The 210536-nt window shown below is 36.3% G+C and overlaps 1 protein-coding gene and 2 non-coding genes across 6 annotated transcripts; 1 reads left to right on the top strand and 2 right to left on the bottom strand.

The window, feature by feature from the left end:
• The first annotated feature begins 284 nt into the window (after window positions 1-284).
• Window positions 285-202700, top strand: ZnT77C (Zinc transporter 77C). Of its 4 annotated transcripts, none has more exons than XM_069824329.1 (10): window positions 285-419; window positions 168662-168851; window positions 175965-176102; window positions 179238-179505; window positions 182681-182866; window positions 185132-185257; window positions 188635-188813; window positions 193581-193667; window positions 196592-196780; window positions 201203-202700. In XM_069824329.1, exons 2-10 carry the CDS (start codon window positions 168663-168665, stop codon window positions 201908-201910), a joined length of 2070 nt encoding a protein of 689 aa, XP_069680430.1. In that variant the 5' UTR covers window positions 285-419; window position 168662; the 3' UTR covers window positions 201911-202700. The 4 variants fall into 4 exon arrangements, with proteins under 4 accessions (XP_069680430.1, XP_069680428.1, XP_069680429.1 ...); XM_069824327.1 differs by lacking the exon at window positions 285-419 and adding an exon at window positions 128278-128570; XM_069824330.1 differs by lacking the exon at window positions 285-419 and adding an exon at window positions 129560-129583.
• On the bottom strand, window positions 184764-184835 carry TRNAS-GGA (transfer RNA serine (anticodon GGA)). The gene has a single exon. It is a non-coding gene; the product is annotated as a tRNA-Ser (tRNA).
• Window positions 202073-202145, bottom strand: TRNAI-GAU (transfer RNA isoleucine (anticodon GAU)). The gene has a single exon. It is a non-coding gene; the product is annotated as a tRNA-Ile (tRNA).
• Window positions 202701-210536: the final 7836 nt, after the last annotated feature.

The following is a 210536-nucleotide window of genomic DNA, read 5'->3' as shown; positions in this document are numbered from 1 at the left end:
GTGAAGAAGATGACAGCAGATTCTTACATTGTTTATTCCGAGTAATATTTTAATCTTCTAGGTAGGAGTTGTAATTCATTCATAGCTTTGTGGAGATTTCAGAGCACTTCTCTGGTGTGCTCTCCCCACCCCTGTCGATCACCGCTGCTCGGCTGGCTTTTCAATTTCGTTCAGTCGCTTACGGCAGAGCGAACGGGTCGGGTGCGAAGAGGCAATGTTTGTGAAGTTCCACTCCAAGCCGCTTCGTGACTGTGTTGTGCGTGTCCCAGCCATCCATGTGCGTGCAGGTCACTGAAACACAAGCCAGACAACTATTACATCGGAAGACGTTCACTTGTTCCTAACTGCACGGATGAAGAAAAAAAATTAACCTGACACTTCGAGAGAAGAGAATTTACAAGTTCGCAGCGACAATCAAGGTAGGTGTAAACGAGCGTTTGACTTCTTGGGCATGCGATTGTGTAAATTGAGGGGTTAGTAAGAAGATTTGTTATATTCTTCAGCCATTGGTTTGTCAACATTTGGAAGGAAATTCGATCCATGTCAAACTTGTATTAGTACTTCACCACAGTGGTTTTTTCAATTGCAAAATTTTCCCAAAAAATATTCCCCTCTATTTTTCCGAAAAATGTTCCGCCTGACCAAGTAGTCACTTTCTTCTCTCCCTTGCTTATGGCTTCAATAGCTGCACATGTATTGCTCATCCATGGGAACCATAATGAATGGTTTGTTTTTGAAACCTTGTTATTTCACTCTCAGTTACTTTTTACAGGAAGGAACTTTAAAATATACGAGCCAATTTTGAAAAGTACGTGTTTATTCTCACCGTATACCATTCTATGTACTTAATGTACTAGAATAATTCATAGTTTGCCAACAATTTCTACATTAAAATATAAAATAGTTAGTTTTGGCCTAAAAAAATTGGAAAAAAAATAATCATAGGTACCGTACTTTTACATATTTTCAGTTGCAAATAATAATAATAATAATAATAATAATAATAATAATAATAATAATAATAATAATTTATTTAACCTGGCAGAATTAAGCAGGAGTAAACTGTGATACAAAAAACAAAATAGCAGGAATTGACAAAAAAAATAATAATAACTTCACTATTGGATTCAGAGTGTAAGAAATATGTTTATTATGTTATTCGGTAAAAATCGCCTTTTCAGCAAAATAGCATGTTTTGGAATCAAACCATTAATATTTTTTGGTATTAATAGCGATACGTGCGAAATGTGGACAGTGAGAAGAGCTTTTCTGCGTACACGAAAGTATTCACTGACTGTCGCAAAATCTTCGTGCGAACAATGTAGAAACAATGTTTAGTTTATATTTTGGTGATACTGGTATGTGATATGTGGAAGAGAAAAAAAGTAACAAGAAGTTTTGTATTAAACATAACATAACACATTTAATTGACGAGTTATTTCACGAAATATCCATTTTATTTCACGGTCCCTATTCGTTAGTCATTAGCTTATCAAAATTAAGTCTTAAGTCGTCTATTCTTTAACATCTTTGTCAATACTGACTCCAAAACAGCGTCACTGTCACGTTTGCCTTACCATTTCGTTCACACTAAGGAACAAGCGCTGACGAAAGCATATTCTCAGAACTTTATTTGCTCCACATGGGGATAATGCACGTATGTCTATTATTTAAAAATAATTATTGTTGATTGAGAGAAACAGTTGGTGTGAAGTTCGTGATTACCCGACTTTGGTATGTCTGTGGACTCCCCACTACATTTTATACAACGCATTCACAGCTCAGTCACAGATATCCATAGCAGCTGTGCAAAGTTCTACGTTGTATTGAAATGTGGTTATGTTTGTTTTATGTAGTAAACGTTCAGATAAAATTTATTTTTAAACCCTGATTCGTTTGGATTTGCGCGTGTAGTTTTTGTGTGAGTGTTAATACAAAAAGTTGTTAAGTAAATGGTGGCGATTTGTAGTTTTTGTGTGAATGTGTAATACAACAAAATTAAGTAAATGGTTGCCATTTGAGCAGCAATTATAAAACTTAGCAAAATTAATAAAGCATTGAAAAAATTGTGCCCTTCTTAAGCAATTTTTATAAGTAAAATTATAAAATTTACTAAAATCACTAAGTTAAAAAAAGGGCGGAACATTTTTTTTTTTTTTTTTTTTTTTTTAGAAAATCGTGTAATTATTCACTTATACATAGTTTTCTGCCCCAGGGGTGGTCTTTCACTGCAAACCTAGCATTCTCCAATATTTTCTATTTTCTGCCTTCCTCTTTTCTCCGCATACGATCCATATAACTTAATGTCGTCTATCATCTGGTATCTTCTGATATGAACGAAAGCGGTTACAATGGGAAATAGCAGGTTGTTTCATAAATATTTTATTTCATGTCTGGTGATAGAGAAGGAAAAAAAACTACACTATTACAATTTCAGTCGGAGCAGTTGTTTGAAATCTGCAATCTTCCTAATATTTCTAATATCCTACTACAGCTATCCTACATATATTTGTTTTGGTTTACGGGAAAAAAGTACTTGATGTTTTGGAACTATGCGGGAAAAAGTACTTGGTATTTTGGAACAATACGGGAAAAAGTACTTGATGTTTTGGAACTAACGAGTTAACAAATTTTCCGACTGCGTTGTGCAAAACGGCTAAGACGTGAAAGGTCGTGAGTTCAGATCGTACTTAGTTGTTGGGAGGGCTCTAAATGAACGTTTTCAAGAGTCGGAACGCTCTGTTGCAATACCAACAGTGTCGTTGTCAGTACAGAATTTTTAAATAATTCACAATTAATTTAAAAATGTGTTGAAATATCATAATATGTAATTAAGGAACAGGTGCATTATAGGACCCACTCCGAGTAATCCATAGAATCGATTATATATTGTATAATTCAAATTGTTTATTTTTCACTCTAACAACAATTTATCACTAAGCCTTAAGGCTTTTACTCTATTGTATCATGGTACTCTTTGTCGATGGCAACCTGTAGTGGTTACAGGAAGAAATTAAATTAAATTAATTAATTCGATTATTATATCAAGTATGCCATCTTAAAAAAACTAAAAACATACTACAAACATGTATCATTTAATAAAACCAACAACAATGAAATTAAGCTCATATTAGTCACCTTTGTTATACAATATAATATTTTATTCAAAATAAAGTTAAACAAACAAACCAAAACTAAACTTAAAACACAGTAACATTAAACTTTCAAACAAAACAACGTTGGTATTAATAGGACAATGAAATTAAGTTCATATTTCTAAGATACTAATTTAACTTAATTTATATTGCAGTTTTAGTCCTGGGAAAATACTAGTCTTTCACAAAAATACTTTTTACTATTATTTTCCCTGGACCAAAAATTTTAATAAAAGAATTGCTGTAAAAATTAGCACTTTACCATGGGTCTCACTGGAGATGTTCCATTCCATTTTCTCTGTTATCCGAGTGATTTCATAGAATGTTACGATACGGCGTTCCTATGTTTATCATGTAATATCTTCCGATGACATCTCCACATGAATCCATCTCGTTTACTTTTACATTTCTTCAAATTCATCCCAGAATTACATGTTTCGCAGAACATTTCATTCTTAAGTAAACCACAGACACAAAAAATACCATAGAACATATCTGTATTCATGTATAAAGTAAGTAAAAAGGTTCTATTTATAATTCCATAACTTCAATTTCTAGCCTTACATTTTAAGCCAACAGAAAGAATCTGATGCATTTCTTTTTGATATTTAACTATAGCATTCGAAATTGCCTCTATGATTATGATCAAACTAGTTTTCAACACTATTGGTTGGTTGGCAACATAATAAAAACCGTTCACCTTTTTTTTGCGGTTTTGCATATTTTTATACAGTGCCTTTCGCTATCGAGTCGCACGGCGGCCGGCGATAGCAACCGATGATAGCCCAGTTGCTATCGCCGGTCGCCGTGCCACGGGTACCAAATTAAAACGATCTAGATCGCACAATAGCCATTTCTTACGAGACGGAACTGAAAGGTTCCTGAAATTCACAAACGGGAAGGTCATTGCGGTCCGCTCCGGTGCATTTTGATCCCAGCATGTTGGTTGGACAGAGATTGGAGCAAATCTATGCGCATTCTCCGAAATACTCTAATAAAACCTTTCCCAAAGCCGCTTTTTTAACCACAAATGTTTCAGAACCTTCCTGAAAAGTACCTTTGGTTTACTTCAGCGAGTAACTGTCTTCCAAGTGACTGGGTTATGGCTGTATCAGTGTCTATTACGGCTTTTTGTTTTACTGAGATATAGAGAGTGCGACATACAAAGATACATGCACACAACGGAGCGTCACCGGTAGGCCCATCTCCATTGACAACTAATGACTACTACAATTTCGTATTCTGCTGGCGTGAGGTTGGTTAATCATCCTATCAACGAGCCAACACTGAATAGTCCTCGCAGTTTAAGTATCATTAAATATCCCAGTAATGAACAGTGCGGGGTCGAGCCTCTCTCCTTGTTTGGATCCGTTTAGATCCAATTGTGTTATGATGGACGACACGGTCGTATCGTCTAACACTGCGCTAGAATACTGGCCTTGTGTTCATAACAGTGGCGCAGCCATGGTTTTAATCTGGGAAAGGATTGTGCTAAAATAAAATATCGTGCTTGCTAAAAATTAAAGAAAAATTTAATACTAGGGCTGGATAAAAAGTAATGGCAACAGTTCGATATTTCTGACATGGCTTTATTCACAGGGGTACAACATTCACGTACCTTCCCCCTTATTTATTACCTTTTGCCAAATGTTTGGAAGGCGTCGCACACCATCAGCGCGTCCATCTCTGGTATTGTACCGGATACCTCGCGGTGGTTCTTTCACTTTGGCGAATCGCATGGACTCATATCGGGTGAGTATGGTGGATGTTCCAGAATCTCCCATTGCCAGTGACGCAAGAGGTCCTTAACAGCAGCAGCGGCGTGACTCCTTGCATTGTCATGAAGAATGGTGGGATTCTGTACCACCAAGTGTCGTCGTTTTCTCCTGAGGGCTGGACGAAGGTGATGGTGCTTCACGCAGTCCCTGATAACATTCTTGTGCACTACGACCTCGTGCCACATCAATTTTGATGCAGGAACGTTGCTCTAGTTTTGTAAACGTGGTCTTAGGGCGCTCGCATTATCCCCATGATAGTCAACGTCCTACACACTGCAGATTGACAGAGTACTGTCGCCGCTGGCTGCACTAACTCATCTAATAGTCCTTGTTCATGTCCACACAGCTGGCAGCTCTCGAACGCACCATCGTCACGTGACAGCAGTGTTGCCATAACTTTTTATCCAACCTATGTAAATTTCTATCAGCTAGGATGACATTAAACCATGGTATGTATGTTTGATTATATTTGCAGGTTTTCTTAAAAGTTCATTCATATTTAATAGTCCCCTGCAGTGGCTGAGTGGTTAGATCTTCAAGCTGTCACACAGGCGGCCCGGGTTCGAGTCCCGGTCATGCCTGAAGTTAAAAAATCAATACTGACACTTGTGGCTGACAAGGTCGCAGTTAGGGTTTTTCTCGGGGTTCTCCAGTATCCCCATATTAGGCATCTACATCCGTCAACATCTCTTCATTCCGCTATCGTTCTATACAGTAGCATTCCCCGATAGCTGGCTGGCGACGCACGGAGGGGGTTGGCCTAGGAACGAATGGGACTGCCTGCTTGAAACCTGGGTACGCAGCGAACCTTAGTGTAGTCAACCGCTGTGGGTTTGGGAATGCGCCTAGCTTGAGGGTTAGCGCAATAGATCTTGAAAGGTCGGACTGCCGAGTATTATTATTATTATTATTATTATTATTATTATTATTATTATTATTATTATGATATCGATGGTGTTTAGGTAAAAGAGCTTAACCCTCATTATTTAAATGTGACCCTTTTTATGCAATTAGGGTAATTAATTAAAATATAAGTACAAAAAATGAAGTTCTATTTTTTGACAATTATGCTTACATTCCGTCATACGAAGTAACTAATAATAATGTGTTAACATTTAATTGTAGCTGTTTCTCAACAATTTTTCTTTTGTGAGATAAGCCCTTTTTACCTGAACACCATATATATATTTTTATTTTAGTAGGTTATTTTAAGACGCTTTATCAACATCTTAGATTATTTAGCGTCTGAATGAGATGAAGGTGATAATGCCGGTGAAATGAGTCCGGGGTCCAGCACCGAAAGTTACTCAGCATTTGCTTGTATTGGGTTGAGGGAAAACCCCGGAAAACCTCAATCAGGTATAAAGTACGGAAGCAGTGATCGGACTGATATATTTGAAATCTTCACTGGATTTCCATTACGACTAGAAATTATTAATACATAATTTTAATTACAAACTGCCCCCCCATTGAGGGTAGCCCTTATGGACTCAGTATATCCTCAAAAAAATATATATACATAATAGATAATTAAATTAAAAAACAAAAGAAACAAAGGAAAAGGCATGACAAATTTCTTATTGCTATTAATGTGGCACCATGTGATTAATCAGGATTTGACAGGAACTATTGAATAATTATTTTCAAACATTTTATGTTAAATGCTTTAAATCAAATTGCTTTCGTTATCATTGGTTAGTGATTATATTATAGTGAATATTAGCCATTAAATAAATAAATTAATTGAATAGATAACTAAATTAATTAAATAGATAAATAAATACATTAAATAAATTAATTAAATACATAAATAAATACATTAAATAGATAGATAAATAAATACATAAATAAATAAAATAAATGAATAAATAAGTAAAAAAGATAAATAAAATAAATAAGTAAATTAAATAAGTAGATAAATGTAATACATAAATTAAATAAATAAAATAAATAAATGAAAATATTAAATAAATAAATAAATAAAATAAAGAAATAGAATAAATAAATAAATAAATAAAAATGTTAAATAAATAAAATACATAAAATAAATAAATTAATAAAATAAATAAATAAATAAATTAATAAAATAAATAAATTAATAAAATAAACAAATAAATAAATTAATAAAATAAATAAATTAATAAAATAAACAAATAAATAAATTAATAAAATAAATAAATATTAAATAAATAAAATAAATAAAATAAATTAATAAATTAATTAAATAAATAAAATAAATATATAAATTAAATAATTTATATAAATAAATAAAATGAAATGAATAAATAAATAAATAAAATAAATAAATAAATAGCATTTGTATCTGGAGGTGGACTTAGTAGCCCCCGGCTCTACAGGCGAAGCGTGTTGAATGCACGAGATTTTCTCGCATGTCTCCTCACCGAGTGGGCGTTCACGAGGATGACAACACGCCGTTGGTTCTTAATGCAACATTCCCGTATGCTTACGCTTAGTATGAGCAGCTAATTTTTATATCTATTTGTTATCTGCTGTGGAAATGTGTGGACAGTTTTAGGAAAGGGGATTTAGCTATGTAATAGGATCTGTGTTACTTTGGTATTGAATTCACCGACGTTCTAGTGACTACATTCCTTGCATTCTTCGAATCGTGGGTATTCCAAGGAGACAGAGCAACGTAATATATATTATAAAACAAGCAAATTACAGACATCATGTTCAACCATTTCCTGTTCTCATAGTGAAGTATCATTAAATTCTGATACATGTCCCTACCCAGATACCCAGTGCAATGAATTTAAGTTACATTTGAAGCAGACAGAATACAAGAGAAACAAGTCAAAAATTGAACATTTGCTAACTTAAGGTTTAATAGATACAACAGTGTAAGATCTTTATAAACGAATATTTAAATGGATTTATTATTTAATGGTATGGCAATAGATGGTAGCACTTTACCAGACCACTGAAACATATTGCCATTTTGTTAAAGGACAAGTGAAGCAAGTTCATCTCACTTATACTCCGTTTCTGGAACCTGTGGAGTATAGGGACCGAAATAAGTGCTTTGCGCAAGTGGTGAGTGGAGGGGGCCAGTCCAATGACCGCTCTGGGGGAAAGCATTGATTGAAGACGAGCGTCTAGAATACCACCCCTACCTATTACCTTCTGGTGAAGAATCGGTAGAACGGAGAAAAATTCTCTCCGGCACCGAGACTCGAACCCAGTTTTCCAGCTTTACGTGCTGGCGCTTTATCCACTAATTGATATTAGAGGAGAAAAAATCGCTCCGGCGTCGGGGATCGAACCCGGATCTTTGGTTCTACGTACCAAGTGCTCTAACCATTAAGCTACGCCGAAATTCAATCCACAGCACCTGATCGAATCCCTCCCCTTCAGTGTTTTTCCCCTTTGTGGCCTGACTCCAAGTTCGACATGTATGTTGACATTTTTATATTAAGTCAACTGTCAATATACAAGGAGCGCACTCAGCTGAGTAACTTGGTGGCCGGGATTCCACAGTAATATACACTGTTGCTCGAAGAATCTACGTGAAGATTAATTTTTTGGTCCTACAGAACACATCTGTTATGGTAACAATTGAAGGAGAGGGATTCGATCCGATGCTGTGGATTGAACTTTGGTGTAGCTCATTGGTTAGAGCGCTTGGTACGTAGAACCAAGGACTCGGGTTCGATCTCCGGCGCCGGAGCGAATTTTTCTCCTATAATATCAATTGTTACCATAACAGATGTATTCTGTAGGACCAAAAAATTAATCTTTACGTAGATTTATCCACCAAGTCTCATCGGGTTCGAGTTCCGATGCCGGATTGACTCCCTCTCATTTTAAGTTCCACCTACTGTGTTCCTCTTTGTTGGCCTACCCTCGTGTACCGTGTCACAGTATGTGTGACAGTAGACACAATTCTAACCACACGTACAGAGGTGCACTCATTACGAGTAACTAAGTGGCCGGGGTCCGACGGAACATGGCACCGTCTTGAATCACAAAGTGAAACTCCATATACTGCACTGAAATTCCATATGTACTTCGGTACATCATAATACTATCACAGTCTAGTATATACAGTCACGAAGCTCAATACGTAGTAAATATGAATCCATAGATAGTTACTATCCACTAGGATCGCTACTATCGCCTTATCACAGACAATGCAAAATAGTACCTGCACAGTCTATTATTCCTAGTATACTCACAATTCAAGCTTCGTGACTGTATATACTAGCCTAAATCATATATATAACAGATTGCCCATCCCTACGTTAAAATCGGTAGCACTTTGGAGAGAACAACTGCCAGGATCGCCACCCGTCCGCCGTAAACGAACACGAGATGGCAGTACAGTCGCTAATGCAATTCAAATGGGAATTATGACGTGACTACTTATGTAACAACTAGATGGCAGCATAGTAAACCTGACAAAAGTTATTACCGTCAAAGCCTACAAAGCCGAGCAATCTGGGTATATATGATCTAGGTTCCAGGATACTAGGCTGTGATACTATCACCTTCTGTCACGCGCATCTTACCCCTTAGCGTCCGTCAGCCGATGCATCCCGCAATACACTTCCGCACTGTTAGGCTCCACCCATTCGCTTGTCATAGGCTCCACCCAAATTCGTCGATTTACTCCACAGATTCCAGAAACAGAGTGTAGTAATCTGTGCTGTTTACTTTGCAGTTTGTTCTTTTCAGAGGCGTTATATAGTATGTTCTTTTTTTCAGTAATTAATGTTATTTTCATTTGTGCGATGAATTAAAAAAAATTATTCGATTGAAACTAAATGGATAGTGAAAAGTTGTCGGCACCTGGTGCAACTGGAAGCAAGTGAGATACTGAAAATCAAGGTAAATTGAAAAACAGTTCAAGTAACTTGTTATGTATTAATTACGTTGTGATTATGTTGTAACTGTGTTTCATTTTGTTTTAAGTAACTCCTCAAGTGATAAGCTGTTGTTCTTGTGTATGCAGATCATAATATGATTACTGTAAAAATTCCCTTAACGGACACTTCTGAATAGCGGACAGCTCTCAATTACGGACACTTTGAAATTTCCCTGCAGAATTACCTGCACTCTTATGTGAAAATACCTTCTGAGTATCAGACATTCTCTATAACGGACACCGACAGCTAGTACGAGTATATAAACATATTTTTTACTTTACAATTTCTCAATAGCGGACCAAGAAACGCACTTACAACATCGACAGTCATCTGGTAACCTTATTCGGACTTTCTTAAACCTTTGAATATGTCTCTCGTGCGATTAATAAAATCTTATGGCACAATTCTCCTACTTTGGTGACACAGAGTTCCCCCACCAATGCCCTTACCTTTCCTTGTTACGCCATGATAGGGGCCGACACATTTTGTGATCACTGTAATGTGTCGAAATAGTCGTGGTGGTAACCCATGTTGTCCTAAATGCTGAGTAGCAAGGTTATGCTCAAGGACTTAGAATTCGCTTCTATTCTAGAAATGTATATGGAAAATGAAATTCAGAAAGCGACAAGGTAACTGACAAAAATGTCTGATTTCTTTAACATTTAAAACGTAGGACTAATATTAAATATTTCAGTAAAATTATTTATTTAGATTTTTTTATATTTTCAAAATATAAATTACTGTAGGCCTACAGTATTAAGTACATTTTTAACATATTAGCTTACTGTATAAAAATTCTGTATTCAAAATTAACATGATTTCTATAACGTGCCAAAATATGGTAGTTTCATTTTATACTTTGCTCTAGAATATGCCATTAGGAAAGTTCAGGATAACAGACAGGGTTTGGAATTGAACGGGTTACATCAGCTTCTTGTCTATGCGGATGACGTGAATATGTTAGGAGAAAATCCAAAAACGATTAGGGAAAACACGGAAATTTTACTTGAAGCAAGTAAAGCGATAGGTTTAGAAGTAAATCTCGAAAAGGTAAAGTATATGACTATGTCTCGTGACCAGAATATTACACGCAATGGAAACATAAAAATTGGAGATACATCCTTCGAAGAGGTGGAAAAATTCAAATATCTTGGAGCAACAGTAACAAATATAAATGACACTCGGGAGGAAATTAAACGCAGAATAAATATGGGAAATGCCTGTTATTATTCGATTGAGAAGCTTTTGTCATCGAGTCTGGTAACAAAAAATCTTAAAGTTAGAATTTATAAAACAGTTATATTAGACTACCGGTTGGTCTGTATGGTTGTGAAACTTGGACTCTCACTTTGAGAGAGGAACAGAGATTAAAGGTGTTTGAGAACAAGATTCCTAGGAAAATATTTGGGACTAAGAGGGATGAAGTTACAGGAGAAGTTACACAACGCAGAACTGCACGCATTGTATTCTTCACCTGACATAATTAGGAACATTAAATCCAGAGTTTCAGATGGCAGGGCATGTAGCACGTATGGGCGAATCCAAAAATGCATATAGAGTGTTATTTGGGAGCCGGAGGGAAAAATACCTTTGGGGAGGCCGAGACGTAGATGGGAGGATAATATTAAAATGGATTTGAGGGAGGTGGAATATGATGATAGAGAGTGGATTAATCTTGCACAGGATAGGGACCGATGGCGGGCTTATGTGAGGGCGGCAGTGAACCTGCGGGTTCCTTAAAAGCCATTTGTAAGTAGGTACGTATTGTATTCCCAATAACGGACACTTCTGAATATCGGATTTTTTTAATTCCCGGGAGGTGTCCGCTATTGAGAAATTTCACTGTATTCATAAAACATCATATAATAGTAACATATGAAAACAGAATAGAATATGAACTTATTATGTCTTTTTTCATGGAATTATAATTAATTGTTTATATATCTGCCAGTTAATATCTTGTCTAGGGTTCGCTTATTCGCGGATGATTGTATGGTATACAGGGAAATAAAAAGTTATGAAGATACTACTCTTCTCCAGAATGACCTCAATAGAATAAACGATTGGGCAATAGCCAACAAAATGAAAATAAATTCTCTAAAGAGCAAAGCCATCAGCTTTACAAGGAAAAGAAATAAAATAGTCGCATCGTATACGCTAGGAGAAGTTAACAAATGTAAATACCTCGGAATAACATTTAGCAGCGATCTCGGCTGGGGGGAACACGTTACAAACACAGCGGGAAAAGCATGGAGAGCGTTACACTTTGTGATGAGGATACTAAGAAAAGGCTCTGATAAATCCAAAGAGATTGCATATAAATCACTAGTACGTCCAGTAATGGAATATGGTGCTGCATATTGGTGTCCTTACAGATTAGAACATATTAAGACACTGGAAAAGATTCAAAAACGGGCCCTCAAGTGTTGTTGGAAAAATTCACCATTAAAATGGGACACACTCACGGACAGGAGAACGAAAATTCGATTATGTGCACTGTTCAAAACATACAGAGGTGAGCCTGCCTGGAGAGAAATAAAAAATAGGTTGCAGCCGCCAAATTACTCAAGGAACGACCACTCATTTAAATTGAGGGAAAGAAGGCAGAGGACGGACACTGGAAAGTTTTCTTTTCTCAATCGTACTATCAGGGACTGGAATACTTTACCTGCAGACTTACTAAAGGTTTTACCAACAACCAAAAATGTATTTAAAAATAGGCTTAAGAACTTTACTAATAGACGGTAATTATACTGTACATAGTATTTAAAGGGTGTAAATGATATGTTTTTATTGAAGTGTTGTATCAGTGAAGAATTATGTTGTGTCAGTGAAGTGTGTTGTGTCAGTGAAGTGTGTTGTGTAAGTGAAACGTGTTCATGCCAGTGAAGCTTTATAGTTTATAGTGGCAGTGCAAAGTATTTGAACAGTGAAATGTTTTGAAGTGTTAGTGAAATCAGGATAGAATCAGTGAAATGTGTCGTAGTTCCAGTGCAGTGAGTGAGTTGACAGCGAAATGAGTGTAATGTTAAAGGTACTTGTGCAGATATGAACATATCATACTCGTGGGTTTTAGTTCGAACTTAGGTTTAAGATACAAATTAGATTTATTTCAAATGTTATTTTAAGTGATCGTTTCATTTAATTTAGGATATTCCCTGTTATTATTATTATTATTATTATTATTATTAATATTATAAATTATTGTTAGTATTAATTATTAGTATCATTAATTGTATTTTTAATTTTAAGTTTATTATTGTCATTATTGAGTGTAATTAGTTACCACTGCCACCGGGTATATACCCATTGCAGTGTGAATAAATACATACATACACATGCATAATGAATGCTGATAGAGAATTGTTAAAATTGTATAACAAGTGAAAGTCATAAGCAAGAGATTATTTTAATGTACAATCTTAGAAAAAAGTTTTGTCGCACAGATACTTTACAAGTCCCAGAAAGAAGGCAGTGCGCATGATCAGAGGACGTGCGACCTGGGTCACAAGAGAAGGACTAGTTGAGGTAATAAAATTAGTTTTGTTTCGTTGTATGTCTGGTCATGAGCACTGCCTCCTTTCTGGAACTTACAAAGTATCTGTGCGACAAAACGTTTTTTTAAGACTGTATACTGACACAACATGTGAAATATTTCAACAACATTTTCAGCGGACAGGTGAAGCAAGTCCATGCTTTATTTGTCATTACTTAATTTGAGCTATAAATTTTATTTCAGGTATTTATATTCCTATGGTATAGGTAGAAAGATTCTTCAGATATGGAGCGGTAATTAACTGTACAAGTCCAGCTTTAATTCGGCCACCTAACTTCTCTTTACCAGATGTATCGGTGTTCGATTCTCAACAGAGTTGTGGTGGACAAAGTAGCTGAGGAACAGGCTTTCTTAGAGTAATTTATTCGTCTTTCTCTATCACTTTCATTTGACAAATTGCTGAGAGTGGAGCACGAACTTCAACGAAATTATAATTGCTGGAGACTTAAATGCCTGCCACGCCCACATAGAACAGGAAGAGCCACGATGCACACCGTTATATATAATTCTTACCCGCTTTGCTCTTTTCTTAGAGCAGAACTCGCATCTATCGCGTAATTCAACCACCAGACTGAGACGACATTTTCACCGCTTCAAAGAAGCATTACTTGATGTGCATGAGGACCCAAACTGCTTAATAAAATTATTATTATGAACTCACAGTCCCGCGTATTGTGCTTCCATTTGTCCATTCAGCTTCCTTCCAATCATTCAAGCACAAAAATCTCCAATTCGCACGCACAACCAACGAAACATCCATACACTCAATAAGCGATTTGTTATTTTTATAGAGAGGGAGATAGCACACTCTCTCTCTCTATCTGTCTCTCCTTTGTATAATTCATCTCCTTTCTAACTCTCTCTGTCCAACATACAGAAATGACAGGTGCAGAGCATACCCTGCATATCGTTACACAGAACTACATGCTCTCGTTGTATCCATTTTGTTCTCTTTATATTCCTCTTCGTTTTTTGATTCCTTTTCGAGATGAAAATGGTTTTATATGAAACATTTCATTACGTGTTTTGAGAAAGCCATTGATTTAATTCCCAGATCTCTTTGTATTCCTCTTGTTGTATCTGCATTCCCTTTGCTCTCCTTGTTTTTAAATTGCTCTCTATCTATTTATCTGGTCTTCTAATATTTCTCGTTGGAGGACACTTTTCTCAAAATTTTTTCCCAATAAAAATTTCCCAAAAATTTTATTTCCTAACTACAATGAATTTCCAAATCAAATTATTCCAATTTCTATCTCCCAAATCATTTTCCTCAATTCTTTCTCCACATTAAAATTATTTCAATTTTTATCAGTTTTCTCAAAACAATTACTCGCTTTGTTCTTAATATCAAGAGGACAAGAGAAAATGTGAAAAGGCTTTTTAATAATGAAATGTGGTTCGTTGATGGAACCTTTTCGGTTGCAACCAATAATTTTTACTGTTATTTACCATACTTGCATCTGTTAAATAGAGGGACAGAACAAACGGTCGCTTTGCCATACGTGTATGCGCTCTTACAATCAGATACAGAGAGTACCTATGATTCGTCAGATCGAACTTGGACAGAGAATGAAAAAACTCCCCGATACCAGACGACAGAGAGTGTAGTATCTAGATATGCAGAATATGTGCAGAATGGCATCTTCACATTCCTCAGAAGTGTTGGATACAATTTACATTTTTGAATGACTGCTAAAATTATTAGTAACATTTTAGTAATGGTAAAAAATGCGAATATGTTCTTGTTGATGATAGATGTAAAAATTACATTATTGGGAAAATATATCATTTGGAAAAAATATTTCGGATATTGATATTGACTGGGAAAAAAGTCTTTGGAACTTTTATTACATATTGGTAAAATAATAAATTGAAAATAATTGCTTTTGGGGAAAAAAAATATTTTGGATATTGATATTGACTGGGAAAAATAACTGCTTTTGGGGAAAAAATATTTTGGATATTTATATTGACTGGGAAAAAAGTCTTTGGAACTTTTATTACATTGTTGGTGAAATAATAAATTGGAAATAATTATTTTTGGGAAAACATATTTTTGATATTGATATTGACCGGGAAAAAAGTCTTTGAAACTTTTATTACATTATTGGTAAAATCTGCAGTGCTCGGGAAAAGTGACACAAGTCAGTTTCCACAAACCTTTTTTGATAATTTATTGACAACTTACGGAACATCTGCTCGCTTGGAAAAAAAATACATAAGTATTTCTCTCATTACAATAATTCATACAGAAAAAAAATCAAATCGACATAAACCAGTGTAAGTTGTCAATAAATTATCAAAAAAGGTTTGTGAAAACTGACTTATGTCACTTTTCCCAGGTACTGTAGAAATAATAAATTGGAAATAATTACTTTTGGGAAAAAAATATTTTCGACATTGATACTGACTGAGAAATAGTCTTTGGAACATTTATTAGATTACTGGTAAAGTAACAAATTGGAAATAATTACTTTTGGGAAAAAATATTTTCGACATTGATACTGACTGAGAAATATATTTGGAACATTTATTAGATTACTGGTAAAGTAACAAATTGGAAATAATTACTTTTGGGAAAAAATATTTTCGACATTGATACTGACTGAGAAATATCTTTGGAACAATTATTAGATTACTGGTAAAGTAACAAATTGGAAATAATTACTTTTGGGAAAAAATATTTTGGATATTGATATTGATTGGGAAAAAAGTCTTTGGAACTTTTATTAGATTATTGGTAAAGTAACAAATTGGAAATAATTACTTTTGGGAAAAAATATTTTGAATATTTATACTGACGGGGAAAAAAGTCTTTGGAACTTTTATTACATTATTGATAAAATAATAAATCGGAAATAATTACTTTTGGGAAAAAAATATTTTGGATATTGATACTGACTGGGAAAAAAAGTCTTTGGAACTATTATTAGGCCTACATTATTGGTAAAATAATAAATTGAAAATAATTATTACTTTTGGGAAAAAAAATATTTTAGATATTTATATTGACTTGGGAAAAAAGTCTTTGGAACTTTTATTACATTATTGGTAAAATAATAAATTGGAAATAATTACTTTTGGGAAAAAATATTTTGGATATTGATATTGACTGGGAAAAAAGTCTTTGAAACTTTTATTACATTGTTGGTAAAATAGTAAATTGGAAATAATTACTTTTGGGAAAAAATATTTTGAATATTTATATTGACTGGGAAAAAAGTCTTTGGAACTTTTATTACATTATTGGTAAAATAATAAATTGGAAATAATTACTTTTGGGAAAAAATATTTTGGATATTGATACTGACTGGAAAAAAAGTCTTTGGAACTTTTATTAGGCCTACATTATTGGTAAGATAGTAAATTGGAAATAATTACGTTTGAAAAAAAAAATGGATACTGATATTGACTGGGAAAAAAGTCTTTGGAACTTTTATTACATTGTTGGTAAAATAATAAATTGGAAGTAATTACTTTTGGGAAAAATATTTTGGATATTGATACTGATTGGAATAAAAGTCTTTTGAACTGTTATTAGGCCTAAATTATTGGTAAAATAATAAATTGAAAATAATGACTTTTGGGGAAAAAATATTTTTGATATTTATATTGACTGGGAAAAAAGTCTTTGAGACTTTTATTACATTATTGGTAAAATAATAAATTGGAAATAATTACTTTTGGGAAAAATATTTTGGATATTGATACTGATTGGGAAAAAAGTCTTTTGAACTTTTTATTAGGCCTACATTATTGATAAAATAATAAATTGAAAATAATGACTTTTGGGAAAAAATATTTTAGATATTTATATTGACTGGGAAAAAAGTCTTTGGAATTTTTATTACATTCTTGGTAAAATAATAAATTGGAAATAATTATTTTTGGGAAAAAATATTTTTGATATTTATATTGACTAGGAAAGAAGTCTTTGGAACTTTTATTACATTATTGGCAAAATAATAAATTGGAAATAATTACTTTTGAGAATAAAATATTTTGGATATTTATATTGACTGGGAAAAACGTCCTTGGATTAATTTTTTGGGAATAATATTTTGGGAAAAGTATACCACAATCATATTTTCCATGTCCCCTTGTCGTTAAATAACCAACTTCTCCAGGTACAAGACAAGACGTTGCAGGTGTGGCTCAGTGTAATCTGTACTGAAGGCTTCACTTGCAACTCGAGCAAATACCCACGTTAGTCCATGCTGATTAGAAAGCACAGAGTCCGAAGTGCAGTTACTGGTACAATGTTGCACCGAGGAAATCAGGAGCAAGATCTTTGCAGCTGCTCGTTCTAATAGTTTAATATGCAGGACAAGAGTGGATCAAATGCGTAACATAAATCTTCTTCTGGTATGTAACATCACAAAGTAATAGTGACTCGACACAGTTCTGCATTTGTTTTAATACTGGGGCCTTTGGGGTAATTCATAGAATCAAACTTGCAATACAGAATAACAATATTGGTCAAAGTTATAATTAGGGGCGGATGCTGATGACGTCAAAGTAGCTAAAATGACCAACAAAATGTCCTTACATTTACATTAAAGTTAAAAGAGCCTTAAAAAGTAATAAATTAAAGACAGGGAAATGTATATAGACAGATAATAAACTCAAAAGAGCGAATAATTTTTAAAATAAATCAAAATTACTCTCTTGTTTCTGCTTAGTTGTATTAATAAATAATTCTCAATTAATACAAATTCACAACAAAATAAGAATGGATAGTTAAAAAAATGTCATTTTTTCTCATCAAATGGAAATGTAAGTAATATAAACATTAATGTATTGTCAGTCATTTCCAACTGGCCAACATGTGACGTCGGAGCGCGTGGTAACATTGTTTCAGAACTACAATTAGAGCTTATCCATCTACAATGTGATAGAAGATTAGAGAATGGATAATATACAAATAAAACCAGTTTGTGCGAGTTTCACAGAAAATGATTTACTCTCCTATATAGATTTGTAACGAAGATGCTGAATATATCTGGTTATACAGGGTCTGGCAGTTGGTTCTGATTAGTTTGGTTCAAACACAACGTCGATTTCGCCGTGAGTTCCATATTCAGAGACACGGTAGGATTCCTTCGAGGAACACAATAGTGTGTTGATTTAACATGTTTAATGCCAGAGGCAATTTACAACCTTCTTTTCATGGTAGTGGGCGTTATGTTCGTACTGCAGAAAATATCCAAAGAGTGAGATTTGGCTGTGCAACGAAGTCCGTCAAGATCTGCTGCGGCCTTGCGTATAACTGACAGGACAGTTTGTCCGATATTGCACAAGGATCTAAAATTTCATCCCTACAAGATTCAAGTTGCTCAGCAGTTGAAACCACAAGATCGGACCTCTCGACTTCATTTTGCAATGGAATTTGGTGCCATTCTTCAAGAAAATGATATGTGTTCAATAATCTATTTATGTCAGACGAGACACATTTTCACTTAAATAGCTTCTTTTTTTTCGTAGGTTATTTTACGACGTTTTATCAACAGCTCAGGTTATTTAGCGTCTGAATGAGATGAAGGTGATAATGCCGGTGAAATGAGTCCGAAGTCCAGCACCGAAAGTTACCCAGCATTTGCTCGTATTTGGTTGAGGGAAAACCCCGGAGAAACCTCGACCAGGTAACTTGCCCCGACCGGGAATCGAACCCGGGCCACCTGGTTTCGCGGCCAGACGCGTTAGCCGTTACTCCACAGGTGTGGCCAAATGGCTTTGTCAACAAGCAAAATTTCCGATATTCGAGTCACACAAATCCTATGGCACTGCATGAAAGGCCATTGCATTGTGAAAAGATGACCGTATGGTGTGCTGTTTCTGCTGCAGTCATAATTGGTCCCTATTTTTTCGAAGATGGAAATGAAAGAGCTGTTACGGTGAATGATGAACGGTATCGACAGATGTTACAGACATTTAGAGGCGCACTAAACAGGGAGGACATGTGGTTTCAACAAGCTGAGACTACGGCCCATACTGCCAGAGACACACTGCGATTGCTGAGAAATTTCTTCCCAGGACGCATAATTTCTCGGTTTGGAGATATCAATTGACCGGCTCGATCCCCAGATCTAACAGCTCCTGACTTATTTTTGTGGGAACATCTCAAAGCAAGTGTTTCATACCAGACCACACTCTATCCATGACCTGAAGAACAAGATACAGGCTGAAGTGCAAGAAATCAACTAAACCCCAGGTTTAATGCAAAGTGTCATGAACAATGTATGACTTGAGGCTTTCCCGGCGTTTGATATAGAATAACTCTTCTCGGGTTCTCAGCCTAGATCATATATTATGCAACAGATAGGTCGACCTTATAGGCTTTGAAGTTAACAACTTTTGTCAGGTTTACTACGCTACCATCTAGTTGTTACATAAGGAGTCACGTCATAATTCCCATTTGAATTGAATTAGCGACTGTACTGCCATCTCGTGTTCGTTTACGGCGGACGGGTGGCGATCCTGGTGGTTGTTCTCTTCAAAGTGCTGCCGATTTTAAAATAGCGATGAGTTATCTGTTACATATATGATCTAGGTTCTCAGCCAGGTGAGTTGGAGATTAGCTTCCAAGTTTTCGACGGCTAGCTCTGCCATCTTCTTCAGGGAAGATGGCAGAGATAGCCGTCGAAAGCTTGGAAGCTAATCTCCAACTTACCTGGCTGAGAACCCGAGAAGAGTTATTCTATGTCATGAACAATTTTTGTGTAAGATTACAACAGGTCATAAGATATCAAGGGGATCACTTGAAATGTGTAAGTTAAAAAAAATGAAGACATTCCAATAAATTGTATTATTCAAGCTAATTTTAATTTTTAAACCTTATAGTTCCTTTACAACAGCATGTTGAAACTCGTCAGAACCAAATGCCGGATCCTGTACATTAAGACAACATAGGGCAAATAATAGAAGCCAAGGAACACACGCTCGGTCTATGGAACGAAGATAAGGGCTCGTTCACAAGGTACGGGAATTTCTTGAAACGGGCATTTATTCGAATCGATTTCGTGCGAACAGCAGTTCGATTTTTTTCCATATATAATTTAAATTTCATTATGCACGGGAAGAAATCGGATCGTGTGTACAATGCTGTCTGGACGAAATCGACTCTAATAAATGCCTGTTTTGAGAAATTCCCGTACTATGCGAACGGGCCATAAATCTCTCTCTCTCTCTCTCTGAGATAGAATCGAACCGAGGCTAGGGAGGCTTTATCCGAAAACGCTATTTCTTATTTAATAATCGAGGAATAATAATGTTCACAACAATTAATCAAGTTATTAACTCATTGTTTTTGCACCCTGTCTTAAAGGAAGAATGTAAACTTTCACATCTACTAGCGAGAGGGGAAAAATGATCAAAAAGTCTGTAGTGACAAATGCACTGTTCCACCGCTCTGGATTTCTACGTCACATTCTCAACAATAAAACAAGCCAAAACTTCTCCGTTCCTTTTTAGTGTTGTTCATGAACTCCCTTCTTTCCATCCTCCTCCTAGTCTCGCATTCGCCACAAGGCAATATTTCGAACCAGATAAAACGACAGCCGTTGTCATGAAGTTTTGCATCGGGTTACAGTGTTTTGTTTCGGCGATATAACATATTTCACTTGTGACTAAGCACTATACATCGTAAACCCGAGCCCAAGAATTCTGCCAAGATATCTAGGGGTTACTAAAGTCATGCCAAAGAGCTGAAGCTTTGAAGTTCAGTAGTAAATGCAATGAGTTTATATTTCGTCTAAGACATAGACGTCTCTCAGTAAGTGTCCACCGTTTGGAATAACGGTTAGCATACCTGACTGTGAAACGGGCAGGGCCCGGGTTCAAATCCTGGTTGGAACAAGTTACCTGATTGAGTTTTTTGTGTGAAACTTGTATTAGTATTAGTATTTATTTATTTAACCTGGTAGAGATAAGGCCATCAGGCCTTCTCTGCCCCTCTACCAGGGGATTACAACTATAATATGAAGAATAAAATTGCAATTAATATTAAATTTACAATTATAATTACAATATAAATTAAAGTACGACAAGATTGCCTGATTAATGAAAGCTAGACAATTTATCATAGAGTTTAAGAACAAAGAATATTTTTGCATTTACTGAATTACAAATTAAATCTAGAATAACAAAATTCTATAGTGATGAAATTATCATATATTGAGATATTTTGTGATAGATTAAGATAACTATTTACAAGAAACCATGTCTGAACGAGTCTCAATTACTGACCAAGTGCCTAGTAAGTTTGCGTTTGAATTCAATTTTATTTCGACAGTCCCTGATGCTAGCAGGTAACGAATTCCAGAGTCTTGGCAGGGCTATTGTGAAAGAGGATGAGTTGTCTAATATGTGTACCACATAACTAGCTATTTTAATGTTGGTATGGTTTCAGCTATTTGAGAAAAAAAAATGCATGTGTAAATACTATATGTTTCAACGAACACTTGGCTTTTGGAAGAAAATAACTTACTTACTTACTTACAAATGGCTTTTAAGGAACCCGAAGGTTCATTGCCGCCCTCACATAAGCCCGCCATCGGTCCCTATCCTGTGCAAGATTAATCCAGTCTCTATCATCATACCCCACCTCCCTCAAATCCATTTTAATAATATCCTTCCATCTACGTCTCGGCCTCCCTAAAGGTCTTTTTCCCTCCGGTCTCCCAACTAACACTCTATATGCATTTCTGGATTCGCCCATACGTGCTACATGCCCTGCCCATCTCAAACGTCTGGATTTTAAGTTCCTAATTATGTCAGGTGAAGAATACAATGCGTGCAGTTCTGTGTTGTGTAACTTTCTCCATTCTCCTGTAACTTCATCCCGCTTAATCCCATATATTTTCCTAAGCACTTTATTCTCAAACACCCTTAACCTATGTTCCTCTCTCAGAGTGAGAGTCCAAGTTTCACAACCATACAGAAGAACCGGTAATATAACTGTTTTATAAATTCTAACTTTCAGATTTTTGGACAGCAGACTGGATGATAAGAGTTTCTCAACCGAATAATAACACGCATTTCCCATATTTATTCTGCGTTTAATTTCCTCCCGAGTGTCATTTATATTTGTTACTGTTGCTCCATTTGGAAGAAAATAATAATAAAAAAACAAACTATGAAAGATTCAGCCAAGAAAATAGCAAGATTGATACCAGACCGTATTCGGAGCCTGGTGTAAAGAATTCAACAAAAAAATGTAACCCTGTTTAATACATTTTGTACCCGAACCAAATATATTAGACAATTAGAGAAGCGTGTGGGTCTCTAGCTGTGCTGAAATGCAATCACGGTTGCTAGGAGGTGATCAGAACATTGTTTAGCACAGGGTGGCTGACATTTTGAACACTTACTATGAAGAGTGTACGTACATAAACAACACAGCATTTCTCAGAAGATACCATTTTTGTTGCTTTATGAGCAAACAATAAAAGTTAGAAAAAAAAGTTTCAGCAAAAGTTGTTTCTTTTTAAAAGTAGTTTCCAATGGTACCTTCAACGACCCATGTTCTCATTTGAAATTTCGAAGTTGACCACAGGTACCCCTATTTCCGGTTTGTTACGGGAACTGGTACTACCACCAATCGATTCCTTACATAGGGTTTGGTTGTCAAAATTTTTTTATGAACAACCAGTATCACATAGTTTTCGAGAAAAAAGGGTGATATGGGTGGTCTGAAACACCCGGTGTATATATTATTATTATTATTATTATTAATTATTATTATTATATTATTTATTTAACGACTCTCGCAACTGCAGAGGTTATATCAGCGTCGCCGGATGTGCCGGAATTTTGTCCCGCAAGAGTTCTTTTACATGCCAGTAAATCTACTGACATGAGCCTGTCGCATTTAAGCACGCTTAAATGCCATCGACCTGGCCCGGGATCGAACCCGCAACCTTGGGCATAGAAGGCCAATATATATATATATATATATATATATATATATATATATATATATATATATATATATATATATATATATATATAGACACACATATATAATGTTGTTTGGGGAAAACTGAAGAGAGATCAACTTGAAAGTAATATATGTAGCTTATCAGAACACATGTGAATAATAAGTGTACAAAAAACTAAGGCTTTAACATTACTAGTTTAGAATTTACATATTTCACTATATCCTCTCCTTAAAAATGATTTAGTAGCTGATGACACATCCATGCCGAGTTAGCCAGGGAACCGAGTCCTCCTCCGCAACTAATCCCGGAATTTGGGGATGTGTAAAAGATTAAAAAGCACGAATATAGATTTGGTGTGGCTTTTCGAGCACTTAGGCTCATTGTGCTCATTGTAGGCCTATATGCGATGTTTGTCCCAACCCGACAGCTGTCCTCGGTGACATTCGTGAATCTGATGCTGACAGATGTAGCATCCTGCCTAAGAGCAAGATCAATCCTCAGGCAAGTAGCCTGAAAAGCATAAGCTCCCGGAGCCCCAAGCCTCTCCTATATCAGCATCCGAAACCCGTACAGTACTACCCCAATGACTTCACTATAGTCCATTTTGGAGATGGTAGACGAAATGAGGGGGAGGTGCAGTGTATTGTGAGATAAAAGGGGGAAATGGAAGTAAGCCTACCCCGAGAAAATCCTCTGCAATGTCTGTTTTGTCCACCACAAATTTCACTACAACCTAGCCGGCAATCGAACTACAGCCATCTGGATGGAAGACCAGCGCACTAGCACTTGTGCCACATACGCGGCAATATACAGACTTAGAACAAACCCAAAAGGAGTATTAGCCTCTCTGACTTATGTGAATGTAATATAATGTAACATATGTGTATGACGTGTAGGCCTATGTATGTAGAGACTCCGTCAAACCTGGGTGCAGTAGCTGAATCGATAAAATCGCACCAAGCAGTCAATCACGTACTCACAACGATGCGGTCCTAAGGACTTCAATACACGGTAAGGAGGTCGGCTCAATAAGCCTCAGGCTGCGGTGCAGAGAGGAAAAGAGAAGAGATATTACCACAGTGTAGTATATACAGGCACGAAGCTTGAGTTGATGAAGGTACTACGAACAATAGACTGTGCCGGTACTGTTTCACATTGTATGCGATGAGACGATAGTAGCGATCCTAGTGGTTAGTAACTATCTTTGGATGCATATTCCCTATGTATTGAGCTTCGTGACTGTATATACTAGACTGTGGTATTACTAAAGATATACTTGTAGTATTATCTACGCTCTATATAAACGTTGCTTATTGCAAAACAAATTGGATGAAACGACACAAATGACCAAGAACGCTAATTCACCACGTAAACATAAAACTATCACTAAATGTCCATTTTATTTTCGACTTTTTTTTTCTGTTAACCAAAAATTAGGGTAAGACTTAAAAGTTTTTAACTCCACCAGAATAAATAGATAGATAGATAGATAGATAGATAGATAGATAGATAGATAGATAGATAGATAGATAGATAGATAGATAGATAGATAGATAGATAGATAGATAGGTAGATAGGTAGATAGGTAGATAGGTAGGTAGGTAGGTAGGTAGATAGATAGATAGATAGATAGATAGATAGACAGACAGGTAGATAGATAGATAGATAGATAGATAGATAGATAGATAGATAGATAGATAGATAGATAGATAGATAGATAGATAGGTAGGTAGGTAGGTAGGTAGGTAGGTAGGTAGGTAGGTAGGTAGATAGATAGATAGATAGATAGATAGATAGATAGATAGATAGATAGATAGATAGATAGATAGATAGATAGATAGATAGATAGATAGATAGATAGATAGATAGACAGACAGGTAGATAGATAGATAGATAGATAGATAGATAGATAGATAGATAGATAGATAGATAGATAGATAGATAGATAGATAGGTAGGTAGGTAGGTAGGTAGGTAGGTAGGTAGGTAGGTAGGTAGGTAGATAGATAGATAGATAGATAGATAGATAGATAGATAGATAGATAGATAGATAGATAGATAGATAGATAGATAGATAGATAGATAGATAGATAGATAGATAGATAGATAGATAATCATCATCTGGCTGTCAAGTACAAATAGGACTTGTGGCCTGTTACGGTCTCCCAACTTCTTCGGAATGATCGACCCACAGATCTTCTTCATCTGGGGATGTACCATAGCATCTTAGATCGTTGCATTCTATTGACGTGTTGTAACCAATTTTGTCTATAGTCACGGTAATATTTAGCTATAGGGATTATTTTGAATTCATTTCTTTTGTGATCCAAAAGGCTGTATCCAGCAGTTGTTCTCAAAAATCTAATTTCAGCAGATGTTACGCGTCTTTCATCTTGGATTCATATGGTTCATGCTTCATTACTATAACAGAGAGTGGGTCTTGCTAAAACTTTATAAGCCTTTAATTTTTTATTTGGACCTTCGTTGTTTTAAAATCTTGGTTAATAATTCTGAGGAATCTGTTATAATTTTGAATTTTTGGGTTTAAATCGCATTGTTCAAGATATGTTAAGGAAAAATAATAATAATAATAATAATAATAATAATAATAATAATAATAATAATAATAATGAACTTTGACCTTTGAATCATGAAAGTAGGCTATATTATGTTTATAAAGTCCGATTCACAATAGGTTGTAAGATAAACGAATACGTATTGACAAAACAATTCTAGCAAATAAACCGAATACGTCATACATCATCTATCAAGAACAACCACCTTTTTCAAAGACATTACTCATCATCGTCAACAAAGCCAAGTTAGAGTGAGTCACTGATCCTATGAATTTGGAGATATACAATATCGCTAAATAACAGAATTTTCCGTAAACAATGCACCAGGAAATCGTATACAAGTTGCAGGAGCTTCATGCATAACACAAATGACCTTTGTGTTTAGAGAGTGTAGCGTTATCACGCTAGTTCTTGCGCCAAAAACCTCGTGCTGAAATTCCGGAAACGACAGCCATTCATTGACTTCATTACTTCCTAACTTCCACTCATCATTCTGGAATGTAAATAAATTCTATTATTGAAACCTGTTGTGCGCAAGGAAACTGTAGTACAAGAACATTTTACAACCAGTGGAAGCTCTTACACATGTGCGATATAAAAGCAAACTGCTTGCTAGTAATACACAATTTATTTCAACGACATGAATTGAAACTCATTTTAAATCTTATTATTTTTTTTGGCGTAAGAATACCCAATTACATTTCCTATATCAGTACAGACAAAAGGAAACTTGAATTTGGAGACCACACTAGTTATTGAATTGAATTTAATTTCGGGAGAGCGGCACTAGGACCTAGCACTGCGACCTAGAAGATCTATTGCGCTAACTCTCGAGCTAGGAGCATTCCCAAACCCACATCGGTTGACTACACTAAGGTTCGTTGCGTATCCAGATTTCGAGCAGGCAACCTACTCGTCTCTAGACGCCTTCAGCAAGTGTTCGGGTGAATGCTTTGGAATGATAATGGTCATATTTTTTTTTTTTCATTTTTCCGCCGAAACCAATGAATGCCGCATCAAGTGGAACAAAGTGGACATAATACTGAATGGCGCAAACTAAGGTCAAAGTGCATAAAATGAGCTCAGAGGATAGATATTCAGTAAGTACCCTATAGGCTGTGATTAAACCTGCCCTAACTTGTGTATTATGATCATTGCACTCGTCACTCTGTTGACACATCAACGAGAATTAAATTTTTGCCTTGAACATTCGTACTAGAGTCATTTCTCTATTTCGTCACATATTAGAAGCATGCCTATATGATACTGTGATATCCAGACTAAATCCAACAATATTACAGGAACGAAAATCAGCTGTAAATGCCTAATATGACATGAAATCGAGACTTTTGATACGTGTGCAAATTATTTCGAGACGCTGGACGCAACTGTAGAAATCGGGACTGTCCCGGGAAATACGGAAATACGGCAAGCCTAATGCAAATCCATTTTCTTTACAGTGGAACATACGTACACTATACACTGGTATACGAAATCTGGTAACCTTCATTATTTGCACTTGCGGTTATCACAGAAGATATACAGTACCATACACGAGCTAAAAATATCTATGACTTTTTATTTGTGATAAGTATAAAAACTGCCAAATGTCACAGTGAAAATAAAATGCGCTATAAAATACAAAACGTATTTACACAAAGTGAATATTACGAGTATGTACCAATCGTTAAGTTTCGTGATTTAATATCTCACATGTGTACGAAGCTGCTCCGATCTCACTTTATGTCTTTTCAAATGTTCGCTTGACATTCAACGCGCAGAGAAAAAACAATGGCGTGCGAGTTTTGTGCAAGCGATAACACTTTGGTTACGTGCAACTTAGGAAGAATTCCCACTAAGTACCCAATGAATTACAAGCATAAACCACTGCATACAATCGTTCAAACTTTATGATCACGTAGAGACCCGTCATGGGCCTTCGTTATTTCTCTTTGTCCATGTGAACATCCGTATGGAGGCCTTGGACAATCAATATCTCTGCACGTAAGGCCAGAACTTGTTGATCACACTGCTCATAGAAACTGCACCTAATTAATTATGTTTACGGCTCTTTCAATTCGATTTATATGGATTTAGAAATAAGAGACAAAATCCATAATTTTCAAAATATAACCTATGCGGAAGTAAAATTATTGCCGCCAAGAATGTAACGCAGAATAGGACTTAGTTATAACGTCATCCAAGGAACCTGTTAGTTAGTGGGTTTAAAAAGGCGCGTCAGCTACTATGGCTATTTCCGCCCTTATCTAAAATTCTTCACAAAACAAAAACACAAACAATACAATAAACAGAATGCTAAAAAGAACTAAAAAACGTTTTCACGGTAAAAACGAGGTACACAAATGCAGTATCAACTAGGTGATTCATAAAATTCATAAGCGTGAGCAGTTCTCAGACCCTAGATAGTAGAGGAACAACGATCGAGAAAGCAAGACTAACAGCGCCCGCAAAGCCGAAAACCCGCACGACAATGTTCTATACGTCGCGTCGTTGAAGTAAAGACTGCTTGTGAGTGTTTCGAGACGTCTAAATAGATCACTCCCGAAGTCCCGAACGTCAATAGCCTTGAATCGCCATAATTGTTTATACCTGACTGAATTTTATCTACTTTGGCAACTGATACACATATATATATATGTATGTATGTATATATATGTATGTATGTATATATAATCAAGCAGCCTATTTGAAACATCATCTCTACCTTTCAGTGTATAATAATCCGTTCCCCAGTCTTTATTTAATTACTAGGCCCTTATTAAAACGCTAAGAATTTTATTTTCATATGATTGAGATAAAGTGTGCAATCTCAAGTAAAAAGATATTAACGTTATGTTTTATGTTTCTTAGAAATGCAAATTTATTTAATTATGCATCACAATGTACAGTCTTAAAGAATTTACAAGAGTGGCGTCATTTGGTAACAATTGGTGTGATAAATCGTAAGGATAATGCAATTTTGTAGTTAAAAATCGAAAAAAAAAAAAAAATCTGTACGAAGTAGTTATGGAATTCACAACACATTTTGTAGCTTCAAAATACTAGCTAATTAAATAAATTATACTCCTGAATAGTTAAATTTTTATCTGTAATATTCTTTTACCCTTAAAACTAAAGAATATTGATGTGTTACAAACAACTTCAAATTAGAGTAATTCTGAAAATATTGAGATTAGGACACATTTTAGCATGACTTTTTTTGCTCAGAATGTCTTCGGAAATAAGCTCCGTAGTTGACGGTAAATCCTCGTGAATCACCCTGTATAACGTATCGTAAACACGAAGAAATATGTGAAGACTGGTGTATATTTTATTATCTAAGCAAATTCTCATGAGTACTTAAAAACAGCAAATACAAGACCTGCTAATTCTTTTAGCCAAGGAATCCTCTGCAGCAACAACGTTTGTAAAAACACACATAATCACCATCTGTCCGAAAATGAACTCTGAGCATTTTTAGAAAAGATTTTGGCTAACAGTTCTGATCTGTTGAGAAAATGAAGCATAAGTGGAAAAAAATAACAGCAGATTCATTGGATTTCTGTAATTGCGTGAAATCTTTATGAATTCGGTTGGGGGTTACTGTGATGTTTAGATTCTTACGGAATTGGTTCTTATTTATAAGGATTCTGAATATGATTGAGAATGAACTAAATTTAATGTAATTTGTGTGTTGTATTATTAATTATTATTATCTCTTATTTCCTTACTGATGTGTACTATATATCTGTACAAGTATTTACAATGGAATCACTGTGTTTCACCTGAATTGGTTTGTTGGACAGCCGTCAATACGGGCCTATGATAAGAAATAAGACTAATGCAAGAAAATAAGTGTATCCTAGCAAACACCATGTCAATGCAAGAGTCTGATCCGTTGCTAAGCAAGTGACGACAATTTTATGATGTAACTCAGTGGTTCCCAACCTTTTTTGACTGACAACACACTTTACTGAACGCCCACGATATCGCGACACACTTATTTGATTTTTATTATTATTATTATTTTTTTTTTCTGGAGAAAAAGGTGGTGGAACTTTGTGTAGAATATTGTATAGCGGCCGGGAAGATGATTACTGTTCACTGCACGGGAATTTTGTCGTTTTTAACCTCCTTTTCGTCCAACTAAGACTTTCCCGATCAAAGCGGAATTCAAAGAAAAATTATATTAAAAACATAGTTATTCACACATATTTCGGTTCCATGAAGAAGTCCACACCTGTGGAGTAACGGTCAGCGCGTCTGGCCGCGAAACCAGGTGGCCCGGGTTCGAATCCTGGTCGGGGCAAGTTAGCTGGTTGAGGTTTTTTCCGGGGTTTTCCCTCAACCCAATATGAGCAAATGCTGGGCAACTTTCGGTGCTGGACCCCGGACTCATTTCACTGGCATTAACACCTTCATATAATTCAGACGCTAAATAACCAAGATGTTAATACAGCGTCGTAAAATAACCCAATAACCCATGATGAAAAATGCAACGAAAATGTGCAGAAACGCCGTTCCAACGCTTTCCGCCAGAAAATAGCATTGGTGCTAACACGAAATCGAAAATCTTAAAAGAATAAACAGCAAATTGAGTGGCGTGAGGAAAAAACAAAGGTATATGTCAAAAATCCCAACCTACTTATGTGGATGTTCGATAAAAAAAATATTATCGTTTTTGAAAACCTGCCTGTTTAAATTAATGTGAAGTCTGCGCTTGGTAAGTTGCACAGAGTTTCTCTATACGTGGCCTTATGGTTGAGAAACTGAACTGAGCATTGTTGCAGGTGTTCACGTTTCATTGGTAAAGTCTGTCTCAAAATAAAATGTACCCAATCAAATACTTCATTGCAAATAAAAATGCGTTGTAAAGGGACTTTCTGGATGGCATAAAATTTATTTTTGAATTCCAAAATTTCGCGACACATTCCATGAAGCTGCGCGACACACCGGTTGGGAACCCCTGATGTAACTCATTGGCGTTGCTAAGCAAATGACGTCAGAATTTGAAACTACCGTAACATGTTATCCACTTATCTTCGATAATAAACTTTTCACGTCCAAAGAAATTGTAATTTCATGAAGTGTAACGATGTAAATTTTCTGTCTCCTGTTACATACCAATAATAAGAGAACATCATGCGACACATGTGCAGTTAAGGTTCCAAAGACTGTTCATGAACAATCCCAGCTCGAGTAGACTGCCTATGATACACGCACGCTGTGGAGAGGATCAAGCGCTTCCTGCTACAATTTATTTTCGCTTCCTACAATTTGTTCGCTCCGCTGAGCACGCATTTGTAGCTGAACCCCTCTGACTGCATCACAACGCTCTGCAATAACGCCGTTCTCACTGCCCATGGAGAACACAGGAAAGAAAAATTATATATCTCCTGGAAAGTAATATTTCATTTTTGCGTCTGTCTACGAAGATTACATGTAGAAAATTTAAAGAAACACAAGCCACGGTTTGGGATTATGTAGGCTAAATATGGAGAAGGTGGTGATAATGATTATGGTGATGGTGATCGTGGTGGTGAGGAGAAGGAAATAAGGAACATAAAATATACTAAAAGCACAGTCACGAAGCTTGAGTTATGAGGGTGCTAGGAACAATAGACTGTGCCGGTACTATTTCGCATTGTCTGTAATGAGGCGATATTAGCGATCCTAGTGGTTAGCAACTATTTATGGATGCATATTTACTACGTATTGAGCTTCGTGACTGTATATAATATAAAATTATAGATAGCCCATTATGTCCATGCAGCAATGACGAACAAACGATAGATCATTTGTTATACAATTGTAAATTACTTGAGAGAGAAAGAGACATTCTGAAAGCGGCAGTTCTAAAGTCTGAAAACTGGCCAGTGAATAAAGACAAACTTGTGCACAAATACCAGAAGAACTTTATCATATTTACTAACAATATACAGTTTGACAAATTACAATGAAAGAAAAGTACAAAATTCATCCATCTATATTGCCTATAAAGTAACTCTTAGAACAATATAAAGTAATTATATAAACATAGTTTAAGGTAAACCAATGCATGTAGTATTACTCCACAGTAATGGAGCATGCAGACTGTAAAAAAAAAAATCATATCATACTAGACTGTATTAAAAGGTACTCGAGCGTGTTCTTGCAAGGACATTCAGAACTGCGGGGAACAAGCTATGTGAGCTTCATACCAGTAAGGCACTTGAATCGCCGTTCAAATAAAGTCTAAGAGAATTTAATTTACAAACCCACATATTGTTTATAGACTATGAAAAGACATCTGACTGTGTTATTCGAAGCAATATTTGGAATATTATGAGAAAAAAGGCTTTCCTGAACATTTAATTAAAACAGCGTTGGGGTTAAGCCACAGAAATGTTGCAACAGACTGGACGAACAGTTCCCTGGACATTAGATTGGTCGACATGGACCAGCAGAATGGCCGGCCAAGTCTCCAGATTTAACGCCCCTTGATTTTTTTCCTTTTGAGGTTATATAAAGAGCTTGGTATATGAAGAGAAAATTGAAAAAGTGGAACATTTAAAGAACCGTATTATTGAAATCTGTGCTAAAGTCACCCCGGAAATGCTACAAAATGTTCTCTACACATTCTCAAAATCGCATCTCATTAGCCGTTGTCCTGCTTTCTTCCCTTCTCCTTACTGTCCATGCTTCGCTACCATAGCTTAACAGTGGCCTTGCAAGGAATTTATAGAGATGTATTCTTGTGTTCTTTTGTACTAATGATGGTTTCATAATACTATTAATAATTATTCCCATGGTTTTTGTAAATTTTGCAATTTTGTTTGCTATATCTACTTCCTCCTCAAATGCATGATAATCCCACAAAATGTCGTTTCTCGTTACGTGAGGAAAGTAAAGGCTGGTTCACAACAAACCGGAAACGAGAATCGGAACGAAAACGAAAACGGTAAAATTGTTAAAATGTGTACATTTAAATGTGAGCATTCACAATTAACGAAAAGCTTGCCGGAGCCCGAGATCGGGAACGGAGAGTTGGCCAAGTTTCAACTTTGGCGTTTACGTTTCCGATCACAGCCCACTAGATTCATTCGATTGCCATCTAACAGCTATTTTGTCGTCGTATATTTTGTAGCAAGAAGATCGTGACATAACCTATGCATTATTTTGTTCTGTGCTGTGCATCATGGAGCAAGTTTTATTTGATGAGATTCTAATATTGAGTGTTGAGGAAAATCCTCACGTTTACGATAAGCGGCGCGCCTCGTATAAAGATCAGAAAAGAAGAAGAATACGTGGCTTTCTTTGAACACCGATCGTAAGTGAATCATATTTTATTACTGTATTGGTTGTATTACACACTACATATTCATACTTCAATTCAATAACTACTGTTGTGTTCATTTTTGTTCTATTACAAATGTTTCTTCTATAATTATTTTACGTTATGGTAGACTTAAAATAGGTTGTGATAATAAAGATGCATGGGCATATTTATAGTACCGTACCTAATGAAATGTTTCAGTTGAAATTTCGAAGTTGGTTACGTTGTGTTTATGTTGGCTGCCTTGTACTCATAAGAGAACACCATTGGTCAGTTATACACAAATAACATCAGAATGCGTAATATCGACTTTACATATCGTTATTGACATGTATATCGATATGCATAGTCGTCTACGTTCTCGGTTTATTGTGAATCAAACATTTTCATATTCACGTCCTCTGCTTCTCGTTTTCATTCTGGTTCTCGTTCCCGTTTATTGTGAACCAGCCTTAACCTAAAAATGGACTCTTTCCGGGGCGGCGTAAGGAGAAGTCCCACGGTTCACTTTTTGTCAGGATTCCCGGCATCGTTGCCGTCGCTCTCACCTAATGGATGGGTGATAAATTGTTGAGCTGGTCTCAACTGTTAGTCGACCTCGCACGCCCGCGTAGTGTAAGGTCATAGTGTGCTTACAGTGTCATCTTGCTCCTCAGACAGCCGGCCTAACGGTATCCGCACGGACAGCAGCTGCTTCCCCGCTCTTCGCTCTTACTTTGTTATTTTTATACAAGTTCGATTAGATTGGGCTGCAATGTGATTCGTCTCTTGCAGCGCAGGTAATTCAATTCCCTTATGCACATATTCTTATATGTATAAATGTGCTTCTTATTTATTGCCGACCTTGGTATTCCCAACGACTTTATCAGCGGGATTAGAGCTGCTTGGAGGTCTCCGTTGTGAATCCAATCCCGCTTATTCTCTACGGCAGCATTTTACAACCTTTTTCAACATGTGACGGTCCACACCTGTGGAGTAACGGTCAGCGCGTCTGGCTGCGAAACCAGGTGGCCCGGGTTCGAATCCCGGTCGGGGCAAGTTACCTGGTTGAGGTTTTTTCCGGGGTTTTCCCTCAACCCAATACGAGCAAATGCTGGGCAAATTTCGGTGCTGGACCCCGGAGTCATTTCACCGGCATTATCACCTTCATATCATTCAGACGCTAAATAACCTAGATGTTGATACAGCGTCGTAAAATAACCCAATAAAATAAAATAAAAAACATGTGACACACTAAAGTTGAAATTTAAAATTCCGCGGCACACTCATATGGGTCTAATCTAAACCAGTGTTTCTTAATTAGTTGGGATTTTTTTTTCATAAAAACAAGTAAAATACCAAAATAGTAATATACGTTACAAGAGCGGTATGTTGACGTTTTCATGGTCGAGGAAAAGACTGAAAAAGCGAAACGTAGTTGAGCTTTTTTAATTTCCGAGAACATGAAAACAAACATACCGCTCGTGTATCGTACATTATTTTGTGCGAAGATCGTTTATTACATACCTGAAAGGCGAATTTCTAATTAGTTGGAATGAAATCTCCATCTTGGTTTCTGTTTTATGACGCCAACTTCGGAACACCAAAATATCTTTCTTTAACATTGTTGCTGTAAAATGTTTTTTGTGTTTACTATACTCCAGCAGGCCGTGATATATGTCTGTCTTTTTTCCCCCAGTCTATAAATGCGAACTTAAAACAAACGGTAAGGTTATGTAATGATTTATTTTTCATTTTAATATTTTAACAATATTATTTATATAACATATTGCAGTAATAACATCGGCATCTGCAATCTCGTTGATTTTTTCACGGCTTCCTTAATGTTACTTGTATCAGGAATGCAATAAGTTTCGTGGAGTAGTAGATTTTACTTAATTTTTGCAAACATTTAAAAACAATAATTAACATTGCAATTTAGGTGAAATTGCAGTGGTAAGTTTCCAATTTATAATTATTACTATGTTAAACGTCTCTAAAAATAATATATTAAAACCCTAAAGCAGTAAAATGAATGTCGCGCTTAAGCGGTAAGAAGAGGGAAATTGTTATGTGTGTTACGTTGGGAATACTGAATGTGGTATTTCACACTTACCGAGTATTGGTTCTGTGCGGAAAACAAGCAAATACGCACGATCTCGCACAAAAGTGCTTTCAAATACTACATTCCTTAAACAGCATTCGAAAATTCCTTCCGCTATCACTCAAGAAAATACTAGTGGAAACACTAGTAATGCCCCACTTCGATTATTGTGATTTTCTACTGACTGACCTCAATGTCAACCAGTCGCAAAGATTACAACGTGTTCATAATTCTTGTGTTCGCTTCGTCTGCGATGTCCGTCGCGCTGAATACATTACCCCATCCTTCCAAACTCTAAACTGGCTACGGCTTAACGAACGTAGAAATTTTCATTCTCTTGTTCTCCTTTTCCAAGTCCTTCACACCTCTACACCTACCTACCTTGCCTCCCGTTTCAGTTACCTGTCATCATATCATAATCTCTTCACACGCACGCAAAATAGCCGCATACTAGCCATACCAACACATAAGACAGCATCGTATTCATCATCATACACAATCTCGCTCTCGCGCTTGTGGAATACCCTACCCAGTGACATCAGAGACTGTCGGAATTTAGTAGCGTTCAAAAGCAAACTTATTAAGCATTTTCTTACTGCATAGAGTAGGTTTAATTTTTACTTAATCAATAAAAGAAATGTTTCTCTCTTCTTAACTTTTACAATAAACTGTCTAGCTTTTATTAACCAGTTAATCTTTTAGTACTTTGATTTTTATTGTATTTGTAAATTTAATATTAATTGTAATAAATGATTGTAATTGTATTCTTAATATTGTAGTTGTAATCCCCTGGTAGAGGGGAAGAGAAGGCCTGATGGCCTTATCTCTACCAGGTTAAATAAATAAATAATAAATAAATAAAATACGACATATAAGGTTATTCAAAAGTAAGTTTACATTTTGAAATGGTAATACGTTTGTCAAATTTTTACATTCCACAAAAATAAAAACAACAATTTGTTCGTAAAGAAGTGGGATTTTGTTAAAACACGAAAAAATTAAATATGACCACCACCGTGTTGTTCAGAAAGAAATAGTCTTTCTTCTACGCAATCTACGCTATGAACGGCATTAGGAAGCACATTCCTAGGGATCTTTTCAATGACATTCGATATTGACTGTTTCAAGTGTAGTAGGTCTACTAAGAAATACTAAATTAGAATTTCAAAGAATTTTTCATTTTTTCCAGCTATATAGGAATAGGCCTACTACACGCGCGCACGCACGTACACAGACACAGAAGATGTTTGGGTGAGTGTGTCACAAACTTTGGGATGTGATAGATGGTGTCAAATGGAACAACTTTTGCTTATAAACACATATTCGGCGACGCTCCAGTACGAAGCTACATAACCTTGAAAGAAGCGAGTTTTCCCCATGACATTTTTTACTTATCCCTTTTCTGTATTACATGCCTGAAATTACAGCAACTTGTTGAGCGTATCTCCGTCTCTGGTTGCGTAATACTAAGGGGTTTCAGTACTTTGTGTAAACATTCATTTACTAGGTACTTAGTTCAGGGGTTCTCAACCTTTTGAAGATGAAATAGGATATATTTTGATTATGTCTGTATAAATACATAAACTAAATAAATAAACAATTACAATTTTAAAACATTCATACAGGATAATGACATCCTTGAACTTAAATGTTATTCAGAATTTTAGTGATATCCAAGGAAAAGTCACTTGTAGCTACACGTAAATAGTCCTGCAGATGTGAATTGGTTAATTGTGATCGTGATTGAGGCATTTCATACGCTAGAAAGTTTTTTTGCATAAGTAAGTTGTTCCAAACATAGCCAGACATCTGAGAGAAACATTCCGCAGTATTTGGAACGTGTTTGTATTTTCTGTTCTTCGAAGTCTATGCATTTTTCCTTTTAAAACAAGTATTTCAGCGCTAAGGAGGGTTGGGTAACTATCAATTGAAGTTCTGCATGAGCAGAATCTTGATTTTTGTGATCAAGTCCACAGTGAATTGAAAAGGGGTTATGCACCATATGAAATACGAAAAGATCTACTAGGTATCTAAGATATTATAATGGATGGATAGGAACGCTGTTTGTTCCGCCTCGTACGGCAAAGTTTGAATTGAAAAAAGGACCCCAGGAGCGTTTGTGCTCGCGAGCGCTTTTTTACTACATGACGAGAGCACCAAATGTCATTAAAAGAGCACCAGGATGAGCACAATCTGACTTAATTCTTACACGTACCATTACGTTACGCTAAGGGAATGCAATATGTATGTATCTTTGTGTAAACATTCATTCATTTGTCTACTGTACTACGTAGTTGTCAACTTGCTTTTAGTTTTAAATGTTCTCCTTTTTCTTTTTGTAAAGATGTACTGACATGTAATGATTTGTAATCTGTGTAGTACATTTGTTATGTGAAAACATGTATGCACTTGAGTTGTAAATAAAGGAGAGATGAAAAGAGTCACCTCAACAAAAAAGTAGTCATTTCCTCGTTCCACGCATCCCACCTTGCAAACGAGAAAAAAATAATTGAATAATAGTCATGAATGAAACTGTTTTCAAGGTTATGTGGCTTTGTACTGGAGCGTCGGAGGATATGGGTTTATAAGTAAACGTTGTTCCATTTGACACTACCTATCACACCTCAAAGTTTGTCACACACTCACCCGAACACTCTGTATACAGGGTAGCCTAAAATGGTAACCGAAACACTTTAGTAACATTTTGTACATAACGATAGGTCTATCGTACAGCTATGTGTTCTACATGTCTTTCACCATTGTGTAAGACATGTTCCATACGGTTTATCATCCTATATTAGGGACAGAAGAAATAGGCGAGTATGGCGAACCCCTCATTCACTACCCCGAACCCTACACCCCTCAGAACCTGCTTGGTGTATGGTCCTGTCCCAAATAATTTACTCCTCCATTCACATGTTTTGCACTCTAGGAAAACTTAAAAGAATAAATAAAATAATAACGTGATTTCTAGTAATTACAAATACCTTATTTACTGAATATTGTTGTTTTGTTTAGTCAACTGTCCGAACACAGGTCTGAAACTCTGACAACAATAAGACATCACTTATGAGGTAACTAAGCCGGAGATAATGGGTTATGGTGGCCAGTTCTCTTTCCCCATCCATTGCATTCATCGCTGAATAGTAACATATTACACTAATCACACTTTAGATGATGTTATCATTTATAATATTTCGCAAGTTAGCCATTTCACAAATATAATAATTATTATCATGCAATGTAAACTTAATACGAGAAATCAAATATTTAGCATTACACACAATTAGTATTTTGTTTTTATGTGTTTTCAGAATATTGTATTGAAATACTGGGTGTTCATTTCAAAGTGTGTCATGACGTCACTGTTGATGAGTCAGCGATTTGAAGCGAGTTTCAGCTTTTATGTCAGAGAAGTTGCCTATTAATCAAGGAGTTCAATCTGAACTTGAGAACGTGTACGGTATAACTTGAACGTCGTAGCAACAGAAGGCGGTCTGTACGGTCTGTGTGCTACCATAACCTCTTTCGAACTGTGTTTTGCGCGGGCAAGTCGTACGCAGGGTATTTGTTATCATCGGTTGCGTACCACAACATTTCACAACACAAATCAAATGTTCCGTGTCCATGTTGACCGTTGAAGTTAATGTCAACAAATACGTAAGTAATCGTCTTAACCCTCTCCCCATATCTCGAAACAGTTCACATTCCTGCCACTACAGGTGTTACCGTACGTATCGGTAAGTACTCTTCAGAATGAACGCCGTACTTGTTAGGCAACTTCTCTGGCACATAGATAATACACCTCTGCGGAAGTGTAGGAAGATTGAATTCTCTAGGCTCATCGACTAGCCACATGACGGCATACAGCGAGCCATGACACACTTTGAACTGAACACCCAGTAGTAACTACTAAATACTGTTTATACAGTTATCAACTTTATGAATCATGAGGAAATTAAAAATTAAAGAGCAAAAAATTAATATATTTCTACTGTATGTAGAAAATGTACACGTTATTGTAATATGAACAAGTTTCGTAATAAAAAATACTTAAGTATTAGAAGCACACTTAAGAATACTTAAGAATGGCTTAGTTTAACAAAACAAATGACACAATAAATATTACTAAAAATCGTTCTGCACAGCTTCTTTTAACCGATTGTAGAGAAACACCACATGCCTTGGCAGTGACTGTCTGCGTTAATGATAGGACACTTTTAATGTCGTCACAAATTTTAAGTTCTTTCAAGATACAACAAACTTGATAAATAACGTCCTGGGAATATCTGATACTTCCCGCCCGTATTTATGCATATTCCACGTAAAATAAGGCAATATAAATTGAAATGTAAACACTGAGTTGTAAACAACAAACTGATTGCTCCAATTCCACTTTGACGAGACGTCGTCGGCCGATTCGACTACAGCGGAGCGGGGTGACCTGTTTGCCGAGTAGCTATTCCTGAACGCGACACTCAGAGCTTGCCGGTGCGGCGGGTTGCATGGAAATCGGTCAGTCGTGCTGGAGGCAGACAGGCAAGCGCTGCGGTACGTTTCAGCGCTAACGGGGGCTGCCACGCGCGGCGGGCGACTTCTTCGAGATGCGCGACTAACGGGACGGCGCGTCCAGCTGATACGTATCGCGACTACTCGAGTTTTTTCTTCCTGGAACTCGAGAACCGTTCAGTGGCACATTATGATTTATTTTCACGCAACGACAGCTGCTGCATTAATGAATGGGTTTTAGAAACTTCGTCGTAGCTCACAAGGAAATATTACGCTAATTTCAATAATTCTATTTCCGACGGATAGCAATAGTGTAAAACGGAAGCAATGCAGATCGAAGTTCTACAGCGCTTCTTAAAGACTACGCTATCGAATGTTTGGCAGTAATATTTGTGGTGATCCTAGGGTTGCCAATTTTGGTAACTAAAATTACGGACTATTTTAGATTATTTTTATGCTACATATGCAAATTCAATTGACAAATATATATATATATATATATATATATATATCACACATCGGCCTACATACATACATACAGTGATCAAACAAAAAAGGCACAAAATTTAAATGCTTATATTCCAGTAGCTAATTATTTTACTTGAAAGTTTATTTCACAGGAAAATTTCACCGTCCTTGTAGACCGGGAAAATACTGTAATATTTAATTTTTTTAATCATTTATTAAACATTATTTTTTACTTTTTATAAGGCAGTGCAAAATCAGCGCGTCTGGCCGCGAAACCAGGTGGCCCGGGTTCGATTTCCGGTCGAGGCAAGTTACCTGGTTGAGGTTTTTTCCGGGATTTTCCCTCAACCCAATATGAGCAAATGCTGGATAACTTTCGGTGCTGGACCCCGGACTCATTTCACCGGCATTATCACCTTCATCTCATTCAGACGCTAAATAACTAGAGATGTTGATAAAGCGTCGTAAAATAACCTACTTAAATAAAAAAAAATACTTTATGCTGAACTAAGCATTATGGTCTTACGAGTTCAACATGTCAAGCCGTTTTGTGCTATCATCATTTGTTTTCTTCCGTTTTGAGTTCTCATTTTGTGAATAATGGGTCGCTTAACGAAAGAAGACAAGATTTTCATTAAACATTTGCACCAATAGGCCTATGATAATTTATCTGCCCATCGAATTGTATATATAAAATACAGAACCTGCTAAGGAAAAAATTCCTTTTTATTAAACTATACACATAGGCCTACTGGTGATATGTGATACAAGAAATACAAATTTTGAGAAAGAACAAGTTGCCTCAGTGTTTCAAATTCGCTTTTTAAATGTATTTGGAGCTTGATGTCACAACAATAAGAACTTATTTTTCTTTTTCTTTATATAAATTGAAACTTGGACTCTCATTTTGAGAGAGGAGCAGAGATTAAGGGTGTTCGAGAATAAGCTTCTTAGGAAAATATTTGGTGCTAAAAGGGATGAAGTTACAGGAGAATGGAGAAAGTTACACAATGCAGAACGGCATGCATTGTATTCTTCACCTGACATAATTAGAAACATAAAATCCAGACGTTTGAGATGGGCAGGGCATGTAGTACGTACGGGCGAATCCAGAAATGCCTATAGAGTGTTAGTTGGAAGGCCGGAGGGAAAAAGAACTTTGAGGAAGCCGATACGTAGATGGGAGGATAATAATAAAATGGATCTGAGGGAGGTGGAATATGATGGTAGAGACTGGATTAATCTTGGACAGGATAGGGACCAATGGCGGGCTTATGTGAGGGTGGCAATGAACTTGCGGGTTCCTTAAAAGCCATTTGTAACTAAGTAAGTTATATAAAGTGATATACTTCCGCACAACTAAATTTAAAGTTTTCTCTGATACAAAGTTCAGCTTTTACTATTTCCACACAAACAATCTCTCGCATTATTCCATAATTATGTTATTCATGATATTGAATACGCACTCCAAAAAAGCATTGCTTGCAGGAATAGCAAACACGTGTTGAAACTACCACTCTTATTTGTGGGGATTTCTCAGAGACACATTTATCCTGAAAATATCTAGCTCTACATCGTCTTTCAATAGGTATTTATCATATGTTCATCTTTCAGAAAGCAGAAGTCACTTCATTTAATAAGTACGGTTCTTCATAGAGAGTATCTTCATTTAGATGAAGTTCTAGTATTTGTCAAACACTTCAAATTTCTTCCACTTTTGGTGTAGAATCATCAAGTTTTAAGGCTAAAAAGTACTTTAAAATTCCCGAGTTAAAGGCTAAAATGTCCCATGAAATAGAGAAAAATTCCTTATACCATACTACTTGATAAAAACTCTTATCATAATTTCTCCAACTCATTTGATAAAATTACTGGCCACAAAAAGGGCCGGTAAGGGGTTGATACGGGCTACCAGTCTTATGTTGAGACCCGCCAAATTTTCCGACCGGCTAGTTGGCAAGCCTAGCGTGTGCCCCCTTATTACTGAATCTACAGTAAAATTCCGAATAACCGAATTTGGCTTAATGGAAAACTAATTTGACCGAAAAGGAGAAGTAAAAAATTCACACTGTACTTTTTGGGCCATAACACGTAGGCCTACTTTTTATTCACAAAACAGGTCGAAATATAGCTGCGTCTTAAATGTTCTGAAGGCCTGTCAATGCATGCCAATGAGATTAGGGCTGGGGACGGAGCGGTTCGGTTCGGAGCAGTTACTGTGACGTCATTACTCGGTTGAACAGAGTACAGTACCGAGTACAAATTTCTGGCGGCAGATTAAACATTTTAGATAGAATGAGTCGATTTTAGAACGTACTTTGAAAGTGAAACCAAGCGTGTTTTAAAAGCGTTGTAGTAAAGCGCTTTCGCTTTGCCAATTGACGAGAAAAAAGTGCTTCTCTTCATTGCAAAATGGCGGTTGCAAATTTCATTTGCGTGATTACAACTATTTGCGGAGTTATTTTGTATGAAAGGCCTATTTAACTTTCAGTGTTGTTATATATGACAGACGAAATAAAATTGATAAAATAATTTATAACTAACAGCTAATAAATTAACATGTGATGTAAACGTTGAACGCTGAAGCTAATTAAAAAAGAAGATAGAAAGAAACGGGCTCCATGAAGCGCTGCCTAAAACACTTAAAAATAACACACACAATTATTTTCTATTACGGAAAGCGGATAAAATAATCAATAAAACGTGGAATCTTAAACTGAAGAACATAATGTTTATTCATTTTATAAAATTACTAGCCTTCAATACAACCATGTTCTCTTTGGTGAAGAGTAGTATTATTATCATGTTATGGTGTTCGATACTGCTAAACATAATAAAGCTTTATAAAACGACAATTTTCGTTTAGTAGGCCTAATACAGTTAATTGAAAATTTATGAATGTACCTATCATATCCATTAATAATTAATGGTTGTTATCTATACTAATAATAAATCTGTAACCGAAATTTTTCTGGTAATTTTCGATTTTCCAAAAATAATTGGTCCTAACATATATCATTAACCACCCTGAAACCGAAAATCGCTTTTTTGAAATTTTTGTTTGTATGTCTGTCTGTCAGTCTGTCTGTATGTTTGTTACCTTTTCACGCGATAATGGCTGAACGGATTTCGATGAAAATTGGAATATAAATTAAGTTCGTTTTAACTTAGATTTTAGGATATATGGCATTCAAAATACATTATTTAAAAGGGGGGTTATAAGGGGGCCTGAATTAAATAAATCGAAATATCTCGCTTATTATTGATTTTTGTGAAAAATGTTACATAACAAAAGTTTCTTTAAAAATAATTTTCGATAAGTTTTATTCCTTGAAAAATTTTTATAGGACTAATATTTAATGAGATAAATGAGTTTTAAAATTAAAATAACTGCCATCTAAGGCCGTGTAATGAATTAAAAAACAAATGACTTCGTCTATAAGGGGCCTTGGACAGCAACAATCGAAAGCTATGAAAGATAGCCTACAGAGAATGTTTCTGTGTTTGTATGAAGTAATATCGGAAGCTATATTAACCGATTTGTATAATTAATTATTATTTCACCATTGGAAAGTGTAGTTTCTCTAGATGACATAATGCTATATTATATAATGTTATTACAGTAACTTATATAATATAATATAATATAATATAATATAATATAATATAATATAATATAATATAATATAATATAATATAATATAATAATATAATATAATATAATATAATATAATATAATATAATATAATATAATATAATATAAGTTATTTGAAGGGTTCAGAACCATAGTGGGCCAAGCGCCATTTACTGAATACGTAGAAAACAAGGTTTAAAATTAAGTTATCACCATAATTCAATGGAAGCCTATAACAAGTAAAATAAAATATACACATTAAATCTAAATGACGTCAATCTTCATTAAACTATGGTTGCATGTAATAAAAATTAAGGAACAGGTTAAAGGAATTGTCATTGCACCAAATGAGCTGGACCAAAATGATCGCATTTTAATTATTTGGTTGCAATTTAAATTAAGTAACATATTAAACGATTTATCCTTCTATCAATCACGAATGTTCCCTGGATCAAACGTCCTATTTTAATTATGTAATTACTTTATATTTATTTCTAACGGGTACAGCGGAGCGCACGGGTACGGCTAGTAAACATAATATAATTATAGGTTATGTTATTTCATACTGCTGAACACGATAAAGCCTTATAAAATATAAGAATGTTTGGGTATTAAGGCAAAAAAATTGAAAAAGAAAATAAATGTACCTACCATATCTATTAATATTAATAAAAATAATGGATACTTTACTTGCACAATCTGCCACTCGTATATTTCAAACAGAAAAGAAATAATTGAACTTGGATCATCTAACTTAATCGGAGAAATTTCTTCAGTCAAAGTTGATTTTAGTTTAAGATAAATTAATCTCAGATTAGACTTTATACAACACAAAATTCCAAGTTCAGCTAGAATGAGGATCAATTTAACCTCTGATCTAAGATTAAATGGTTTATACAATCGGCCCTTAGGGTCTTGTTCCCAGTCCACAGCAAGAGGCTACAAATAATGGTAAATGCCCTTTAAGGAACATAGTAGGTAGAGAAATCTGCTTTCCACACCTTCAATAACTAACCTGTCTCATTTTCAGTAGCGGTCAGCGGGAATATGTTGGTCCCGCCAAGTGAAAAATGAGAGGTGACAACTGATCCCGCGTGTATTCACTTCTGTGATGTTATACATTTCATTGAACAAAGCATATATCAACATATTACGTAATTTATTTAACAAAGGGAAAGAGTTAGTACTCCACACAATGGATCAGACTCTTGCGTTGATATGGTGTTCGCTGTAGAAATTTGTCTATACTCCATACATACCTACACTGTTGCGGTATCTTGGAGGCTTTAGGTAACCAAACACAGGACTCTAGTAATCATATAGGGGTCCTATGAATCCTCCCTCACTTTTTCGTTTTGCTTATTAATTTCTTCTGTTATGTGAAAAAAGAAAACTTCTTCCTGAAATGTCTGTGAGATCACCTGTATACTAAAACTAAGATCCACGCAGCTATACTATTTCGTTACTTTATTGGAAATCTAACTGCAAAATGAAGTGAGGTGTGACGCGCTCTGTATAGGCACGCTGATATCAGCGGCCCGTATAATAGATTGTTACAAAATTCTATTTCCTAACTCTGCAGCACAGCCTTTGTGTTTTTCTGCTTCAGTTTCATGCGGGTTATAAATTACGAAATTGCACAGCGAAACTCTTTCTACCTGAATTACTACGACTGTATTACTACTTCTACTTTTGAAATAAGCCCTTGTAATGCAAAGAAATATCGGCTTTTTATGTTAAATACGAGAGTTGAAATCTCTGTACGTGTGTGTGGTGGACACAGATCATGTCAGGAAGTATTTTTTCGCATATAGCCTGTTTCATGTGGCATTACTCCACAATTCCTCAATAACGGATATGCGTCCCATGACCGGTGCAGCAGAATAGGGAACTGCTGCACAATGTCTAGACTTCGTGGAATTGCCACGAGAATTGTAAGGTTTACTGCGCACGCGGTATAGACTGTATGAGAAAGAGGCGTGCAACGGATGGAGTATGCCTCTAATGTAAATACTGAGCAGTATACTGCGGTTACAATAAAACCTGTATCCTGCATTCAAGAAATATAATGAATGATGAAGTAGGAAATGTCTAAACATGTAAATACACAATTATTTTATAGTAAGATATATTAACTCAAAATTTAATGTAAGATACATCATCCTTGAATATGTGCACTGCAGTGGAGAGTTACGTACATTTTGAGCGACTGCAAAGTAACCTCCTCCGATGGTCACTTAAACAGTTTTTATTTTGGGAAAATGTACGTTCAACATCACACGATATAATATGTACATATTTGAAGAACGGAAAGTCACTACTTTTTAGTACACCAACTTCAGATGTCTTGTCGTGACCTGATGGTACATCATTTATAGTACGAAGTTGTGAATACTGTAGGCAGAATTTTTTAGCAATAATATTTCTCAACTTACATTTCATTTTTTCTGAAATTAGTGAATTGTTATTTTGGATAACGGTTTGTGATACTTTATCCTCTATATTAAGGGCTTCTGAGAGTTGTAGTTTAGACGATTCTAACAGGATGATGCTTTTGGATACGATTTTAAAATTAGAATCAATGAACAGAATATCTTCCAATAGCTGTTCAGAAGGCAATGATTTTACAGCTGCAACGGCGGAACTGTCTGTGCTATCCAATGCATCAATTACCCCCATTATTTTGCCGTAATGTTCTGTATAATAATAATTAACAGCATCCAACCACGTTCCCCAACGGGTCAAGACTGGCTGCGGGGGTAAGAGTATTCCAAGGACAATCATTTGGAACAGCAACACTCTCATTGTAGTATGTTTGAATGAATTCTTGTCTGCACTGAACAAATGATAAGCTTCGACTATTCCAACCACAGTAATGCAAAAACAAGTGCTTACATAGGTATTCATTAGCTGTAGCTGCTCTATCTATTTGGACCGGTTACAACTCTTAACATGAACTGCTTATACTACGAGACCGGGCGGTCGCTCACCTCCTCTATACTACCGCACATCGGCAACCTGATTGCATGCTGCGTGTGGCAATTCAACGAAGCCTAACAATGTCTTATTTCCTACACTAGTGTTCCCGATCTTTTTCACGATGAGTCCTCCTTTTCCTCACTTTACCTTAGTGCGGTCCCTTGGAGAGTAGAATAGTGATGCTCAACTAGGGGACCCCGGCCCTTTGGGGGTGGGGGGCAAAAAGCAGTTAAGAGGTGAGGTACACCATTGACCTACAAAAATTTAGTGAAATTCTGTTTTTTATATCTCAGAATCAGCTACTATAAAAGCTAAATGAACAAACCTTTTCATGCTTTATATATATATATATATATATATATATACATATATATATTACACTTTATAAAACATTATTCAGAATATTAAAATAGCTAATAACAACCTGTAAAATAATATCAAAGTTGCATAAGTTTTTTTACAACCGTAAAGCATTTGCATAATAAAATATACAATTAATTAAATATCTGCATGATTCTTTTACTGGAGTGTTTTAAAGACCTACATCAACAACATAATCTAGGATCTTTTTTACATATTCCTTCAGGAACTATTTTTTCTTAATGAAACATTTTAGAAAATTTAATATTAAAGGTAATGATTAAGAAAAAAAATATTTTAAAAAGTGAAAAAGAATGTATATTAAAATTATTATTTGTCAAGTGATGCCAAGTTTCCTTAAAAATTCGTGGGTTTCATCCGTGGTTGTTATGTTAAAATCTTGGCCTTGCAATCTACTATTCAAAGTATTTAAGTGTTCGAAAAATAATTGTCAGCAAGGAAGGTCAGTTTATGAAGCCACAGATAATTAGAAAATGGTTTGCATATCCCGATTTCTCGTCTTGCAGGCACTGGCACATTACAAGTTGTGTGATATGCACTGATTTTGAGTAAAATTATCGTAGTTTTTATATTTTACCGGGCTTTGTATTTTTCGAATTGGGTTAAGTATTGGTACGTTAGTGGCGGTCGCAAACAAATGCTTAGCCCAAAAGTGGATCCATGCCTTCAAAACGTTTGGGAACCACAAATCTAGAAGAACAAATCAATGTAATTCCTAAGACGAACGTTGTGAGGACTTCCGTAAAATTCTGGAGATGGCGCTGACATTTGGTTATAGGAGATAAATCTATACTTCCCCATCGGAAATTGGATCGTTTTTTCATGAGTCTGTAATCGGATAAGCTACTGCATGAAATATAGCATGCCTGGGCGCTGATATCTCATTTGAATCACTGCAGATCACCCCTTAACTCCCCACTCCACTTTTCCCTGCTAAGACTGTAATGTTTTGGTGTGGTACAAGCAGACAGAAAAGTCGGTGACGGATTGTATTAGGCGCGCATCATAGCTTTTGCGAACTTTCGGCTCTCGCTAGTCGCTTAAAATCCACCACTGATGCATAGAACCTTACTGTACCTTTGTTTATAAGGCGCTTTAAGCGAAAATGACATGGACGGGAGTTTCTCCATTCCTTTCACTTTCCCTCTTATGTCCGGGACTGAGATATAGGGTAAATCTGAACACATGTATATTTTAGTCATCATAGTATGATGGTTATAGACACATAGAAGAGCAGCAAGAGCGTCGGCTTTCTATGGTACTAACTTCGGTTTAAATTCCGACGAGTTCAAGTGGAATTTGTGATGAACAAAAACGGTATTGGGTGATAGGTTTTCGCGAGATACTCTCGTTTCCCTTACCGACATTTCATACTGCTCCACTAATCATCATGTAGCCGAGATTGTCTCATACGGCGCATCGAGGACAACGCAACGGCGGCAAAAATATCCACAGCAGGGGTTCTCAACCTTTTAAAGACTGTGAGCACGCCCACATGTAACACTAAGTGGGCGAGCACCGTGAAATGGAATAGGGTTAATAGACCTATATGAATACATAAATAAAATAAATAAACAGATAAATACATATTTGAAACAGTCACCAGGATAATGATAGCCTTGAAATTGAATGTTACTCAGGCTGTCAGTGCTGTCAAAGGAGAAGTCGCTTGTATCTACACGTAAACAGTCCTGCAGATGTGAATTAGTTAATCGTGATCGTGCTCTGTTCTTGAGGTATTTCATAAGTGAGAGATTTTCTTTTCACCTAGGCAGATCGTGTCGAATATAACCAGACATTTGAGAGAAACACTCCGCAGTATTTGGAGCCTTTTTGTATCTCCTGCTCCCCAAAGTCTATGATTTCTTCTTTTAAAACAAATATTTCAATTAAAGTTCCTCACGTGCCGCCATATTATTCTCTTGAATAACTCTATTTCTCTTTTAAGTCCATACTGAATTGAAACCATCAAATACGAGAAGCCCTATCAGGTCTGTAAGATATGATAATGGATGGATAGGAACTCGATTTGTTCCTGCTCGTACATCAAGGATATGTTAAAAACAGAACTATTATCTTATTAAGATTTTGTTCGTACAACAAAATTTGAATTGAACAAAGGACCTCAGGAGCTTCTGTGCTCCCGAGCACTTTTCTACTCGCATGACGAGAGCACCAAATGTCAATAAAAGAGCACTAGGTTGAGAATGCCTGATCTACAGTTATGGGGCGTTACTCCTATATGAATGATGCTTGGTTGAATGACGCAAAGTCTAGTACCTAAAAATAATTAAAACATATGCTTATGGGCATTCTAATGAAATTCTATCTCCTTCGAGCTGTAGGTTAGGCCACTCTTCCATTCAAACGCTCTGTTCTGAGTTAAGTGACCTAAGTGTTTATACATTCTAACTGCCTCAGACAGGTTAAATGAGACGTTAAATTGGGGGAACCAGAAACGTTTTCTTCTTTTGTAATTGCAGTTAAAGCAAGAACGAGTGTTGTCAACATGGTTCTGTATTAGCGGAAATGATCTGTAAGAGCGAGAGAAAGTTATACGAACTGAGTTCTGCAACAGAGCGGTCAGGAATTACTGCTACAAAATTCACCAATGTCAGAGACTCGAGCACTGGAACAATTTGAGAGAAAACAGAGGAATGCGCTGCTCGTGCGGAACCAGTGTCGGCTTGGCAGAGAGCGCCTACACACCAGGAATGCCGCAGAAATATTTACTTTTGATGTAGACTATGTATTTCTCAGCACCGAGTACGGGAACCCATGCCGGGATCCGTGGTGAAACAAAAATGCCATAATTTCAAATGCTTGCTATATCAACATTATGAGCCACAGCCGAATACTAATGTTATTATAGGGACCGGATTTTTATGTAATATCCAGGTAAATATTTATGTAAGAAAAATAAGCTGAATATGTACCAAAATATGTAAAATCATGAAAATATTTAATATCAATATCAGGCAGGTATAGGGGAGGCAAGACTCTCCAGTTGTGATTTCATTGAGCACCCGACTTTTTTTACCGCACTCTTGACACACGACTATTTCTCCATCTGTAGTGAAAGCTTCGTCCATCGCAATCCATGATTTTATTTTTGTCGTTAGGGTTGAAGATACAGGGGCCATTTTAGTTAGTTAAAAGCAGTACCGGTAGATAAACTCACTTGCACTTTATACTGTATGTACTAAAACTAGAGAACTGAGTGAAATTAATGACACAACAGTACTGCAAGCACTGTTTCGTTTTACTGGATTAGGAGAAAATAAGAGAAGATGTGCGACACATGCATTTTAGTTGCTCCCTGTAAGAAACAAAGTACCTACTAAAAACCTCAAACTATAAGCATTTACAAACTATTGTTTGAAAAGTGACATTCCTGTCTCATTCAGAAGGGTAGGATTATTCTACCCGAGAACCATACTTTCTAATTGCTCGAAAAATCACATTTTCGTATAGGTCTACTAAATTTAAAGTAAAGAGGTTCAACCAATAATCTGAAAAGCTATTTATTTTAATCTTCCAACATATTTCCAGTTTGTTCCTTTACTTCAGCTTCATTTCAAAAGTCTACTTCTTTATTGCGGCTCATGCCAGACTTGACACGGGTTTTCCCCTAGAAGGAGTAGGAAGAGGGTGGATAAGGTTGCAAACTGCATGAGAACGATTTGTTAAGATGTGTGCAGAACAATTATAGTTCGAGACAAATTATGTCGTCCTCGTCCCACTCCACCGCATGAAGAGAACGCTACTTTGTGAGTGATTTTTACAATACAAGGTAGTTGTATGAGAAAGGTTGCCTTTTTTCACTCATATTTAGAGTGGGTGGTATGGGGTGAGTGCCTCTATTATTTCGTGGAACTAAGAATATTATGTTTCGTCCGGAAATATATCCTTTCTTGGGTAGGTAAAAAGGCTTTTTAAATCTGTGTATTTCAAATTGTAAACTTCCCCTGCCGAAGTTTTTTTTTTTCATTTAGAGTAGTAAAAATAAAATATGTAGATTTATGTAATACCAAGCCATAATATGTAATGTGGGGTAAATATGTAAAAATATGTAGTATCAAATTTTAATATATTAACGGTAATTACAAGATTCGCAAAGACTTGATATATATATATATATATATATATATATATATATATATATATATATATATATATACGGTTAGGTTGAAAGGAATATAATATTATGCAATTACATACAAATCCGGTCCCTAGTTATTAGTAGTTAGGTCATGAACCAAAGCAACTTCTATGGCCACGCCCAATTACGCCCGCTTCCCCTCACTATGGGCATGAGAACCCCGAAGTTACGTATAAAATTAGTCGTGCCGCTCGGTCTCTCTCAGTAATATCTCGCCATCGAGAGCAGCTACAGACCTGTGCGACCATTCGTTCTACTTGTAGTCCCGAGTTCTGTAATATTAAAGTAATAATAGACACGTGCGAGATACACTTTGAGTGAACCATAGTGATAAGTTTGTTGTGAGCTGGGACTAATTTCGGAATGTCACTTCAAGAAGAGAAATAACATTGCATGCTCTTCATTAATTACTTCTCGTATTATTGACCCATGCTCTACATTTGTAAACTGAAAGAAGAATAAAACATTTAACCAACACAACTATAATTAATATTAGATGAGAAAAATTCGCTCCGGCGCCGGGGATCGAACCCGGGTCCTTTGTTCTACGTACCAAGCGCTCTGACCACTGAGCTACGCCGAATTCAATCCACAGCACCGGATCGAATTCTTCTCCTTCAATGTTTCCCTTTGTGGCCTTACTCCAAGTTAGGCATATTTGTTGACGTTTATGTCCAATGTCAATTGCCATTAAACTAGGGGCGCACTAAACTGAGTGACTTGTTTGGCCGGGATTCCGCAGTTATATGCACTGCTAGCTGTTAGAATATTATGGATTTATTAATTTGTCCTACAGAATAATATCTGTAACAATGACAATTAATATTAGAGGAGAAAAATTCGCTCCGGCGCCGCTGTGGATTGAATTCGGCGTAGCTCAGTGGTCAGAGCGCTTGGTACGTAGAACAAAGGACCCGGGTTCGATCCCCGGCGCCGGAGCGAATTTTTCTCCTCTAATATTAATTGTCAATGTTACAGATATTATTCTGTAGGACAAATTAATAAATCCATAACACAACTATAGTTTCATTCCCGAAACTGGTGACGTATTCTACCGGTCGGTGTATAACTTATCTGGTACACTGGCGTTCAAAGATACCTGACTTCACATACATTCACAAATACCAGAACTGTGGTTAGCATGGTGATAACCACTTTTTAAGACAATTATGATGACAACAAGACAAGTGACACATCCACAATTCCTATACAAGGGAAATAAAATTAAGCTTTTATCTCATAAATTGATGCCGATCTCACTGGATATATGGCAGCCGTGGCGAGAATGTGACTCGCGAGACATTGTGGTCGCAGTGATAGCTGTGCATTTCGCTTGCTTCTAACCTCCGCCAACCCCCACCCTTTCACTCACTGGAGTCAAACTCCTTTCTATTTGTATTTGTCTCTGACCTGCGAGTGGCATATGTCTCTCTCGAAACCATGTACGAAAGTTCCAAGTAGGATGGGAGGACGTATTTTTTTGCTGTCAATATGATGAGAATATTAAATGTATGATTTGTTCACAAGTATTACGAGGAAAACAGTTGCATAACATAAAACGGCATTATACTACATGTTACTGATGAAACATTAAAAGGTTAAGTGTCATCATCATCATCATCATCATCATCATCATCATCATCATCATCATCATCTCTGTACGTCGATACTTTTTCAGCAGATGTACGAATAATGGGGTTAGATCTTTAATTTAAACGAACAGATTTACAATTGATGTTAAATGAAAGCTAGATGTAAGAACTTGACAAATGTTGAACTTTTCAAATCTTTGCCAAAAAATAAATATCCGAAGCTTCGTTCTTTCGCTTGCTCTGTTGAAGCCATGTTCGCTACAACTTACGTTTGTGAAAAATTATTTTCAACAATGAAAATAGTAAAGACCAAATTTAGATCACGACTGACAGACAAATACTTTCGTGATCAACTACGACTGGCAGTAAGTGACATAATTCCTGATTTTGAAACTCTGTCGCAGAGACATTCTGAAGACAGTTAATTTTAGGTGATAATGTATCCTATGTTTTATTGTTCATTTCTTTCTTCGTTACACGTACTAAACATTAGTTTGCAACCTTATACTGTATAAAATTATATTTAAGTGCCTGACGTAAGGAAAATGAAAATCCGTTAATAAGTCAGACAGTTGCTTGACATCCCCTTCGGGTGTCCGCCTCCCTCCATAGGTGCTTTGCACGTTGCAGGTTACACAGTGGCTCGGCGCACGATTACATTTTCGACACGGCTGGGTTACTGTATCAACATTATGAGCCACTGCCAAATACTAATGTTATTAGTAGTCAGGCCATGAACCAATGCAACTTCTATGACCAACGCCCAATGATGCCCACCTCCCCTGGCTATGGGCATGAGAACCCCGAAGTTACGTATAAAATCAGTCGTGCCGCTCGGCCTCTCTCAGTAATATCTCGACATTGAGAGCAGCTACAGACCTGTGTGACCATTTGTTCTACTTGTAGTCTCGAGTTCTGTAATATTAAAGTGATAATAGACACGTGCGAGATGCACTTTGAGTGAACCATAATGAAAAGTTTGTTATCAGCTGGGACTAATTTCGGAACGTCACTTCAACAAGAGAAATAACATTCCATGCTCTTCATTAATTAGGCTACTTCTCGTGTCATTGACCCATGCTCTCCATTTGTAAACTGAAAGAAGAATAAAACATTTAACCAACACAAGTACGAGTATAGTTTCATTCCCGAAACTGGTGAAGTATTCTACCTGTCGGTGTATATCTGGTACACTGGCGTTCAATGATACCCGATTTCACATACATTCACAAACACCAGGACTGTGGTTAACATGGTGATAACCACTTTTTAAGACAATTATGATGAAAACAAGACAAGTGACACACCCATAATTCCTATACAAGGGAGATAAAATTAAGCTTTTCTCTCATAAATTGAAGCGATCTCACTGGATATATGGACAGAAATACTGTGATTTGGGTCACAACGAAGACAGGAGGAATGTATGGCGTAATATGATGATGCGTTTAATTGATATCGAGAGGCAAGAGATTGAGCTCCAATGTTCGGGAAAGCCCTTACTACATTTACAATCAGATCTCATGCTTAATGGGGGAGGTGTGACTACATAAATTCTTGTAACAAAGACAGCAGAGCAGGTTTAGCGTGGCTAGGATTGAGGGCATGGAAGGGTAATAAAATTGTCAACGGAGAAGGGGAGCGTATTTGTCCGCTTTGCAGAGGAAGGATCCTATAAACATATTTTAATACAATGTGTCGAATTGGAACATGTACGGAGAAAATATCTACCACCCTCAATGCTAAGTCAGAATAGGAGTTTGCTTGCATGTCTTGACCTCATGGGGAACAGAGATTGGGAACAAAAGACTGGATTGTTCCTCTTGAAGGCGAGAAAGATTAGAACTTCAGCTGTTGAAGTTTGTGACGCGAACTGAGGAAGGGATAATAGTATCTACCCAACTGTACACTTTTATGTCTTTTAGGTTACGATATATTATATAATGTGTTTTATTGTGTCATTTTCATTTTAATGTGTGTGTTCTTTTAGAGAGTAGTTGGATGTAATTATAGGTGGGGGGGAACCTACAAAGGAGGACTTGTTTTGGGTACAAAACACGTACGGTCAGAAGACCCGTGCATTGGCTTTTAGAGAAAATTATGATAATATAAAATCTGTATGTATAATATTACTCAATAACTGCATCTATCTTGTTATAAATAAGTTTTACTATTAGGCCTATTCTTTGGGCCAACATTGAGATTCAGAAATGCAGTAAGTGTACTGAAACTATATTCAGCACAACAGTCATCTTGAAAATCCCATAGTGAGTTCCTTGAGGGCATCCGAATCCTGATTTACATGCAATATCATCGTCTTAATACCGCAATGACATTACTATTTTTTGATATGCAAGGGTAAATGCCAAGGATATAGAAAGTCGCCTCCGGGCCAAGAAAGATTACTCGCATCGAATAAAAGGATTCTCTCCTACCAAATCACTTTCTTTGCCTCGTATCTATCTCTGTCTGAAACTCTGTTCGGCTCCTCCAATTAGTGTCTGCCCGCACTCCCACACGAAACAGAGGAAAGAGAAAACAGTGACGAGAGAACGGGCGTGACCGTTTAATTTATGTGTGGGCAATTTATATACAATAATCGGTGCAATTACACGCTTTCTCATACTGTTAAACAAAGAACAACAATTATGATGATATAATGCTAATTTTATTATCTGTAGTAATGTCACATGAGATTTGCCGATTTGTCGGATTTATTTGGGAAATATCAGACCTCGAGTGACATTTATTAGGACTATTTCGCGAATAAAATAAAAATGTAAATAATATATCCATAAAATTCGCTCACAAAATGTTATATTGTATATTTATGAATACTTAACCTATTCAGACATTGTGAAGTCGAAATAGATGAGTAACGATTACTGCAATAAAGAAATTGAATGTTATTCAATAATGCCAATTGAGAAAAGCGAAATACAGGTTTAAAAATGTTAATTACATGTACTGCGCTTTTCTCTTGTTTTTATTTTATTTTTATTTTAGTAGGTTATTTTACGACGCTTTATCAACAGCTCAGGTTATTTAGCGTCTGAATGAGATGAAGGTGATAATGCCGGTGAAATGAGTCCGGGGTCCAACACCGGAAGTTACCCAGCATTTGCTCATATTGGGTTGAGGGAAAACCCCGGAAAAAACCTCAACCAGGTAACTTGCCCCGACCGGGAATCGAACCCGGGCCGCCTGGTTTCGCGGCCAGACGCGCTAGCCGTTACTCCACAGGTGTGGACTTTATTATGACAGAAATACGTTTTCATTGTCTGCTGAAATCATAATTTAATTTAAACATTTTATATTATAATTACAAATAACCTGATTAATACATTAATTAAATGAACAATTGTTATGAAGGAGTGTCATTTTCTTCAGATACATTGGATATGGATTTAGAAGGTGAAAATGTAGATGTGGAAGTAGGATTTCGTACTTATTTAGTACAATGGATTCATGCTCATCGATTTACATGGAAACAGTTGGCGACACTACTAAACAAACGAACGACCATGTGATAAATTGATAGTGATAAATCGAGCTGCAGAAATTATCGCGATGTATGACTGTGATTGGTTGGAATTCAAAATTTCATTACACTTCATTGGCCGAAAATGGAATGATGTCATATAAACGAAATAGTCATTAAGAAATTTCCTATAATATAACAGTTTTCGAAGTTTTGGAAATCAAATTAATGTCCCTGATATATTTTATAGTCCATTTGCAGGTAAGAAAATTGATAGGATTGCTATCTCAAAGCTCTTGTTCCAGCTTCTCTTTGTGATAGCAATATCAACATACCTGTAAGGTAGCGAAACAGAGACAGAGCAGTTATGCATGATACAAGTGTTAAAAATAACATTTTATTTTGGGAGTAGGTATGTTAGCAAAACGAGGCAGTAGGCCAAGTGTAGCAAACTTACGAACAAAATAAAATATCTTTTAACATAACTATCGTTCACTATTTTTAGACAGTCGTTCAGTATTTATAAATACATAAGATCATTTAATCATTTATTTACATATTATACTTGAAATTGATGGACCTGATGCCTGGCGACAACTTCATGAACTGTTGTTTACATTATTGAACGGCATGAGAGGTGCAGCAAATGTACAGTATATATGGCGGTAAACAAGCCGACTGCAAAGTGAAGAAGGGGAATATATGGAGAACAAGGGGAAGTAATGAAGGCAATGGAAATACATACAGGCCAAGGGAAAGACATGGAGAACAAGAGAAAAACAAACAGAAAAACGGAAAGACAAGAGAACAAGAGAAATACAAGAAGAACAAGAGGAAGTAAAGAAGAATAAGTGAAGGAAATAAAACAAAGGGAATATAAGAAGAACAAGGGGAAAAGAAGGAGAATAAGGAGGAAACAAATAAAACAAAGGGAAGACAAAGAGAACAGGGGGAAGACAAGGAGAACAAAGGGAAGATAAGGAGAACAAGGGGAAGACAAGGAGAACAAGGGGAAGACAAGGAGAACAAGGGGAAGACAAGGATAACAAGGGGAAGAAGACAAGGAGAACAAGGGGAAGACAAGGAGAACAAGGGGAAGACAAGGAGAATAAGTAAAAGAAATAAAACAAGGGGTAGACAACAAGAACAAGGGGAAGAGAAGGAGAATAAAGGGGAAAGAAATAAAACAAAGGGAAGACAATGATAATAAGGGGAAGACAGGGAGAAGGGAAAGATAAGGAGAACAAGGGGAAGACAAGGAGAACAAGGGGAAGACAAGGAGAACAAGGGGAAGACAAGGAGAACAAGGGTAAGACAAGGAGAACAAGGGGAAGACAAGGAGAACAAGGGGAAGACAAGGAGAACAAGAGGAAGACAAGGAGAACAAGGGTAAGACAAGGAGAACAAGGGGAAGACAAGGAGAACAAGGGTAAGACAAGGAGAACAAGGGGAAGACAAGGAGAACAAGGGGAAGACAAGGAGAATCAAGGAATGAGAAGAAGAATAAATGGAAGCAAATAAAACAAGGGTTTGGAGTGAAAGATCTGCCCTTGGGCAGAACATTGAATGAATGAATGAATGAATGAATGAATGAATGAATGAATGAATGAATGAATAGCAGCAGCAGTTCAGATGTAAATTCGGAATATTTTGTTAACTTCACTGGCATGGCGAAATATGTAGACCCTAAAGGTACTATGCATAGACATTTCGCTAGCCCGCGCTACGAGCGTGCTAAATTAGCCCCGGCTATGGACGGATTACTTGTACAGGATTCATATCATATCATATCGCTAACACTGGTTTATGAATACGAAAAACGTTAGTTCGCTGATCAACCACCGGAAGCCCGCGCTAAGAATGTCTATGAATATGGCCCTATAAGACTACTCAGAGACTAGAAAACAAACATTTTTTAAGCTCTGAAACGTAGTGACCAAATACGCGACATACCACAATGCAGTAAACATAATCTGCGCACCTACGCCACATTTTGGCTCATAGCCAGAAGATATGCCGACAGAGACGTAATGAGCCACTATGCAACACCGTTGATTTATTTGTTAATTTATACAAGACATTAACTGATCACTCACCGTTATAAACTATTGCATGCTAGAAAATGTGGAGCATGTGAAAGTGATCACATTACGGTGTTACTATTGTAAATTTTATGGTAATGCTAACACGTCTTTCAGCATGACTTTTATACCGTAGAGCTACTCATTCATAGTCGATAGTATGACTAAAATGAAGTAACGGTGAAATTAGCATACAGTAAAGCTCTATGGCGATAATTCGCGATGGTTTTATTTTATTTTAGTCAGTTATTTAACGACGCTGAATCAACTATGTAGGATGTTGTTTACCGTCGACGGAACTGGCGATAGCTAGATGATATTTGGCGAGATGAGGCCGAGGATTCGTCATATATTACCTGACATTCGTCTTACAGTTGGAGATAACTTGGAAAAAACCCAATCAGATGATGAGACTAACAAGTAAACATTCTCATGGGGACAGATAAAAAAGTTATTTTTTTTCTTCCACCATGTTAATAATGCCAAGAGAAGTGCTATACAAATTTTGGCCACTTGAGCGCAATTACGAGATTCGTAAAAAAAATAAGTTTCCCTGGCGCTGTTTACAGAAAGAAAACGTAATTTCATGGAAAGATTTATTAGAACAGATACAGCAATTGTTTAGCTATTTTTCAACATATTCCCCACCGCAACTGAGATATTTGTCATACTTGAGATCAACTTTTTTTATCCTTGTGTTGTAGAAGTCTGTCGCCTGGTATCGGAACTAGTGTCTGACAGCCGTCTGCACCTCTCTGTCGATCCCATGGTATGACAAATGTCTCAATTCCAATGGGGATTATGTTGAAAAATAGCTCAACATTTGTTGTATCTGTTCCAATAAATGTTTCCCATGGAATTGTTTTATTTCTGTAAACGGCCCCTGGGAGACATTTTTCTATGGCCCTCGTAATTGCACTCGAGTGTACAAAATTTATACAAGCACTTGTTTTGACATTATTAACATGGCGGAGGAAAAAAAAAAAAAACTTTTGTGCGAGATCGTGCGTATTTGCTTGTTTTCCGCACAGAACCAATACGCGGTAAGTGTGAAATACCACATTCAGTATTCCCAACGTAACACACATAACAATTTCCCTCTTCTTACCGCTTAAGCGCGACATTCATTTTACTGCTTTAGGCTTTTAACATATTATTTTTAGAGACGTTTAACATAGTAATAATTATAAATTGGAAACTTACCACTGCAATTTCACCTAAATTGCAATGTTAATGATTGTTTTTAAATATTTGCAAAAATTAAGTAAAGTCTACTACTCCACGAAACTTATTGCATTCCTGATACAAGTAACATTAAGGAAGCCGTGAAAAAATCAACAAGATTCCAGATGCGGATGTTATTACTGCAATATGTTATATAAATAATATTGTTAAAATATTAAAATGAAAAATAAATCATTACATAACCTTACCGTTTAAGTTCGCATTTATAGACTGGGGGGAAAAAAAGACAGACGTATATCACGGCCTGCTGGAATATAGTAAACACAGAAAACATTTTATAGCAACAATGTTGAAGAAAGATATTTTGGTTTTCCGAAGTTGCCGTCATTAAACAGAAACCAACATGGAGATTTCATTGCAACTAATTAGAAATTCGTCTTTCAGGTATATAATAAACGATCTTCGCACAAAATAATGTACGATACACGAGCGGTATGTTTGTTTTCATGTTCTCGGAAATTAAAAAAGCTCAACTACGTTTCGCTTTTTCAATCTTTTCCTCGACCATGAAAACGTCAACATACCGCTCTTGTAACGTATATTACTATTTTACCTGCCCCCATGAAAATGTTTGCTTGTAAGTGGGAATCGAACGCAGGTTCGGATCAGCTGGCAAACGCACCTACCGGCTAAGTTAAGCCGGTAGCCGATAATTTTATTAACGGATGTTATGACCACCGACAAAGTTAAAACTGTAGCGGGTTAGATCCTTCATCCGAAGCCGCACTGGGGCGTGGGTCCGAAACCCGCTTGGGCTGATTACCTGGTTGGGTATTTTCCAGCTGTATGGCGATTGACATGTAAACGACATTTCATACAAGTTGAGAGGATGCGAAGGCATTTCTTTCCCCTTCTACTTGCCCTGAGTCCGTCAGTGACAGACTGGTAGCTGTTACCTCTTATACCTGCACCCCCCAAGCTGTACACACTAGCAAATAAAATATTAAATAAAGTAGGCCTACATAAGTGAATATAAAATACAGTGTCACAGATGTTTGACAGTTACATGTTGGAGTATATTTTAGTGTTGTTTTTACAATATTTTCAACTAATAATTAATTAAATTAAGGAATGTTAGTTTGTATTATGAAGTCAGGGGGAGCGACACAGTGCAGATTGTCCCATTGTGTATGCTGTAGAGTAGCAACTAGCGGTGGAGAAAACATTTATCTTCTGTTGTCAGCAGCTTTTAATGTGCCAGTTGATATAAACAGCAATAAAATTCAATATAAACGCTTAGTATGGACTTTCGAAATATAGAGTACCGGTAAACACTTTCAGAAATAAAATTTGTCACTATGTAGGAAGTCAATTAGTCGAACGCTTGTGAGATGGACAGCAGCATTTTCCCCTTCACTGATGGTAGGGAGTGTGAGTAGAGGGGAAAGCCTATCAACCAAACTGAAATGGGTTATAGGTAAGCTCGCAATTATTATATATTTAATCTGACAGGATTGGACCATACGGCTTTCTCTTCCATCTCACAAGATAGCTCATAGCCTACAAATACGAACAGCAATAGTAAAAATCCTAATTACATGAAAATACAAAATAAAATGAACGGGATCAAAAGAGAACAGTAAAAAGCACTTACATTACAAATACAAGGAAAAGAAAAGAGCAGAAAAAAAGATAGCGGCAGCAGCAGCAGCAGCACCAAATATAGACTCTACTTAAACAGGCATGCAAATACTCCTATGGTCCACGCTGTGGAGTAACAGTTAACATGCCTGACCGTGAAACGAGTGGGCCCGGGTTCAAATGCTGGTTGGGACAAGTTACCAGGTTGAGGTTTTTTCAGGGGTTTTTCCTCAACCCAATAAGAGCAAATTTTGGGTAACTTTCGGCATTGGACTCCGGACTCATTTCTAACAAGTGACATGTACAGTAACACAATCTTTTAGACAAGGATTGGTGTTGTTTTGGAAGATAACAAGCTGGAAATATGACAAAGGTCTCAAACATAATCGTATATACAGGATGTCCATAAAATAAGTAACTATTTTCATGAAAACGATATAGTTCATTATATTTGTATTCATAAGACGATTGTACACTACAAACTCACTCATATACACTTGTCGTCCATTGATGTCCCTGCACAACTCCCATCTGGACACGGGCCGACAAACCTCCAACGGATTTCATTGAGCATATCAGAAGCAGTCCAAAGACCAATGTGTGGTTGGGAATCACGCAGACAAAGATCTATGGACAATTTTTTTTTTTTTCAGAGAGAAGACCATTACTGGTGCCTGTTACTTGGATATGCTGACAGAGTTTCTGCAGCCACAATTGGAACAAGATGTATCGTAGACACTATTGTTTATCAACAAGACGGGTCCCCTTGCCACTATGCGACAATTGTTAGGGACTACTTGAATGAAGTGGTTCCCAACCGGTGGATAGGACGAGGCGGCCGTAGACCATGGGCAGCAAGATCCCCAGACCTTACGCCATTAGACTTTTTTGTATGGGGATTTGTTAAACCCAAGTTCTACACAAGAAAAGTATCTAACGTTGATGAACTGAAACAAAGAATTTGTGATACATTGTCACTAATCACACCTCAGTTTCTGCGAAATACATTCCGTGAAATCGTGTCCAGATGGGAATTGTGCAGGGACATCAATGGACGACATGTCGAAAGGAACCAATGAGTGTGAATGAGTGAGTTTGTAGTGTATAATCGTCTTATGAATACAAATATCATGAACTATATCGTTTTCATGAAAATAGTTACTTATTTTATGGACACCCTGTATATACATACATAAATAATAAAAATGGCTAAATGGATTGAGTGAGTTTTGGGATCACACTCTTCAATTCAAAATGTTACACGTTGACTCTGAAAATGCTTAAATTACAACCTTAGCGAAAAGGTGTTAATGACTACGATACAGATAGACCAAAAATTATTGTCCTGCGAGGAGATGATACTGAATGCAGCTTCCGGTATAGTGGCCCCTGGCATTCTTCAGAAGTTTGCGGAACCTAACATTAGACAGCTACCCGTACAGGACGGCTTGGCTCATATGACGTAACATCTGCGAGAAGTAGGGCCTCCGAAAAAAGATAATGAACCACTACATTACATTAACAGTAAAATTACTAACAAAAATGCATGCTGTACGCGAGGTTCGAGATCACGATCGTGCATTAATCTCTGCAGCATAGAACACCGAGGCAATAGTCCGAACTTTGTTTTATATTTCAGAGTTTGGCCAACTGATGTATTTACTTCTATCAACAACGTAATCGGATCGTCCTAATGTCAAGTGTAAAGGTAAGATGAGAGAACAGTAATAGCTACTGGTTTGAGATTACTTTCTCTTTTCTTAATGGACGACCGGTACATTACAGGCACGTTCAAATAAACAAAGTTCAGAGCTGTTTTTCATTTCCTTCCTCCGACGTTGAGCACCTTTTGAGATACACGATAATGGGAGCAGAGTCCGTGGGATCGTACCGCGTCAGTTCATTCCATTTCAGAGTTGCCTCGGAAAGCAAAAGCGACCTTTGTACGCAACGGCAAGCACCAGCAAGAATGTTACACAGTGATGAGGAACATTTATTATCTATTACTTAAAATCTCTTGCAAAGGTCGCCTGTGCAATTCATTGTAAATCAATTGCTCTCTTTTCAACTTTGCCACAAAAATATGATACTATCGCGAACGCCACATTCGGAATTCTTATATAGGTAGGGTGACCAGATGTCCTCTTTTATCCGGACATGTCCTCCTTTTTAGGCCTTTGTCCAGGGTTCGGGTGGATTTTTAAAAAATCAAGAAATGTCCTCATTTTTGTAATTTGTATGCCTGATATTTTGAAACTATCTGATCTGACGCCTTTTTCAAGTAATTTGCCAATAGGTGGCAGCAGCATCGACGGAATATACTCTTTGACAACGTTCTTAATTCTCTTTGCTCCTCCTTTTGATAATAATTATAGTTCCCTTGGCTTTCATATGCAAAATCATTTTATGCTCGACCATGCCGAAATGTAGTAATTATACACCTGGTAGCAGCCCTTTAGTGGACCTCATTAAAGTACACCTATTCATTAAAGTTCAGGTTTTCCACCAATCAGAAAGCACCATTATAGCAATATGAAAGCGCAAGTATCGATTATTCTCGGATATGCAATCGAAAGACAACTAGCGAAACGTCACGGAGGTTGGAAATCCAATATTGTCGCAGAAGGTTATGTTCTGTTACTATAATAATTAGCGTTAATTGTAAATAATATTCAAATAAATTCAATTAGTCATCTCGTTTTTCAATGTCTAAATCAATTTCCAGGTTGTATCAAGATTAATGTTCATTTTACTCTCTAGATTATATCAAGGTAAATGACATTTGTTCCTCGGAAAAAATCAATACTTTCGCGTCTGCGCACATCTCACAATTTACGAGATATTGCACAAGGTCACTTCCGCTCCCCAGTCAGATAAGAATAATATGAATACTTATGAATAATTTCAAGTTAGAAATATGGTCGAGCATAAAAAGTCGTATGAAACTTGCCTATAATGGTAATTAAGACGCTTGTATGAAAATTATGAAACTCGCTTGCGCTCGTTTTATAAACATAGTCGCGTCTTAATGACTATCATTATAGGCTCGTTGCATAATGTACTATTAGGCCTATATTATTAAGATTTATCATGCTATAATAAAATAGATATTGATATAATTTTAAATACAACATACGCTAAGCCTAAATATAAATAGTTATTTTTTGTCCTCTTTAATAATATTATAGTTCCCTTGACTTTCAAAAGTAGCTAACTGTAAAAGCATTATTATTATTATTATTATTATTATTATTATTATTATTATTATTATATTTAGAAATCTTTCACAGAAGTTTTCTGAAGACATGCCTTATTCTTATTGAAAGAATCAGTTCGGAGCCTTGTCCTCTGGTTGTATGCTCTCCGAAGAGACCAAGGCGAACTTGTCTTCACTTCTGAATTTATAGTAGATCAAGAAAAGGCGTTGTGTATGTTTGCTGCCCACTATAATGTGAGAAGTAAACTTATATCAGATCCGGTTACACCAACATGGTGCAAGCTCCTAACGTATCTAGATTATATTGCTTTTACTTAAAACTGTCGCCAACAAGGACCAAATTATGATATTACAAATCAAAAGCAAAATAAACATTGAAAGAGTGAAACATGTGATTATTTAGGTAAAGCCAACCCTATTACAGGCCAAATCGGACAGAGGATGGGGGGAAGTTACGGCTCCCACGTTCACAATCTGCTTTAATGGGGTACGAATGTCAGTCCACCTTTACCCTCAAAGAAATTCTTCTGGTATTCATTTCTTTTAGAGACTGAGTAGGCCCTAAACCCCAGGCCATAATGCGGATGGAAGGATTACATTAATGAAGAAAATCCAAGACCCTATCTTTCTACTGACATGAAGCAGCGAAGGGATCCTGCAGTTTACCAAAGAGATGGTAATCGCACTGTGCCAGTTCAGGACTGTAAGGCGGATGTTTCAGTGTTGTCTATCCGAATTTTCTGATCTGCTCTGTAGTCTTGTGACTGACATATGGCTGTGCGTTGTCGTGCAATAGCAGAACATCCTGCTTCTCCCGATGTCATCGAACACAACTCAGTCGATCTTGAAGTTTCTTGAGAGTTGCCACATACGCGTCAGAATTAATGGTGGTTCCGTGTGGCATGATGTCCACAAGCAAGAGTTCTTCTGAATCGAAAAACACAGTAGCCATAACTTTTCCTGCCGAAGGTGCATTTTTGAATTTCTATTTCTTCGGCGAATTTGCATGATGCGACTCCATTGTCTGCCTCTGTTTCCGGTCCAAAATGGTGGAACCATGTTCCATCTTCTGTCACAATTCTTGCAAGTAAGTCATCTAGCATTTATCATTGGCACTTAGCATGATAACAAATCAAACAGAAGCTATACTGAACCCATTGCGTCCCCTTTTTCCTTTTAGTTATCACATCTTATCTTCAGATTTCTAAAATTCGTATTGTAATACAATTTTTAAAATAGTATACAATGTAACGCTTAATTCTCAACAAAATTTCGCCTCAAACAGCTAAGATTTCTATCAGTAAAGCTAAGCCTATATGGCGACTACAGCTGTATCTCAAATTCCAAAAACATTTCCTAAAATTTCATTAAGATATAATAAATCTTTGCACCAAATATTATATGCTTACCTTTAGTAATAAGCCTGTAATGTAATTACAAACATCCACAAAATTTGTACGCCTGAGAAGACGACGCTAACTTGCTCTCTCCAAACATAAAAGCTCACTGAAGCAGCTACAATAGTCACACAAAGGGTAGCTGTATGTTCCTGGAAACCGGACAACATATGCAATCCCTAGACGGAAATTTGAATCTCGTAACGCCATTGGTTAGTTCACGAAAGAGGAAAGAAAAAGTATCACGCAATAACCACTGCCACGAAATTACGAATGTTTACCCTACATATTATGCTGTATAAGTGTACACCGTTCATCGAGCATTTTTGCTTTCTTATTGTTCTCAAAGATATAGATCGTATTGTACAATCTTGGAAAAAAGTTTTGTCGCACAGATACTTCATAAGTCCCAGAAAGGAGGCAGTGCGCATGATTAGAAGAGAGTGACTGCTTCACAAGAGAAGGACTACTTGAGGTAATAAAAGTAGTTCTGTTTTGTTATATGTCTGATCATGCGCACTGCCTCCTTTCCAGGATTTATAACGTATCTGTGCGCCAAAACTTTTTTCTAAGACTGTACTCAACAAACATTCACGGTCGCCTTAACGTCCTGCTTCCCGCGTAACAAGCGAGTAGAAGAAGTCGCCGTCAATCTAAGGAGTATCATACATTCTGGGCAACAGAGTGATGTACAGATGTCAATTTGACTGTTTAGTCAAATGTCCGAAGACAGGTTTGATTTTTTTTTAATATTTTATTTTAGTAGGTTATTTTACGACGCTTTATCAACAGCTTAGGTTATTTAGCGTCTGAATGAGAAGAAGGTGATAATGCCGGTGAAATGAGTCCGGGGTCCAGCACCGAAAGTTACCCAGCATTTGCTCATATTGAGTTGAGGGAAAACCCCGGAAAAAACCTCAACCAGGTAACTTGCCCCGACCGGGAATCGAACCCGGGACACCTGGTTTCGCGGCTAGACTCGCTAACCGTTACTCCACAGGTGTGGACGACAGGTTTGAACCTCACAAGTGATACTAAGAAGGCACCACTTATGAGGCAATATGGCAAGGAGATAATGGGTTAGAATGACCAGTTCCTTTCCCCCTCCATTGCACACATCGCCGACTAGCTACATATTGGATCCATTAATGCGGTAATAACCTTTTCTGTGCGTGAATCTGTGGGAGTAACTTGCGAAATGCATTATAATACCGTACGTTATGACGTCTCGCTGCTAGGCAACGGGACTCCGGCTTCATCACGTGATTAGCTCTAGATCACTTTCATTGCAGAACTGCAGACATTATCAAAGTGAAGTCATTGTCCGCACATCCAAGTGAGAGTAAAATAAAGTTCTTGGCACGTTGTGCGAGCGGAATATGAAATGCATTCCAACATGTACTTACGAGAATGATTCTCAAATTGAGGCGCACGTCTCTTTAGGACACGTGACATAAACAAGCTTCAGTTTCTGTTCTACTCGTATTTCTACGTCGTCGTTCCCTTCTAAAGTTTTATTACATTTCATTTTTACGTTTGACATCTTGTAATATAACACTTACAAAGAAATGACTTAAATGATGTATGCCCTAGTTCAGATAATATTAATAGTCTATTAAATATACGAGGTCACTCAATAAGTCGCAAATTGAAAGGACAGGGACCTCTCAAATTGCAGATTAGATTTCACGGCGCTTCTTCCGACGGCCTTCACCTGCTTTGTCATCGAACAACAGATGACGGCGTCTTGCCATCCTAACGGCAAACACCAGCCAAATCCTACTCGCCCCGTTCCGTGATCAATTGATCAATCTCAGCCCCCCTCGCGTATGTGGTACCAAAGAGGTTACGTCCAATTTCGGCTTCCCCTTCAAAATTTTCTAGAGCTCCTTCAGGGGAGCAGCTTAACCCGGAGTGAGACTAGTGGCCAACAGGCTTGGAGCTCACATATTTAGTTTTGTACAGCCCCCAACCCCTTGCAAGGACGCGTTTTGCGAACCTTTTAAATTTTCCTCCTAATTCTCCTTCGATTTTTCGATTTTTCGATTTTACTTGGGAGTTGAGTTAGGAGATCATATCATTAAGAACGCATAAGACCCTACTATTTGGTCGTATGTATGTATGTATGTATGTATGTATGTATGTATGTATGTATGTATGTATGTATGTATGTATGTATGTATGTATGTATGTATGTATGTATGTATGTATGTATGTATGTATCATATATTTTAACTTAGTTATTATTGATGCTGTATCAACTATTAGGTCATTTAGCGTCGATGGAATAATGATAACGAGATGATATTAGGCGAGATGAGGTCGGGGATTCGCTATAAATTACCAGACATACGCCTTACGATTGGGAAAAACGTTCTAAAAACTCAACCAAGTAATCAACCCAAGCAGGAATAGAACCCACGCCGAAGCGCAACTTCGGATCAATAGACATGCGCTACCGCCTGAGCTATGCCAGTGGCTATCATATCACACATAAGCTAATATAAATCATATCATATCATATATCATATCATATAATATCACATAATATCATATCATGTCATGTCATCTCATCTCATCTCATCTCATATATCATATCATAACATATCATATCATATATCATATATATCATATCACGTCATCTCATCTCATCTCATCTCATCTCATATCATATCATATCATATCATAGGCCTATCATATCATATCATATCATATCATATCATATCATATCATATCATATCATATCATATCATATCATATCATATCTCATATATCATATCATATCATATCATATCATATCATATCATATCATATCATATCATATCATATCATATCATATCATATCATATATATCATATCAAATAAGCAGTAACATGAGACTGCTGCCAGGAAGTCAAAAAGAGGATAGCAATGGCCAAGGTACCTTTTAATAGAAAAAGGAACATCTACTGCGAGTGGAAAAAGAATTAAGGAAGAGATTAGTGAAGTGGCTTTGTGTGGAGTGTGGCATTGTATGGGGCAGAAACATGGGCATTATGACGAAGTGAAGTGAAGCGAATAGAAGCATTTGAAATATGGGTATGGAGAAGAATGGAACGTGTGAAGTTAACAGACAGAATAAGAAATGAAGCTGTGTTGAAAAGAGTGGGTGAAGAAAGAATGATGCTGAAACTGATCAGGAAGAGAAAAAGGAATTGGTTGGGTCAGTGCCTGAGAAGAAACTGCCTACTGAATGATGCAGTGGAAGGAATGGTGAACGAGAGAAGAGTTCGGGCAGAAGATAGAGACATTAAGATATATGAATCATATGAGGAGACAAAGAGGGAGGCAGAAAATAGGAAAGATTGGAGAAAGCTGGGTTTGCAGTGAAAGATTTGCCTTTGGACAGAAGAATGAATGAATGAATGAACATTACATATCATATCGTATCGTGTCGTGTCGTGTCGTGTCGTGTCGTGTCGTGTCGTGTCGTGTCGTGTCGTATCGTATCGTATCATATCATATCATATCATATCATATCATATCATATCATATCATATCATATCATATCATATCATATCATATCATATCATATCATATATGATATCATATCATATCATATATCATATCATATCATATCATATCATATCATATCATATCATATCATATCATATCATATCATATCATATCATATCATATCATATCATATCCTATCATATCATATATCATATCATATCATATCATATCATATCATATCATATCATATCATATCATATCATATCATATCATATCATATCATAACTGAGCTGCCAAGGTGCCGTTTAAAGGATTACTTATTTGTGATTGTTTTGAACCATATTAAAAATAATAAGTCATAGAAAATAAAAGACAGTCCGCCAGGGAGATCTTTGAGAAGAAATTAAACTTAAATTACTCGTAAGTTACGGAAGTATTAAAGGTACAGTATTACAAAATATCTCACAATATAATATTTCATTTAACGCTGTCACGCACAAGAAAGTAAAACCGGCTTAATTGCAGTGTCTTGCGATTCGCGGTTTTGGTCGCTTCGGAGACGGCTGTCGCGTTGCCATGGCGATATGTGTCATTGCCACAAGCTGCAAGCATCCTCTAACTTCGTTTCAAACGGACGTGAGTGGCTTCAAGTGCGGAACATTATCCTCGCGGACACGTTCTCCTAGAAATGGGCGTTAAAGAGGAAAATTCACAAGGTCTAGGCAATGGTTCTGTGATTTAAACAGTCATATTTAATTTACTGATACATACGCATGAAATCACGCAGTTGTTTTCTTGCCCTTCATTTACTTCTATTAAAATACTGATTGGCTTGTCGTTACCAGAACAACTAGAGCGTCAGATTTTTTTTTTCCCCCCAGGATAGAAGAATTCAAATAACATCGATTTGGAGTGGAACAAAAACATTATTTCGGGAAGGTTCTTTCGAGATCCTCTAGCTCTCTCCGCCATATTTTCAAGATTTCTTCATAATTCCCAATCATTCTTATCACCAATGCAGAAGCTATATTTAATGACCGTCAGTTACGATGGTAGTTAAATTCAGAATGCATTCGCACATAATTATGTGGTCTCACGAATCAATTTGCTTTAAGATCAGTTGGCTAGAGAATGTGTTTGACAGATGATTGATATCCGTATGCACGTATCCTTAACTTCTGCGATTTATATGAGCTACTTAACATGTTGCCAGATTCTAAGGTACACTATTTGAGTTTGCATTAAGTATATTTGCAAATATACATCAAAACGGCAAATTGGGAGCACCCCTCGTGGTAAGACAGCCATTTTTTTTGTCTTAGATGTGGCCAGTTGCTAAGCACTGAAGTAACTACAGAGCTTGTAATTCATATATTATTACGATGTACCGAAGTACATATGATATTTCCGTGCAGAAATTCTGCGTCATCATATGATGAGGGATGAGTGAAACAGAGAAAAATTCTCTCCGGCACCGGGACTTGAACCCGGGTTTTCAGCTCTACGTGCTGACGCTCTATCCACTAAGCCACACCGGACTTCCATCCCGATGGAGGATTGAATCCTCTCAGTTTAAGTTCCACCTCTTAGGTTCCCTCTAGTGGCCTATACTCATGCACTGCGTCATAGATATATGACAGTGGCACAATGTCCGCACATGTGCAGAGGTGGATAGAGCGTCAACACTTAGAGCTGAAAACCCGAGTTCAAATCCCGGTGCCGGAGAGAATTTTTCTCTGTTCCACTCATCAATCATCATTGCAATTCATAGTTTTCTGCCCAGAGACAGGACTTTCACTGCAAACCCAGCATTCTCCAATGTTTCCTATATTCCGTTTTCCTCTTAGTTTCTGCCTACGATCCATGTAAGATTATCTTATTGTTGTCCATAATCTTATCTTCTGGCCCGAACTTTTCTTCCGTTCACCATTCCTTCCAGTGTATCTTCAACAGGCAGTTTCTTCTTAACCAGTGACCCAGCAATTTTTTTTTCTACACTAATAGAAGGCTTTTGCCCTTCAGGAATTATCTGAGCTCATATCATCATCTTTCCAATCAGTTTTAGCACTATTCTTTCTACATCCACTCTTGCTAGGACAGTTTCATTTCTTATTCTGTCCATTTCACACGCTCCATTCTTCTCCATATCCACATTTCATATGCTTCAAGTCGTTTCCCTTCACTTCCTTGTAATGTCCATGTTTCTGCCTCACACAGTGCTACACTCTACACAAAACACTTAACTAGTCTCTTTCTGAGTTCCTTTTCCAAAGGTTCGCAGAAAACGCTCATTTTTCTATTAAAAGCTACCTTGGCAATTGCTACCCACCTTTTGACTTCCTTTCAGCAGCTCATATTACTAGTTATGGTACACCCCAAATATTTGAAACAGTCCACTTGTTCCACTGCCTCATTTCGAATTCGCACGTTTAACTTCATTCTTTCTTTTCCACATTCATGATCTTCGTTTTGTTTGCATTTATTCTCATCCCATATTGGTTACAGCTATCGTTTAGCTCAGCGCCGGGCATGAGAGCGGCTCCGTGTAGCCGGCCAGAGTTGCTCTCGCTCCGCAAGGCACTTCAATTCCAAGCTTGGGCAGAACGCTCACGCAGTGGCGGACTCACATTGCAGCTACCTTCCCTGCATTAATATAACAAGAGCCACGGTTGTTCTATTCATTCAGTCTGTCAGTACATTATAGTTTATAAGGATATTACATCAATCCATTGTACAGTACAGACTTTTTAATACTCTTATTAATTTAATGAAATAAACTTAACTCTACACACATATACACACGCACACACACACACACAAATCATTAGGCTATATGCACAATGCTTTAACAACTACATAATGGTATTAATAATATAAACAGATGTAATAAAGGATTTAAATCAGAAATTTACTGTCCTTCTAAATTTAACGTTATATTATTGGCTAAGACCACACCGTACATGAACCTGGCTCTTACGGTAGTGGCTAGAAACACTTTTGTTTTATAAATTTAATTTGTACTCACTAGCTAGATAGTTAAATAAATAAAATAAACACAATAACAAAATTAATAATAAACATTCTCTTACACCTTTTTTGTATGAATAAACTATTGTAACAAAATCGTACTTCTATCAATCTGAAATCAATAAATATTTGCTATTGAAACAAAACTTTTTCAAACTCAATAACCAAAATAATTATGTGGTTGTTTTCCGAGACTTATGAGATCGTTTCATTTGCAGAAGTAGTTCAATGTTTGGAACAAATTAATTAGCCATGTTCAATCTCAAAATATAATTTAGGTTTTCGTCTGACATACAGCTTCTCAGGCGGGTGCATCTTCAAAGTTCGCCATCCTACTGCAGAGTCAACCACTGCAATAATGCAAGTGACGTACAGTATGCAAACGTCACACCGCTCGGGAGAAATGCTCTTTAAAGTAAACAGCGCTCATTTCTCTGAATCACGTAATGTGCCCAGCCCTGGTTTAGCTTTAGTAGCAAATCCCTTAGTATCGTCCTCTTTTGCTAATAACGCCATATCAGCAACAAATCTTATGCACTTATTCTTCTTCCTCCTAATACCAATCCTCCCATGATATGAAAACAGTTCTTCACTAAATTCTGCAAGTAGCTGCCGAACAGGGTGGATAAAGGACCTCTTTGTATTCCTTTCCCTATTCCACTTCCCTCTGACATTCCTTCTTCTCTCCTAACATTGACACGTTGTTTAATATAAATAGATTATTACTGAACAGCCTCTTCTCTTTCCAATTTACACCAGTTTTGTACAGGAGCCCCATAAGTTTATTCCGATCCACTCTGTCAAAAGCCTTTTTCAGGTCTACAAATACTACACACACTTCTTTATTTTTCTCTTGGTATCGTTTGCAGATTGTTCACAGCAGTCCAGTCGCATCTCTCATAGCTTGTAATCTGCGTGTAAAAGTTTGATACCCCATTTTTCTAGTTTTTCTATGAAGAGTACCGTATCATACCTTACTTCGTACGTTGAATTTTGTAAAATAAAGTATTTATTATTGAAACCACAATTTCTATTAAGTAAGTAAATACAATTTATGAATAAAGGTGATATGTTGTACAGACAAATTGATTATACGTATATGCGCAGATGAGCAGTAAACCAGGCCGCCGTTATATCTAACGGTCACTATAGCATGCCATTCACTCCAGCACCGACGACGACTGATAAGAGAGAAGTACTCTGAGAAAATCTACGTTACCGCGGCTTTGTCCACCATAGGCTCTACTCCGGATAGAGTTTCAGTCTGTTTTGGTGAGAAGTTTTCATCTGAGCTACGAATGAACTTATACGTTAAATAACGTTTGGAAACCTTCTTGGCGAAAACGCAATATTACATTAGCTTATTCAATCCGAGATGTGAGGTACAGGAGTACACAAACAATTGTTTTGTAATCTTTGGGTCGAATCCAACACGAATGCTTCCAATTGGGTCACACGTGACGGTAAATATGAAGTAGTTTTCTCTAGACCATAGTTCGACGTCATACGACGGTACGAAGTAAAACTTCTTTCGGTAACTTAGATTGCCTTCTTACGAAACGAGTTAGGCTGCATGTCCACATACAAATGTCATACCAACTTACAAAAACATCTGTATACTATGTGCACGTCAAAACGTTAGACATTACTGCCACTCACAAAGTTATCTGTACAACTTTTACTTCAAAAGTACATAGCTGAAGTAAGCATAGTAAGACTGGTTGACTGAGATTTAAAAAATATAATTAAAGTATGATTACAAAATTAAATACAAGTTACAAAATAAAAATAAAAATTTTCAGAAAATTGAAATAGTGGTTGTAAAACGAACTGGCTGGCTGCTATTTCCCTATTTCATCGACGACAGACTGGTAGACTGACTTACTAACAAAGTCATAGAACAAGGAACAGAGAAAAGAATTGACTGACAGGCTGACAGATTAATTAAGTAACTAATAAACACTTAAAAATAAACACTAATAAACACTTAAAGATCTACGTACATCTGTCGCGTAAGTTAATACTAATAAATACTTAAAAATCCACTTACAGTATGTCGCATAAGTTATTATTAATAAAAACTTAACACACTAATACACTTTGAATCGAACTTCGATTTGGAACTTGGACACCAAGGAATCTCTCTTGAAATAATCTCCTGACAGCACGAGCAGATTTTTTTCTTTAAGATATAAAATACACGTAATGAGTCACATTAACTTAATTAAAACACTATATTACGTCGCCTAAAGAGCACGTGCTTAGCTTGCAAGAGTACAACTCACACCGGCGCCTAGCGCGACCTTCAGCGTGGTGGAGGCTTAGCAGCTGGTTCCGCCGACTAGGCGTAAGCCGTGAAAGCGCGGGCGCGCGAAGGATTGTTCACCCAGTAGAATTAGTCACGCAGAGGAAATACGTTGAACATTTTCATCTCTCTTTTCTCCCTTCTATTTTTATAGGTGAACAGTCCGCTATGGTCAATACAAGGAGTTAATATTCGCAAAAACAATTATGGAAAATATTAAATTTGTTTTACGTCATATTTCCAAGTTCTTGTATTATTTTGATATTTTTTCAGGGCATAAGTGTATGCTTGTTTCCAGAGTTTTTAGGTCATAGAAATCAGAGCCCCAGTAAATAACATTCATGTAAGAAACAACATTTAACATCTATATAGGATTAAGATGTGTTTGGTACACTCAGATTGCTCACAAAGGGGCTTTTTGACCTGCATTGTTTTACGCTACCGGTATCTCGCGAGTCTTCCATGATCACAGGAGGCCATGTCCGATTGGTGATTTATGTTTTAATTAGGCAAATAAAAATAAACACTAGTTCTCATCCATTTCACAGAAGTTCCTTCCTGACTCAGACGGGATCGAACTCCTGTACCCCTCGGTGGAAGGGAGAGAGGTTAATCTGGGTCTATTTTTGACGATATTTTAATTACGTATAAGGAAGTGTTACTGATGTATGAACTGCACAGTAAAAGTTAATAAATTTAAGTTGAGACTGCTCTTGAAACTTTTCAAGTTCAAACAGTTCTAATAGTGAACATTATTTTTATTTTGTCTTTTGTCTGTTTAAAATAATCTTCTTAATAGGTCTATTATATAGTTCACTTGCAAGAACATATAAGCTTATTAATTTGTGAAAATGGGAGGTTTATGATAATTATGATTTAATAGCGGTGAATCACTAACAACGATGCCAAATATGTTTTATTATCGAAATACAGGGCTATTACAAAAGAAATAGACACTTTCAATGTTTTATAAATACAAAACTATTAAAGTTATCAGGAATCAATTTACACTGTTTTATAAAGTAATTCAACTTTACTTTGGGAACTCACAAATATTCAATACGTGCTTCTTGTGTCACACGGCATAGATCAAGGAGATAGTCTAGTTTATAACAAACCCGGTGTAACATACCTCCATGTATCAGCATTAGCTACAGCAATCGTGATTTTTGTTTCAACTCATCTAAATCACTTCCATATTAAGTTTTTCTCAGTCCTGAACTCCTTTGCAAGCACGCGTTTTCGCGTACCTTTTAAAGTTTCTCCTCCCTTTTTCACCTGTAATTAATTAATTCATCATTCATTCACTAGAGGAAGTAAACATTGCGTTTCACAAATACCCAAAGAAAAAAAAGTCGCACGATGTGAGATCGGGGCTCCTTGGTGGCCACTGTGTAAGAGCGCAACTGTTGTCTGTTACACGGAAAATCCAGCGCTGTGGAAGTGTTTATAACACCCTGGTGCCAGCCATGCTGTTGGAAGATGGATTTCACTCAACCCTATGCAGTTGAGGCAGTTCCTCAACACAACAGCGCAAAATGCATATCCATATCACAGATACACATCTTAACTACTGTATTATGCTTGAACCTGGGCAGCAATCAATGCAGTAAAACCAACAGTGTGTCTTATCGAAACTTCTACAGTTCCTCAACCTAACAGTGCAAAACGCATGTCGATATTGCACATAGTTTTTGTTTTATACAACACTGAAAATGACTATTTGTTTTGTACTAACCCGGTATAAGCAGGCTATGTTTTCCTGGAGGAAGAAGGGTCTCAACCGATACAGAGGCAGGCTGCTGAATAATATAAAAATTACGCTGTCTTTTGGGATACATGATATCTTTACAGTTGGAGATGTCAACATTTTTCATCCTTAATTTTATTCCGGACAACATACAATGTAATATATTAGTAATAAACATCCATCCTCAAAGAAAGACTTGAAGGCATAATATTGAAAATGTGTTGTTTAAGTCAGAGAGGAGATATTTCTCCATATTTTAAATAAAAAAGACCATAACCGAATAAAATGAGTTTTCTTCTTGCAGGTAAGAAACAAAATAACCCAAACAACTCCGAAGCTATCGAAAGGAGGTAATGGATGTCTTGAAGACCGCTATCACTACAACTACTGTATTAATGCAGGTATTACTATCGTAACTACAACTACTATTGCAACTATAAGCAGTATCATAGTTATTATTAGTGATTCACAGGATGTGCATGTAAATTCTTAATCTAATTATTCTACACAGCATGAACTGTAAAGTAATGTCATTCATTTCAGGGGGTTATTATTTGAGATATTTCAAACAAAAAAGTTTATTAACATTTTGCTCGCTTTTGCTTCCTTTTCGAGATAAAAATTATTTTATATGGAACATTTCATAGCGTGTTTTGAGAAAGGTATTAATTTCATTCCCAATATGCTCAGTCAATTGAAGAGAGCACTGTTTTATGATGATAGATGATTCGAATAATTTTAGTTTTGTCCTTTAAATGTGGAAAAATTTTAGCCGAACAAAGGAATTTTTTAAAGTTACATAAAATCAACTAATACTGCGTATTGCATCTTACATACTGTGCTTTGCAGTTCTCAACCAATCAGAAAAGGACCACGTATCACCGACCGGCTGGAATTCTTACTCTAGCTCTAGACATTCGCTGATTGAATTATAGTATAGAAGTTTGTTTCCTGTAGTTTGAGACACCAGTCGAAGCACTTTGTGTCCTCGGAGAAACCATTCTACCGTTAGCCTACTTCGCGTTTGGCGCGAGATCCAGACATGATATGACTTGCATATCTATTGCCCACTCTTCCTTTCACCGTCCATCATATCAATCAGCGGCACGGCGAACACAATCGGCTTTCATGGAGCCGTTGCCATGGCATTGAGGAGCAGAGGAAGTGTTCGTTTTATGCTTCTTACGTATTAAACAAACAACCGTGAGTAGATTAATAAACGATGTTCACGAAATGACATCGACACTTACAAAGCTTTTTCTTGAAGTGATTCTGAACAGAAATTGTTAATGTGAACGTTATTACAGTATGTTAATAACTTCGATCGTAAGAAAAGTAAATAATGTGATACAAGTCTTCCGGGTAAGATCCCGTGGTCTACTGGTGTTGTTACTACCAGACGTTTCGTCTGCTACTGCGGCAGACATCATCAGTAGTGAGGTATCCTTGGTCAAATTGCTGTCCTAGGTGTATCTGTGGCAACTGATACCGCAACTGTTCGTCTATCCTTATTAATAGGGCCTGGTTCACAACGAAACTTTTACAAAATATTTTGAACAAATAACAAATAATTAGCCACATCACTGTTTAATAAGCACTACAGAATGTTAAATTACAATAGAAAGTAGCAGAAGAGGAAATATGTTGTTGTTACCAAGTTAATGTAAAGTAATAATTTGCTATGCCTAGGACTCGCGTTACGGAATGCGCGCTGGTTCGAGTCCTCATGGGGGAAGAAATTTTCTCATGAAATTTCGGCCAGTGTATGGGACCGGTGCCCACCCAGCATCGTGATGCACTTGGGGAGCTACGATAGGTAGCGAAATCCGGTTGCGAATACCAGCTATAATGGCTGGGGGGATCATCGTGCTAACCACACGATACCTCCATTCTGGTTGGATGATCGTGCACCTCTGCTTCGGCATGTGGGCGTGAGGCCAGCAGCCGGCTGGTCGGTCTAGGCCCTTCACGGGCTGTAGCGCCACGGATTAAAATAGTTTGCTATGAAGAACAGTTATACTACTGTCTCTACATAGGATGATGTAACACTCAAGCTGTGATTGTTAACAAGTTGCAAGCACCTTTATTTGTACAACTAGCCTTACCCGTGCGCTCCGCTGCACCCGTAAGAAATAAATATAAAGTAATTACATAATTAAAATAGGACGTTTGATCCAGGGAACATTCGTGTTTGATAGAAGGATAAATCGTTTAATATGTTACTTAATTTAAATTGCATCCAAATAACTTAATTAAAATGCGATCATTTTGGTCCAGAGACACTCATTTGGTGCAGTGACAATTCCTTTAACATGTTTCTTAATTTTTATTACATGCAACCATAGTTTAATGAAGATTGACATCATTTAGATTTAATGTGTATATTTTATTTTACTTGTCATAGGTTTCCATTGAATTATGGTAATAACTTAATTTTAACCCTTGTTTTCTAGGTATTCAGTAAATGGCGCTTGGCCCACTATAGTTCTGAATCCTTCAAATAACTTAAATTATATTACATTATATTATATTATATTATATTATATTATATTATATTATATTATATTATATTATATTATATTATATTATATTATATTATATTATATCAGAAGTTACTGTAATAACATTATAGCATTATGTCCATCTAATGAAACTACACTTTCCAATGGTGAAATAATAATTAATTATACAAATCGGTTAATTTAATTCCGATATTACTTCATACAAACACAGAAACATTCTCTGTAGGCTATCTTTCATAGCTTTCGATTGTTGCTGTCCAAGGCCCCTTATAGACGAAGTCATTTGTTTTTTAATTCATTACACGGCCTTAGATGGCAGTTATTTTAATTTTAAAACTCATTTATCTCATTAAATATCAGTCCTATCAAAATTTTTCAAGGAATAAAACTTATCGCAAATTATGTTTAAAGAAACTTTTGTTATGTAATATTTTTTTACAAAAATCAATAATAAGCGAGATATATCGATTTATTTAATTCAGGTCCCCTTATAACCCCCCTTTTAAATAATGTATTTTGAATGCCATATAGCCTAAAATCTAAGTTACAACGAACTTAATTTATATTCCAATTGTCATCGAAATCCGTTCAGCCATTATCGCGTGAAAAGGTAACAAACATACAGACAGACAGACAGACAGACAGACAGACATACAAACAGAAATTTAAAAAAAGCGATTTTCGGTTTCAGGGTGGTTAATTATATATGTTAGGACCAATTATTTTTGGAAAATCGAAAATTACCAGAAAAATTTCGGCTACAGATTTATTATTAGTATAGATTATATTATATGCTGTTAATTTCCAAACCATTTATCAAACCTACAATCTAATTACGTACTGAAAAAATCATGATCTCTCACGTATTTTGTACACTGCTTATGAAAATCCATTTCTAATATTTAATGACATGCATTAAAACGTAATTCAAAATGCAAAATTTTAACACGTTGTAAAATTACAAGGGAATAAAATGTTCTAAGTCTTATAAAAGTTTACATAAAAAGCGTATAGTTTTAAAAGTCTTTGTTTTGTGACCATTTTCCTGATAGGTTTTATTACCCTTTCCTTGCCGTTTTGAAGTCAGTGCCAATGGGAAAGTGGGAGGGGAAACGTTTAAAAGGTGTGCGAAACGCGTACTTGCAAGGGAGTTTGGGACTAAGAAAAACTAAATATGTGAGCTCCAAACCTGTTGGCCACTTGTCTCATTTCGAGTTTCGCCTTTCCACTCAAGGAACTTTAGAGAATTTTGAAGAGCAAGCCGAAACTAGACACAACGTAACTTCTCGTTCTGCAATGAAATTTTACAATGTGACATTTGTTCAGAACAATTTTCTGCACATTTAGAGGACAAAACTAAAATTCTTTCAATCATTTATTATCATAATACACTGCTCTCTTAAATTAACTAAGAATAATGGAAATTAAATCAATGGCTTTTTCCAAAACACGCTATTAAATGTTTCATACAAAATAATTTTTATCTCGGAAAGGAAGCAAAGACGAGCAATATTTTGGTTGAAATGTCTCAAAGTAATGACATTACTTACGGTTCACCATGCATAATTAATAAAATTATACATTTTATAATACATAATATTTTGGAACAGCTATCTATGTAATAACAGCGTTAACAGGTTAACGCTCTTATTACATCCAGCACCTCAATTGTTTTATAGAAATTCTATTTCCCCACTTAGATGTCTATGGATGTCCTAACTTTGTTCGGTTTTTTTCTCTCCTCATCTGTAATTCATCCATTTATTTACGTAAAACATTAGCAAATTATTTTACAAAAATTCCAATCCCCACTTCACTGCATACGGATGTTCTAACTTGTGTCGGATTGTTTCTCCCTTCACATTCATCTAGATATCTGTTCAGAACAAAATATACAGACGATTTTGTGGACACTCCACTTTCCGCTTCATTGTATTTTGTCCAGACACAAAGGCCTTTGACAAGCAAAGCAAGCAAATCTTCTTCTATATATATATATATAATTTGAACTGGTAATGGAAATTACGGGAAAACGGCTGAACGGATTTTAATAAATGACCCCTCATTTTGAAGCTTGGAACCTAAAGTTTTTCGGAAAAGTAGTAGTTTTCAGTGAAATGTCAATTTTCCTACATCATTTTCCTTTTTTCCAAAATCCATCAGTTGTCAGTTTTGAGAACTAATTTGATTGAATCACGGCCGACTTGATTGAATTTCAGAACAAAACACACACTACAATAAACAATAGGCTATTACACGAAGGCCATGACCTGCAGGATTGCCGACATATTTAGAGCTCACAATTTGTTATTAAAAACTGATTCTGCAGTGTATAATTTTCTGAGTACAGCTGTGTATTGGATATTCAAATCTACGGAACTTGAGATGGTTTGATGACATTATTACCATTAGAAATTAAATATTATTATAGTTAATATCATGATTCATCTATTTTTCATTAATTGTACATAATATTGATGCTATAATGATGACATGAAAGTGAAACGTTTTGAGGTTATGAAGTAAATGTAGAGAATATCTTAATTTAGATCTTCATTTCTATAATTTACTGAGTGACTGCTATATATAACTATAAAACTTAAGTAAGATAATAATATTGTTATTAAAAATCAAATATTTTCATACTTATTAACCCGAGGGGGGTTGGGTCTTTTTCATATACTTAATGGCGGTGTGTGTAGATATCGATATGTGTCATTGTCTTCAGTATTGGCTCGAGAGAGCGCAAAAATTACAGTTCCTAAGGAAAGATCAAAAGGTATTACTTACTGATAAAATAAAAGGCCTAAAAAATTTTGTAGTCTCCAGATCATTTCAGCAAGATCTCTTAGTAGGATAAAATGATTTTACACTGTACACTTCAAGTTCTACATGCAGCAGCTATACGAAAATGCTATTGTTCGAAAGCTTAGCAAACATGACATTTTTTTTTACTTTTGTCTACAATCCACAATGACCTGAAATAGCTACTGCTATCGTCCTGACATTGATACTTGCGTTTTCGCGTTGAAACTCAAAAACTGAAGTTGGATAGGTTCAAGAAAAAGCATTTGGCCTAAAAAAATCCATTCAGAGGGAGTATGTTTCATTATTATGGAAGCAAATAACTATCAAAAAGATAAGTATTATTCATTGAAAATAAAACTGAAAAATTGTTATTTGAACGTCTAACGAACTTAGTTTGCAGCAGCATTTGCTGCACAAGTCACTATTATGATAGGTAAAGAAGTCCTCTAAAGGAAAATGGTTGCTCTGGTGTCAGGAAAATTATAAAAAAAATTGAGCAAAATCAGATTGCTCTAGGTTTGGTCCTAATGATGGTATCCTTTTGAAACATTTTCTGTTGAATAAGGAAACGTTTGGCTATTGAATGAACCTAGAATGGTTGTTATCTACTACTCTGAAAGCTGGAAATTATTATTATTATTTTTTTAATTTAAATATATTTTTAGAGCCATTCCATTTGTACATTTTTCTCAGAAACTATTTAACTTAGCGTTATGAAATTTTCAGAGCATGTTAATACATGTACGATAATCTTAATAATGCTGTTATGTTAAAATATATCGAAAAGTATATGATCTGTGTTGTTTCTTTAGATGAAAAAAAAAGTAAATTTTAACAACGAATATTTATTTGAGCCCTAGCACAAACATAATAGACATATGGAAATGATATTTCATGATTTTACTTTAGTGCATTCTAATAATAAGTAATTGAAATTTCATTACCATCAGAAGTACAGAAATTGAATAAAGTGCACCAATGTCCAGTGATGTAATTCGTGGCGCTACAGCCCACGAAGGGCCAAGACCGACCAGCCGGCTGCTGGCCTCACGGCCACATGCCGAAGCAGAGGTGGACGATCATCCAACCAGAATGGAGGTATCGTGTGTTTAGCACGATGATCCCCCCAGCCGTTATAGCTGCTTTCCGTAACCGGATTTCGCTACCTATCGTAGCTCCCCAAGTGCATCACGATGCTGGGTGGGCACCGGTCCCATACACTGGCTGAAATTTCGTGAGAAAATTTCTACTCCCATGAGGACTTGAACCAGCGGGTCCCAGGAAGGATGCCTTATACCACGACGCCACGGCGTGGGACCAGTAATGTAATAATAATCTAAAAAACATTTTTAAAAATTTAAAAATTAATTTATAGCTTACAGTTCAGTAGATGGACACCATTCTACGTTAATTCAATAACCGAAAGTTTCCTTATTCAGCACAAAAAAAAAAACTAAAAAAAAAGCTGCGATCATTAGAACCAAATGTACGAAAGTCTCATTCAAGGCATTTTCCCCCTAATTTTTCATATGCCACAACAGCCATCTTCCCTGAAGTCATAACACCTAATAAATCTAGAAAAAGACGACAATGATAAATTATTTAGATTCAGACTTGGAGCTCTGACAGGAAAATACATTTTTGTATGTTCCGCACTTGACACGAGGGAAGGCATTGAAATGCTTGACACAGGGGTGTGAATAATGAGCCTAGTTAATGGGAGTCGCAATTCGTACTTGTTGCGTGATAGCGAAATGTAAATTGGAGAAAGTTATGACAGCCGGCGCGCCAGATATTAACATTCAATGCCAAACAGACACAATTTGTTCCTACACGACTCGGATTACGATCTTAATTCCGAATATCAACTCTTCAGACACGAACACAATTCTGAGAAGACCTCATGAAGCCTACACTCCTTGCATATTGAGAAAGTGACAATGATGTTTTTCCATTAGTCAAACATGAAGTGTGAGAAAAAATGAATTATAAGTTGAATTTCATTTCTAAAGATATCCATTTTGCTAGCCTTACGTTACAATTATAATAATGCTTTATTTTTTTTTGTCAGAGTTAAGGCCGGGGATAAAAAGGAAATACGTGATAATATTATGTTAATACAAAAGAAAGTTATACTCGTAGATATACCCAAGACAAAATCGAAACAGAAAAATATGCATAAGCCAGAGGATTATTAAACTTAAATACGTGCTTAAACTAGATGACAAATTAAATTACATTTCGGAATATGTATGACACGCACTTTCTTGTGTTAAATTTTAACGTACCTTGTTAACATGTTTCGACCTATTTTGGGTCATCTCTTTGACTCTACACTACGAACGCATCCTCACAGGAAACAAGAGGCGCCAAGACCAATAACGACCAGTTCTGAAGATGACCCAAAATAGGTCGAAACATGTTAACAAGGTACGTTAAAATTTAACACAAGAAAGTTCTTATCATACACATTCCGAAGTGATACAGTGTTAAAAGTTGTGTAATCAAGATGTATAAATTACATTATTACTTTATAAACTAATTACAATTGTGAATTCTAATATACAGAGTGATTCACGAGGATTTACCGTCCTTTACGGAGCTTATTTCTGAAGACATTTTAAACAACAAATGTCATATAAACATAGCTCCTATTCTCAATATTTTCAGAGTTACACTAATTTAAAGTTGTTTGTAAAATACGTTTTTTCTTTAGTTTGAAAGTAAAAGAATAATACAAATAGAGAATGAACCATTCATATGTATCATTTCTTTAATTGGCAAGTATTATGAAGATAAAAAATGTGCTCTGAACTCCTTAGTTCCTTTTTTCTATTTTTAACTAGAAAATTACATTATTCTTACGCACTTATCACACCAATTATTACAAATCACACCACTTGCACAGACTTAATTATTTGCAGTTCAATTTTGCATCCTAATTTACAGTCTTGGAGAGTTTACAACACATTTTTAAAAAATGTCGCCGTCCGCTTGAGTACACTTGGCCGCACGCTTGTGAACGGCACTCGTCGCTCTACGTAACTGCATACGGCTATCTTTGATTTCCGTACCGCTCGCGCTGGCTGCTGACTGCACGCTGACCAAGATCACGCGTTCACAGCAATGTGTTCCAATAACGAAACGTAACTCTGTAAATATGTACTGAGAATAGAACCCATGTTTATGACTTTTTTGCTCAGAATGTCTTCAGAAATAAGCTCCGTAAAGGACGGTAAATCCTCGTGAAACATCCTGTATATCCTGATACACTGTGAGTTCTAAAAAAGGATGTCCCACTTTAGACTTGAAATCGTTTATGATCGGTAATGAATTCCAAGAACGTATAGTGTATATTGTAAAAGACGAAGAACACGCGGAAGTTCTGTGGAGAGGGACTGACAATAGTGTGTCATGTTGTAATTGGGTAGGCAGATTATGAAGTGTGGATATAATATGAAATCGTGATGCAGGGTAAATTATGGTAAATTTTCTTAATTTTATCATTGTACAACAGTATTTTTTGATTCAATACCAACCAGCTTTAAGTTTTCCTGACATATCTTCTAGGTTCACGTAATTGTTAGCCTATATTAAATATTATAATGTCCCATAAGTAATATAGGTATTTTAGTTTGGCGTTTTCTAAAGTTTGAATAATTTTCATTAGTTTGGCAATCCAATTTATAGGACGTTATGGTTAATATTGCATATTGTGAGCATGTAACAGTCGTCTAATTAATACAAAGAATATAAAATGGAGGGATAAAGTTTGAGATTAGAGTCTTTCTAAAACAATACTGGGAACAAGATTATAAAAAGTCCACACCTGTGGAGTAACGGTTAGCGCGTCTAGCAGCGAAAACAGGTGGCCCGGGTTCGGTTCCCGATCGGGGCAAGTTACCTGGTCGTAAAATAACCTACTAAAAAAAAAAAGATTATAAAGCTGTTGCGGCTCGAAGAATATGTGAAGTCGAGAGTGAAGGTGTCGTTAGTGAGCGTGTTGCACAATGATGGTTCAAGCGTTTCAATAATGGAGAAAGAATCATTAAAGATTTACAACATCCGGAGACCTAAGGTATGGAATATTCAGAATACACGCAGAGTTTTGGAAGAAAATCCACAAAAAGTACTATTCGTAGGTTGTCAGAAGAACTTGGTGCTACAGAATATACAATACATCGACACATCAAGATGTTTAGGAAATCATACAGCAGTTTTAGGTCCGTACTTCATGAATTGACACGTGAACAGGTTTAACGCATACTTCAGCTTATCGCTAATCCCATGGATGATAGATTTATCAGGAAAATTATAAGGTGATTAATTTATTTTTATTTTATTAGGTTGTTCTACGACGCTGTATCAACATCTAGGTTATTTAGCGTCTGAATGAAATGAAGGTGATAATGCCGGTGAAATGAGTCCGGGGTCCAGCTCCGAAAGGTACCCAACATTTACTCGCATTGGGTTGAGGGAAACCCCCGGAAAACCTCAACCAGGTAACTTGCCCCGACCGGGATTCGAACCCGGGCCACCTGGTTTCGCGGCCAGACGCGCTGACCGTTACTCCACAGGTGTGGACATAAGGTGATTAAGATCACCGCTATAATGACATCTGAAAAGAATGGCTCGATCCCCAATCGTCATTAGCCCATTGATTTAATTTGCAATAGGCAGTCAATTTAAGAGAGCAGTATATTAAGATAATAAATTATTGAAAAAAATTTAGTTTTGTCATTTAAATATGCAGAAATTTAGTCCGAAGTAATGTAACATTTTAAAATTCCTTTTCAGAACGAAAAGTTGCATTTGTTCGGATCAAATTTCTGCACATTTAAAGTACAAAACTGAATTTTTTTCAATCATTTATTATCATATTATACTGCTCTCTTAAATTGACTGAGCATCTTGGGAATTAAATCAATTGCTTGCCCAAAACACGCTATGAAATGTTTCATATAAAACAATTTTTATCTCGAAGAGGAAGCAAAGAAGAATAAAATTGTATTTAACTTTTTGTTTGAAATATTTCAAAGAATAACCCCCTAAAATTAATGACTTTACTTACGGTTTATCCTGTATAATGATTTATATTTCGTAAGGCAGTATGGGCTGGAAGAAAGGCAAGAAGACAGTACGAACTTGAAATAAAGTTTTTTTTTTAATATTGCAAGCGCCAGGAAGAAATAATATCAGGAAGATCCAGAAAGTTTGCTTCTTGTATCACGACATTCAGTTTTACTAACAACCTCGATTCAAAGTGCTGAAGCAATCAGTTTACGCCACTCCCACAAGGATGTGATGGCCGCCACCCCATCAGATATGACTTTGTATGCTCCGTGCTACGTGAGGCGTCTTTTATTATTTTCCATCATTGCCAGAAGAATTTACGACTTTAATGGAAAGTACTCTAAAACACTCTTCCTTTTGCAGCTTTCTAAACATCAATTTTGTTTGAAATACAGATGTGATATTAACTGAAGTTGAAACATACGTTGCTTCTTAGGTGTACTCTTTGTTTTGTCTCCCCTTAAAGGAGAAATTATAGTCTTCGTAAAGACATGGAGGAGATTTGAATGAATATACAAGGTGGGGCAATTTAAGTCAACTAATTCTCATTCCATACAAGAAGACTCCGCATATTAACAAATATAACGCAAAATCCTTCAGCGTCCCAATTGCTGACTGATCCTATGTTTGCGTCGGAAAATGAGGCATGCATCGACACGTGTGAAGAAATCACAGAAACATCCAATGCATGTGGGATTCTTACAAGAATATACTTACATTCTGAAGCGTTCTCGACAGGTAACGGACTGATTCTAAAGAGTTTCTCCTTATAATATTCAGCCTTGAATTACCGGCAACCGGCTCAGCCATTATATTATTGCGATGTACCGAAGTACGTATGATATTTTCGTGCAGAAATTCTGCATTACCATAATATGATGAAGGATGGTTGGAGCGGAGAAAAATTCTCTCCGGCACCGGGACTCGAACCCGGGTTTTCAGCTCTACGTGCTGACGCTTTATCCACTAAGCCACACCGGATTCCAGTTCCGATGCCGGATTGAATTCTCTCAGTTTAAGTTCCACCTCTTAGTTTCACTTTAGTGGCCAACCCTCATGCACGACGTCAAACACACTATGTGCAGAGGTGCACTCATTACGAATGACTAAGTGGCCGGGATTCGACGGAATTCTGCACGGAAATATCATGCGTACTTCGGTACATCGCAATATGATATGCGTAAATAATCACTTCTTGATTTAAGACGGCGCTCATTCCGTCGGAATGTCCCGACCGGGAATCGAACCCGGGCCACCTGGTTTTGTGGCCAGACGCACTAGCTTTACTAAGTTCGAATTTAGGGTTGATACAAATTGGATTTACTTAAATGTTATTTTAAGTGATCGTGCTTCATTTAATTTAGGATGCTTCTTGTTAATATTATTATACTATTATTTTATTATTATTAATTGTCATTATTGAGTGTAATTAGTTATCATTGTCACCGGGTATTTACCTATTTGCAGTGTAAATAAATACACACATACATATCGGGACATCTGGCAACCCTAACCAATAGCAAATGCCGGCCATGCGCGCAGAAAGGAAAAACATAAAACTATCATATCGGAAACCTGAGATTTCGATTTATCATTCTGTCAGATTACAATAAAACGACATATACACACGCATACCGTTACAACCTTCACTCAATCCCCAAGCTGTTTGGAAGACCACATTCGTCTTTGGTTAGCGGGTCCATATGACCTAGTCGAAGGTTTGTCAGACAACTTCACCGACCATATCTCCTTTTCAGCACTTAAGGGACGCTTATGCATGCCATGGCAGGTCAGTATGCTGAAATGGTATTTCCTCCATTTTTCATGGAACAGTTATACCGCTGCAACTCGGTACCCAGAGCCTCGTTTGTTAAAAACAGGTTGCACCACGGGAAGGTGAGGATGAGGTTTGAGTAGGAGAGGTTATGAAATGCACTTCACTACTCTTTACAACCCGGTTAACTTCAAAATAGTTCCTTTCATTTTGAAAGTAGTTAGCTAAAAAGCTCCACCTTGCATAATTGAAATTAAACACAATACAAATGCGAAATAGCCATTACAATATGAAACCACAGTCTAGTATATACAGTCACGAAGCTCAATATGTAATAAATATGCATCCACAGATAGTTACTAACCACTAGGATCGCTACTATCGCCTCATTACAGACAATGCGAAATAGTACCTGCACAGTCTATTGTTCCTAGCAACCTCAACAACTGAAGCTTCGTGAATGTATATACTAGACTGTGATGAAACCATAACTCTCCAACCTTCTGTCCTATCATGGCTGCCATGGTTACTTACAGGTCGATTCTTATCGTTACTCTCGATAGAACGGACTTAAGAAGGAAAATGCATTTTATGGGTTGCAAAATTTGAATCATTATCTGCAGTGAATACACTTCGTTTAATCAGGATCCGCCACACTAAAGCAATAGCTGAAAGAAACTGAAAGTCTACTGAACGAAATACATTTAAGTAGACCGTCTGTAAGCGAAGATACTTTTGAATCCATGTTTTTCTTTAATGCATAGGCCTACTTGTTGAACACATTTAAGCACTAGTTTCTTGGAACTATGTCCGTAACTTTTTCGGTGGCTTCAACAGACATGTCGGTCTACCTGAACGAATTTCGTGTTTCGCTCCCCTATTTGTTTATCTCAGGCCTGAGCAGTATTACCTCAATGGAGTCGCTGCAGACTACCCCTTAACTCCCTACTCCACCTTCCCCGGCTGAGACAGTAATGTTTTGATTTGATACGGGCAGACAGAAAGGTAAGCAGTGCTCAGTGACGGATTGTATGGGGCAGGCATCATAGTTTTTACGAACTATCGGCTCTCGTTGGTCGCCTAAAATCCACCACTCATACAGTGTCTTACTGTGCGTTTGTTTCTAACGGTACGTACACGTTGGAGCAACGATAAACGATAAAAGAAATGACCTAGCGACGCTTTGGTATTATGAAAGACTCAAGTGTTCATATCGGAGCAACGAGGACGCGGGAAGCGAACATTTTTATTTATCGATAGAAGATATTCTATACATCCACTTAATGAAAGAAGATGTATAGAAAATATCAGCTGCTAGGTTCAAGGTTAATATAACTTAAATAAATACAAAATTAAACCCATTTTTCATCCCAAAGCTAGTATAAATTCTTTGTGATGTGATTGGTTCTTGTGACCACATAACCTACCACCTACACAACTAATCAATTTGTCATTATCCATGATAATTAATTTAATATGCTGAAATAGTAATAAATCGATTAATATTCGGTTATATTGATAACCACCGGTCATTATACAGATTAATATTATCTTAATCAGAGATATATGAACGACAAGAGCGAAGAAAATGGAATTTTTCTTTTTCTCCGCTTTTATCGTGTATCTTCGCTTTTATCGTTACTCTAATATGCACACCTCAGTGACAACGCATGCTTCAATTCTCCCTGATATAGCATCGCTGCTTCTTTTAACGTTTATGGTCGCTCTAACGTGTACGTAGGCGAGGTGTAAGCGAGAAGGATATTTGCGAGGGTTTCTTCCTTCCCTTTCACTTCCTCTTTATGCCCAGGGCTGGTTTATCCCATTGTTGAATGTTGTTTCCGTATGTCGGTATTCTCATTACAATTACATACACGGTATTCACGTCGGATAAGGGTAACCGATTCATATTTTGCAAGCCATAAAATGCACTGCACTTTTATTCTTACGACTATCTTGTTTACTGTAATAATAACAGTGGATAACAATCGTTCGGTAGGTAACCTTGGCAGCTATGATAGGGAAAAAACCTGGAGAGATTTTCTTTCATTTAGTAGCTGTTTCGTATCTTTATTGTTTCGTTACAATTACAATTCGTATTTAAAACACAAACATGATTTGAATTTATGGACGTGTTGCAGATAAACTTCGTTATCTTTCGTTCTCTCTATTTCTTCATGTTTCCTCTCCCTCTCTCTTGTTTCTATCCTGATTCCTCCCATATTTTCTCTTCTCTTCTCTTCTCTTCTCTTCTCTTCTCTTCTCTTCTCTTCTCTTCTCTTCTCTTCTCTTCTCTTCTCTTCTCTCAGTCTACTGCTGTGGAGTATCGGATAGCATGTCTCAACGTGAAACAAGCGAGCCCGGATTCAAATCCTGGTTGGGACAAGTTACCTGGTTGAGGTTTTTCAGAGTTTTTCCTCAACCCATTAAGAGCAAATGCTGGGTAACTTTTGGCGCTGGATTCAGGACTCATTTTGCTGGCATAGGGTGACCAGATTCACATCGATAGAAAAGAGGACACAAAGCTTCAAAAAGGAGGACATTATTCGAAAAAGAGGACAGAAAATATGTACTTAGATTTAGGCTTAGGCCTATATTATACTGTAAATTACGTCAATATCTATTTTCTTACAAAATATTTACAGTGCAGATTTAGGCTTATATCATGCTTAAAAGTATGTTAATATTACAAAAATAATTATGATAAAACTTAATAATAATGCCAAGGGAACTGTAATTATTAAAGAGGACAGAAAATATCTACCCAATTTAGAGTTAGGCTTAGGCCTGTATTATACTTAAAATTATGTCAATATCTGTTTTATTACAGTATATTTATGATGAAACTTAATAATAAAGAATGATTTTACGGTTAACTACATGAAAGCCAAGGGAACTATAATTATTATCAAAATACTTAAAAAGACCGCACAAAATGTGAATTTAATATGCAAATTGAGTTATGATCGTTGGCAAAGAGTATATTCTGTCGAAGCTGCTGCCATCTACAAGAAAATTACTTGAAAAATGAGTTAGATCGGGTAATTTCAAAATATCAGGCATACAAGTTATGAAAAGGAGGACATTTCTTGATTTTTTTTTAAATCCGCCCGGACCCCGGACAAAGGCCTAAAAAGGAGGACATGTCCGGACAAAAGAGGACGTCTGGTCACCCTACGCTGACATTACCACCATCAATTCACTCAGACGCTAGATAACTATAGCAGTTGATAAAGCGTCGTAAAATAAATAAATCCTCTTCTCTTCTCTCTCTCTCTCCTTTATTGTCTCTTCTCTTCTCTTCTCTTCTCTTCTCTTCTCTTCTCTTCTCTTCTCTTCTCTTCTCTTCTCTTCTCTTCTCTTCTCTTCTCTTCTCTCTCCTTTATTGTCTTTTCTCTCTCTTCTCTTCTCTCCTCTCTCTCTCCTTTATTATCTTTTCTCCCTTCTCTCTCTCCTTTATTGTCTTTATTCTCTTCTCTTCTCTCTCTCTCTCCTTTATTGTCTTTTCTCTCTCTTCTCTTCTCTCTCTCTCCTTTATTATCTTTTCTCTCCATTCTCTCTCTCCTTTATTGTCTTTTTTCTCTTCTCTTCTCTCTCTCCTTTATTGTATTTTCTCTCTTTTCTTTTCTCTCTCCTTTATTGTCTTTTCTCTCTCTCCCTTCTTATCTTTTCTCTCTCTCTCTCGCCTTTATTGTCTTTTTTATCTCTTCTTTTCTCTCTCTCCTTTCTTGTCTTTTCTCTTTCTCTCCTTTCTTGTATTTTCTCTCTCTCTCCTTTCTTATCCTTTCTCTTTCTCTCTCCTTTCTTATCTTTACTCTCTATCTCCTTTATTGTCTTTTCTCTCTCTTCTGTCTCTCTCCTTTCTTATCTTTTCTCTCTCTTCTCTTTTCTTTTGTCTCTCCTCTCTTCTTAAAAAAAACTGGAATTTAGCTCTGGCAGATCCTGTGAGATTCCTGATAAACAAAATGTTTCGGGTAAGTTTCCTCCAAATATCCCGAGTCCTTAGGTTCCATACACTGCAGTCTTAAAAAGACATTCAAATGTTACATAAGCTTAATTCTTAGTAAAATTACGGTGAATTAAAATAAAATCAATTCTTGTCTACACCCAACATTCTGAAAAGCAGTGCTGCAGAATTCCTTGAATTGAAACGACAGATGTTTAAGTTAATTTAGAGAAACAAAGAAGCGAACACAATCACAACCAGCACAGATGAGATGCACGAATCTTGCGACCTACTTCGTCGTTCAACTATCTATAAAGACAATAAGTGTGATTACATTAATACAGTTTCTCGTCTCGCTGAAAGTTTCTATTTTCTACTCGACTGCTGCACATCAGTGGTGTCCACATTACAAATAGTCGTCTCTAAGATTCCAAGACTTCCAAACCAATCGTCAGCACAAACACGGCCACCCTCATGGCCGTGTGCACCATTCTCGATCATCTAGCCCGTTTATCAGCAATCACGGAAACATGGTTAATTCTTGACAATGATCAAGTTACAGATGCGGTGCACCGACATTTTCCCTCGATCAACTCAGAACCGTCAGCTAACGGTACGCTCACTTGAGAAGAATCATCTGAGCGCTAGGTTACCGCGTATAAAACAGCGAACGAACGCACTCTGTCAATTATCGCTTCGTTTTTATTTGTAGGACTGTTTCAAAAATCCTCGCAGTTTTCAAATAACAAGTTTCAATAATCATGGAAGAAAAAAAGAAAAGAGCACCCAACTTCTCACAGTTCGAAGTGGGAATTCTTTTAGAACTCGTCAGCAATTCTGCATCCGTATTAGAGAATAAAAGTACTGACGGAAGTTCTCTAAGAGAAAAGCAGGCTTAGCTGGTTAGATTTAACCTCACAATTCAACATGAGTTATACGTGTTTACATAATTTGTAACGTAATTTATACAGTGGTTATTTCATATTATTGATAATAATTGGGAAAATTTCAGTATACGGATACCTCACTGACAATGATCTTGAAATAGGCTACTAAAAAGAGCAGATTTTTATGTGTTTGTCGAATGCTCATCATCTTGCTTACGAAAAGACACATTTCAGTGCCAATAATTTATTTGGGAAAATTTCAGTATACGGATACCTCGCAACAATTATTTTTAAGTAAAAATAAAGCAATTCGTCTGTGTATGTCGAATACACATCGTCATACATACGAAAAGGAAGCTTTTAGTGCCAATTTATTTTGTGTGCACAAGGTTGGAATTTTGTAGTAAGAGGGAAAGGAAAGTATCCTTGTTCTGAATTTTATCCATTTATTTTGTGTTCACAAGGTTGGAATTTTGGAGTAAGAGAGAAAGGAAGGTATCCGTGTAATTTCTCTTAATTCAAGCGTAAATAGCCTAATTGTCCAAAACGTCATGTAGGTCCTAATAGTTTCAAACGGCAAATCTATAGCTAATAAGTGATAATCTCGCATTCTACAAAATGGTCATTTAGTTTTACTATATTATTACCGGCATAGAATAACTACTTTATTACTATGTTAACAAAATTGGACAGTTAGGCCTAAATAATATTTTGTCCTCAAGTAAAGTCCCGATCTTCCAAAGCAGAAACATATTATATAAAACATTAGTCTATTATTAGAAAAAAAAACATTTTTATTATTCATCTACAAACTTACTCTTTCTACAATAACACCAATTCTGTTATTTCCGCAGTGATTTGCGTGTTCAAGATACATTATTTCATCTTCAAATCGTGCCGCCATTTTGGTTTTCTCGACTTGACCATGTTCAATTCAAGATAATCGGTCCCACACCCGTGATCAAATTTGATCATCATCAACTCGCTTGTTTAACTTTGATCGAGATTGATACTCCGCAAATTGGCGTTGAAGATGGTTGACTTAACCATCGTCAAATTTTAATCGAGAATGGTGCACACGGGCATCAATCTCTCTCATAGCTAAGTCTCGTTTCCCAGATACCTAAAGACTCAAGTTAAGGACAAATTTGATACAGAACAGGTCGAACACAGATAATGCAAGAGATAAGAATGTAATAAATCAGGTCGTCGCTTCGTGTCCATGGAGAATAATCGAGCAATCCTGAGTGCAAAGGCCTCAAAAGGCAAGACAAGCCAGATCCTTATCAAAAGAGGCTTTTCCTGAACTGCATTCATTTGGAAGACGTCTAATTTTGTATGGCTAAATATGCTCATCTCAACTAATATTTTCTAAAATGAACAGTATCCAAAGCGTGTCGTGCCACGTGTTAAAGTAACAGATTTTCAATTAGTTGGGGCTTTGAGACTAAGCTCATGTGGTCTTTCAACACGCCTTGAAAAATCAACGACATACTGAATGAAGAAAACTTGTCTAAAAAGGAACAAATAAAATTAACCTTTGATTTCATTTTAATTATAGATCAACGTAAGTTTCAAAATAATTTTATTTCTTCATTAAAATAGTCGTACAAAGTAGCGTACGGCAGAGTTCGGTCGTACCTCGTACAATTAGTCAAAAAGTCGTATGCGTACGACTATAGTCGTACGTATGGCAACCTGAACGAATATTTGTTCCATACCAGAGCTAACTTTCTTGCCAGCAAATACGTTATTGAAAAGAAGCGAACGTAGGGCAAACAGTGCGGTATTTGGCGTCATATATTATAATTATGCATGTAATTGTTCTGTGTTGATGAGAAATAACATATGAATAAAATAAATACTCCATTATAAAATACACTTTCTTCATAATATGAAGATAAACAGAAAGTAAATACATATGGGAAAACTAACTCTAGATTTGAACATAAATATACTGTAAATTAAAGGTGCTAAAATGTTTATGCAAAAAGCAAATAGATCTGTTGATGTGATATTAAAAATTCTTTCTTCTGTTTTCCTCGTGTTCTTTTTTTATTGTATCTGGCATTTTTGGTCTAAGAAAGGTGTGATGGATTTAGTTCACTTCTGGTAGCAAGATCTCCAATTTTAGTCAGAAAGTCATTGAACTCTTTGCTGAAAATTACACTGTTACAGGAAAATAGAATTTAAGTATAGAACAGTTTAGAAAACTTAAAAGTTCCGTGAATTTATCATATTAAATTATTATTTAGGCCTATATAAAATATTCACTATAAAAACGGTACATTATCGTTACTTTTCGTTTCTGACTTGAATGTTCTGCCACTACTCAAAGTGGTTTCAGCTGCCACTGGAAAGTTGTATTTTTCACAATTAAATTTTTTGATATGGCGAAGTTGACTAACCTAACTTCATTATCATTACTAGTTACGTGTAGATTTTTCCAATAGTCGCTTTACCAGTATCTTATTGAATAATAATACTTTATGCTCGACCATGCCGAAATGTAGTAATTATACACCTGATAGCAGACCTTTAATGCATGTCATTAAAGTACACCTACTCATTAAAGGTCAGGTCTTTCAGCCAATGACGACTCAGGTTACAACTGTTCAGCCAATGACAGGTCAGCTTTCTACCGTTATAAAACCGCAAGTATCGATTATTCTCGGATATGCAATCGAAAGAGAATTAGCGAAAAGTCACGGAGGCTGGAAATCCAATACTGTCGCAGAAGGTTATGTTCTGTTACTATAATAATTAGCGTTAATTGTAAATAATATTCAAATAAATACAATTTGTCATCTCGTTTTTCAATGTCTAATTTAATTTCAGTGTTATCTCTGTAGGTTCTTATGGCCCAGCAAGGTCAATGTGGACATCTGTTCCTCGGAAAAAATCAATACTTTCGCGTCTGCGCACATCTCACAACATACGGGACATTGCTAAAAAATTAATAATATCAAGTTAGAAATATGGTCGAGCATAAAAAGTCGTATGAAACTCGCCTATAATGGTAATTAAGAAGCTCGTATGAAAATTATGAAACTCGCTTGCGCTCGTTTCATAAATATCCATACTCACTTCTTAATTTCCTTCATTATAGGCTCGTTGCATAATGTACTATTATACATACAGTATGTGCCGCGTGTATATTTTTTGTAAAATTATTCTATCTCTGACTTCCACTCGTTCATAAATAAACGCAATGCAAATCAAACATCAAATTTTATTACCTTAAAATAGCATTTAATTTAACTACTATTGTTCATTCATCTTCATTTTCAACAGTATACGTTTTGTGTGCGTAAGGATCTGTTTTAGTTCCACCTTATTATGCATTTGTGCCCAATCCTCGATTCACTCAGGAGCTTCTGTAATGACACAAAGCTTATATCCATCTTACGTACAATTGTCAATGGTGAAAGAATTTGATTTACCTGTGCATCACTTCGCACATTTTTCTTCTCCTCGTCTGCCTTCCTTCCTTTCCAGCTGTTGTGGTTTTCTACCGTCATCATTCTAGTTTTTGTTGATCTCGTCATTTTTTCGTGTTCATTGCTCTGCCGGTTTAGTTGTCCTGATATGTTCTTATTTATTCCAAATTCCAGATGATTAATCATTATCTTTACAAAATTCTACGTCGTAATACTTTCCACTTTCGATAGTGAAGAATGGAAACATCCTATGTTAAAAACCGTTAGTTTTCAGGAGAGCGAAAAAACATTTTGTAAAGATGCACATATATCAATAAAATTAATTCTAATTAAATTCTTTTTAAAAATAATTTTGGAAGTGTGATATGACAGAGGAAATTACCGTATCCGATCCGTGAATATTTTATGAATTGTTTGGTATCATAACCCAGAAATAGCAAAATTTGACATAGGAGGTTTCCATTCTTCACCATCGATTATACTTACTATTCATGAATGAAAGTAGTAACTTGCGTTCATTTCTTATTTCATATGACACATACCTTCCTACTGTCACCTTGTTTTTTTTTTTTCTTAAATTACTCAAGATTACTTTTCTAATTCTCATATTTTTAAATCTTACTAGTATTGGTCCTTCCTACTGTCACCTTGTTTTTTTTCTTAAATTACTCAAGATTACTTTTCTAATTCTCATATTTTTAAATCTCACTTTTTTTTCTTAAATTACTCAAGATTACTTTTCTAATTCTCATATTTTTAAATCTTACTAGTATTGGTCCTTCCTACTGTCACCTTGTTTTTTTTCTTAAATTACTCAAGATTACTTTTCTAATTCTCATATTTTTAAATCTCACTAGTACTGGTCTACTAATATACTAAGTTCATTTCTACATAGAGGTAGCCTACATGGAGTATAAAATAAAACAGATACAATGAAATAAGATTTTATTGGATCAGTAGAATCTGGTACAAAATGTTTAACTTTTTTTTAAAACCAACAGAGGAGGAAGGTGCTAGTTGAACATCCAAGCACAACTTGTTCTCTGGCCGACTCAGTTCCGCTGCTGACACCCTCTTCTATTTGGAGTCGTTCTTTACTTTCTTGACCGGCGAGAGCGTCTTCGCTAACGGATGGGAGAGCTGCGTCGTCGACGGCGCCCTCCGCTCCTGCGTCTGCGTCCGGAACTAGAGCGGCGACGTCTCCTGCGTCTAGAGCTTCCTCGGCGTCCTCCCCTCCTGTGCCTGCGTCCAGAAGAAGAGCGGCGGCGGCGGCGACGACGTCTGTGTGACCTCATGTGCTGTGACTCGTCGTCCAGGTCCTCGAGTTGGTAGCGGCCCCGGTCGGTCCTCAGGATTCCCCAGGTCACTCCTCGTTTCAAGGCGGTGTTTACCTGCAGCTGCAGCTTGTTGGCATCAGTGGGATAGCGCGACATGATATACTTCGCTATCTTCTTCGGAGTAGGACCGTTGGGCTCTCGTAGATCCTTGATGGCCGATATCACCAGCTGCATTGGCTTTGGAGCTTTCATCTCCGTTGACTGTTGAGTCTTCATTTTTAGCACAAGATTCTTGACGGAAGCTAGACAGGATCTTAAATATGCACAGTTGACTGCCAAACAGATAATTTATCTCGCAATACAAATCATTTTGCTTATAGGATTCAAAAATGTAAAGAAAATGTATCCGGTATTTAAGTATTTGTCCCGGACTGTCAAGAAAACACTACATACAATGATTTTAAAAAGTCTTGAACAGTGTGCATTCCTCAAAAACAACGGATTATAACGAATTATTTTATGACTGTACCATAATATATAGAAAATATGAGAATATGACAAAAGTATTGGTGATGTAATGACCCTTGTGCAAGTGACAAGAATCTTATAAAAGACCAAAATATATTAATTTATTCCAGACAGTGAGAAAGGAGAATGAAATTCAACACACAATTCTGACGTCATACTAACGTTACTTAGCAACGATCAATTTTAAGATGTATTAAAAAAATTAATTAGGAAAATACATTAAAATGCTATAACATGGAGCTGGTTTGAATGGACGTATAAGACGGAAAAAGCCATGTAAGAAGAGCTTAGAATTTACAAAGCAGTATTTTAGCAAGCCACGTGAGTTTTGGAAACAAGTATTATTTACTGATGAGTGTAATTTTTCCCTTATTTGATTCCTCTGACAAGCGACAGGTATAGAGAAAGAAGAACGAGGAGCTAAGAATCTACAGCCCACAATAAAATATGGACGAGGATCCATAATGATATGGGAATGTATGTAGGAGACTGGGGTAGGTGAATACCATGAAATGGCTACAACTATGGCAAGATGGAGTCTTTGAACGTCCTAAAACAGCATGCGACTCCAAGTGTGCAAAAATTAGGCATCGATGGCGACTTCTTTTCTTCAGCACACTGCTTGGGTTGTTAAGGAATGGCTGCTACGGAGTATACAGTACACCTCATGTGCTAAATACATCTCTCCAGTCTTTGGATTTAAATGCGATGAGACCAACTGTATGTGCGTGCAAATGAAAAGGGACTATCTGGAGACTTCTAGTTTCATATATAGGCAGTGATTTCAGCGTGATCCAGTTGACGCAGAACTACAATGTCTATAAAGTTTATTGCTTAGGATGTGACGATACGAAATACATGAAAAAATCAGCAGTTTGAATCATTCCTTTGTTTTTTTTTTTAAGAGTACAGTATTGAAATTTCCCAATAAAATTTTCGTACGATATCTGGATAACTGATCAAAAGTATATTCCAATTCCTAACAGAAGCTATCCTTTATATGGTCGTCTTTCTCTTCTGTAGGGGCGTGAGCATTTATAAATACGATATCGTACCATCTACCCTTAAATACTAAATACGATAGATAGCCTGTCATCGATAAATTATATATTTTTTACTGCTGATTTTATTATTTTATGAATTGTTGTGCTTCTGGCAGATTTCATTATTACTATAAAAGAAACGAATGCACGCTTCGTAGCCTACTACAACAGTATAAACAGTTCTACACTCATCTGGAAATACATAATAATAATAATAATAATAATAATAATAATAATAATAATAATAATAATAATAATAATAATAATAATAATAATGTTTTATTTTCGCTGGCAGAGTTAAGGCCATAAGGCCTTCTCTTCCACTCAACCAGCCTTAATCAATACAATACATATTTAAATTACGAATATTTACACTACACTTAAAAGGTTCTCCAGCAATATTCTTCAGTTACGTTTTAACGACTAGTAGACTACATATTTATTTAAATTTAGATAAACCTATAAGATAAAGTAGTAACTTAATTTATGAGCTAATTTAATTCAATCAATTATAATTAATTTGAGATTTGAGATAGCTAGTAAAATGATGAAAATTAATTTAATATAAACTTACTAGAACTATGTTACAGGGAGAAAAAAATATATAAATCTAAAATATATTTCTATAATGAGAATATTAATGTAATTGCCATTAGAGGTTTTGTAAATCTATTTAGAGAAATTTATGATAATAAGAATGGACAGATGTTAGTTTCATTATATCTAATAAATATTAATCAGCAATTAATTTGTTAAGTAAGAATTTATGTAATTTTGACCTAAATGAAGTTATTGTCCAACAACCCCTTACATCACTCGGTAGCGAGTTCCAATTTCTAGCAACTGAAACTGCATAGGATGAAGAATATAAAGATGTCTTGTGGTAGGGTATAATGAGTAAATTGTTATGACATCATCTTGTACTTAGCTGATGATATGCGGATAAATTTTGAAAACGAGAAGCCAAATAGATTGGGGTAGCGGTGCGCAGAATTTGAAATAAGAGAACAAGAGAATGCAGGGCTCGTCGATCGCTTAGCCTTAGCCAAGACAGAGTTTGGAAAGACGGGGAAACATGATCATACTTACGAATATTACAAATAAAACGGACGCACGCATTATGCACACGTTGTAGCCTGCTGCTCAAATTTGCATTTAGGTTACTTAATATAATATCTCAGTAGTCGAAGTGTGGCATCACGAGTGTTTGTACAAGGATTAATTTTAATTTATCAGGAAGAAAGTGTTTCAGTCGCTTTAATGAGTGAATAATAGAACATATTTTTTTGGAAGTGTGATTCACTTGTTCATTCCATTCCAGGTGATAATCCATATACATACATACATACATACATACATACATACATACATACATACATACATACATACATACATACATACATACATACATACCGTACATGCACACATACATACCTAGTACATACAGGCAGACAGACATACATACAAACAAAAATTTCAAAAATACGATTTTCGGTCTCAGGATGGTTGATTGCAAGTTGATTGTACGTGTTTAGACCATTTATTTGTGCAAAAGCGAAAATTACCAGAAAAATGTTCGTTGCAGTTTTATTATTAGTATAGATTGTATAATTTTACTAACTCCTTTCATGATCCCCAATTGCAGCCAGAAAGTCATTAAACTATTTGCTGAAAATCACAGGAAAATTGAATTCAAGGATAGAACAATTTAGAAAACTTCAAATTTCCGTGAATTTATGATATTAATTTGTTACTAGGTCTATTATTATTATTATTATTATTATTATTATTATTATTATTATTATTATTATTATTATTATTATTTGTATAAAATATTCACGATATAAAAGATACATTACCGTTACTTTTCGTTTCTGACGCATGTTCTGGCACTTACTTACTGGCTTTTAAGGAACCCGGAGGTTTATTGCCGCCCTCACATAAGCCCGCCATTGATCCCTATCCTGAGCAAGATTAATCCAGTCTCTACCATCATATCCCACCTCCCTCAAATCCATTTTAATATTATCTTCCCATCTACGTCTCGGCCTCCCCAAAGGTCTTTTTCCCGCCGGCCTCCCAACTAACACTCTATATGCATTTCTGGATTTACCCATATGTGCTACATGCCCTGCCCATCTCAAACGTCTGGATTTAATGGTCCTAATTATGTCAGGTGAAGAATACAATGCGTGCAGCTCTGCGTTGTGTAACTTTCTCCATTCTCCTGTAACTTCATCCTTCTTAGCCTCAAATATTTCCCTAAAAACCCTATTCTCAAACACCCTTAATGTCTGTTCCTCTCTCAAAGTGAGAGTCCAAGTTTCACAACCATTCAGAACAACCGGTAATATAACTGTTTTATAAATTCTAACTTTCAGATTTTTTGACAGCAGACTGGATGACAAAAGCTTCTCAACCGAATAATAACAGGCATTTCCCATATTTATTCTGCGTTTAATTTCCTCCCGAGTGTCATTTATATTTGTTACTGTTGCTCCAAGATATTTGAATTTTTCCACCTCTTCGAAGGAAAAATCTCCAATTTTTATAGCTCCATTTCGCATAATATTTTGGTCACGAGACATAATTATATACTTAGTCTTTTCAGGATTTACTTCAAACCCTATCGCTTTACTTGCTTCAAGTAGAATTTCCGTGTTTTCCCTAATCGTTTGTGGATTTTCTGCTAACATATTCACGTCATCCGCATAGACAAGCAGCTGATATAACCCGTTCTGGCACTACTCAGACAAAGTTGCTTGAGCCGCCACTGGTTATGAGCGCTATTAACCGAAACGACATTGTGAGGGGACTTTGATATAGAGTATGTTCCTATATACTGTGCCTGCTGTAGTGTACGCAACAATACGTGGAACTCATAATTGTAAGTATGAATATCGTCTAGGACACGAATGTATTCGTGAGTCAAATAAAACTTATCGGCATGTAATACCAATCCACGAGGTTGTTTCCAACGAGCTTAAGTATGGCTTTAGGAAGGGAAAAGGTACGACAGATGCAATTGAATTTCTGCGAACAATCGGCGAAAGATACCTAGAAAAAAATAAAAAAGTGTATGTAATATTTATGGACCTAGACAAGGCTTTTGACTGAGTGGATTGGTGTACACTTATGGGGATCTTAGAGAAAATAGGTGTGGCTATTCTATAATCTTTATATGAAACGAGTCAAAGTTAAAAGAAGAAATGATAGAAGGAAGCGATAGCAGAAGAGGAGACGATACTAAGGATATGCTACTGGATCTAAATGACACTTGTGAGCAGTATGAAATATGATAAATGCCAACAAGACGAAGACCATGATTGCCGGAGGAAATATAAAGGAAGTAAACTTGCGAATTCTAAATGAGGCAGTAGAGCAAATACTTGGGGTGTAATATAAGCAGTAACATGAGCTGCTGCCAAGAAATCAAAAGGAGAATAACAACGGCAAAGGAAAATTTTAATAGAAGAAGGAGCATCTTCTGCGGACCTCTGGAGAAAGAACTAAAGAAGAGACTAGTGAAGTGCTTTGTGTCGAGTTACTGTATGAAGCAGAAACATAGACATTACGACGAAGTGAAGAGAAGCGACTAGAAGCATTAGAAATGTGGATATGGAGAAGAAAGGAGCATGTGAAATGGACAGACAAAATATGGAATTAAGTTGTGTTGAAAAGCGTAGGCGAAGAAAAAATAATGCTGAAACTGATTAGGAACAGAAAAAGGAATTGGTTGGATCACTGGTTGAGAAGAAACTGGCTACTGAAGGATGCATGAAAGGAATGGTGAACGGGAAAAGAGTTCGAGGCAGAAGAAGATATCAGATGATGACGATATTAAAATATATCGATCATATACGGAGACTAGGAGGAAGGCAGAAAATAGGGAAGATTCGAGAATTTTGGGTTTGCAGTGAAAGACCTGCTCTTGGGCAGAACACTTATGTCTTATTATTACCATATTATTATTATTATTATTATTATTATTATTATTATTATTATTATTATTATTGTTGTTAAAGTATTTTTTGCTTCTACTAATGTCTAATTGATTGTAATTTCTCATTTCCACTAGAGGCCCATCATTGTTATAAAAATACATTAGGATACGCTATTATCCCCTGTTTCGCGTGTCCATGGTAGGTTTCGAACACTGATCACATATATAACAGATTGACCATCCCCATGTTAATAACGGAAACATGTGGAAGAGAACAACCATCAGGATCGCACTGTCGAGTGGTAACAACCGCCAGATGGATGTACAGTTGCTCCATGCAATTCAAATGCGAGTTATAACGTGACTTCTTATGCAGTAGCTAGATGGCAGCATAGTGAAATTGATAAAAGTTGTTGTCTTCAAAGCCCTTAAGACTGATCAATCTGTTATATGTGATCTGGATTTTCGAACGTATCCCCGTGGATATGGCGGAGTTACTGCATTGCTATACAGGGTTGGTAAGCGCATTATAACAAAATCGTGAAACAGAAAAGACGAGACGAAATCGAAAATGAAGGGTTATGGAAAACTGAGTGTAAGCCCTGATCACATATAACAGATTGATCAACCTAATAGACTTTGAATACAACCACTTTTATCAATTTCACTATGCTGCCATCTAGTGACTGCAAAAAAAGTCACGTTGTAACCCTTATGGAATTGCATGGAGTAATAGCTTGCAATTGTACTGCCATCTAGCAGTCGTTATCAAAAACTGTCTTTTCGTCGACAGTGGAGGCTCTGGTGGTTGTTGTCTTTTTATGTTGCCCTTTCATAACATGGGGATTGGCAATTATATATATAGCCCGGTAGCTCAGCCGGCAGACTCGTTGGCCTGCTAATCCAGAGCTGCGCTCGGGCTTGGGTTGGATCCCCGTTTGGTGTGATTGATTGGTTTCTTCCGAGGTTTTCCCTAGCCGTGGGACTGATGTCGTGTGATCTATGGAGAGTCCCCGGCTTCACTTCACTTCACCTCCGTTTGGTCTGATTACCTGGTTGGATTTTTGAAAGGTTTTCCCCAAGCATAAGGCAAATGTCAGGTAATCTGCTGGCGAATCCTCGACCTCACCTCATCTCACCAAAAATTGTAAAAAATTGAAATTGTAAAAAAAAAATGTAAAAATTGTAATTTTAATCTTGTAAAATTTTGACTTGTTCCACATCTTAAAGCTTCATTGTTAATGTAAGATCTATGGAATACAATAAATGAAATGAAAATGAAATACATACATACACACATACATACATAATAATAATAATTCTTTATTTATACTGGCAGAGTTAAGGCCATAGGGCCTTCTCTTACACTCTACCAGGTCACAAAGTATACAAGCAGTTAAAATTTAACAAAAAGTTAAAGAACAGAATACTAACATATTACAATAATAATAATAATAATAATAATAATAATAATAATAATAATAATAGCATAATAAAATCGACACTAAACAACATGAAAATAATACAATAATAGAAAAATGAAAGTAAAATACATTGGAATATAGTAAAAGCAACTCATTTAGTATAAATGGTTAATATGGAAAACGTAAGGTAGAATATAACAAAATGGAATGTAATAAAATAATAATAAAAAAGAAAAGAAATACGAATATTAAAATTCACAATAAAAAGGCTATGAGAATAAATTCATCGGCTGATAAAGAGAACAAAAAGGGGAAAGGAAGGAAAGAAGTATATAGCCTATATTTTTACAAAACTATCGCAGAGAAAAGGGCTTATAACTGAAAGGAATCTGAATTGAAAAAGTGCAATTTTAATTTACTTCTGAAACTAGACAATGTCCGACAGTCTATGACATACATACATACATACATACATACATACATACATACATACATACAATCTATTTCTCTAGCAAGCGATCCCGCGTATTGTAATGCAACTTACAAGGCTATCAACAATAGTGATAAAGCACGACACTAAACATTCTACTAACGGCGTGTACTGGATATACTTTTCTACGTGAAGGGGAATTTATGATTTTGTAACATCCTGTATCTCAATTCATCAACTGATGTTACATGCATAGATACCCACGACCTTATTTAATGCTGATGTCCATGGTTGCAGGTATAAAAATTTGCATATAATCAATGTTTCTGTGGATCAAACGGTACGGGAAATCTGCCATCGTGATGGTTCACTGGAAATAAACCGGAAAGTTTTATTTCAAAATCAAGAAAGAAATCGCAGGCGAATGACCTCAATATTCACTTTAGAGACCCTGCATCTTAATCAAGTGTAAAATTCTACAATAAAATTATATACATTATAGCAAACTGTTACTGTAAAGAGTCTGGGATAAAAATGTAATCTTACGGTCTGATTCCTGCCAAGACACTAGAAGAAAATAAACACTATTTTCACAGATGTCCTCGTGGTAGTGGTTACTACACACTTGATGGAGTCAAACACAGTCCAGGGTAACGAAGTTGTAAGAAATAAAAATATCCTTGACGATTTTAGCTGTTAGCGCAACTAGCAATAAAATGAAAAATTACAGGTCGAGTCTGAAGGTACGCAAGAATGTTTGCTCTTCATTATAATTCACAGAGAGACTGTGAAAGAAGATCTTGAAGGTTTAGAATGAAATGACAGGAATTTATAATAAACCATTAATGATAAGATGAAGGATGAGTGGGACGGAGAAAAATTCTCTCCGGCACCGGGATTTGAACCCGGGTTTTCAGCTATACGTGCTGACGCTCTATCCACTAAGCCACACCGGATTCCCATCCCGATGTCGGATCGAATCCTCTCAGTTTAAGTTCCACCTCTTGGGTTCGCTCTAGTGGCCTACCCTCCTGCACTGCGTCATAGATGTATGACAGTGGGACCATGTCCACACATATGTGCAGAGGTGCACTCGTTATGAGTGACTAAGTGGCCGGAATTCGACGGAATAAGCGCCGTCTTAAATCATAAGTGATTATTTTTCGCATATCATATATTATTACGATGTACCGAAGTACATATCACGGAAATATCATATGTACTTCGGTACATCGTAATAATATATTAATGATAAGGCCTACTTTGTACCAGTAGTGGATTATTGTCAGCGCATTTCATTATTATTATTATTATTATTATTATTATTATTATATTGTTGGTATAATAGTTACCTGTAATACCGACCGGGCTATGTAACGTCAGATGTTTCAATTTTATCACTAGTGGAAATAATATTCGCTTATAATTTCAAGAGACTCTCAATAGTGTACTTTCATTCAGTTAAGTTGCATCTATACGGTTCAATTTTTCATGTGCATGCAATCTAGGAAGAATATTAAAAGAATCAAGTTGAAAACGCACGTTCAATCTTATTAAGATGCATACAGATTTTATGTCTACATGGTGCGCCGTGGTGAACGTCATCTTCACTACCTATATATTATATATTACTTATAAATATTAAATATCAGTCCAATACTTTCTGTTAGGCCTACTTGATTCTCAAAATTGTGGTTGAACTCTCCATAGGTACTCGTATTTGCGATAATCTTCAATAAAGCTATCTTCAGCTTAGAAGGTCCACCATCACCAAACAAAACAATTTTCAGTTTAGACTCATGCCCACGAGAACGCTACATGCTGCTGTTGAACGAAATAACGCACAAAGCCCACCGGCGATGGATAGTTTTCAATTGCCGCAAGCGCTACCATTTTTAGTGGAAAGAGCCATACAGAATCGAATGCGTTTTATGCTCTATTGCATGCATTGCTTGAATGCTTAAAATTGAAAGAAAAGTTTAACCGTGTAGATCAGTAGTGTCAGAGTTGTAAGCTCCAAAACCGGTTGTGGAGCTAGATCGGAGCTTGAACTTGCTTATGTCTGTGGAAACACCGGAGCACGCAACCGGTCTAGTGGAGCGCTCCGCTCCGTTTAGTCCCTGTCTGACATCGCTGGTGTAGATATACCTTTAGGGATCTTCTGATATATTGTCTATGCCCAACATAGCCATTGTCCACCATAAAATTCACGGGAGATTCGCTAATTCTTCGGAATGGGAAATCGATACTGCACTCGTATGGCTAACTCCGATATTTCTTGGTTTCAGGTCATTACGTCTAAGGACAGCAGGTCTAATGGACCGCAGGTCTAATAAAACATGAAGTCTAATAAAAAAAGTCCAATAATAACTCAAGTCTAAAAGAAAAATTTCTAATGCCTAAATGTCTAAATAAAATTTACGTCTAATGTATAAATGTCTAAATGAAATGTAGGTATAAATCTCAAATAATTTTAACAATATTTACTAAAAAAGTTGATATTGTTACAATAATGACCATGCGTTTCCTTAGTAATACCTTGTCAGTTTCAGAAAATGTTTATTAAAATGAATACATAGGCTATACTATTGATTCGGCTAAAAGTAAAAAATTCTTGTTCATAATTTCGACTACCACTTAAGATTGAAAAATAGAAACAGCAACAGGATCTACTGGAAATGTTCACTCAGAGACGCTTGCAACGCTATGTAAGGGACACACCGGCAAGATGTCGAAGGCGAGCTGTTCCTCCAAGCTATCCGGCAGCAGTGTGGAATGTGTTTAATCTTGTATTAAATGGACTCCAAAGAATTATAAATAGTGTTCAAGGATGGCACTCGAAAAAAAAAAGGTTATATCTCATCATGCATACATATGGAAGTTTTTAGAATATAAAAGAAAGGACCAACGTAATAATGAAGTGCTCATAACACAGCTCCTGGCAGGACATGGAAGAGTTCAGCATCCTGTAAAGAAATCGTACCAAATTAATCAAAGACAAGTTACCAGCAGTATAAAGATCGTGGAGAAATTGATTTGTACTTGAGAACTTCAAGCTACAGGCTGAAATTCCAAGCTGTACCGGAAGATGAAAATGAAAATTAATCTAATATTTCCATTGCTCAACTACTTCAATATTAGGCCTACTGTATTTTACTCCTGAGTTATATGTAATAAACAATAATATACAGATAACGTATCTATTATTTAAATTAGTATTACTATTAAATTGTAATAAAACTAATATAATTCAATTTAAATCCTGTCCAAATTCAACCTCGCAAATTTCAAACGCAATAATTAACAATAGATCCCTATGAGAAACAACAACCAAATTTCTTGGCTTAAAAATCGATAATGTGTTAAATTGGAAAAATCATATTAAAGAAATTACCCTCAAACTAAATTCAGCATGTTTTGCTATTAGATCTATGCAAAAGATAGTAAATATCAATACCTTAAAAACAATATACTTTGCATACTTCCACTCGGAAATGAGTTTTGGAATAATATTCTGGGGAAATTCCACAGATAGTAACAGTATATTCCTATTACAAAAAAGAGTAATTAGAATAACAGTAGGTGCCAAATCTAGGGAATCTTGTAGGACTATTTTTAAAAAAACTACAAATAATGCCCATGGCTTGTCAGTATATTTTTTCATTAATAATCTTCCTCGTATGTAATCGTGAAACTTTGTTAACTAATTCAACAGTTCATAGCATAAATATACGTCAAAAAATGACTTACATACTCCATCGGCAAGTCTATCGTGCTATCAAAAAGGAGTGCGTTATATGGCAGTAACCATTTTTAATAGCCTCCCTATCGATATAAAAAATGAAACTCGAAACATAAGATTATTTAGGACCGAATTAAAGAAGTACCTAATTTCTCACGCCTTCTATTCTGTAGGTGAATTCATGACATTCAATAAATTCGTGACTATAAATTAAGTTTTTTGACTTGTTCCATATTCTAGCTGTGAAGCAATGTATGAATAACATGAAATCTTAATAAGTACAATACAATACAATTATTTATATTATTTTAATGTACCGAAGTACATATGATATTTCCATGCAGATATTCTGCGTCATCATACGATGAAAGAGTAATGGAACGGAGAAAAATTCTCTCCGGCGCCGGGATTTGAACCCGGGTTTTCAGCTCTACGTGCTAATGCTTTATCCACTAAGCCACACCGGATACCCACCCCGGCGTCGGACAGAATCGTCTCAGTTTAAGTTCCAACTCTTGGGTTCCCTCTAGTGGCCGCCCTCTACACTACGTCACAGATGTCTATGAAGGTAGGACTGAAGTCCACACATGTGCTGAGGTGCACTCGTTATGAGTGACTAGTTGGCCGGGATCCGACGGAATAAGCGCCGTCTTAAATCACGAAGTGATTTACGCATATCATATATTATTTTAATGTTCCGAAGTACATGCTGATGCTTTATCCACTAAGCCACACCGGATACCCACCCCGGCGTCGGACAGAATCGTCTCAGTTTAAGTTCCAACTCTTGGGTTCCCTCTAGTGGCCGCCCTCTGCACTACGTCATAGATGTCTGTGAACGTAGGGCTGAAGTCCAGACATGCGCTGAGGTGCACTCGTTATGAGTGACTAGTTGGCCGGGATCCGACGGAATAAGCGCCGTCTTAAATCACTAAGTGACTTACGCATATCATATTATATTATTTTAATGTACCGAAGTACATATGATATTTCCATGCAGATATTCTACGTCATCATACGTAGAGCTGATAACCCGGGTTAAAATCCCGGCGCCGGAGAGAATTTTTCTCCGTTCCATTACTCTTTCATCGAACACAATTGAGGGGCTTAGAACAAAAAGCGGGTAAGTGACGGAAACCTAAACGGTTGTTCTGTATGGTTGTGAAACTTGGACTCTCACTCTGAGAGAGGAACAAAGGTTAAGGGTGTTTGAGAATAAGGTGCTTAGGAAAATATTTGGGGCTAAGCGGGATGAAGTTACAGGAGAATGGAGAAAGTTACACAACGCAGAACTGCAAGCATTGTATTCTTCACCTGACATAGTCCTAATTAGGAACATTAAATCCAGACGTTTGAGATGGGCAGGGCATGTAGCACGTATGGGCGAATCCAGAAATGCATATAGAGTATTAGTTGGGAGACCGGAGGGAAAAAGACCTTTGGGGATGCCGAGACGTAGATGGGAGGATAATATTAAAATTGATTTGAGGGAGGTGGGATATGATGATAGAGACTGGATTAATCTTGCACAGGATAGGGACCGATGGCGGGCTTATGTGAGGGCGGCAATGAACCTTCGGGTTCCTTAAAAGCCATTTGTAAGTAAGTAGGTAAGTGACGGAAACCTAGTTTTGAGGAAATTACAGTTAAAGTTCTACATGCAATGGAATATTATACACTAGTTTGGTGAAATGATGCCCATATAGCAGCACTGCATATTGTGATCACGTACCTGATTTTATCCCAAAGAAACATCCTTTTGGGCTATCACAACACGCACTTATCTCTTTTTTTTTTTTTTTTAATAATGTCACTTACCTGATTTTTGTTCTAAGCCCCTCAATTATTGTTATAATTTAGGCATAACAGTAATAGACGCCATTACATGTTAGACAATGTAGTATTAGACATTTTTGTAAATTGGATTAGGTTTGTATTAGACTTGGCTCCAAAGACAAAATGTCATTAGATTCACAAAATTAGACCTTCTGTCATTAGACTTAAAATCCTTAGACCTATTGACCTCTAACCATTTCTTGTTATTGAGGAATTATCACAGTATACTTTATGCACGGTTTTCAATTAATATTCCTTAGATCAGGAAAAATGTAAGCAATAAGTGCTCAGTGACCTCAAAAGAGTTTGGAAACAACGCGCCAACAGCATCACGTTCTTTCTGCTCGTAAATTCAGCACCCTTTCGACATGGAACTGCCTGGCCTATAGGCACAGTCTGCAGGCTGCACGTGGGTCGAGATGCATCACGAGTACGCTAGTTACAGTAACAACGGGATATAGCTTCTTGGCACTCCAGCATCGCGTCCTTGTACCACATCGGTTCAAGCACCAGCCACAGCGGAATTTGCATAAAACCAGTTTCATTGCATAAGAGAAGGGTGGGCTTAAGTCTCGTACAGGATAAAGCACAGACAGTTCAGTTCCTGTGACTCATGTGTGGAAATTGTCGTTTACGAACCGACCTCCACGCTCCTACTCCAACAATCCGGCCGAGAAAGTTTAAGTTTCGAGAGTGACAGCAGTGATCCTATTAGTTCATTAAGGGGAGAGGATGATATTTTTTAAAACTTGTTTCCTATTTGGTGTAAAATTTTAATTTTTTGTATGTAGAGAGCTCATAGCTGTGGCAACTCAACCAAGTAAAAATATTTTGAAAAAAAAAAATTATTTGGGGGCTCAAATTTGAAAAAAAATATACCCAATGCAGGATTGTACTAAAACCGATATATCCAAACCGATTTTAAAGATAGATTCAAACAGCTTTTTGCAATGTATTTGCAAAAGCATGTTCTACAAACTGTCTGTAACAGAATTTTGATATTGATCCCTACGTTTTTGAAATAAACAATTAAAATTTAATAACAATTTTCTGAATTCCTTTCTTGCGAACAAACAGACGTATTTTTAAAATGAAATCAATTAACAAAATTCTGTTACAGAGAAAGGTTTCCTAATGGTCTAAAGAATGTGTGTTCTAAATTTGATGCATATATCTTTAATAGTTCAGAAATTATAGCCTATCCATTTTTGTCTGGCAATGTAGCAAAAAATGAAGTTACTGGAAACCGACAAAAGCGGGCGTGTGATTTAAAAATCCATAGCGCAGGAAGTTTAAAAATGACGTCTCAACATCCGATAAGAGCACAAATACCCACAAAATGTTATGCAATGCATTCCACATATATTAAAGGGTATTTTAAAGAAAACAAAAATTTTTTTTTTTTAAATTTAATTTATCGGAAACAGTAATAAAAGTGGGAGAGTGATTTAAAAATCCATAACGCAGGAAGTTTGAAAATGGCGACTCAACATCCGATAAGGGCACAAATACCCACAAAATGTCATGCTATGCATTTCACACATATCACAGAGTATTTTAAAGATTTTTTTTTTAATTTACTCATTTTTCACCAAAAAATACCATCCTCTCCCCTTAAGGCGAATACAAAAATTAGTGTCAGAAAGGCAATGTGTAAAGCCTACCACAGTGATGGTGTGAGAAGGAAATGACAGTTACTCGTAAATTGTAGAGGCGCACACCAGTATTTCCGTCTATATTGTGGACAGGTCTTGACGAGCTTAATTTGAAATACAGTAAAACCACTGTCTAGTATATACAGTCACGAAGCTTGAGTTGTTGAGGGTACTAGGAACAACAGACTGTGCCGGTACGATTTCGCATTGTCTGTAATGAGGCGATATTAGCGATCCTAGTGGTTAGCAACTATCTATGGATGCATATTTACTATGTATTGAGCTTCGTGACTGTACATATTAGACTGTGGTAAAACTTTGCATGACGAATAAGTTGGTTTGCGTGTCTTTTGCAAGACGAGCGAACAATGAGGAAATATTTTTGTTTAACTATTACACTTTTACTACGTCATACTACTTTTGACCAATAAAACGGTACGAAAGGACATCTTTCAACCAATCATGGCTGATTATCGCACAATTTTATCGCTTCTCTAGCATTTGTTTATTTGTATCACTACCCTAGCATTTGTTTCTTTGTTTGTCAATATTTCAAACTGCAAATTCTTTCTTTTTATTTGTCTCTTATTTGTGTTCAAATTTATGAAATGTCCCGATTTTTGTTTGACTATTATACTTTTACTACGTACTTCTTTTGACCAATAAAACGGTACGAAAGGACGTCTTTCAACCAATCATGGCTGATTATCGCACAATTTTATCGCTTCCCTAGCATTTGTTTATTTTTATCACTACCCTATCATTTATTTCTTTGTTTACCAACATTTCAAACTGCAAATTATTTACGGTGCTATAAAGCATGCTTTGCAATCGTCATTTGTTTCCAGCATAGATAGTCGACTGAAAATGGCGGCTCCGTTCAAAAATTTTGGTGAAGGTAACATTAGTGAAATAGAATTTTAGCAAATTAATTAATATCTATTTTACTGTATTATTATTTCTTCTAATCTTTATATACTTTCTCCCGTTTTTATCACCTTCCTACCATTTGTTTCTTTGTTTGCCAACATTTCAAACTGCAAATTCTTTACGGTACTGCAAAACATGCTTTGCGATCGTCATTTGTTTACAGGATAGACAGTCAACTGAAAATGGCGGTTTCATTCAAACGTTTTGGTGAAGCTAACATTAGTGAAATAGAATTTCAGTGAGTCAATTAATATTTTATTGTATTCGAGTTCTTCATTTCTTCTAATCGTGTAATAGTAAATTAAATCCCACTCGAGTTTTGATTTTCTCTAGATAAATCAAAACCTCTAGTGAGATTACTGTTGATAAACGAGCGATGTCTTGCAATACACGATTTGTACGTAACTTGCTTCGTCTGAGGAGGAAGAGCAGAAAAGAGCAGAGGAATTCCTCTCTTCAAATAAGATTAAAGAGGTGTGTAAAAAGTGGGAAGCAATACAAAATTTTGTTCAAATTCACCACCTTGATGAGGTCGTAGCAGTGTGTGCGATAAATCTGTTTAACGACAACGCAATGTCACATTTCCGTAAAATCCCCAAAACGAGGCAAAAGCAGGTGTCATTGGATAGGTTCTTAGTCTAGGCAAAAGATTCCATTCAGTCAAGCAGTCAGAAGTGATTCCTTAGTGATAGTGAAAATATTTTCTTTAAATGTTCAAGAAGTTTATTAAGCAGTAAAACAGGTGAAATACACTAAAATATAAGATACAGTAAAGTAATGTGTGTTGTACTAAAGTATTGAATTTTACCTAAATTATGCTGTATTTTATATGAATAAAAGGTTGTGAAACAAATTAATCTGAGTTTGCATTGTTTTTATGGAGAAAGTCGCTTTGATATGCAAGTGTCTTGGATTAAGAGCACGTTTTCGAAAAGTATTATGCTCGTAATCCAAGGTTTTACTGTACTGAGTAATAAATACATAGCGTCATTTAAATAAACAATGTTAGTACTTGTCTTCATTAATAAATAATGCTACAAGGTTGCCTCCCCATTAGTATTATTTCTTCCTTTCAATTGTACACCTTTTGTATGAAACAATTTTCATTTGGTGCTTGCGTACAAAGTTGTTTTGGGTGGTCAAGATAAATGGGACACACTGTATATATGTATACATATATACAGTATATATATATATACTTATATATATATATATATATTTATTTATTTAACCTGGTAGAGATAAGGCCATCAGGCCTTCTCTTCCCCTCTACCAGGAAATTACAACTACAATATTAAGAATACAATTACAATTATAATTACAATTATACAGGGACATCATTTTATTTTTACTTCAATTTTTATTGTACCTGAGTTTTTGAATGTACTTCACTCCCACACCTTCTACTAGTAAACTTCCAACACAACCAAGGCCGCGTACATGCAGTCAAGCAGTACTGAGTATAGTACGTTCCAGAAATATGTTCGCGTTTTCTAGTGACGAAACAGCTTTCAATATTGAATCATATTTTCGCACAGGTGCTGTCGTCCGTTTGCCTACGTCGCATCCCGATTTTCCCCACCTGCTTCTGCTCACGCCGCTGAAAAGGCTAGTGGCTGGGCTGTCTTAGTCTTTTCTGAAAACATTAATTTCTGTTAGGAATTGGACGTCTACGTAATATTATGCAAGTGTTTAGAATAACTTAAATAAAAGGGCCTCGTTAAATAATTAATTGTCACGTGATTTCCCACCTTTCTACGATCCTCCGACATAACTACTTGGACGGACAGTAGATAGCATGTCTGAGTAATTTTATTTCTTCGGATCGGACAGAAGTGAAGATTGAATTTACAGTACGAAAGGTACGTTTTTACAGAGTAGGTACAGACGGAACTGGTAATTGGAATTAGGTACAATAGTCTATAGTGCGATAATATGCACAAAAGGACTGAACCCTGTATCGAAATGAACGGTCACCATTTTCAAAAATGTGCTTAAATATCCATATTATGATTATTTTACAATTTAACTTCATTCTCTATATTGTACGCTAATGTACTGTAGACAGTATAATATACACTGCAGAATGAATACGTTCGCATGGATAACTCAGTTCGTGAGTAAAAACACTTATTGTTAATACTGTACTGTATTTTGATTACACAAAAACTTAATGAAAATTATCAAACTCGAAACTGCGATATTTCCTAGTTTACGTAAATGGATTAACTACTTTTCTTCCCTCCTATACCTAGTAAAGTGATTTGTTTTTATTTTACTCAGTATCATCGAACTCCAGTCGTGGGAAGGGGTAGCAAAAGGTATAGCCAGGTTAATATTAAAAATGTTAGTAAAAATAAAATGATGTCCCTGTATATATATATATATATATATATATATATATATATATATAGAGAGAGAGAGAGAGAGAGAGAGGATGTACACATACATAATTACATATATACAATGTGGGCAAAATAAAACTGGCCCGAAAAATCTGTAATATTTACATTTATATATATTTATAGTTATAAGAGTGTTTAGGACTGACCTTTGTTAATAAACATCACGGAAGATGCTGGAAATGGCCACAGTTTCCTGCACTGTCAGGGTCATTTCCGCGTCAATCTTATACATAAAAATTCATAGCCTATATTTCATATATATTTTCCGTGGGCCAGTTTTATTTTGCCCACCCGGTATATAGGCCTACATGATGAGGGCATACTGACGTTTAAGATTGTTTTTTTTTTCTTTCATTTGTTTCACGAGATGTACTGTACGTTTGAGATTGTTGCCTTCGTTTGGCAGAAACTTGTAAACGAAGTGCGTTGTGTGAAAATGTCAATAGTGAAAGAAAAAATTGTGTGATTCTTACTGCGTTGCAAATTTGGCTTGGACAGAACGTGTGTTTGTGTGTGTGTGTGTGTGTGTGTGTGTGTGTGTGTGTGTCTAATGCCTACCCACTTCACTTACGTGATTCGGGTTCCACATACTGCGGATAAATGGCAGGACTGTGACCCATTATTAAGTTGCACACCACTTCGGCGGGCCACGTTATGCATGATATGTATCTGTGAAGAGTTATGTCGTGTACTAAGGTGAGTGTATGTGTAAATGTTCGTATAAGTGTAGTGTAGGGAATGGGTGAGGATGATGATTAGAGACCGGATTTTAAAGGAAAAATTTTTCATCAAAAAAGGACTAAAAGGGGAAAGTTATAGCCAAAAAAGAGCTTGAAAAAGGACTATATTACTCCCCAAAACACACTTCAGCACATTCATGAATATAAATGGCACACACAATCTTACATTTATCTCTTCACAACATAAGGAAAGTGTTGTTTTTGATATAGTCAAAAAAGGACTTCAAAAAGAGCTATATTACTCCATCAAAAGGGTGCTATTTTAATTGAAAACACACCAGCACATTCATGGATACACATAACACACACAAGTTTATATTTATCGCTTCACAACATAAGGAAAGTGTTGCATTTCACCACATTCAACATTTCAATATGTTTCTGCCTCTTTGAATGCAGAATGTCTTTATAAACAGAAAATGACCGCTCAACATCAACTGAAACCAGAGGTGAAAATTTTATTTTTATCCTGAACTCTAAATCAGCACACTTTATTAGTTTTTCGGTGTCTGGAATCAGAAGAACGAAATTTATTTTCGCTTGCTCAGGAAGTTATAGGCCTATCTAAAAAGTATAGGAAAATTATTTAATGTTTGCGATAATTGTCAAAAAAGGACCAAAATAAGGGATGTTTCTAAAAAAAAAAAGGGGGGGGAAAGTGACGTCAAACCCACATAATTTGGTCGATGGAAGATAGTTTTGAATATCGTAATTAATTATTTCATGTTTCGTGTTGAAATAAAAGAAAGGGATTCCCTTTAAAATCCGGTCTCTAATGACGATGAAGATGGGGAAGGGAGAAGGGGAAACCGGTGCAGGCACGTAGCCTACTCCTGTCGAATAGCACCAAGGGGGCCGCCAGGCTTAACGTCCCCATCCGACGGACGATTCACTATCAACAGTAACATATGCCTTCTCTTCGTATGCATTCCGGAGAGCACATATTAATTCAATCTGTATTCGGCTATCTAGATAACTTATTATCTGTTAACACATTTAAAACAGTTGATAAGGAGGGATCATTTAAAGAGTGTGGTTTTTTTCCACAGTATTCTGTCTTATGGTATTCATGTTTGGGGTAATGCCAGTAGTATATCTGAATTTCATCTTCTACAGAAGAAAGCGATCCGTATTTTAACTGGCTCGACATATATTTCGATGCACACTGCAGGCCACTGTTTATTGATGAGGGCGTACTGACGGTAATTAATGTCATACATGTGTATTTCATTGATTGACTAGGGTTAAAATTAATTTGAATAGTCTTAATTACAAGTCTAATTTCCACACCTATTCAGGTTCAATTATTTAATAGTTTCACCACAGTTATTATTGTGCTGTAACTTCAGGTTGATTAAATCAAAGAAATAGTTTAATTCTGTAGCTATAATATGTTTAATAATTTGCCTCAAGAAGCTCGTTAGATTTAATGTTACTACGCGAATAGAAGTAAGTAATTCGTTTTATTCTACAAGTGAATTTTTTTGTTCTAATGTCACTATATTATTTTAATTGTGTGTATTGTTTATTGGTTGCCTGTTATTATTCGGTTGAGAAGCTTTTGTCATCTAGTCTGATCTCAAAAAATCCGAAAGTTAGAATTTATAAAACAGTTATATTACCGGTTGTTCTGTATGGTTGTGAAACTTGGATTGTCTCTTTGAGAGAGGAACAGGGATTAAGGGTGTTTGAGAGTAAGGTTCTTAGAAAAATATTTGGGGCTAAGAGGGATTAAGTTACAGGAGAATGGAGAAAGTTACACCACGCAGAACTGCACGCATTATATTCTTCACCTGACATAATTAGGAACATTAAATCCAGACGTTTGGGATGGGCAGGGCATGTAGCACGTATGGGGGAATCCAGAAATGCATATAGAGAGTTAGTTGGGAGGTCAGAGGAAATAAGACCTTTGGGGAGGTCGAGAGTAGATGGGATGATAATATAAAATGCATTTGAGGGAGGTGGGATATGTTGGTAGAGACTGGATTAATCTTGCTCAGGATAGGGACCGATGGCGGGCTTATGTGAGGGCGGCAATGAAACTCCGGGTTCCTTAAAAGCTATTTGTAAGTAAGTAAGTAATAAGTTCTGTGCGAAACGTTTCTAGGGCGACGTATTTCGTTACATGGTGACATCTCATGGTCGGCTCTCTCACCAAATCTATATCCATGTGATTTCTTTCTTTGAGGGTTTCTGAAGGCTGAGCGATGCGGAGCTTCAGGGTGAGGCTTCAGGACTGTTTTGCTCGTGTGGGTAATCATTTGAATGATATAATTTTTAAAACAAAGTGATCACAAAATGGCAAACATTGTTCTTTATTATAAAATAAAAACTGTAAAAGGTTTCATGTTGCTCTTTTTATTTCAGTTTCAAAAAGGGGAGATCATTCTGCCGGACTCTGTATAACTTTGTCTACTGCGTCTTTTTTATGCTCATGACTAGACTTCGTTGAATTGCCACACGCAGCATGCTATCAGGTTGCCGATGTACGGTAGTATAGAGGAGGTGAGCGACCGCCCGGTCTCGTAGTATAAGCAGTTCATGTTAAGAGTTGTAACCGGTCCAAATAGATAGAGCAGCTACAGCTAATATATACCTATGTAAGCACTTGTTTTTGCATTACTGTGGTTGGAATAGTCAAAGATTAATATTTGTTCAGTGCAGACAAGAATTCAATCAAACATACTACAGTGAGAGTGTTGCTGTTCCAAACAATTGCCCCTGGAATACCCTTACCCCCGCAGCCAGTCTTGACCCGTTGGGGAACGTGGTTGGATGCTGTTAATTATTATGCAGAATATTACGGCAAAATAATGGAGGTAATTGATGCATTGGATAGCACAGACAGTTCCGCTGTTGCAGCTGTAAAAATCATTGCCTCCTGAACAGCTATTGGAAGATATTTGTTCACTGATTCTAATTTAAAAATCGTGTCCAAAAGCATCATCCTGTTAGAATCGTCTAAACTACAACTCTCAGAAGCCCTTAATATAGTGGATAAAGTATCACAAACTGTTATCAAAAATAACAATTCACTAATTTCAGAAAAAGTGAAATGTAAGTTGAGAAACATTATTGCTAAAAATTCTCCCTATTCACAACTTCGTATTATAAATGATGTACTATCACGTCACGACAAGACATCTGAAGTTGGTGTACTAAATAGTACCTAGTGACTTTCCGTTCTTCAAATATGCACCTATTACATCGTGTGTTGTTGAACGTACATTTTCCCAAAATAAAAACTGTTTGAGTGACCGTCGGAGGAGGTTCACTTTGCAGTCGCTCAAAATGTACGTAACTCTTCACTGCAATGCACATATTCAAGGATGATGTGAGTATATTACATTAAATTTTAAGAGTTAATATATCTCACTACAAAATAATTGTGTATTTACATGTTTAGACATTTCCTACTTCAATGATCATTTATTATATTTCTTGAATGCAGGATACAGGTTTTATTGTAACCGCAGTATACTGCTCAGTGTTTACATTAGAGGCATACTTCACCCGTTGCACGCACCCTTCTCATACAGTCTATACCGCGTGCGCAGTAAACCTTACGATTCTCGTGGCAATTCCACGAAGTCTACTCATGACTGTAATAAATAATAAAGAATTCATGGAGACTTACGAGGTAACCGGACGTTAAGGCTCCTCCTATGCCATTAATAGCAGTAGGGATGTCGCCTTTACCCACAAGGAAATATCTCTGATATTTATCTATATTAGCGACTGAGATAAACCTAGGGCCACAGTGCAGACGGAAGGATTAGATGAATGGAGAAAATCTATGGGTGCTATTCATAGACATTTCGCTAGCCAGCGCTACAAGCGTGCTAAACAGGATTCATATCATATCATATCGCTGACACTGGTTTATGATACGAAAAACGATAGTTCGCTGATCATCCACCGAAAGCCCGCGCTAAGAATGTCTATGAATAAGGCCCTTAAATTCCATCGAGAATCGAATCCGTCATCTCCCAGCTTGTAGAGCAAAGCCTCGACCGCGCGGGTTTACATATGTGTATAGTGGGTTTCACGAATAAAGAGGGTTGACCTCAGTAGCCTTAGAGGCTACTTGACCAAATTCCTGGAAAACCTGGACTTTACTGTTTCTTATGCAAGTATAGGGAGGTCTGAAATAAAGTCACTGATGTTTTTGTAGTTCCTATTGCGTACAGATGGTGCAATCACAAGCAATTTGGTATGAATCGTAGTCTTGTAAACTGTGAAATTGTCAAAAATGGCAATCTTAAGTATAAGTTATATCTTATGCTTAATTATAGTGTCTTATTTAACTGATAGAAGAGAGAACCATATTCGTTCCGAAGATAAAGAGCTTACGTGCCGGGTTCACGAGTATTTTCAGAAAGAATATGACGATGCGAGGTGAGGTAAACCTATGATATCCGTCACTACTGCCCGGTTTCTGGAAAGACAATTACCTGTACAAACAGAGTCATCTATGACTTAACATGGTTATATGTTTAAAATGAGTTTCCGAAACAACAATTATCATAATCTTTACAGTTATCTATGCGTCAACTGGTAACTATACTTCGGCCTGCAGTTACCTGGCTGTTAGTACTGATTCGAACAAATACCGACATGCGGCGCTACTGCATTACTGTTTCGTAAACTATAATAACTAATATTAAATAACAATATAGACCCAATAAATTAATTTACTGCATTATCTGTACAGTTTAAAAAATTTGACGTTTTATTTACGTAACTTACGGTAAATGTTTTACTTTCTATGACATATTAGGATAATAATGTGTGTTTATAAAGACAATTTCGAACATCTCAAGCTTAGTTCACGTCATCAACATCAGATTGTATGTCGTCGGTCAAGGAATATTTTATTCTTGAGTGTTCTACCAATGCCAATGGTATTTTGGGCTCTGAAAAGTCCATTTGAATACATGAAAGCATTCATATGGGCGAATGTAAAATATTTTAACATGTTTTCAGTATGGCTGCCATAGCCACCACAGCTGAATACGGTTGCAGTTTTGATGCAGAAGTTACATCTAGTTCTCTCTCCACTAGTATTATTTACCTCTATAATCACGCCAAATACCAACAATTATTGCTTTTTTAATCATATTACGATTGAGATGAAAGTGTACATGTACTGTCGTTTATCACACGGTTCTTTAATTATAAAAAGCCTTGCACCTACTAATTCAGAGCTCACTGTGTACCTATCAGCCATATTACTGCTGAAAACTTCTGCAAACAAAAGTAAATATAAATAACTAAAAAATCACTAACAAAATACTAGGAGAGACATCTATGGACGACAATAGATACTGAACTTGAAGGTACCTCAACTGTTAGTTACAAGCGCTGATAAATCTACATTTAACTTTTCGGAAACTCATGAAAGTTATCAGTGCAGTTAAATTTATAAGCGCAATTAAGTAACTGAGAGTTAGCTGATGTGTACCAGAAACCGGGGATAAGTGTATGAAAGAACTATTAAAGCGACTGGAATTAATGAAAAGTAGAATTCTTAAGGAGAAATAAACGAATTGAAAGTCCAACGAAAAACGACCTTGGGATTGTTTTGAAAATAATATAGATAATTTCGACAGCAATGCATTGGGAAGGAATATTTTAAATTTGTGTGGGAAATGTTACATTCCAAGCTTTAATGTGTCAAAAAGAAGCTGTGTTTCCCTGCGTCTCGATCATCTCTCTCGTGGATAACGAGAAACACTGGGTTACGCTGTAAGAAGAATAATATGGCGCGAAAATATTTGACGGATCAGGACATAGTTGTGCTGCGTAATGTTCCTTCGTGTAAATAAAGATACAAGATCAACCAAAAGTGCTGTATTCTTTCCCCACGAAACATGGATAAATGTGAACATGACAAAAGATAATCTGTGGACAATTCATGATGACGACCCGGTTCCGCGTGAACCGATTGGTAAATATTCTAAGATTATAGTAGAGTGAAACCTCTTCTTACGGACACCCCCAAGATATGGACATTTCTCATATACGGACAGACTTTTATGTCCCAACTGAAATAATATAGAAATAAAGATAAATTTAACTCTCGTTTACGGACACACTCAAATACGGACACGGACAGCTGTTTTACAGTCCTAAAGCTTGCTTTACGTCCTGACTGGGGACAGAACTTGGATTTCAAGACCTAATGAGTTACAAAAATGGAAAATTTAGTTTTGAGAACGTACAGAAATTCCTCAACATGAAAGAAGACAATAAGGGTCTCGTAGGCTAGCACTAGCCCAGCTGGCTGCTGGCTGGATGGATAAACAAAATAATAAAATTTAACCTGTCTGATGGGTCCAAGGTTTCCGCGATCGTGAAATTGTATTCGACACATGATAGGGTTAGTAGGATTATTCTCTTCACTTCAATCAGTTGTTCTGTTTCGAGAGACATGGTACCTGAACGTAAAGGTTAAGTTGAAAACTGTAAATTACAGTACTGCATAACTGTAGATCTAGAATAAAACTGCATGGCACAGTACTGTATTTTCCTTTTTCGGTCTTATCTACTGTAGTTCAAAGTTGCAAAGAATTTACTGTAATATACTGTATTTAGACAAACTACAGTAATACATTTAATTTAAAGCGTGAAGGGATATATCTGCAGTGCTTGGGAAAAGTGACATAAGTCAGTTTTCACAAACCTTTTTTGATAATTTATTGACAACTTACACTGGTTTATGTCGATTTAATTTTTTTCTGTATGAATTATTGTAATGGGAGGAATACCTATATATTTTTTTTTCAAGCGAACAGATATTCTGTAAGTTGTCAATAAATTATCAAAAAAGGTTTGTGGATACTGACTTGTGTCACTTTTCCCGAGCACTACAGATATGCATATTATAAATTTACTGTTAGATTGGAGACTCTCTCTCCCAATAAAGGACACCTCTCAAATGCGGGCAGATTGTCACGTCCTTTTGATGCCCGTAAATGAGAGGTTTCATGTATTCCATTCCGGTAGTGAATAGGGGTTTGTAAAAAATGAATTACTGGTGTTCAAATTCCATTCAACTATGGATTATTACGAAGAATGGAGAACGACCGTTTAAAAAATGATTTCAAGAGCAGCTTTTACCTAATATTCCACCTATACTTGTTTTTTTGAAAGATGGGACATGACAGTTACGCGGCCGAGCTTGGAACTACAGTGCCATGTTGCCAATGTGGACTACCACGCTGCCAGCTGATGGAAGGTAGCAATTGTCGTTAAGATGGCTGACGTTAAAACATTCATTGACAATTGACGTGAAGGTAAGAAAACAATACAAAAAATCGACAGAGAATCAAAGACGAAACGTACCAATGCTAACATTGTGTGCACAATAAATGTCGCCAAGAGAACTATTAAGCACTCGCCACGTGCGAACTGTAAGTTTGGCAACTCAACCGTTGTTACCATAGCAACAGGCCTACCACACTATGTGATATTCAGTTGTTTTTCCGATCGCAACGCTCCTGTCATGTCCCATCTTTAAAAAAAAACAAGTATAATTCTGTGCTTGTTATGGATAACGCAATACATGATACATACACGAGTGTTCTACCAGGATTATGAAGTTTCTTTTGAAACATTCAGTAGACCTTGGCCCTCCTGCAAAACTGACCTGCTAATGTTTAAAAACCGGCGAGGCAATCCTCTCTATTCTTGAAACTGACTATAATATCTAGTACTATATAAGAGAAGTCCTAGAATTCCAAGTCCAGAGAAGATAATGGACGACACACGTTTCGGCAATCATGTGGCGCCTGAAACTGGTTTTGTATTTACCACGAACGCGTTGGCGCATATGATGACAGCCAGAGTGGCCCTTGACCTTATGCCGCATGGCATTTATCCGAATACGGATCTCCTGAAGAGAACCAGAAGCTGAGAACGTGGGAGGCTCTAAACAAGTCACAATCTTAGCGACTCTAGTAAATATTTAAGCTTAATTTATATGTCTTTCAATAAGTAATTGAACATCTTTTAATAAAGAATCATTATATCGTGTTTTTAAGCAGGAACTTTATTATTATTATTATTATTATTATTATTATTATTATTAAATCAATAACTAGTAAATAACTGATAATAGTCCTCAAAAGATTAAAAAAAAAAAGAAATTAAAATGGAATTATAGCGTAATAATTATTTTATCACTGAAGGCAAAAATGTAGGCCTATGTATTGAGGCACGTATATAAGAATATGGTAACCCTTGCTAATAATAAATCTGCAGTGCTCGGGAAAAGTGACATGTCAGTTTCCACAAACCTTTTTTTATAATTTATTGACAACTTACACTGGTTTATGTCGATTTGATTTTTTTCTGTATGAATTATTGTAATGGGAGAAATAAAAGGTAAAGGTATCCCCGTAACATGCCATGAAGGCATTTGGGGGGCATGGAGGTAGAGCCCCATGCTTTCGATGACCTCGGCACTAGAATGAAGTGGTGTGGTCGGCACCACGCTCTGACCGCATTTTACCCCCGGGAAAGATCAGGTACTCAATTTTATAGGAGGCTGAGTGAACCTCGGGGCCGTTCTGAAAGTTTGGCAACGAGAAAAAATCCTGTCACCACCTGGGATCGAACCCCGGACCTTCCAGTCCGTAGCCAGCTGCTCTTAATGGGAGAAATACTTATGTATTTTTTTTCCAAGCGAGCAGATGTTCCGTAAGTTGTCAATAAATTATCAAAAAAGGTTTGTGAAAACTAACTTTTGTCACTTTTCCCAAGCACTGCAGAAATAATAATAATAATAATAATAATAATAATAATAATAATAATAATAATAATAATAATAATAATAATAATAATAATAATTTCTTCACTTTATATAATTAGGAACATTAAATCCAGACGTTTGAGATGGGCAGGGCATGTAGCACGTATGGGCGAATCCAGAAACGCATATAGAGTGTTTGTTGGGAGACCGGAGGGAAAAAGACCTTTGGGGAGGCGAGACGTAGATGGAAGGATAATATTAAAATGGACTTGAGGGAGGCAGGATATGATGATAGAGACTGAATTAATCTTGCACAGGATAGGGACCGATGGCGGGCTTATGTGAGGGCGGCAATGAACCTGTGGGTTCCTTAAAAGCCATTTATAAGTTGTAATAATAATAATAATAATAATAATAATAATAATAATAATAATAATAATAATAATAATAATACCTGTCATGCCTATATATTCATCGTAATGCTCTGTAATGTCGCTTCTATATTCTACTACTAATTGAACCGTTGAGCAAAGCAACATATTACATTTTCTCCGACACAACAGCGAATAAATTCCTCTTCCCATTCTGTACGAAACCTTCTGTTCTTGCTCGTAGAGACAGAGGGTTTGTAGAGCGACATGGTACCGACACTGCTTACCATCAGTACGTGAGCGAGACAGAGAGCAATGTACAGGAAACTCCCCTTACTAGTATGAATGTCTTTGATTACACTATGTAATCACGATACCCAGTTTGGTCACCGCTAGTCTAGATAAATGGTTGACTAGAAAACTGTGTTTGAAGAGTCTATATCCTTCTTTACTTTTTGTAATATCGGTATTCCCACTATTAAAAACCACTCACAGACACGTATTTTTACATAAAATTATGTATTTTTTCTCACTAGATAGATCTATGCGTAAGAACTTGGAAATTAATGTCACATAAATATCTACACTACTATGTGCTTTGTTCTCTTTGTACTCTCTTTATTCTCATTGCATTGCCCTTCTTCCTTGTTATCCCTGTATTCCCTTTGTATTGCATTTTCCCTTGTATTTACCTTGTTCTTTTATTCTCCTTGCAGGCTATTCTCCTTGTCCTCTTTGAATTTTCCTTTCCTCTTGCTCTCCTTGTATTCCCCATGCTCTCCTTGCACTTTTCTCGTTTCCTCGTCTTTCCGTTGTTCTCCTTGTCTTCCCCTTATTCTTCTTGTCATGTTGTTTAGTCAACTGTCAGAAGACATGTTGGAACCTCGTAAGTGGCACCAATAAGGCATCACTTATGAGGTAATCGTGAAGTGAGATGTACTGCCTGATAATAGATTACTAGGGCTAGGATTTTTATGAAATTGCATTTTTTTTCTAGTAAGCCAGAAACATAGCTGCTTTAGTATTTGTGTGTTATGTGATAAACTGAGTGTTTTAAGACACATTTGTTATGGCATTTTTTGCATTTTTTTTGCCTGTTTCAACTCATAAGAGCATCTTTTGTTTTATTCGGTCATTTTTTTTGGCATTTTCATTTAATTTTGGCCATAAATCCCCATTATTAATGTAAAATAATGTCTATTTCCTTTGATATTTTCTTTACATATTTTGTCCATTAATACTCATTATTTTGTATAATATTTTAATCGTTTTTCTACACAAATATTGCCATTTTAACGTAGTACACCCCACGTAATGGATCAGTCCAACCACCCCTTCAATATAGACTCCTCTATACCTGCTAATTTCAGATCAGAGTGGCCTTGTGGTAGACTACACAGAAACTAAAAGTAAAGTAAGTCCATGGTGCTACAGCCCATGAAGGGTCAAGACCGACCAGCCGACTGCTGACCTCACGTCCACATGCCGACACAGAGGTGAACAATTATACATGGAAACTACATCAGATAAAGTAATTAATTAAAGTGTACTACTTAGAAAAAAATTATGTAAAATTTAATTTAATTACTAGTCTAAATATTAAGTAGTACAAAACCTCTTTTCCTACTAAGCCAATTATGTAAGATCAATTTTTAGGGCATTTTAAGGGCATTTTGAAAAAAAAAATTAGGTCATAAATATTGTTTTTAGGACATTTTTTTCAGGATTTATAGGTCATCAAAATCCTAGCCCTATAGATTACATATCAGCCAGATCAGCCATATCAATCAGAAGAATGCTTGTCATGTGTGGTCCGTATTTTATCCCACAAGTTTCTGAAGACTCCACTGGTCGCACGTTTCGTTTACCAAAATTCTTTATAGGCCTATATGAAAATTCCATTCAGATCCAAATTGTAATTAGAAGCAATATCATGAAAACGCTCTCACATTTTCAGCATTTGAAAACAACGTATCACGTTTATTTTTGTATTAACCGGTAACCGTCTCAACAAGCACGTCTACATCAGCCTTGATGTGTTGCTAAGTCCAGGAAGAATTTATTATCTCTCTCGTTATAAGTTAAAGGGACATGGGTAAATCCTGAAATCAATGTTTTGATCAGTCATATCTCTAAGAATGTTTGTGGAGTAGTTCATGTAATAATGCGTGAAAAAACACACATTTCCAGAGAGATAATACAAAGGCTGAGAGCTGATAATATTGGTTGCGCAAGAAAATCTAAACTTGGCGACGCGTTCGAGAGGCTTGGCTGGCGCTGTCCTGATAGACCAGTTGTGCTGAAGGCTGCAGCCATGGATACACAATCGTGTGCAAGTTGTGAAGAGATTTGTGAGCAATGCTGCGGGGATTCAACATGCGTAATGGAGGAGCTGGAAACGGAGGAAGACGAAGGACGGTCCCTGTTGGACGCCACGACTGCCTCGTAATGCCTTAATTCTACAGTAGAACCTCTATTATCCGTGGCAATGCAGGGGGTGGACTCAACGGTTAATCGAAAAAATTGGATAATCCGTACCATAAAAAATGTTTATAAATTAAGTGCAAAATACACAATTTCGTAATTTCCTTTTTGGTTTTGTGTTAACGTGCTATGAAGTGGATCAGGAGCTCATTAAAAGTTCGGTTGTCAACGACGGGTGCTTAAGGGCCTAGGATTGAGGTTTGATGATTGTCTGCAGAAAGATAGGAATACTTGAAGTCTCGTGTTGTAGATTTGCGTACTTTATACTTTTTATCCTTGTTTTTTTTTAATTCGCTTACAGTTGTAATGCCAATTTTCTACTCTGAAGCAGCATTAACCACAATTTCTTCTTTCCTAAACTTCTCAAATATTTGTAATTTTTTTTTTTATAAATACACAATACGTTTTCTTTGACAACTGTGAAAGACAATTGTGCGAGATCGTGCGTATTTGCTTGGTTTCCGCACAAAACCAATCCGCGGAAAGTCTAAAATTCCACATTCAGTATTCCCAACCTAACACACATAACAATTTCCCTCTTCTTACCGCTTAAGTGATACATTGATTTTACTGCTTTAGGCTTTTAACATATTATTTTTAGAGAAGTTCAATATAGTAATAATTATAAATTGGAAACTTATCACTACAATTTCACCTGAATTGCACTGTTAATTATTGTTTTTAAATATTTGCAAAAATTAAGTAAACTCTACAACTCCACTAAAGTTACTGCATTCGTGTTGCAAGTAACATTAAGGAAGCCGTGAAGAAATCAACAAGATTCCAGACTCATCATAGACTGGGGGGAAAAAAAAGACAGACGTATATCACGGCCTGCTGGAGTATAGTAAACACAGAAAACATTTTAAAGCAACAATGTTGAAGATAGATATTTTTGTTTTGCAAATTTGCCGTCATTGAACAGAAACCAAGATTGAGATTTCATTGCAACTAATAAGAAATTCCTCTTTCAGGTATGTAATAAACGATCTTCGCACAAAATAATGTACGATACACGAGCGGTATGTTTTCTTTCAATTCTCGGAAATTAAAAAAGCTCAACCACGTTTCGCTTTTTCAAACTTTTCCTCGAACATGAAAACTTCAACATACCGCTCTTGTAACGCATATTACTATTGCATAGAAGTTATACAGTACGTCCACTCTAATAGTAGGAATAAGGACTGAATACTGTACATTGTACACGGGTTTGTGGAAATTCTTGGGGTAATTTCTTTGGAAGCAAGTAGTGATTATTTTACAAGTAATTATGTTTGTTGCCGGCAGTGAAGCATTTCTACTTCATACTTTGTAGTTAAGAGTAAAGGCTTGTAATAATCTTCTGTAGAAACATAACTTACAGTACTTCATATTTTTTCTGCAGAAAAAAGAAAATAGGAGCTAGAAAAAAAGTCGCATAATCCGACAATCGGTTAATAGGGTGACGGATAATCGAGGTTCTACTGTATTTGCACGCCTACATTCGGGATGTGGCCACTGCCTATGCAACTGAAATTTTGGGCATGGGTTATAAAATATGGTTTGGTTTGGTTTATTATATATAATAGATCACAGACACATTACATACAACAATTTTACACAAAGATATATAATTATTTAAATACAATTTGTACGTTTTACCTATTAACATATTTGTTTTGTCTTGCACTAGCTTTCAAGGTTATAAAATAATACAGTTCTGTGAATTTGAGCTATTGAATGAATTTGTGTTCGGTTGTCTATAAATATGAAAAATGTTTTGTAGTAAACCAGTGTCAAGATTCTGAAAAAAAAAAAAATCTCATGTTGGGCCTTGCTAACGCCATAACAACTTAAAAATATCAAGGATACAACGGCACGTATAATACGTAACCTATTTTCGGGAATGAAACTACAGTTATGTTGGTTTTAATGTTTTTAAACTTGATTCGCTTTACAAGTGGAGGGTATGGGTCCGTAATAACAGCAGTGTTGGAATTTAAAGGGGGGGGGGGGGAGGGAAGCCAGAGAATTTCCTCCTTCTGGTTTTTTTTTCCGAATTTCGGCATTCTAATGTTTATTCACAACTGTGGAAAGAATATTTCCCTCCCTGAACATGTTTTAATATTTTTGGTACCACACCACGGCCTGAATAGTGATATTTTTCCTGAAATTTATTTCCGAAAACTTTCTGTACACCGGACGGTCAAAACAATTTCTCGGTCAATATAGAGTATCCACCAGCCACTGAACGAATATTGCACACTTTTATCACTGCCAATGTGGCGCTATAATAGTACATTATGCAACGAGCCTATAATGAAGGTAATTAAGAAGCGAGTATGGATATTTATGAAACGAGCGCAAGCGAGTTTCATAATTTTCATACGAGCTTCTTAATTACCATTATAGGCGAGTTTCATACGACTTTTTATGCTCGACCATATTTCTAACTTGATATTATTAATTTTAATTGTATCTGACCTTCAGCAATGTTCCGTATGTTGTGAGATGTGCGCAGACGCGAAAGTATTGATTTTTTCCGAGGAACAGATATCCACATTGACCTTGCTAGGCCATAAGAACCTACAGAGATAACATTGAAATTAAATTAGACATTGAAAAACGAGATGACAAATTGAATTTATTTGAATATTATTTACAATTAACGCTAATTATTATAGTAACAGAACATAAGCTTCTGCGACAGTATTGGATTTCCAGCCTCCGTGACTTTTCGCTAATTCTCTTTCGATTGCATATCCGAGAATAATCGTTACTTGCGGTTTTATAACGGTAGAAAGCTGACCTGTCATTGGCTGAACAGTTGTAACCTGAGTCGTCATTGGCTGAAAGACCTGACCTTTAATGAGTAGGTGTACTTTAATGACATGCATTAAAGGTCTGCTACCAGGTGTATAATTACTACGTTTCGGCATGGTCGAGCATAAACTAATTTTCAATACTTTTATCACAACCACAACACATTTCAATTCTTATTGTACCATATAGCCTATACAGGCCTAGAATTATTACTGCATTAACACATTTAGTACATCACGAAACATGTAAAATGTAATTATTATTATGAAAGTCGCCATAGTTTCTTCTTGGAATCAGTAGATCCACTTCCACTAAATGGAAACTGACACGGTTGGCAGGGCCGACAATACATAAAACCAAATAATACTAAATATGAGGAATGTTACTACAGGTGTGTAGTATTACGTGACAGGTTAGGTTAGGTTTGATTAGGTGTATATTATGTGACAGGTTAGGTTAGGTTTGATTAGGTGTGTAGTATGAGAAAGGTTAGGTTAGGTTAGATTAGGTGTGTAGTATTATTACTATGTTGGCAACACTGAAACCCACTGTTACATTAAATAAATGTGGCGGTATTCTTCGTTGACGCACGACGATTTTCGTAGCCTATATAAGGTACGTATTTAGGGCAGATTGGGTGGGCTTACAGCTCTCCCAGTGATCACATCAATTCCTCCTAATCAATACTATAAATCCAAGGTATTTTCAAGGTATTTTATCAAGTTCCTATAGTGGCTGGGACATAAGTAATATTCACCCATTTTCTCTTCTAGAGTGGGTTTGCTATAACGAGCTTATTCTGAATGTCGTTTGTAAATAGCCTATCACCTAGAATTCAATATTTAAAAAAAGTTATCCTTTAATGTAGGAATAGTGTATTAAAATATTTTACACTGTGGTTTTTAAAACTATGCTATAAATACTATAATGTTTGTTATACGTAAAGATTAACAATAACTATACGTTTGTTGTTTTCATAAACATATGCTGCTGCTGTTGTTTTCATAATACGATTTCGTAATTGATTTCTAAATTATCTAGTACCTATGAAGAAATTTACATTCACTTCTCCTTCTCTTCGAAGTCTTGAACTCCTTTCTTCGTACCTGTCCTCTCGCTCCAGTTACCTTTCTTCCCACCATACGTTCTCGCTGAAACAATACTAACAATACCATCCCATCGCACCTCCTCATAGTAATCCTCTCTCATAACAGCCCTGCCAAAACTAGAATTCGCTACCTGCTAGCATCAGGGACTGTCAAAATAAAATTCCAGTTCAAACGCAAACTTATTAGGCACTTGGTCAGTAATTGAGACTCGTTCAGACATGACTTCTTGTAAATAGTTCTCTTATTCTAGCATACAATACTTCAATATCCAGTAATTTCATCTCTAATCTACGTTTAATTTGTACTTCAGTAAAACAATTTTTTCCTTGTTCTTATTTTCTACAATAAACTGCCTAGACTTTATTAATCAGATAATGGTTCATAAACTGATTTATAATCAGTAGAGCTCGGATGTTTAGGCATTTACAACAGTTAAAAATAGGCAGGCAAAAAAAGGCAATAAAAACGTAAAAAAGGCACAATAATCTTTGTAAAAGGCATTATAAATTTTAAAAAGGCATAATATATTTCAGCAATAAATTTAAATTATATCATATTTAGTTCGTAGGTGACACATGTTGACTTATAAAATACTTTTTTTTCGCGATTAACTGTCTTTTCACAAACCTTATATAACAAAACTGTTCCACCTGTTGAAAACACATGGACACCAAATTCACTAACGTAAGCATGAAGTTTACTTTTCAATGGTTTATTGAATTTAGGCATTGTAGCTAATCGATCTTATAACTTCTGTCACCCGACAATAACTGACTGTTCCTCATTCAAATTTCTTTCTCCTACAATAATAAACACGTGTAGCACAAAATTGTAACAGTAAGATTTGAAAATATGAAAGCAAACAATAATTGGAAATGCTACGTGACAACTTCTATGAGAAAGAGCTTAATATTTAAAATTATAAAGCTGATCGTTGGTATCGTGAAGACATGACAATATTATATTTATAACTGTGGATTGTCGATCATTATCCATATTACACCAATAGTATTAAAGCACTATTATTAGCAGATTAAGCATCGAAATAAATTACTTTAATTTACTATTGTTTGTAAAGTTAGTCATTGTTTCAAATATTTAAATTTCATACACATTGAGCGTATTCCGAATCTCAGCGCTGAGCAATCTGATGGCATCACGGTGTTCCGAATTTCACCGATGGCATCGCTGATGCTCCACCGGTGTCGCACCGGTGCCATAAGCTTGCAGAGGTGGTGGCAGTGACCATCAGCCGCCATCAGTGAATCTGATTGGTTCTTGTATACGGCGGGAATTAGCAGACGAATGACATCGTGCAGTGTTGTGTCATGGCGGTGTGTCCAGTTTTAGTTCTGCTGTATTGTTTGTAATGAGCACAACGTAAAAACAATATGTTAATGGCTTATGAGCGAACATGTCAGCGGACCAGTTATTACTATCGGTTCAGGAAATAAATTTTTTATGCTCTCTTTTCTTTGAACGAGATGGCAGTACGGAAATTTCGCAAAATTTTGCTAGCGTAGCACAGACAACAACTTATACAGTCGCCATGACAGCCATCGATCCTTCCAGCAGTTTTGTTCCTTTTCACTTCAGCGTGACGTCATTGTTGTCCACTGGTCCGGTGAGATTCGGAATACGCTGATTGCATTGTACAATTAATTAGAAAATTTGCACATAAACAAGAAATATTGCTTTAAAATGACAAAAACGGCATTTATTAATAAGAAACACCTTAAAAAGGCAAAATAAAAATAGGCCCTATCACTTTGATTCACTCCAAATAAACATTTATATCTATGCAAATAATGATTTACTTCCACCCAGTAAAAAAAAAAAGGCATTTTGTCAAACATCCGGGCTCTAAAATCACTATAAAACTGATATTGGTAAACAAACTATCAGTAAAAGTGTAATCGTAAGTTATTTCTGACACGTATGTTATGTAAATGTGATGCAACAACCGAGAAATTATTTTCGTCAGATTTTTATATTACTTGCTATGAGTCATTTAACCTATTTTCTCTGTCTCCGCGGGATCTCGTTCGATACGACAGGAAGTGCTAACGAGTGTAAAGGTCAGAGCTTTCAAACCACATGGAGTCCGTTATATTGCCCCTTTTACTGGGTAAATAATCGCTAGTAAACGAAGTGGATAAAGTCATTATGCTCCGGGTTGCATAAACTTTCTCTGGGTCATTAACGGTTGGTGCGGCGGTTCGTCTAGTTCCACCATCAGCCAGAAGAATGGTAGATTACAAGAAGAGGATAGTTATGTTAGTCCTAATCGCACCAGCCTCAATGAGTCCGATGTGCCCAACTCTTTTAACCTCTGACATCTACTGCAGATTAAAATACTTTAGGACTGATATTTCTTGTGGGAGGGAGGCACGGATTGCATTGACTAATCTCAGCTGTCTTACTGATCTGCCTATCACAGTGAAGCTAAAAAATGTGGTGAGTCGATACCCTCAACACACGTACAAATAAGATGTCCTTTTTTAAAACACAGTAATATTGGTTCAGTCCCGCGCCGTGGCGTCGCGGTCTAAGGCATCCCGCCTAGGACTCGCGTTACGGAATGCGCGCTGGTTCGAGTCCTCATAGGGGAAGAAATTTTCTCATGAAATTTCGGCCAGTGTATGGGACCGGTGCCCACCCAGCATCGTGATGCACTTGGGGAGCTACGATAGGTAGCAAAATCCAGTTGCGAATACCAGCTATAACGGCTGGGAGGATCATCGTGCTAACCACACGATACCTCCATTCTGGTTGGATGATCGTCCACCTCTACTTCGGCATGTGGGCGTGAGGCCAGCAGCCGGCTGGTCGGTCGGTCTAGGCCCTTCACGGGCTGTAGCGCCACGGATTATTATTATTATTATTATTATTATTATTATTATTATTATTATTATTTAGTTTTTTTAGTTTTTCATTAAACCATATAGGCTATACCATGTGAGTAAAACGTATAGGACACTACTTGAAACGTTCCTATTTTTAGTTTTTATAAAGAAATTTTGCATAGACGAGTTAGGCCTATATGGGGTGAAAAAATGGATTTTTGAACATGTTCTCGAAATAGTACATTATTCAACGAGCCTATAATGGTAGTAATTAAGACGCGAGTATGTTTATGAAACGAGCGCAAGCGAGTTTCATAATTTTCATACGAGCGTCTTAATTACCATTATAGGCAAGTTTCATGCGACTTTTTATGCTCGACCATATTTCTAACCTGAAATTATTCATAAGTATTCATGTTATTCTTATCTGACTGGGGAACGGAACTGGCCTTGTGCAATATCTCGTAAATTGTGAGATGTGCGCAGACGCAAAATTGATTTTTTCCGAGAAACAAATGTCATTGACCTTGATATAATCTAGAGAGTAAAATAAACAATCTTGATATAACCTTGAAATTGATTTAGACATTGAAAAACGAGATGACAAATTGAATTTATTTGAATATTATTTACAATTAACGCTAATTATTATAGTAACAGAACATAACCATCTGAGACAGTATTGGATTTCCAGCCTCCGTGACGTTTCGCTAGTTGTCTTTCGATTGCATATCCGAGAATAATCGCTACTTGCGCTTTCATATTGCTACAATGGTGTTTTCTGATTGTGGAACACCTGAACTTTAATGAATAGGCGTACTTTAATGAGGTCCAGTAAAGGGCTGCTACCAGGTGTATAATTACTACATTTCGGCATGGTCGAGCATAAAATATATATATTTTTTCATTTATAAAGAATGTGCTAAATAAGCAGTCGCGGACAGCCGATAAGGGGTGGTCCTCCAGCTTGGGGGTTAGGCGAAGGGCTAACAATCCATCAATGTAGAAAAACAGCTTGTTATGAAACCCCAAAATAAACCTCGATTTGGGGAGGCCGAGACGTAGATGCGAGGATAATATTGAAATGGATTTGAGGGAGGTGGGATATGATGATAGAGACAGGATTAATCTTGCTCAGGATAGGGGCCGATGGCGGGCTTATGTGAGGGCGGCAATGAACCTCCAGGTTCCTTAAAAGCCATAAGTAAGTACCTAAGTAAGCAAAGAATCTGCTAAGGAGTCTGTTTTTAAATAGCACAATGCACTTACAACATTTTTGCGCTTTTCAGTTCTCCAAGTTTAAAACATACAAAAGCATACTTTTTATAATTTACAAAATTAATAACTTAAATATGGGGAATTCCTGTTATTATTCGTTTAGTCTGCTGTCAAAAAATCTGAAAGTTAGAATTTATAAAACAGTTATATTACCGGTTGTTCTGTATGGTTGTGAAACTTGGACTCTCACTTTGAGAGAGGAGCATACAGTAGGTTAAGGGTGTTTGAGAATAAGGTGCTTAGGAAAATATATGGGACTATGAGGAATGAAGTTACAGGAGAATGGAGAAAGTTACACAACACAGAACTGCACGCATTGTATTCTTCATCTGACATAATTAGGAACATTAAATCCAGACGTTTGAGATGGGCAGGGCATGTAGCACGTATGGGCGAATCCAGAAATGCATACAGAGTGTTAGTTGGGATGCCGGAGGGAAAAAGACCTTTGGAGAGGCCGAGACGTAGATGGGAAGATAATATTAAAATGGATTTGAGGAAGGTGGAATATGATGGTAGAGACTGGATTAATCTTGCTCAGGATAGGGACCAATGGCGGGCTTATGTGAGGGCGACAATGAACCTCCGGGTTCCTTAAAAGCCAGTAAGTAAGTAAGTAAGTAAATAAGTAAGTAATAGCTTAAGTACATTTCGTACAATTTTCCAGCTGTTCTGTATGCTTTGCTTTACCTTACCTCAAAAGAAATTGAATTTTCTCCAGGAACTATTGCAGATAAACACAAGCCAGTTCGGTAATTTATACAATTTGGCCTTCGCTCCTTATATTCAACTGTAAACAAACGTAAATGGTTCAATAGTGAGCACTGTGTAGTTTGAAAAATGAGTAAGGACGTTTTGATCCACAATTATTGCTTGATCGGGAATGCTATATTAAACTCTATACGCGACCAGTAACTGTTAGTCCAGGGATGTCGAAACGCCTGAATTACGTGCTCATACTACAAGCAATACAAATCCATCAAGGTTCAGTTATCAGCAAGATAAAGTACAATCATCGAACAAGAGGGGGAGATAGGTCACCTGTAAAAACTCTTGTTACCTCACTTTTTGAATCCCCCTCGTAAAACAGAAAATTCTTTTTCATCTTTCCCTCTTTCCCACGGCGTCGGGTTTGCTTCTATCCATCTCCTCCATTCCTCTCTATCCCCCGCCATTCTTCTCTCTTCCTCAATTCCTTTCCCTCTTTTCCTTCCCATCATCTCAATATTATCCCTATACATCGTCCTTGGTCTTCCCTTCCGTCATTGCCTACATTACTTGCTTTGGTTTTCTTTCTTCTCCCATTCGCAACCCTATGTCCATACCACTTAAGTTGCTTTCTTGTTCTACTGATTTCTGTTTTAATCCCTCTCTAATTCTCTCATTTCGTACTCTATCCCTCTTTGTTTTTCCAATTATTCTTCGGTAGCACTTCATTTCAATTGCTGTTATATTACTTAATCTCTCATTTGTCATAGGCCAACTTTCCTCTTCATACAGCTGGGTTCGTTCTATAACGAATTTGTATATCTGTAACTTTGTTTTAGGCAGTATTTCTTTTTTCTTTAATATTAAGTTACTTAATTGATAGTAAATATTACAGGCTTTCTTGGTCCGGTTTAATATTTCTTCTTTTATTTTTCCATTAAGTTTTCACCTATTCTAGTTCTTCCCTGTCACAATTAATATGGATGGGCATCTGTGATGTTTTGCAGGCCCTTCGGGAAAACAATTTCGCCCCGGGACGGTCTGGCCATTGGTAAATATGAACCTGCCAGTTCTCAGAAATACTTTGAAAGGAACCGCCAACCACAGCACAACGAAAGGATAGCCAATGCATTGAGTTAACACGAGAACTTGTAAATATTCAGTCAACAGAGATTTTGCTTGTAAATTGTCAGCAGGATTTTTAATTTAAATTACACACCCATCAGCTTATTGTTACCTAATCATTTCATGCAAGATACTGGGGTGTCCAAACGCGTATAGGACCAGTAGATATTGCACGTCAAGCATGCTCTGCTAAGGTCAATAACTTTCCATATAAAATAGGAAAAACTACCTTAAAGAATATGCGCTGCGGGTTGCTTAAGCCAGGGGTTACCTCGTACGAGTTACAATAATAATTGGACATCTATGTGCAAGAAGAACATTATGGATTATACGTATTGTTTCTTCCGCTCTACCCATTTGCATTACTTTACTCTTTTTGGTATTCACTATCATTCCATTACTTCTTAACATTTTTGTCCATTCAACCACTGATCCTTGTAAACAATAGAAACTTACGTAGAAATATTTCCTTTCGTATGGTGGCTAGCTCGGGGTCCCCTTAAACCCGGCTCTGGTCACGAGCGGAAGAAAGATACTAATTCAGCAGTTCTTGACTGCAAATATCTCGCGTAGTGTCATTCAACTACAACTCATTTAAGACGCTCTTATCACTTCTCTTAGTAAGCTCTTCTTATCTTCGCAGAGCTCTTGATTTAATGCTTTCGTTCAAATATTTTATTTCAAGCACTGAAAGTAGTGCATGTACTAAAGGTCGGCAATACGAAAGAAAACTAACGTACTGTTAATGGGCGGGTTAGCTCAGTTGCTAGAGGTAACTGGCGACGAACTGGAAAGTCCAGGGTTCAATTCCGGGTGATGGCCGGACTTTTCTCGATACCAAACCTTCCAGAAGGCCCCAGAGTTCACTTAGCTTCCTGTTAACTTGAGTACCTGGTTACTCTCAGGTCTAAAAGGCGGTCGTAGCGTGGTACCGACCACATCACATAATTTATTCTAGTGACGAGATCACAGAAGCATGAAGCTTTACATCCATGCCCCCGGAAGCCTTCTGGCTGTATAGTGGATTGGCTTGGCTTTACGAAGGCTGGACTCGGAACAGGTCCGTACACTTAGCCATGTTTCAGCCCATTGTACGCCCTATATATGTAATAATTATTGACCAAGTATGACAGGTGAATCCAATACTATCAGATGGGACATCATGCCTCAGTCCCCGATAGAGCCAGGTGCCGCCACCGAACTTGGACCCCGTGGATATGTGGTCATTCGTTGTTGGTGGTAGTGCTATGGATCGTTGGCTCATGGTAATTCGTGGGACCGTGTTGAGGGACCGCGATGAGCTTGTGGAAAGGAAAAGGGATCATGTAGGCTGTAGGAGAGTTCGTTGGCAGCGCCCAGGGGAACTACAGCGCGGGGGGGGGGGCTTAGGGCATGCACACCATTCCATCCCGGATAGTACAATAGGCCCACCTGAGCAGCTTGCGTGCGAAAACAATTCCAGTCCGTGTCCTCCCCTAAAGAGAGACTAATAATAGTCTATAATAAAAAATTATTATTATCTGTATTCCTGCCTTGTATTCGAGAGGTCCAGAGGTATTCGATGACAAGGACCGGCTATTTCGACTTGAGGTTTTCGTAGTTTTCCAAATCCTTCCAGGCGAATGCTGGGATAGTACCAGTTACAAGAGCCACGATCCGCTTTCTACCTTATCCTACAATCATTAACCACCACGCTTTGACGTATCAGTCGTCTTCCGTGATGGACTAGCCATCTGTCCGGAAAGTACCTATCGCACTAAAAAATTGCTAAAGACACTGTCGTCTGTCGGAAGACAATACAGGGAAGTAAGAGATCAAAAAGCGGAAAATGACAGATAATAATAATAATAGTAATAATAATAATAATAATAATAATAATAATAATAATAATAACAATAACAACAATAATAATAAAAATAATAATAATCTCTGATTGAGGTTCTGGCTGATATATACAATTGTTTGTATACATCTGAAGTCTGATTAGTGGAATATGCAGCTAAACGGCGATGTAGCCTATGCATTGGTGTGGGAAAGGAACCGGCCATCCTACCCCATTGTCTTATCTCCTGGCCTAGTTGCTTCATGAGTGATATCTTATTGGTGTTACTTAAGAGGTTCAAACCTGTCTTCGGACAGTTGATTAAACAACTACAATAATAATAATAATAATAATAATAATAATAATCTCTGATTGAGGTTCTGGCCGATATGTACAATTGTTTGTATACATCTGAAGTCTGATTAGTGTAATATGTAGCTAAACGGCGATGTATGCATTGGTGCGGGGAAAGGAACTGGGCATCCTACCCCAATGTCTTATCTCCTGGCCTAGTTGCTTCATGAGTGATGCCTTATTGGTGTTTCTTAAGCGGTTCAAACCTGTCTTCGGACAGTTGACTAAACAATAATAATAATAATAATAATAATAATAATAATAATAATAATAATAATCTCCTAGTCCGACACATTTGTTGTTTTATTTAAGTTCAATATAATTCATCACTTCAAAAAAAAAAAAAGTCACTGACATGAGGAAAAATGCTGAAAAAATTCTGCAGGTTATAGTTAGCGCACAAATTCAGGTATATTATACTATACTTTGGGTTTCTGCACATACATCTTATATCATAATCATGTACGAAGTATGGTATAGTATATTATATTCTCAGGACTGAGAAAGATAATAATAATAATCTGCCGGAAGACAAGAGCAGAAGGTGTGGGATCAAAACGCGGAAAATGACAGAAAATAAATAAATAATAATAATAATAATAATAATAATAATAATAATAATAATAATAATAACAACAACAATAATAATTTCAATCGGTTGAAATAGTGCCAATAACAGTAGGAGGAGTGTTCTCTTGTGACTTCACTAAACATCTGCAAAAAATTGTGGACTCCAGAAAAATTTCTATACCAAGATCCAAGAATGCCAAATTGTGCGAAGTTCCTACCAGTTGATTGAGATGAACTTCACCTGTGATCCATCCAATAAAGAAAATTCAAGTAGAATTATATACATCAATAATAATAATAATAATAATAATAATAATAATAATAATAATAATAATAATAATAATAATAATAACAGTCGACTTTGCTTCTCGGAACTTTTTTCTTCATGTATTCGTATAACATGATGCTCGAAAACCGCTAAATTGAGCCTAGATTAAATCCTGCTTAGAGTTATAAGAACATTCAGTACTCTGTGATTGTAGTAGGTTATTTTACGACGCTTTATCAACAGCTTAGGTTATTTAGCGTCTGAATGAGATGAAGGTGATAATGCCGGTGAAATGAGTCCGGGGTCCAGCACCGAAAGTTACCCAGCATTTTCTCATATTGGGTTGAGGGAAAACCCCGGAAAAAACCTCAACCAGGTAACTTGCCCCGACCGGGAATCGAACCCAGGCCACCTGGTTTCGCAGCCAGACGCGCTGACCGTTACTCCACAGGTGTGGACTACTCTGTGATAATTGTAAAAGATAGCTATATCATCATAACTTAAAAATAGGTCAAAATACGCTGTAAGAATGCTGTATTTCTATCCTTCGTTCCTTTAAGGATATATGATAATTTTCTTCTACCTGTGTAATTTCTTAATCAGGTAAGATTACGAAAGCAATTTAACCTCGGTTAAAAAGAAAGCGGAGTCGATCAGGTGGAACTTAAGTCGCTCTAACTCTAAGGCTCCGTCATGGTTATTGCTGGAATCGTGATGCAACAACTTTCTTCACCTATCGAAAGTGGTTGGACAACACTTCCGATCCGTTCACCGATCGTTATAGTTCATTTTCGTATAATGAGATCAGTCCGTACCATTATATTCTGTGTGACAAACGTAACTGCTTGTGGAACGTGCATCACAAACGATACATCAATGCGCTTTATTAGATTATTATAACAAACACGATAATAGAGTGCGAAATACGATCAGGTAACACTTTTATATTGCTTTCGCTTCTTTGAAATTACTAGGAAAGCACTTAGATGTTACGATCAACTAGGCTACAATTGCCACATTACGAAATCCTTCACGTTTTACTTGATCACCGTTAAGGGTGCTATTCATAGACATTTCGCAGCACGCGCTACGAGCGTACTAAGCTAGCCCCGGCTATCCACTGGTTACTAGTACAGAATTCAAATCATATCCTATCGCTAGCACTGGTTTATGAATACGAAAAACGCTGATAATCCACCGAAAGTCCGCGCTAAAAATTACTATGAATACGGCCCTAACAGTACAATCAATTATAACCATTAACGTGTTACAATTTCGCTGACTCTAAATCAGGCATGTCCAGCCGTGGCATATCTAGCCTTCAAACGAGGAGCAACAATGACGTAGAATCTCAGAATACCATGCAGGCACACGCATAAAAGATATTCTACGTCACTGTCGCACCTCGTTTGAAGGCTAGAACTGCCCCGGCTGGGCATGCCTGCTATGAACAATTTTCAATTTCATTTAGGTCGGTATCACAGATAAATCGAAGTTCTATAGATTGGTAACGAAACAAGAGACAAAGAAACTAAGATTGTCGCCAAACATAGCAAACAGTATTATCACCATTTAATTCGAGAAAAATTCATTCCGGCACCGGGAATCGAACCCGGGACCTCTCAGCTCTACGCGCTGAGTGCTCTTTCCAACTGAGCTATGCCGGGACACGATCCACGGTGCCGGCCGAACTCCTCTCGTAATGTTTTACGGCTTTACTACCTGCTCTTTAGACAATGTAAGTCTCGAATTAAATGGTGATAATACACATTGGCTACTTCATAGTAGTCGTGTAATATTCAGTGAGGTAGGCGAGACCTCATGCATAATGAATATGTGATGTATTAACTATTAGCAGTTTTCACAAACTGAAGTTGAATATGGCCATAAAGTCATTTAAATATGCGCTCCTGCATGCATGACTTATATTGTCTAAAGTGTAGGTAGTAAGGCTGTAAAACATTACGAGAGGAGTTCGGCCGGCACCGTGGATCGTGTCTCGGCATAGCTCAGTTGGAAAGAGCACTCAGCGCGTAGAGCTGAGAGGTCCCGGGTTCGATTCCCGGTGCCGGAACGAATTTCTCTCGAATTAAATGGTGATAATACACATTGGCTACTCCATAGTAGTCGTGTAATATTCAGTGAGGTAGGCGAGACCTCATATATAATGAATATGTGATGTAGCAAACAGTAGTTGGCATACGGTTAGTGTTGTTTACATGCGGTACCACGACCCATGATGCATTTGGACAACTTTGATGGACTCCATTTCCAGCACAATGGAGCTCCTCACTATTTCACTATAGATAGTCGTATGCACTTGGATCACACTACTCAGGGTGAAAGGTGCAGCCGAAATGCCACTACGTTCACCCGATCTCACCTCAATGTATGGGAAGAAACCAGAAACTCTTGAACAGCTGAAGACGACTTCCAGTTCTATAGCAGGAATGCTGAGCTGTGCCTTTCTATGTGTCAGAATGTAAAAGCGTTTTTAAGGATACAAACTTCACTGTCTCGATGACGATTGCACAAGTGGATTGCAATTGTGTTCTTTTGATTTGAAATAAAGACGCATTAATTTTTTACTAAAATTATATTTTTCTTATGAATCATTTCTAGTAAATTGTCTCGTTGATATTGAATATTATAAACAGGGGGCGGATGTTGATGAAAAGTCATCTTCTTATTTTTCACATTAATTCGATGCCTATTAATATAGAAATCCTTCCTATGTTAATATCAAAGTAAAAAAGCAATTTATTATATTGCATTTTTATATATTTTTTTACGTTTTCGAACTAATATGTCATTTTTATACTTTTTCCGGCATTTTTTGGTCATTTTTAACACTATGAAGAACTTTTAGATCATTTGGAATGCATTTTACTTTCTTCTTTACCGATAGGTCTGTTAAAAAAAACATTTCTAACCAAATAGATCAGTAGTAATTACCTACTGAATAAGTGAATAACAATTAAGTTTGAGTGTTATAGTTTGGAACAGACTCTGAAGTCCAGCCCTCATTCCACTGAAGACTTCACTTCACACAACGGAAGCAATATAAAATGCTTGACACCGGCCTAGTTTAAGTAATGGCTTTGATCGCTACTGTTCTTTTGTAAGTACGAGGGTGTCTTTAGAATTTATGTTTGGAAGGGGGGAAACTTTCACCGTGTCCTGGACAGGACGTTGTGTCCTCAACATGGGTAGGAAGGGATGTCTACTGTAGTAGACAGTATTTTTAACACAAACATTGCAAGAATGCACGCTGCGCCCAAAATATGTTTTGTCATTCACACTCCCTCATTGGAAGGTCTGTTAACAAAAGTGAAGCGCGAAGGAGACGGAGAATGAAGGCACTGACATGGATCACCCCTGATTGAAACACATTGTGAACCCTCATTAAAATCTATAGTTTCCCCTTAAAACTTTAATTTTGTTGCATGTTCTTTTCCTTTATCTTAGCGAAATTCCAGGAAGTTGCCTCCTCTCTCCGAGATTTGTAGGGCAGTCATTGAAACAAGGTGACGGATTTTTAAGAAGTTGTGGTGCGAGTACGGTGAATAATATTTAAATGTCATTTTCTTTTAATTTCATGTCATTTTTCCGTTCGTTTAAGGACATTTTAATGATAATTTTAAGTATATTTTTAGGTCATCAACATCCGCCCCCTAATTATAAATAATATCCGACGAATAGTTTAGGAGAAATTGCTGTACACCGAAGTAATAAAATAAATTAGAAAAGAAACCTACTCATAAACCACTTTTCATTTATAGCAAGGATACTGAAAACCAGTATTTCCATTAAAAGCTCGCAAAATATTTTTTCAGCATTACAATACTTTTCCTTTACATTTCGTGTAATGAAAACTGTCAGCGGATTTAAGGAAATCCCAATGACAGTGTAGAACATCTACACTTAAATTGAAGTAATAAAGTACAGTATGTACAGTTTCCCTGAAAAAGGATGAGACGATTGAATATTCCTAAGTCTCAGATGTGAGACACTGCGCATGATCGGAGACCAGAGCACTGATACACAAGATAACGAATACTGAGTTACTTAAATTCAGGCTATTTGGTTTGTTACTAGCATCGTTCCGAAATTCACTTCAAAAACTGCAAAAAATATGATATTACGTAAATGAAAGATAAATATATACATAAACCGTGTAGTTAAATCGACAATGGACCTTCATGACTATATCGACACTCCACACAGAAAGGAAAGCTTTCATGTCGTTTCAATAGCTCAGACGGTAAGACTTCTGCGTGTTGTGTAGAAGAGTGCGAGTTCGATTCTTAGTCTATACAACGATTTTTTTTGTCTAAATAACGTTGAAATAGCTAAGTAACGTTGAAATAGAGTTTTACAAAGTCCTGAGGTTAATGATCGCAAACAATACAAAATTACAAGTTATAATATTATAAACGTTAATCTAATGAATGCATTTATACACACACATATACAATGTAAATGCATATATATTAAAAACTAACAATTAAAATGAAATTATAAAAATATATATAATAATAGACAAACTTTTACAAAGGTTTAGAATCCTTAGGCTATGTAATTTGTTGAGTAATTATTACAATATTTTATTAATAGCTTTCCCATATGTGTAAGAAATGCACTCGCACAAAACAATTTTTGTTAAAAGTATGGCTTTAGATTATTTCATTCTCACACCTTCAGTTAATTTTAACTATTTTATCTACGTGTTTGCAATAGTGTTTAATTTAGTATGCATTCAATTTTATTCATGTTATGATTGAATGGAAAAGCACTGTTGCAGTTATTGACTAATTACATATATTAATACTGATTATTAAATGCATCTGTTAAGTAACCAATTGCAGTATCTTTTGCAAAATCTTGAATGTTTAAGTTGTCAATAATATTTCTGTACTATATACTATAATACGTTAAAAGAATTTGCAATAGATTTGGGATCCTCTACTTTATAATAATTGGTTTTAGTGAAAAAATATTTTCTTTCTTAGGATATCTACAAGTTCAAATTTAATAATATTCCGAATAGATTTAATTGCATTATCTGAATTTTGTACTTTTCTATTCAAATATATTCTATTTCCCTCTTTCATAATTTTTGATAAATTACACTGTACTCCTTGCAGTATTTAAGAACATGAGGATCATTACATTGCAACTCATTACATATAGATTCTTCTTTTTAATACATGAGATTTTGAAGTCCCTGCGTTATCTACATGTTTTTACTTTTGAATTTTTTCACAACATTGAGTGGAGAAAATCCACTGAAGTGATTATGAAATTAAGTGAAAAATGCAATACATTAACTCTTAATATCAGTAGTACCAGTATCATATACGTTTTTCCACGATTCATTTTGTAGACATAAATATAAATAATCATTAGATACAACATTTACGATCCTTTCTTAGTTTTTAAATTATTATTTTGAAATTGTTCAGTGACATTGGAAACACTTAGGATTTGTTTATCATGTTCAGACAAGCCATTGATTATAGGTTCTGTCGAATAGGAATTCAGTCTAATTCTGTGTACAAAACATTTATCAATGGCTGTGCTACTTCAGCTTAGATTTAATTTGATTAGTTTCGCAGCAGTTGGACTTCCTGTTATATCCTGTTATTTAGATATTTAATTTAGGGTTGATTTATTAACTCTTACTATGCAAGATGCCTCTTATTTCAATAATTCTATATCACGTTAAATAGTCATTGTCTACACTAAAGTATTATCGTCATTCCTCATTTCTCATCGTAATGGCGAACCGACGTGACATGAGACAGCGAGTTATAGCTCTAGTTGAGGCTGAATATGAGGCTAGATCTGCTGGCCGTTTGGTCGGTGTTCCTGGAAGTACAGCCGCGAGGTGGGTTCATCGTTACCAAAATTTAGGGGAGGTCGAAAATCGCCCTATTCCTGGGCGTCCGCGGATTTCTTCATTGGAAGATGATGCTCCCTTATTCGAGACAGTTCGACAGGACCCCTTTCTGACTGCTAACGAAATAAGAGCAGTATCTAACTTTCCCGGCTCTTCACAGACTGTGATCAGCAGGTTGAGGAACTGCGGTATTAGGAGCCGGATGGCTGCGCAAATGGAAATATTGGGGGAAGCACAAGCTGTCGACCGTCTTGCCTTCGCTACCAATCGAGTGGATTTCGATTGGAGAAATGTAATTTTCTCCGAGAAACAACCATCTCGAGTGATTACGAAGGTCCTGTCCGTGTCTATCGTGAGGATGGTCTCCGACATGACCAGCGCTATGTGCACCGACGTGAAAGATCGGGGCGCTTTAGCATATCGTGTTGGGGGTGGATGTCTTACGATGGACCTGGCGTTATAGAAGCATCTATAGCCGGTTTAATGCGGGAACTTACGAGCACATTCTGGAAAATATATTCCTTCCCTCCGCCCGAGAACGTTTTCCCGAAGGAACATTGCTGTTCCAGCAGGATAGCCATCCCGTGCACTATGCTGCAAGCATTCAAAGATGGTTTCAAAGGAGACCCGAGATCGAAATCATTAATTGGCCTCCGAAGTCACCTGATTTGAATGTCATCGAAAATTTATAGGTGGAATTGAAAAAGAGAAGGATAGTCCCTATGCCCACCGTCGCCCTCGAAATAGAGACGAATTGTGGGATCAAGTTGTTGACACCTGGGAAGATCTCGCCGGGGATCAGAACTTATTCCACAATCTCGTGACATCCATGCCGGATCGACTTAGATCTGTAATAGAAGCTGATGGCATGTGGACAAGATTTTAAGTTAACAGGTCTCTTTTTGTTTCTTATGATTTTTGTTTGAGGAAGAATACTTTTAACTTCCAAGTAAGTTTTATTTTTTTTTTTTTGACGAGGTTCAGCTAACTTGTAAAACCCAGAAATTGGGCATAAATTATTCCATATTTTTCGACAAATTAGACAGTCGAGGAACTCTGAAGAAATTAATTACACCTCAATAAAAAAAAAGTTTTACCCGGGATCGAACACGAGACGTTTCGGTTATACAGCGGAACCAACACGCTACTATATGAGCTACCGAGACAAGACAGTGACAGCAGCAGTCCAGAATGTAGATCCCTTAGCAGGCATTTGCCATTCGGTACAGTGAAGCAATGATATTTTGTGACTCGAGCTATGTTGTGAAATCCTGGCCTTAAATGGCAGTCTTCTTCGTGATCCTTATTCTGGTCCTTGTCCTTGTTGTGGTCCTTGTAACAATTCTTGTACTATTTCTCATGTTATGTATCGTTACGTCGATATCGAGTGAACCGCGCTGTAGAACTTTAACTTCCGACGACCAAGAATCATCTCATTCTTTTTAAGGGTAACTGTATAATATTTCCATGGAAGAACCTCGAAAAACATTAAATGCAGAAAGGAACGAGACAGACTGCGTGGAAAACCACGAGGCACGCAGTTCTGTTTCCATGGTACCACTAGTGACGTCAGAGTAAACTTTTCATGTAAAAAAGTTACAATTTTTCTTTCTTGTACCTCAAACATAAACATTTCACGCCAAAAAGTAAACACTCAAATTGCATGTTGCACTTCATATCTAAATATATGATTATAATCACTCTTCTAAAAAATTCTATATTTGACCATTACACCATACGGAAACTGATTCAATAAAATCCAATGAATGAGAATCAATTGTTCCGAAGTCAATATTTAATGTGAGAACAATGGAGCCATAACTGACAACATACTGTACGTTACGTACATTAAAATGCGCAAGTTGCATGCAACGTCAGACGAATAGCAACAAAGCAGTCGTTAACATTTCTGTGACTGTGGTTTATATAACAATAACATCGCAATATAATCAAAAGCTGGAACTAATAATTTTATAAATAATGCATGTGAAATCACCATGCTCACTGTCAAAATAAAAAGAAACCTTAAGGTCATGTATTACGAATCGTACATTTATAGACGTACACAACAAAGTACCGTAATTAATGAATTGAAACCCTAAAATAAACTAAAATTGCCATTGCAGAAACCAGTGAGCGCTTATTACGCCGGAAATACATAGTTTCTCGGAACAAACACACAGTGTGTCTGTGAAGTCATTGTAAGATTTAAATGACTATAGTCTGTGCATTTCGAACTGGCGGATCAAGGTCATTTCGTCTCCTCCACACTGTACCCCTTCCCCTAAGCTCTGGCTGGTCCCCTTCCCCCTCTAACATGCCGCGCAACTGGTTCAGCTGACGTTTCTTGAGGAGAACGGTCCAGGAGTCCATGGCAAATGCAGTCCATTGCTTGACCTTGAGCCGCCAGTTCGAAATGCACAGACTATACAGAGTGTCCCATTTATCTTGTGCACCTATTATAACTTTTTTGTTTGGCTAGGTATTGGAATTTTTGTTTTTCAGCGTTATGTTAGAACGAGGGGCTAACATTAGTGTGGAGATTTGGTGCATGTAACTACATTATGGTACAAGATACACGTGACGTCATCAATTTTTCAAATAGCACTACATACTTTAATCATGTTACGTTGATTACAGACATTAAGACGAGTTCAAAAATGTATCATAATGTCGCCTATGGCAGCGAAAAGAATTACAGGTTCGCTTATTACTTCTAGATGGGGACGCTAGAGTAAATGGCGCAAAGTCACGTACCAGCCGCTGGATAAGACAATATTTAACTTAGTGGGTGTTTTACTAGCTATCATTTTTCATTGCAACTATATAATCATTTAAAATTCTACCAAGACTTTGCTGACAAAATATAGATTTATAGAGCTTTATGTAGCCATACTTTCTACAAAAATTATGCGATTCACTCGGAAGATTCTGACAAATTAGGCAATGTTTTTAAGTGGTACGAGAATTTTTTTTACCTTATCATAAATGTAGAAACGTCCAGAGCTTCAAAAGTACGCATTGACTTTCATAAAGGAAAGTTGAACCTATCTATTGGATTCGATACTAACAGTTATTCTCCGAAACTGATGCACCCATTATAAACATCTTCTACATGGAGTTTCGTGAAGCATGATTTAGGATTTTGATCGTGTTCAACGTTCATGCAAGATTTTCGGTTAAAAGAAAAACGAATGGCCTAAATATTAATCCATCGATATAATTTTAAATTACTCAGATGTACAGTAAATTTGTCGTACCTATGAAATGTTCCCGTCATATAGATGACAGAATCGACCAGTGTGATATGACGAGTGGCGGATGCAGCAGGTGAATTAACAGCACGTTCCGGACACAGCTGTCACCTGGAGATGAGCAATTGTATCGGTCAGGTCTCGTAAATAATTCATCGTAAAGGGTAACAAGAAAATATGAGGAAGGTGAAACTCCATGATCAATATCACCTTTGCAAGTGAGACAGGAACCCATTGTTTTTAGTAGGTTATTTAACGACGCTGTATCAGCTACGAGGTTATTTAGCGTCGATGAGATTGGTGATAGCGAATGGTATTTGGCGAGATGAGGTCGAGGATTCGCCATAGATTACCTGGCATTCACCTTACGGTTGCGTAAAACCTCGGAAAAAACTCAACCAGGTAATCAGTCCAAGAGGGGATCGAACCCGCACCCGAGCGCAACTTCAGACCGGCAGGCAAGCACCTTAACCGACTGAGCCACGCCGGTGGCTGGGACGCATTGTGAATAATAAATATTTTATAAGAAGGTCCTGATGGACCTCTACGAATAGCCCACTTCATTCAAACTATGAACACAGCATTTGAGTCAGTGAATCAGCAAGAGCAGTAGGCCTACTAATTCTGTAACTCACCGAAGTACTGAAACTTGGTAACGTAGTGGGTACGTTAATCTGTAAATCGACTAATGAACTACTTACTCAGAGTTTCAGAAGTCACATATTGATCCGTTAATTTAAAGAAGAATTATGCAAGTAAGCAGTAATGATTTGACTCACTAATGAAATCAGAGGAACCAGTTTGGTTGTTTAATCAGCGAGAAACTAAGCCAGTGATTTGGTGTCTAAATAAACTCAGTATTTCAATCAGAAGGATATGATCCTGTAACTCAACCAGAAGGAACTGACACGGTAACTCAACTAGAGAGAAATTGACTCAGTATCTGAGAGAAAGTCAATCAGAACTAGCTGATATGGTAACTCAACTAGAGAGAAATTGACTCAGTATCTGAGAGAAAGTCAATCAGAAGTAGCTGATATGGTAACTCAACTAGAGGGAAATTGACTCAGTATCTGAGAGAAAGTCAATCAGAAAAGGCTGATATGGTAACTCAACTAGAGAGAAATTGACTCAGTGTCTGAGAGAAAGTCAATCAGAAAAAGCTGATATGGTAACTCAATTAGAGAGAAATTGACTCAGTACCTGAGAGAAAGTCAATCAGAAAAAGCTGATATGGTATCTTAACTAGAGAGAAATTGACTCATTATCTGAGAGAAAGTCAATCAGAAAAAGCTGATATGGTAACTCAACTAGAAAGAAATTGACTCAGTATCTGAGAGAAAGTCAATCAGAAAAAACTGATATGGTAACTCAACTAAAGAAAGAATGATCGTATTATGTGAATCGAAAATAAGCTCAATGAAAACAAACTTAGACGTAAATGAACTAAAGAGAAAATGACCCAGTATCTGAAACGAAGGGAATTCAAATCAGAAGGAATACACGGTAACACAACCAGAGACAAACTAAATGGTATTTGAACAGAAATGAAACCCTCTTAGGAGGAAATGATATCATAACTCAGCCACAGAGAAACTGAGTCGGTATCTGAACCGAAGAGAAACTCATGAGAAGGAAATGACATGGTAACTCAACCGGAGACAAACTGATTTGGTATTTGAGTCGAAAGAAACTCGATCAGGAGGAAATTATATGGTAAGTCAAGCAGAGAAAAATTGGCTCTGTATTTGAGCTGAAGAGGAACTCAAAAGAAAAGGCATGGTAACTCAACCAAAGAGAAACTGGCTCGGTATCTGAACCAAGAAGAAACTCTGTAAGAAGTAACTGATTCGGTAACTCAATCAAAGATAAATCGATTCGGTACCTGAACAGTAAAGAAAATGCCTCGGTATATGAACCGAAGAGAAATTTAACCAGAAGGAAGTGACCCGGTAACTGAACTAAAGAGAAACTGGCGGAGTACCGGTACCTCAACTAAAGTAGAAAAGATTCGGTAACTCAACCAATGAAGAACTGACTCGTAAGTCCAACAAGAGGAACTAACTCGGTATCCAACCAGAGACAACGACTCGGCAACTCAACTAGCAGTGTACCAACTCAAAAATTTATTCAGCGAATACTACTAACTTGCTAAGTTAGTGAATGAAATATTGACTCGATAATCTAGCCAGATCAGTACTGGCCCGGGAACTTGGTAGAACATTGATTCGTTAAATTAGTCATCAGTGTACTGACTCGGATAACTTATTGAGAGCAATACTGATTCAGTAACTTAACCAAAGCAATACTGACTCGGTAACTTAACCAAAGCAATAATGAGTCGGTAACTTAACCAAAGCAACAATGACTCGGTAACTTAACTAAAGCAATAATGACTCGGTAACTTAACCAAAGCAATAATGACTCGGTAACTTAATCAAAGCAATAATGACTCGGTAACTTAATCAAAGCAATAATGACTCGGTAACTTAACCAAAGCAATAATGACTCGGTAACTTAACCAAAGCAATAATGACTCGGTAACTTAACCAAAGCAATAATGACTCGGTAATCCAGTGAATTACTGACTTGTTAACTTATTCAGAGACGTAGTGACAAGGCAACTTAGCCAGTAGAGTGTTGACTCGGTAACTTAGCCAATAAAGTACGACTCGATAACTTAGTCAATTACTTCTGTTAGTGGTTTGAAAATTTGTTTTATCTCATCAAACGCTTGCTATAATTGCAGTGTAAAATTATTTCATCATACCTTCGCTGTGTTCTACTAGGACAGAGAACGGACAGTACCGGATGAAGGTAAATGAGGGCCCAGAGGGCGACCCTACCTATTAGTCAATTCACAGTCTCGCTCATTGTGAACAAGACCAATCTTCCAGCTACGCGAGTTTGTAAAGGTTCTATGTAAAACTGTCATGCAGGATGTTACATAAGAAGCTGCACGGCAATCCCTCATATCCGGGAAATTGAGTAGTTGTCAGTACTGGCCGGCGGGCACCTTTCGACTCCAAGATTTGCAACAATATGGGCGCACAAAGTAACATTATACTATGCAGGGTGGAAGTGAAATAACCTTGTAGATTGAAAAGGACGATAGGGTAGCCTACGCGTAAATGAATAGAAAACATATATTACGTTTTGTGACTAAATGCACTGTTAATTAGAAAATTAAGTTTGAAGTTTCAGCAGTCCGGCAACATCGCCGTTAACACACTCTACTCGTAATACAGATGTAAGAGGTCAACGAACTCTGTGTGTCTCGGTAGGTGAGCTGCTATCTGCAAAGACGTCATTTGGCTCGCATCGTGCAATGGCTTGAATTTAGAGGTTTCTAAAATGAAATTTACACGAAAACTATGCACGCTACTGAAATACGCCTAGTGAAGTGCTTTGTGTGGTGTGTGGCATTGTATGGATCAGAAACATGGACATTACGACGAAGTGAAGAGAAACGACTAGAAGCATTTGAAGAATGGGTGAAGAAAGAATGATGTTGAAACTGATAAGAAAGAGAAAAAGGAACTGACTGGGTCATTGGTTGAGAAGAAACTGCCTACTGAAGGATGCACTGGAAGGAAAGGTGAACGGGAGATGTTACGAGCAGAAGAAGCTATCAGATTATAGACGACATTAAGATATATGGATCATATTGGAGATTAACAAGCAAACGTTCTGATGGGGGCAGATAAAAAAGTTAAATTTTTTCCTTCCACCACAATACAAATTTTGGCCACTCGACCGTAATTACAAGAGCCGTAAAAAAATAAGTCTGCCAGGGGCTGTTAACAGAAAAAAAAAACACAATATCATTGGACAAATTTATTGGAACAGACAATTATTGAGCTATTTTTCAACATATTTTCCACCGAAATTGAGACATTTCTCATATCATGGGATCGACAGAGAGAGGTGCAGACGCAGTCCGATCTGAGGCGGCTGACTTCTACGACACAAAAATTGATCCCATGGTATGACAAAAGTCTCAATTCCAGTGGGGGGGTATGTTGACAAATAGCGCAATAATTGCTGTATCTGTTTCAATAAATATTTCCATACAATTGTGTTTTTTTCTATAAACGGACCCAGGGAAAATCACTTTCTGGACGGCCTCGTAATTGCAGTCGAGTGACCAAAATTTGTATAAGCACTTCTTTTGACTTCATTAACATGGTGGAAGAAAAAAAAAATAACTTTTTTATCTGCCCCCATCAGAAGGTTTGCTTGTAAGAAGAAGGAGGAAAATAGGAACGATTGGAGAAATATGGGTTAGCAGTGAAAGACCTGTCCTTGGGCAGAACACTATGAATGAATGAACCCATAAAAAATACGGTCTTGGAGAGGGCATATACTCTTCAAGTCCTGTAATCCTGGTATAAATTTCATACAAATCTCGCGTTTTCCGTTCGAGATCTCCGTTCGTGAGTGAACAGAGACATCATATAACAGACAAACACTCATCCATGTCCTTTGCGAAAATATATTCCACGGCCGAAGCCAAGTCTTATCCACTGGGTACATCACATCTGCTTGACCCTGGACTTCTGAGTAGTATGGACCTGAGTTCGATTGATATCACTATAACTTAATATTCGAGACCACCCTCATGTAATTCGGCAATCCCATTGTAAAAAAATTCTTTGAAACCGAGCCGGCTTTCCAGACACGCAAGTCTTCTCAACGTACTTCCTACGATGACGTCGGAATCTGTGCAGAGATTGCAAATTAAATTATTAAAGTTTCCAAGTCTTGATCGATATACGTCGAATCCAAAACAGCTTACGTCAATCTACATGTCTCGCAATGCTTTTGATGATTTCTATCTCAAACCAATGGCGTCGAAGAGCCTTCTGAAATCGAATTATTCATATCAAGTCTTCAGGATGGAGTAATGGCTTCCGTTGACGAAGCCAGGTATGAGATTGGGGAAACCGAACTTCTCACCACTGGAATACATGCTAAACACTTCTTACGTTAATATGATAGTTATTCTGACGTGCAGTTATCCGGACGGACAGAGCATCGGCTTTCCGCTACATATTTTCTACACGAGTCCCCGCCGTGGCGTCGTGGTCTAAGGCATCCTGCCTAGGACTCGCGTTACGGAATGCGCGCTGGTTCGAGTCCTCATGGGGGGGAAGAAATTTTCTCATGAAATTTCGGCCAGTGTATGGGACCGGTGACCACCCAGCATCGTGATGCACTTGGGGAGCTACGATAGGTAGCGAAATCCAGCTATAACGGCTGGGGGGATCATCGTGCTAACCACATGATACCTCCATTCTGGTTGGATGATCGTCCACCTCTGCTTCGGCATGTCGGAGTGAGGCCAGCAGCTGGCTGGTCGGTTTGGGACCTTCACGGGCTGTAGCGCCACGGATTATTATTATTATTATTATTATTATTATTATTATTTTCTACACGAATTGAACTGGTTTTGCCACCATTTAAAGTGGTCATACGATCTCATTTTCATTTGATATTTCGAAGTCGTATCCAATTTGGCAGTTTTCAAGATGACAGCATGTTGTTACAATTTTATTGTGTGTATAATTGGTTGATTAATTGATATTACAATAAATGAGAACATCCCTATTCATATAACATACAGCAGTAATGGACGCGTTACTTAGGGATATAGGGGAGGTAAATATAGAGAGGCCACGGCATGGCGTGTCCTCAGGTTGCGGATAGAGACGGCCTCCAGATATGGAGGGTAGCTGCGAATATATTTATCCACTCTATATAATAGAACAGGCCACGACGTGTACGATAAAGTAACTCTATTTCACGATGTTCAGAAAGGCCTACTTTTAATACGCAAAACTGTTTGAAAAAACTCTTACTTTTTGTTATGGTAGTAAAATAAATTATTTAGCCTATGTGGCATTGCAACAAAAAATACAACACTAAGAGCAAACTAAATAATATTTTATGAAACGATTACAGCATCTGCTGTAACGTAGATCGGTAAAAAAGGTAAATTATAAGCAATCAAGATAAATTATGTACACTGGTTTACACAACACTTACTTACTTATGACTTTGAAGGAACCCGGAAGTTCACTGCCGCCCTCACATGAGCCCGCCATCGGTCCCTATCCTGAACGAGATTAATTCAGCCTCTACCATCATATCCACCTCCCTCAAATCTATTTTAATATCCTCCCATCTACGTCTCGACCTCCCCAAAGGTCTTTTTCCCTCCGGCTTTCCAACTAACACTTTATATGCATTTTTGGTTTCGCTCATACGTGCTACATGCTCTATCCATCTCAAATGTCTGGATTTAATGTTCCTCTAATTATGTCAGGTCAAGAATACAATGCGTGCAGTTCTGCGTTGTGTAACTTTCTCCTTTTTCCTGTAACTTCATCTCTCTTAGCCCCAAATATTTTCCTAAGCATCTTATTCTCAAACACCTTTAACCTCAATTCCTCTCTCAAAGTGAACGTCCAAGTTTCACAATCATACAGAACCGGTAATATACTTATTTTGGGGTTTCATAACAAGCTGTTTTTTTTTAGGGTGATGTGTCGTCAGCCTTTCGCCCAACGCCCAAGCTAAAGGATCACCCGTTATCGGCTGTCCGCGACTGCTTATTTTAATATATTCGCAGCTACCCTCCATATCTGAAGGCCGTAACAAATTAAAATAAAAATATATAGATAATACGTGTGATGAGTTATTATTATTATTTATTATTATTATTATTATTATTATTATTATTATTATTATTATTATTATTATTATTATTATCGTTCGTGGATTATTGTTTGGAGGTTAATCGTGGTTTTCTTTTGCAATGCGAGCGGTAGGGCTTACGAAGCAATAAAACACCAGTTGCATTTAGTTAATGATAAGCGCCTATCAAAATTTACTTACAACTTAAGCACCATATCCATTCTTATCGGTACATCTGACAGATAAGTAACACCCGATAGCTGCACCTGGTGAAAGCTGGATTTGTTGCTTTCTTTCATTCTTTAGGGATAGCAGTTCTGATTCTATGTATTTTATCATGACTGGAAAACGGAGGAAACTACTCTAACAACGAAATAAAAATTAAGAGGGGTTGGAACATTCAATAAGGCAAACTAAAGCTGGAAGCAGATTATGGAATAGTAGTAAATTTATTATTAAATTCAAGCATCCGTGTCCTTTTTTAAATCTTTGCAACTCTTCCCATTGATTAACCTCGATCAATTAGTACAACTTCAGGAGAGGCACGAACTGGAGACTGCACTCGCACGTAGATCACTTGGACGACCCATTGTAGTACCACGGAACTTCAGCTACGGTCCTACGAACCCAGGAGAGAGCTACGATACATAGCACTACCACCAGCAACTTATGACCACATCCCAAGGGTACCAAGCTCGGAAGTGTAGTTATGATGGCGAAATGAGTCCGAAGTCCAGCACCGAAAGTTATCCAGTAATTCTGCTTCAACTAGCTGAGGAAAACCTCGAAAAACCTCAACCAGGTAACTTGTCCCAACCAGGATTTGAATCCGGGCCCGTTAATTTACGGTTAGATATGCTGTTACTCCATAGCGGTGGATGATTAACCCCGATAAAGGGAGTGCATTGTTTAATTTATATGATAAAGTGGACAATTAGACAATTTCATTACAGAAAATAATACAATCTAAAACTTCATAAGAACTTAAAAACTTTAAATGCTAAAATTATATAAAAAAAGAGGGTAATGTACAGTAGTGGCAAAAAAAAAGCAGACCGACCCTTGTAGCTGATTTCAGAGCCTTGTTCACTCCAGAGCACGATAGACTGGTAACTAAGACTTTCGTGGTTCGAGTCCTGCCTGGGAAGGAAACATTTTGTTCCTTATTCAAATTTATTCCCTACTTTTCGATTGCAGCGATAGTTTACTACTTAATTAACTTATTATTCCCAGAACATGAATTTTACCAGCAATCGAAAAGTACTGGGAATAAATTTGAATAATGAACAAAAAAAAGTTTCCTTCCCAGGCAGGATTCGAACCACGATAGTCTTAGTTACCAGTCTATCGTGCTCTGGGTGAACAAGGCTCTGAAATCAGCTACAAGGGTCGGTCCGGTTTTTTTTGCCACTACTGTACCTTATAGAGCGTGGTGCCGACCACACCACCTCATTCTAGTGCCGAGGTCATGGAAAGCATGGGGCTCTACCTCCATGCCCCCCAAGTGCCTTCATGGCATGTTACGGGGATACCTTTACCTTTTACCTTTACTACTGTACCTTATACGAGCAAGAGTCAAAAAGTAATATATATATATATATATATATATATATATATATATATATATATATTTTAATGTAGTACTACGATCTACTATGTGAACCTGATTTTTTATTTATATATTAAGGTTACTTTGTGACTCAGCTTCGCACAACGGACGCTACCGTTCCGACACTGGTTTATGTGTCTTCGTCAGCATGTAGATATTAAACTGCTACATCAGATGGAATGATGATAACATATGGAAACAGGAGAACCCCGAGAAAAACCTCAATTGCGAACTTGCATCCCACAAGTGTCAATGGATTTTTCAATAAACAATTCCAAGTCTAACTGGAACTCGAACCCGGATCACCTGCGTGAAACGAGGAGAAAATCCATGATCCCATCTGGAATCGAACCTGTGACCTTCCGATTTGTTGCGGAACGCCTTAACCGCGATGCTACCGCGCGTCTCCAGACTTTTTTTTTTGTTCTCTCTTTTATTGAGGGGGGACTCGAAGGTTTACACCGCAGCCTGAGGCTCATTGTGCTTACCACTCCTGTTCTGTGAATTATACTTATAGTCGAACGGCCGCGCTCTTGTACAAGTACAGCACGTCGCATTGTGAACTTAACCCGGGCTATCGTATGGATGATGATGATGATGATGATGATGATGATGATTGTAAATAAACGATGGCGAAATAAGTCCGAGGTCCACCGCCGAAAGTTACCCAGCAATTTTGCTTCAATTATTTGAGGGAAAACCCCAAATAAAATCAAGTAACTTGTACCAACCAGGATTTGAACAAGGGTTCGTTCGTTTCACGGCCAGACGTCCCCCCACACAATACATTTCTGAAAAGTAAGAGCAAAACTTTTACGCTGAAAAGGTGGAATTCTTTGAATAAATGAAGTAACTCTTATAATTTCCCGAACATCAACACATGACTACTATGTGTATACTACAGAGAGGTATGTCTCGGGTTGAAAATAAAACGACTTCTAATTATACCTCATTGTGCTTGTCATACTTAAATGGACATAAAACAGGGCCTTCGCTACATATTTTGCGGAAATGGGTGTGGCATATACACAGGTCAGCTACAAAATTATTCTATTCCCGCGGGAGGAAACAGGGTATGTAACCTGACAGACACTAATTAGTATGTATCAAATGAAGTCTGTATATTAGGCTATTGTTTGTACATTTCTTTGGAGTGTTCAGTCTAGAATTTGTCTACTTCCCTGAAACGTTTCCATCTATCTTTCACTGGAACTTTGAACTTTAAAACAAAGAAAATCAATTCCTTCTAAACAAATTAAGAAGTCCACGCCTCATATCCTTGAAAATCACAGTCTCTCTATGCCATTTAGTTTCGGCCTTGGATTATTTTTTTCTTTGCCGGGAACTAACCCTCGAGAACAAAACGATTCATAACAGAACATAGAGGACAATAATAAAATTATTCTCAAATGAACATTAACCATAAACTGAATATTTTATGTGGTATATATAATTTATTTATTTAACCTGATAGAGATATGGCCATCAGGCCTTCTCTTCCCCTCTACCAGGGGATTACAACTGTAATATTAAAATACAATTACAATTATAATTACAATCAATATTAAATTTACAAATACAATAAGAATCAAAGTACTAAGAGATTAACTGATTAATAAAAGCTAGACAGTTTATTGTAAAAGTTAAGAAGAGAGAATTTTTTTAAAATGAACTAAGTAAAAATTAAACCTACTCTACGCAGTAAGAAAATGCTTAATAAGTTTGCTTTTGAACGCTACTAAATTCCGACAGTCTCTGATATCACTGGGTAGGGTATTCCACAAGCGCGAGAGCGAGATTATGTATGATGATGAATACGATGATGTCTCATGTGTTGATATGGCTAGTATGCGGCTATTTTGCGTGCGTGTGAAGAGATTATGATATGATGACAGGTAACTGAAACGGGAGGCAAGGTAAGTAGGTGTAGAGGTATGAAGGACTTGGAAAAGGAGAACAAGAGAATGAAAATTTCTACGTTCGTTAAGCCGTAGCCAGTTTAGAGTTTGGAAGGATGGGATAATGTGGTCAGCGCGACGGACATCGCAGACGAAGCGAACACAAGAATTATGAACACATTGTAATGTTTGCGACTGGTTGACATTGTGGTCAGTCAGTAGAAAATCACAATAATCGAAGTGCAGCATTACTAGTGTTTCCACTAGTATTTTTTTGAGATATTGCGGGAGAAATTTTCGAATGCTGTTTAAGGAATGTAGTATGGAAAGCATTTTTTGATAATATGGGTTACTTGGTTATTCCAGTTTAAATGCGTATCAAAGGGATTGTGTAAAAAAATCTCCCTTCTCCGATTAAATTTCATTTCTAGATTGTAGCGTCAAAATACAGACAATACAAGGTACGTAGGCCTACATACATACATACATACATACATACATACATACATACATACATACATACATACATACATACATACATACGCCCTAGATACATACAGGTGTTGTAAAACTCCATACTCAAACTTCTAGGGATGGTAGAGGAGCCCAAAACAAAGACTTTTCGTTAAATAATCCATAGGTCGGAAAGCAATAGTTACGTCAGTCGTCACCTTCGAACGCATCGCTGAGTAGAAACAAGCATCTCTGCGCATCACAAACACGTCACAATTAGCAGACTGCACACAGCTTTTACGTGGCATATTCAGTGAACGTTGGATTGGCCGGGGTGGGCCCATTGCATGGCCTGCTCCTTCTCCTGACCTCTCACTCGATTTTTTTGTGTGGGGACATTTAAAGGTTTAGTGTACGAAACGCCAATTGTGTCAGAGGAGGACCTCTTTGCCCGGATTCTTGTAGCTGCCGATCACTTACAACATCAACATGGAGTATTTAAACGTATGAGAGGCGCATTATCACGTCGTTGTACATCATGTATTGAAGCAGGAGGCGCACATTTGAACAATACCTGTAAAAAAAGTCACCAAAACCATTTTAAATGGTTACTACACTCTCAATGTTTGCGTTCGAAGGTGACGACTGACGTAACTATTGCTTTCCGACCTATGGTTATATAACAAAAAAAATCTCTGTTTTGGGCCCCTCCATCATCCCTAGAAGTTTGAGTATCGAATTTTGCAATACCCTGTATATAAGAGGGTTGTTTGGAAAGTTCATAGTCTGACACAGAAATTAAACTAGGGTTATTCTGCAACAAGCTTTATTTCTCAACATAACCCCCCCCCCCCACTGAGATTCACACACTTGGTCCACCGTGCTGCTATATCCTCCTTGTACACAGATTCCTAGAGGCCTTCTGCTGCTGCGATAATCTCTTCATTTGACAAAAAATTTCTTCCCAGCAAAGTGGGTTTTCAGCTTTGAAAGAAGTCTGACGGCTGCAAGATCTGGTGAGGGTGCGGCAACAATTATATAACTGTAGTTCGTGTAGTTTAGCAACCGCGATTGTAGACGTGTGAGCAGGTGCATTGTCGTGACGACACAACACTTTCTTCTTGGCCATACCCGGCTTCTTTCTTTCTTTCTTTCAGTTTAACCTCTCCCTTCTAGGTACATTTACACGACCCACGCCACCCGGGCCTTACAGGGCCGCGACCTGTCGGGAGAGGTATTAAGCTATGGATCACATACATACTTTTTTGACCACATAACGACATGGAGGGCCTCCCCGGATAAGGGATCAGCTCAATGCCAGGGCCACCTCCGATACAACACAAACATTTAAGACATTACACATCATTCACTCACACATATGAAAGGATTAAGGTAAGGATCGCCGTCCATGGCCGGACTTTCAAGAGGTACAATCCCGGCATTTGCCTGGAAATAACCGAGGAAACCATGGAAAACCTCAGTTAGGATTGCCGGCCCCTGGGATCGAACCCCCGGACCTCCCGAATGCGAGGCCAGCCCTCTACCACGCCGCTAGCCCGCTCGGTCCCGGCTTCTTCTCGCGAATTTTACCTTTCATTTGATGCAGGAGATTTTAATAATATTCTCTGGTTATTGTTCTCTCTTTTGCTAGATAGTCAGTCATGTAGTAGCGGATCCGGATTTCATCAGTGGTTACAAACCGCCTGAAAAAATCAGGCGTATTTTTCTCGAATCCAGCCATACAATCCTTAGAAATTTTACATTTTCTAATACCGGTATATGTTTACTTGATTATTTAACAACACTGTACAAACTACTAGGTTATTTAGCGTCGATTGGTGATAGCGAGATGGTATTTGACGAGATGAGGCGGAAGATTCGCCATATATTGCTTGACATTTGCCTTACGGTTGGGGGAAACCCCGGAAAAAACCCAACCAGGTAATCAGTCCAAGCGGGAATCAAACTCACGCCCGAGCGCAAGTCTGGATCGGCAGGAAAGCGCCTCAGCTGACTGAGCTACGTCGGTGGCTTTCGAAATTTGACATCGGACGTGTCTTTGTTCTGGTGTTAAAAAACGTGAAACCCACCTTGCGAAGACATTGACTAAGATGTACCGCACCCGTTCAATTGAGATACGCATAACCTTGCTAATTTCTCACTGGATGTCCATTGCGGGGGGTCGTCTTCCACACTCTCGATCATGTTTGAATAGTTGTTTAGTCAACTGTCCGAAGACGGTCTGAACTTCACAAGTGACACCAAGAAGACACACTTAGTGTCGCCCATTTTTTCATGGTCGAAAACGCTGGAGCGGAATGCAGCAGTGTAGCATCCTTGTGTGCTTTAATTTCTGTTGGACTCATTCCCTTTTTTACGAAATATTTAATGTCAGCATGAAACTCAATATTTCCATTTTTATCAATCTGTTCGGCGCACTAACTTCAAAATTAAACTATACAAAATGTAGTCAACAAAAAATTATGATTTTTCGTGCTTGAACTAATGTAAAATGGCCGCTAACAATGGCATTGTTGACAAGTTTTCAATGCCATCTATGTGTCAGGCCATGAACTTGTCAAGTGCACCTTCTATGTTGTTTCCATGTATTACTGTAAGCCTATATTCGGATTTCATCTACTAGTTTAAATATTTTTAATTGAAAGATCATCCAATCAGTACAGAAGTAGCGTGTGGTTGTGTGGTTAGCACGATCTCTCCAGCCGCTACAGCTGGATTGCGAAATCGGATTTCGCTACTCAATGTAGTTTCAAAATTCATCACGATGTTTTATGGGCACCGGTTCCATACATTGGCGAAAAATTTATGAAAAAATGTATTCTCCCATAAATACTTGATATGATAATAATAATAATAATAATAATAATAATAATAATAATAATAATAATAATAAAAAAAATAATAATAATAATAATAATAATAATAATAATAATAATAATAATAATAATAATAATAATGATTTATTTTAGCTGGCAGAGTTAAGGCCGTAAGGCCTTCTCTTCCACTCAACCATCAAAAAGTATATATACATAACTTATGTATGAACTTACACATAATTCAACAATTTGATTTAGATAAGGGTTACATGTATACAAGAGTTATTTAAGAATTAAACAACAAAACCACTGGATGACCAGTGCTCATTCCGTAACGCTAGTCCAAGGAACGACGCCTTAGACCACGCAGCTACGACGCGGGCGAAACATACATTATAAAGTAGCATAGATAAGTAAAACTGATTATTTGGGACTAATTTTTTATATTAGAAACATTTGCCTAAATCAGTAACAATATACAGTAATGCCAAAATGATTTCTATCATGTGGGACATAAGGAAAAAAGATTTGTTCATCTTGAATAAGTTATTCCGAACTAAATAACCTTCCCGAATAAAAACGTAAACAAGAGGAGGATCAAAACAGGACAAACAAGTGAAAGAACACCATTGAGCTTTTTATAATTTACAAGCAACCTAATGATAATATCAAAATCAATTAATATCATTGTAGAGAGGTATAAACTCGAACTGACTATGGATAAGGCAGTCCAAAATACTGTACATTCCTTCCTGCTCAACTTGCTGCAGATATCCATGAAACTTGCATCACTTTTACGTCTCAGATTCTGTAGTCTGGCTGTGATACTCCCACTGCCAGGCAACTTTTGTTATTCACGTAATGACATGAGACCACAATAAATGGCGAGTTCAGGAAACACCCCATATTTGGAACCTAAATAAAGGCATTTCCTGTGCCAGTAGCGTATAGTCACTATTTATATCGGTGTGAGGAACTAATTCTATCTCTAATTAGAAAAAAAAAATGAGTCGGTAGCTAACGTCTTCCTGGACTCTGCTGGTCTAACAATGCAAATTTAATTTCTGAAGAAGGACACCTGAAATAAGAAATCCTTTATCCCAGGTTATAGGATGATAGATAAGGGAAATAACAAGCAGTAAGAGGAATTACAAAGAATTTTTCAGGATTATTTTACGTGTAGTAAAATCTACAACATGGAATCAACGGCTTTATTTTCCTTTCGAAAGAGTCTAATCTACAAATTTTAAAATCAGACCTTCCGGCCCACAATTCATTTTTTAAACTATTATTTCGGAGCTGCTGTTTGAGATCAGGTATTTCAGGTAAAGGTAGGGTGTGATAGCGTTTTGCTGTCACAGCTCCTAACTGTGACAGTTTCGAAAAAACCGCTGTGATAAAAATTGTAAATTATGTTCTATTTAACGACGCTTGTAACTGCCGAGGTTATATCAGTGTCGAATGTACCCAATTTCAATTGTATGTGACTGGTAAATGGTTGAAGATAGAAACCTACAGTAACGTTTATATGAAAGGAAAACTCAGCAAGTTTCGACATGCACATCACCATATCTCTATGTGAGCTCCAGCTGTCACTGTGACGATATCGAGGCGATGAACGATTTCTTGCCAAGCACGTTGGAGCATGTCTTCTGGAATGCTCTCAATAGCCTCTATGATGCGCTCCCGAAGGTCACGAAGGTCTCTGACTGGAGTGTCGTACACTTTATCTTTGACGTAGCCCCAGAGAAAGAAATCGTATTGGCGAATTCCACTCGTTTGGGTTTGTCATCCGGCTCCAGACGTTGCATTAACTGCACTTTGTATGCATACAGTTTGAGACGTTTGTGGACAATTCGTTATAATGTTGATTTTGGTACTTGAAGTTCCCGCGAAGCCCATCTTAATGACTTCCGCGGGCTTCGCTCATACGCGGCTTGAACATATGCAACCATTTCGTCGGATGTTCTACGACACCACCGTGCTTCTTCAACACCGATCCTGTAACTAAAAATGTATCGTGCCACTTCTTAATGCTTTAGCAGTTGGAGCATCATGGTTAAACACTCGCCGATACTCCCTTTAACAATTGATTTAAACTCCGCATACCACAACACAGTTTGCGTTTTCATCTGCGATGTCGACATTTTGACAATCGATACAATCTACGAAAAGAAACCGTGTCTGCGCACCATCTACCGATAGGATTCGAAACTTGTTGAGTTTTCATTTCATACAAACGTTACCGCAAGGTTCTATCTTCAACTGTTCACCAGTCACATACAATTGAAATTAGGTACATTCGAGCGGTCCACCCTGTAGAATGATAACATACAGAGACTTGAAGAACATTGACAAAAGAGACTTAACAATGACGCCTTGGCACAATATCTGGAGTCTGCCGAAAATAATTGACAAAATAGAAATGTTCAATGACATGATACTTGAGTTATACAACAAGCATGCACCTTCAGTAGCGGCTTGCCGTAAAAAAAATAGGTGAAGTGCTTTCACATAAATGCATGAACAGTTTTACCAATGTTATAAGTAGGCCTACTATCCGTAAACTATGTTCAATTTTACTAGTTCTAGAATACATGTAAACAGGAAAACTAATTTATTTCAGGACTCACCCAATTTCTTGCATACCAAGTCAATCCTACTATAGTCCCGACGCTGTTATTTCCGGCGTGACTCCGCCTCTTTGCTTACGTCTTAGAAAGTGAAGGCTCTATAAAGTCTAGGTAGGTAGTATCGTTCGCCATTTTTGTTCTTACGTTGCCGAGCTACCATACGAGGAATCTATTTGCCACACAGTTAAACATTATCATGTCGTAGCTCCTATGATAATAAATCAAACGCAATGTAATTCAGCAAATAATTGAGCGGCAAATAACGTCTTCGTGTGCTTTCTGCGAACGCCAACGAAAGAGCTAAAATGGCGGGCGATTATATTAAGTATTTATCGAGCCTTAAGAAATGAATCAGCGAATCACAAGACACACACGTTTGAATGTAGCCGACCTGCAACGCGATTGGCTGCCGGAAATTAGAGCGACGGGACTATATCTTTTAAAGTAGCAAACCTGTCGATGGTGTCTTCATAAAATGTCGAGTTTAACACTAAGGTTGGACAGTATATCTCTATGCAAAACTATGGGGCTAGTGATGGAAGTCTCTCCTTTGATGTAGCATTTCGAGTGAAATTTTCAATATTTTCAAAAAGAAAAACTTCTTTCATCGGAAGACTTTTTTTTAAAGTTATTTTATACAACTTCTCTATTTTCTTAGCACTTTTTAAATCAAAGAACAATGGACTATAGGTCGTTCAGATTTTAAAACATTTTTTTTGTCCTCATATTAAATGTGTACAAAACGGCATTTCTAATAAATTACAACTGGGTTATTTTCGGAATACATATTTCGCACTCATTTATCAACATTTTCGGTGTACTGGTACCTAAGTACTCCTATTTGTATAATAACACTATGGTGATTAAACATATAATATACACTTATTAATACACTATATATACTTATCACTAATATACTGTATAAATACATTAAATAATAAGTTAATAGACTGTATACGTAGACAGTATTAAACTACATGACGTGTACATTTACGCGCGCGTTAAACTTTCAAATACAAGAGCTCGAACAAAACTGCTGAGCTCATGAGAAGAAATAATACACGCTGCAGAAAACAACTTTTAAACTTTGCACATGTATGTGAGGTGTATTCCTGATAAAATAACATTTGGAGCCAGCTAATTTACCGCTGCAGGGGTGGCTGCTTCGACACAGGGAATGAGAATACTATTCTCGAGTCAGGTAGTACATACTGTAAAATTTCACAGCCCTTAAACAATAGACCCCGGCCATGGATGAATATATAATTTTATCCATGCCCCAGCCTTGGAGACCAACTTCAACCCTTCTCTTTTATTAGTACCGTTAGATCTGCAAACTGGTTACTCCACCTACAAGTCTGACAGTTCTCCGTAACTGAAAGACTCAGAAACGCACTTCACTTATACAATCTTTCTTTAGTGAGTGACGTCACGTTACCATGGAAACCAAGTGTTGTATGAGAATGGGAACCCAAATAATTTCACCTCTACAGTATCGTAAGTTCTAATAGACACCGCTCGGCGCTCGTAACAGTTGACATTATTATATTCAGCGGACGGTTACAGGTACTATTTGTACAACTAAACACTGTTCATAACGACTGAAAAGAAAACTTATTTCATTTTATAAATACGGTAACGGTAATAACTAGAATTAATTATTAATACGAGATAAAATTGTGTTTTACACGTAAATAGGAGAAGTAGCACTTCACCTACTTCACCTGAATAACCGCCCCTGGCACCTACGAGAACCAGACAAATTTCAAGGCAGCCCGCGCCTTGGATGACTCTTTAGAAATTAAAAAAATTGTTATCATAAAATATAGTTATGCTTATATGCAAAAAGACCATACTGAAGAGTTTTTTGATCTGTTTGTTACAGAATGGCAATGAAGAAATGGTTCCGTCATCTGCAGCCTGTGCAGCTGTACCTGTTGCTCGGTCTGACCGCACTCTTCTTCCTCGTGCAGCTCGTCATGAGCCACATGACCCACGCACTCACGCTACTCGTGGACTCGTACCACATGCTGTGCAATCTCATTGCACTTGTTGGGTGCATCATCACCATCAAGGTAAACACATGCACTGTTCTGACCCACGGTGGAGGAAATGGCTATGGATCAGTGCTGTCCGACAGACAATGGCACATTTCTATATTGACATAATAGGATCTGTCACATTCACAATATGACCTGACAACTCTAGATCAACTACAACTCTACAAAAAAAAAAAAAAAATCCCTTATAAATTCAACGATGTTCACTTCCGAAATGACAGGAACTACCTCAGCGATAGTTTCACCAAAATTGGCAACAAGTATAATAATGAAACAATATGTTTCTGAAGATATGCAGAGTGATTCAAAAGTCCGGCACCATAGACAAACTCTGTTATTAGTGCAGATACTGAAAATGGAAAGAGGGAAAGTCGTTGGAAATATGTAGGTTTCAATCTAATGTGCTTGAATTTTCAACGTAGAATGCACAGTTTCTATTATCAGGCAGTAAGTTACATCTCACGATATGTGTCAGAGGAAGAACAATTGTTTGTATACATCTCAAGTCTGATTAGTGTAATATATAACTAGTCGGCGATGTATGCAATGAGGGGGGAAAGGAACTGGCTACCCTACCCCATTATCTCCTGGTCTAGTTGCCTCATAAGTGGTGACTTGTTGGTACCACTTAAGAGGTTCAGAACTGTCTTGGGACAGTTTACTATACAACAATGCACCAACAATGAGGCTGTACACTGATAAGAACTTCACTGATAACGGAAAATGCCCTGTTGCCACATGCACACCCTTTGACACGGAAATTTGTCGCTGTTCAGAAACTATAGTCGCGACGCTGTTATTGCCGGCGTGACTCCTACTCTTTGCTTACGTCTTAGGAAGTGAAGGCTCTATAAAGTTTGGGTAGATAGTATCTTTCGCCATTTTTGCTCTTTCGTTGCCGAGTTACCAGACGAGGAATCTATTTGCCACACAGTTAAACATTATCAAGTCGTAGCTCCTATGATAATAAATCAAACGCACTGTAATTCAGCAAATAATTGAGCGGCAAATAACGTCCTGGTATGCTTTCTGCGAACGTTAACGAAAGAGCTAAAATGGCGGGCGATTATATTATTTATCGAGCCTTAGGAAATGCATAACGTCATCATCAGCGAATCACAAGATGCATACGTTTAAATGTAGCCGACCTGCAACGTGATTGACTGCCGGAAATAAGAGCGACGGGACTGTAAGTCCCACCTCGGAATAGCTCGGGAATCATCGTCTTTACACGCGTGCTCTTTACATAGAGAGATTGGAAGCCCGGTCTTTGTAACGAGAAGAAAGATTTCTATCGCTAAGCCAAAAAGGTTTCGTAGGGAATATGTCGTCTTGTGATATACTGATACGTCACTGCTACGACCTACCTTCATCCTTGGACCTCGATGCTTAATATTTCCCCATGTTAATCTCGCGTGAACCCGAACGGCACTTAAGACAAATTCACGCTACAGGAAAGCGATCATTTTCCGTGTCAAAGTGCGTACAATGACAAACTGAAACATGTACCATTACAACCGCTCTTTGCCGTGGTACTGAATCACGTGGCTAAAAGACACCCGCGCATCGTCAATCCAAGGGTTCTAATTAATTCAGTGTTGTCAATTTAGTATCTGTTTTTTAATTTCTCAAGTGGCAAAGAAACATTTCTTTACATTGAGAGCATACGAATTTTGACACATTTCATTCTTGTCTGGCAGTGCTTAACTTGTATTACATTGGAAACACGGGCAATTATCATCATCAATTCGTAATTTACCCCTTACAGTGTGCTGATTACGATAACATAAATGCCTCCTTTAAGGCGGACGCATGTGGCAACGACATTTTTCCGTTCGTACCAGTATATAGCCCCAAGTACTGCCCTGGGCATAAAGGGGAAAGGAAAAAGAAGGGAGATATCCCTGCTCATGTCCGTTTCGCTTACTCCTCTTTACAAACAAACACACAGTCAGTACTGTGCATCAGTGGTGGATTTTAGGCGACCAGCGAGAGCCGAAATCTATGATGCCTGCCTTTTACAATCCGTCACTCTGCAATCCTTGCCTACCTGTGTACTCGTATCAGTCCTAAACATAACTGTCTCAGCCAGAGAAGGTGGAGTGGGGAGTTAAGGGGTAGTCTGCAGTGACTCAATCGAGTTAATAGCACCCAAGCCCGCTCAAGTACATTAGACTGAAAACTACTTATGTCCAACAACTTTTCTGTATTTCCATTTTTCGCTATCTGTATTAACAACAGTGTTTGTTTATGGTGCTGAACTTTTTAATCACCCTATCTAAAAGTTTGAAGATCTATGTAACATAAAATGTGACATATCGGAACAGCGTTGCTCGAGATAAGGTATAAGAAATATATTTTTTTTTCAACATTTTCAATAGTTCATAAGCAGTAATCAATGCCAAAACTGTAAATCCAGCATGCACAGCGACGGCATTCTTTTCAACCTGATATAAGTATGACTTGACAATTTATGAATCACAACTTCAACTCGATTTACTTAAAATTTGAGCTACTTGATAAACGAACAAAAGACGATGGAGGAGTCCGCATTTTTATTTGTGAAGTGCATTCTTCTCGTTAGAATTTAAAAGTGGACATAAACAATCCTTCCTTCATGATATTCAATTTAATTCGAGGTATTTCAGCTTCTGTGCAACTGTCATATATACAGAGTGATTCGTTTGGGAAGACATAAAATAAAACAGTGCAACATGAGAAAGGTTACTATTTATTTTTCAGTAATCTGTAAATATATTCCAGAAGGATGGGAGTTTTGACTACATTAAACCTCAATGTGCCCACCAATAAACATGTGACATCAAATGTTCGAAGACAGGTCTGAACCTCACAAGTGATACCAACAAGGCACCACTTATGAGGCAACTAAGCCAGGAGATTTTTGGGGTAAAGTGACCAGTACCATAACATTATAGACTTGTAATTCGAAAAAAACGCCCATTTAGCTCGTTGCCTTGTAGTAAACTGCATTTTGTTTATTTATTTATTGCTAAGAGATAATGTTATTTCTTTTGTTCGTAAAAATAATACAAAACTCCTGTGTTTCAGCATTACCGGTATATTAAAACTCAAATATTTTTTTTTTTTTTGCATTACTACTGATATATTTTATTTTATGTCTTCCAAAACAGATCAAACTGTATAAACATACAGTTCTTAAGAACATTAAAGAAACAGACTAATGCAATTCTGGAGATGTCTCAATGGTTCTGAGCCCTCAACATGTATGCTACTTATGAGTGTTTGTGTTTGTCCCTAACAAAATTAATCATGTTTGTGTCCATAAAGGAAGTGACAGCTGACTGTCCAGAAGACGAGATTTTCATGTTGAGGGCTGAAATTCAAATACCGACGAGTCTAAGTGAAACGTGATGTGGACAAAAATAGTATTTTCTCAGGATACGCGGAAGGTTACAAATCAATGATGAATCAGTATATGTCGGTCATGCAATCATGTCTGATGCGCGTGTTCCTGGCTGGAAGCCTAGCTGAACTTTGTATGTATATCTGTAAGAGCTTACAATAGAATCTTTTGGACTCTTTGGCAAGGATTATCATGAAATCCGATGTAACCTAATAAATAATTTACATTCAAATTTTATTGTATAAGACACTGTTTTGTAAGTCTGTTAACAGTCTATAAAATACTTGAAAAGTATTTTTATTTATGAGCTGTAAATTTATCCTAATACAAGAAGTGTCCAATCCATCCAAGTTTATCTTATCTAAAATGAAGATTTTTTAAAAGCAAAACTACAACTAGTCAATTACTTTTAAATTGTCTTGTATGCAAATAAATTTCGAAACAATCCCCAAACACTTGTACAGTAGGGGCAAAAAAAAAAAAAAAAAAAAAACCGGACCGACCCTTGTAGCTGATGCAAAAGAATCCTGTGCTATGTATTGTGCCAAACTATGGTAATTTCAATATGGATAGTGAAGCCAGAGGTATGTGCTGCTATTTAATGTAAAAATACGCAGTTATCTTTGCCGAATAGAGGTAGAAATGTAATACTGATGCCAGATGAAAATAAAACTCTCAAAGTTTTTTCGTCTGTAAGTTTGAGGCACTGAAGGAAACAAAAGACTGTAGGAATCGAACAAATGCAATAAATTTCACTGTTACAATTATACAAGATGGATGTGTTTTGTGACTAGCAAAATTTGAATCTGTGACTCTGAAATCAGCTACAAGGGTCAGTCCAGTTTTTTTTTTTTTTCCTTTAGGTTATTCTCGTGAATATTTATTATTATTTTTACATTGGTTTCCCTTAAATTTATTAATTTTGAATAGTGATGTTGTTGCCACTACTGTACCTTTTCACTGACAACATAGAATTGGACTGGTTACTGTAATATATTTTTCAATAAGCAGATGCAATATTTTAACTAAATTCATTCTAATGCTGGAATAAAACATGGACTTTCTAAGGAAGGAGGAATTTTTACATCTCGTTTTAATTTCAAAAACTAATCTTACGTTAAACCAACCTCCTACAAAAGAGGGTACAGAGTCCTCTCTTCAGGGGTAAAAGATGGTTGGAAAATGGCGCTGACCACTTAACCTCTTTCTAATACAGAAGTCAAGAAATTTAGGGATAAAAGGAGCTCTACCTTTCTGTCTCCTGCATACTTTAGTGACGTGTACGCAGACATCTTTAACTTTTTATGATACAAAATGCCAATCCTGATGATCTTATGATCTGAAAAATAAACAATATACACTATACAAACATTAATGTTTAACTATTTGTGTTGCTTGTGTGTAATTGTGTTGTTATGTGTTGTAATACGATTCTGTAGTTTAATCACTTTTTCAGTGTATGTACTACTAACAACTTAACAACTGTGTCTTACAAACATATATTATATGCATGAAAGTCAAATGGCAGTGTTCGCATGTGGAGCCAGTTTTCTTATTATGCAGCTATGCTGGAAGAACTTTTTAAATGAAACTTTCTTAACGATTAAGATAGAGGTGTCAAGAGAACCAAGTATACCATCTCCCTTTATAAAAAAATTACTTCCTTTTAAAAGTAGCAAAATGAAGTATACAAGGCACACTAAATTCTATAAAACTATGACCATTTCCAATTATTATTGTGTTTTGTAGCGAGACTTGTGATAATACATTAACATAAAACAGTGGCGTATACTGGTTAAAGGGTTTGGGCTACCGCTGACCCTATTATTACACAAAATATATCTAACAATTACTTTAATTTTAATTACTATGGTAAAACTAATAATACAAAATTATTACATTATGTTATATTATAAACTTTTTCTTTTGTAATTTTCTTGGGCTACCACCGGTAGCCCGGAAAATACGCCCCTGACATAAAACAAGTTTTTATTAGGAGATTAATATTACGAAATTAAAAGACGAGGAAACTAAGTAACATTATCAGGTTGAAATTTCAAACAAATTTGCCACTTTAGAAAGTTCCGACGAAGTTAAGGAAGAATTAGATATTAATAGTGTGTGGGAAAATATCAGAGATAAACAAAATTGCAGCTGAGCAGAGCATAGGTTACTATGAAACTAAGAAAAAGAAACCGTGGTTTGATGAAGATTGTTGCATGGTAGTAGAAAGAAGGAAACTAGCAAAACTGAAATTCTTACAGGATCCAGTCCAGGGGAATAGATATAATTATTTTAATGAAAGACGGGAAGCAAGTCGTATATTTAGGAACAAAAAGAGAGATTATTTGAAGGAAAACTGAATGAGGTAGAAACAAATAATAAGAATAAAAATAGTTGAGATTTATATAAAGGCATGAAGGAATTTAAGAAAGAATATCTGGCAAGGGTAAACGTGATCAAAAATGAGAATGGTGACTTGCTTACAGACTCTCATTCCATCCTGAACAGATGGAAAAACTATTTTGAATAACCACCCTGTACACATCTGACGTCTGATTAGAGTAATATGTTACTTGTCAGTAGATTGCCAACCCTTCCGTATTTTCTGGGATATTCCGCATTTAGCAGAAATTTTCAATAGTCTCCCAGCTTCCGTATTTTTCTTCCTTTTGAGCATTTTCCTCCCTTATTTGTTCAAAATGTAGAAGCTTTACTTCAAACATTTAATTTTGCCGTGAATGAAGATAATTTATATGATGAATTTCGTTGTTGCAGAGGTGCATTAAAATGTGCAGTCTATATAGAAGGTAAATGCTTGGCAGAAATGGGTTTCAATGCTGACCAAGTTAAAACAAAAAATGTTAATATTGGAAATTTTGTCTCAAAATATTCTTAATTTAAGGTTAACTGTCGAAGTGTAAAATAACTTTTTTTTTAATAACAACTGAATAATTGTCAATTTTCTATGTGAAATTCTGCCGATTCCTTAGTCTCCCATATTCTCTTCAAATAAAGTTGGCAAGCCTACTTGTCAGTGATATATTATGCAATGAAGGAGTAAAGAAACTGGGCATCTTACTCCATTATCTTCTGGCTTAGTTTTCTCATTAGTGATGCCTTGCGGTATTACTTATGAAATTCAAACCTCAATTATGAAGTTCAAACCTATCTTCAAACAGTTTACTAAACAACAATAAACACATACCAGGTAAACAATATGTAATCATTAAATTCTGCATGATTATTGCCTAATTTTCTGTGTTTTAAGTGTTGCAATGCAGAGGGGCTCACAACACCAGACTTCGAAAATGTCGGATATGAATTCTTATTCAGAAGTTGCTATTGTTGGAGCTGTGCACGATCCCTAACATTTTATCAAACCTTTTGAATCATTCTATATTTTACCATAATAATTGCAACAAGAATTTAATTTACAAGTGAAAAACTGAAGGTAAAACTTGATAAAATTAAAGCGATAACGACTATTATACTCAACATCCGTAAAGAGTTTTGAACAACTATTTTTCTCCAAACATTCTCCTTTTATTTAAGTATGGCATGTTTTATCTGAATTAAAACAACTTTTTATGAAGTAGATATAGTGACTTTTTACTAATATTCGTAATTACAATTACTTTTCTATGATGCTGGCTCTCTTAAACAATTTTCCATTATTTCTTTGGGCGGTGTTCTTCCGGCTTTTCCTGTTTGATGCTTATTTGTCTGTTGCATGCATACAGTATGGAAGTGCGAATTTGGAAAGAGAGGAAGATCAAAGAAGCAAAGAGTCGCTGGGCGGTGATGTGCTCCCCACGAGCAGCAAGATTCTTCCTGCACTTCCTGCACCTTCCTGCCACACACATAGTGCTGCAGCAGGGGTAAGGTCTAAATAGCTACTGCTTTGCACTTTACAGGCTGACTTGAAGAGTAAGATGTGTATGCGAGCTCTGTTAACGATATTCAAGAACACTTATTTACATTTAAATACTGCTTTCAGTTACCATTTTTATTTGTGCAATAACAAACAATCATAATTAAAATGCTTTAAATTTGATTTGTATGTGTACATTTGTTAACAATTTTCATTTTAAATCGTTGTTTTCTGTCTAATTTTTACGTATAAAGGCAACAAATACAAAATTCTTTGATATCCATCATTGGTGACGGGAAAAATAAATTAACATTTAACTATCAGCATTTACTGGTCCAATAAAACAGTTGACAGTTCTCATTTTGACATTGACTGAATTACTTTGATGCTTTATGTACACATGGTGTTAAAAAAATTCAATAAGGAGTTTTCCCATTAGCGATACCCGCTAAACATCTAATGAGCGTATTCCGAATCTCAGAGCTAAGCAATCTGATGGCATTGCAGTGTTCTGAATTTCAGCGATGTCACTGATGCTCCACTGGTGTTGCACCAGTTCCATCAGCTTACAGAGTTAGTGGCAGCATCCATCAGCCACCATTAGTGAATCTGATTGGTTCTTGTATAGGGCGGGAATTAGCAGACAAATAACATCGTGCACTTTTGTGTCATGGCGGCATGTTCTGCCGTATTAGTAGTATTTATTTATTTAACCTGGTAGAGATAAGGCCATCAGGTCTTCTCTGCCCCTCTACCAGGGGATTACAACTATAATATGAAGAATAAAATTACAATTAATATTAAATTTACAATTACAATTACAATAAAAATTAAAGTACGACAAGATTACCTGATTAATGAAAGCTAGACAATTTATCATAGAAGTTAAGAACAGAGAATATTTTTGTATTTACTGAATTACAAATTAAATCTAGAATAACAAAATTCTATAGTGATGAAATTACCGGATATACGTATTGTTTGTAATGAGCACAACGTAAAAAAATACGTTAATGGCTTATGATCGAACATGACAATGGACCAGATATTTCTACTGGTTCAAGAACTAAATTGTTTATGCTTTCTTTTCTTTGAACGAGATGACAATATGGAAATTTCACAAAATCTTGCTAGTGTAGCACAGACATCAACTTGTACAACCGCCATGATGGCCATTGAACTTTCCAGTAGTTTTGTTCCTATTTCGCTGCAGCATGACGTCATTGTTGTCCACCGGTCTGGTGAGATTCGGAATACGCTTTGTTGTTGACCAACTCCCCTCCAGGAACGGTTTTTCAGCAATATGGGGCTCTACCCCATTACTATGGAGCAGTGCATGACTTCTTGGATGCAAACTTTCTCGATAGGTTGATCGGAAGATGAGTTCCCCTTACCTGGCTAAGAGGATATTTAGGTCAACCGAACTGACCTCCCTTTGACTTTTTTCTGGGTCTTTGTGAAGGGTGTTGTGTACCAATGTGGTAGAGTTGACACTTTGGAAAAACTAGGCCACGCATTACGAATGCTGCTGCGCTAGTCACTCTACAAATGTTACTGGTAGAGAACATTTGGCGGGAGGTTGAGTACCATTTGGATTTCTGCAGAGTAACTCAAAGTGCACACATCGAGTTGCACTGACCATTCTCCGAAACTCTTGAAAGTTATTACATTAAGTTATGTATAAAAGTTATTTTATAAAACCAGTATTTACATTTTAAATTATCACCTTTCATAAACGAAATAGAATATGTTCAAAACAAAGCTCTCAGACTCATTACTGGTGGAATCAAAACAACTACAATAGATTCTATGAGATTCCTCACTAATATTAAATCATCAAAATGACAATAGGAGAAAAAGCACTGATTCAATATGAAAAACTTATCAGATTACCAGGAAACAATTGGCATTCATACAATCCTCTTTGTAGGTTGAAAGCTCAAAAAAGTTTCATATCCATGGTTCAAGAATTAAAACAGAAAATCAATATCCCGAATTTAAAAGAAAACCTACAAATTAAACCAAACCCTTTACCTTTATTAAATATAGAATATAATCTAAATTTAACATAAGAAATACTGAAATCAGAAGTAAACACTGAAATAATGAAGCAATTGTCTTTAGAGACAATTAATATTAGGTACCCTCCACAAAACTGGCTTCATTTATACACCGATGGATCCTTGATCTCCAGAGGTGTTACGTGCTGTCTCTTCTCACTTTATAGATCTCTTGGATATGGAACAACAAGTTTTGATGGAGAAATCATTGCAATAAGTGAAAGTCTCAGGAATCTTCTATGCCACATCAATAAATTTAAGAATGCAGTTATATTGTCAGACTCCAAAGCAGCTATTCTATCAATAACCTCTAAACACACACCTTCGTCTCAAACAGCAGAAATAACTAAAATGCTCTCTCAATATCACTCAATGAAAGAATTGTATTCCAATGGATACCATCCCATTGTGGAATTCTAGGAAACGAGAATGCAGATGCTTTAGCAAAGAAGGGCAGCACCTGCTACTTACAGACTTGTTACTAAATCTACGTATTACTCTGTGAAAAGATTTATTAAATCTACATACTTAGACTTCAACAAACAAAATTTGATAACACAAGCTCAAGGGAAAAAATGGAACTCTCTGCATCATAATCCACAGTTAATTCCCGATTTACCACGAAAATCGTCTGTAGCTGCATTTAGATTGGCAACAGGCCATGATTGTTTGGCCAAACACCTGCATAGAATTGGAATATATCAGTCCCCTAACTGCCCATTGTGCAACTCAAACCAAGAAATGGATTCAGAACACCTCAAAATCTGTGCTTTAGTGGCTGGCCATGACAATATCTTTGAAAAATATTGGAGTGCAAGAGGTCAAATGACTTTATTGTCAAACGCCTGGCATTAGAAAACAACAACAACAATTATCACATATTCCTCGATCCCTGTAAGCATAACACTGTGTATATAAAAGTCTAGTCAGCGTTTCCCTGCATAACTCCCGTTTTCATAAATGGATTATTGAATTCAGGTGGAAACAATAATGAAACTTAATATTCTAATATTACACCATAATTTTGTACAATGAGAAATAAAATGAAGTACCTAATTGCTGTGCTGTGCTCTTACCTATAGTGCAATCACCATCACCACCACCACCATCATCACAGCAGCTCGGAAGAGAAAAAGCTGAAGAATACATTTGGCTGGGCTAGGATTGATGTGTTGGTGATGCTGATTGGCTGCGTATTCCTGGCATCGCTGTGCTTTTCACTTGTAGTGGAGGCCCTGCAGACTCTGGTGCACATAGAGCACCATGACGAGATGCATCACCCCATCCCTGTGATGTGCGTGGGAGCTTGCGGCTTACTGCTTAATGGACTGTGTTACCTTCTGATAGGTGGTACGTCAACCAACTTCTTTTTCTACAACAGACCAGATACAACCAGGACTTTCATTTAAATTGCAGGCATTTTTTTCTTCAGAGTATCGGGACTGTAAAAACTTGTCTCTTATTGATTCCATATGAGATGTCCAAAATCTCGTATTTACAGACTAGTAAAGTAACGATCATTTTTCACTGATTAAATTTCCAACTTCTTTACTGTAAAGAAGTTGGAAATTTAATCAGAGATATATATATAAGTGTTAAAAGTGTATATATAAAAATGAAGATCATTTTTCAGTTTTCTTTTAATATTTCATATCTTTACTGTATGGATATCATATAATTTTAGTGTCTCAGAGATAATGTATGTTAAGTCCAAATTTTGCGATTTTGAGATTATAACACACTGAACTCTCAGGGTGAGATCTGTCGAAATGTATTATATTCTGTTAAACCCTGGGACGACTGATTTCGGATTTAATGAATTTTTTTTTTTTTTTTTCCAAAATAAGATGAAAATATATTAGGGATATACTAGAATAAATTGTTTGTATGCATATGAAGTCTGATTAGTGGAATATATAGCTAATTGGCGATGTATGCATTGGAGGGGGAAAGGAGCTGGCCACCTTACCCATTATTTCCTGGCCTAGTTGCCTCATGAGTGATGCCTTATTGGTGTTACTTATGAGCAGAGACCAGAAGTTTTATGCATAATGAATCATTAAAATAGGCAGGCATCATAAATAGCTAAAATAGGCAGGCAAAAAGGCATTATATATAGCTAAAATATGCAACAACAGGCAATTAAAAAAACATTGCACTTTCCACAAAGAGATTTCGGCAGCAAGAAAAGCTTTACATAAGTCGAATGCAAATTGAGATTTTCGACTCGATATTGCAATTACTGTTGGAAGCAAATAAATCTTCTTCCCAGTAGCCTTGGAAAGTCCATTTTTGTGTTTGGTTGTACTGATATGTTGCGATATGAAATATTTAGCTAGCTACAACAACGTCGCAATGAAAACTGAAAGAAAAATAACCGTTAGACCCGCACTCATTGTTGCCTTGTCAAATAAACATAAAAGATAATTAAAACGCTTACTGTTACACATTTTTGCACGGCACCACTCATTGTTGCAAAGAGAATATGAACTGACTGGAAGACAATAATATACATTCGATGAAGTGACCTTCATTGTAGCGATTATAAAAATTAATTAAACTATACCTGTAAGCAATTTTTAATAATATATTAATAAATGATAGATAAATAATCAAATAAAGGAAAAAAAAAAAGCATTTATTTTGTAAATTAGGCATTTATATTAAAAAAGGCAGAAAAGGGCAACATAAAACTGTGACATTTCAATCACAAAGGTATAATTCGTACAGATTTACTTTCAAAATTAAGATAGATTTAACTGATTTAAAAAGGCATTCTGCCAAAGTTCTAGTCTTTACTTATGAGGTTCAAACCTGTCCTAGGACAGTTGACTCAACAACAACAACATACGAGGATAAGGCCCACATAACTCTGCTTACTTTATGTGTCTTATACTTTTCAAGGTATACTATAGTTTCATTATATCAAAAATAAAGGGAATAAGTTTGTAACTTTACCAGGAATGAAAAAAAAAAAAGACATGAAATTCGTTTTTTGCCTGTATTATATAGTTGATAAAATGAACTTATCATACAATATCTCTGAGGTGCAGACATGTTAAATCATTGCATTAAAGGTGAAATGAAAGAATGTCGAATAACAAGTAATGGACAAGGCATTGTTTTTGTAGGTTTCTACTTCGTCATTTATGAAAACTAAGTGGAGGATGGAAAGGAATATACGTTCCATTGATCTTAGGAGAACAGATCCAGGTTAACTTACATTTTAATCATAGTTGTCATTCATTTTTTAAAGCAATTAAGATAGATTCGACTTTGTTAGCCAATGATAAAAAAAAATATATTGATAATCAAAATATATTTTGTACTACACAGTCATAAGATAAGCTTAAATTCAATTTATAAAATGTACACTTTTCACTAGAAATCAGTAATTTTATTGGAAAACTTAGTAACACAAAACCATTTCAACTGTTTTTAAGTTTAATTTACAATAAAATAAGATGTTAAATATTAATCCAGTGTGAGTGTTTTTGGATATGTACAAAATTATGGTAATAATATGGCATGGTGGGCATGCTGGTTTTTTCAAATTGTTTGTATTTCTTGCGATAAACATCACACCTAGAGAATCGATCTCATCATCCTGTCCCTTATTGGCATTCTGAAACCCTGGTATATCGGCAACCCTAGTTTCCTCTTATTTCTATATCACTACTGTTCCATTATCGTCATTACCTACATATGTAGAATATATTGTAGATTATGTATCATACATGGAACATTATGTCTAAAATTATAGTATTAAAGTCTGTCTGTGTAATAATGCGTAATAAGACAAAATATGAGCTTGAAAGTATATTGAAAATTTTTCGTGTTTCGTGCAGCTTATTTTCGATTTCTTGTAACATGAAGTGTAATTTGTCATCTTCATCTTACGATGTTTGGTGACGTATACACGTTCGTTGATGTGACATATTAATGAATTTAAATACTATTATAGTCACAATCATGCCATGGTATCAAAAAAAATTTTCACAACCTCGAGCAGGAATCGAACCTGCGACTTCCTGTTCTCCGGTCAGGCGCTCTACCACTGAGCTATCGAGTTCGTCTCACGCCAAAGGCTTGGAATTATCCTTTCATACTGGCGACTCTGTTATAGAGTACTGTCCATAGTGTCTGATCTAGTCAACCCATAAGCAATGCTGACTAGATCAGACGCTATGGACAGTACTCTATAACAGAGTCGCCAGTATGAAAGGATAATTCCAAGCCTTTGGCGTGAGACGAACTGTATAGCTCAGTGGTAGAGCGTCTGACCGGAGAACAGGAAGTCACAGGGTCGATTCCCGCTCGAGGTTGTGAAATTTTTCTTTCATACCATGGCATGATTGTGACTATAATAGTGTTTAAATTCATGTAATTTGTCATTTAAAATTATAGCCTGACATGAGAGAAGCAATCATATTATACATACATACATACATACATACATACATATACATATATATGTTATACACACACATACCTATAATATACTTAATTTCAATTCTTATTGCAGGATACACTTTCCACCAGGGCAGTTTTCTACATGTCACACCAAGTGGTGGCGTGGTTCTAGATGGAACTGTAACCAAAGATTCTGTCCAGAAAGGAGAACGTCACTTATCTGCAGAAACTCGACCAGCATCTCTACCGCAGATTCCACAGCGCCAAGGAATCAGAGAAATGTGTCGTGATATCATAGGTGAAAATTTCATTTCTTTGATTATTGTACGAAATTATCACCGAGATTTGAAATTTATATTTTGTTATGTTCGAAATGGGTTGTCAGCAGTGCTGTCATGGAGGCCATACAGGGCCATACATCGTATGGGAACCTACAGTTTTTTAAATTAATTGTATGGGGAAAAGAAAATTTTGTCTGTACAGAGCCATACGGTATATGGGTGCCTAAGTTTTGTATGTGGAGATCTGTACAGATCTTAGATCATCTCTTGCTGTTGCTGTTCCTAATGTGTTTTGTTTAATGTTCATAAACAAAAATTGTTCACCTCTGCAGTACTGGAATCCAGATTATATAAAATAATAGTTGAAAAACAAGAAGTGCTGCAAATACACACTCAAAGATTCATCGAGACAAGTGTGCATCTACAGTGGGGCTACATGGTGTATTCTTTAAATCAAGCTTGTTGTGCAATTGAAATGTAAAGTAAAACAATTTCTTTACTTCTTCTTTAATACTAAAAAAAATCATTAAATGACAGTCAGAGAAATAGAGAGAGGAGAGTAAAATATAGCCTATTTCAAGGTAGAAAACAAGCGGTGGGGGTATATTGCCAAGAAAAAAATTACCATGACAGCACTGGTTGTCAGTGTACGACACTGACCTCTGAATGTTATATGAGCATTTTTTATTTACGAAAGTATCAATATTGGCTTGTCTTATGAATTACTGATTTAAACAAAATTAAGAGATACTACTACAGTAACTTAAAATAACACACTACATTTTCATTAATTATAGCTTACTTAACATTTCGTAATGATACCAAAATAGGAAAAGAAAAGTATAAAAAATCCTTGAATAAAGATGAATAAAGACAACATTCCACAACAAGACCCAATATTACTTCAGTCCCAAATCTTGGTAAATATTGTCATTGTAATAACCATTAACTTAAAACATTTCTGACTGAGAAGCGTGTAAATTCATAGTTTCGCTGTTTGCAATGAATGTTCCCCTTCCCAACTTATTACCAGTATGGAATACTGATATAAGAATAAACAATTATTTCTCCTCACACTGTTTACACATAGATCCATAGCAGATAGACTAATAAACAAATTAGCTGCAAATATTAATTATAAGGGTGTCAAAAGTGCTTTAAATATAGCATAGTTATGATGGCTGCAGAAACATATGAAACAAATACACGAGTCTCAACACCAGAATACAAAATTTTCTTGACTTACTTTAAACGACCGCTGAAATTTTGTGCGATTTTTTTCAGAAACAGTAACATGTGCTGCCCTCTTCCGGTTAAAAATCATGCTACTGACTTAATTGAATATGCTCCTGAAGAAATGTGTCATAAAAAATCCCTCTAGTCCAATATCTCAAAATTGGATGTTTAGTGATTACATGATTGGCTTCTAAGCCATCCATATACAACATGTATATAACATGACACTCATTAACATATGAAGAGTCCACTGCAAGAATGATGGATGTCATTTGGAATACATTTTGCAGTAGAAGCAATTGAAAGTTTGAAATGCTTAGTGCTCAAAGCTTGACTGTGATTTTCGGATCATTACTGGACAATGACTATCAGTGTTAATGCCATATAACTCTGTATGTACATTCTATATGTCTTAAGCTATGCATTGACAGTCTTGGTTCATTTTCGACAAGAAAGTGACATCCATCATTCTTGCAGTGGACTCTTCATATATGATTTTCTAATGTCGTTCTGGTTGTATATTAATTGTTGTAGAAATAAAGTTTACGGTGTTTCTATTTGTGTTCTTCATATATTTGAAAATAAATAAAAAAAATAAAGCACTTAACACAGTCCCACAAATCGCAAGAAACAAGTTAGTAATTATGATGAGAGAGAGATGGAACGGAGAAAAATTCTCTCCGGCGCCGGGATTTGAACCCGGGTTTTCAGCTCTCCGTGCTGATGCTTTAACCACTAAGCCACGCCGGATACAATCCCGACACCGTTGAGAATGGTCTCAGATTAAGCTCCATCTCTTGGGTTCCCTCTAGTGGCCGCCCTCTGCACTACGTCATAGATGTCTATGCACGCAGGACCGAAGTCCATACATGTGTAGAGGTGCACTCAGATGAGTGACTGGTTGGCCGGCGCCGGAGAGAATTTTTTCTCCGTTCCATCTCTCTCTCATCATCTGAGAAAGCAGAATATCTGCATGGAAATATCATATGTACTTCGGTACATCAAAATAAATAAGTTAGTAATTATTAATTTAAATTTCGTTTCAGGTTGCATTTTCGTCATAGGTTGTTCTTTGATTGTATATTTCACGGACCAGCAGGTTGCGAAATATGTTGATCCTGCACTCTCCATTGTCTCCGCTATTCTGCTGTTTGTGTTAAGTTATCCTTACAGTAAGTATGGTCCAGCAGTATTTCATCCGTAAAAAAATTTCTCATTTGCCTCTATTCAAAGACGAAAAAGATATATACTTGCATAATTTGAAAGGCAACATTTCGTTTTTGCATTACAATCACTATTGCTTGAGCGCTCTACATATTCTTAATTTAAAATGTTTTACGAAGTACAACTTTGTTGTTCATACAATGTGTGTTACATCTACACAACCTGATGAAGATCATTAAGGTGAAATAGTACTGAGTTTTCTATATATATTTCAATATATCCACCTGAATTTTTAAATGCTGTTACTTATTAAGGATCAATTTGCAATAACAATGCTGAAGGAATTTTGTGGGATAAACAAGTACAGACTCCAGCAGAATGACCTCTCTGGTTTGAATTGGCTGCCATACGGGTTTCTTGATAGTTGCGCTTGAGTGGCATATATCTTTGAGCAGAGCAAACCATGCTATTTCAGTTACCATCATGGCATGGACAGATAAACATCGTGGATTTTGTTGTTGAACATTTTAAAAAAGTGGTGACTGTGATCACTGTGGCAATTTCGTATGCATTTTAGAATAGATCGACACGAAAAAATTCCTGATAAGAAAACCCTACTGATATGGGTGAGAAATGTCAGACTAAAGGTTCAACTTTCAAACAGAAGTCGTCCAGTAGATGTCGCAACGTTCGGGCTCCCAAGAATATCACAGCAGTGAGGCATGCTGTTAGAGGAAGTAGGAAATTTTGGATTAAAGATAAACTCCTCTAAGACAAAACAGATGAGGGTAAATTGTAATAATAAAAATAAATTGACAGTAAATGATATAGAAATAGAAGAAGTGGATACTTTTATATACCTGGGAAGTGTGGTTACAAAAACAGGTTGTGCGGAAGAAGATGTGAAAAGACGTATTCGGCTAGCAAATGGAGCATTTGTACAGCTATATCTCATATGGCGGAATAACGACATCTCATTGAAGACAAAGCTCAGTCTGTTTAACACAAATGTAAAATCAGTCCTCCTCTATGGTTGTGAAACATGGAAAATTACAGATGTAATAAATAAAAAGATACAGATGTTAGGCGTTTGTCAACAGATGTCTGAGACGTATTCTAAATATAAGATGGCCGGAAATAATAGCAAATGAAGAACTGTGGAGAAGAACTAACCAATCACAAATATGCTACCAAATAAAACAAAGAAAATGGAATTGGATAGGCCACATGCTGAGAAAGCCAGATGGAGCTATTGAGAAGACTGCAATTGATTGGAATCCACAAGGAGTAAGGAAGAGAGGACGGCCTAGAAAAACATGGAAATGATCAATAGAGGAGGAAGTAGGGAGATGTGGGAAAAGCTGGAAAGAGGTGAAACGGATGGCTGGCGACAGAGTACGCTGGAGGAACTTTACTGCTGCCCTATGTTCCACCTAGGAACAACAGGATATAATAAGAGGCATGCTGTTACCATATCTCCACGACGTTCAGCCATTAAACATGCTCTGGTATTGGCAATATCTGATTGGAGTGTCAAACGAATCTTACCCCTAGACTTCAAGTTCTGTCCATACAAAGTTACAGTGGTTCAGGAATTTCAGCAACGTAAATGGCTCAACTGCCAAGGTGCTTGTGACACCATATTGGAAAATTTTTCAGGCCATACTGCTGTGCTCAGTAATGACTAAGCTCATTTATTTGTTGGGCTGCATCAAGAAACAAAACATTCCATATTAGTCCCCAGAAAACCCTCAAGAAATGCATCAACGACCTCTCCACAGCAAGTGTGTTACTGTTTGGTGTGCTGTTACACAATTTGGATTAATAGAGCCATGCATTTTAGGGAGAAGGACGCACAGTCACTGTTTGAGGCAAGCATTTGGACGATATTATCTTTAAAACAAAATGATATCAAAATGGCAAACATTCTTCTATAAAGTGATAAAATACAATTTTCAATAGGGCTGCAAAACGGTATTTGTCGAATACAGGGGGGAGAACCATTAATCCTTCCCATTGAAGGCTTTAAGGAACCAACCTGGACAAATACCCAATGTCCCATTCCTACCTTCCCGTGGTGCAGCTGTTAGCATAATTTTACAAGCTGAATTAAAGGGAGGGGCTACTCATCAATTAGCACTGGTCAGCTTGATGAGCTATTGGCCGAATTTTGTATAATTTTCCTCTATTCAATACCTAATTCCCTCTTTACCCTTTCCTATCCAGTCCTCTGACTGAACTCTTACTTTCTTCGACCCCGACAGGATTAGAGCATTTGAGGCCTAGGGGTTCATTTCACTTTCCTTCCTACCCTTCCTACTTTTCTGTTCCTAGTGCTGACCTGCTATGGCACTAAAATCGTCCTCCAGTGGCTTAAGGAGGGAAAGCTGGTGATCAACAAGATCTCCCAACTAGGTCCAGTGGACCCATAGACCAACAGCAGGTGTGGTCCTCCAGACATTCTGGGGGTTGTGTGTGAATGAAGTAGCTACCAAAACATTAAAATATGGTGTTCACTTAAATCGGCTACAACTTGGCATTTTTACAAAAATATTGGAGTGCAAGAGGTCAAATGACTTTATTGTCAAATGCCTGGCATTAGAAAACAATAACAATTTTCAATAGGATCCATGTTGCTCTTGTTATTTATGTTTTTAATCGAGGAGATCATTTTGCAGGACCATATTTATGTACTGTACATAAATCAATAGTGAAAAATTTAATAACTTATGATGCAGAAATACGCAATATGAATGTAAAATAAAAATATAAATTCCTTAAGGTCAGCACAAAAAACTATACAGAATTATTACGAGAAAAACTGAACTTTAAAAATTCTATTAACTTACAGGGTTTGTGGAGTTAGAACAATATGCAAGAAATAAATATACACTTTCAACAGTCACTGCAAGTCAGGTCGTCCTCAAGAGTCTTTCGGTTATTATGGATTCGAAGTTCGAGGTCGAGGACAATACATTTTAAAAAACAATAAAATTCTCAGGAAAGCTTCCTTCAGAAGGGAAGTAAAGCCACATGCCTATGTCACAGATTTAGACATGTAAAATTGGTACTGGCAGCTCCAACGAGGAAAGTGAATTTACTTGGTAGATCAAGCACATGAAAAGCGAGTATAGAGAACCGCACAAATTTAAACACTGCTAACAAAGATCCCTTTAATAATAATTAATAAGAAATACATTAAATAAACAGACGCTAAGACTATTTTTTACAAATAAATACTCAGTTTTATCGGAACTCATTGCTTGGGGAGTGGGGAGGACTGCAGCTCTGTACCTTCCCCTGTAAACCTGCCATTGCCAATAACGTTAAGAAAAATTATGAACATGCAAGTTAAAAGTAATGTCTTTCCTTCGTTTATTTTCAGTGAAAGAATCTGGTTCAATTTTACTGCAAACAATCCCTGATACCATCAATATCGATTCATTACGTTCGGAGTTGTTAAAAGCCTTCCCAGACATCATAAATGTCCATGATCTTCATGTATGGAGGCTGACAGCAACAAAAGTGTTTTCAACAGCGCATATCATATTCCTCAACTCAAAAGTAAGTAAGTCTCAAATTAATATTCCTACTACAATCTTAGATACAAAAGAAAAATGTTGTTTAATAATTGGATACTGGCATTGTAGTTTACAAATTGTAAATTACGGAATATAATTTTTCTCTAGGGATTCACAGAATGTCTAACGTTTCATATCCATTTCTTCCACTCCAAGCCATGTCTATGAAGATGTTTTCCAAAATAACAGAAACTAATCTAAACACAGCCACAGAAGACTTTTGGGGAAGAAAATGCAGTGAAATTGTATTTATTGTGTTCCGATGGATACCATCCCATTGTGGAATCCTGGGAAACGAGAATGCGGATGCACTAGCAAAGAAGGGCAGCACTGCTACTTTCAGACCTGTTACTAAATCTACATATTACTCTGTGAAAAGATTTATTAAATCTACATACTTAGACTTCAACAAACAAAATTTGATAGCACAATCTCAAGGGAAAAAATGGAACTCTCTGCATCATAATCCACAGTTAATTCCCGATTTACCACGAAAATCGTCTGTAGCTACATTTAGATTGGCAACAGGCCATGATTGTTTGGCCAAACACCTGCATAGAATTGGAATATATCAGTCCCCTAACTGCCCATTGTGCAACTCAAACCAAGAAATGGATTCGGAACACCTCAAAATCTGTGCTTCAGTGGCTGACCATGATAATATCTTTGAAAAATATTGGAGTGCAAGAGGTCAAATGACTTTATTGTCAAACGCCTGGCATTAGAAAACAACAACAACTTTTGGGGAAGATTAGGGATTAAGGGTCACATTCATTAAACGAGACTTTGGACCAAAGTTGACTTGGGAAAGTACAAAGTCACCATTTTCCTATTCACACTCGACACTTTCACGAAAGTAAACTTCAATCGTGACTTTACTTAGAAGCCGCTGAAAATCTAGACTTTGTCTTTGACTGTTGTTCGTAAAAATTTCCGATATTTGGGAAATCATTGAATTTCCAAGAATACCGAGGGCATCCAGGAAATGAATGAATGAATGAATGAATGAATGAATGAATGAATGAATGAATGAATGAATGAATGAATGAATGAATGAATGAATGAATGAATGAATGAATGAATGAATGAATAAATAAATAAATAAATAAATAAATGCTTTCTCGAAATCTATAAATCCCATGAATATTGGCAATTTATATTCGCTGTTTTCCTATTGTCTGGTTAATAATAAACATACAACCTGCACAGCATCTACCTTTTCTAAATTCATTTTGGCCTCTCAAATTAGGTTTTCTGTTATAGCAGTAAAACAGTTTTTTTAGATGAACATATTTTATAACACGTTTTTAAAATACTTACTCATTCCCCTATAATTGTTACATTATTCTTGATTGCATTTTTTATAAATGGATATATTTGCGCTAATTTCCTCTGGTATATGACCAATTTCCCAACATATATTCAACAAGTCTAATAGTTGGTATTTTAATTAATAGAGGCAAATTTATTTAAATTATTAGTGCCTGGAAAATTCTTATTCATATATTTAATAGTAGACATGAATTCTTCAAAAGTAATTGGGTCTACATATTCGTCTGTTAGTGTTGGGATTGTTTATTCCTCTTTTTTTTTTTTCTGTCCATAGATTTTGAAAATATATTACCATTTTTTTCTGTTACCGGGTTTAGTTTTAAATTATCTTTGCCTTCTTTGTTAAGGTGTTGTATTTTGTATTCTCTCTCTTGTCTGTCATGTACATCATGTTCCAAATCCGAAATATATTTTTCCCATGTAATTTTTTCAATGTTACGAACTTCTTTACGAACAATATCAGTTATCTACTTGTAGACAAACTTTCATCTGTTTTCAAGTTCAGATGTCGGTACTGGTACTTTATATATGCATTATTTCTTATTGCTTTTAAGCTGAACTATATCTTTTTTCAAATCTTTAATCCTTTTCTAATGTAATTTTTATTTCTTGTTCCAAATGTTTCAGTTGTAGACTGTATTAGTGTATACTTTATATCTTTTCACACTCGATTTATATTATTGTAGGTATTGTATTATATTGTATTTATTTACATTCCATAGTACTGTATTTGTACATCGCCTTACAGCTAGAATCAGGGCTGGGCAGTATTTGAAATACATGTATTTCAAATACGTATTTGAAATACATTTGTATTTTGTATTTTGTAATTTGTAAGGATTTTCGAAAGTATTTTGTATTTAAATACATAAGATTGATGTATTTTGTATTTCAAATACTCAAAATACTTTTTTCTTCTTCTTGTGCTTCAAGTTTTGGATTTCATTTGAAGAATGAATTTTTGTTTTCAGTTGTGCTAGCCATACACTTAGTTTTCTTGCCACAACTGATTTCCTTAATGCCATGAAGAAATCTCCAACAGCATCAAGGATCCATCACCCAACACTTCCTAAGTGTTTAGCATATTGGAATGCGTCTAGGAGACACAAATACTCAGAAATTATATCAGATGTCTTGAAATATTCATTAAAGTTTCCTTGCCCAACTCGATGGAATTCTCTTTATGACTCAATCTCTCAAATATTGCAATTCAAACATGACATAAACAGTATATGTGAAAAGCTGGGATTGCCAACCTTCAAAGATGTTGAGTTTCAGTACCTTGAAGAATATTGTGCAGTTCTGAAACCCATTGCCGTAGCCTTTAATTTAATGCAAATGAGAAGACGTGCTATTACGGCCAATTTTTGTCCACATTAATTTCCCTTAAAAACAGATTACATATTCTGTTACCTAGTAATCTACGCCATCTATTCCAGTAACTCCAATCCTAATAAGTTCACTTTCATCAAGATTTAAAGCGATGTTTGATCTGATCCCAGAAGAAAATTGAGCTATTTTGGCAGCTTGCTCCACCCATCATTGAAGATGAGATGGATATCTGACATTTCCTCACTAAGTGATAAGAAGAGGACACAGAATATGTGTGTGAAATCAGCTGAGCAGTTGTCTGTTACATCTTTGGTCAGTTCAGACAATGAAAACAATTTTTATGTTTTCAACTCAAGTAAAACAGACTTTGAAAAGCAAAAAGAAAAAAAGAACTTGTCTGCTGTGGAGTATGAGCTCATACAATTCTTCAATGGCAAAGGGACACTCTAGAGAATTACCAACAGTGAAACAAGCTTTTATAAATATAATACAAGTTTGTGTTCCTCTACGCCTGTAAAAAGACTGTTCTGTTTTACAGGATTTATTCATTCACAAGCAAGGGGATCCTTATCTTATGAACATTTGAGGAACTGGTTATTTTGAAAGGGAGAAGCAATTATTCATATGTAGCATAATTTCATTGCTGACTGGGAAAAGAAAGAAGTTCAGTTACAGTGTTTATATAAAACTTCGAGGTAAAAATACTTTTAATGTTAATATAATATTTTAGATTTTCAGTAATATTCTTATTTCTTTAGGCCTATATATTTTATCGAATATTTGAAATACAAATGTGTTTTGAGTACAGTATTTGAAATACAAATGTATTTTGGTTAATTTTTTAAAAGTATTTTGTATTTGTATTTCAAATACAATTATTTGAAGTATTTTGTATTTGTATTTGAAATACTTGGATGTCAGTATTTTGCCCAGCCCTGGCTAGAATATGGAACAACATGTCAATAAAATCTTAATAGTAGGCCCTATTACGAAGTCTTAACTATAGGCACATTCTAGTTGAAATATATACAGAAGAGTTTTACAATATATACCAATACAATACAAGGGGTTAGTATCGATACTTAATACAAGACAGAAATATTCATGCAACGTTATTGAATGTCATACATTCACCTACAGAATAGAAGCCGTGAGAAATTAGGTACTACTTTAATTTGGCCTTAAATAATCTTATGTTTTGAGTTTGATTTTTTATATCAATAGGAGGCTATTAAAAAAATTTCTGCCATATAACGCACTTCTTTTCAATAGCACGATAGACTTGCCGATGGAGTATGAAAGTAATTTTTTTGGCTAGTATTTATGCTATGAACTGTTGAATTAGTTACAAAGTTTTCACGATTATATGTGAGGAAGTTTATTAATGAGAAAATATAATGACAAGCCATGGGCATTATTTGTAGTTTATTTTTTAAATGGTCCAACATGATTCCCTAGATTTGGCACCTACTATTATTCTAATTACTTTTTTTTAATAGGAATATAGATACTGTTACTATCTGTAGAATTTCTCCAGAATATTATTCCTAAATTCATTACTGAGTGAAATTATGGGTGGTTTTGATATTATAAATGTTTCTAATATATTCTTCCTGTAGTAAGCCAACTTTAAAGGTCAATTGATCTTATTCTTATAACTGTTCGATTTTAATTTCTTTTTCATATACCGGTACCTGGAACAGTTTTTTTATAATAAGTAAGAAGTGATTAGAACTTATTATCACAGCCTATAAAGACTCTTGTATCAAGAATATGATTTGCGCATTTTTCATGCGCTAAGATATAGGCCCAAAGTCTGTTATTCTTCTATAACCTCTTGCACTTCATGTAGACATCCTTTGTCGTTATATATTCCAAGAATTCTGTGTTTTTGGGCAGTGTTTATGATGTGTTTGGCATATTCAATAAATTACAGACACGCCGATTTTCTGTCAAATTGTGAAGAACATGTGGTATATCTAATTGGTATAAGTAGGAAATACGTCAATATTACTACCTAAGAATAACAAACACACACTCAACCCACACTATCCTACATAATTTTTACTGCACATTTATTTTTCAGGATTATGTGCGCATTACAAAAGATGTGACAGAGTTCTTTCATGATCAAGGTATCACGCAAGTCACCATTCAGCCAGAATTCTTCAAGGTATGGTGTAACTATATTCAGGGCTAGAAATGGACATTTTCACGAACCGGAACACTCTTATTTTTGGTGGACAAGGTGATGTTGATAACATTATCAACAACATAATTAAATGACTAGTGAGAAGACGCTGAGTATTTGTAATAACTAAGACTGAAATATTCATATAAGTTCTTACACATTAATATAAAAATGTCGGACGTCTTCGGAAATGTTAATCCCTTTATGAAATTCACACAGACAGTAACGGTAGTTACTTCCTTCAATCGAAAAAATCGATTGAGTAAAATGCAGACAACCTGAATAATTTTCTTTGATGACTTTTTCAAAATAAACTTGAGCTATGCAAGTGAAAAATATTGTCATATAGTTAATTTGCTTAATGATTAATGGCATATCTATCTAATTAATACCACTTCTTACGAAAAGGAACAGAAAGGTTCCTGATATTCATAAACTGTTCCGGTCCACTCCAGTTCATTACAATCCTTGACTATAGGCCTACTGAAGATCAAGCTTGTCCTATATATATATATATATATATATATATATATATATATATATATATGTTTTTCTTTTTTTCTCTTTTTTTTTTGCATGTCACTTAATATTAAACTGTTAAATTTATTTAGAATTAAGTCTATTTTTGTATTATATTGTATGTTATGTCATTTTTCTTGTGTACTGACGACGCCATGAATGCTTGTAATTCTATTCGGCTAATAAAGATCTAATCTAATCTAAAATATGTTAGATTACAATGTATCTTAATGGTATCAAATATTCAAAGAGTGAATCCATATGTAAACATGAATATGTACGTCATATACACATTTGCCTGCAAATGGTTATCATGTGCACAACTTAACTGTGTCAATATTTAAATTGTGATGTTATTTTACCTGAATGACTAGTTTCGATGTAATTTTCATCGTCCTATAAATGTTAATATTTAAATTATGGTGTATTTTCATCATCCTATGAATGATGGAAATTACATCTAAATCAGTCAGTCAAGTAAAATAACACCACAATTTACATACTAACACAGGAAACTTGTTACTTATTTAACTTAAATAACTTAATAGTTCACCAGCTATAGCTAAGGTGTTAAAAAGAGTGTAATCAAGAATAAACAAAACTGTTATAATAATATAAGAACAGAGGTGTACTCGTGAATATAATAGTACCAGGACGTTTTATAATAATAATAATAATAATAATAATAATAATAATAATAATAATAACGATTACTTACAAATGGTTTTTAGAAAACCCGAAAGTTCATTGTTGCCCTTATATAAGTCCACCATCAGTTCCTATCCTGAATAAGATTAATCCAGTCCCTACCATCATATCCCATCTCCTTCAAATTCATTTTAATATTATCCTTCCATCTACATCTCGGGGTGTGTCGCAAATTTGGTACAGATACGTTTTTTTAAAGGTAATTGTGCAAGTTTGCGAGAATATTTGACAATGATTTTAACTAGATACCATATACCAGTGCTGTCATGGTAATTTTTTTCTTGGCCATACACCCCACCCCTTGTTTTCTTCCTTTAAATATATTTTACTCTCCTCTCTCTATCTCTCCGACTGTCATTTAATGATTTTTTTTAAATATTAAAGAATAAATAAAGAAATTGTTTTGCTTTACATTTTAATTGTGCAAGAAGTTTGATTTAAAGAATATACTATGTAGCCTCACAATAGATGCATACTTGTCTCGGTGAATCTTGGGAGTGTGTATTTGCAGCACTTCTTGTTTTTCAACCATTATTTTATATAATTCTGGATTCCAGTGCTGCAGAGGTAGACAATTTTTGTTTATGAACATTAAACAAATTACAGTAGTAACAGCAAGACAAGATCTAAGATCTGTACAGATCTCCAGCACCCATACGCCGTGTGGCTCCGTACAGACAAAATTTTCTTTTCCCCATACGATTAATTCATATGATGTATGGTCCCGTATGGCCTCCATGACAGCACTACCATACACCACAGAAAATTAAAATTGTTGTATTTTATTTAGGAACAAGATCATTAGTAGAGACACAACATACATAGATATCGTAATCACTTTAATCACAAACAGTGCATTTAAATTGTGTAAAAGAACACAAGTCATTGGAAAGCAACAGAAATATTAAAAGTAGTTTTTCATATTTCGATATCTGTCCCCGAAAATTGTAAAAAAAAAAGAAAAAAAAGTCTTGTAATCTTATTAAGCATACAAAGAAATAATTTATTACAGTTGTATGAACACTTTTTGTTACTGGTTGACCAAATTTTCTTCTTCACTAGCCACCATAATTGAATTTATACAAGTAAGGCCAAATAAATGAGATATTAAGCTTAATATCTCATTTATGAACACTGTTGAATTTGGCCTTATTTGTGTAAATTAAATCTTGTAATCTTATTGTATTGGTAAGCTTAATATTCCTCTTCCAAGTCTATCATGTTGACCTTCATTGATCAAATCTGGGAATGTTTTAATAAAATATTCAAGAGAAGAATATGAAATACTTTTTTCTGTGTGAAATATTCACAACTTCTGCATGCTTAATAAATTCAGTGTCAATTGGAAATTTCTTTACAGATTTTATTTTCTCTTTTCGGTAGAAATTATATATAAACACCGTAACATTTTACTTTCATGTAATATTTTTCCCTTTGGGGGGGAGGGGAATCTGTTACAACGGAAAATCCGTAACAGCTGGTATCTCTGCCTTCTTGACCACCCCTTAAATTCATCAGTGCTCTTTCGATGGGAAAGAAAAATAAACAAGTAATATTAATTCAAATTTCAAGTTCGAAACCAATCAATATAACTATCAATTTATCTTTATTTATGAAAGTTCTGAACATAAATTCTAACAAAATCATATTCATAATCTGTACAGTATTCTTTGTTTCAGATGGACAACAGAAGTAGTTTAATGGAACTTCCGAGTATCCATGCAAATCACTGCCTGGTCCAGTGTCGTGAATTGGGCTGCCACAGTCGACACTGCTGCTCACACAACGACCAAGAGCTGGTAAAAGTCACAATAGGAGGCAACAGCCATAATCACCACTCCCACAACCATAGCCACCAACATTCCAAGGTAAAACTTCATGATCAGAGCTATACCAATCAGATTCTGCAGCCATTGCTAGAAATGTATGACTAAAGAACAGTAAGCATTACTTAAATAAACAACTACTGGTACTTCATTGTGTTAATGTTAAACTATGTTGGTATTTTATCTTAAGTGGCTGGTTTAGTATAGTATAGTATAGTATTTATTAGCTGTCGTTATAGCAAAAGCTAATGACATTGTCAAATTACACGTGTGAAATTATCGTGCAAAAATGAAAATTACCAGTATTCTATTACAACACTAAACATAAAACAAAATGATCACAAATACTCCTTAGAGTTTACAATTGAGAGTCAAGATTATCAAAAATAGGCTAATATCTAGATGAAAATTGTAACACACTGATCACAAATATTATTTGATTTGCTCCGTTTACATACAATAAAACAAGAATTAACTTAACAATTTATGAGAATTTCCTAACATATTACAAAATAATAATAAAATTCAGAGAAAGAAACCTAAAAAATATCTACAGCTTGATTTTCTAATTCAAAATATTCTTGCACAGAACAGAATGGGTTTCTAAGAAGCCACGTTTTCACTTTGACTTTGAATATGTCAAGTGACACTTCCTGTGGTAACATGTTGAACATTCTACAGCTCAACATGTTAGGACTACTTTTAACTTTGGATAGTCTGCAAAATGGTATGTCCAGTTTTTCTTTATTCCGAGTATTATACTCATGTTTATCCATCCTACTGGTGAAGTCATAACGATTTTTCATTTTTCTTGATGTACAGAAGGAGTTCCAGAAAATATTCATTAACAACTGTTAAGATGGACTCCTGTATGAACAGTGTTTTTTTTTTATTGGGTTATTTTACGACACTTCATCAACATCTAGGTTATTTAGCGTCTGAATGAAATGAAAGTGATAATGCCGGTGAAATGAGTCCGGGGTCCATCACCGAAAGTTACCCAGCATTTGCTCGTATTGGGTTGAGGGAAAACCCCGGAAAAAACCTCAACCAGGTAACTTGCCCCGACCGGGATTCGAACCCGGGCCACCTGGTTTCGTGGCTAGATGCGCTGACCGTTACTCCACAGGTGTGGACTGAACAGTGGTTTACAATGTGCTTTGCTTGGTACATCTGTGATAATTCTTATTGCTTTCTTGTGAATCAGTAGGACTTCCATAAGTTTATTGCTGTTTCCCCACACCAGGATTCCATACTTCAATATGCTATGAAAAAAAGCAAAATAAACACTTCTTAGGTACTGCCCGGGTATTTTATCTCTAATTACTCTTAAGAGGTACAGGACTCTGGACAGTCTCCGAGAGATATATTCAATGTGGCAATTCCAGATTAGTTTTGTATCAAGATGGATACCAAGTAATTTTACTGTCTTTTCTTCAGACCCTTCTTCTTTTTTCGATGTCAAAATTAATTTTTGAGTCTTCTCCTCGTTCAAAATTAACTTATTTGCTCTGAACCATTCTGCTGCTTCCACAACTGTATTTGAGGTTAGCTGACGCAATTCTGCTGCACTAGTCGAACATGTTATGAAAGAAGTGTCATCTGCATATAATGTTGATTTGGCCATAATGTTGTAACTTAAATCATTTACAATAATTAGGAATAAGAAAGGTCCTAAGATGGAACCCTGTGGGACACCATGTTGCACTTCTCCTTCAAAAGACCTGATCCCTTGAATTTATAATATTTGTTTTCTACCCAATAGTAGTAATAGATGTGGTGTTCATCATCTTCTGAATTCTTGTGAATTCCCGCGCTTTCTTCTGGTTTCCTGTTGTCTTGGTGGGGTGTGTTTATGATTGGTAATGCTGTATCGAAGAGGGTGTAATTACCAATCATGAACACACCTACTGAGACAAGACGAAACTGGAAGACAGCGCAGGACTACACAAGAATTTATAAGATGATGCACACTACACCGAAACTAGTCTATTAAGGAAAAACACCAACATAGTTTAACATTAACACAGCGAAATAGTTGTGTATTTAAATGATTTCACAGTTCTTTAGTTATATATGAATATTAAAAGAATGTAATTAAAAAAGAGTGAACAAACATGTGAACTGATCTGTAACGATTTTCATTAGCAAACTGCTTCCTTTTGTGCATCAATTCTGTGGTAAATGCATTAAGAGTTAGCTTTTACTTTTCTTTAGTGAAACATGAGACGGGAATACATTACTATTATTATTACAAAAGCCAAGTTAATGCAACTGAGTCTGTGCAAGTAACTTTTGATAATTTTTCATTTTGCATGTCTTATTTGCTTATTGTATGAAGATAAAGAGAAAGAAAGGTGGCTGGGTAGCTCAGTTGGTAGAGCGACTGACTTGAAGGTCCCAGGTTCACTCCTGTGTAGTGCTGGGATTTTTCTCATTGCTCAAACTTTCCCAGGTTTTTTCTCATTTGCTCAAACTTCCAAAATGGTCCTGAAGTCCATTCAGTCTCCTATTAAATTGAGCACTGGATCATTTCCGGAGGTAAAAGGTGGTTGGTGCCAACCATACCGCCTCATTCTAGTGCCGAGGTCATGAAAGCCTGGAGTTCTTTCTATCTTCATGGCGTGCAAAGAGGATGGATACCTTTTATTTTTAAAAAGAGAATGCATGATGATGGTGCAATAAAATGCATTTCTAAAGTTTTAAGAAAAAAACAGATTTTAAGAATTTCTGGTACTGAAACAGTTTCTGGTACATTCTCTGTTTGCCCATATGTGTAAAGCCATTTCTCCTGAACTGCTTGATAAAATTAGATCATATTCTACGCGTGAATTCAACTGGGAATGATAAACACGAAATGTAATCTTGTTTTTATTATTTTCTAAGTAAGATTATAAGATAAATGAAATGGTATAGATACTATGTCTTCAAATACGTTTGTAATTCGACGAAGAAATGGCCATTAACTTTAATGGTCCCTTTCCAAATACCATAAATTTATAATATAGACTTCTCGTCTTTATTTCACTTCCGAAAGGAGCCATGATAAGAATCCAATGGCAAGCAATGTTCGAATTAAGGAGGCTGGGATATTTCCCCATTTATGAATTTTTTTTCCTAATTCCTGCATTTCTGTGTTAATTTCCAACTGGAGAATGAAACTTTCCCCTGAAATAATGTATGTCTGTTGCTTTTTTAATGTATTTGTGAAGTATCTACCTATCTGGCAAGCTAGAATGAGCTATTATGGTACCACAAAATCGCAAGTCTTTGGTGCCACAGTAATTAAAAGGGACATTAAGTAACATCGATAATAATAATAATAATAATAATAATAATAATAATAATAATAATAATAATAATAATAATAATAACAATAGAAATAATAATAACAATAGAAATAATAATAATAATAATAATAATAATAATAATAATAATAATAATAATAATAATAATAATAATAATACAATATAGACTTAAAATATCCTTATATGTGAACAGGAAGTCCCATCTCCTCCTACATTTTTTTGTGTTCGAATAGAACTTACAATATTACAGAAGAGAGAACATTGTTACAACCCAACATTACATTTATTGATCGTAAAAATTTAATACAGTACAACTACTGATACTTCAGTAATAATACAATACAATCATTAATACAATATGGTATAATAAATTGGGGTGGAGTAGCATCATCTGTACTTAATCCATTAATTTTATTACACAGAAGATTAATAAAAATTTGCCTAACCAAAAATATGAATTACCCAACAAATTTAATTTATACAGATTTTAAAGTATTAACTACTGAAGAAATTTATAAATATAGTTTACTAACTTACTACCACAGAAATCAAATAAAACATAAATCTAATCGACATGAATATCGTACTCGAAGACAAAAGTCTACTATCCCATTAATTGAGCCTAAATGTCATACAAGTGCAGCTCTTAAACATGGTGCTAGTTTCGGCCCAAGACTTTATAATAAAATTACAAACCATTTTTCTAATTTGAAATATTTTAAAATTGAAGCTTTTAGAAAAAAAGAAATTTATAAATTTATTCATGATATATAATATTAACAAATATGTGTATTTTTTACCCTTTATTTCTGTCGACTATATTCATGTTTTTATTGAATATCACTGGCTTCTGTCTAATTGTCAATTTATATTAAATGTGTTTTTTCTCTCTTTTTCTCTTCTTCTTCTTTTTTTCTTGCTATTGTGTGTTATTTATTGGTTTGAATTAAGTTACTTATTGTATTTAGTAAAGTGTCCTTGTAAATTTTATGTTATATTATTGACTAAGACCACACTATACACGAGCTTGACTCTTAAGGTTACTAGTGGCTAGAAACATTTTTGTTTTATAATTTGAATTTGTACTCACTAGCTAGCTAGCTAGTTACATAAATAAATAAAAATAGTCTAATTCTAATTCCATTCTATATTTCAGGATCATAAAAAACACCATGTAGCTACAAGAGTTAAAGAGCTTGTAACTCAAAGAAGATTCACATCACATGGTGATCCTACTTCAGCATGCAGAATAAACACGAGTTTTGAAACAACTTCAAATGAGGATGATACTGAAGTTGACAAGAGAGAAGAAAAATCAGAAGACGCCAATGCATCTCAATCAAATGTGGGACAAGAAGTGGTAGAGATTGATAATCAGAAAAATGAGGGACAAGGAATAAAAACAAATTACGTACAGGAATACAGTGATGCAAAATCTAAAACGGTAACAGACTGTGAGCACAAAAATGTAAATAAAAACGTGGACAAAATGAACGAATCATCAGAAGCTGAATCAGAGGAAGAAGTCAGTGACAATGAAGAGAATTTAGCCACTAAAACTAAATTACCAATTAACGATTCAAACACACCCAGTTCAATACAGTGTCACACTATATCATCTCTTCCAGAATCTCATGACGGGCTTTCACCACTTCACAAAGAACCATTAAGTGACTATATCGTAAAGATGGAACCATCTGTCTCAGAAAAATCTGAAAGTGAAATTCCTAAACCAGTATTACAGGAACCTGTCTCTACTGATTTGGACATATCTGAATTAAATGTGCCTTCTGCAACAACTGAGAATGTGGTAATATCCGAGATGAATAAGTTGAAAAATATAAAAGAAGGAAGTGTCGTATAGCTGTTAGTAAAGGACGCACATTTTGTGTGGAAATGCATCGTACCTTAAGTGCATTGTTTAAACATCGAATTCATGAACTAAACAAGTATGTGATTATACAAATCTGGCTTTCAGGAATAGCTCCCTGTAAAGCTGACTTGAATAATTTCAAGGGAAAAATTGTTCCAGGGCTAGGTATCGAACCCAGGACCTTTGGTTGATCACGCCAACGCTCTACCGACTGAGCTACCCAGGAATTCCACTAAGCCCCGCTCAATTATTCCCCTTTTACCCACGTATCTCAAGTGGGTTGACAGAACATCAGAGCTCAGCATTGAGTGCACACTTTCTGTGTGACTTAAATTCAAGCCAGCTTTACAGGAAGCTATACCTGAAAGCCAGATTTGTATAACACACATTACTGTTCATTAACAGAAAACCACAAATTTAAGTCACACAGAAAGTGTGCACTCAATGCTGGGCTCTGACATTCTGCCAACCCACCTGAGGTATGTGGATAAAGGGAGAATAATTGAGCCAGGGCCTAGTAGAGTTCCTGGATAGTTAAGTCGGTAGAGCGTTGGTGCGCTCAGTCAAAGGTCCCGGGTTCGATACCTTGCCCTAGAACAATTTTTCCCATGAAATTATTCAAGTGTGTGATTGTTTGCATTTTGATAACTGGATTATCAGGGTCATCAGATTCATTCTGAAATTATGATACAAAGAACTTAATTGTATTCATGAACATATGGCGAAATGTTATATTTAAATGCTACTAAAATTAAACTGTAATATATTTTTATGTAAATTATTATTACTGATACTGTTTTACAATTGACCTACATTTCCTGCTGTTTTTGCATAAATCATTCTTCCTCTTGTTAACAAATACTGAATTTAAAGTATTCAAAGTGCATCTACAACAGAAGTTAAAAATGTGATTATTTTTAACAAAATGTTTCTATTTAATGGTGATCAACCTTTTCCATTAACTTCCTGTTGTCTATGTTTAATAAACTGATAATGAATCTTCTTGCAGTCCAGTATTTTCCAAGATGTCTTAGTGGAAAAACGTAACAGTCAGACGATTTTTGTAAATAATTTTATCCTTTTCACATAGAATAGGCTACAATTTAAATTTGGAAATATGTCAATCTTACGTTGGTGTTCTATTAGGAAGTAGTATTCAGTAAAAAGGAAAATTTCTTTTAAAATGCAGTACAGACAATGAACAATACATTTCCCGGTAGCTGATTCCTTCATACTGTCTTCATATTATTTCCCAAATAGTAGTGACAGAAATATTATGGCTCTAATTTGAGGTTCTGTACATACAGCCTTACTTTATCAGTTGGTTGTTGCTTCATAGCCAGCATTTTTAGAGTGTGTTGACATCCATTACAGAATTATTTTCTTAGTTGTAGAGTTGTTGAATTACAATTCAGCAACCTAGTACTTTTTTTTTTATTAGATGAATCACTGTTGACTATTGTCTATTTGTAGCTTTTCCAGTAAAATCCTTCTAATGCTAATTAAGGTGCCAAATGAAAGACAGGTGATTTTCTATTTCTTCACTTTTGTACGAAATCAGTATATTTTCTTAAATAAACTGTAAATTCTACATTAAAGATTCTAGAATATGTTGTTCACATGGAAGAACTACATACACATGCAAAGTTTCATTAAAACATTTTAATTACTTTATCAGGTAAACACTCTCCAGTGAATAAAAGACTCCACAAGTATTCATAATTTAAAAAAATAACTATTAATTTTTCACAAACATTAAAAGTGCTTAATGATGTACAGATAGTGTTAATTAAGCAAGCTAATTTTTATTTCGAAAGGTGCTACAGATTCTGAGAAAGAAGAAGTTGAAATACAGGGAAATTATAAATGATTCATCAGTTTTAAGCTGTTGCATAAAGAAAAATATAACACTTAGAATAATGTATGATACATCAAAATAAACAGAAACTGCCCAAGTTTCGGATACACCTTCTCAATTGTTCGATGTGGCTTCCTCTCATTACACGACACACATCGACGCAATATTGAAGTTCGTCCCATACGCGCAGTAGCATAACCCTGGTAACGGTCGTAAATGCATCAGTAATGCGATCCTTGAGCTGAACCAAAGTTGCTGGTAGTGGTGGCACATACAGTATGTCTCTTACACACACCCAGAGAAAAAAATCACAGACCGTTAGGTCGTGGGATCTAGGAGGCCACTGTAACAACGCTAAATCATCTTCAGCGCATCACCCAATCTAACAGCGAGGGAGTTCTGTGTTCAGGTAGCGTCGCACTTCAGTGTGCCAATGGGACTGCACCCCATCAAATTGGAATATGAAGTTATTGGAATCCTCAGTCACTTGAGGAAACAACCATTGCTGCAGCATATCGAGGAATGACATACCAGTCACAGAACTGTCTCTGTGAAAAAAAAAAAGGGGGGGGGCCGTACACCTTTGATTTAGACACTGCAGCTAACACATTCACTTTTGGAGAATATCGTTTATGCTGCACTGTGAAACGTGGTTTTTCAGTACCCCACTCACTTGTTCCACTGTTTCATTAGAAACACTTGGGCGTCCACTGCTTTTACCTTTACTCACAGTACCAGTTGCCTTAAATTGACGATGTCATCACAGAATGCTTTGGTGACCTGGAGGTGAATTTTCAGGGTATTGTCTCTGGAACACATGCTGTATGGTAACAAAGGAAAATGACTTCTCATATTCCAAAATTGCGAGTGCTTTCTGCTTCACAGACACCATTTTGAAACTATGGTTGTGCTTGTTCTGTCTGCACACGCCAGAGTTACAACAGTGGGAAAGTAAACTTTCAGAGTTTTTCTTTTGATTCATGATTAGCACAAACATATTGCATCTATAGTGTTTTCGCAGATATTTGACTTAACACCTGATGAATTATTTGTAATTGCCTTATAATAAAATTATGTTGTTGTTGTTTTCTAATGCCAGGCATTTGACAATGAAGTCATTTGACCTCTTGCACTCCAATATTTTTCAAAGATATTATCATGACCAGCCACTGAAGCACAGATTTTGAGATGTTCCGAATCCATTTCTTGGTTTGAGTTGCACAATGGACAGTTAGGGGACTGATATATTCCAATTCTATGCAGGTGTTTGGCCAAACAATCATGGCCTGTTGCCAATCTAAATGCAGCTACAGACGATTTTCGTGGTAAATCGGGAATTAACTGTGGATTTTGATGCAGAGAGTTCCATTTTTTCCCTTGGGATTGTGTTATTAAATTTTGTTTGTTGAAGTCTAAGTATGTAGATTTAATAAATCTTTTCACAGAGTAATACGTAGATTTAGTAACAGGTCTGTAAGTAGCAGTGCTGCCCTTCTTTGCTAAAGCATCCGCATTCTCATTTCCCAGGATTCCACAATGGGATGGTATCCATTGGAATACAATTCTTTTATTGAGTGATATTAATTGAGAGAGCATTTTAGTTATTTCTGCTGTTTGAGATGAAGGTGTGTGTTTAGAGACTATTGATAGAATAGCTGCTTTGGAGTCTGACAATATAACTGCATTCCTAAATTTATTGATGTGGCATAGAAGATTCCTGAGACTTTCCCTTATTGCAATGATTTCACCATCAAAACTTGTTGTTCCATATCCAAGAGATCTATAAAGTGAGAAGAGACAGCACGTAACACCTGCACCGGCACCTTGTTCTCTGGAGATCAAGGATCCGTCGGTGTATAAATGAAGCCAGTTTTGTGGAGGGTACCTAATAGTAATTGTCTCTAAGGACAATTGTTTCAGTATTTCAGTGTTTACTTCTGATTTCAGTATTTCTTCTGTTAAATTTAGATTATATTCTATATTTAATAGAGTTAAAGGGTTTGGTTTAATTTGTAAGTTTTCTTTTAAATTCGGGATATTGATTTTCTGTTTTAATTCTTGAACAATGGATATGAAACTTTTTTGAGTTTTCAATCTACAGAGAGGACTGTATGAATGCCAATTGTTTCCTGGTAATCTGATAAGTTTTTCATATTGAATCAGTGCTTTTTCTTCTATTGTCATTTTGATGCTGTTAATGTTAGTGAGGAATCTCATAGAATCTATTGGAGTTGTTTTGATTCCACCAGTAATGAGTCTGAGAGCTTGGTTTTGAACATATTCTATGTCGTTTATGAAAGGTGAAGTAATCAAAATTTCTCTGCAGTATGTCAGCACTGGCTGTATAAACATTTTGTATGTAGTGTTCAAAGTATTCCTAGAGCATCCCCATTTCTTTCCTGCTAGTCTTTTTAGAAGGGAGAATCTTTTACGAGCTTTTTCAGAAATGTATTTCAAATGGTTGCTCCATGTTAACTTACTATCGAAAATAACTCCAAGATATTTGGATTCATAAGTCCTAGGAAGGTGTTGGCCATTGTATTGGATATTGAATTCTCTTTCTTTTTTACCGAGTGAAAATATTTAAATAATAAAATTATTTATATATATATATATAATAATAATAATAATAATAATAATAATAATAATAATAATAATAATTCGAATTGAAGGGAAGTGCAGTATATATACTAGTGAAAGGTCTACCGCCTCCCTTAAATGAACAACTTTTTTATGATTAGGCAATTATACATTGTTCATTATGAATCCCCAAAAAACTTAAAAGATCGCAACTGTTGTTGGTCAACGGATTCACTGAACCCAGTTGGGAAGACTATATTCACCAATCATATCTTCTCTACACCATCTGCAAGACGCTCCTTTGCCATGACAGGCCAGAGGTAAGTTCAGTAATGGACCATTTTATACTGCACTTCCTCAGTATTGATTAAACAGTTATTCCGCTGTGTCTCAGTCCCCAGAGTCTTTTCTGTAGTAACAAGTCGTATTACAGATAGATGAGAATGGGATTTGGATAGGAGAGGTTTGAAATACAAATCACAATCTAGTATATACAGTCACGAAGCTCAATACTTACTAAATACGCAAACATAGATAGTTGCTCACCACCAGGATCACTACTATTGCCTCACCACAGACTCTTTCCCTAGCAGACGATAAAATGTATTGTACTTTCGATATCTTGTTCTTTTGAAAAAATTAACACCTTCCTTACACTATTGAAATATGAAATACATAAGGTTTATATATTATTTTCATAAAATATATATTATATTCTATTAACTCACTTTCCTGGATCTTTCAGAAGAAGGAAAACTCTAACCTATTTTTCTTACAATTTATAGTACTACAAACGTCTCCTTTTCCCATATTATTATTCAAATTATTGTATTTTAGCCATTTACAGTTATTACAACCGATAACGAACATTTCACAATTTACATAGCTTTTCAAAAAAATGCGAAATACGGCACAGTAAATGCCTTTCGATCTAGACCAGGCCGTAATGTTTTGTTCGGGTTTTCCATTTCAGTGTATTGAGCTCAGTTAAATATTATATTATAAATTTATTGCGTATCATTGCTAAGCTTTATTTAGTGTAATGTGTCCATAAGTTACGTTTACCTCCATTTGCATAATATGTTGCAGAAATAATTACAAAACTATGTTATTTTAATGTGAAGAGAATTTTACATGTTAACATAATCTGTTCACATCAACATTTTAAGTTTAGAATGGAAGCTATTTTGAGGTTCAATAAAAAAGAATTTATATTGTGATTTCAATTTAGCACATCTACCTTCCTTAATTTTAGACAAAACATTTACCATACCACTCCTATGAAATTAGTGTACGTACAATTGTGTTACTTCGTCTCTTAAGTAGTAGATAAATACAATAATTCAGTACTCAATTGTAGTATTAAAATACAGACAAATTGAATGTCCGAGGTATCATACATGACATTATGCTTAATAATCATGGATAATTGCGAATTTAGAAATATAGTAAACATAACCTATAATTTTCATATGAATGGCAAGGCATTGGAGATCACTAAATTTAGACAGAAGGGGCAATTGGTACAGTAAACATAGCCTATAATTTCAACACATCTAAATATCCGTGAGGTGCAATTGAAAATTATTGAATCATGCATAAATGAATGTACAAGAATTTCGCAATAATTAATCGAAATAAAGGCAGGTATTACACATACGGACAACGTAATTTTCACACCATAAATATTAGACCTTAACTCGCAAGTGAATTATGTCTGAAGTGTCTCATAATCATTGTTTTAAATTTTATTGATGGAATTACACTACATTTATGAAACACATATGTTACTGTTTATTTATATGGTTGAAACGCCGCCCTTCGTGATCGGGTTAAGCGAGTTACATGGTCTACCTTACGGCCTGTATTAGATCACGATGGCTGTGGCACAGTCTATTGTTCCTAGTACTCACAGAGCTCCAAGCGGCTAGCAACTATCGCGAGAATTGCAAAAAATCATCCCAAGCTTCGTGACTGTCTATAGTAGACTGTGATACAAATCACTACCCATGCTTAAATTTTTACGTCTATAAAATGAATCAAAAAAGAAAGTACCGGTACTCTAATTACAATTTCAAATTAACCAGTGAAAATAATAATTCGAATTGAAGGAAAATTCTCAAAAATTCGAGATTGATACCTGAAGCATCTCGCAATCAGGTGTAGTCATGTTTAAGTTGAACACTGGATATGATTGCTTAAGCAAACATTTCTGGAATAACAATCACACTGAATTGTCTCCCATGTCATCACGAAGTAGAGCTGGATGATTTAATGGAGAAACGAGCGTTGAGTGACCTCCGCCGATTTTGGTATAGACACCGACGCAGTTGAAATGCCAACATAGAAAACAAAAAATCGCTACCTGTTCAAGAGCGCCACACTCAATCACTTTCACCTTCATAATAAAAGTCTAAACCAACAAGCTTAGAAGTAGATTATAGAGTGGCGTTCACGTCTGTATCAGCGTTCTTGGTGGTAATAGCTTGAACTACCGGCCGCCATGTTTACCTACTTACGGACTTATAGGCCCGGTTGCAGAAACACCGATCAAAATATGATTGGCAATCAAGGAGGGTTTGATTGGCCATCAGTTCTATTTCTGTTGCAGAAAGAACAATCAGTGTTTGATCGGAGATCAGTCTTCCATCAGATTTGATCAACAGATTTTTGCTGGTCAAGTCACTGATCATCGATCAAGTAGGTTATTTATGTTGTTCTGTTTGTAATGCAGTTACTGTAATTATATAGTAAATAGTTATAGCGTAACAATATTGTTTTCGACATAATGGATTCTTCTGATGAAGAAATTTTAGAATGAAAAAAAATATTATTAAGAAGAAGGCGTTTCCGTGATGGACATGAATTGTCTTTATGTATAATGACAGAGAATTTGAGCAATTAAGTAAGGATTCGTGTGTTTTGTTACTTTCAAAAATTGAAACAAATAGGCCTATATGCAGACAGACAAATCGAAACCTTTCACTTTCTGCTATGAACCAAGTTCTAATAATGCTGAGATTTTATGCTGTTGGAATTTTTCAGATGGTCTTGGGTTATCTTGTTAGGGTCCACAAATCAACTATTTGCCGAGTAGTTAGGAATGTTACGTATGAAATTGCTTTGTTATGGCAGGGTCTCATAAATCCCCAAACTTCAAACAGGGAACGATTTGAAATCCAGAGAGAATTTTCAGCCATGTCAGGATTTCCAAGTGTAGCCTAATATTGGTTGTATAGACTGCTCACATCCCCCTCCAATCACCTGGTTGAAATGATGCCGAACTTTATCGAAATAGAAAAGGTTTCTTTTCTGTGAATATACAGGTAATATGTAGTCTACACCATCATTGAAATTCTGGAATGTTGTAGCCCGTTGGCAGGGTTCTACACATGACAACACAATATTTTTAATGAGTAGGTTACGAGCTCAATTTATAAACAGAGAGATGGGAAATGGAATTATTTTAGGTTATGGAGGCTATGCATATTCCAATTTCTTGTCGACTCCCCTAGCAAATCCCACAACAGAAGCCCCCTCACGTTTTTTTTTTCTTTTTGCTTCATTTTTTTTCACTATATTGTAGTCTATATACAAATAGAATCCGCCTGTTTCCTTTCTACAAAAAGTAACAAACCAGCAAAACATTCACTTGTTTTCCTAGTCACCGCCCACTTGATGCATTCGTTTCGCGACTTTTAAAGAGCATCAAATTGGCTGTGGTTGCTAAATAGCGCTGTTGTCAAATGTATTTCTTTCCCAAATCAGCAATTAGTAAATTGAGACAAGTTGATTGGAGATTCACGTTTGTGCAACGCAACGAACAATCAAATAAATCAGACATCAACTGACTGGCGATCAGGGACTGATTTGATTTGCGTTTCTGCAACCGGGCCATAAAATACTTTTTTTTTTAATATTATACCGACTGTTCCTCACTCAAATTTCTTTCTCCTACAATAATCAACACGTGTAGCACAAAATTGTAACAGTAAGATTTGAAAATATGAAAGCAAACAATTGGAAATGCTGCGTGACAACTTCTATGAGAACGAGCTTAATATTTAAAATTATAAAGCTGATTGTTGGTATCGTGAAGACATGACAATATTATATTTGTAACTGTGGATTGTCGATCATTATTCATATTACACCAATAGTATTAAAGCACGATTATTA

This window comes from Periplaneta americana, chromosome 4, assembly GCF_040183065.1.
Source record: "Periplaneta americana isolate PAMFEO1 chromosome 4, P.americana_PAMFEO1_priV1, whole genome shotgun sequence".
NCBI lineage: Eukaryota > Metazoa > Arthropoda > Insecta > Blattodea > Blattidae > Periplaneta > Periplaneta americana.
The sequence above is the reverse complement of the archived record's forward strand: the minus strand, read 5'-3'. Positions and strand labels throughout refer to the sequence as shown.

Coding starts and splice junctions, on each gene's coding strand:
- ZnT77C (XM_069824327.1), top strand. CDS start 128,290: ATGCGTGAAAAAACACACATTTCCAGAGAGATAATACAAAGGCTGAGA. Junction 128,571..168,661: donor TTGGACGCCACGACTGCCTC/GTAATGCCTTAA, acceptor TGTTTGTTACAG/AATGGCAATGAAGAAATGGT. Junction 188,814..193,580: donor TCATATTCCTCAACTCAAAA/GTAAGTAAGTCT, acceptor TTTATTTTTCAG/GATTATGTGCGCATTACAAA.